Here is a 281,258-nt window from a genome sequence, read left to right on the forward strand (position 1 = left end):
TGGGGAACACACACTACTGGGGTCCTGCGGCTGGTGTAGTCTCATCAACAACTTCTGCACAAACACTACACGTCTCTTCTTGTCAGAGGACACTGTCCGGGCCAGGGATCAGTGGAAATTTCTCATTCCCTCTTGGATCAGAGACGGAAAGTTCTCTTGGCAGGGCTTGGCGGAGCCAGTAAAGCTAGGTGTGGTTGTATCAGCTGGTACTTGATTGGTTAAAAGTATTTCCTGCGTATATAGCACAGCTGCCGGAGCAGAACTGAACTATTCCTGCACAGAGAAGGCAGCTACTGGCTGTGGCAGGGCACTCTGCGATGGCGCCAACCGGGATTCAAGGTACACAGCATGTGTTTCTCAGCCTGCCCTTCATTCATCACAAGCTCACTGTCTCTCCTCCTCACCCAGGCATGTCTCCCCAGCTCTCCCCTTCATGCATCCTAGCTCGCTGTCTCTCCTTCTCACCCAGGTATGCATCTCTAATCAGCAAACCCCTTCATCCATCAAAGTATCTCCGCTCTCTTCCTCAGTCAGTCATGTGTTTCCACTCTCCACACGTCTATCATAGGCTCTCTGGGTCTCCTCTATGGTCAGGCATGTGTTTCCAGCCTTCCTTCATTCACCACAAGCTCGCTGTCTCTCCTCCTCAGCAGTGCGTTCGTCTCCTCACAGTACCCACCTCAGGCTCTCTGGGTCTCCTCCCCAGCCTATCCTGGCATCCCTTCTGTATACCCTGGTTTGGTTCCCGCCTGTCCCACCCGTCACAGGGTCTGTATCTGCCCTCACCCTGCCAGTTTCTTCTTCTCCCTTCATCCCACCCACCGCGGGTCTGTGTCACTGCTCATCTTCATCACTCCCATCCATCCCGGGCTGTCTATAATCGCCACTCTCTCCCATCGCAGGTACACTGTCTCTCCTGATCCCGCCCCCCATACCCCACTCCCACCTATCACAGGTCTCTGGCTCTCCTCGTCTCCACCATCCCCCGATCCTGCCCCCTCCCATCCACCACAGGTAATCTTTATTTCTTTATCCTAACTACCCCTGACTTAATCGATCACAGGTTCTCTGTGCCCCCCTCATTGTGACCACAATACTCACCCACCACAGGGTCTCTGTGCCCCCCTCATTGTGACCCCAACTTTATCCATCACAGGCTCTCTGTGCCCCCCTCATTTTGACCCCAACTTTATCCATCACAGGCTCTCTGTGCCCCCTCATTGTGACCCCAACTTTAACCATCACAGGCTCTCTGTGCCCCCCTCATTGTGACCCCAACTTTAACCATCACAGGCTCTCTGTGCCCCCCTCATTGTGACCCCCAACTTTCATCCATCACAGGCTCTGTGTGCCCCCCTCATTGTGACCCCCAACTTTCATCCATCACAGGCTCTCTGTGGCCTCTAATTCCGACCCCAAGGCCCATCCATCAAAGGTTCTCTGCCTCCCGCCCCCAGATTGTGCCCCCAAGACTCATCCATTACAGGTTCACTGTCCCCCCTAATTGTGAACCTGAGACGCACCCATGAGAGTTTCTCTGTTTTACTTTTTTTTATCCCACCACACTCCTCAACCAGAGATTCTCTTTCTCTCATCCAGCCCTGATACTCACTCCCAACACAGGCTCTCTGCCTCTCCTCACCATGTGCACTCAGTTATCCCTGGCTGTCAGTCTCTCCTCACCCTCTGCACTCAGCCATCACTGGCTCTCAGTCTCGCCTCAACCTCAGCACTCAGCCATCATTGGCTCTCAGTCTCTCATCACCCTCTGCACTCAGCCATCACTAGCTCTGAGTCTCTCATCACCCTCTCTACTCAGCCATCATTGGCTCTCAGTCTCTTCTCACCCGTAGCACTCAGCCATCACTGGCTGTCAGTCTCTCATCATCCTCTGCACTCAGCCATCACTGGCTGTCAGTCTCTCATCACCCTCTGCACTCAGCCATCACTGGCTCTCAGTCTCTCATCACCCTCTGCACTCAGCCATCACTGGCTGTCAGTCTCTCATCACCCTCTGCACTCAGCCATCATTGGCTCTCAGTCTCTTCTCACCCTCTGCACTCAGTCATCACTGACTCTCAGTCTCTCCTCATATTCTCTACTCAGCCATCACTGGCTCTCAGTCTCTCCTCATCCTCTCTACTCAGTCATCATTGGCTCTCAGTCTCTCCTCAACCTCAGCACTCAGCCATCATTGGCTCTCAGTCTCTCCTCAACCTCTTCACTCAGCCATCACTGGCTCTCAGTCTCTCATCACCCTCTTCACTCAGCCATCACTGGCTCTCAGTCTCTCATCATCCTCTCTACTCAGCCATCATTGGCTCTCAGTCTCTTCTCACCCGTAGCACTCAGCCATCACTGGCTGTCAGTCTCTCATCACCCTCTGCACTCAGCCATCACTGGCTCTCAGTCTCTCATCACCCTCTGCACTCAGCATCACTGGCTCTCAGTCTCTCCTCATCCTCTTTACTCAGCCATCACTGGCTCTCAGTCTCTCATCACCCTCTGCACTCAGCCATCTCTGGCTCTCAGTCTCTCATCACCCTCTCTACTCAGCCATCACTGGCTCTCAGTCTCTCCTCACCCTCTGCACTCAGTCATCATTGGCTCTCAGTCTCTCATCACCCTCTGCACTCAGCCATCACTGGCTCTCAGTCTCTCATCACCCTCTGCACTCAGCCATCACTGGCTCTCAGTCTCTCATCACCCTCTGCACTCAGCCATCACTGGCTCTCAGTCTCTCATCACCCTCTTCACTCATCCATCACTGGCTCTCAGTCTCTCATCACCCTCTGCACTCAGCCATCACTGGCTCTCGGTCTCTCCTCACCCTCTGCACTCAGCCATCACTGGCTCTCAGTCTCTCCTCAACCTCAGCACTCAGCCATCACTGGATCTCAGTCTCTCATCGCCCTCTGCACTCAGCCATCACTGGCTCTGAGTCTCTCATCACCCTCTCTACTCAGCCATCATTGGCTCTCAGTCTCTTCTCACCCGTAGCACTCAGCCATCACTGGCTGTCAGTCTCTCATCACCCTCTGCACTCAGCCATCACTGGCTGTCAGTCTCTCATCGCCCTCTGCACTCAGCCATCACTGGCTCTCAGTCTCTCATCGCCCTCTGCACTCAGCCATCACTGGCTGTCAGTCTCTCATCACCCTCTGCACTCAGCCATCATTGGCTCTCAGTCTCTTCTCACCCTCTGCACTCAGTCATCACTGACTCTCAGTCTCTCCTCATATTCTCTACTCAGCCATCACTGGCTCTCAGTCTCTCCTCATCCTCTCTACTCAGTCATCATTGGCTCTCAGTCTCTCCTCAACCTCAGCACTCAGCCATCATTGGCTCTCAGTCTCTCCTCAACCTCTTCACTCAGCCATCACTGGCTCTCAGTCTCTCATCACCCTCTTCACTCAGCCATCACTGGCTCTCAGTCTCTCATCATCCTCTCTACTCAGCCATCATTGGCTCTCAGTCTCTTCTCACCCGTAGCACTCAGCCATCACTGGCTGTCAGTCTCTCATCACCCTCTGCACTCAGCCATCACTGGCTCTCAGTCTCTCATCACCCTCTGCACTCAGCATCACTGGCTCTCAGTCTCTCCTCATCCTCTTTACTCAGCCATCACTGGCTCTCAGTCTCTCATCACCCTCTGCACTCAGCCATCTCTGGCTCTCAGTCTCTCATCACCCTCTCTACTCAGCCATCACTGGCTCCCAGTCTCTCCTCACCCTCTGCACCTAGTCATCATTGGCTCTCAGTCTCTCATCACCCTCTGCACTCAGCCATCACTGGCTCTCAGTCTCTCCTCACCCTCTGCACTCAGCCATCACTGACTCTCAGTCTCTCATCCCCCTCTCTACTCAGCCATCATTGGCTCTCAGTCTCTTCTCACCCGCAGCACTCATCCGTCACTGGATCTCAGTCTCTCCTCATCCTCTTCACTCAGCCATCACTGGCTCTCAGTCTCTCCTCATCCTCTCTACTCAGTCATCATTGGCTCTAAGTCTCTCCTCAACCTCAGCACTCAGCCATCTTTGGATCGCAGTCTCTCATCACCCTCTGCACTCAGCCATCACTGGCTCTCAGTCTCTCATCACCCTCTGCACTCAGCCATCACTGGCTCTCAGTCTCTCATCACCCTCTGCACTCAGCCATCACTGGCTCTCAGTCTCTCATCACCCTCTTCACTCATCCATCACTGGCTCTCAGTCTCTCATCACCCTCTGCACTCAGCCATCACTGGCTCTCGGTCTCTCCTCACCCTCTGCACTCAGCCATCACTGGCTCTCAGTCTCTCCTCAACCTCAGCACTCAGCCATCACTGGATCTCAGTCTCTCATCGCCCTCTGCACTCAGCCATCACTGGCTCTGAGTCTCTCATCACCCTCTCTACTTAGCCATCATTGGCTCTCAGTCTCTTCTCACCCGTAGCACTCAGCCATCACTGGCTGTCAGTCTCTCATCACCCTCTGCACTCAGCCATCACTGTCTGTCAGTCTCTCATCGCCCTCTGCACTCAGCCATCACTGGCTCTCAGTCTCTCATCGCCCTCTGCACTCAGCCATCACTGGCTGTCAGTCTCTCATCACCCTCTGCACTCAGCCATCATTGGCTCTCAGTCTCTTCTCACCCTCTGCACTCAGCCATCACTGACTCTCAGTCTCTCCTCATATTCTCTACTCAGCCATCACTGGCTCTCAGTCTCTCCTCATCCTCTCTACTCAGTCATCATTGGCTCTCAGTCTCTCCTCAACCTCAGCACTCAGCCATCATTGGCTCTCAGTCTCTCCTCAACCTCTTCACTCAGCCATCACTGGCTCTCAGTCTCTCATCACCCTCTTCACTCAGCCATCACTGGCTCTCAGTCTCTCATCATCCTCTCTACTCAGCCATCATTGGCTCTCAGTCTCTTCTCACCCGTAGCACTCAGCCATCACTGGCTGTCAGTCTCTCATCACCCTCTGCACTCAGCCATCACTGGCTCTCAGTCTCTCATCACCCTCTGCACTCAGCATCACTGGCTCTCAGTCTCTCCTCATCCTCTTTACTCAGCCATCACTGGCTCTCAGTCTCTCATCACCCTCTGCACTCAGCCATCTCTGGCTCTCAGTCTCTCATCACCCTCTCTACTCAGCCATCACTGGCTCTCAGTCTCTCCTCACCCTCTGCACTCAGTCATCATTGGCTCTCAGTCTCTCATCACCCTCTGCACTCAGCCATCACTGGCTCTCAGTCTCTCATCACCCTCTGCACTCAGCCATCACTGGCTCTCAGTCTCTCATCACCCTCTGCACTCAGCCATCACTGGCTCTCAGTCTCTCATCACCCTCTTCACTCATCCATCACTGGCTCTCAGTCTCTCATCACCCTCTGCACTCAGCCATCACTGGCTCTCGGTCTCTCCTCACCCTCTGCACTCAGCCATCACTGGCTCTCAGTCTCTCCTCAACCTCAGCACTCAGCCATCACTGGATCTCAGTCTCTCATCGCCCTCTGCACTCAGCCATCACTGGCTCTGAGTCTCTCATCACCCTCTCTACTCAGCCATCATTGGCTCTCAGTCTCTTCTCACCCGTAGCACTCAGCCATCACTGGCTGTCAGTCTCTCATCACCCTCTGCACTCAGCCATCACTGGCTGTCAGTCTCTCATCGCCCTCTGCACTCAGCCATCACTGGCTCTCAGTCTCTCATCGCCCTCTGCACTCAGCCATCACTGGCTGTCAGTCTCTCATCACCCTCTGCACTCAGCCATCATTGGCTCTCAGTCTCTTCTCACCCTCTGCACTCAGTCATCACTGACTCTCAGTCTCTCCTCATATTCTCTACTCAGCCATCACTGGCTCTCAGTCTCTCCTCATCCTCTCTACTCAGTCATCATTGGCTCTCAGTCTCTCCTCAACCTCAGCACTCAGCCATCATTGGCTCTCAGTCTCTCCTCAACCTCTTCACTCAGCCATCACTGGCTCTCAGTCTCTCATCACCCTCTTCACTCAGCCATCACTGGCTCTCAGTCTCTCATCATCCTCTCTACTCAGCCATCATTGGCTCTCAGTCTCTTCTCACCCGTAGCACTCAGCCATCACTGGCTGTCAGTCTCTCATCACCCTCTGCACTCAGCCATCACTGGCTCTCAGTCTCTCATCACCCTCTGCACTCAGCATCACTGGCTCTCAGTCTCTCCTCATCCTCTTTACTCAGCCATCACTGGCTCTCAGTCTCTCATCACCCTCTGCACTCAGCCATCTCTGGCTCTCAGTCTCTCATCACCCTCTCTACTCAGCCATCACTGGCTCCCAGTCTCTCCTCACCCTCTGCACCTAGTCATCATTGGCTCTCAGTCTCTCATCACCCTCTGCACTCAGCCATCACTGGCTCTCAGTCTCTCCTCACCCTCTGCACTCAGCCATCACTGACTCTCAGTCTCTCATCCCCCTCTCTACTCAGCCATCATTGGCTCTCAGTCTCTTCTCACCCGCAGCACTCATCCGTCACTGGATCTCAGTCTCTCCTCATCCTCTTCACTCAGCCATCACTGGCTCTCAGTCTCTCCTCATCCTCTCTACTCAGTCATCATTGGCTCTAAGTCTCTCCTCAACCTCAGCACTCAGCCATCTTTGGATCGCAGTCTCTCATCACCCTCTGCACTCAGCCATCACTGGCTCTCAGTCTCTCATCACCCTCTGCACTCAGCCATCACTGGCTCTCAGTCTCTCATCACCCTCTGCACTCAGCCATCACTGGCTCTCAGTCTCTCATCACCCTCTTCACTCATCCATCACTGGCTCTCAGTCTCTCATCACCCTCTGCACTCAGCCATCACTGGCTCTCGGTCTCTCCTCACCCTCTGCACTCAGCCATCACTGGCTCTCAGTCTCTCCTCAACCTCAGCACTCAGCCATCACTGGATCTCAGTCTCTCATCGCCCTCTGCACTCAGCCATCACTGGCTCTGAGTCTCTCATCACCCTCTCTACTTAGCCATCATTGGCTCTCAGTCTCTTCTCACCCGTAGCACTCAGCCATCACTGGCTGTCAGTCTCTCATCACCCTCTGCACTCAGCCATCACTGTCTGTCAGTCTCTCATCGCCCTCTGCACTCAGCCATCACTGGCTCTCAGTCTCTCATCGCCCTCTGCACTCAGCCATCACTGGCTGTCAGTCTCTCATCACCCTCTGCACTCAGCCATCATTGGCTCTCAGTCTCTTCTCACCCTCTGCACTCAGCCATCACTGACTCTCAGTCTCTCCTCATATTCTCTACTCAGCCATCACTGGCTCTCAGTCTCTCCTCATCCTCTCTACTCAGTCATCATTGGCTCTCAGTCTCTCCTCAACCTCAGCACTCAGCCATCATTGGCTCTTAGTCTCTCCTCAACCTCTTCACTCAGCCATCACTGGCTCTCAGTCTCTCATCACCCTCTTCACTCAGCCATCACTGGCTCTCAGTCTCTCATCATCCTCTCTACTCAGCCATCATTGGCTCTCAGTCTCTTCTCACCCGTAGCACTCAGCCATCACTGGCTGTCAGTCTCTCATCACCCTCTGCACTCAGCCATCACTGGCTGTCAGTCTCTCATCACCCTCTGCACTCAGCCATCACTGGCTCTCAGTCTCTCGTCACCCTCTGCACTCAGCCATCACTGGCTGTCAGTCTCTCATCACCCTCTGCACTCAGCCATCATTGGCTCTCAGTCTCTTCTCACCCTCTGCACTCAGCCATCACTGACTCTCAGTCTCTCCTCATATTATCTACTCAGCCATCACTGGCTCTCAGTCTCTCCTCATCCTCTCTACTCAGTCATCATTGGCTCTCAGTCTCTCCTCAACCTCAGCACTCAGCCATCATTGGCTCTCAGTCTCTCCTCAACCTCTTCACTCAGCCATCACTGGCTCTCAGTCTCTCATCACCCTCTTCACTCAGCCATCACTGGCTCTCAGTCTCTCATCATCCTCTCTACTCAGCCATCATTGGCTCTCAGTCTCTTCTCACCCGTAGCACTCAGCCATCACTGGCTGTCAGTCTCTCATCACCCTCTGCACTCAGCCATCACTGGCTCTCAGTCTCTCATCACCCTCTGCACTCAGCATCACTGGCTCTCAGTCTCTTCTCATCCTCTTTACTCAGCCATCACTGGCTCTCAGTCTCTCATCACCCTCTGCACTCAGCCATCTCTGGCTCTCAGTCTCTCATCACCCTCTCTACTCAGCCATCACTGGCTCTCAGTCTCTCCTCACCCTCTGCACTCAGTCATCATTGGCTCTCAGTCTCTCATCACCCTCTGCACTTAGCCATCACTGGCTCTCAGTCTCTCCTCACCCTCTGCACTCAGCCATCACTGACTCTCAGTCTCTCATCCCCCTCTCTACTCAGCCATCATTAGCTCTCTGTCTCTTCTCACCCGCAGCACTCATCCATCACTGGATCTCAGTCTCTCCTCATCCTCTTCACTCAGCCATCACTGGCTCTCAGTCTCTCCTCATCCTCTCTACTCAGTCATCATTGGCTCTAAGTCTCTCCTCAACCTCAGCACTCAGCCATCTTTGGATCGCAGTCTCTCATCACCCTCTGCACTCAGCCATCACTGGCTCTCAGTCTCTCATCACCCTCTGCACTCAGCCATCACTGGCTCTCAGTCTCTCATCACCCTCTGCACTCAGCCATCACTGGCTCTCAGTCTCTCATCACCCTCTTCACTCATCCATCACTGGCTCTCAGTCTCTCATCACCCTCTGCACTCAGCCATCACTGGCTCTCAGTCTCTCCTCACCCTCTGCACTCAGCCATCACTGGCTCTCAGTCTCTCCTCAACCTCAGCACTCAGCCATCACTGGATCTCAGTCTCTCATTGCCCTCTGCACTCAGCCATCACTGGCTCTGAGTCTCTCATCACCCTCTCTACTCAGCCATCATTGGCTCTCAGTCTCTTCTCACCCGTAGCACTCAGCCATCACTGGCTGTCAGTCTCTCATCACCCTCTGCACTCAGCCATCACTGGCTGTCAGTCTCTCATCGCCCTCTGCACTCAGCCATCACTGGCTCTCAGTCTCTCATCACCCTCTGCACTCAGCCATCACTGGCTGTCAGTCTCTCATCACCCTCTGCACTCAGCCATCATTGGCTCTCAGTCTCTTCTCACCCTCTGCACTCAGCCATCACTGACTCTCAGTCTCTCATCACCCTCTGCACTCAGCCATCACTGGCTGTCAGTCTCTCATCACCCTCTGCACTCAGCCATCATTGGCTCTCAGTCTCTTCTCACCCTCTTCACTCAGCCATCACTGGCTCTCAGTCTCTCATCACCCTCTGCACTCAGCCATCACTGGCTGTCAGTCTCTCATCGCCCTCTGCACTCAGCCATCATTGGCTCTCAGTCTCTCCTCAACCTCAGCACTCAGCCATCATTGGCTCTCGGTCTCTCCTCATCCTCTGCACTCAGCCATCACTGGCTCTCAGTCTCTCCTCACCCTCTCTACTCAGCCATCACTGGCTCTTAGTCTCTCCTCATCCTCTCTACTCAGCCATCTCAGTCTCTCCTCATCCTCTTCACTCAGCCATCATTGGCTCTCAGTCTCTCCTCGCCCTCTGCACTCAGCCATCATTGGCTCTCAGTCTCTCCTCACCCTCTGCATTCAGCCATCTTTGGATCGCAGTCTCTCCTCTCCATCCTTCAGTGTCGCAGTCTCTCCTGGCCGTGGACACAACCCCATCACTGGCGCAGACTCACGAGGCTAGGCAGGCCGTAGCGGCCACCGGGCGCTTTCCCTGTGGGATGGAAAGGTGGGGGGCGCTTTTGTTACAGGGGGCGGCTGGTTTTGCAGTGCTGCAATATCTGCCCCAGTAACAAAAGCGGCAGCAGAGCTTCCCAATGCTCATTCCCCTGCGAACCCCCCTCCTCCCTCACCCCCGGTCAACGCCGTTTTAACGACTGTAGTAAGTACACATCAGATGGGGATGTTTCTGACCCTCCCCTGTTCCAGACTGAGCATGCGCAGAGAGGCCGTGCTTGTGCGCTCTCCTGGTTGTTCTCCTGGGGGTAGTGACTGTGTCTTCATTTGATGAGGGTGATCTGGGAGTCTCAGACACGGGTTGTCCAACGCTTGGGGGTGAAAGGGTCACAGGACAGGCACGAGTTTCCAGCAGTTTGACGGAATATGTATTATATTAACTTCTCTGTTCCATTGCGTCTTTTCTCAGCGGGGCTAGTATTGTTTCATTTCTTGTACACTGCGGAGGTGTGTCATGGGCTATTGGTCACCGCCGCTTTAACAATTGTCGTATGTGGAGCTCAGATTGGGATCACCACTGGGCTGCTGTTCCAGACGCTTCCGGTACTTGGTGGAGCCTGGGGCAGAGGCCCGGGGACGCCTCATTCTGTTCCAGTAACTGATCCTAGGATATGATTCCCTTCAATTTCACCACGACTGGAACACCGTCTTCATTTTAATTTGAAACGTGGAGCGCTGTAGGACACCCAGGGTGGGCAGGTAGTGTAGAAAGATCTATTGGTATTCAAAGATATCCCGTTGTTTAGAAAGCTCTACGATTTGCATGGTGAGCTGGTAAAGTAAAAACATTTAGGATACGCAGGGTGAAAGCTCTAAGATGCTGTGAGTGAACTGAAAAAGTAGAAATCTTTAAGATACACTGGGTGAGCAGGTAGTATAGAAGGCACTAGGATACTCAGTTGAAGCAGGTAGTGTAGAAAGCTCTAGAATACTCAGGGTGAGCAGGTAGTGTAGAAAGCTCTAGAATACTCAGGGTGAATAGGTAGTGTAGACAACTCTAGAATACTCAGGGTGAGCAGGTAGTGTAGAAAGCTCTAGAATACTCACGGTGAACAGGTAGTGTAGACAGCTCTAGAATACTCAGGGTGAGCAGGTAGTGTAGAAGGCACTAGAATACTCAGTTGAAGCAGGTAGTGTAGACAGCTCTAGAATACTCAGGGTGAACAGGTAGTGTAGACAGCTCTAGAATACTCAGGGTGAGCAAGTAGTGTAGAAAGCTCTAGAATACTCAGGGTGAGAGGTAGTGTAGAAAGCTCTAGAATACTCAGGATGAGCAGGTAGTGTTGAAAGTTCTAGAATACTTAGGGTCAGCATGTAGTGTAGAAAGTTCTAGAATACTCAGGGTGAGTATGTAGTGTAGACAGCTCTAGAATACTCAGGGTGAGCAGGTACTGGACATAGCTCTAGAATACTCAGGGTGAGCAGGTAGTGTAGAAAGTTCTAGAATACTCAGGATGAGCATGCAGTGGAGACAGCTCTAGAATACTCAGGGTGAACAGGTAGTGGAGATAGCTCTAGAATACTCAGGGTGAACAGGTAGTGTAGACAGCTCTAGAATACTCAGGGTGAGCAGGTAGTGGAGATAGTTCTAGAATACTCAGGGTGAGCATGTAGTGTAGACAGCTCTAGAATACTCAGGGTGAGCAGGTACTGGACATAGCTCTAGAATACTCAGGGTGAGCAGGTAGTGTAGAACGTTCTAGAATACTCAGGATGAGCATGCAGTGGAGACAGCTCTAGAATACTCAGGGTGAGCAGGTAGTGGAGACAGCTCTAGAATACTCAGGGTGAGCAGGTAGTGTAGACAGCTCTAGAATACTCAGGGTGAGCAGGTAGTGTAGACAGCTCTAGAATACTAGGGTGAGCAGGTAGTGGAGATAGTTCTAAAATACTCAGGGTGAGCATGTAGTGTAGACAGCTCTGGAATACTCAGGGTGAGCAGGTACTGGACATAGCTCTAGAATACTCAGGGTGAGCAGGTAGTGTAGAAAGTTCTAGAATACTAAGGATGAGCATGCAGTGGAGATAGCTCTAGAATACTCAGGGTGAGCAGGTAGTGTAGACAGCTCTAGACTACTCAGGGTGAGCAGGTAGTGTAGAATGCTCTAGAATATTCAGGGTGAACAGGTGGTGTAGACAGCTCTAGAATACTCTGGGTGAGCAGGTAGTGTAGAAATTCTAGAATACTCAGGGTGAGCAGGTAGTTGAGATAGCTCTAGAATACTCAGGGTGAGCAGGTAGTGTAGACAGCTCTAGAATACTCAGGGTGAGCAGGTAGTGTAGAAAGCTCTAGGACAGACAAGGTGAACAGGTAATATAGAACGCTCTAGGATACTACGAGTGGGTAGTGTGGAAAGCTGTAGGATACTCAGGGTGAGCAGGTAGTGTGGAAAACTGTAGGATACTCAGGGTGAGCAGGTAGTGTAACAGTTCTAGAATACACAGGTGTGAAAAGCTGCAAATCTCCTAAGACCACCAATGCTGCCCGTCGCAAAACACCCCTGATTCACCTTACAATTATCTATCAAAATAACGAGGCAGGTGCTGGGAACTGGAAAGCAAGAAACAGGTTTATTACTCCAGAGGAGAGCACACCATCTCAGACACCGGGATGTCGTCGGGAGGTACTCTAACTGCATCTCCGTGGTTTGGTCTATTATACACATTTGCATCCGTTTATTGGCATGGTTAAATATCTTTGGAATCCCCTCATCAGGCAAGTCCCCACACAAACCCAGCAACAATCCATCCCCCAACCAAAATCTAACAGATGACCGTTATCTCGCAGCTGGACATTCCGACAGGATCTAAAAACACGTGGTATCAGTCGGATCTAAGGGTTCGTGTCATTGATTAAATCAGGCCCCTTTGTCAGTGAAACAAGCCCTGCTGTGTGTAAATGTAAATTGATACTTGTATAGCGCACTACTCACCCGCAAGCTCTAGAATACTTGTGTTGAGCAGGTAGTGTAGACAGCTCTAGAATACTCAGGGTGTGCAGGTAGTGTAGAAAGCTCTAGAATACTCAGGGTGAGCAGGTAGTGTAGACAGCTCTAGAATACTCAGGTTGAGCAGGTAGTGTAGAAAGCTCTAGAATACTCAGGGTGAGCAGTAGTGTAGAAATCTTTAGGGTACTCAGTCGGAGCAGGTAGTGTAGAAAGATCTAGGATATGTAGGGTGAACAGGTAGTGTAAAACACTCTAGTACACTCAGGGTGAGCACATAATGTTGAAAGCAGTAGGATTTTCTGGGTGCACAGGGAGTGAACAAAATCTCTAGGATATGCAGGGTGAGCAGTTAGTATAGGAACATCCAGGATACTCATTGTGGGAAGGCATCGTAGGAAGCTCTAAAATACTCAGATGGCAATTGTGACGTAGAAAGATTTGAGATACTCAAGTAGAGCAGGTAGTGTAGAATACTCTAGGTTACTAAGGGTAAAGAGGTAGTGTAGAAATCTCTAGGATACCCCTGGTGAGCACGCAGTGCACTATACTCAGTGTGCGAAGGTAGTGTAGAAATCCCTAGAAACGCAAGACAAACAGGTAGTGTAGAAAGCTCTAGGACAATCAGGGTGGCCAGTAGTGTAGATAGCTCTAGAATACGTGGGGTGAGCAGGTAGTGTTAAAACTTCTATGATACGCTGGGTGAACAGATAGTGTAGACAACTCTAGGATATGCAGGGTCAGCAGATCGTGAAGAACACTCTATGATGCCCAGGGTGGGCAGTTAGTGTATAAAGCTCCAGAATACTCAGGGTGGGTAGGTATTGTAGAATGCACTAGGATTCTCAGGTGGGGCAGGTAGTTTAGAAAACTCTTAGATACTAAGGGCGAGATGGTAGTGTAGAACACTGTAGGTTACTCAGGTGGAGCAGGTAGTTTAGAAAGTTTAGGATACTCAGAGTGAGCAGATAGAATAGAAAGTTTAGGATACTCAGAGTGAGCAGGCATATTGAAATGCTCTACGATACTCAGGGTTGGTAGGTAATGTAGAACGCTGAAGGATACTCAGGTGGGACAGGTGGTATTGATCACTTTAGTCTACTCAGGGTGAGCAGGTAGTATAGAAAGTTTAGGATACTCAGGGTGAGCAGGTAGTATAGAAAGTGTAGGATACTCAAGGTGAGCAGGCAAATTGAAATGCTCTACGATACTCAGGGTGGGCAGGTAGTGTAGTACGCCGTAAGATACTCAGGTGGAACAGGTAGTGTAGCAAGCTCTAGGATGCTCAGGGTGAGCATGTAGAATAGAAATTTTAGGATACTCAGGGAGAGCAGGCAGATTGAAATGCTCTACGATACTCAGGGTGGGTAGGTAATGTAGAACGCTGAAGGATACTCAGGTGGGACAGGTGGTATTGATCACTTTAGTCTACTCAGGGTGAGCAGGTAGTATAGAAAGTTTAGGATACCCAGGATGAGCAGGTAGAATAGAGAGTTTAGGATACTCAGGGTGAGCAGGCAGATTGAAATGCTCTACGATACTCAGGGTGGGCAGGTAGTGTAGAACCCTGTAGGATACTCAGGTGGAACAGGTAGTGTAGCAAGCTCTAGGATGCTCAGGGTGACCATGTAGAATAGAAATTTTAGGATACTCAGGGAGAGCAGGCAGATTGAAATGCTCTACGATACTCAGGGTGGTAGGTAATGTAGAACGCTGAAGGATACTCAGGTGGGACAGGTGGTATTGATCACTTTAGTCTACTCAGGGTGAGCAGGTAGTATAGAAAGTTTAGGATACTCAGGATGAGCAGGTAGAAGAGAGAGTTTAGGATACTCAGGGTGAGCAGGCAGATTGAAATGCTCTACGATACTCAGGGTGGGCAGGTAGTGTAGAACCCTGTAGGATACTCAGGTGGGACAGGTGGTATTGATAACTTTAATCTACTCAGGGTGAGCCGGCAGTATAGAAAGTTTAGGATACTCAGGGTGAGCAGGTAGTATAGAAAATTTAGGATACTCAGGGTGAGCAGGCAGTTTGGAATGCTCTACGATACTCAGGGTGGGCAGGTAGTGTAGAATGCTGTAGGATACTCAGGTGGGACAGGTGGTATTGATAACTTTAGTCTACTCAGGGTGAGCAGGCAGTATAGAAAGTTTAGGATACTCAGGGTGAGCAGGTAGTATAGAAAATGTAGGATACTTAGGGTGAGCAGGCAGTTTGAAATGCTCTACAATACTCAGAGTGGGCTGGTAGTGTAGTATGCTATAGGATACTCAGGTGGAACAGGTAGTGTAGCAAGCTCTAGGATGCTCATGGTGAGCATGTAGTGTAGATAGCTTTAGAGTACTCAGATGGAGCAGGTAGTGTAGAGTGCTCTAAGATTCTCAGGGTAAGCAGGCAGTGTAGAAAGCTCTAGGATACTCACGTTGGGGAGGTGTTGTAGAAAGGTCTAGAATACTCACGGTGACCTGTTAGTGTAGAAACCTCTAGGGTTCTAAGGGTGAGTAGGTAGTGTAGAAAGTCTACAATACTCAGGGTGAGCAAGTAGCTTAAAAAGTCTAGGATACTCAGGCTGAGCAGCTAGTTTAGAACACTCTAGGAAAGTCAGGGTGGGCAGGTAGTGTAGAACACTGTAGGATACTCAGTTGAAGAGGTAAAGTAGAAAGTTCTAGGATGCTCAGAGTGAACAGGTAGTGTAGAAAGGTCTAGGATAGTTAGGTGGAGCACTTTTGGATTCTCAGGTTGAGCTTGTAGTGTAGAACACTCTAGAATACTCAGGGTGGGCAGGTATTGGAGAAAGCTCTGGGATACTCAGGGTGACCATTTAGTATAGAAGCCTCTAGGATACTCAGGGTGGGCAGGTAGTGTAGAAAGCTCTAGGATACTCAGGGTAAGAAGGTAGTATAGATCGCCTGAGGATACTCAGAGTGAGCACTTAGGGCCTCATTACAATGTCAGTCGGAAAGGCTTCGAATGGCATTCGGATTTTCCTAACATGTGTTGGAACCCATGTTTCCGACTGACTCTGAAACATTTCCCACCGACCGCTTATGATAGAAGGTAACTATTTGGTCTTTCCGAAATGGTTCCGCCCTGCATTTGGAGAAACCGAGTCGGTCGGAGCTGAATCGTACAGCTCTATGGATCGCATTTCTGACCGATGTATTACGATGTCATATTCGGACAGCCTTTCCAAATCGGTTTTTCCAACATGGAACGTCTATCGGAAACTGACTTTGGGGGCCATAGCATGCCCCCTTCACCCGGAGACCTCCGGTTGTGGCCCGTGAGGGTACCTGTGGGACCTCTCTTTACAACCATGCACTGTGTGGCAGGCACCATGTGATTCTCGCCACAAGGAGCAAGGTTTTCCGCAACCACCCCTTTCTGCAATGGGAGCCTATATTGTTGCTCGGAACATTGGCTCCCAATGTTCCGAGCGACCCCAATGGTGACCCCAATGAAGTCAATGGGAGTCCGATCAAACGGTGCTTGGAACCATCGTAATCAGTCGGTCGGACTCCCCGAACCCATGCCGGTCAGAAACCATTATGACAAGGAGTCAGTCGGAATGCTTTCTGACCGACATCGTAATGAGGCCCTTAGTGTAAAAAGTCTAGGATACTCAGGGTCAGCACGAAATCTCCAGGCTTGATATCATGTCCCGGGCCCCTGGATAAGTCTGGTATGGCTTGCTGCACCTGTTGGTGGGTAAGTGTTAGTTTGTTCTTCAATTTATATAAATAATCGGACATTAGTATGTCCGGGACATCATTAATGAGGTTGGTTTTGGTGCCGCCCAAATGTTCATAGGCCTGCCGAAGACCACTTCATGTGGGGTCAGTCGGTGTTTGGTTGGGGTGGAACACATTGATAGCAATGCCAATGGGAGGGCGTCGGGTCATTTCAACCCGGTCGTGGTGACTATCTTTGCTAGTTTCAGTTTTAGAGTGGCAATGTGTCTTTCTACCAGGCCCGCTGACTGGGGGTAGAAGACAGCATGGAACTTTTGTTTTACCCACAACCCCTTCAGTATATTCTCTGTGTGTTCTGCTATGAAGTGGGGGCCATTGTCGCTCCATAAAATTCTACAAAGGCCATATCGGGGGAAGAACTCTTTCAGTAATATCTTTGCAGTAGCTAAGGCGGTGTTGTCGCGGGTGGGGTATGCCTCCACCCATTTGCTAAAGGCGGACATGATCACTAGAACATATTTTAGACCATGACACCTCTCTAGTTGGATGTAATCCACTTGGAGGACTTCAAAGGGGTGGTCAGGGACTCCAAACCCTCCCCGTGGTACTACTGTCCCTTTCCCTGGGTTGTGTTGCAGGCATACTATGCATTGTTGTTCTAGGCGTTTTGCCGATTCCGCTATCTTGCCGTTATACCATACTCTGGTGATTAGTTCGGTCATGGGGGCAGATCCTATCTGCGCAGGTAAATGTGCCATGGTCAATATGGGGATCAGATAAGCAATAGGTAGCAGCCATTTGTTTCCGTCTTTTGTCCTCCAGCAGCCTTCTTCGTCTTTTAGTCCCACCCGTGACCAATCGGTCAGCTCGTCTTGTGTGCCCGTTGTTTGTATGTTCCTTACAGTTATTCTAGCGTCAGTCCATTGTTCAGTTTGTTACTTGGTCATGTACATTCGTGTTGTGGTTCTGTCCTTGGCTGTGGCTCGGGCAGTAACGTCGGCTAGTGCATTTCCCTGTCCATTGAGATCAGTCACTTTCTTATGTGCCTGGCATTTAATCACTGCAAGCTGCTTGGGGAGGAAGACTGCTTCTGTCAAGGCAGAGGCTAGATCTCCATGCAGGATGGATGTGCCGTGTGAAGTCAGGAACCCTCTTTCTCTCCACAGGAGTACAAAATGATGAACCACCCCAAAGGCGTATTGGCTGTTGGTGTAGCTGTTTACTGTCATGCCAGCTGCTAAAATTCATGCTCGTGTGAGGGCAATGAGTTCTGCTGCTTGGGCTGATCTTTGGGCAATACGGGCTGTTTCTAGAATGGTTCGGTCTGTGGTGACAGCATATGCAGCTGAGGTGGTGCCATCGGGGAGTTTGATGCATGAGCCATCTACCCATAGTTCCCCATCTGGCTCTGAAAAGGCAGTGTCTCCGAGATCCACTCTACTCTGTTTCTGTTCATCAGTGAGTGTCACACAATCGTGCAGTGGAGTCACACTAGGGTCATTTTCAGGCAGGGGTAGAAATGTGGCTGGATTGAGAGTGATGCATCGCTTCAGAGTGATGTGTGGCGCCAGCAGGGTCAACTCGTATTCTGTCGGTCGTGCGCTAGTCAAGTGTTGGGTTTTGGTCTGGTTGAGTAGTGTGTCGACTGCATGAGGCACTAACACAGTGATTGGGTTGGAGAGCACTATTCCTTCGCTCTGGCGTATGGATACTGCTGCAGCTGCCACAGCGAGCAAGCATGCTGGCAGCGCTCTAGCTACTGGGTCGAGGGTGGCAGAGAAATATGCATAAGAGCGATGTTTGTGACCAATTGACTGTGTTAAGACGGACAATGCACACCCCTCCCTTTCATATGCATAGAGAATGGTTTGGAGTAGTCTGGGGTTCCTAGAACAGGTGCCGAACAAAGGCCATCTCGTAATTCTTTGAATGCTGACTGGCATTCGGGTGTCCAGGGGAGAGGTGAGGGGATGTCTTTGGCTAGGAGGGAGAGAAGGGGTTTGACAATGAGTCTAAAGTTCGGCAACCACTGTCAACAGAATGATGTGAGGCCTATCAAAGAGCGGACTTGTTTCTGATTCTTGAGAACGGGAGTGTCTAGTATTGTCTTGATCCTGTCAGGTGTGAGTTTCCTCCCTTCTTTCGATAAGAGGTGACCTAAATAGGTTACCTGTGGTTTGCAGAACTGCAATTTCTTTCGGGAAACTTTGTGACCATTTTCTGCAAGGAAATGTTGTAGTTGGGTGGTGGCTATTGGAGTGGTGTCAGCTGCTAGAAGGATATTGTCTACATATTGTATCAACGCCACCCCGTCTGGCAATTGTATGGCGTCCAACTGTCTTTTGAGCTCCTGGCTATAGATGCTCTGACTTTTTGTGTACCCCTGGGTGTTCTACAAAATCTACATGAGCAGGATCTTAGGGTAAATCCGAAAAGGTAGCGGCTGTCTTGGTGAATAGGTATGGAGAAGAAGGCATTTTTTTCAGATCAATGACGGTGAAGGTTGTAGCAGTGGAAGAAATTAGGGTCAGGATGGTGGTAATGTCAGAAACTACTGGGCACTGTGGTACTACATTTTGTTTATCTCCCGCAGGTCGATGATAAAGCGGTAGGCTTTCCCATCTCCCTCTCCCTGTCTCTTGCGGGCCAACATGCAAGCGTTAGACCTCTGCCAGAGAGGCTATCAGGCGACCCATAAGAAGGGACATCTTCTCGATCACATATACAGTAATATCAACCTTAATGTAGAGTCCCCTGTTCCTTTGCCTTGGACCGATCACTTTTTGATACCGTTCACCTGGCTTTCTAACTCTTGTCCCCCTCCTGAAGCCTCTATAAAGTACATGGGCAGGAAATGGTCCTCACTTCCCCTCACCGATTGGACAACGGCCTTTACTCAAGACCCCCCGAGAAAGGCCTTGAACCCTGCCTCAGCTTCTAGCAACTTCGATCACTGGATCTCCAGCACTTTAGACCAAGTTCTTCCCAAACGCCCTTGTAATCTCATCAGAAGACCTAAAGTTGCACCCTGGTACACTCCTGCTCTGAGGTTATTAAAGCTTGACTGCCGCAAACTAGAGAGAGCGTAGAGGAAGGACCATTCTCAGTCTAGGAAAGACGAATACAGGTCCGCAATGAGGCTCTATAAATCAGAGATTAAAATGGCGCAAACCTCCTTCTATGAAGGTAAAATTAGTGCTGCAGCAAATGCGCCTAGAGAAATCTTTAGGATAGCTAAGTCCCTCATTTCAGCTCCGGCTGAACGTCTTTCTGTTGAAGGGGCACAAGACCGCTGTAATGAGCTAGCTGCCTTTTTTTCCAAGAAAATCTCAACCATATATTCATCTTTTAGTAATCCTACAGTCAATATCCCCTCCGTCCCTCCTAGGCCAGCTGACTCCTCGGTTCCCTGCAAACTGGACACAATTCCGCTTCTTGATGCCGCCAGCCTGGATAGATTAATCTCCAAAGTTTCTTCTGGCTCCCCCAATGACCCGGCACCCCCCCGGATCCTTGTCAAGGCACTGGACGTTATTCGTCCTGTGATCCTGGAAGCTTTAAACACCTCCATTGTGTCCAGGTTGGTCCCACTCGCTTGGAAGTGTGCCATGGTGAGGGCGCTTCTCAAGAAACCCTCCCTGGACCAGAACAACCTGTCCAACTACCGCCCCATTTCGTTGCTTCCCTGGTTGAGTAAACTGCTGGAGAGGCATACCAACAATATCTTAACAGACTATCTGGAGTCCAACTGTCTGTTGCGTGCCTCCCAGACAGGTTTTCGCCCTCAACATGGCACAGAAACTGCCATGTTGGCGGTCACAGAGGAAGCAAGAACGACTTTGGATCGGGGAGGAAAGGTGGCCATTATCCTGTTAGACCTTAGTGCCGCGTTCGACACGGTGAACCATTCCACGCTAGTATACCGACTGGCGGGCATGGGCGTGTCGGGCGCAGCTCTGGACTGGCTTACCTCCTTTTTGAGTGAGCGCTTTTTCCGGGTCTTTGAGGGTGAGACAGTCTCTCCTAAACATCGTCTCAGGTGTGGGGTCCCTCAGGGCTCCTCCCTGAGCCCGACCCTCTTTAACGCCTACATGGAACCTCTGGACAGGATAGTCCATCCCTTTGGTGTGCATATAGTCACCTACGCGGATGATACGCAGCTGGTGGTCTCGTTAGACCACGCAGATGGATCATCCAACACCTTAGGCCCCTGTCTAGAGGCTGTTGCCAGCTGGATGCAAGCTTCCTGTCTCAAGCTTAACGGGGAGAAGACAGACATCATTCTCCTTGGAAATCCCTCCCCGTCTGCTCTTGCACCCGTCTGGCCACCATGTCTTGGCGCTCCTCCTGCGCCCAAGTCCCAGATAAAGAGCCTCGGGATCTGGCTTGACACTGCCCTTGATTTCTCTGTCCAGGCTACTAAGACTGCTGCCACATGCTTCAGACTAATGAGGATGCTCCGGCGGGTGCTCCCTTTGCTCCCTTTCCAGGCGAGGAGGATCATGGTCCAGGCCCTCATTCTCTCTCGCCTGGATTACGGGAACGCTCTCTACCTGGGAGCACCGGCTTCGGTCCTTCAGAGGCTCCAGGTCACACAAAACAGTGCAGCCCGCCTATTGTTCAATCTGTCCCGTCGGCAGTCGGCGAGGAAGGCTCTGAAGGACCTTTATTGGCTCCCAATGGCTGCCAGAGTGCAGTTTAAAGCTCTGTGTATCATGCACAAATCCTTCCACCAGGTAGGCCCAGCGATTCTGCACCCTCTGGTTACGCCTTATGTTCCAACACGCCCCCTTCGGTCTGGTACCCTGCAGCTGGCCACCTCCTCTAAAATTAACAAAGCCCGTTGGGGTGGCCGCTCTTTTTCCCATTCGGCGACCAGACTCTGGAATGCCCTCCCCTTTGCCATCCGGGGTAACAGCAACCTCCTCTCGTTCAGAAAGGCCCTAAAAACGCATTTGTTTGCGAAATCTCTCTGATCTGCCCCGAGCCTGCGCTAAAACCATTTTATCTTCAAGCGCTGCGAGGCCCCAGGGCGGTTATGCGCTATACAAATGCAATTTTTCATTTCACTTCTTTATGATCCGCAAAATAGGACTGTTGCAAACATTGCTCACTACCTCTTCTACCACCCCTGCCTCTATCAGTGAGTGTATGATTTCTGTCAGTGCTTTCTCACCCTCTGGCGATATCTTGTACTGCGGTACTTTCGGTAGAGTTGCGTCTTGTTGTATTTCCATGTGAACTGGGTCAATCATCATTCGTCCTACGTCTGAATCAGCCCTAGCCCACAGATATGATGGCAAAGTGTCTAGTAGGGATGTGTCTGGCTCAGAAATGGGATACATGTGTTGGGAAGGATTATCTCTCGAGTGTTGATGGTTGTCATATAAGATGACCTGTACCCCGTCCGGTGAACATCTGATAGTTGCACGGAAATGTTTCAACAGATCAAGACCCATAATGGCATCTGGGGTGTTGGAGGAGAGAAGGAATGTTGTGTCGATAATATTGTTTTCAAGATTAAAAGGGATCGGTCTGGACAAAGGGTTGGTGGAGGGCGTACCGTCAAATCCTATTGAAGTCACATGTGAGCCTGACAAGGGTGCCCTTGGAATCAGTCGTATGGATAGTGCACTACGTGTTGCTCCTGTGTCTACCAAAAATGGTGACTTTGTGCCCAGGGCCTTTGCGGTAACATAAGGGCCTTGCTGATCAACATAGAGCTCGACTGGATCCCTCCCTTGCCCTTGGCTGTCCTAAGAAAAGTCGTACGTGTTGTCGTAATCTGACTGTTGGTAATGATTCTCTCTGGGATGATTAAATGTGTTCGCTCTTCCTGGCCTTTCCTCGTTCGCTTCATTCGTGTACCCTCTCCCACGTCCTCTTCCCTTCTGTCCGCTTACTATTTTCCTCGCCCCTCTGCCCCTACCGATTCCTAGCAGAATCGGGCATTGGGATTGCCAGTGTCCTAAGTCTTTACGTCCTGTATATGGCGTCGATGAACTACTTCTGGGTGGCTGTGCTCTAGGGGTATTCTGATGGTATCCTCCCATATATTGCTCCCTTCCTGTATTCACCCCTTGGAGGTGCGCTATCATTACACTTTCCTTCAAGTCCTTCTTTTTCTTTTCTGTAGCCCTATCAATTTCATTTTTCTGGTGTTCATAGTACTGGGCCATCTGGAGGATGGCCACTGGTTTAAAGGCTGCCCAGCTGCTTTAGCTGGTCTTTAGCTTCTGCGATACTTCCGGTAGCAGTCCATTAACATAATTCTGTACAAACAAGTGGTGTCCGGTTGCGGTGGACATGTCTTGTCCGCTGTAATCGGAGAACACTGTTTCAAATCTGGAGAAATACTGCGAGACATCCTCTTGTGGTTTCTGGCGGCAAGCAGTCACAATGGACCAGTCGATCTTTTTCTCCGGGATCATAGTTTTTACTTTCTGTACTTTCTTGTCGGGGAGGTCTAATATAGCTTTTACCGGTTTCTGAACAGGATTTTTCTGCTTGTCTAGAACACTGAGTTGTTCCCAGGTATGGCCGAGCAGCTCTATGTGGTCTATTTTCCTAATTTGTTTCCACACATCTGCTGGCAGACATAGCCCAAAGAATAAGTCGATGTCAGTGAGTGTCATGATGGTTGATCCCAGAGCGGTACCTAATTCTGTGTAAAATGTGGTAGGATTCTTACGTAAATCCGGCAAAGATTTACTGAACGTTAGAATATCCTGTCTGTCCTATGGCTGATATACCCAATTGTATACCACCCTTCCTTTAGCGTCTTGATGGTTTATATCATCATTATTCCCTTGTCCTCTAGGGGTGACCCAATAAGGGGCAGCTTCCTTTATTGGCATCATGTTATCTGGTTTTTCTATTGGGGGCCCTGTCATTATAGATGTCTTATCCTTAACTACCCGTCCTTGTTCTATGAAATGGCGGAATACCTCTAGTGTATACAAGAAGAGTTCTGCCACATCACAGTCATTTTCATCTCCCATATCTACCTTCCTGTAAAGAGTCATTAGTCGTTCAGTCCCTACATCCTTGTACTTTTCTTCGTAAGCAGTGAGAGTGTGATAACAGAGATGTACAATGAAGTGTCGCTTGTGGTTTTCAACATAGGAGTTGCATATGTCGGTTATATACTCTTCGGTCTCTTTCCTATCTACGAGGATTTTAACTATTTTATCGATGCCTGCTCGCTCATTTTTACTTAACCGTGGGATCCTCGGCAACCCTTTCTCTTTTGATTCAACTCCAACGGACGCGTCTTTTGATGAGGCATTAGGCACAAGAGACTCGGTCGGTGCAGAGGCTATAGGGACCAAGGCAATGGTGCTGCCTTCGACTATGCTTTGGGATTCCTGACGTTGTACTACAGGATGAGTGGGGGCATAATGAGGTGGCATGTAGATGATCGGTGGACCTAATAACAAATCGTCATCTACTTTTTGTTTAGTTGGTAACTCGGGGTAAAGAGTTGAGGGCGTTCTAACAGGGTATTGACCTGAAATCGTTAACTCTTGTTCCTTTCTATCAGTTTCTCTTTCTTTTATGTCTTCTTCTAACTTTTTACAAGCTTGGTGAGCTGATTTTCGCATCTCTCTATCTAATCTAGCTTCGTTACTTTTCTTTCGTTGGGTTGCTTCTTTCTGTCACAAACTAAAACTGTCAAGCATGGCTGACGTAGTTTTCTTTTTGTGGAGAGCTATTTCTAGCGTTTCTATTTTATCGGGGTCGAAAGATCCCGTCAGTGGCCACTGATTTTCCCGGTTCTTCCTAGTGCGTTTATGCCATAGTTTACTATAAACTACAGTGGCTAATCCATACTTTACGTACATGTCCTTATTAGGGGTGCCTTCCGGCGGTGCCGGATGACTGACCTCTAATAAACGGTCCGCTCCAAAACAATTACCAAACAATCTAGAGAAGACAGGCATGACGTATTAACGGTCAACGTGAATATCTCAAACAATACATTTTAGGCAAAAAGCCAACACTACCTGTCCTTCGCTGTCTGCAAAGAGAGAGAATATTCCTATTCTCTGTTGTTTGCAAGCAGGGAATGTCTCAAATAACTTCCAAGAAGAATACTAGTATTCGATCAAACTATTCAATCAATCAATCAATCAAATAACTTAAAGTCGATTTTTCACAACCTTACCCGGACCGTATAGACAGTTCTTCGACTTCCCCTTCCAGCACCCATTTGTCCTCGTACTCCAACAATCAGTGCAGCGTTCCTGTAGGGTCCCAGACATGACTGCAGGTCACTCGAGAGAGGTCCGTTTGGAACCGGTGAAGTTCAGTTGATCGGCAGCCAGACGAGGGTCTCTTTCAGGCTGGTGCACTCCAATCGTTTAGTCGTTCACTCCATCGTTAGGACATCTCTACCGGACCCACGTGTCGCTGATGGGCCCCGACGTTGGTGCGCCAATTGTGAAAAGCTGCAAATCTCCTAAGACCACCAATGCTGCCCGGCGCAAAACACCTCTGATTCACCTTACAATTATCAATCAAAATAACGAGGCAGGCGCTGGGAATCGGAAGCCAAGAAACAGGTTTATTACTCCAGAGGGGAACACATCATCTCCGACACCGGGATGTCGTCGGGAGGTGCTCTAACTGCAGCTCCGTGGTTCGGTCTTTTATACACATTTGCATCAGTTTATTGGCATGGTTAAACATCTTTGGAATCCCCGCCTCAGGCAAGTTCCCACACAAACCCAGCAGCAATCATTCCCTACCCAGATTTAACAGATGACCGTTATCTCGCAGCTGGACATTGCGACAGGATCTAAAAACAAGTGGGATCGGTAGGATCGAAGGGTTCATGTCATTGATTAAATCAGGCCCCTTTGTCAGTGAAACAAGCCCTGCCGTGTGTGGGTAATAAACCATGTCTGCAAGGGTTGGTTAGTGCCTGGGACCAGATAGAGTAGCCAGGTGCAGTGAGGGAGGTTATCAAAAGGGCTTGCCCGTACATGGAGGATGAAAGGACACACCGGTTTGGTGCGGGAAGTGACTCCGGGGCTTTGTCATGATGACAAGGATTTACAACCCCAGTACATTTGTTCAGGCGAAGTCAGAGCGCTGGGGGATGATAGCGAGGTCAGGGTGACACATAGGTGACCAGCAGAGTACGAAATGGCCACGATGTCTAAAATGGTTGCAGCTTACGTGCACGCAGAGGCTTTCACAAGATGGCGCAGGCAATGTTCATGTTTGTCATTTTACTTTCCACACAGGATGAGCAGGTAGTGTAGACAGCTCTAGAATACCCAGGGTGAGCAGGTAGTGTGGAAAGCTGTAGGATACTCAGGGTGAGCAGGTAGTGTAGACAGCTCTAGAATATTCAGGGTGAGCAGGTACTCTGGAAAGCTGTAGGATACTCAGGGTGAGCAGGTAGTGTAGACAGCTTTAGAATACCCAGGGGGACCAGGTAGTGTGGAGAGCTCTAGAATACCCAGGGTGAGCAGGTAGTGTAGACAGCTCTAGAATACTCAGGGTGAGCAGGTAGTGTTGACAGCTCTAGAATACCCAGGGTGAGCAGGTAGTGTAGAATGCTCTAGAATACTCACGGTAAGCAGGTCGTGTGGACAGCTCTAGAATACCCAGGATGAGCAGGTAGTGTAGAATGCTCTAGAATACTCAGGGTGAGCAGGTAGTGTAAAAAGGTTTTGAATACTCAGGGTGAGCAGGTAGTGTAGACAGCTCTAGAATACTCAGGGTGAGCAGGTAGTGTAGAATGTTCTAGAATACTCACGGTAAGCAGGTCGTGTGGACAGCTCTAGAATACCCAGGATGAGCAGGTAGTGTAGAATGCTCTAGAATACTCAGGGTGAGCAGGTAGTGTAAAAAGGTTTTGAATACTCAGGGTGAGCAGGTAGTGTAGACAGCTCTAGAATACTCAGGGTGAGCAGGTAGTGTAGAAAGTTCTAAAATACTCAGGGTGAGCAGGCAGTATACACAGCTCTAGAGTACTCAGGGTGAGCAGGTAGTGTAGAAAGCTCTAGAATACTCAGGGTGAGCAGGTAGTGTAGACAGCTCTAGAGTACTCAGGGTGAGCAGGTAGTGTAGAAAGCTCTAGAATACTCAGGGTGAGCAGGTAGTGTAGTCAGCTCTAAAATACTCCGGGTGAGCAGGTAGTGTAGAAAGTTCTAAAATACTCAAAGTGAGCAGCAGTGCACACAGCTCTAGGATATCCAGGGTGAGCAGGTAGTGTAGAATGCTCTAGAATACTCAGGGTGAGCAGGTAGTGTAGACAGCTCTAGAATACCCAGGGTGAACAGGTAGTGTAAAAAGATTTAGAATACTCACGGTGAGCAGGTAGTGTAGACAGCTCTAGAATACTCAGGGTGAGCAGGTAGTGTAGAAAGTTTTAGAATACTCAGGGTGAGCAGGTAGTGTAGACAGCTTTAGAATACTCAGGGTGAGCAGGTAGTGTAGAAAGCTCTAGAATACTTTTCCTAAATTTAATTGCAAGTTTTAAAAAGCTACATACAAATAAAGTGCAGTCACAGCTTAAAAGTTGGAGGTAATAAAGTGCTGGTCGAATTTGTGCAAAATTCAATTGTTTGAGGATTGTTTTTTAATATAGCTTCCGTGGTACAAGATAAAACGGACAGATAAATAAAAAGTGTGCCAGGTCTTGCGGAGACTTTTCGTCTCAGCCGCAAGGTGGCAACACTTGGCCTTGATGGGCTCCACTCGGCACGGCCAATAAAAGATGGAATAGATCTAGGTGAAACCTCGTAAGCAAAAAGCGATCATAACCTGACAGGGGCCATGACAGGTACGGTTCCATTTGCAAAGTGGTTTTTAATAGCACATGTTTCCGGACACTGTCTTTCTTTAGTTCGGCCTCCTCCCGGGCTAAATACCTGGATGCAATGAAGGACTTCTTCACAAAAATGATGTCAGATTTAGTGATAAGCTCTGGGGTTACAAAAAGGTCGGGACGCCCTAGTTCAGATAGACATTTACTGATATATTTGATCCAGGGGACTTTGGACCCATTTTCCCATGTTAATGCTTCTTTCAGGATTTGTTGGGTAAGGGGTATGTCAGTATTTATCCAACAGTTTAGCCAACATAGTATGGGATTTACGGCTATTCTGTCGCACAAAAAGGGCATGGCCAATTCTTCATGAACAGAAAAGTTTGCTGTTCCCCTCGGTACCCTCAAAACCCGTTTTAAAAAGCTATTTTCTGCAACCTCCAGGCCACTAGAAGAGGTAAACCCCCATAGCTCACTTCCATAGCATGCAATAGCTATGCTTTTTGCTTGATAGAGTTGGAGCAATGCGGCCACCGGACTATTACCCATTTTTCTTGCGAAATCAAGTATAGCTGCGTTGGCCCTGGTTACCTCTCCCATTTTCCTCTGTACTGCGGGTCTCCAATTTAGCTGATGGTCACAGAGGACACCCAAATAAGAGAATGTTTTAGCTACAGGAATGTTTTCCCCATTGAGATTAAATGAGTTTAGCTTTTTTTTCCCCAGCCCTACCTTTATGACATAAGATTTTGAGTTGTTAATACTCAAGTCCCGGGACTTCATGAAGTCATGAAAAGCGTTTAGCAGGGTTTGTAGGCCTGTAGCAGTCCTGGATATCAGGACTGCGTCGTCCGCATAAAGCAGAACCGGCAGTCCTTTCCGGCCGACATAAGGGTAATCCACTCCTGTACCTAAAAGATGCTCTTCTAGATCGTTAATGTACAGATTGAAGAGGAATGGGGCTAGAATACACCCTTGGCGAACGCCCCGATGTATTCCAAAGTCCCTCGTTACTTTTAAGTCTTGTGTATATCTGACGTTTGCTCTTGTGTCAGAGTGCATGTCGGCTAATAAGTTAATCAGGTTCTGCTCTATACCCATTTTTGCCATGACTTCCCATAGCCTACCTCGATCTACACAGTCGAAAGCCGACGATAGATCCATGAATGCCATATGAACTGTACCTTCCCTGGCCATGGTATATTTCCCTATGATCATAAAAAGGTTCAAACACTGGGTAACCGTTGAGTGACCAGGCCTGAAACCGTATTGAATTGGGGAGATTACATTATTTTCGTCTGCCCAGGCTGTTAGCCTATTTAAAATTACACCCCAACTACTTTTACTACAGAATTGATTAAAGATATTGGTCTGTAGCAGAGTGGGCTGCTGTGATCTCCTTTTTTAAATACAGGTACTATAGTGGAAATCCCCCACGACTTTGGGCAACCAGAAACTGCCGCCGCATTAACTACAGCGGTAAGGACTGGAGCCCATAATGGTGGACAAGATTTAAAAAGATCTGGGGAAGGCCGTCAGGCCCAGGGGCCTTATTACAGGTTAGGCCTGAATTCCTTTTTCGACCTCATTAATTGAAAAATGCAAAAGATTCTCCATAGGTGTGATAGGGTAATACTCTGCCTGTGGCTTATTACTTTAAAAAATAGTACTGAAATGGGTGACCCAATCTTCCTCTGGAATATTTGTGCCAAGAACAGTATTACTTGGGTCATCGAACAGAGGTTTATTGATGATTTCCCAAAACCTGGCGCTGTTACCCAAAATTTTGGGATCTAAGAGGACTCCCAAGTGCTTGCCTTTACCTCTTTTTTAAGTGACGCAAGGATTTTTTTATGATTTGCGCGCATAGCCTTAATACATGCCGGGTCTCTGAGTCTAGCTTTTAGGGCCGTCTTAAGGTCTATGCTGGCTTTGGAACAAGAATGATCAAACCATTTTGGGTTATTGCCAGAATGCCCATTTGTTGGCACCATCAACAATGACCCTACTGTTGCTACGAACCCCTCAAATGCAGATAAAGTTTGTCCAGGAGATGATGTAGATGACACACAAATTGAAAGATCGGAGCTACAAAGGTTATTAATCGAGGTATACAAATTATCACAGTTCACCATTGTTCATTTAAGGCGGGGCTTTCCATTTGTACACTTCATAGTGCCCTGGCCTTCGCAGCGCTTTCGCAGGTCAAGAATGCTACCATCCAATTTGATGGAGATGGGATTATGATCGCTGTGGGCATTCAATTGAATACGAAAATCCGAAGCAAAGTTGGCAAGGTCCGTAGATAATAGGATATGGTCTATATATGATCCGTTTAAATTACCTTTATATGTGGGAACTTGGAAAAGTGTATGCTCCGCCGTCTCAGACATAGCTACAACTAAATTATTTTCGTTCATCAAGATGTTAAGCTGAGTTCCGCGCCGAGAATGGTCAAAGTGAGAACCTTTTATGCTATTACACCCTAGATGTTCCATGGGTGTCTCTCCTGGATTCCCACAGGGATGGGTATTGAAATCACCGGCAATCAGCAGTTTGCTTGACAAGTTCTTCGCATTATCTCTCAGAAAGTCACATAATTGCAGTAAGTTACATTCTCCGTACTGGTTTACTGCGTTGTAAAAATTAATCAGGGTCAAGGTATGTTTACCCCTTTTTAACTCTAGTACTTGAATGTTCCTCTTTCCTCAGTGACGGATGTTTTTATGGCAGATAAGAGCCAAACTTATGTAAATTGCAAGGCCCCCCTTTGCTCTTCCGCTACTTGAAGGTTCGGCTGGGGTGAATAGCTTTGATATCCCTCGATGTGGGCGTATTTTTTTTATCTGCAATCCATGTTTCTTGCAGACATATCACTGCGTGTTGTTTGACAAAGGTCAGCCAGGTAGGATCACAAACTTTATCGGCCAAGCTTGCCGTGTTCCAAGAGACCAGGCTTGTGCTACAAGACGATGTTGTATCTGCGTCTATCTCTATGTCTATGTTTACAGAGTTAGCAATTTTCGGGTGAATAAACTCTGTTCGTATGACTGCCTGTTCTTCCATGATGTTGTGGTTATATTCTACATTGGGTGGTTCGCGGCTAATAGTCTCTGGATGGTCTGTGAGCGAGTTTGACCGATTTTGTGGAAGCGGACTTTCTAATAAGTTTCTTATTTCTGGGCCCGTCTGGTCGATCGATAATATTCTCTCAGTAGTGTTAAGTTCATTTAGTCCTTTTATGCCATCGTTTTTATCGAGTGTTATCTCATAGGTTACATAATCTTTATATACAGAGGGGATTCGCGATTCAGGTAGTCAATCAACCCCCTCCAGGCCGCACTGCTCATAAAAGGCATTAAATCTGTTTGAAATAGGAACATTGTACTGATTATTCATGTAAGTTGAATAGGGGTATTCGTGTTGAAGTACTTGGTATGATCCTTCCCTCCTCTCTGGGTACATTGCGAAGTGATTTATAGTTCTGTGGTCCCTGGGTATGACCCAACCTGGATATAGTAAGTCATCAGGAGTATAGTGGCTATAAATACCTATAGTGTCCCAGTTTTGGTGTTGGTTAGTGAGGGTATAGGGCCCTCTCTGTTCCCCTACAGAATATGGATGCCTCTTATTTGACCCGGGACTGTTAGAGGGATAGAAGTAGCTGAGGTCCATTGTACGAATCAGACTATTAGTGGAGCTATCCCTCCATCTGCTAATGTGACTTGCCACGCGAGTGTCTTTAAAGGTTACAATAATGCACTCTCCCTCAGTAGACTTAAATCTATGTCCCACCCAGTCTACCCTCCTGACATGGGTTATTTGTCCGTCGAGATGTGAGGGAAGCGGCCTGTGTGTGGTTAGCCAATGACTCACTTTGTTTTTTAATTCCCCATATGTTTCTGTTTTCCCCTCACCCAGTTTTGGAACACCTATCATAACTATTGTGTAGGGGTGAGACTCGGGGGGAAGATTGGTATGGATTGGCTTTTTGGCTGGTATACGGTTTGGTTTCTCAAGGTGGTCATTTGTGGGCATATTTTGGGACACTATAGGCCTTAGAGGTCCGTGCTGGTCATTTTGTTTGTCAGTGCATAGACCCTCTGCCGCCCATTCACTCTCATCATTTTCAGCTAGAGGGGACTCAGAAGCTGTATGTGCTTCTGGAACTGCTGCAGGTGCTGTATTTCCACGAGCGTTGGAGTATTTATTGGAGACATTTGGGGCTGATCCTGTAGATTGAGGGGGTAATGACTGTTTAGTGTTGCCATTGAGAGGTGGATTCTTTGGTCGTACAGTCTTATTATTAGTCGGTTTTGATGGACATTTGACTGACGTGGAGTTCTCTTTTGATGGCAATGATTTATTTTTTATTTTTTTTTAAATATATTTTTATTGCAGGAATAAGCCAAAGTTACATGTCAGACCAGCAACACAGTTGCAGGAATAAAAGGGGAGATACATCCGATCCCCCGTGAGAAAACTTCGTGGGTACACAGCCATTCAGCCCACAACCCAAGGGTCGGGCGGCGTCTTCTTACAGAGAACACAGGTGGGGATCTGGTAGAACGTCAAAGCTGGTCCGGATAATCTCACGGGCTTCATCTGCTTTTCTAGATCAACCTAACAGAAACCCCCCCCCCAACAGTCTCATGATTCACCTCCCTCCCCCCACCCAACCCCGCCATCAGTGTGTGGTGATTTGTGTATAAAGAGCTTGTGGAAAAAACCCCAGTTGTCTGTGTTGAGATCCGTTTCGTGGACGTCTAATGGGACTCAGGTTGTGCTGCATCATCACCCTCGGAATCGCTGGAAGCGCAGTAATCTCTAAGGGCCTGCACTATTGTCTCCCATTCCAGTGCTGATTCTAGCGCCCTCTCATTATTCTGCCGCCTCGCCAGTTGGTATCGCAGAGTGCTCTCCCCCGCTGCCCACTTCAGAAGTTCGTTGTGCCATTTAGCTCCCGTCGGACCAACTCTTGCCTTCCAATTCCTGGTGATCTCCCGTTTAGCGAGGACGAGCCCTAAATCAATGAATTTGCTCAAAATTTTATTTTTAGGGGTATGTGGGAACCAATGTAAGAGCCCCACCGCCGCGTCGACCGACAAAGTTCTTCCCGTAATCCTATTTAGAGTACCCTCGACCAAAAGCCAGTATGAGGACAGCGCCGGACAGGACCACAACATATGAATGAGGTCTGCCTCAGGCGCTCGGCATCTGGGGCAATCCGCTGAATCCGTGGCGAAGTACTACTGCTGGATCTTCGCCGGGGTCAAGTAAGCCCTGTGGAGTATGTAAAAATGAACTAGTTGAAACCGGGCATGGCACGCTCCCTTCCAGGCTCGGCGCATAAGTTGTGACCAGGTTGTCTCCGGTATCTCCTTCCCTACAGCGGCCTCCCAACGATTCCGCAGTGTAGTGAGGGGGGGCAAGCCCTCGGTAATCAATCTGTTATACAGGCACGTGACTGCCTTGACCGTCCCCGCGGACATCGTAACGTACTGGCACACCGGAGACGTAGGCGGTTCCTCTAGCCCACTTTTCCAGTGCGTCTGAATTGCTCTAACCAGAGCCGTGTGCAGGAGGAAGTCGCCTCGGGGAACATCGAAACGGTCTAGAATCTCTCGGAAGGGCAGTAACACCCCGTCCTCATAAAGGTCCCCCACCAATTGCAATACCGCGTCCTCCCACTGTCCTAGGCGCGACCAGTCTCCCCCGTGAGGCAGGGCCGTCAGCATCCCCAGCGGTATTTCCGGTGCATATGGAAGCTTCGGCTGTCCCCGAGCATGGGCGCGATTCCAGCATAATCTAATAGTCTTTTCTTCGAGCGTCAGGTCCTGTAGGGCCAGACGCTGGCACAGCACGATGAAGGAGATAACGTGCCTAGGCATTCCCGTCCCCCTCCCTACCTCCGGGCCACGAAACTCCCTCGCGATTTCCTGGGTGAAGGTCTGCAATTGAGCTGCCAGATAATATTTCTCAAAATCTGGCACCGCAAGGCCCCCCTCTGACTTAGGTCTCATCAGCGTCTTGAGAGCCACTCTCCAGCAGCCCGATCCCCAGAGGAACCCCACCACTATGGAGCGCAATAGCCGAAAGGTGGCTGGCGGGATCCAAATCGGAAGCGTTTGGAAGTAGTAGAGCAACCGGGGAAGTGCCACCATTTTCAATAGTGCAATCCGCCCCGCCACCGAAAGCGGCAGGGTAGCCCAAAATTCTATATTACCACGCAGCGCGCGAGTACAACGGGCTATATTGCCGTCCAGGAGGTCGATGGGGTCATGGTATATGTATATCCCCAGGTACTTGAGGCAGCCAGGTTCCCACCTGATCTCTCTACTGGTGTCGAGTGTGGATGTCCCTTTGCGAACCGGGAACAGACAAGTCTTGGTCCAATTCACCCGAAGGCCCGAGACCTCCCCAAAGGACGTCAGTGCCTCAGCAGCCCCATTCAAAGCAGTATTCGAATCCTCGAGGAAGAGCAGCAGGTCATCAGCATATAGCAAAATGTAATGCTGACCAGATAAGGTCCGCAGACCGCCAAATGAAACTCTGGACCGGATTGACAGCGCCAGTGGCTCCACCGCTAACGCGAAAAGCAATGGGGACAGCGAGCATCCCTGCCTCGTGCCTCGTTCTACTGGATATTGTTGGGAGATCAGCGGGCCAGTTCTCACCCTGGCCGACGCCGAGGCATAAAGCACCGTGGTCCACCTGACAAAGCCCTCCCCTAGACCAAAGGGCAGCAACACTCTGCGTAGGTAATCCCATTCCAAACTATCGAAGGCCTTTTCCAGATCGACCGAAAGGACCATCGGGCACAAGGCCTCCGTGTGCGGTTCCCCCAACAAGCGAAACAACCTGCGTATATTCATGGCCGTGTTACGTTTGGGTATGAATCCTGCCTGATCCTCGTGCACTAAAGAGCGCATGTGTCCTAGCAACCGCGATGCCAATATGCTGCTTAGGATTTTATAATCGACCGTTAACATTAATAACGGTCGGTAAGACGCCGGGTCAGTTGACTCTCTACCAGGTTTGAGGAGGGGAACTACCAAGGCCTCACACATCGAGCCGGGGAGACGTCCCAAACGCTTCGCCTCTCTGTAGACTATCAACAGTCGGGGCGCCAATTGGTCTACGTAGGTGGAGTAGAATTCGACCGGAAGTCCGTCAAGGCCCGGGGTCTTATTCCTCGCCATCCCCTTAATGGCGCTACGGATTTCCCCCAGTTCAATGTCGGAGCCCAGGGCCTTCGCCACATCGGGATCCAGCGCTGGCATCTCCAAGGGTTGCAAATAATCATCAATCAGGGCGGGGTCTCTGGTCGGGTTACTGCGATATAGCCGTTTGTAGTAGTGCTGGAAACAGCCTAATATCTCCGGTTGGGTGTGCACCTCAAGCCCCTCCGCTGTGCGCATGGACGTCGTCAGAGAGGTCCGGCGCGTGGGATTGGCCAACCATGCTAGCAGAGCGCCCGATTTATCTCCCTCAGTGAGCGACCTAGTGGTGTAGGCCTTATAATCGAAGCAGCGCAGTCTCTCGACTTCCGCCGCCACCGCCTCCTTCGCCGCAGCCGTACGCTCCTGGAGTTCAGGATGGCCGGGGCGGCGAAGTTCCATCTCACGGAGCTTCCGGTCAGCCGTGGTCAGGTCATCAAGGATGATACGTCTCATACCCACTTTCTTAGAGATACAATAGCCCCTGATCACTACCTTAAACGCGTCCCATTCTGACGCTCTTGAACCAGCGGTGCCCCCATTGGTCGCAAAATAATCCAAAATTCTTTCCTCCAGGCCTGCCCTAAAGACTATGTCCTCTAAGAACTCCGGGCGCAATTTCCAGGTGGGCACACTAGGCGTCCCGGGAAACCAGCGGAAGTCCGCTAGGAGGGGGTTGTGGTCCGAGATGGTCCTAGTCAAATATTCAGAGCGCACCGCTGCAGACACCAACTCCGCCGATCCCAGAAACCCATCTAGCCGCACGTGCAATTCGTGTAGGCCAGAAAAATAGGAATAGTCTCTAGAGTCGGGGTGCTACGCTCACCAGATGTCCGTGAGCCCCCAGTGCGTCTGCCATTCCTTCCTCCCTTTAGCCACTCACCGGACCGGAGAGCCCGGGAGGGGGGGGGTGCGAGTGGTCGGCCTCCACGTCCACTACTGAGTTAAAATCACCACCCAGTAAGAGGGTTCCCGAGAGAAAATGGGCCAATGAGCCCGATAACCCGGAGAGGAAGGCGAGCTGGTCCACATTAGGTGCATAAACACAACAAATACTCAGGTCCCTACCTCCCAATGTGCCGGAAATAGCTACATAGCGATCCTCCGGATCCACCACCGATTTTGTAACCTGCATGGGAACCCCAGCCCTAATCCATATTAGCGCCCCCTCGCGTAAGCTGAGTATGAAGTGCAGTAGACCTGTCCTCTCCATCTACGTTGCAGCGCCGCCCCTTCCGCCTTGGTGAGATGTGTCTCCTGCAGCAGCGCTATCTGCACCCCTCTACGCACTAGATAAGCGTGAACTTTGTGTCGTCTGGACATAGTGTGAAGTCCCCGTACATTCCAAGTGATGCATTTTACATTAGCGATCTCAGCCATTGTCCCACAATGTCTGTCCCGGGCATGCCCACCAACGCTCAAACAAAAAACAAGCTACAGTCAAGTCAACACTGATGGCGGCCATCTTCCCCAACAAAAACCCAATACCCGTCTGAAACAAACCCCCCCACCCCCCCCAGAACAGGACCCAAATAGTTCCATCTAGTTCCCATCCAAACCGTGCCCCCAGCAACCCCCCAATCCCCGACTAATCCTGCGGTCGCCACCGCAGGGAAGCCTTAAGGGCTAGGTGCGGGCCGGGCGCCAGTAATGGGCCTTCGAGTCACGGACCACCGAGACTAATTCGAGCCCCGAGTCAAAAAGCGACAGCCCGATCGGGGCCCCCCCAACCCCATCAGCGGAACATGGCATAACTCGCATCCCCCACCACCCCCCGTTGCAATCCCCCGCCCAAATGGAATTAGCTCACCCGGTCATCCCTGCCCGTCCAGTATGCCCTCAGCCGAGTCTGGAGTAACCACTGCAAGTGAACACTATCGGTCTCTGACTTCTCTGTGTCCGTATGAGCGCCCTCGCCGCCGGGTTCCGATTCCTCAACAATGGGGCCGCCTTGTGAACCAGACAAATTAGAAACCATTTCCAGTACTCCCCTCCGCTCCGCCATAGTCTCCACAGCCGAAGGCTTGCCTGGTTTGCCGCGGCGGCTTCGGAGTCTCTTGGAACGACGCTGTTGTCCGGGTTCCGTAGTCAACTGGGATGATGAGCCAAAACCATCTTTGCCAGCCCTATATAGTTCGAGCCAATTACAGACGTCCTCCGGGGTATCAAAGAACTGGGTCTTATCGTCTAGGATTATACGGAGCCTTGCAGGGAAGAGGAGCGAGTACTGGATACCCTCGCTCCGGAGCTCTCGCTTGACCACCAGGAAAGAGGTCTGTTTCCATTGGGTGTCATACGTATAGTCTGGGAAAATGTTCACCTGGCTATTCTCCACCTGATAAGGGCCATTGCGCCTGGCAGCATTGAGGAGCAGGTCCCTGTCCCGAAAATGTAGTAAACGCGCCACCACCGGGCGTGGGGAGCGACCTTGTTGCGGCGGCCTCGCCGGCACCCTATGTGCTCTTTCCAGGGTATAGAAGGAGGACAAACCCTCTGGAACCACCGTGTCCCGGAGCCAAGCTTCCAGGTAGGCCACCATGTCGCCATCTTCGATCTTTTCTGGCAGGCCCACCACCCGAATATTGTTCCGTCTGTTACGCCCTTCAGCGTCTTCCGCCCGTTTCTCCAAGGCATCGATCCGGGATAGGGCGTCCTTCATCGTCGCGGCCAGAGTCTTCTGTGCTGGCTCCAGATCCTTCACTGAGCTCTCTACCTCCTTAACTCTGTCTGAGAGCTTGCCGTGGTCCGCCCTGAGGAGGCCCAAACTCGTCGCAACCTGGGCGATGTCTTGCTGCAGGGCCGACCGCGTGTTTGCGATCGCCTCCAGGACCCGGTCGAATTGCTGTTGTAGGTGGGGACCACCAGAGTTCTCCGGGTCACCTCGATCGTCCTTATCCGGTGCCTCCGTATCCGAGGTGGCCGGGGTGGTCCATTTGGGCCCCCTTGGTTTCCCCATGGCGGACGAGTCTTGTGGGGTAAAGTTCGGCAGAGTCACCACCAAGTGTGGGCGTCGACTGTGGCTCTCCTGGTACGTGGCCGGTGTGAAGAGGGCCCTCGATCGTCTTCGCCAAGGCCTGCTACGCCTTCAAATCTTCGGGACGTGCCACCACCGTGTCCCCAGAGGCCAACGAGGGGGAGGCGGGGCGATCGGCGCCAATCTGGGTAGGCCCGTCGGGTCGAGGAAGACCTCAAATGAGAGTCACCAGTGCTGCCGGAGAATCTATGGCTCCAAGTCGCCGTGCTGCCCATAAAGTGCTCAGCGCTCCGGCGAGTTCAGGTACGCGGTGGGAGGCAGCCGGGCGATTCCCGTGGCACCGTCGTTCCGCTCAAGGCCTCCGGCCATCCATGATCGCCTGCGCCGAGAAATTCGACTAATGCTCCATTCATGGATGGCCACGGTGTCCAGACACTTCCAAACCATCAACCGGACAGCCGCTTCTCGGATGGATAGGACGTGGAGAAGATGTATGTAGATCTGCTAGGCGTCCACGGGTCCGGGGTCTCGGCAAATCCATCGAGAAGGTCCGGGCGCCATCTTGGGCTCCGCTCTGTGTTCCTCGCAACTTCGCTTTTTCGTCGGAACGACTGGTTTTCGAGTGTCACCGGGTGTCTCAGCAGGTCCACTTTGACCCGATCTTCGGTTTGTGAAGGTCGGGGTGTCCCACGGTCCCCGATCTGCAGGATAAAAGCGGGCTCAGTCTCGGAGCCGAGCTCTCAGGCGACCATCGCCATCGGCGTCCAAGCCACGCCTCTCTTTTGATGGCAATGATCTAAGTATTTTTAACACTGTTGCTGTGTTTTTGTTTTGTGTGACTTCAGATTTCTCAATTATTTCCTCCAACTTGATGATTCTTTCTCGTATAGGCATCAGGAGGGACCTTATTAGATGTTCTAATTGAGTCAAAAGTGTATTATCACTTGAAATTAATAAATCAGTCTGGCGTGACCGATCAGTGCTGCCTAATATATTTTCAGGCTGTCGGGATACCATCAAACTAGATGGTAGTGAAGTCTGGTGAGTAGGTGTCTTACTTGTCTGCTTGATCGATATGAAAATAGACCGAACATCCTTCGCTAAGAGCTTATGTTTACAGAGGGGTCGGGAAATTATCCTCATGTTTGATTTAAATTTTTTCCTATTCCGCCTTTTGGGCTTAGTTGTCGGGCTGCCTTTTTCGTGGACAGAAGTATTTACAGGTGATGGTCCCCCTGAGTATGCCTCACACGATGAAACTATAGGCATAACTGAAGAAGGAGGAGAAGTACCTAAATTGACTTGTGGACTACAGGTCAGCGGCAGACTGCTTTCCCCGCTGTTACAGATTATTGGTGTACTTGTATCTGGTAATGAAGTTTCTCTGGCTTGGGTGTTTGGCAACCCTGTAAAGGATTGCATTAAGAGTGATTCCTGTGAATTTATTGTGGTGTCAAGGGTATTAATGGTAGCAGTATTATGTACTGATAAGTTGGGGAAGCACAGGTTAGGAGTTAGCGAAAGGCGTCTCTTTGTGTTTTGGATGGCATCTGCTATGACACCTATAGTTTTCTGTAACATTATGTCAATAGCAGTGAGGGTAGGAAGAGGTGTAGTAGGGGCCACTTTGTTCTTGGTGGAGGATCTTGTAGCGGTGGGTGTTTTTTTGACTTTCATCATGTTATAATAAAATGTCCTTGATAATTCGGTATATCTACTGCAATACAGGACAGTTGCCTCTGCTTTGATTCGTAAATGTAAATCAGTGGTGAGATAACACTGTGCAATCAACCAGGAAGTAAGGTATAGAATTTTAGATTACAGTCACCTTGTAGGTCACGAAGCTGGATCGAAAGGGGGGTGGCCCGTCCCGTCCTCCTTGGGCCTCCGAGGGCCACAGAGGGCCCGTCCTTTGCCCGGGCTTAGCCCGGCGCAGACCCGCGCACGATCCCGTGACACGGGAACTGCTGCTGTTTTAATCAGTCTTCCGGGCACTGGGATGCGGTCATCAGGCGTCGCCCCGGCAAGGGATGCTGGGAAATGGAGTCCCCCACTCGGCAGCCGCAGTAAGCAAACAGCGGCGGCGGGGGGACTCGAGTCAGCTTTTAGTGTTTTTCGCCGACCTCCAGCCACAGGAATCAGGTAGAGAGGGAAATTCTCTTCAGGCACCGCAAGTTAGGGAGAGTTAGAGGACACCACCCATTCTCTGCCGGAACTGCTGCTGTTTTAATCAGTCCTCCGGGCGCTGGGATGCGGTCATCAGGCGTCACCCCGGCAAGGGATGCTGGGAAATGGAGTCCCCCACTCGGCGGCCACAGTAAGCAAACAGCGGCGGCGGGGGGACTCGAGTCAGCTTTTGGTGTTTTTCGCCGACCTCCAGCCACAGGAATCAGGTAGAGAGGGAAATTCTCTTCAGGCACCGCAAGTTAGGGAGAGTTAGTGTAGAATGCTGTAGGATACTCAGGTGGGACAGGTGGTATTGATAACTTTAGTCTACTCAGGGTGAACAGGCAGTATAGAAAGTTTAGGATACTCAGGGTGAGCAGGTAGTATAGAAAATTTAGGATACTTAGGGTGAGCAGGCAGTTTGAAATGCTCTACAATACTCAGAGTGGGTTGGTAGTGTAGTATGCTGTAGGATACTCAGGTGGAACAGGTAGTGTAGCAAGCTCTAGGATGCTCAGGGTGAGCATGTAGTGTAGAAAGCTTTAGCGTACTCAGATGGAGCAGGTAGTGTAGAGCGCTCTAAGATTCTCAGGGTAAGCAGGCGGTGTAGAAAGCTCTAGGATACTCACGTTGGGCAGGTGTTGTAGAAAGGTCTAGAATACTCACGGTGACCAGTTAGTGTAGAAACCTCTAGGATTCTAAAGGTGAGTAGGTAGTGTAGAAAGTCTACAATACTAAGGGTGAGCAAGTAGCTTATAAAATCTAGGATACTCAGGCTGAGCAGCTAGTTTAGAACACTGTAGGAAAGTCAGGGTGGGCAGGTAGTGGATACTCAGGTGAAGAGGTAAAGTAGAAAGTTCTAGGATGCTCAGAGTGAACAGGTAGTGTAGAAAGGTCTAGGATAGTTAGGTGGAGCAGGTAGTGTAGAGCACTTTAGGATTCTCAGGTTGAGCTTGTAGTGTAGAGCACTCTAGGATACTCAGGGTGGGCAGGTATTGGAGAAAGCTCTGGGATACTCAGGGTGAGAAGGTAGTATAGATCGCTTGAGGATACTCAGAGTGAGCACTTAGGGCCTCATTACAATGTCAGTCGGAAAGGCTTCGAATGGCATTCGGATTTTCCTAACATGTGTCGGAACCCATGTTTCTGGCTGACTCTGAAACATTTCCAACCGACCGCTTATGATAGAAGGTAACTATTTGGTCTTTCCGAAATGGTTCCGCCCTGCATTTGGAGAAACCGAGTCGGTCGGAGCTGAATCCTACAGCTCTATGGATCGCATTTCTGACCGCTGTATTACGATGTCATATTCAGACAGCCTTTCCAAATCGGTTTTTCCAACATGGAACGTCTATCGGAAACTGACTTTGGGGGCCATAGCATGCCCCCTTCACCCGGAGGCCTCCGGTTGTGGCCCGTGAGGGTACCTGTGGGACCTCTCTTTACAACCATTGACTGTGTGGAAGGCACCATGTGATGCTCGCCACAAGGAGCAAGGTTGTCCGCAACCACTCCTTTCTGCAATGGGAGCCTATGGTGTTGCTCGGAACATTGGCTCCCAATGTTCCGAGTGACCCCAATGAAGGCTCCCAATGAAGTCAATGGGAGTCCGATCAAACGGTGCTCGGAACCATCGAAATCGGTCGGTCGGACTCCCCGAACCCATGCCGGTCAGAAACGATTATGACAAGGAGTCGGTCGGAATGCTTTCTGACCGACATCGTAATGAGGCCCTTAGTGTAAAAAGTCTAGGATACTCAGGGTGAGCAGGTAGTGTAGAAAGTCTAGGATACTCCGTATGAGCAGGTAGTGTAGAAAGTCAAGGACTCTCAGGGTGAACAGGTAGCATAGAACGCTCTAGTGTAATCAGGGTGGACAGGTAGTGTAGAAAGTTCCAGGATATGCAGCGTGAGCAGGTAGCGTAGGAAGATCCAGAACGCTCACAGTGAGCTAGAAGAGTAGAAGGTTGTAGGACTCTCGGAGTGAGATTCTAAAGTAGAACATTCAAGGCCTCGCACAGTGAGTATGTAGACTAGAAAGCAAACCGAGTAGGAAGCAACAGGATGCTCAGGGTGTACAAGTAGAGTAGAAAGCAGTAGTACGCTCAGGCTGAGCAGGTAGAGTAGAATGCTTTATAAGATCTAACATGTGCAGGTGGAGCAGAAAGCTATAAGAAAGCTATAAGATGTTCAAGGTGAGCAAGTGGAGTAGAACTCTACATGACTTTTGGAGTATGTGAAAGCACTCAGTCTCTGCGGAGCATTAGCATGTTTCCTCTCTCCACCAGGTTGGGTTTCTCTAACTTGCGCGGTTAAGCATATATCGCACCCAAATTTATGATCATTCTCTTCCAGAGAGGTAAGCTCTTTTTTTAATGTTCTCTAAACCCCTATGGTCTGGGGGGCGTGGCCAAGATGGCGTCGTAGTCGGACGCGTCTCTCGGAGCTCCCTCCGTCGGCCCTTGCTAGCGCGGGCTCCCGCTTTGGGGAGCCCCTTCTTCGCCTGTCCCACTGGTGCACTGGGTCCCCCCGACCTTGGAGGGACCCGCTGGGCGAAATCTGGAGCCTCGGAGCGACCAGGGCCGGGAGCTGCGGACCGGCGCGGCTGGCGGGAGCGACGTGGTGGCCCGGCAGAGGCGGAGGTGCGGTGAGCGAAGCCGGGGATCGGTCCAACAGCGGACTTTGTGGTAAGCCCTCGGTGGGACCGGCCCGCACCACCCCCGGTGCGAGGTGCCGGGATACCCACAGCCCTGACGCTTCTGCGGGCCCGCCGTGGGTGAGGAGCAGCGAGGCTGCGTTGGACCTCGCGCCCCACTTGAGGCGCAATGCGGGATAGGCCGCGCCGCGACCAGGGACCTGGCGGGGACTGCGGAGCGGAGGCCTCGTGGCCGCCAGTGAAGAGGGCAGGCACCAGTGGGATTGCAGGGACTGGGACACTGCCGGCCTCATCTGCTGCAGCGCAAGCATAAAGGGACCCTTTGGGACTAAAGTGCCCCACTTGATCACGCCCTGGGAACGGGCAACGCAAGGAGGAGGACGGGGGCGCCGCAGTGGCTTCGGTGGCTTCACTGTGCTGCGACCGGCCCAGGGGGCCCAGCGGGTGCACGGAGGAGCGAGGTGGGGGCTTTGCCCGGACTGACTTTGAGGCCCTGTGACCTGACAGCCATTGCCGGCCCACTGAAGTTGCCCCTTGACGCTGGGGCGTAGCAGGGCGCCATTTTGCGGCGCGGAGGGCCTTGCCACGTGGGCCTGCCACCAGTGGAGCATCACTGCCCTCTAAAGCTCGACCCGGCCTCAGCGGTTGAAGCGCCCTTGCCCAACGCATCATGGCACAAAGCTCGAAAGTCCGCAAAGACCGGACTGTGAAGGACCTATTTACAAAGACGCACTCACCCACAGCGGCCAAGGAAGTCCCGGCTGCCAGTGTGAAGCAAGAGGGGGTGGGGGCAGAACCCATCACTAAAGCCTTCCTTGAGTCCCTTTTCACAACGCTCCGAGAGGACATTCACACGCTTAAGAAGGAGTTTGCGGACGAGATACGTGCTGTCCGGCGGGATCTGGACGGCGTGGGGGAGCGTGTGGCGGATGTAGAGGCGAAACAGGACGCCAGGGACGTTGAGACGGAGGCGCTGCAGCAGGAGATTATACGCCTCCATGACCAGCAGGTGGACTTACAAACGCATCTGGAGGATCTTGAAAATCGCTCCAGGAGACACAACGTGCGCATTCGGGGAGTGGCGCATTCGGAGGCAGACAAAGACCTCTTTAAATTCACCAGGGGGCTCTTTAACCACATCCTGGACCGGCCGGAGGATGCCGCCCTAACGATTGACAGAGCACAAAGGGTTGGACCGCAGCGTTCTGGATCATCTTTTCCCGCGGATATTCTAGTCTGTGTACAGGACTTTCGCACTAAGCAGGACATCCTCCAAACAGCTAGACGGAAGCACCCCATCTCATTTCAGGGACACTCCCCGACATTGTACCAGGATCTGTCAGCACTCACGCTACAAAAGCGCCGCTGCTTCAAACCTGTGACGTCTTATCTTCAGCAGCAGGCTATACCTTACAGCTGGGGGCATCCCTTCCGGATAATCTTCAAGCTGGACAATAAGCTCCATCAATTTCGCTCCCTAAAAGAAGCTTGTCAACTGCTGGGGATCGATGTCCCACCGGAAGAAGAGGAGCAGCCGCCTTCCCAGTCCGGGGGAATCAACGTCGCAATGGCGCCAGCAGAGGAACAGGAGGCGCATTAGGAGGCCGTCGAAGGCGGAGATCGAAAGCGGCCGTCGGGCAGCAGTGGAGGCGGTATCCGCTGAGTCATCGCAACAGTCAGGAGGCTGAGACTAACAATGTGACCGGCAATGGGGGGCTTTTACAGCCTTTTGAGGGTCGACGGGGGGGGGGAGCGAGGGGTTAGGCCGGACACGTTTTCCCCGAGGAACGACCTGACCGGTCATCTGAGAGAGATGAAGGACATTGGTGGATTTTTGGTTTTCTGTCATTCTTGGTTACGGGTTCTGGGGTGTTTGGGCGAGGGGTGTGGGGCTGGGTTGTGGGGGGGTGGGGATGGGGGACAAAGCACGTATTGGGGAACGCTTCTGTATCATGGCTTGTTCGGGGAGGGGGGTAGGGTGGGGTTCCAGGTCCTAGGGGATTCACCATGTTTTAGGGGCATGAGACTTCCCTTACAGGCGCGGACACATGTCACATGTCACCATGGGGTAGGCTCACCGCAGGCGCCTAGTAGGGATCCCGTGGCTAGCCACACGGTACATGGGGCGGGAGGGGCGGACTCTGAGCTATGGCCCACACTGAGGTGCGTATACTCTCCCTGAATGTAAGGGGGCTGAATAATCCAATCAAACGGCGGGCAGTGTTGTCCAGCCTGGAACACGCGCAGGCTGACATTTGTCTCTTGCAGGAGACGCACCTTCTGCCCAAAGACTGTTCTAGGATGAAAGCGCGTAACTTTCCACAGCAATTTTTCTCCTCCTGCCAGACTAAAAGAGCGGGAGTGGCGATACTTGTAGCTCAGAGGTTCCGTGGCACAGTCTTGCGTAAAGGTGCAGAGATTAAGGGCAGATTGCTGTACTACCACTTTTCACTAGGAGGGCTGAACTTTACAGTCTGTTCGGTCTACGCCCCCAACGAGGGGCAGGAGGCATTTCTTCAGAGTGCGCTCAGCGTAGTGGCCGCTTCGGAAGACAGACATGTCCTGTTAGGGGGTGACCTTAATTTGGTGTTAGACTCCACGTTGGATAGATCAGCGCAGCGCTCCACCACGGCTGGGACTCTGCCAGAGGGAGGCCGCAGGCGATTGGAGGAATTGGGTATGGTCGACCTCTGGCGAAGCTTGCACCCTGCTTCTAGAGCGTACTCCTACTTCTCCAGCGCGCACCGCACCTACGCCAGGCTGGACTATTTTCTGGCATCCACTTCCCTACAGGCCCTGATTTCCAACACAGACATAGGAGTTGCTACCCTTTCTGACCACGCACCCATCACGGTGACCTTCCTTTTTCCTCCGGTGCAGCGCCCCTCTAGATGCTGGCAGCTTAGAGATACACTCTTGCAGCACAAGGGAACGCCCGAGAGAATCACACGCGCTATCGAAGAATATCTGTTACACAACTCCACTTCCGACACCTCCCCTGCGACTCACTGGGCAGCCCTGAAGGCAGTACTTAGGGGGGTGTTTATCGCATCGTCCTCGGCTGAAAATAAGGCGCGAGCAGAGAAAAGAGATGAGCTGACGCAGAAGGTCAGGGAGCTGGAGGGAATGCATCAGAGAACATGCGCGCCTAGAATCTGGCGGCAACTGACTCTGGCGCGGAAACAGCTGAGTGCATTAGATCAGGGCCGGGCGGAATTTGCGGCATTGCGAACACGTCATATGTACTACCCTGGGGGGGACAGATGCGGGCGGTTGCTGGGGCGCGCACTGCGAGAAAAACGGCAGCAACACTTAGTGAAAGGCATCCGGACGCCCGCGGGATATCTGGCTACTGATGACTGAGAGATAGCGGCCGCTTTTGGAGCTTTCTACTCATCCCTATACACGGGTGAGACGTTGGATCTCGATAAGGGTGCGGCGTTCCTCGATTCTGTCCCGCTACCGGTCCTCACGTCGGATCAGGCAGCAGCTCTGGAGAGTTCGATCCGCCCAGAGGAGGTCATCTCAGCCATCTCCAGGCTTAAGCTGGGAAAGGCTCCGGGGCCTGACGGCTTCACTGCTATTTTTTATAAGACCTTTTGCACCCAGGTGGCGCCGCTCTTGACCGCCCTCTTTAATTCTTTTTCGGAGCCGGGGGCGATCACGGAGGATCTCCTGGATGCCTCTATATCGTTTATCCCTAAGCCAGGTAAAGATCCATCCAACTGTGCGGCCTATCGGCTCAATATTGATTTGAAGCTCTATACGAGCATATTGGCTGCTCGACTGGCCCCCTTGATGCCGCGACTGATAGAGCCAGACCAGGCAGGGTTCATCGCGGAGCGGCAAACGGTGGACAATACGAAGAGGGCGCTCCATCTTATCGAGAAAGCCACGCGCACGGAGGGGGAATACATGCTACTTGCTATCGACGCAGAGAAAGCGTTCGATCGTGTCCATTGGCCGTATTTGGAGCAGGTTCTTGTGAAGGCGGGGCTAGGGGACCGCTTCCGCACGTGGGTCCTGAACTGTTATTCACGGCCCTCGGCGACGGTCCGCGTAAACGGATGCTCCTCGCTGCGTTTCCCCATAGAAAGAGGCACGAGACAGGGGTGCCCACTGTCACCTCTATTATTCGCCTTATACATGGAACCCTTGGCTCAGGCGATCCGCCTCGCACCTGCGATACATGGGATCAAAATGGGCGCCTTCGAACATACCATCAGCCTTTACGCAGATGATGTGCTACTTTCCTTAGCCTCTCCCAAAATCTCGCTCCCGGCCTCTATGACAGTTTTGGATGACTTCGCGGAGGTAGCGGGCTTTAAGATCAATCTCGGCAAGACCGTGGCGCTCGACCTCTCCCTGCAGGAATCCACAAAAGCTCATTTACAGGAGCTCTTTCCATTCCCCTGGGCATCGGAAGCCGTTCCATACCTGGGCATTCAATTAGCGAACACCCTGCAAGCCACGGTCCACCTCAACTACAGGAGGTTGCGTCAAACTATCAGGACCGAACTAGGCAGGTGGAAACACCTTCCGCTATCCTGGCTGGGCCGGGTAGCAGCGATAAAAATGACCGTCTTGCCACAGATCCTTTATATATTCAGAGCCATACCCATGCGACCTCCGGATGGTTGGATACGCCAGACCCAGTCCGATCTGGCGCAATTCATCTGGAATGGGCGCCGCCCGCGGATGAAACTGCGACTGGCGATGCTGCCTCCTGAGAATGGGGGTTTGGGCCTCCCTGACCTGTTGCTGTACTACCAGGCCACGCAGTTAAGAACGCTGGTGGAGTGGAGCAAATGGGAGTCGGAGAAACACTGGCTCTTTCAGGACCAGGCGGTGGCGGGCCGCACGTTGCAGGAGATCCCCTTTCTGCAGCAGAAGCATCGCCCTCCCAAATTCTATGCCTCATTTATCACGAGGACTCCTCTGGAGGTGTGGGACCGAGTTAATGTGTCACACGAACTGACGTCCTTCCCTTCCCCGCTGACGCCCCTGCTTAATAACGCTGATTTTAGCCCTGGATTGGACGCGTCTGCCTTCGCGCGCTGGGCCCCGGCGGGTTGCAGGGTGCTTGCACATATGTATGCTGCGAAAGGAGTCCTTCCCTTTGACGCCTTCCGTCGTGAATATGGTATGCCAGAGGAGGAGCGCCTACGTTATCTTCAGGTGCGACACTGGGCCCTTCATGCGGCCACGAGGGAAGGTGCAGATCGCAAACTTAGCGCATATGAATACTGGCTTCTCTCGAGGAAGTCGGATCGTAAGCTCATCTCTGCTCCTTGGACGATACACTCACATTCACAACCCGGGAAAGGCAAGGTGGGAGAGGGAGCTGGGCCAGGAATTGGGTAATAAAGAATGGGAGGGAATCTGCTACAGAGCCCGCCACTCCGCACACCACATGGGTCTCACCGACACCCTCACGAAAGTCACCTATTACTGGTACTACACCCCAGAAAGACTCCATGAGATTGACCAGGCACGAGAGGCACTGTGCTGGAGAGGCTGTGGAGGGAGGGGCATGCTGATCCATTTGCTTTGGGACTGTCCAAGCCTACAGGACTGTTGGAGCAAAGTATTGGATGAGGTGGACCTACACCTGGACACTACACTTCCACGGTTCCCCGCATACGTACTGCTGGGTTCTCCCAATCCTGTTACATATCCTCTGCGCTCCCACCGGGGCAGATTGATAGCGATAGCCCTGGGGTCTGCGTTGCAAAATATAATCACATTCTGGCGCTCTACACACACCCCTACCTTTCAGGGTTGGTTACATCGTCTCTGGAGTGTTCTGGGGATGGAAAAATTATCTTTGGTCGCTAGGGGAGAGGGGGATAAGTACCCGGACCTGTGGCGCCCCTTTTTAGCGCTACTCACTACATAATTCAGGGAAGTGACCTGTCCAAGGTTTCTGCGACTTCTCTGGCTGCCAGATGATTTTTCTGCGACGTCGACAGAGTAGGCAATGGCGCTTACAGAGCGTGTGGTTTGGACCTGGAACTGAGTTGGAGGGTGGGCCAGGGAGGGAGAGGGGGGAACGGGAGTTGGGGGGGTAGTTTGGTAGGGGGGTTTGGTTTTGTTTGTTTGAAGGGACAAGCAGCACTGGAGGGATGGGCCTGGCTCAGCTTTTGGGCAGCGATAACCCAGTGGGTCCCCTTTTCCTCTTCCTGGATTGAGCTCTATAGGCTGGGGCTGCCCGACTATTGACCCTGACTGGGACTCCCGGTCACACGGGCCGTGTTCAGGCTCTCCCTCATGTTTGCAACCACATTTACTGTTTTAAAAGCTGTATCATCACTAGTGGCCGAATGTTGACGCCGCTCAGTGTGTAACGCATTTTATTGTTCTTCATCTTTGTGTGCAGCGCAATAAACATACTTTAAACATAAACCCCATTGGTCTGGCTTACAACGTGACCATGGACCACCACCTTAAAGGCCTCCAACTCAGTACTCACTAGGTCCATGCTGTGCCAATGTATACAGTACAGTCTATTCAAATGCCTCTCAGCAGAAATTGCAACAGTAACAACCCCGTATGGCCTGGGGCTGTCTTCCATCTGCTGCAAATTTAGGGGCATATTAAGGAGCCCCTTGTGATGTAGTTGCACCACCCTTCTGTGAAGCAACAGCAGTGCAAACTACAAAATCATATTTATGAGGCCACGCAAAGCCACTTTGTGTGGCAATGAATGGCCTCATAGATACGGAGTAAGGCGAGGCAGCGCAAATCGCTGCGTTGCCTTACACTGCAATAGCAGGTGTTCCATGGGCTTTGCAGTGGGTGTTCCCATGCAACACCCATGGATTTTGGCACTGCCCCAGATTTACAAAACCAAGTAAACCTGGGGATGCGCCAAAACCTTATGCCTCTCCATGGGAGGTGCAATGAGGAGAAATAGCATCATTTCACCTCATTTGTTTTTCTTTCTATGTGTGCTGCATTTTTAGAAAGAGGAAAAAGCCTCCCAGGATTGTTTTTGTGCAGAAAGGTGCCCCATTGTGCAAAAGTGGCTGCATTGGTGTTAGGCTGCCAAAATGGAACAACAAAGGTGAAAAGGACAGGAATGCACTGTATACCATAGATACAGCGCACACCTGCCCTATCAATTTGAAGCAGGGCAGTGCAGCAGGGTGACTTTCTGTGCTGCCCTGCATCTAATCCCAATGAATTTGCCCCTTATAGTCTCCCGCTCAGGAACCTCAGCTTCTTCTTGGAACTCTTTATAAAATGTTTCCAATGCCTTCTGTACATGCAGATGTACAGTTGTAATCTCATCTAGAATAGATTACTTAGACTGCAACACCCTATATTTGGGAGCTCTTCAACATCTTATTCAACAGTTGCAGTTAATGCAAACTGCAGCAGCCTACCTGAGTCCTAATATTCCTCGGCACACTTGAGTGAAAGCTCGTCTCAATGACCTGCACTGGTTGCTTGCGCAGAAACACTTTGTGCTTTCCTCAATACGGGCGCTGTTTATCTTTGTAAAATGTTTGTTCCCCTACACCAGCAAGGTTGCTTAGTTCCACCAATTTTTCATTATTGGACATTCCCAAAATCAGATGGTGCAGAATTGATCGTAAGACATGCACAAGTGGAAAACATTTTTTTCAAGTAAAACAAAAAATACATGAAATTAGAACAAAAATCATAATATAAGTGGCTCAAAGGGTTGTGTGTGAAAAAAGGTCTGGCGTCCCTATGGCCTTGAAGAATTCCTTTACATATCATATCCGAGGGATATTGTTACCATATTCCAGGGCCAGATCTGCCAAGATCAGGCGGTTTAAACCCTTATCTTCACATGTCCATATCTTTATCCAGCAAAGTTGGGGTTTAATAGCCACTTAATCCGCCAACCCCTAGATCTTCGTGCAGAGACCAAGCTGGCGTGCCTTGGGGGGCTCGCAGGAGTCACGCAAACATTTATTTTCCACCACCTGTAACCTATGGGTAAGGAACATACCCCCAGATCTCACTCCATACAACAATTTAGCAATGGCCTTGGATTTGTACAGTTTTAGAATGACCTCTGGTGCCCATGAGCACAATCTGCTAGCAAAGCTGGTACTTGGCCCTGCAGCTTTATTCAACTCACTAAGCTTCCCCTCTAAAAGGGCTCTCCACTGTAATCAGTCGTCAAATAACACACCTAGGTAGGGAAAGACCGAAACCTTTGCGAAGATATGGAGACCATCTTTAAAACTTTTCTCTGAGGGCCCCCGACGACCAGCAAATAGTACACATACAACTTAGCAAAATTAACAGACAGGTCCAGCCGTGCCCAGTGGGCCATGAGCACCTTGTCATCGGCGTAAAGTAAAACTGGCAAGCCTCAACTCCCCACTCTAGGGGAATCCGACTGGAGGGCCAATAAGGTCGGCTCAAGACCATTAATATTATTATTATTATTATTATATCTGATTTTGTAGAGCGCACAGCTACCCGTGGGTTTCCCGGCGCTTGGAGAACAGAAGTAATAGAAGGCAGACGGAATTGTAAGGAACAGATTATCGGGAAAACAGCCAGGTTTTCACTCCTTTGCGGAACTTGAGATAACATGTTTCAGACCGCAAAGGGATGGGAAGCGAGTTCCAAAGCATGGGTGCCAGGTAAGAAAAAGAGTGCCCTCCAACTCTAGCACGCTTGAAACGGGGGACAGAGAATCTGCAATGGGTGGACGATCTAAGGGTGCGCGAGGGACAATATTGTTGAACTAAAGTGGATAAATAGTGAGGGGATTTTCCAGCTTTGATACAGTGCATAAAGCATAGTGCTTTGAATTTGGACCTGGATTCTATGCGCAGCCAATTCAGGCTACGCAGGGAAGAAGAAGCAGAGGAAGTTCTAGGCAAATTACAGAGAAGACGGGCAGCCATGTTCTGAACCACTTGGAGCTTCCGGGTGACCTCTTTGCAGGCACCCAGAAGAAGTACATTACCGTAGTCCAGGCGAGATGTCGCTAAGGCCTGGACCACTGACTTCTGGGTGTCTGGGGGAAGCATCCATGTGATTTTCCTCAACCACCTGATGAAGGTGGTACAGGTGGCTGAGACTTTGACCACATGATGTTTCATAGATAGCTGATTATCAAAGAGGACCCGGAGATTGCGTGCTGTCGTTGCTGGGGTCGGCAATGGTCCCATTTGCTGAGGCCAATGTTGCGGGCCCCAGAGAGCAGAGTCCGGCCCAAACAGAAGAAGCTCTGTTTTATCACCATTTAGCTTTAGTTTGTTCGTCAGCATCCAATTGGCAATGTCAGTGAGTCCAGAACGAAGAGAAGAGGAGGGGGAGTGCTGATTAGAAGAAAGGGAGAAAATAATTTGAGTGTCATCAGCATAAGAAAAAATAGAAAGTCCAGCCTGTTCAGCAAGAAAAGCAAGAGGTCTAACATAAAGGTTGAAGAATAAAGGACTGAGAATAGAACCTTGGGGAACCCCATATGGAGAATTGTGAACAGTGGACACATAAGAGGGGGAGAAAACCTGAAAAGTACGATTAGAAAGAAAATTAGAAATCCAGGCAAGGGCGGAGCCGCAGATACCAACGGACTTTAAGGCAGAGAGAAGGATGTTGTGGGAGACGGTGTCGAAAGCGGCACTCAAATCCAAAAGGATGAGTGCCACTGTCTCACCTCTATCTACCTGGCGCCTGACTGTCTCTGAGACTCCCAAAAGGGTGGACTCCGTAGAGAAGCCCGCCCGGAAACCTGACTGGGAAGGGTGGAGAACTTTTGCTGATTCAATATGGCTGGTAAGGTGACGGTTAACATGCTTCTCCAACACCTTCGAGAGGCAGGGAAGCAGAGAAATGGGCCAAAAGTTGGCAGGATTGCAAACATCCGCATTGGCTTTCTTCAGAAGTGGAACCACCATCGCATGTTTCCAGATGTGAGGAACAATTGCCTCCCTGAGAGAGGCATTCAAGAGAGCTAGAATACAGTCCAAAGGGGCGGTGGCTAAAGTACAAAGAATCTGGGGGGGCATGGGATCTAATGGAGAGCCAGATTTGATCTCTGCCAGCAGTTTCTGGAAAACTGGCATAGAGATACATTCCCACTTGTCTAATAAAGGAAAAGAGGAACGTTCAGGGTCGTCCTGTGTAGAAGGACAGTCATATTGCCGAATAGATGACTTGGGTGAAGCAGATGGTGAAGCTATAAAACCCGCATAGATGCTGTCAATTTTCGTTGTAAAGAAGTCTGCCAAGGAATTACATTGATTGCTATCCAAACAAGGAGCTTTGGGGGCACATGACATACCGGATAGTTCCTGAACTGCCTTGAAGAGGGCTTTAGGTCGGTTCTGAGCTTTCAGTATTGTGTTGTTAACATGATTGGCCCTGGCAGTATTACATAAGATGTGATATTTATGTAATGCTAGTTTATAGTTTTCTTTGTCTGCCGAAAAATAGTTGGATCTCCAAATACGCTCCAGTCTTTTGCAGCGGGATTTTTCCATTTTAAGTTCTTCATTAAACCAAGGGGCAGGTGGGTGCAGGAACTTTTGCTTGCATTTACGCTTCGGAAGACAAGAATCAATTGCAGAGGTAAGCCAGGTGCTAATTTTACTCAAATCATCCCTAGAAATATTAGCAAGAGGAGGTAAGGTTTTTTCTAAGGAATTATTAAGTTGCTCCAAATTAAGTCTTTGCCAATTTCTAGTGGTTCTAAGGGAGTGTGGGCTGCCAGAGGGGCAGGGTGCATCCATTATCTTAATGTGGAACTCTACAATGAAATGATCTGACCAAATAATAGGTCTGGAGGGAAGACATGTAACAGTATTTAGATTAGTGAAGATTGGGTCTAATAGGTTGCCGCCTTTATGAGTAGGACCAGAGTTTAAGAGACTTAAGTTGAGGGCGGCAAAGTCCTGTATAAAATGAGTGCTAATAGGGCATAGAGTGTTGTTGAAGTGTATATTCATATCACCCAACAACAGGAAGTTATTAGAGTCTAGCAGAAGGGGGGCAATGAGTTCCGGAAGGGCAGCTGCCCATGCGCCGGCCGCGCCAGGCGGGCGATACAAAAGAGCACCAGATAATGTGAAGTTAGGGGATAATGACAATTTAAAACTACCAGCTTCACAATTAGGGATATCGAGGTCTTCCCACTTACAGGAGTAGATCCTTTTAAAAATAATGGCAATGCCACCTCCATCCCTGAGAGGTCTATTACGCCCCACGAAAGTGTAATCATCAGGGAGGGCGGTGGCAATATCCGGACCAGAACAATCTTTAAGCCAAGTTTCAGTTAGAAACAAGGCCGACGGGCGAGATGAAGTGAGGAGATCAAATATGTCCCTCTTGTGTTTGGGCAGTGAGCGACAATTTAAGCTAATAAAACTAAAAACAGGAGACGGATTGGGCAGGTGAGCATTTACTGGGAGAGGATTCTCAATCCAGAGAGGGGATGAGGAAATACACAACTCCGAGGGGAGAGATGTAAGAGCCAAGGTACATACAGGGCAGGATAGAGGGGCATCCTGACCACGCATGCGAGAGCAGTACTTACTAGGCGAAGGTCGTAAACTATACAGTGTAGATCGAGAGTAAGTAAGTCTGGGGATAATAGAACCAGAAGCAGGGGGAGTGGCCCCAGGTCCCAATCGGTCGCGGTCGGGCGCAGACGGGCTTAACTCAGGCGCAACTCTGGCGCGCCTACGTCGTGCCCGCTGCGCTCGTCCGCTGCGCTTCCTGGGGGGGGGGGGGGGGGGGGGGGTTCCATTTTTAAGGGTTGAGGGCGGGAGGGGCCATTTCAGGCCATATAAACCGAAAATAAAAATGGAGGTAAAATACAGCCTTGAAACGCCCCCCAGGACAGTTGAAATAATTTGCAAGTGCACCCTCTTGTATATATCTCACTGCCCCTGTAATCTGAGCATGAAGTGATATGAGCAGATGGACAATACAAGGGTCCACTCTCAAAGAAACTAAAATGTCCCACAGCTTGGTCCAGTTGACGTAAACAAACGCGGACGTAAGGTTCCTGAAGGCTAGATACAAAACGCCCAGTTGTGTCAGTGTGCATTTAGCTGTCAAGAGATAAAGATGGAGACATTGATCAGTGGTTGACAAACCTTCACGGAAACCAAATTAGATGTCCGATAAAATCTGATTGTAAGTGCCTACACGACAGTCTGGCTACAAGGGCCCGGCCCAGGACCTTAACTACAGCATCGATAAGGGAGACTCGGCGGTATGATTGCGTGTCATCCTTGTCCCAGTTTTTGTAAATTGGGATTATTATAGCTGTCGACCAGGAGGGCAACGTCCCATTTGTTACTGCCGCATTTAGGACTTGAGTTAGAAGGGGGGTCCAGACCTCAATATTATCATGTAAGAGATCTGGAGGTATTCCATCGGGACCCGGGGCCTAACTCAAACTGACAGCAGGAGAAAATGTTATAATTAAAGGCCTTAGCATCTATACTTGACCAGCGTAGGAGCCTGCCCTGATCTGTCGGTATTAGGGGTGCCTGATGAATCTGAGGGCCAGTTGTGTGGCTGCCCACCCCCCTCAGTATAAGTGCCAGGGGATTATGATTGATGAATGGATTGTGTTCTATATTAAAGGAGCCCGGGCCCGCACAAAGAAGCCAGACACAAAGATAAAATCTATAATAGTAGCAGAACCCCAACCTTTGTAGGATGGGTGCCACAGTAGTACCTACCGGTGTACTCAAGGTGCATGTTCAAGCCACAATTATATCTGTCAAGTCCATGTTTCACACATTAAAAAAGTGTCTCAAGTACATAAAGACAATCTTCCTCCACTAATAGCTGCAACGACAATGGCGCTATGTCCCTCTGCACAGTATTTCCTTGGTCGTTTAACATCGCCTCCGATGGGTGGACACTCAATTGCTCCAAGGATTTCTTTTAATGCAAAAGTTGTTCTTTACCTGCATGTACACTGGTGTCTATTCTGATCCTTTCCACTACACCCCATGCATTTGTGCAGCAGCACTAGTCACCCCTTGCTTACATTAGGTCACTCAGATCACAAAATGACAAATAGCGCCACCTTGTGGCAGATGGTCATAATTCAATATACAAAGTGGGGGACTGGGAGAGCCTTTAGGCCCTGCTTATGTGCTCCAAACGAGTCTAAGACTATGAAAAAGGGGTATGCAGTTACTGAAGGGAGAAACGTTGGTAGTTAACTGAGAAATGAGATTGGGGGGTCTGATTGCTTAGAAGCAAGGGCCCTCACACACCCAGGTGGGTGTCATGCTTCATCATAGGTAGCCCCTCATTGGGCCGGCTCTGCAATGCCCAGCGGACCCCTTGAAGGGGCTCTTTGCCAGAGTTCTTTTGTTTTTTTGCCATATATGAATTGTGGGTCTAGGTGCTCTAGGAGTAGATTGGTGTAAGTTTGGGTGAGTTAAAATAAAGAAAGAGATACACTGGGGATTTTTAATGTATGGGTCATCCTGTCTAAGTTCAAATGCAATGGTGACTGAAAACAGGATCAATGATGTGTTTTAGCTCAAAAAGTTGTGTATAAAAAGTTCACCAGGTTTCTTGCCTTGTAGAGTCGTTATTGATCAAAGGCAATTCATCAGGACTGGAGACCTAATCTACAGAGAGAGAGGGTTTGTGCTCAAGTGTTTGTAAAAAAATACTCAATCACAACTTTATCAAAGATAATTATACCTTGGTCATAGGGAAACCGACCTAAATTGAGAATGGAGAAAGATAAAAAGTTGCTGGTATTTGGCGATACCTGGACACATATTGCCAATATGATAATACATATAAGTCACGTATGCATGCGACAAGAGGATCAGCCCTCAGGGGTGAAGGTGCAGAAATCGCAAGGCATTTAACAAGAAACACAAATAAAAACATAAACAGGTGACATACCCGTGGACACATCAGACATATCAGAAATCAGTAAAGGGCACTTGCAAAATCCATAGTCAGAGGGCAATGCATCCAATTAAGGAAGGTTGTAAGATACCCTCGGGTGATAGCAGAAGTCATCCTAATTTTGTGGGCAAAAACTGAAATCATAATAAATAAGTCAAGTGGAGCCTCACGTGTACCATTGAAATACCAGTAAGGATCAAGTCTGAGGAGATCACCCATGCCATTACATCCACTCGTTCTGGGAAGGCTCCGGGGCCTGATGGGTTTCCCATCATGTTCTACAAGACTTTTCTCCCTTCTGTGATTCTTCGCCTTAAAGTTGTCTTTGATACTTTTATCTCATTGGGTGCGGTTTCGGGTTCAGCAGCGGAAGCCACCATTGTGGTAATTCCGAAAGAAGGTAAGGATCATTCGGACCCTAAGAATTTCCGGCCAATATCTCTTCTTAACATGGAAGCGAAAAATGTTGCCAAGATTTTGTCCAAACATTTGGAATCTTATATTCCGCTCCTTATTCATCCATCACAGACTGGTTTTGTTAAAGGTTGTTTGGCTAGAGATAATATCCGAACCTTTTGTCATATCATAGGGAAAGCAAAACTATCAACTCTCCCGGCAGCTGCTCTTGCCCTCGGTGCCGAGAAGGCTTTTGATAAGGTCTCCTGGCCTTTTTTACATGCTGTTCTTTGTGCGCATAATATTGGTGATTCCTTTATTAAAATGGTAATGTCTTTATAGGCCCTAGACAAGGGTGCCCTCTGTCCCCTCTTTTGTTTTTATTATCTATTGACCAGCTTCCTTCGGCTAATTAATCTTAATCCAGATATTAAAGGTTTTCAATTTGGCTCACATTGTATCAAAACAGCTGCCTATGCAGATGATGTTCTTATTTTTTCTGATGACATAGCTACAGCTATTCCAGCTATTTCTGATACTATTAATCGTTTTTCTAGTGTCTCGGGGTATACTCTTAATAAAGACAAACCAGAGATGTTCCCTCTTAATACCTATTGTTTTCTAGCCCATATGGGGAATGCTGGCTTTAAATGGCAATCAAAGCAGATTAAATATTTAGGAATATGGTTTTGCAGTACTTTATATGACACAGTTGCTTTTAATGAAGCTCAAACCTTGCTCAAGATTCGTCAACTTTTGGATACGTGGTCTCCTAAATAAATTTCATAGTAGGGACGTCTTTAAACCTTAAAAATGATGATAACGCCTATTATCAATTTTGTGTCATCTCTGCTTCCTATTTGGCTATCTTCCTCTTTTTTCACGACATAGATACCCTCACTTCTAAGTTCCTCTGGAGTGATAAGAGGGCCAGAATAACTTATAAATCTCTGAGGAAACCCTATGATATGGGTGGATGTAATTTTCCTGTTTGGGGTAGATATCAGGTTGCTTTCCTAGCCTCACAAGGGGCTTTGTGGTTCTCTTCAGATCCTCGTCATACACCGTCCTGGGTCTTGATTGAGCAAGAACTATCTTTTCCTTTGCCCCCCTCCTCTTTCTTGACTATTTCTACTTTGTCTATTCCTTTTTCTCGAGCTATTATTTTGGACACCATTGCAGCGGTTAAAACTATTGATAGGAAAGTGTCTACATCTATACATGAATCTAGGTGGTCCTTTCTTTGGCGCAGCTCCAAAATTAAAATTGATATTGATTCAAATGTATTCACATATTGGGCTAATAAAGGAATTACATTAGTTCATCATCGTTATGACACTAATAATGATCCATTATCTTTTTCTTCCTTAGCTCTGCGGTTTTCTCTTACTAATTTAGACTTTTATACCTTTTTAAAAATCAAAGTTGCTCTCGCTAAGGTACGTCTTGATCCAGTTTCTCCTACTGTTTCTCTTTTGCTAATGTGGCTCAGATCTGGGCATGTGGCTTCTAAGATCTATAATTTTTTATCTTCCAATCCACCTGTGCTAACTACTGTTACTCAACAGAAGTGGTCACATCATTTTAACCATGATCTTACTAATCATATCTCTCAGACACTTGGCAGTTGATTGGGAGACTTTCTCTTCACCATAAGATTGCCCCTTCTTTAATTAAATCTAAAAAAAATTCTCTCAATTTACTACATTGGACTCCAGTGCGCTTATATTCGCTTAATCTTAAAGATGATGATCTTTGTTGGAGTTGTGGCTTAGCTGTGGGTACCTTTCCATATATGTTTTTTGAGTGTTCCCTACTCCAGCCTTCTTGGGTTTTGGTTAATAAACATCTTATGTTAATATTTAAGATTCAATTTCAGCTCTCTTTTATCATAATTTTGTTGGGTCCATGGGCATCACCTATTCCATTACTATTGGACTCTGTGGACATGCAGTTGTTAGATCTGTTATTAACATTTGCGGTGAAGATTTTCCTTACGGAATGGAAATCATTTAGTTCCATATCTTATCATACATGGAGGGCTTGGGTATCTTTTTTACGAGGAGCACATACCTCTGTAGAAGAGGCTCATCCCACCCCTTCTATTTCTAGTGGTGTTTGGAGAGCTTTGGATGAATACATGGACTTGGCATCAAAGGGGATAGTAGAACAATTTCCCTTTGTGTTGTCTCTTTGATTTCTTTCTTTCTTTCTTTCTTTCTTTCTCTTTCTTTCTTTCTTTCTTTCTTTCTTTCTTTCTTTCTTTCTTTCTTTCTTTCTTTCTTTCTTTCTTTCTTTAGTGGTGCAGGAAATCCCTCCCCCCTTCCCCTCCTTCCCCCCTCTCCTTTTTCTGCCTTCCTTATTCCTACTTTTCTTCTTCTTCGTCCTTCTTTTCTGTTTTCTTCTCATCTTTCTCTTTCTCTCTTTCTTCCGCATTGCTCTTTCTCTTTTTTTTTGTTTTTCTGACTGACTGACTTGTTTTTCTCATTTTCCCTAATCAATTCTGATCAAAGTGATACATCTGATTTTTTTTATGGTTCCTCGGATATTGTTCCTCTTATGTAACATATTTATGAAATTATTCATTGGAACTGTACATGACATAGTTACATCCATGTCTTTGCATTTCTTTTTTAGCCACTGTATCACTTTTTTTATTGTATTTAACTATTTCTGTGCCTTTTTGGAAACTAATAAAATATTGAAAACAAAAAAAAGTATGCGGGAGGGAAGTACTCCAGTTACTAGAGTGCCAATCACACAACGACCTACCCCGTCTGCCACCTCAGAGGTATTAATACGTATACAAATATTGATTTTTTGAATTTTATACGTATTTTCACTTTTTATGGTCTTCGATTGAGACATCTGACAATTTTAGCAGTAACGGAGCTTAAATCGGTGCTGCGTGCGATATTTGAATAGTTTTCTTTGTACTGTATTGGCAAGAATTTTAATCAAACTATGTGCAATTGGGGCGAAGACCAAGGAGAAAAATTTAAACTGTATATATGTCTTGTATTTTAGTCCCTTGTAATTGATATATGTTTTTACGGTTGCATTAGATGGATGAAATGTGCAATAGGGAAAAATATTTTGTGTGCTTTGATGATTCTTTGAATCGAATAAAGATTTTTGATTGATCAATACTTATACATGTTATATACAATCCATATTAAATCAGGGTCCAAGATGTAGAAATCACAACCGACCCACAATAATTCGAAAATCCAAATTACAATGTACTTGCTGGTGATTAATGGGGTTCAGAATTTCCACCTAACATATAAGTCTTTTTTACCATAGTCCCTTGAAGGTTGAAAGTCTAGCTGGAAATGATCAAAGTCATGAATAAGGATCAGAGTCGATGTCAGTCGGCCTTTAGAGCTCAGTTGGCTAAAGAGTCTGCAAGACCATCTGCAGGAATGAGTGATGAAAACAAAGCAAATAAGACAGACCCCTGAGGAACCTAGCAGGATACACGCATGCCAATACACATCTGTTCACAACAAATGAAACAATGGGTACCCCAAACAGAAAATCTAAATATGGATCTGTCGTAGAAAGTGTGCTAATGGAAAACATGGCACCACAAAAAATTGTGGAAAGCCAAGATCACCACTAGTGTAAGTAATTAACCCAAATCAGGAAAAGCACCAACAAAACAAGACTGCAAAAGTTCAAGTCAGATGCAGTAATAGAATCTGAAGACACTTATAAAGGAAACAAATCATGAATATATTAAAGCATTTCTCACCTTTGAATGATAAATCTACAGGAGGAAATACACACCAGTCAGTGGAAGGTCACCCTTAAGAGTCCACACCAGTGCCAATAAAAAGGTAGTAACAGCTTACCCAGCCCCATCAGGGTACTAGTGATGCCTTCACTCGACATATTAAGATATTTCATGTTTTCAGATCTATTAGATTGAAACTATTTTTTTTAAAACACAAGTAAATCTACGTCTGATACAACTGGTTTACATTGTCCATCCCCTTGCTTTCCACCATCCAATTTTATGTCAAAAGAAATAATAACATTTATAAATGTTGTATTATTTGAACTATATAAACAACACAAATATACTAGTTACAATCTTACAAAATCTCAAAACACTGCATTATGTGATTAAACCCTCAGAATTGGATGGCAATATTGTGGGACAGGATAAATCGGATTATGATAATGAAATATTACAGTAGGTGGTTGATCCACCATATTACAAAAAATTGTTTAAGGACCTCACCGCATTAACAAGGATGCGCGCCAAAATTTGCTAAATGAAAGATTTGGGCCAGTCTGCCTGAAGTTCCAGTCTGCCCGAAGTTGGCACTTCAATTGGCGCCAATAGCCGCACAAACCTGTCCCCCGCACATCCTGTGAAGAGAAATAGTGAAGAAAACTTCCATGGAGCAAATTTGTGCATGGATGCTAGCATATAATGATTGATAGGCTCTAGTGAAGGACGGGAGAATATAATGGAACTTGGTGCAAACAACGGGTAGGATTGGCCGAGACCACCCATGTTGGGAATTAAGCAGGACTGGCAGTGGAGGCTTACTGACGTACCGCAACTGGAGGATTGAATAATGAAAGTAAATGTGCCCTGAAGAAGTCAAGTTCTATGGATGAAATGTGTTGGCTGTCTTGTCTGCAAACGTGTGACATTTCTTAAGAAAAGAGAATAAAGTGAGGAATTGAACACATTCAGGAAATTAGATTTTTGTTCATATGATAATATTGATTGTGGTAAACATCTATTCTGTACTACTGTATGTCCTTGATTTGAAGGCTGCACCTTGGCAGCAGGTGCCAGGAGTTGAATTGTTGATACCTACCTTTGGAACATGGGACAGGTATGGCAACCTTCGGTCCGCTGCCTTTCCTATTTAATGTAGTAGCCCTAGTGTGCATTATTCTTTATTTGGAAGGCACGCAGAATGAGAAGCACATTTTACAGTACAAGGATATGCCTATTTTGGGGGCGTGGCCAGCAACATGGCCGACTAGACGTGCCTGCATAGAGCTCCGGCCGAGCCTGCACATTATCCGGCATTCAATATCCCCCAAGACCCAGAAAAGCCATCCAACAGTACGGAACTGGAACCTACCGACCTGATACGAGCCGCGGTGGTCCCGAAACGGAGTCTGCCTCGTCTAGCTCCGGTGTGTAGAGCGGACACCGCTGCCCCCCGGAGTCCGAGATGGCGGCCTAGGCACCTGGAGGAAGCGGCGTGCGCCGAGAGCCGGCGGTCCAGGGGACTCTTCTCGCGGGCTGCTGGAGGCTTGACAGGGTGGACACCAGCCGGGCGGAAGGTCGCGCGCCGTCTCCGCCGGACAACGGGAGCGAGACGGAGGTGACTGCAGACCACCTACCCAAGATGGCGGCCGCCATGGCGGTGCTGTGCTGACCCAGGAGAGATCCCCACATCGACCCCTCCACCGTGCAGCAGCTGAGACCGGGCACGGAGACGAAGCGGCGGCGAGCCTGATGCGGAGGTGAGAGATCCGCCTACGCCTGGCACCTGACCCGGGGATCGACTACAGAAGCGGCGCCCGCCTTTACCAATATGGCGGCCGCGCGCTGAATGGCGAAGGCGGGACAGCTCTCAAGCCGCGGAAGACCACTGAGGCCGGCCTGGAGGGGGAAGGCCTGCTTGTGCTGCCCCGGAGGCCCTGCGGCCCATCACGGTTCGGGAGTGCTTGGAGGGCGCCGCGACCCCCCTGCTGCCAACACTGCACCGCCTGAGCCTGCAACACAGGGGCGGTGAGACTCCCGGGGGGGGCCGCACACGAGGCCCGGGCTGAGGAGTACCCCCCTGGCTTCCCAGGACCAGCGAGTGGAGGTGCGGGGCCCCCTTCGGAGTTCACCCCGGCCCCAGTGCGGAGAGACAGCGGGCCACACATCCTGGGGGTGTGCCCAGATTGGCCTGGCATTGGGGGAAAAGGGGGTGCGACGGAGGTGCCACACCAGCGTGGAGGCAGCATAGTACGTCACGCCGAAGAGGCAGGCGATCGAGCCACACAGGGTCTCAGGGGCCCACTGGGAGTGAGTGGATCGGGCCCCGTAGTCCAGAAACCGGCACCTCCCTGAGGGGAAAGAGGAGCGGCTGACCGACGCCTCGGCCCACCCAACCACAGCGCTCTGTTGCCGGTGCCTATGCCCTGAGACCCGGGCTAGGGGGAGAGAAGGCTCCTCCAGAGACACGGTAGGGAGACCACTGCCCGGCTGCCGCACCCGAGACAGGATGTGTGTATGGTCACAGAGTCTATAGGGAGGCTGCCCAAGGGAACTGCCCGGTTGCACTGTAGCTCTGCCTCTGCCTCAGACGCACGTCCGACCACAGGGGTGGCACAGCAGAGCGGAGATCTGGCCCAGCGGCGTCCGGCCCCTAGAAGACACAGGTATGGGCAAGAAGGAGACATTGCCCAAAACGGCGAGCAAGGGCCCAATGGACAATTTCGCAGCACCGCGACCTACGGTGGACCCACAACCCACTCACTCTGGCGCACGCAATGACACCAACATGCTATTGGAGGCCATACAGGCGTCGAGAACGGATATCCAAGCCTCACGAGCGGCCCTGGAAACTAAGATAGGGGAGGTAGGGTCCGAGGTAACACTGCTGCGCCAGGACTTTCGGAACTTGACAGACAGGGTCACGGTGGCTGAGTCGAGGTTGACGGACAATGAGAAGTCGGTCTCTGAACTTAAGAAGGACATGGCGGAGCTCCAGGCCTCCCACCGCCAACTCCTATGGAAGGTGGACGACGCTGAAAATAGGTCGAGACGGAACAACCTACGCTTTGTGGGATTTAGAGAAGGGATTGAGGAAAGGAGCATGACCACCTTCCTCCTGGACTGGCTCAAAAAAACCTTCCCGACGGCACGATTCTCCTCGTGCTTTATCGTAGAGAGGGCACACAGGGCGCTACTGGCCAAGCCACCGGAGGGCGCGAGACCACGACCGGTCATAGCGCGATTCCTAAACTTCGCGGATCGGGATCTGATCTTACGAGAAGCCAGGGCTATGGGCGAGATCCGCTTCGAAAATACCGCCATCATGATATTCCCGGACTACAGTCAGGAGGTCTCGAAACAGCGCCGCTCCTTCGACGCCGTAAAAGCCAAACTGAGATCCCTCAACATTCAATATATGCTCCTCTTTCCGGCCAAGCTCAAGGTCATCTATCAGGGCAAAGCCATCTTCTTCCCACACCCGGACGACGCATGGCAATGGCTTGAAGAGCGCCCTATCCTGACCAGCAGAGAGGCGGCGAGCCGGGCGGCGCTCGACCGGGAACTACGGGAACGACCGGTGTGGGAGAGGCCGAAGCCACAGCGTCGAAGATTGAGGAGGACACAGAACAAGACGCAGGGGACCCCATACAGGACGAGGAACCTCCAGAACGAGAGACGAGGCAGATCGGCGTCACCAGGTACCGATTCAGTGGCGGGCTCGAGAATGGGTGGCCTGAGAAATGGAATCCGCTCAGAAGAAGAAGATGCGGAGGAATCGGAAGGCCGAGCATCCGGGGAGGAGGGGGAGGACACAAGGAGTGACTCGTTACACCCTCTGGCTAAGGAAATCCAGCAACTGGAACAAGACTCTACAGGCCGTGAGGGTCAAGTGGACACACAAGACTCACATTCGTGAACTGTGGTGTACTGGGAATGGGAAAAGATGGCGGCTCGGCGACACGGAGCAAGCAAGTTGGCACACCCCCACTACTGTTTTCTGTGTTCTTAACACTGGTTACTGTTGATTGAGGGTGGGATGTGTGGGAGGGCGACAGGCCTTCTCCCACGGATAGTTGAGACCCGGATGGGGATGCAACTGGAAGGGGAGGGAGGTGGGGTGGGGGGTGCGGGAAGGGGTTTGGTTACAGTTTACCTCATGTTGGGGTGTTGGGATGTTGGGAAGGGAGGGAGACAGATCACCAAGCAGCGGAGTCGGGGAGGGTCACACTTACTACCATCCGGGCCCCGGGGCCCGGCCTTGGATGATCACCGAGCAACACAATGGCAGGTACACTAACTGGACCGACCCGAGACGGCCCCGGGGTGAAGGCGCTCACGTGGAACGTGAACGGCCTGGGCTCCAAAATTAAGAGGGGCCTGGTCACAGCCTACATTAAACGCGCAGCGCCAGACATTATCTTCCTTCAGGAAACACATTTGAGGGGGAACAGATGCGCTTTCTTGGCACTAGGCCAATACGTAGTTCTAGCACATGCGGGGTACACCATGGACTCACGGGGCACGGCCATACTCATTAGAAAAACGACCCCTTTCACTGTAACGCGCACATGGTTGGATCCACAGGGAACATTTGCAGGGGTGCAGGGGACCTGGAGGAGACGTGGGTATACGCTGCTGTCGGTTTATGCCCCACCCAAGCTTCAGGCACGCACAATGCAGGAGGTCACCAACATACTACTGGACACGGCTGACACGGTGCAAATCATAGGGGGGGATTTCAATGATGTGATGTGCACGGCACGAGATAGGTCTAGCAGCTCCCACACAGTAACAGCAGACACGGCGCTTGCACGCCAGATGACCACACTCGGCCTCACTGATGTTTGGAGGTGGCTCCACCCCGCGCAGGCCGGTTATTCTTTTTTCTCCGGGGCACACAAAGTCTTTTCAAGATTGGATTATATCTTCACCTCTAGGCAGGAACTATCATTGGAGGACCAGGCCGAGTATAGGGCGAGGGGCATATCAGATCACTCCCCACTGTTCGCACACATAGGACGAGGTGGTGGGAGAGGACGGCCTCACTGGCATATGTCGGCATGGGACATACAGACTCCTGAGATTCTGGGTGGTATCAGAGCAGATATTCGAGTGTTTGTGGCAGAGAATGAGGGCTCGGTACAGTCTAGGGTTACACTGTGGGAGGCCATGAAAACAGTCCTGAGGGATCGATTCCAATCCAGGGTGGGTGAGGCTAGGAGGAAACGTAATGAGGCTATAGCAACTGAAGAGGCGACCATACTGACTCTGGAGGCCGAATACCACAGGTCAAAGAGGGAGGTAGACCTTAGGAAACTGTTAGATGCTCAAAAAATTTACAAGGAATTAACCACGAATGAGGCACGCACGCAGGCCCTGGCCACCCTCCACCGTCTCTATGATGTGGGCGACAAATCAGGGAAACTTATGGCCTGGCTAAGTAGGCGGGAGAGGGCGGCCAGGTGGGTGGACGGGATCGGACTCCCCGGGGGCGCGCGGGCGTCCATGGATGACTCCATAGTGGAGGCCTTTGCGGCCTACTTCGAAGACTTTTATAGGGCTAGAAACCTCGGGGACGCGGAGGTAGTGCAGGCGTTCCTGGGTGATATAGAGGTCCCTCAGTTGACCCCCGAAGACAGCGAGGCCCTGGAAGCCGACCTATCCCTAGACGAAATCACGGAGGCGTTAGCGCTATTGAAGCCCGGGAAGGCGCCGGGCCCAAACGGTTTTCCGGCGGAGTTTTTCAAACGGACGGGGGACCTCCTCTCCCGCCACCTGAGGGGATTGTTTGTCGAGGCGTTTGACGCCGGGCGTCTCCCGCCAGATTTGACCCTAGCCACCATAGTCCCGATTTACAAGGAAAATAAACCCAGGGAGGAGTGTTCCTCCTATCGTCCGATTTCTCTCCTTAATATTGAGACCAAACTATTGGCCACCATTTTGGCGCGACGCTTGCGACAGGTCATTACAGATCTAGTGCACCCAGACCAATCTGGGTTCCTCCCGGACAGGGCCACCAAACTCAACCTACGGCGTACTCACAATTGGCTCCAGGAAGTTTGTGACAGGGATGAACCCCACTGGTTCCTCTCCTTGGACGCAGAGAAAGCGTTCGACGCGGTGCATTGGCCCTTCCTGATGGGCACCCTTGAACGCTTTGGGATGGGGCCCAAGTTTTTAGGCTGGGTGAAGCTGCTATATTCGAACCCCAGGGCGAGGGTGCGAGTCAATGGAAGGCTCTCCAGGGAGTTTGCGATAGAGCGGGGGACACGGCAGGGGTGCCCGCTCTCCCCGCTCCTTTTCACCCTCACGATTGAGATCCTGGCGATCCGCATTCGGCACAACCGGGATGTGGTGGGGTTTCACTGGGGGGAGTCGGCCGCGGAACAGGAGAAGATCTCCCTTTACGCTGACGACGTTCTGCTGTATATCACGGACCCGGCTCGGACTATCCCTGCGCTATTTAAGGAATTGGGGGACTTCGGGGCAGTAGCTGGACATACAATTAACTGGCACAAATCGGTCATGTATGACCCGCAAGGGGCCCCTAGGGGGGAGTGCCTGCCCGACCACCTCCTACACACCACAGAAGGCTTCCGATATCTAGGGGTCTTTATCACCCGAGATGCACGTCGATCATATACAGATAACATAGACAGGGTTCTGGTGGCAGCGAAGACGGAGATGGACAGGTGGAGACAGCTTCCACTCACCATCCTGGGCAGGGCCGCCCTATATAAAATGATCCTCTTGCCGAAGTTCTTATATGCCCTCCAAAACGAATATTACCCTCTGCCAACTCCAACTATACCGAAAATCCACGCTGACCTCCGCTCCTTCTTGTGGCTGGGGAAACAACCCCGAGTGGCACTCACGACCCTGCAGCGCCACCAGTACAGCGGGGGAATCTCGCTCCCTAATTTGGAGGCGTACTACTGGGCTGAACACCTGGCCCCCATTAATGAGTGGATACATGCCGCTGCAGACCATCCCACTTATGCACTGGAAAAATCCAAATGGGGCGCTAAGACGGTGCTCCACTTCCTCTACGGAGGGAAGGGAGGACGTACGCTTCTCCCGGCGACTAGAATTACCCTGACAGCATGGCGTAGAGCCACGGTAAAAATGGGATGGCAGGAAAGACCCACCCGTCAAACCCCCCTGTGGTCGTGTAGCTGGCTGGCCGAGCTGCACAAACTACGGGGATTCAAAAAGTGGGATGACATTGGCATCTCCACGATTGGGGATGTCATAGCAAGGGGGGAGCTAAAGACCTTTCAGGCGCTACAGCAGGATTTTGGCCTCCATAACACCCAATACTTCAGATACTTACAATTACGGCATGCGTGGGGGGCACAAAACATCTCCCTTACTGACATTCCCCAATATGCGCCACTCGAGGGGCGCCTGCTCCAGGAACAGATACACAGGGGGGCGGTGTCCATGACATATAAAACACTGACAAACAATACGCTGGGTGACTTACAGGCTCTGAGGGAGAGATGGGAGGGTGATGTAGGCACACTAGAAAACCTGGATTGGGAGCTCATCCTCATGCACCCTAGAGAAGTGGCCATAAGGTCGAGGCTTCGCCTCATCCAATTCAAGGTTCTACACCGGGCCTACTTTGACAGGGCAAGACTCTTCCGGATGGGGAGGGCTACTAATGCCTCCTGCCTAAGATGCCAACATCCACTGGGTGATTTTTTCCACATTATTTGGGGTTGTTCCGTGGTCCAGGAATATTGGAATGAGGTCTTCACTGAATTGTCAGCGGTATTGGAGGTGGACATTCCCAGGGACCCCAGGCTGGCACTCCTGGGCATGTCGACTGAGGTGGATGTCACGCGGCACTCACTCATCTTTTTGTTGCTGGCGTTGGTAGTAGCCAAAAGAGATTTCGCGAGAATGTGGGGGGGCGCCAGGGAGGCCCAATTTGGATGACTGGAGGCGTGGCCTGGACATGTACATGGCGGCTGAAAGGGTTACGTATAAAGCGCGGGGATGCCCGAGAAAATTCCGCAAAATCTGGGCCAAGTGGCGGCACTATCACGGTCTCGAGTAGGGGGGTGAACCGGTGGGGGGGGGGGAATGCGGGAGGCGAAATTGATCACTGAGGTGGTCTCATGTGTGACTGGTCTGAACCTGTTGGACCTGGAAGGACTGGGGTGATGAGACGACACATGTTCACGACACATGCCTTGAGGAGTGAGGAGGGCATGGGGATTGGGTGGTAGAGTGGAGGTAAAGAGGGCGAGCTGCTTGGGGGGGTGGGGGGGGGCAGAGGGCGGGAAGGGGGGCCTCGAATGGTGGTCTCTCAGTTGCCCGGGGGTTTTACATGGAGGTTGGGGGGGGGTTCGGGGTGAAAAGACAAAACACAAATTGATTATGTCATGATAACTGCCATATATTGATGTGTTCCAAAAGTTGCGCATAATACGGGGGGTGCGGAATGTTGACGCTCCCCCGTGATGGCGTAATGCTTTTATTGATGATCCGCATGATGCAACAATAAAAAGACATTTCCAAAAAAAAAAAAAAAAGGATATGCCTATTTTATGCCTCAACAACAGACCTATTCGCTGTCATAGATGAGCTGACTGGCTTACATTGTTGCGCAGGGGGTGGGAGGGTAAAGAAGCAAAATGGAACGGGGGCCGGGTGGGATGGAATAGGAGCTACATGGAAGGGGATTACGGAGCTGGACTGAAAACACAAGCACTCATATGGAGTGCCTGAACCCCAAAAAAGTAGCTCCAAAGACAGGAATAATGGAAGGACACAAGTAATTGGTCCATGCTCCAGGGGAGGGCCAAACACAAGAAGAGAGATGACGCAGGCATGCCAAGCAAATGGGAATTACGTCTATGAGAGAGAAGCTAAGCTATGGGGGGCTGTGAGCCAAATGTATGTAAACAAAATGTCTTGCAGCTGTCTAGGTGAAACATAAAAAGATATATTTTCTGTGTTACCCCCACAATAGTCTGACAATAACTTAATTAAAAAAAAACACAAGACCAGTAAAAGAAAAATAAACAATGCGTGCTGCGAGACAATTCCCACCCATTCAGTTACGTGTTGCTGGGTCTGGTGTATTACCTCTCGCTTATCTCCATTATGCAATGCGGCCCCTCATTGCTCGATAGAGAAAAGTGAGAGTAGGACAGGAGTAATGTGATTACTGGTAAGTAATAGAAACATAACTGGGCTAATGCATCAAATGTAGAGTTCTGTGGTCAACAGTGGAAATCCTGATAGGTCCACACAGTCTTTCAAACTACCTAGGTCAATAAAAGTATTACCACCTGTGACTTTGGTTCCAATAAACAGTATTTATCTTGCAAAAGTATCATGCTACAACTGTACCACAAGAGGACTGCAGATTGCAACAAATGGCAGTGTTGCTAGTGTAAAGACGTATACAAATTATAAACTAGCATGTAAACACAGGTCTACCAATGATTGCATCACTACTGGAGAAAGCCAGCAGCATGATCAGTGGAAATTATGTTCTTTTTTCAGTTGAGCCCGTAATATCAACCAAAGTTAAATATCCAGGGCAGTGCCGGAGGAAGTGTTGTTACCTGCTAACACCACCGGTGGCCACTATATGGCCATGTTTAAAAATGAAATTACAGGGTGTCCACCCAAACACTTTCTGTAGAGTAAGAGCTTCCTCCTGTACTCGCCCAGTGAGTCAGGGGCTCAGGCTTGGGGTTTTGTTTTGTAGTTTTATATAACGTTAACTTGAACCAAATGTATTGGAGCGCTTTACATGAGCACAAGTTGCATTAAAGAAGGAAACATTCATTTTTGGTAGGCACGGGAAAATTAAGTGATTTGCCCAGACTCACAGGATGTTGAACTGATGCAGAGACTCAAACCCGGTTCCCAGCTCTAAAGTCAGCAGCTCTTGCCGTTATGCCATATCCTCTCTTTTAGACCTGGCATCTTTTAGCGTGTTTTGGTAACTTTATCTTTCTTGCTTCAAGTGCTTCCAATGGTCTTCTCTGCCCTCCTGTTCTCCGCCATGGCCTGGGGGAGGTTGTGTCCGTCTATTTGTAAATGCACACTGGAAGAAGAAGGGGTGTCCGCAGACTGCGGCGGCGCTGCCGGGGAGCCCAGCAACGTCACGGCCATCCCAGAAGGTAATGTTGGGGTGCCATTCACTCACTCTCACTTCTAGTGGAAACACAGCTATGGCATACTGTGGGCACTGCTGCATTCACATTCTTAATTTGTAATAATATTGATAATTGTGTCAGGGACCTAAAGTTTTTCAACGCTGACCATCACTGGTGCAGCTGAAAGTCTGTGTTGCTGAATGCCAAGGCTGCCTAGGCTTGATTCCACCTCATGCCTCATACCTATACTACCCTGAGCTTATGGTATCTTTATCACACTTTTGCACTTGTTTTATGGTCTGACTTTACAGTACAACTTTCACCACACAATTATGTGAGCACCACTAGAGATGAGTTTTGGCTCCACCACATGTTGGGAACCAGAAGTAAATGTTTTGATTGGGCAGAAGTTGTGTGCTTCCACAAAAAGTGCTTGCCCTACACACAGCTGTGATCACTTTGTTCATTAATCTAGCTGCCTGAGCTTGAATTTTCAGGGACACACACATGACATTGGAATACTATTAAAGTGTCTTAGATTACTAGATAATTCATGGTGTTTTTCTCTGGCAGCAGCATAAATGGGAACGGTCGGTCATTAACCTACATGGCTTTTTAGGTCAGGCTTGACAGAGCAACTGTCACATGTTCACCTTTGCTTTGTCTCTTTGTCACTGCTTTCCTATCTTTCGCGTCCTCCTTCTTTCTCTCTGTTCTTCTGTTGTCTCTTTGTAGGTCTCAGTCTGATGATGAAAAATAAGTCCTGGTCCAAAAATGAGTGCTGGCTAGGGACATGGCAAATATTGATTGAGGCCCATGTAAGATATAGTGATAGGTAGGGGGGGTGGGATCGACAAAGATTGATTCTGCAGTATTCTGTGGAATTACATCAAAATTCTGTGAGATTCTGCAAAATACAGTGACAGGGCAAAATGGGGATTTGGTGCTATTTCCATAGAGCAAAATGCACCTGCGCGTCCAAAACTGTATGCGAGCATGCATTTTCCCCAATAAAATAGCGCAGCCATATACTAAATGCACTACAGTGCACACCCCTCAGAGTCCTTATATACTCTGCTCTGATTATTGCAGAGTATGTCAGGGTACCAAGAGGTGTGCACTGCTCTGCATACCCCTGGGCACCCTCAGACACCTGCCCTGCTGCTTCAGCTCTGCTTCTCTAACTGGTCTCAAGACTACCAAGATGGTTAGACCCTTTTACATCCCTGTTCAGAGCTACAGGGACATAAAAGGGTCTAACTGTCTTGAACCCGCACCTGGACCCAGCCTGAGTAAGTCTAGCCACCCCAAGTGGTGATCCTCCTGTTCTGTACCTTTGGTGGTGGTGCTAGGGGTGCACAAATATCCAAACATGTTTGGCTAAAAACGACTCTGTGAACCAAGGAAAGACCGGGGCCAGCCTGCTCATCGATCTGCCTGAGGTGCCTCACCGGTTGGCCTGACTTCATGGTAGCTCCTGCAGGCTGCTACGTTCTCCGCAGCAGCAAATCCTGTTCAGCGATCCTTCACCAAAGGGGTATACAACCTCCTGGAATTCTCATCAGCAACATCCTCCTGCCTTGTCCCACTGGAGATTTTTAACTTTCAAAAAAGTGATTAAGTAAAAATTTAGAAATCTTCATGCCACTTTGTAAAATGGCTCCACGACGACGCTTCCGCCTGCAACCTGTTTCACAAGACTAGGGGGCAGATTTATGAAGGGCTTGCGCCACGTTTACGCCGCCGTTGCGTGACGCAACGGCGTGGAAACGTGGCGCATCCCTGCGCCCTATTTACAACGTGACGCATCTAGGAGATGCGTCACGTTGTACAGCACTGCGCCATGAGGAGGCGTTCCTGCGCAGGGGGGGCGTTCCTGCGCAGGAACGCCTCCTGAAAGTGACTGAGTGAAATCTATGAGATTTCACTCAGTCACTTTCAGGGCAATGCTACGTCAAAACCCTGCGCCTGCTTGAAGCAGGCGTAAGGCTTGAGGCAGCATTGAAAGAATAGGCCCCCCCCAGAGCATTGCTGGAGCTGCGTCGCGCTTGCGACGCAACTCCAGCAATGCGTCACTTTTACGGCACAGATGCGTGACGCATCTGTGCCGTTTTTGCCCCATGGTGCGCCGCATCATAAATGCGGCGCACCATGGGTGGCGTAGCTGTGGCGCACTGTGGCGCATGTTAACTGGCGCATCCCTCGGGATGCGCCAGTTAACATAAATCTGCCCCCAGATGTCCCGGGGTGCCGCTTTTATCTTTTAAGTTTTTAGTAAACCTTAAAAATTCATAACTTTGGTACTCCTGATTGGCTTTTTGAGAAGTGGTATCAAATAATTGTTTTATATTTACTCCTTTCCAAATTGGTGTGGGATATTTATTGTATTGTGTTTTTCTCTATTACTGGGTGTGTTGCTTTACACATTACTTCAGGTTAGGCCTGACTGCTTTCTGTGCTAAGCTTCCCAGGGTTAAGCATTGGTTAATTTAGTGACTTTTGTGGTTTACCCTGCCAGGGTTTGAGGCTGTAACTTGGCCATGGCTCATACCCCAGTCAACCAACAGCCCATTTAATAACAGGGCCTTTAATGTCCTTGCAGCCCTCCCCTCCACAGAGAATGGTGAATTGGTCTTACCTTCTCACTTACCACCCCAATTGTAAGTATGACAGATTCTACAGAACCTCTCAAGCTTTTTGTAGTCCCTGTCTAGCCTGTTAAAGTTAATACTTGGGCCAGTGACAACAAGAAATCCCTGTGCACTAAGGGACTCCCTGGCCTTTTGATAGCTCCCAACTTAGGATTTACGGCACACAGTACAAAAGTCCATCCTCCCAGCCAACTTAATTTAAAAGAAGCCCAGGTACAGGTCAGCAACTAAGTCCCACAATGGTAAGGCACGCAACTTGTGACTAGCAGAATTCTTCCCAGGTCCTCTAGCAGCTAACAAAACACGTTGGGCAGTGACCCAGCATCTAACACCTGATCTGGTGTCGGAGCTTCATCCTCTTTTTCCTTTGGAGCAGGGGTGATTGGTACCACAGCCTTCGCCTTCACAGAATCTGCCCTGATCTGCTCATTACTCTGATCAGGTCGGTGCAAATCTGTGATGGACCCAGTCTCTTTCTGAGAGATATGTGCAATCTGTAGGTGGTATAACACACGCTGCCGCAACCCGCAATCGCCAGGGGGAGACCTCAGCACAGTACTCTGGCCAGAGAGTTCATGGAAGAGGAGAGGCCAAGGGGGTCACTTCACGTACCTTGCAGGAGGGGGTGGGGGCCCTCAAGTTTTGTTACACCAGTGAGACTGTGCTCTAGTTGACACATCTGATGTGACATCCAGCACCTTGCAACTCTATTACCCTTACATTAATCAAGGATACCAACGCTATGCCATTGGCAGCAAGCAGGATCTCCTCAGATGTAAGGTTCTGCATCTCAGCCATACTCCAGTGAGCCCCTGTATCCATCAGGAAAAGAACTTTCCTCCCATTGATGGCTGCATTTACCACAAACCCCATGGTGTCCATAGCCACTAGATTGAGCCCATTGTCACTGGAACTACTATAATGGGGTCCGGCAGGCTCTTTTATAGCCCCTTCCTGTGACACCCACCACAAGTAAACAATTGGGGCTTTGTGGAATCTTACTTTTACCCTCTGCCCTCCTGTTGTTTACTTGGATCTCAGCTGTTGAGAGTTTCTCTCTCCCTTTTGGCTTTGACCTGAGCTTCTCTAGCCTTTGTTAACCTGGGTAGCTTCCCACTTGTCTGCCATCACTGGAAGTTTAATTGTGTCTTTCTCTGTCAATTTAGACAGGTATTACTTAAGTGGGGTGGAGAACTCCTCATGTGTTTCTTTATTGCCGTCAACTGATAAAGGCTATGAAAATCCTTTGTCTCCACCCCTCTTACCCACTCGTACCAATCTTGCAACACACCAAGAGTAAAAATTAAAAAAATAAGTTTCAAATAGAAACACCATCCATACTCTTGCTTCCTTTAACCCCTTCCCTGCTGCGCAAATTCCGCTGCGGTGCAGGGATTTAATTAGGGGACGTAACCCCTTGAGTGCTCAGGACGGCCCCCGGCCATTCTATGTCACCGTAGGCATGTGCGGAGGACGGCCGGGGGCCACCCAAACTCCGCCCACTAATTAATTCTTCCGCACAGGTGTGGAATTTGAGCCAGCTGGGAAATCAGTGGCGTTACATCTCTGAACGTACTGAGCTGGGTTCACCGAAAATCATCTTATCATAAACTTCTTTGTTATCTCATAATTCATAGGATCAACTGTATGTATTCTCCCAATCACTTTTGTACCTTCTATAGGCAAGTGACTCATTACAGCAGCTACCTTAGACACATCATTTAAAGGCTGCCTGCACAAACAATCTTAAAACTTACAAACAATATCCTTATCTTCAATATACATTGTCAAAAGCTGCTTTTTACAGGCAGATCTGCTAGGATGAAGGGGAATCTACTTTTCCAGGTATACGTCTCTTTTGGCATTCTGAGTTTCTCTTTATCTAAGTCTACCCTTTCTATCTATCCTTTTGCCATCCTTTCTCCCTTTCCTTCCCTTCTTCCTTTCCTTCCCTCTTAGTCTCTTTTCCTTTTGTCAATTGGCCCATTCCCCCTCTCTCTCCAGCCGGCTTTCCTCTTTCTCTTGGTGAGCTAATATCAACTTCTCCCTCTTAGACAGTCTGCCTCTTTCTCATCCGGAGCTTCATGGAACACCAACTGCAGGAAAGTGCAGCATGTTAGACTTTATATATGCAGGGTAATGCAAGCAGGAGTCTAGGACAGGTGTACTAATGAAATCTGAGGTGGTGGTGTGGACGTGGGGGTTGGAATTTCTGGGCAAACAACAAAAAATCATACTTGGAGCATTATTGAGGTGAGTCTGGAGAAAACCTGTGTTAAGGGGCTTCAAAAGTGTCACATAACAGCACTGCCTCCTTGGGTCCTACTATTGAACCTCCCCCAGAGTCCATAATAGTTTCTTCCCTACTGCCCAGTTTCTCTAACAGGTGCTGAACATATCCCATAATGATCTCCCTATCCTTGTTCCTGGGAGCCCTACACTCTGTCAAGGTCTCTTCCCACCAACCTTGGCCTTGCCATGTCAGGGTCTTATTAAGTGCTAACGTTTGATTGGCAACGTGTAGAAATGTCATGTTTGATCTAAAAATAATTGTAATTTAAAATCCTCTTTAATGGTAAAGTTAAATTTTAAGTCACAATTCTGAAAAGGCCATTTTTTAGGTCTCGCGACCTATCGATGTGCGCAAGCGCATCGAGCGGAGCGAGAATTCATGTGGCAAAAACATCTTCAAACCAAAGGGCTTTCAGCCCCGCGGTTTTCATGCTGTTCACGTGAACCACGTGATAACATGCACGCGCATTCAGGGCCAGCCAGCCCAGCACATCAAAGGGCTTCTCCTCCCCTAATTATTCATGGCCGGCCGCAGGCCGGCCGTACTTTCAGTTTCCCGGAACGGCTTCTCCTCACCTAATTAGGGGAGGAGAAGCCCTTTGATGTGCTTCACACCAATGCGCCTCACAGTCATTCCTCTTGTTTGTATTTGCTTCCAGACTCCACGATCTGCTCATGTGCACAAGACGCTTTACACATTACACTCATCTGCCTGAAGTGGGAGTTTTAAACAAGCAAAGCTGGTCCTTCTGTACTTGCAGTTTCACTTCTAATGTGTGTTGTTATTTATCATGATTTTTAGCTGAGGTGTATCACGCTCGTTCATGAGTTTGATCTTTTCATACTTTGAAATGTTTTCTAAGTTGTTTTTGATTGTCTTACCGCTGGAGGTCTCCCTGTGCTACATTTAGCCTCTGGCACATGCAACGCCACGCAACAACGCAACGCCACTCAACCATGCAACGCCACTCAACCATGCAACGCCACTCAACCATGCAACGCCACTCAACCATGCAACGCCACTCAACCACGCAACGCCACTCAACCACGCAACGCCACTCACACATACGCCACTCACACATGCAACGCCACTCACACATGCAACGCCACTCACTCATGCAACGCCACTCACACATGCAACGCCACTCACACATGCAACGCCACTCACACATGCAACGCCACTCACACATGCAACGCCACTCAACCACGCAACGCCACTCAACTACGCAACACCACTCAACTACGCAACGCCACGCAACTACGCAACACCACGCAACTACGCAATGCCACGCAACTACGTAACTACGCAACGCCACGCAACTACGCAACGCCACGCAACTACGCAACGCCACTCAACTACGCAACGCCACTCAACTACGCAACGCCACTCAACTACGCACCGCCACTCAACTATGCACCGCCACTCACCTACGCAACGCCACTCAACTACGCAACGCCACTCATCTACGCAACGCCACTCAACTACGCAATGCCACTCAACTACGCAACGCCACACAACTACGCAACGCCACTCAACTACGCAACGCCACTCAACTATGCAACGCCACTCAACTACGCAACGCTACTCACCTACGCAACGCCACTCAACTACGCAACGCCACTCAACTACGCAACACCACTCAACTACGCAACGCCACTCAACTACGCAACGCCACTCTACGCAACGCCACTCTACGCAACGCCACTCAACTACGCAACGCCACTCAACTACGCAACACCACTCAACTACGCAACGCCACTCAACTACGCAACGCCACTCACACACGCAACGCCACTCAACTATGCAACGCCACTCACACACGCAACGCCACTCACACACGCAACGCCACTCACATACGCAACGCCACTCAACTACGCAACGCCACTCAACTATGCAACGCCACTCAACTACGCAACGCCACTCAACTACGCAACGCCACTCACACACGCAACGCCACTCACACACGCAACGCCACTCAACTACGCAACGCCACTCACACACCCAACGCCACTCAACTACGCAACGCCACTCACCTACGCAACGCCACTCACCTACGCAACGCCACTCACACACGCAACGCCACTCAACTACGCAACGCCACTCACCTACGCAACGCCACTCACCTACGCAACGCCACTCAACTACGCAACGCCACTCAACTACGCAACGCCACTCAACTACGCAACGTCACTCAACTATGCAACGCCACACTCAACTACGCAACGCCACTCAGCCACGCAAGGCCACTCAGCCACGCAACGCCACTCAGCCACGCAACGCCACTCACACGCAACGCCACTCAGCCATGCAATGCCACTCAGCCACGCAGTGCCACTTTCACACACACTGTGCAGTGCACAATAGGTCTTGCAGTAGGAAAGTTGGAGATATTGGTTTTTTAAATGACAAAGCCCTTTATGTTTTTAACATGCAAAATAAAAGGCATTGTTATTTGCAATTGTAATAGCTCCAACTTTCCTACTGCGAGACCTATTGGCAACGCCAGTGCTTGTTTAGAAAGTTGTCATTTTCTTGTCCTAACCATTTGGTGCCGGCACCCTCTGTACAGGGTCACATGATCGTGAATGGTTAGATTTTGGCCTTTGTGTATTCCTCCCACACAGTAAGAGAAAGGGGGACAAGGTCCTGTCAGGATGGGTGGGGCAGAGCTGGTCCATGCCCCACTTATATTTTAAAGGGCTGCCTCCAGCACCTTCACAGAGGAACTAACACCAGCGTTTTGTCACCCTAGACCCCTTGGAGCCTGGGGAGGGAAAGGAAGGACATTTCAAGAACCGAATGTGAGGATAGCCTCGAAATTCGTTCCATTTCAAATGATAGCACCAGGTGTAAAAATTGAACCCTCAGACTAACTCCTAAGTACACTACTGGAGCTGGGGAGGACCCTCAGAAGGGCTGCCATGTACTTCAGTGGACTGCTCTCCTGCTTGAGGCCTGCCTTGCAGCTTGTTGGACTTGGCCCTCTCTGCAAGGTCACCCCGAAAAAGGTTTTGCTTTCACTCCTTCTGTTTTCCTGAATTTATTTTTGTTGGCCTTAGGATCCTGCGCACTTTACTACTGCTAACAAGTGATACTGTGTTGGTGCTCTCTTCTTTAACCATGGTGAAATTGGCTTACACCCAAGTGGCATATTCAACTTGCTTGTAAGTCCCTAGTATAGTTGTACTATGTGCACCCAGGGCCTGTGAAAGAAATGCTACTAGTGGGAATGCAGTACTGGTTGTAGCACCCTCTTAAATAGCCCATGAAACCTGTCTCAGGCCTGCCATTGCAATCTGTATATGCAGTTTTAAACAGTCAATTTTGCTTGGCAAAATAAACCCGTTGTCAGGCCTAAAACTCCCTTTTTAATACATATAAGGCACCTTTACAGCTCACAGGGCGGGGTGTATTGTAAATAAAAAAAGTCGACCATGTACTTTTAAGGTTCACATGTCACAAAATCGTTTTTTGCTACCGTGAGTTCTACCTCTCCGATAAGATAACATTGGGTTACCTTACTACACTTATTAAGTGGTAACTGTTGATTGGGAGCAGGTATGAAATTCATGTTTGGTGTCTGAGGAATTGCAATATAAAATCCTCTTTAACAGTAAAGTCAGATTTTTAGTCACAATTCTGAAAATGTCACCTTTAGAAACTTGGCATTTTCTTGTCCTAACCATGTGGTACCTGCAGCCTGCTCCTGGATCACATGACTATGTGTAGTTAGCAGTTGGCCTTTGTGCCCCCCCCCAGAAAAGTAAGACAAAGGGGGGTGTTGGTAGTGTCAGGATGGGTGGGGCAGAGATGTTTCAGGCCCCACCTATATTTCAAAGGGCTACCTCCAGCACCTTCACAAAGGAACTTGACACCAGCCATTTGACACCTTTTACCACTTGGAGCCTGGGCAGACAAAGGAACCGGATGTGGGCATAGCTTAGAAATTCCTTCCACTTCAAAGGAAGCTGAAGGAGGAGACTGCCCCTGTGCTGTTTTGGTATTTCTGGGGTTGGCTTGCAGTGGTTACTTTATTGCCAAGGAAAGGGGAAAAGGACTTTTATGAACTTTTCATAATCTTGAGGAAGAATCTCCAAGGGCTTGAAGTGTGCTTGCCTCCTGCCTGAAGTCTCAGGGATACAAGACTTCAGCACCACCTCCCCTAAATTGCCTTGCTGAGAATTCTACTGCAGAGAGGTGCCAACTGTTGTTTGGGCCCTCTGAGAAGACTGCGTGTCGCTGAGAGCTGGAAGCGCGATGCAACAAGAAGAAGCATGTCGCTGCCGCAACAGTTGCGGTCGCTTCATTGACGAAGTGTGTTGCATCACTGGAGAAGCGTGTCGCTGCCACAGAGGTCGCCGGCGCATCACCGGAGAAGCGTGTCGCAGGGCCTGTTGCGGATCAGTTGTTATCGAGTTCGCCGCACGTCCGTCGGGGGTCCCCTGAGTGTACGGAACGACGCATCAACTTCCCTGCGACCCTTTTGTTTGTTTTGCGTGGCACATCTAAGTTACTTTGTGAGTAAAGTGTTGCAATTACCATCTACATTGAACTAAGCTATTTTCTACCATTTTAAAGTCTTATTTTTGATTACATTATTGCGGATTTTTGTAATTTGGGCTTGTGTTAAGTCTAGTAAAGATTACTTATTTTTCTAAACTTGTGTGGTGTCCATTTTTAGTGTTTTCACTGTTTTACTGTATGTGCTCACAAATGCTTTACACACTGCCTCTGAGATAAGCCTGTCTGCTCGTGCCAAGCTACCAAGGGGGTGAGCAGGGGTTATTTTAGAAGTGTAGCCCCTTACCTTGACTAGAAGCAAGGGTCCGTATTTGGACAAAGGTACCTACCTCTGCCAACTAAAGTCCCCCAATTCTAACAATTAGTAAGTAATATCTGACCACTCTTTTACTGAAGGAATATCAAACCACATGTTTATTATTATTATTATTGAGAATTGCTTCTCTCGACCTTACTTAAACAGAAGAAGGTCGCCCTGCTGCCGGCTGCTTGAGGCCCTCCCTGCTTGCTGGGAAGGAAGGCTGGACCTGTTCCCTTAATATCAGGGTCACCAATTACACCAAGGGTCAGCTGAATGACCTCCTGTTCTGAGACACAGTGACACAGCAAGCCCCAGATGCACGTCTGCTACTGCCTAGCCAACCTGCTGCAATTGGACCTGCCTGGACCACCAACTGGACCTGCATGAGCCCTGCTGGCCTCTGCTGGAGTGAGTTCTTGACCCCCAAGGGGTGCCTTGCTGGGCCTGGGCTTTGGTGTGGAATCACTTTAGTGCCTCCATGAAGGAAATTAACAATCCTGAAGATTTTAGATCTTTGTGAGCTTGAACAGACACGTTTATGTCAAGATCTTTCTGCCTGTTCCAACCGCCAATGCAAAGCTCTGGTAAACTGGACTCTTCCCACTACAGCGACTGCCAGCTATGACCATCAGGGTGAGATCTACACTTCATGCTCCAGCATCAACAGCCGCAGTGACCACCAACGCAAATCTCCAGAAATGACAAACCACAACAACCAACAGGATCTTTGCTCTAAAGTGACGATTGTCCGCAACATCAGTCCTGCGCTTCTCGCTACAGTGAAGACAATCTATGACATTCGCCCTGCTCCTCGCAGCCTTTTCCAACGCGAAAGGAACTCTTCACACTAGAATTAGAAGTTAACTTTTTCATCGGGAACAACTAGGTCCCTGTATCTGGCACACGCTTTATTGCAGTCGGTGTCAACTTGTGGCTTTCATCTGGTCTTGCATGACCAGATAACCGCGTGTGGCACTTTGTGCTTGTAGACGCTATACATACATACAAACTGCATATCTCTGGTACTGCTGATTAGATATTTGTAATTTTTGTATCAAATAATGTATTCCATTTTTCTAAGTTGGTGTGGGATTTTCTTGTGTTGTATTTTCACTTTATTACTGTTTGTGTGCTTCATAAATACTTTAAAAAGTGCCTCTAACTTAAACCTGACTGCTTTTGTGCAGGCTACCAGAAGGTTGAGAACAAGTAAATTTAGTACCTTTTGTGGTTCACCGTGACAAGGATTGTGGTGTTATGTTATGTTATATACGCTTCTATAGCGCTCGACTCACCCGGGGGTATAACGGTGCTTAACTAGAAATATTCCTGAGATTGAAAGAGGACCGGAGGAATTAGAAAAGAAAGGCTTAAAGCTGTTTTCTAAATGTGCCATAGTTGTCAATTTTGAGAAGGGGATCTGTTAGCTCATTCCAGTATCTTGGCGCTAGATACGAGAAGGCTTTCCATACAGTGCGACACAGCCTTATACGTGATACTTGTAGGAGACCCCGCGTCCCAGACCTCAAGTTCCTGTTAGGTACGTGTTTGATGAGTCTCTTTTGGAGGTATGTAGGACCTCTTCCATTGAGTTATGTGTAAGTGAGACAGCAGATCTTAAAAAATGATCTCTTTCTCACCGCTAGCCAGTGGAGTTCTCGCAATAAGGGCGCCGATGCGGAGCCCACTGGGCAATTCAGTATCATCCTAGCTGCAGTGTTTTGGATCACCAGCAGTTTGTTCCGCTGGGTCTCTCCTACCCCTGCCAACAAAGCGTTGCCATAATCCAGTCAACTGATAACCGTAGCCTGGACCAATGTTTTGTGAGGAAAGGTAGGCATAAAGGGGAGGATTTTACGCAGCAGACGCAGGCTGACCTGCTGATTAGCATTCCAAGGAAGGGCGCGCTTCTAAGAAACTACCGCCTTTGAAATGCCAGTCTGCCTTCCCTCAGAGGAGAGGAAGTCGCCCACCCCACCCCCCCATCCAGGTACCCCTTGCCACCTGGAGAGGTGGAACAATAAGCTAGTCAGGTAGGCGTGCTACCCATAAGGTGGGCTAAACTGACATGGACATGACTTTCCAGAAGTAGCCATCTTTTTTATAGCATACTTAGGAATTCTGGAACAGGGTTGTGCCTACTTTCCACATGAAGTGGTCATATAAGGGGCCTAGTGATCCCAGGGGTCAGTACCCCATCGACTACTACCCTACACTCCCCTAACGATTCTAAATTCACTACTTAGGGGAGCACCTTGCACCAAAAAAGGAGATTCTGCCAATCTCAAAGATGAAGAAGGACATGAAGAGTCTCTTCCCGCATGAACTGAAGACCCAGCAACTGACCTGGCACCAACCCTGCTGTCCTGCCTGCTGGCTTCAACAATTGTGCTGAATCACCAAGGCCCGGGAGACCTACCAGCACTTCACCCAGGAGCCAAGACCTCATGAGAAGTAGCGAACCTGCCATCCAGCAGACAACCAAAGGCTCCTGCGAGGACTTTGTGACTGCAGAAACTCTCCAACGTCACCTGCAGCCTCTGCACGCAGGCTCCATCCATCATGACTCATCCAAGTAAGAAAATACAGACACCTAAGAAAAGCTTTGCACCCCACTGCCCTGGACCGTTAAGAAAAGAATAAAAGGTGTCCCACTCCCTACATCCCCCTGCATTGTGAGGCCTGAGCCCCCCTGTTGGTTCAGCCCAACTGACCTCCAATGGCGAGCCGGCAGCCTTTTTACGCAAAGATTCCCCATAGAGTAACATTAGGCACCTGGCGCTGTTTTGCAGCTCTGCACTGGGCCACCCTAGTGTCACTGGTGTGTAGAACCGGCCTTTTGGAGACCCCTCCCCCACTAGGAGAGTCAAAGCTAGCGGTGCAGGGGACACCTAGAATCTACGGGTTCTTCTTGCTTAAATCATACATTACCAAAGAGACCAGGACAACCAGCCGTGGAGGGAAGTAAGTTATTTATTAGCTCGAGCTAAGGACAGGGTCCCAGAATGGTATAAAGACAATTCTAAGGAGACTGCTGCTTCAATCCGCAGTGCATACATACTTATAGTACTAGCCACACCCATTTGCACAATACATAGTTCCACATTTTGATAAGTTCCTCATCTGACAAGTTCTTCATCAGTCTTGTGGTGCAATCGTTGCCAAGGGACATCTGTCTCTGATTGCACAATGTACACAGCCTTGTGCTTCCTTGCTCAACTGTGTGGCCACAGGGTGCAGCCCGTGCTTCCTTGATCAGATGGTGTTGTCACGGGGCACAGCCTTGTGCTTCCTTGACCAGATGGTGTGGTCACAAGGCACAGGAGTTGGTCGAAACAGGCTGAGTTACCAACAATGGACAGGATGTGGCTAAGTCTCTGACACAACTGGGGGGGTGAGGCACACAGGCAGCTTCTCGGAATCGGCTCAACCACAAGGAGGAAGGAGGGTTGAGCAAGCTTCAGCAGGGACGTGAAAGTAATTCTTCATCAGGTTGCTGAGAGCATGGCAACACAAAATGGAGTCCCGTGGGTCATTTTAATTACCGTTCAATAGGTGGTGTTCTGCTGGTGCTGCCTTAGACCTCACCCATCACTCACCGTAACTCCTGAAGTTTGGTTCCATAAGTTGCTGTACTGTACCTGAATGCCACATTGACTTTTCCTCCCATAGGATAATATTGCAGCTTCTCAAAATTGCACAAAGTGTCAACTTTTGGAACTTATAAGAAATCCAATTTCCAAATGTTCTTACCTGAATGATTTGCTTCTGATGCCTAAATATATATATAGATACTTGTTATTTTTATAAAATTGGTGTGGATCTCCTTCTTGAGTGGCTTGTCTAATTTATTGACCAGAGTGTGAATTTGGAGATGTCTTTCACTCCTCTGTGATAAGCCTAAGGGTGCTCAACCACACTACCCGTTAGAGGAACACCATGGGATTGCCATAGCTAGCCCCCTGCCCACTCATAAGGGAATCCCTGGAATCTTTACATAATATATCTTATTTTGAAATATCATATAAAAAAACAGCTTCCTACATTAGTGGTACAGCGGTGGGATAGAAGACTTGACATCTGCTGTACCACTTGGTTAATAAGTGATTCCACAAGGAATCCAAAATTGTTATTAACTATAATATTTTTGTTTGATTTTGAGTTTTTTCTACATTGTTTTAAACTAGCTGTTAGGACTGTGTCTAAAGTCCCACAGTAAAATTGTTTAGAGTTTAAAAAGTTTTAAAGTCAGTTAGGCCTTTAGAAAGTACCTTTTTTTTGTAAGGTCTTAAGAAGTTCCCAACTACTTTAAAGCCATGTCTGATGCAGAGCCTTCCTAGGAGCTCAAACTGGTACCCCATCAGCACCTTAGGTTTCCCCACCTTAAGGAGCTCTGCAAGGTATAGAAACTTGCCCTGGGGCCTAGAACCACAAAAGCCCATCTGCAGCAGTTGCTGGCAGAAAATGACAGGGCTCTAATAAAGAATCCCCCACTGGCCACTGGGGAAGAAGATGAGAACCCAGAGGTGTATGATGTTGATACTGACTACATTACTGCCCCTTCAGAAAGCAAATGTACTGGTAGCACTCCTAGTATTGTCCCAGAAGAGATGGACACTGAGATGCAGATCGTCAGAAACTAGCCAATAGGTTAGCCTCAGAGTCTAAACTCTGGAAAAGGAATGAGCTGAGAAGAGCTTAGTACCCATCTCTGAGGGCAGCAAAATCATATATAGGGAGAAGGATGAAGCTATTGACCTTAAATCATCCCCAAAGGGACTGTCCCAAAATACTCAAAGTGTAATGATATCACCAAATGATTCACAGGCTTTGAGATGGGTTGTAGAATGAGGCAGAAGTATTGGGGACTCTTCTTTGGGAACTGTTTTCAGGAAAGTGAAGGACAGGCTCCTGACACTGAATGAAGCAGATGCTGAGTCCCATGACCTCATGAAGGACACCCTGACTGAGGGCTTTGGACTCACCACTGAGGGATGCAGGATCAGGTTCAGAGAGGATTTAAAAACCCAGAGTCAGACCTGGAACCCAGAGTCAGACCTGGGCAGATTTTGTAGACTTTTCAGTGAAAACACTAGGTGGCTGGTTGAAAGGTAACAATGTGCACAACAATGATGGCCTTTATGACAGCATATGTTGAGTAATGGTGTTCCTGAGAAATTACATCAGTACCTGGTAGACTTAGGCCTGCTTCCTCCTTAAGAGTTGGGAAAGAAGGCAGACTACTGGGTCAAAACAAGGGTGACCAGAACTACCACTGGTGGGGGTGACCAAAAGAAAGGGGTTGCTAAGCCTCCCCTGACCCCCAAGTGAAAGATGGTGATCAAGTAAAGGACAAATACAAAGAGTCTTCTAAAGGCGCCCAAACACCTGTTCAGAAGGGTGGGCCCTGAAACAACACAGTGCCTAATGGTGGTTACCAGGGAAGGAACTGTGATCCCCAAAAGACTTGGTGCTTTGATTGTAAGACCAATGGGCACCGAACTGGAGACTCTAACTGCCCCAACCTAAAGAATGCCTCTGGTACACCTGCATTAAATGCAGTGGTAAGTCTCCAGGTGGGATCCCAGGTAAGCCCTGGCCATGCCAGAGAGCTCACTGATGCAACTCTTGTGTTAGAAGGTGGGGTAGACGTAGCTGGCAAGGCTATCTGGCCCATTAATACAGAGAAATACTGAAAACAGCCACATATTAATTGGGTGAAAGTAGTAGCAGTGAGGGATACAGGTGCAAGTGTCACCATGGTGACTGAACAGCCCCTATCCCCGGGGCAATACCTGACTGTTGAGACATTACCAGTCCTCGAAGCTGCTAATCAGGCTAAAGAACATCCTGTGGCAATGGTGTCCTTAAAGTGGGGGGAGGGGACTAGCAACAAGAGATTGGTGGTATCCTGCACTATTTCTGTGAAATGTCTGCTAGGCAATTATCTGGAGTCCTCAGCATGGGCTGAGGTAAAAAGAAAGAGCATGCTAGTTATACCTGAATGGGTGTGTGTAAAACAAGAGTATAGTGCAAATCTCAAGCTAAAAAAAAAGAAGAGTTGGAGCCTGGAATAATGGACCAACTTCCAAGAGAAAAGGCAATAAGACTGAAACCAGATTTTGATCAGATACAAGCCCAGGTCCCTCTCATGAGGGAGAAGACCAGTCAACCCAAGAGGGAACCAAAGCCCCGGAGCTTGAGCCTTACAAGGTTGAGCTCTTGGAAAGATCTGTGCTAGGGACAAAAGAACTGTCCCACTTTTGAAGGCCTGAGACAACAAGTTGCAGATCCAGAAAAGGGAGATGTCAGTGGCTCTGACAGAACCTATTCGAAGGAGGGACTCCTGTACACTGATGCAAGAGGCCCCCAACATGGTGCCACTAGGTGGGTGGTAGCACCTCAGATGTACAGAGAGTTCTTACACACTTTGGGCCATTACATCCCCTTAGCTGGCATCTTGGCCAGGCCAAAACTAAAAACAGGTTAGTCACCCACTTCTACTGGTAAGGTATGTCCCAGAAGGTGATGGAGTTTTGTAACTCTTGTGCCACTTGTCAGGGCAGTGGCAAGACAGGTGGCCACCCACAATCCCTCTTAATTCCACTTTCAATGGTTGGGGTACCTTTGAAAAGGTAGGGATTGGCATTGTTGGTTGCCTTGACCCTTCAAATGCATCAGAGAATAGATGTATACTGGTAGTAGTGGATCATGCTCTCAAGTTCCCAGAACCAATCCCCAAAGGACTAACTCTGCTCCTGTAGTGGCAAGGTCTCTCATTGGTATCTTCACCAGAGTGTGTTTTCCAAAAGAGGTGGTGTCAGACAGAGGTAAAAACTTCATGTCTGGTCACCTAAAATACATGTGGGCAGACTGTGGAGTGACATATAAGTTCGCTACCCTATATCACCCACAAACATATGGTCTTGTTGAGAGAATCAACAAGACCATGAAAGGTATGATTGATGGAATCCTGAAAAAAATCGGAAGGGGATGGGATGTCTTACTACCAGGCCTACTTTTCTCCTACAGGGAAGTTCACAAAAGGGATTAGGGTTTTCCCTCTTTGAGCTTCAGTTTGGTCATTCTGTCAGGGGACCATTGTGTCTTGAGAAGAAATGCTGGGAGAGGCGATCTATCAGAGAACTCAAATAGGGCATTGTGGTTTATGTACTTGGCCTTCATTCCAATCCATGCAAAAAGCATCCAAAAACCTTAAGGCCAGCCAAGAGCTCCAGAACTCCGGTATGACCAAAAGGCTGCACTGGTGGAGTTGCAACCAGGGCGGATGGTGTGGATGTTGGAGCCTGTGGCTCCTAGGACCCTCTGGGACAAATGGAGTGGACCCTACCCTATCATAGAAAGAAAAGGGGAGGTTACCTATGTGGTGGACCATGGCTCTAGCAGAACCCCCAAGAAGGTCATCCATGTCAATCGCCTTAAACCCTATCATGACAGGGCCAATGTGGCCATGCTCATTGTCTCTGACGATGATCAGAAAGAATAGAGCAAGCCTCTCCCTGCCTTCCTCTCTAACAGTCCCAAAGATGATCCTCAGTAGACAGAGTGTTCTATTTAGACACCCTCTCTGCATAACAGCAAGCTTACAGCAGGCATGTCCTGGAGCAGTATGCTGCGCTATTTTCCCTTACAGCTGGTCAGACTAACTGGTGTGTCCATATTGAGGACACTGATGATAGTCTGCCAGTCAAAAGTAAACTATATAGACAGTCTGACCAAGTGAGGGAAAGCATCAGAGCTGAAGTCAGCAAGATGCTGGAGATAGGGGTAATTGAGCCCTCTGAAAGTCCCAAGGGCCAGACCAGTGGTCTTAGTCCCCAGGGTGGAATAAGGAAATTGAGGTTGTGTGTCTTGTGCTCAGGCTGAAATGTGTAATTGTCACCTTTATGCTTGTGAATGGCAGTCCCTCGGCATACATCTTGGGGTGCAGGTCAGATTGGACTCCTCTGCAGAGTATTACAAATAAATATATGTTTGTATTTTCTCCACTGTCTGCGTGACTCTTCATTTGCACAGAAGGCGATTAGGTGGCCTTTTTCAGGTCACTTCCTTCACCTCCCATTCTCCTTTCACTGCACTAGGCAGGACATGTGCATGATAATAAATGGCCAGTAAAGCAATTTTGTGCACGGAAAAGAGATTGCACGAGACTGGGTCAGCTCCATTTTTGTATGTAACTACACTGAGCATAAACTCGCGTTTCCAGGAACAAATATAAAGGTGAATGGTTCAGACATGCAAAAAACTAAAAATAAAACAAATGGCTACCCTAATGCCCTGCAAATTAATTAAAAAGCTAAATTCTAAACCATTATCTTCTCTGTGTTGCTTGCCATGCTTTTACAAGCACATTCAATTTGTAATTATTGCTTTAAAAATGTGCCAGTTGTTGCAATTGAAATGGAATAGCACTCAGGTTCTCTGTCTGGCATGACACCACCCTACTTAGCACCATCTAGGGCTTTCTGCTCACTCCAGAGGAAACCTGGACACTCTGTAAGATGATTAATAATGGCTGCCTAGGAATCCAAAGTTAGCTCTCAAGGAGAGAAAATGACTATTTTAATAATGCAGCGAGAATATGAGTGTACGCCAGCTATCGTATCTCCGGTAACCCTATGCGCTCTTTGATGACACCTGCTGTTTTCTACCGAAGCCTGGTTACATGTTGAAAAATAAGATTCATCGAGTTAAAATGAAACTAGCTAAGGAATGAAAACCAAAAGCAAAGAGTAGTGGAAATCACATGCTGTACAGTGTGATGACCAAACAAAACATTCTCTGAGTGAAATAGCCAGAGAGGGAACTAATCATGCAAAGTAAGGGCATTTACAGAAATGCACCAATAACAAGCCAGCATTTCTGAATGCCACAGATAGTAACCAATGGCAATCGGTGGGTTGGCCAAATACCCACAGCAGAGATCCAACAGGTCGAAGCTCGACCTAAAAATGGTTTCATTATGTATGTAGCAACAGACAATTGTTATCTAAATAGAGCATATGCATAGAATAACATGACTCTGTAGGAAGCAAAAAACAAACAAGACCTATGTTGGCCCATGAAATTTTCATTGTAGCACCAAAATAATAAAATATACATATGGACGTCTGAAAGACACAGGTTTTGTAAGTAGTCAGGAGAAAGCATAGGTTACCCCATGACAGGGTAGGTGAGGGGCCTGGAACAGGAGCAGTATGGATTCCAAGAGGAGGGTACTGGAGGAAGAGAGGAAACTCTTAAGCTTGAGCAAAGCAGATGTAGTTGATCGACTGATGCCAGCCTTCGTGGCCCCAACAATATGGACAAAATATGAAAACAACAAATGATTCAGCTACAGCAAAGAGTCGCTTGCAGCCTTCATGAGTTGGAACTGGAAACCACAAAAAAACTAGAGGGCTTTCATTAGCAAAACATCTCTGTGGAGCTGCGAAGAGACACAAATGTTGTGACTGATTTGCTCAGGACTGCCTTTACCAACCTGTCACCCTCTCCAGTGGAGAGGGTAGGGTCCCAAAGGTCGATGCCATAGTTGTGGAGGAGAGATCAGTCAACAGCCTTGTGCAGCTGCATCCCCTAGGGAGCTCACCCACACCAACATACATACCTCTGCTCTGGCCAGAGGTAAGCTGGCCCACTTTAGCCGTGACATCAGAAGCTTGGCTAGGAGGACGTCTAGCTACGCGCTGCTGCTCATACAAACATCTCCTGTAATGTCCGTAGTCCTCTCCATGAAATGAATCGCTTGGACAAGGTTGGGCCTTTATGTGAGGACGTCCCAGGCAACCAAAGGAAGAAAACAGGAACTTATTTTTAATAATTACTGGGCCTAGTGCCCAGGGGAGAAAAATCGTATAGACTCGGCTCGTGAAATAAGGGCCGGTGTTGAGGACCCGAATCCATTGGCACAAATTAAGCATTAGCTCCCTGGCAATCAAATTGTACAGCCCCTTGTAATCATTCACCTTACTGCCCTTCACCCAATTATCCTTGCCCTGCAAAACTGATCCACAAAATCCACCCAGGACTAATGGGCAGTGCAACTTCTAGCTGTCTCAAAACGCCTGCCTATACTTCTCAGGAGTGAGGCTATATCTTCTGGCAAGTGTGTCCTTCATGAGTGGATACCTAGTCCTGTCTCTGTTCCATAAGGCCAGCAGTGTATCCCTCCCTTCACTGGGTATGTGCCTCTAGAGACTGGCTCCTAAGTCCTCTGCAGGTACCCTGTGCATCTCCAAGGCAACCTCATAGGCTTAAAACCAGTTGTTAATATCATCCTCCGTAATAAAGTTAGGCACCAGGTCCTTGGAAATGTGCACACTCCTGTCTCCATTGAGCAATGGAGCCTCACTGCCACCATTTCTGATGTACTCTGAAGCTTCTGTTGCTTTAAGGGTCAGTCCATTAAGACTCTCTTCATGAACCAATACCAGTTTCCTTTCAGCCAAGGCCCTTCTGTCCCAGCCTTCTCTTTCTCTAGGGACAGTTACCTCTCCTTCAAGGTCCTCTGGGCAGCATCCTCTTCTCCAGCCCTCCTTGCAGCTGTTTGCGCTGCAGCCCACTTTGCAGCAGCCTTCTCTTTGGTTGTCTCTCTCTCTTGGCTGCTGCTTCCTCCATCCTGAGTTTGCCAGCTGCAGCCTGAACTCTCTTTCAGCCTTCCTGTCCAAACATTCCTTGAGGGAAAGCTGTGGAAGGACACATTGCTCCCTGCCCAGGCAGGCGGGTCCAGTCCTGTGAACAAGCTGCCCTTCTCCTTCTCCTCAGGGTGCTGCAGCTCAGGGTCTGTGGCCATGCCCTCCTCAGGACCATCCTTTTCCTTCTCTTCTTGGGTGGCCGGCATCCTTTTGACTTCCTCAAAGACACCGAGGGCTACCTGGAGGCCCAGCTTTGTGGCATTCCTCTTCATATTCAGCACCCCCTCCTTGCAAAGCCTCTGCTTCTCTGCCTTGCTGAGGTTATCCGCTTTGTTGAGCTCCATCTCCATTGTAGCAAAAAGGATGTGAGGTAAACTTGAATATAGAAAAAGGAAGGAAATTACAAAATCAAAAACTAAGGAGAATTTTTACATAATTGAATTTGATGTCAGACTATTTTTAGGGATTTTAGTTTTACAGAAATCACTGAAAGGTACTGCATAAACACAAGTACTGGATACTACCACTGATTGCCAATATAAGAAATTGGGTTTTTGATTGAGTTGGTGTGAGAAGCTGGCTCTTAATATGATATATCAACATGAGTTGTATCTTTTCAAGAGTACAGGGGTTTGCTTATGAGTGGACGGAGGGAGTGCTATGGTAATCCCAAGGTGCTATTTTAAGGGGTAGTGTGGTCGAGCCGCCTTAGGCTTAACAAAGAGGAGTGCAACATTTCAGAAAATACACACACTTGTCAATAAACAAGACACGCAACTCAAGAAGAACATCCATACCAATTTATAAAAATAGGAAATATCTTCACATATGTTTAGCTATCTGAAGCAAATTGTTTAGGTAAGTATGCTTTGAAATAGGAATTATTTTCAGTCCAAAAAGTCGACACCTTGTAATTTTTAGAAGCTGCAATGTCATCCTACGGGAGGAAACGTTAATGCAGCATTTGGGTACAGTACAGCGACTTATAGGACCAATCTCCAGGAATTAAGGTGAGTGGTGGGCAAGGTTCAAGGCAGCACCAGAAGAACACCACCAGCAGCACCAGGACCGCCACGTGCATAGGTGCAAAAAAGCGTTGGATGCCCAATGTACTCTACATAAAGACGCTGCAGGCTCGGACAGGGATGCCAGTCAGGCTGAACCAAGAGGGAGGCTCAGGCTTCATGATACTCTGGGACATAGGGACACCTTTGGCCCTCTTCTCCATGGCCCAGTGGCGAAGGGTGCATAGTTGTCTTTAGCCGTTCGGTTTGTCCTACCAGGAGCAGCTGCAGTGGACCAGGAGCAGTTGCAGTGGAGGGTGCCATCTTGCAGAGGTTGCAGGTAATGTCAGAGAGTTCACTGGAGGTGAAACCACAGTGGACTGGGTCTCTGGAGGGCTGGGGTACCACAATGGCACCATTGGCCCACTTCAACTCAGTCTTGGAGTGAAAAGGTGCAAAGGTGTCTTCAGGCATCTGGTTTCTGCGGTCACAAAGTCCTCACTGGAGTCTTTGGTTGCCTGCAGGGTGCAGGCAACCAAGTCCGCTACTTCTCTGGACGTCTTGGTTCCTGGGTGAAATACTGGCAGGACTCCCAGGCTTTGGGGACTCAGCAGCTGCAGGACAAGTAGACTTTGGTGCAATTGTCGAAGTTAGCAAGCAGGCCACTAGGGTTGGTGCCAGGTAGTTGCTGGGTCTTCAGTTCTTGCAGGATGCGACTCTTCACGTACTTCGTCATCCTTCAGATTGGCAGGATCTCCTTTTCTGGTACCAGGGGCTTCTCTAAATAATAAATTTAGGGGGGTTAGGGGAGTGCAGGGTAGTAGCCAAGAGGCTACTGACCCCTGGGGTCAGTATCAGTGGCAGCTGATACAAACAAAAAGTGGTGGTGTGGGAGGAGGGGGTATGGGGAGGGTAGTAGGGGGGTTAATAATAAAGAAAAATAAGACTTGCCTGAAGCTGCTTCCTGGCTCCAGCAGACATTAGGACAGCATTAGAGACTCCCTTTGCAATCCCCACGTTGCTCTCAAGCATGAGAGCAGCACGGGGAATGGCCTGAACTGGCTGGTTTAACACTCGCTCAGGCACAGGGAGTTTGTACTGTTTCTCCAAGTTGGCTGTGCAATACGGTTGGGTTGGAGAAACCTAACTGCGCATGTCTATTTGGCCGTCCTAAAATGGCTGACCAAACAGACATGTGCTCTTAGAAGTGCACAAATCACTCCATTCCTCCTCCGTCCTATGACCCGGCTCAGCCTCTCTCTACAAACACTGGATCAGCAAGCAGCTGAAAAATAGACCAATAATACAATATTGTTTTTTTTCAGCTGCTGACTTTGACCCAGTGGGTCCCTGCTGGCCACTATGCCCCATATATGAGTAATTCCTGTGGGAAGTGGGCATAGCCCTGTCCCATCACAAAGATAACTACTTCTGAAAAGTCATGTCCACCTCAGCCTGGGTGTGAAATGTCTACCTGGCTAGCTTTTCCTACCTGTACAGATGCCAAGTGGGCTCTGGACAAAGGGGATTGTCTTCCTCTCCTGTGAGGGGAGCCAGAATCGCATTTCAAAGGTGGTAGCTTATTTGAAGCTACCCTGCCTTGGAATGCTAATTTGCAGGTCATTCTCTGGGAAGGGATGTAAACAACCTTTCCAGAGCAGGCTGTGATTCAGACCTCCTGAGAACCAAGGCTCTCACCCCTGAGGGTCAGACACTAGCCTCTGTTGGCAGCGGGGCAGAAACCAGTCCGACAATACACCTGGGGCTGGTAAGGTTTCAGGGGGCACCTATAAGGTGCTACCTGGGTGCGTGTATTAATAAATCCATCTCTGGCATTAGTGTGGGTTTATTAATATGAGATGTTTGATATCAAACATCCCTATCTTCAGTGAAGTAATCATGAAGATGGGGAACTCCCTTTCACCAGTTTCCAGCACATGTTTTTAAAATGGCTTCCCTGGTCGCTTGTTCTGACAGTTATGGATCTGACCAGCACAGGGGCATATCTGCTCATCCAGGTATACCCCCATATGTAATATTAAGCACACTGCCTTAGGGCTGTCAGACCTGCTGTAGTGGTGACTTACAAATATTGCATGCAATGTAAGGGGACATGGCACACAGGGGTGTGTGTCATGCCGTGTTTTCACTTTTGTCTGCACCAAAACATACAGCCAGCAACGGCAGTCTTGCATGTATTTGGCGAGGGGTCCCTTAAAGTGGCACAATTTGTGCTGCAACCCTTAGGGACCCTCCTTAGTGCCTCAAGCACTAGGTACAAGGGGTACCACCTACTAGGGTCTTACAGAGGGTGCTAAGGGTTTTTCTATTTGGGGAGAACACTTGTATAGTTTTGGGAACGAGATCTGGCATTGGGGACCTGGTAAGCAGGGACCCTGTGCAATTCCAGTCGAAATGACATCATTTATCAGGCAGAAAGTGGGGAGGCAGAAAAACACATAAGAGGAAGCTATCCTTCCCTTTTAATTATTTATTATTTATTTAATTAGTTTTATTTGAAAATGTGTGCAATCAGTGACTCTGAATCGCCCCCAGTCACAGTAAATACTAAGGTAATTCAAAAAGGGCACTTTCCTCGCGCTTCAAACTGTTGCACTGCCATCTGGGAAATAATCCCTCCGATGTAACAATTCACCCAGGTAATCCATAGTACACACACAATACCAAGTATTAAACATTTCCTTCTTCCAACCTTATACTCTACTCTTTTCATCACTGCGGAGACAACGTGATTGCACTCAAATTCTTTATTCAAGTACTCTCATGCGCTGTATGCCTGCCCAGGCTTCGTACAACGACTCGTTAAGGTCAATCATATCATGGAATAGACACACGTATTCATACCCAATGCATATCGAGCCTGTGTGGCTCTCCGTGAGGGGTCTCTACAATAAATAAAAGAAAGCACTCAACCAACTGATCATTGGACACCCACTGTATGTTAAACAATCCTGTAATTCCCCAAAACATCCCCCTAATCAGAACACCCCCATTGCCCCCGTCCCAGAAACAAATAATCTACTCTGAACCAAATAGAAAACACAAAGCCTCTACCGATTCAACCCTTATCCCCCCCAAGACAACGTGCTGTGTAACGAAACTGCTACACCAGAAAGTAAAAACCTGTGACATCTCCCAAAATTCCAAAGTTATGTTTTACTCCCACAGACCTCCCATATTCCCTAACATTTTACATAATTCACCCCTGCCCTAGGTCCCTCTCAGTGTCACTGCAATGCTGCTGTCTGGGGAGTAACCTCCTGCTAAAGAAAGCAACAGGTTAGTCATGGGCATCAAAATTAGATTGAAATAGGACCACTCCTATTCCATGTTCAGAGGCATCTCTCTGCACTATGAACGGCTTTGATTAATCTGGAGCTTTCAGAATGAGTGCTAAGCACATTGCTTCCTTCAGAGTGTCAAAAGCCTTTTGGCAGCTCACAGTCCAGTCCACTTTCTCTGGCATTTTCTTGAAGGTCAGTTCTGTGAGTGGTTCCACCATAGTACCATCCTGGAATAGCCAAGGAATGCCCTGACTTGAGTCTGGGTGGTTGGAGCTACCCGGTCCGCAATTGTCTGGATCTTGGGTCTTAACGGTTGAACTTAGCATCCACCTGCAAGTTGGCCTGAGTATACAGCAGGAGCCTGCTCTATCTGGCACTTTCTTGCCTTAATAGTGAGGCCTGCACTCTGTGAAGCCTCAAGGCCCTTTACAAGGTGGATCAGGTAATCCTGCGAGATGGAACTATAGAAAGCAATATCATCAAGATAAGCTGCACCAAGCCCAACAAGGACTTTGCTCACCAACCTTTGGAAAGTGGCAGAGGCATTCTTTATTCCAAAGGGCATACCAGTGAACTTAAAATGCCCAAGTGGGGTCGAGAGCGCATATTTTTCTTTTGTTCCTGGGGTCAGACCAGTTTGCGAGTACCCTGATGTCAAATTAAAAGCACTAAGGAATTTGGCTGCCCCAACCTGTTAATTGATTAATCTGCCCTTGGGATAGGGTGTGCGAGCATGGAGGCCCCTATAGTGCACACACAACCTGTTGCGTCAAAATCTTGCGCCTGCCTCACAGCAGGCGTAAGACTGACGCAAGCCCTTTCACATGGGGCTTTCCCCATGTGAAAGGACGCATTGCTGGAGTTGCGTCACTTTTGTGACACAATCCAGCAATGCGTCACTTTTGCGCTTACAGATGCATCAGGAATACTGACGTATCTGTAAGTCCTTGCGACATGATGCGTCATACATTAAATATGACGCATCATTGGTGTCGCAAGGAGTGCGCAGTGAAAAGTGACGCATCGCTGTTTTCACGCAGCGATGCGTCACTTTTCATAAATGAGGCCCCATGTTCTTAACTTTCCATTAAGATGCATGCGCACACATGGTCAGTGTTAGAACTGGGATTTCTGGTTGGCTAAGGCTTGCGCCAAAGCCAGACAGAAACCACCACTCTAGTCAGGGCAAGGGAGTTACATGCCAAAGATAACCCCTGCTCACCCCCTTGGTAGCTTGGCTCGAGCAGGCAGGCTTATCCCGGAGGCAATGTGTAAAGCATTTGCGCACGCACACAGCAACAACATCCCAGGCACACTACAAAAGGAACTCCACACAAGGTTAAATGAAAATAACTTTTTTATTCTTAAAACACATCAGATAGTAATCACACAATATACATTGTGCCAACTGGCATGGGCAATATTCACAAGGGATTATTTACGCAGGACAGGGCCACGTGGGCCACTGTCAGGATCAGCACTTAGTAGAAATAGCACTTAGAGTAACTGTAACACCAAATAACAATTATAGACCGCAACCAGTAACCACTGGTAACAGGTAGGTACACACTACGCAATACTAATAACCATAGTCATAGATCACGCATGGACACATACACTCACTAGTATAAACTATACTAGGCAAAACAACCTCCTATGCATGAAAACACATTTAGAGGTATCACAGGCATAAAGGCATTGCACATTACGCATAAGTAACATTAGGCCTAACCAGAATAAATACAGTAGGCAATCTCCTCACTAGTCTAAACACATTAGACCCTACCCCCTAAGCATAACTCACATTTAGGGGCGTAAATCATAGTGAAGCACAATCTCACTAACACAAACCACTACAGGTAAAACCATCTCTAGAGGTATCAACACAGGGTGCGTAAAACATACTATATACAATACATTTCCTAGCACCACATCACATGAGCACATCAATCACATTAGGGCCCTGCGCCCTAACCATTTACCAGCCTCCTGGCCAACTGGCCATCTCAAGAAGGGGCTCAAATGCCCTGTGTCCAGAATATCAGGGCGTGCTGCCAACGCAGCGCCAGTCAGGGGTGCGCCACTGGTGCAAACCTAAACGTTGCAGCTGCCCACTACTTGCTGGGCAGCTGAAGACAAGAACAAGGCCTAAACGCTGCAGCTGGCACTAAGTGCTGCGCAGCTGTGAAAGGCCTGGCACCACTGTGCCACCTCTGTCCCTCTCAGGGACTCTCACTCCAATGGCGCCTAAACGGTGCAGCTCCCCGCTACTTGCTGGGCAGCTGTAAAAGTCACAAGTATGGCATGGGCTCTCAGTAGTCCTTTAGAACAAAACTGTGCCAAACTGAGCCATCTGACTCTGAAAATGAATCATGAGGCAGATGTGTGGGCAAGGACATGGGCCTTCACAAGAAATATAGTCCCCTCTGGAGCTATCTAGGCTCAGGAACTAATGCGGTCAATGTTGGAGCCCTTCGAAAATAAACATGCCCATCGTTGGAGCCCGCAGGCTCTACAAATAACCTTGCCCCCAGGGAGCACACTGGCTCCTAAAACAACAGGCTGTAATGCTGGGCTTGGCTCGCGTTGCCGCTTTGACGTGGGTTTGGCTCGTGGGTCTGACTCGCGTCTATCTCACGAGCCAAAGCCTGGGGCTAGTATTGTTATCTTTTAAAATGTGTATCCACGAGACACGGCCCGTGCATACTGTGTTTTGGTTCAAAGTACTTTCCTCGTGCATGGACGGCTGAGTCTTTCCGTTTGCCATTGTAGCCACCGGCTTCACGGAGACCAGACGTCCATGACGGGTGGAGTTTTCTGCTTGAAGATTAAACTTCACTTACCCGAATATATTGCCTCTTCCTCTTTTATAACATATTTTGGCGATGATCGGGAGACTCCACCCCACCCACGCTGATCCTTTTCCTGATTCAGCACCTCGTCAACGCTTTAATTTACGAGTAATTTCATTGGACGGATGAAGCTCTAACTTTTCCAATCAGCGGAGTTGCTTTTCCCAGTTTCTTCAACCGGCAACTCTTATTGGTCGGTTACAATCGTCTACAACACGATCAACCTCATTGGGTATTTCTTCGTGCAACTTTATTGAGGTATCGTGTGAAAACTCTTATCAAGACACGACGACAAGGTACTGTGTTAATTATAAATATTTCTTCGTTAAGCACACCTCCAACGATGCGCACGTTGTAATTGAAAACATTGCGTGTCACTTCAGCGACACGCACGCTTTCGACATACAACGCTCTTGATGTTTTAAACAATTAACTTTAAAAGCGCATCCTCAACGATACGCACGTTGTTGTTGGAGCAACATTTAACCATTGCGTGTCATTTCAGCGGCACGCACGCTTTCATGATACAACAGATAATCACAGGGTCGTGCACAGCGTATCTCTGCAGCGATACGCACGCTTTTCATTTTGAATTAGCATATTTGTTGATCTTACCTCTACAGCGTTATAGACGTTTTTGAAACCTTAAACTTCTGATATATATATTTTACAATTATCACAGCATTTGAAACTTGTTAAACCCTCTAGCATATTATTATTCAATAATTACAGTATTTTCCGCATTTTAAAACGGACATCTTTGTAGTGTTAAGATTACTGTGATTTTAATATTTATAAACCCTTTACTTCTGCATTGATATTGAATATGGCTAATAACCAGTGGCATCAGATTACTCAACCTCCACCTTTCTTGAACAAACCAGGCACTCCAGACATAATTTGGTCTGAGTGGTTTGGGTTGTTTGAGAATCATTTAGTTGCTATTGATGCTGCTGATTATTCTGACAAAAGAAAGTTTGCTATTCTTTTTGGTTGTTTAGGTCAAGCTGGTCAACGAATCTTTAAAAGTATTGTTCCTATAGCCCCTCCCATTTCACAAGATGAGAGTGGGGATAATCCTTGGAACGTATACATTGAAGCCATCGCAAGATTAAAAAAACAATTTTGTGATGAACCTAACATTATGCTAGAGCGGCACAATTTCTATGCCAGGAAACAAAAAGAGGATGAGAAGGTGGAAGAATACATCGCTTCACTCAGAGTATTAGCAATCACTTGCAATTTCGAACCTTCTCCAGATAAATTTATTAGAGACCAATTCGTATTTAATTGCGTTTCAAGGAAGATTAAACAGAGGATTCTTGGGTGCAAGAACCCATCTTTAACTAAAGTCGTAGACCTCGCCCTTAGCATTGAACGCTCTACTCTAACCAGTAAAGTTGTAATGGATCAACCAAAACAGGCGGTCAATGCTATAGACTGTTATGACTCTGATGAAGGAGAAACTCTGTGTGCCATTTCTAATAGAAACAGAGTTCAATCCAGTAAATTTACTCAAAAGAAAAAGACATTTTTCTGCTATAGATGCGGTTCAAAAGATCATATAGGAAACGCTCCGAATTGCCCTGCACTCAAGAAACGTTGTTCTATCTGTAAAAAAATTGGACACTTTCAAGGGGTTTGCAGATTCGCGAAGAAGCCTCCCAATGTTAATATGGTAGACTTTGATGCATGTTCTGAGTCTTTTAAGAACATTATTGTAACTCTTGATTCTAATGGTGATATTGATTCCATTAAGGGTCCTCTATGTGCAGCTATTATTGATAATGTTCACCTTCAAGTTATGGCAGATTCAGGCTCCCCGTATACTATTCTTAGAGATTCAACCTTTTATGAAAAATGGGACAAAAGAGTTGAATTGATTGAATCTGATGTTAATCCACTAGCATTTGGTGAGAAGAATATTAACATGCTAGGGTATTTCGAAGGATTGGTCCAATGTCTGGGGAGGGAGACCGTCACTAAAATTTATGTAGCAGAAAAAGGTAAAGACATCGTGGGCTGGAAAGACTTAGCCAGGATGGGTCTTTATTTAGTTCCCGGTGATGAGAATCCCATCAAAGTTGGGAAGTTACCTACTTTTAAAACTGATCTACCCATTGCTGTAATAGATAATCATAATGCAGAGGTACAAGAAATTATATCAGAATTTAAACCTGTGTTCAAGGAAATGGTAGGGAGTGTCAAGGGATTCGAACACAAGATTAGATTGATACCTGGAGCTCAACCAATAGCACATAAAGTTAGAGCAGTTCCACTGAGCGTCAGGTCAGAATTAAAAATAATGTTGGATGATTTGTGTAAACAGGGTATCATTTCTTCTATCAATTCTTCACAATGGGTCGCACCAATTGTAGTCGCCCGTAAAAAGACAGGAGAAATTAGATTATGTGCGGATTTACGCTCATTAAATAAGAACATAATTGTTGACTGTCACCCGCTTCCAAGAATCCACGAGCTTCTGGCTAACATAGGCGACGCAAAGTGGTTTTCATTGATCGATCTGAGGTCAGCGTACCATCAGGTGTCTTTGGCGAAGGAATCCCAAGAACTTACCTCTTTTATCACTCCATTTGGAGCTTTCAAATTCCTTCGCCTCCCTTTTGGTTTAGCGTCTGCTGGAAGCGTTTTCCAGAAGCTGATGGATGTGTTGTTCCAAGGGATAGCGGGTGTACAGGCATACCTTGATGATATCTTGATATTTGCCAAAACGTTAAACGAATATAACATTATCCTCAGAAATGTTCTTTCAATTTTGATGTCTAGGAATATGTCTGTTCGCTCAGATAAATGCAAATTTGCAGTTAACAAGATTGATTATCTGGGACATACAGTCTCTGACCAAGGTATTACTCCCAAGTTTTCAGTCATTAGAGCCATTGAAGATGCAAAGCCTCCCCCTGATAAAGATGCCTTACGATCCTTCCTTGGGCTAGCAGAGTATTATGCCAGGTTTGTCCAGTCATACTCCCAACTAGTTGAACCTTTAAGGAAACTTTTGAGGAAAGGGTCTAGTTTTGTTTGGACACAGGAGTTGGACAAGGTTTTTTGTGAGATTAAGAAGTTGATTGTTTCTGCAAAAGCCATACATGCTTTCAGGGAGGATGCCATCTCCGTTATCACAGTGGATGCAAGTATTTCTGGTCTAGGGGCAGTGCTTACACAGAAGGTTAATGGTCAGGAGCAGACTGTGGCGTTTGCTTCTAGAGCACTTAAAGAATTCGAACAGAGGTATAGTACTATCGAGAGGGAAGCCCTGGCTTGTGCATGGGCGGTTCACAAGTTTAAAATGTACATTTGGGGTAGGAGATTCGAGTTGGTCACTGATCACAAGCCACTAATTTACATCTTTAATATATCCAGTTCAGCGTCCATGTCTGCACGACTGATGAGATTAGTCTCAAAGTTGCAAGAGTTCAACTTTTCTGTTAAGCATATTGTTGGTGGCAAGAATTTTCGGGCTGATTGCCTATCTAGAATGGCTATGGACAAGGATGACGAGGAGGATTTTCTTGTGGAGGATGTCGAATGTGTAACCTTTGTGGATGCAGTGGATGAAATTAGTGATGTGATTTCCGAGAGTGATTGGAAGGAAGCCACTGCCTTAGACAATGTGTTGTTAAAAGTTATTGAGTTTACCACCCGTTGTTGGCCTGAACCAAGAGGTTTGAACGGCGATCTACGTAGTTTTGCTCAAATTTCTGAGGAACTGTCTGTTGAGAACGGCGAAGTACGAAGAGGTGAGAAATTTGTTCCTCCTTTTAAATTGAGAGAGTCTATTATTAATAAGGCTCACCAAGGGCATTTGGGGACAACTAAAACTTCTATGCGCATTAAGCAACACTATTGGTGGCCTTCAATTGATGTCCAGGTTAAGAATTTGATTGACTCTTGCCCGGAGTGTTTATTATCCGACAAACATTGGCGCACATTGAAAGTCCCTCTTCACCCGACGGATTTTCCTAACTCTCCCTGGGAGAAAGTTGGGGTAGATTTTTCAGGGCCGTATTCCATTCTCCAACAGGAGAATAGGTACATTATTCTTTTGGTGGATTATTTTTCAAAGTGGATGTACTTTGATTTTGTTAAATCTCCTGATTCAGATTCCACCATAACCTTTCTCAAGAAAGTTTTTGATTTAGAGGGATCCCCCAAGTTTATCGTCACGGATAACGGGACTCATTTTGTCTCGGATAAAATGTGCAAATTTTTGAAACAATTGGACATTAAACAGCTCAAAGTCTCTCTTTATTCTCCAGCTTCGAATGGTCTTGTCGAGAGGGGGAATAAAGTAATCAAAGAGGGTGTCCAGACGGCGATTTCTTGCGGTTACAGTGTAGATGAGTTCGTGAAACAAAAAGTATGGCACTATAATACCTCCCCTCATTGCGTGACTGGGGTTTCCCCATTTTCCTTACTGAGAGGTAGAGAGAATTGTTCTGTTTTATTCCCTTCCTGGTTGCACCAGGGTGCTGCCGGTAGAACTATTGATTTGGACTCTGTCAAGAAAACTGTTCTCGAAAAACAGAGTCAGATGAAGTTACATTTTGATGGTACCTCAGATGGTAAATTGGTGGAACTGCTGGTTGGTGACTGGGTTTTAATCAAGAACCCAGGTAGAGTAGTTAAAGGACGTTCAAAATTTTTTGCACCTGTTCAGGTAGTTAAAGTGAGTAAAGGAGCAGCTTTTCTGGGCAAAAAGGGTTGGTGGAACAAACGCCAGTTAGTGAAAGTTTCTGATCACCAAGCGGAAATTATCAAAGGCAGGAAGTATAATGGTAACTCTGATAATTTGGATTGGAGTTTTTGGATGGATGCCCCTTCTGTTTCTGGTGTCCCTAATCATTCTTCCACACAACCCCCTCATTCTTCCACGCAGCTCCCTGTGGAGGGTTTACTGGATCCTCCAAACGTTATCATTAACCAGGATGTCCCAACTCGCATGAAAGTTTCTTCTTTCGGCAGACACATCAGGGCTCCTGAGAGATATAACGAATTCGTTAAATTCTAGGAATTTGCTTTTCTTGTTTTTAAGTTCATTTTAATTTCTTCTGCTTTTCTCTTTTCATTTTGTTCACTGTTGTAAGGGGGAAGGTGGTGTAATGCTGGGCTTGGCTTGCGTTGCCGCTTTGACGTGGGTTTGGCTCGTGGGTCTGACTCGCGTCTATCTCACGAGCCAAAGCCTGGGGCTAGTATTGTTATCTTTTAAAATGTGTATCCACGAGACACGGCCCGTGCATACTGTGTTTTGGTTCAAAGTACTTTCCTCGTGCATGGACGGCTGAGTCTTTCCGTTTGCCATTGTAACCACCGGCTTCACGGAGACCAGACGTCCATGACGGGTGGAGTTTTCTGCTTGAAGATTAAACTTCACTTACCCGAATATACTGCCTCTTCCTCTTTTATAACACAGGCCCACGGGACCGTGGGCTCGGTAATGAAATACTAAAGGGTGCGGGGGAGCCACCTAGGCTCCTTAAACAAATATGCCCCCGGTCGTTGGGGTGACCCTCTCGCAAGTGGGGCCGCCCGGGCGCCGACAAATCGCCCCGATATGGCTACGGACATTGGGACCCCCGCGGGGCCCTCTCGGCCACCATCTCCACGTTGGAGCGGCCCGCTGCACACACAGGCCACTCTGATTAGGCCCTGTGAGCCCAACTCACCTGGGCTCTTGTAGGCACTTCTCCACTCGACGACGGCTGCTCTGTGCTTCGCCCGGTCCCTTTCCTGGGACCGGGACTTGACGGCGGGGCCTGGAGGCTCCATCACTCCTCTCTCCTGCACTGGAGAGACTCGCGGCATGCACTGGAGAGCCCCCGCTCTCCGGGACTCCCTTGCTCTCTGTGCATGGCGGGGGCAGCCTTTTCTCCACCCGGGCCCCCTCTTGGGACCCGGGGCTCCTCTTGTGCCCTCACAAAGCGGGGCTCTCTCTCCATCACAAGAGCCCAGCAGACCGGCCTCACCTCCTCACCTGGGCCCCCTCCTGGGACCCGGGACACGGTCAGCGCTTCTCCCGGGCACGGCGCAGGCTTTTCCCTGCGGCAGTGGCGGCGTGTGTGGGACTTCCTCGAGAAACCGGAAGTCCAGGCCGCCAACAGGCACAATGCTGCCTGACTTCCGGTTTCGACTCGGGCTGCCGCGGTGATTACTTTTAAGGCGCAAAATGAGGGGCGGCACCCTTGAGATTAAAAATAAAGTTAGTGTGCGGGTTGGGCACCCGCTAGGACGCTAATAAGCGGGGTGGGCACCTGCAGTCACCATCATGGCAAAACAAAGACGCAGGGTAGGCACCTGTGCACTCAACACCAGCCAGCGGCCATCAAGCAGGGTGGGCACCTGCCACTAAATATCCCAATAAGTGGGGTAGGCACCCGCAAGGTCGGTGCCACTGGAGAATCCCCACGCTGGGGGTTCCCTCCCAAAGGGGGTCAATAAGGAGAAGGAGCACAGCGCTCCCAGTGCGCAAAAAGGGGCTCCGAAAGTCTCTGCAAGGTCCAGAAAATAGCAAGCAAGATCAAAGGGTCCTAGAAGAAGTCCTCCAGGTATCCAGGGGCTGGGCAGGGCCCAGGGAGGCAAGCCTTCCCCTGGGCCCCAGCAGCAGCATGTCCCTGGTAGTTTCAAGTTAGAAAAACAAGAACATTTTCATGGGGTCACAGCCCCCTTTTTATATGCCAAAATCCTTTGTCTAGCAGGGTGCAGGCAATGGGAGAACCAGCTACAACTGGTTATGGGGAACTCCTGAGAACTTTGTTTTGCTCTGCCCCTCTCCCCCTTTCATTGGCCAGGCTAGGGACATCAGGCGCACCACAGGGGGTGGAGCCAGCATTGTGGAGGGAAGTCCCAGCCCTATTCAGGTCCCAGGTGCACTCCTCCCCCCTATCAACATGCAGATCTCTCCATTCACCACCGTGGCAGACCCATCCTGACTCCTGGAGCCAGGCACACCAGCCAGCTCCAGCCAATCACAAGCCAGACAGCCAATTCACATTCACTGTACAGAAATGCCAACTTCTAGAAGTGGCACTTCCACACTAGACACAATAAATCCGCGCACATCATCGTGCAGCATTTAATCACACGAGTTCACACATACCAAACTCGACCCTGCACTCCCCACACATCAGGAACTACCTTGTGGAGAAGTGTGGCTCACTGGTTAGAGGAGGCATACCCTGGGTCAGACCCGGGACCAGGGTTCGATTCCCAACGCGGCAGGGTCCTGAACCCAATTGTCCACGGACTTGATAATTCTCGCTTCGGTGCCCACTCTAAGCACGAGTTCACTCTATGCAGCTCTGGGCAACAAGCTTGGGGATGCCCAGCACGGGTGATCTCACAGGGAAAAACCAGGACGGGTTCACAAGGCAAGCGCCGAGATGCCCAAGGGTAACATCGAGCGCTATATAAGAACACACATACATACCTTGGACACACATATCCCCAAGCATTCCTATGGAAGGGCTGGCCATTCTCACCACACATACAAAAAGAGCACACACACTTTACACTGGACCACAGTGAAAAAGTGTGCAGAGGCCTAAAATAAAACAATTTAAAATCCATAGTTGCCATTTTTAAACTTAACCTTTCTAAAATAGTGGAAAGCTATGTTAAAGTATTAATTAAACAGATAAAAAATAAGTATGAGCAGCGCGAGAAAGGTAGTGGACAACCCACAAACATGTATCAGCCCTTGTACAATAAATGAATAAATAAATAACAATAATCATAAATGGAGCATAGAAAGTAGCACGCATTTTCCATCTATTCACCCAGGATTTGGGACCACATGTCCATATCCATCAGGCCACCTCAATGCTGCTCCAATTTAGGAAACAGTAGAAGACTCACCTTGTTAAACAAAACAACATCAAAGCGCATTAACCATTCAAAAAAACAGCCTTCCTCTCATCTTACTTGTTGACTTAAAGTTTGTCTTTGACCATGTACAGAGAACTGCTGCCGTTTGGCTAAGTTCACACTGTAAAAGTACTATATACGTAGACATGTAATTACAGGGGAGCAAGGCAGTAAAAGAGTGTATGGGTGCAATAAATAGGAAAAACTGGGAGAGAGCAAAGAAACACATACACTTGCTGGGAGTGCTGAATAGAACATTGAAAAAGTGCCCTTAAGTCTTCAGTGGAAGGATACAACTAATCTAATCAAATCAATGTAAGGCAGACTCATAAATGGGCAGGACAACCCAAGAATGTGGAGGAAGAACACTGAATAAAATAAGCATTTGCGATGCAATAGGTATTGCATTTACAAGTGTTTGAGCTATTGGCATTGTAAATGGCAATTGTGTTTATTTATGTGTGACAGATAAATAAAAGGCATTTACAATGTCAATAGCTTAATATCTCGTGAATGCGATACCTATTACATTGCAAATTCTTGTTTTATAGTGTCACTATGTATTTGTATTTACTCCACATGTATCTTTGGGTTAGGAAATAAATTGGATTACAAGCAACTGCTGCAGAGTTCCTTGGGCCTCATTTATGAAAAGTGACGCATCGCTGCGTGAAAACAGCGATGCGTCACTTTTCACTGCGCACTCCTTGCGACACCAATGATGCGACATATTTAATGTATGTCGCATCATGTCGCAAGGACTTACAGATACGTCAGTATTTCTGACGCATCTGTAAGCGCAAAAGTGACGCATTGCTGGAGTGTGTCACAAAAGTGACGCAACTCCAGCAATGCGTCCTTTCACATGGGGAAAGCCCCATGTGAAAGGGCTTGCGTCAGTCTTACGCCTGCTGTGAGGCAGGCGCAATATTTTGACGCAACAGCATCCTAAAAGTGACGCAGTGAAATCTCATAGATTTCACTGCGTCACTATTACGAGGCTTTTAGCGGGGGAACGCCCCCCCTGCATACATTATACCTGACGCAGGTATAATGTGGCGCAGGGGTTTAAAAAGTGACGCATCTACCTAGATGCGTCACTTTTTAAATATGGCGCAACAAGGCGCATTTTGTACTCCGCTGGTGCGTCACAAAAAGTGACGCACCGGCGGCGCAAAACTGACGCAAGGCCTTATAAATAAGGTCCCTTCTGTGTTCCAGCAGGATTCAGGCAGCAATAAAAATGTCAAACTAACACTGCATGCTGATTAAATGTTATGTTCCTGCTGGAGAGAGATTGGAGTTTGCCCAGTGGTAGTTTTGACTGTAGCGCAGAGGGTTAATGTGCCTTCTGCAAAGAACATGTGCCCTGCAGATCACAGAACTGTATTTATGTAGATTAGTCAGTGGGTTTCTGTTTTTGTTACAGAGATACATTTGTTACTCGCTTTTCATCAATTACAATTCTAATATAGCACAGACGGCAGACTCAGTTGAATTTTGTGCTTTATTAGTTCACAAGTGCATGTGGAAGCCTTTCTGAATGGAGTTGAATGGCTGACTTCATTGTGAAATAGGTGGCAGTGGGATTTTGTGATTTATAGCCTGATCATGTAATAGAATTATTTGTTTGAACCTTTAGAGCTTAATTCTCAATCAACGCTTAATCCCAATGGTATAACTGGCACGTCAATATCTTTTATCAGGAATACCTATTGTGATGCCAGAAAACATCTTTTGATGGCAAAAAACCTAACACAATTAAAGAATAACTATTGTGTGTCATGGACAGCACAGCTATGCATTATTGAAACAGGCCAAGAAAGATACAGCCCTCTCACCCCTCAAATTTACATAACTAATTACTATATATTTAATAAAACAGAGGTGTACTCTTTTCTTGCCCTTAATATCTGCTTTTCTTCCTCCCCTTCACACCTCACTCCTTCCCATGTCTCTACACTTCTTTCACTTTCAGCCCTATGTCAGCGTTTCACCACCTCCCCTCCTTAACTGCTTTTCATTTTTCACCTTCTCATCTTTCCCTTCAACTATCCTTTCACCTGATCCCTGCTGTCTGTTCTTCTTCCCTTGCCTTTCTCCTCTTTCCACTTTTCATTCTCCTCATGTTCCACTCAAATCTTGCACTACCAATCTTTGCTTTCCCCACTTCTCTTCACATTCTTTATCTACTGTATCATTATATGTCTTCAGAACTCTCCTTCTTCCTCACTCTCCCTTTTATGTTTTTACTTCTTGCGCATATCTTTATATCCACTCCAGGAATCAGTGTTTGATCTTCGGCCATAAATTTAAATCTTGGTGTGGCCACTCATTCTTTCATCTTTCTGAGGTCGATAAAATTCATTACATAGTGTGTCTGTGTAAGGACACAGAAATGTATTTTAATCTTTTACTTTTCAATTTGATGGCAAATTCACACTTTCATTATTCCCTCCATCTCGCCTTGACCCAGTACTTTTCATACTCATGTCCGTTCCTCTGACCTCCTTTCTTTCCACAGTCCCATCTTTTTCCTTTCCTTTCTTTCTCTTCCACAGCACCCCCAGTCATGGCCCCTTTACTCTTTGCATTCTTGCTTCCTTACACCCTAATTTGTTCCCCATCTGTCCTCCCTTGGTGCATTTCATCCTCCATTCGCCCCTTGCTTTCTTTTTTACCTACTTCTTACTTCATCCCTTTGTAATTTCACCCTCAACCCTTCCTTGAGATTTTCTTCCTCCTTTTCTTTCTTCTTTCTATTCATCCATCACACATGATTCACTTCCTTTCTCCCTCTATTCCTTCATTTCTTCCTTTCACATTCTTTTCTTATTTCCTCCTTTTTTCATCCATTACTCATTTATTTCCTCACTTCAGCACCGACCTTCCTGTATGCATGTATTGCTGTCTTCTTTAATGTATTCCTTCCTTCATCCACCTATTCCTTTCTGTTAAACAGCACAGTACAGGCACATTCTTTTTAATTTGCAAAGCTGCCTCAAATGACCTTTCCTAAAGCTGCATTTTGAGCTTTACACACATTCTCTAATTTTAGTTCACTTTTAAGTTGTTGTCAAAGGCTTCGCATATGTTACATTATGTTATGTTATATTGATTTGTATAGTACCCAAATCACCCAAGAGGGTATCCAAGCAATTGGGCAGGTGTTTAGGTGTGGAGTCCCCAAAGTGCCTATGTGAAGAGCCAGGTCTTCAGCTTCTTGGGGAACTCAAGAAGTGAGGAGCTGGTTCTGATGTGTTGAGGCTTGTGGTTGTGGGTGAGCCAATAAAGGAAGTGGGTGGAGCCACTGGAGGAAGAGGACCAATCCGGGGAAGTGGTTGTGGCCTCCTAACAAATGTGAGCACCTGCACTTAATATTTTACAAATTAAGCATTGCAGGGAACATATGTTCAGTAATTATTTTGCAGAGCTGAACCAACAACTAATTAGTCAGTCAGTCAAATGACTTTATTCGATTCAAATGAATCATTAAAGTTTACAGAAAATCATACATTCATTTTAAAATAACATTTCTACACATAGTTTAAAAGCAATGCACAAAATAAAAAACCAGGTTAGGTAAATTCAATAAAAGCAATTTACAATTCGTGACGTTTCATAATTAGAATTATTTTTGGATAAAACTAAGCACAGAGCTGCAGATAGTAACAGTTGATAGCAACCTCGAATAGTTAAAACCCTCTTTGTAAGAACAGAGACGAATGTCCCTTAAAATAGGCTTAATAAAACGGGCTCTTGGTTCTTTGTAGAGTGTGCAAAAAAGCATAAGGTGCATTGTGCTCTGTTGGGCTACATTGTTACATGGGCAGGGGGGAAGTCTCTCACACCAACCAACTTGTTTCGGAAAAGCCACACGAAAGTGCAGTGTGCTTAAACAAAATCTAGTCATTACAAAACGTGAATGGACCTGGGGGTAAAAGACAAATAAAATTGTTGCTGATTTAAAAGTGCACGATCCACTGTGTCACTGACCTGGTTAGACAAGTTTAAAACATTATGATGTGCATTTGTAATATCCATTTTCATATTGGGTTGAATAGACTCCGGGTTATCATAAAAATCTTCAAGGCCTATTTTATAAAGTTTTTTTATATAAAGTAACCATGGGACCACCATTGCATTGTCAAGGTTAGTACAATCTCTTAGGATATCTCTTGAAAATAATAGTTACTCTGAGGTCCACATTTTTCCCCATAGAAGCAAGGGGGCAATATGAATTCTGTCAGTCACGTACTCAATACCCACCTCAGAATGACAGAATTGAGAGGGGGAACCACTGGGGATAATGTTAATGTTATGGGGATTTGTATAGCGCTCAAATGTGTTCTCTAATATTTGAGTCTGTGCACTTTTATGATATCCCCGTTCTCCTGCCCTATAGGTGGCCACTGACAGGCGTTTGGTTTTATACAATGTTTTCAATTAAGCTATCAGCTTATGACCAAGTTTGCAGGCAAATCTAAACAGCCCCTCTATGGTTCTACTAGCTTGTTGTAGCCTTGTCGTAATCAAGTGGTCCCAACTTAGTTTATTATTAAAAAGGTTCCCTAAGTAAGAAAAATGTGGCACTTTGTCAATAGCAATATCATTTACTATATATTTAAGTGTTTTTGTTTTCTTTGGACCGCGACCATAATAAAAGATTTACTAAAATTAACCTTAAGGTCCAGTCCTGTCATAAACTCAGTGAATGCATTCAAACATTTTTGTAGGCTATTGGCTGTTAAGGTCATCAGGACTGTATCGTCCGCGTAGGACAATAAGGGTACCTGTTTGCCTCCTATTCTTGGATAATCCAGGTGTTGTTCTAGTAAAAAATGTTTATATATATTCAAAATAAGAAGGGAGCCAATATACAACCTTGGCGCACTCCCTCGGTTGAGGCAATTGGGTTAGTCTTTTCTCCTCTGGATCGTACCGGATAGCTACAGTAGTAGATGCGTGTAATCTGCACAACAGGGTGACAAGCGGTTCCTCAAATCCCACTTTTTTCCCAACAAACCGTGTCGAAGGCACTGGACAAGTCCATGAAGGCCAGATGGATTGAAACACCCCTGGGCTTCATGTAGTTTCCCATAATCATAGACAAGTTGAGGCACTGCTCAGTCGTTCCCCTTCCCTTCCTGAAGCCAGCAACTTGCATGAAGCATCGTTTAGAGAAATCGGCATGTAGCATGTAGGGTCATTTCTATTTCCCTTTTTCTTCCTCCTTTTCTTTCTTCTTTCTATTCATCCATCACACATGATTCACTTCCTTTCTCCCTCTATTCCTTCATTTCTCCCGTTCACATTCTTTTATTTCCTCCTTATTTCATCCATTACTCATTTATTTCCTCACTTCAATAGTGAACTTCCTGTATGCATGTATTACTGTCTTCTTTAACGTATTCCTTCCTTCATCCATCCATTCCTTCCTTTCTTTTAAACAGCACAGTACAGGCACATTCTTTTTTGTTTGCAACGCTGCCTCAAATTACCTTTCCCAAAGCTGCATTTTGAGCTTTACACAACTTCTCTAATTTTAGTTCACTTTTAAGTTGTTGTCAAAGGCTTCCCATATGTTACATTATGTTATGTTATATTGATTTGTATAGTACCCTAATCACCCGAGAGGGTATCCAGGCAATTGGGCAGGTGTTTGAGTGTGCAGTCCCCAAAGTGCCTATGTGAAGAGCCAGGTCTTCAGCTTTTTGCGGAACTCAAGAAGTGAGGAGCTGGCTCTGATGTGTTAAGGCTTGTGGTTGTGGGTGAGCCAATAAAGGAAGTGGGTGGAGCCACTGGAGGAAGTGGACAAAGTGGGGGAAGTGGTTGTACCTCCTAAAAAATGTGAGCACCTGCACTTAATATTTTACAAATTAATCACTGCAGGGAACATACGTTCAGCAATTGTTTTGCAGAGCTGGACCAACAACTAATCAAAACTAAGCAAAGGGCCTTAGGGCGCTTGCTAAGGAGGCCTATCTAGAGGCCTAAGCTTTTGTCCGACTGTTACTTAAAAATCATGCAGATGAGGGGTGAGAATCCCAAACTGTTGAAGTGGTCCATCTCTCAACAGGGAATGGACGTCACAGCGGAACACTGCTCTGGGTTTGACTACTCCAATGCTGATGCTATATCCAAGTTCTTCCACATTGGTGATGAAATGATGAGAACTCCTATGAGTTAGACCTGGCAGCCTTTGGTGTGATCTTTCCCCATACTTTTTGCCTTTTCCCCTTTTGTTGTCTGGATTTTATTTTTGTGGGCCACTGGCGTAACAAAAAGTGAGGGGGGCTCCCTGCACGGTACTTAGGGGGGCCCCCTCCGGGCTCAATCAGGAGCTCTCCGGCCAGAGTGCAGTGCCAAGGGGGCCCCTTGGAGCTAGGGGCTCCCCGCACCGCGTGGGCTGCGGGGGCCTGTGTTACGCCCCTGATTAGGGCTCTGTAAACTTTATCACTGGTAACCAGTACTAAAGTACCTGCGCTCTCCTCCTTTAAACATGGTAAAATTGGCTAACACCCAACCAGCACATTTATTTTACTTCTAAGTCCGAGTAAAGTGGTATTATCTGTGCACAGGGCATGTTAATGAAACACTACTAGTTGGAATGCAGCACTTATAGTGCCACCCACTTAAGAAGCCCTTTATATTATGTCTCAGGTCTGACATTGCATCCTGTATGAAAAATTAAACTGCCCATATGACCTGGCAAAAGAAACCTTTTCCCAGGCTTAAACCTCCCTACTTATTACATATAGAAGTCAACTCTAAGGTAGGCCCAAAACAGACCGCCACATATGTAAACATTTGTACGTGTTTGTAAGTTTTACATGTCCTGGTAGTGAAAAACCTGCAAGTGTGTTCTTCATTACTATGATGCCTGCCTCCCCAAGAGAATAACATTGGGTTCCCCTATTACATTTAATAAATGATAACTTTTGATTCCGAACAGATATAAATGTCATGTTTGGTCTAAAACAAATTGTCATTAAAATCCCCTTTATCAGATTTTAAGTCACAATTCTGAAAAAGCCAGTTTAGAAAGTTATTATTCAGAAAAGGGGGTGGTGATGAACAGAGTGTCTGAATTAAGCAGACCACTCTTACCCAGTCCAAAGATCAGGGCTTGATCCATCACCGTTTTTTAGCTCACTGCACCATCCCAGCTCAGAACCTGGCTACATGCAAATTAGTCTGTTCCTGTCCCAGTGCATGATGGGAACAGGGCAAACCAAACTACCAAGCCAATTCTTATACTGGGAAGGAAACAAGCTTCCGGGGACCGGTTTCTGGCATTTCAGCCGTCGTCGGCCCGGCTTGCTTGAATCCTGATGGTGCAGTGAGCAAGGGACTCATGTCTGAGTATACCCTGCCACACCTGCAGTGCAGTGAGCTAAAAAACGGTGTTGGATCTAGCCCTGATCTCTTGACTGGGTGAGAGTATTCTGCTTAATTCAGAAACTCTGTCCATCACAACCCCTTGTGGTTAAATATTTTGTCCACCATAAGCGTGGAAGGGTATACTCAGATGTGAGTCCCTTGCTCATTGCACCATCAGGATTCAAGCAAGCCGGGCCGACGACGGCTGAAATGCCAGAAACCGGTCCCCGGAAGCTTGTTTCCTTCCTAGTGTAAGAATTGGCTTGGTAGTTTGGTTTGCCCTGTTCCCATCATGCACTGGGACAGGAACAGACTAATTTGCATATAGCCAGGTTCTGTGCTGGGATGGTGCAGTGAGCTAAAAAACGGTTTTGGATCTAGCCCTGATCTCTTGACTGGGTGAGAGTATTCTGCTTAATTCAGAAACTCTGTCCATCACCACCCCTTGTTGTTAAACACTTTAGAAAGTTGGCATTTTCTTGTTCTAACCATTTGGTGTCTGTAGCCTGGGTCACATGGCTGTGAGTAGTTGGCAGTTGGCATTTGTGTATTCCTCCTGTGACAGTGAGACAAAGGGGGACTTGATGTTGGCAGGATAAGCAATCCTGCCAGGAGGGGTGGGATGGACCTGTCCCCTGCCCCACTTACATTTGAAAGAGTTGCCTCCAACATACTCACAAAGGAACTTGACACTTGCCTTTTGTCACTCTAGACCACTTGGAGCCTGGGCAGGGGAAGGAAGAAAATTTCCAGAACCGAACTAGACATCAGGTATAGCCTATAAGTTTCCCTCCCTTCAAGGGATGGCACCAGGTATAACTATTGGCCCCTCAGTACACTTCGGGACCTGAAGAGGACACCCAGAAGAGACGCTTACATTGCATCCTGTGAGGACTGCTGTTCTGCTTGAGGCCTTCCTTGCTGCCTGCCCTGCTGCTTGATTCTAGGACTACCAGTGTGACTCCAAGAGCTAGCTGTCTAGCCTCCTGTATGAGCTACACGGTCATAACAACAGGGACATGACAAGCTCCAGAGACCAACAACCCTGCACCTGGCCTCTGCCAGGAGTGAGTCCTATCCCCCCAAGTGGTGCTCAACCAGTCCTGACCCATTAGAAGTGGGTCTAATGGTGCTCCTCCAGCCAATAACTGAAACTTGTGACATCAAAATATTTACACCTAAAAGAAGTCTGAGAACTGACAATAGACTGGTGTCTACCTGTTCGCCGATCCACCTTTTCGACTTCCAAAAAAGTGACAATGTCCAAATGTTGAAATTTTCACTGTGACTTCATCCAGCGGCTTCCTAGTGACAAGGCTTCCTCCTTGGACACCACTAGCTACCTTTCCCCGTCGAACTTTACCTTTTCAGGAACTTTTCTTGAAAATTTCTTCTTAGACTAAAGTAAAGCTGAGACTCGGCTCAATCCACCTCAATTACCCAAACCACACTCCATCAGGGTAAACCTTAACTTTTGGCTTTATCCCAGTTTCATGCAATCAGATACACAAGGTTTGTGCTTTAATCTTTAAGGGGCTATTTTTTACTTAAATGTTATACATTCATAACTCCTGGTCTACTGATTGGATGTAATTTGTTTTGGAGTAATTTTATTTATTAAACTGTACTCTATTTTGCTAGATTGTTATAAAGTTTTCTTTAGTTGTTCTGTCACTTTATTTGTTTGTATGCTGCATAAACATTTAACACAGTGCCTCTAAGTTCAGTCTGACTGCTTTGTGTCAACCTACCAGAGAGATAAGCACAAGTTAATTTATTGAAATTTGTGGTTGTTGCTTGAGTAGGGCTTGCACCCCACTCAATCAAAAACCCAATTTCTTACAATGGGTAATTAGAAAAAAGACATTTTAAGTGCACAAAGGTGTTTTTGCTGTAGCAGCTGCTGGGCTCTCCCAAAATAAAAAAAAAGTTAAGCGGGTAGCAAGCAACAAGGAGAAAAGGGACATAAAGAACGTGGACGTGGTGGTGGACGTGGTGGTGGTGGATGTGTTGGTGGTGGTGGTGGTGGACATGGTGGCGATAGACGTGGTGGTGGTGGACGTGGATGTGTTGGTGGTCGTGGTGGACATGGTGGTGGTGGACGTGGTGGTGGACATAGTGGTAGTGGTGGACATAGTGGTAGTGGTGGACATAGTGGTGGTGGTGGACATGGCGGTGGATGTGGTGGTGGACGTGGTGGTGGTGGACATGGTGGTGGTGGACATGGTGGTGGTGGACGTGGTGGTGGTGGAAGTGTTGGTGGTGGATGTGGTGGTAGTGGACGTGGTGGTGGTAGTAGTGGTAGTGGTGGACATGGTGGTGGTGGTGGACGTGGTGGTGGTGGATGTGGTGGTGGTGGATGTGGTGGTGGTGGATGTGGTGGTGGTTGACCTGGTCTTGGGGGTGGATGTGGTGATAGTGGTGGACGTGATGGTGGTGGTGGATGTGGTGGTGGTGGATGTGTTGGTGGTGGTGGACATGGTGGTGATAGACGTGGATGTAGTGGTGGTGGTGGTGTACGTGGTGGTGGACGTGGTGGTGGTGGACCTGGTAGTGGTGGTGGACATGATGGTGGACGTGGTGGTGGTGGACATGGTAGTAGACATGGTGGTGGTGGTGGACATGGTGTTGGTGGATGTGGTGGTCGTGGTGGTGGTCATGGTGGTGGTGGTGGTGGTGGGGGTGGATGTGGTAGACATGGTGGACATGGTGGTGGTGGACGTGGTGGGCGTGGTGGTGGATGTGGGGGTCGTGGTGGACATGGTGGTGGTGGACGTGGTGGACGTGGTGGTGGTGGTGGAAGTGGTGGTGGACGTGGTGGTGGTGGTGGACAACTATTGGGTAGGACGGTGCTGGCAGAATGCAGAAGGAATGGAGGATCTCGAAGGGCACACATTAGAGAGCAGAAAGAGGCCGAATATCAGAAACAAAAAAACGGCGAGATTTAACGGGGTGGTCCCTTCTTATAGCGCATGTGAAATTTCCTTAACACCCCATTTTCAGTAAACAGGGGACCATGGGGAGATTAATTGATTATTCAAGCATGATGATCGCGTGCAATTAATTTATTTATCATGCATGATGATCGCGTGTGGAAGCTGGTGTTATTCGAGTCACGGCGTTGGTTAACCAATGTGTGATTCTGGGCAAATTAGTTAATCTCCCATGCCTTCTAAAAGGCAATGTGTTCCTGTGTAAATGTGCTCTTGTATAATGTAATTGGGTGTCTTGTAAAAGTCTCTACTACTCTTGAGTTCAGTTTGAGCTGTATGAATTTGCTAAACAAACAGCCATTAGACCTTGTAGAGCAAGAGCCTATTATATCCGTTCATATAGCGCACACACAGCAATGAGGGCTCTATACAGCCCAGTACTGCATTTAAAATTTAAAGGGCATTAAAGCGCAATGCTCCGTTAATTTAAAAAACATGTTGTGCCTGCAGTGAGAGTGGCTCATGTAATGTAACTGGGTGTCTTGTAAAGGTCTCTACTACTCTTGAATTCAGTTTGAGCTGTATAAATTTGCTAAACAAACATCCAGCAGACCTTGTAGAGCAAGAGCCTATTATATCCGTTCATGTAGCACACGCACAGCAAAAAGGGCTCTGTACAGCCCATTACTGCACACTACACAACATACAAATATCCGTTCATGTAGGGCACACACAGCAAGGAGGGCTCTGTACAGCCCAGTACTGGATTTAAAATGTAAAGCACATTAAAACGCAATGCTCCGTTAATACAAGAAAACATGTTGTGCCTGCAGTGAGATTGGCTCACAAAGAAAAGAAAAAAGTGCTTAGCGGCTAATTAAGAGACACTGTCTCCCCCCACAAGTAAAAGATCCAATCCCGGTGGGTGGGGCCAAAAGTGGACAGGGTGATAACCAGGAGGGAATAAAACCCTCCTGGACAATCGTAACACCTGGTTTTGCATAATTGGTGACGTAAAATGACGCGCACCAATGCAAAACACGGGCGGAGCAGAAAGCGAGCTTCTGGAATCGTATTGATTCCAAGAAGAACTCGCATGGCGAGAGCAGCGCTTGCACGCTGCTAACGCCAGGTGAGACCTAAAAACAAGAAAGTCAGCAGCAACCTGGGTGGTGGGGGTGTCTATAGGGAGGTGCTTCGAAATGTGAAAAGACATGGGGAAGAGGGAAAGGGTCAGGGGTGTTTAAGGAAAGATACCCCCTCTTCTTAAGTTGAATAAATAAAAATATTAAAGCTGCAGTGGGACGAGAGGAGAATCCGCTTTAAAAAAAGAAATTATAACCTGAGGATTTTTTCACCAAGAAGGGTATTAACTAGATTGATTTTGTCAGCCTGGTGAAAGCCATTCTTGTTTACGAAAATAAATTCAAAAGAATCTGCAGTTATGTTGTTCGCATGCCATCAGGGTATTGGGCATTTACAGACATGCACCTGGGTACAGCCGGTTGCATTCTAATGCATCCACTCTCCAGTAGTGCTTGCCCCAGCTTGGCTTCAGCTCAGAGTGGAACTGACTGCAGAGACTCTCCTACATTCTGTGGGCCATCCATACCTGTTGCTCAGGTCAAGTAGGGATTGTCAACATTGGCTTGTATTATGCCTAACACTACAGTAAAAAGTTGCTAACTGAAAACTTTCCAGTCAGGGGTGGCACTTTCTCTTTTTTGGGGGAGTCCCAATCAGGTATTTAAACCGGCTGGTGAACTTTGCCCTGAGCTTGGCATCTAGGGAACTTGTTTTTAACGTAACTGGCCAGCTAGAAGGTATTTTACCTGTTTGTTTCTAGAGGCAGACATCTAAAATCCAACTTCTCCATAAAGCAGGATGTGATGGATGGGATAGTCCCCAGAAGGAGCCATAGCAATCAGTTTGCAATGGATGAACACAGGGAGGAGAGGTCAGAGTAGATAAATAGGGGTCTCATGGGCATCATCTCAGACAGATCACAAGCATGCTGAGGTTCCACATACATCTATATATCTTATCTCGCAAAAAGGGCTCAGCAGAGCAATGACCAATAGAAGTAGAAGAAAACAGTGGTACCCCATGTGTTCAGAGCCAGCCTTGCCACCAACAAAGGGTCGCCTCCCACTCCGCAAGGATGTAATTGTAAACTTAGCATACTTTACACACCATGAGCTTAAAGTTGGACTGTGTATACAATGGTTTTTTTTTAATGGGTTTATTCGGAGTTTGTTCCAGGGAAAAAAAACATCACAGGATGGCAGCACTGAGAAAGGAGCACTGGACCACATATCTGACAGGTGTCAGTACGCAAACGTATCCTAAAATTCAACTCATGGGGCATGCCCACTGCTAGGACTGGGCGCGGACTGGGCGCGGTGGACTATGGTGCTCCCTAACTGGAGCCTTCACTGCTTCCCTTCGTTCCGTTCAATAGTAGATGCTGAAACATTCATTTAAGAATGACAGTCAAGGGTTGTCATTGCAAAGCTTTATATGCAGAATTAATAGGTAGAGTACATGAAACGTGCCCTACGTGAATTTAGCAGGAAAGCATACAAATCAAACAGCTCAATACAGTCTGAAGTGAAATCTGGCAAAGATTTGCCTTCTAAAGGTGGCGAAAGGGGTCTTCTTCAATACAGAAACCCACATGTCCTTTGATGGGACATAAGACAAAGACATTTATACATTCTACACGAGTGCATGATTCTCATGACATGCACCAATGGGGAATGGCAAAACGAATTTCTTTACTACAGAACACATTTGAAGATTCTTTCATGATAATAACACATTGGATTTTAGTCATTCCAACAGTTTATTCGGCCAATTCAATTGACACATTGTTTGGCGGTAGCCTAGGAGCTTTAAATTGTCCTTGATTAGGTCACAGCCGGATCTATGTTTCCTCACGGAAACGTGGCTCAAGCCCCCATACAACCCCCGCTATCACATTAGGAATCCCCACAGGGTAGAAGTTCCTAAACATGGATCGACCCATTAAAACAGGAGGCGGTCTGGCCATTGTATATAAAGAACATCTGAAAGTCACCATATTAGAGACAAAATGCAGTCCCACATTAGAAATTATAACCTTCAGAATCAACCTATCCACTAAAATAGCCAAGAAAGGAGCACTCATATATCGCCCACCTGGTCCTTGTTCAGGGTTTTCCCTCTCCCTCATGGAACTGCTAGTTCCCTATCTCAGAGCCAAAGAAGACTTTGTGCTCCTAGGAGGCTTCAATATACATGCTGATAATCCAGAACTCCCTGAAACAAAATCTCTGCTCGCAGATATGTCCACGTTAGGTCTAGAATTACAGAACTCGGGTCCAACTCATGATGGGGGACATTTTCTAGACTTACTCTTCTCGAACTGCACCACTATCCCCTGTAAAACTGCTACTCAGATGGATTGGACAGACCATTATCTGTTAGATTTTGACCTCCCTATAACAAACAAACGGCCCTTCATAAAAATCCTTCCTCCAATATGGCGGCGCCAGTGGCACAAAGTCACTACAGAAGGGCTGCAGAGGATCTGGAAAAAGCCCAAATTTCTGGAAACAGACAAGGTGGAAGATACACTAAACAAATTTAATATTTCCCTTATAGAGGCAATAGACAAACTGGCCCCGCTGAAACTGCACAAGCAATTCCCCACACACAAACAGGAGAAATGGTATACAGAGGCATTGAGAACTGAGAAGCAAGGGTGTAGAAGACTAGAAAAAAATGGAGGAGGTCACATCTCGTAGAGGATAGGAAAGCTTACCTAGAAGCACAATCAAAATATTATAAAAACATCAGAATGGCCCGCAAGAACAGTCTGGCCCAACAACTGATAGAGGCAGGAAATTCCTCAAAGGAATTATACAAAATACTTGAAACTTTTGTTAAACCTACAGCATGTGTGAGCTCGGATGACTTCTCATTGCCATTATGCAACGAGATATCCTTGTTCTTCGAGAGCAAAATTAATACAATATATGAGAAAATCCTGAAAGCCACTAGTTCCAACTGTGGTAATTTCGTCCTCACTACACCCAAACAAAAGAAAGCATCCTTACTTTCTTTCCCACCAGTCTCTAACACAGATCTCCCCCTCCTAATTAGCCACATAAAATCAGGCTCCCCTAATGATCTCATACCAGCCAAAATGATGGCCCCGTTAAACTCCTTCTTAGGTCCATACATCCAAACAATTATAAACCACTCTCTCAGAGAAGGACATGTACCATCAGAATGGAAACAAGCAGTGGTCAATCCCATTTGAAAAAATACTACACTCCCTTGGTCGGACCTTTCCAACCTGAGACCCATCTCCCTTTTACCCTTTCTCAGTAAACTCACCGAGAAGCATGTGAACACTCACCTGTCGAAATACATCGAGGCTGCGGAGGGCCTGGACCTATCTCAATCTGGTTTCAGGCCCAATCACAGCACTGAATCAGCTCTCCTCTCCGTGACCGACAACATCAGGATGTCACTGGATAGGGGGGGCTCAGTGATTCTGGTGCTGTTAGATCTGTCCGCTGCCTTCAACACGGTGTCACATGAACTTCTTCCCGAAAGACTGAGTGATGTGGGGGTAGAAGGAGCGGCTCTATCGTGGCTGCAAAGCTTTCTCTCTGGCCGTACTCAAGGTGTCAGACTGGGCTCCCATTCTTCACTCTCAAGGGAGCTAACTAAGGGAGTGCCACAGGGCTCATGCCTAAGCCCCACGCTTTTTAACGTATATATGTGGCCCCCTAAGCAAATCTGATAAGATCTTATGGATTCACCCCGGTGTCATACGCTGATGACACCCAGCTCTTGTTTCCATTCCAAACTCTCACACCTGCAATTCAGTCAACTTTTGCAGATGGGATGAGAGCAGTAGCGCAATGGATGGCTCAGAATTTCCTCCAATGCAACGTGTCTAAAACCGAGGTCATGCTATTCGGAGGGGCGACTCTCTTATGGTCCCCAGAATGGTGGCCCCTGGAGTTAGGCCCTGTCCCTAACCCAAAACCAACAGTAAAAAACCTTGGCATCAAACTAGACCAAGCACTCTTACTCAAGGAACACACCACCCAAGTGGCAGGTGCCTGCCTCCACGTGGTGGGGCTGCTTCGACGCGTCTTCCCATTTCTGCCAGACAATCACAGAAAAACACTCATACAGACTCTAATAATAAGCAGAATGGACTACTGTAACGGACTATACATATCGGCAAATGAGGAACAACTGGATAAACTACAGGTTGTCCAAAACACGGCAGCAAGACTGGCTCTTAACGCTCCTCCCAGAACACCCTCCCGCCCCCTACTTCACCAACTTCACTGGCTGCCGGTAAAGCAGCGTATCAAATTTAAAATCTGCACTATGATACACAGATGCCTATTTGGAACGAGCCCCAAATACCTAAAAGGAAAATTTGTCCCATATACCCCTGGACGCACTCTGCGCTCAAGCAACCATCAGCTGCTACAGGTCCCAAAGATCAGAAGAGCCAGACAAGGTGGTCGAGCCCTGTCATACAAAGGACCCATCCTTTGGAATTCCCTACCCACTGCACTGAAACAGATCATCAATCTTGAATCTTTCAGAAAAAAACTTTAAAACATACCTCTTCACTCTGTCATAAATCTAGCTAACCTTCCCTTCTCACAGCTGCAATCCCATAGTAAACTGTCTAGAGTAAGCAAAAGCGCAGAGATATCCCTTCGGGAATTGAATCAGGCGCTTTATAAGCATATAAATAAAGGTATGGTGAGAGAAAGTCTCTGGGAACACTCTCTGTTTAGTAGTGTGCATCCTAGCAATGCTTCATTTGGAACACAAAGACCAGCAATAGTCATCACATGATATTTTGTGATGTTGGTACAAGATGGAGAACAGTGTAAACACAATCCAAGTTATTGTAAACTCAGGTTATAATGCGTTTAATAAAGAGGAGACCGACTCCCACACATGCAACTTATGTGATCTTCCCAAGCACATGTTGTTCATGAGAGGAAGTGTGGAGCAGAATTGAGATGGGCGGGTGTTGCTCTGGTTTGGCTGTGACTTTCGGTTCCAGCTGCAGACTGCTGAGGCAGTCACATGTGTCTTATTGTTATTATTGCACGTTTGACATGACCTCTGTTTCTCTTCCAGGATTCCCACCTGATATCTTTTCTGTTTGCCTTGCTCATCACAACATCAGCGAACTCAGCAAGACAAGTTTCCAAGGCCTGGACGGCCTATCAGTGCTCTACCTCTTCGCCAATCAGATTAAAAGCATTGACGTCGAGACATTCGTCAACATGACGAGTCTGATTGTGCTCGACCTGACCTACAATAAACTGCAAACCCTGAAGGTGGAACATCTGCTGCCCTTGGAAGGCTCCCTGCAGGAGCTATACGTGGACAACAACCCTTGGCACTGCAACTGTGACCTACTTCCCTTCCAGCGCTGGCTCCTTAAAGTGGAGAACAAGGTGTCGGACAGCATCTACATCACCTGCACAACCCCTAAATCCGTGAGGGGCCGACCCCTCCTGGGGCTGACCCCAAAAGAGTTGGGTTGTCTAAGACAATTTCGTGGAAAAAAACGCTCCTGAGCCCAGAGCCTCTCTCTCTCTTCCCTCAGATCATTCTCCTTTTCCAAATCTGCGAGTCCTGGCACTCTCTGCCCTCTATAAATCACTGCAGGCGGCTTCTACTGTGTCCTTGTCGGCAGACCCGCCGCGGCACTTATCGCATGATCCCATTACTAGGGGGCCTAGATGGTTCTATGTCACCAGGAACACCAAGTTTCCATTCCTGGTCTTTGCTTCTACATATTAGTGCATTCTGGGAGTTGTAGTCGTGGTACATTTTAATTGAGCCAAATGGACCAATGCACCTGATTACAGCGATATTTGAAAGCAAAGTCCTGAAACAGAAAAGTGGTGTCCCAGTGGCAAAGAGTCAATGTGGTCACCCCATACATGTCTTGCAACCAATAGCCAAATTGCTCCTTAGTCAACTACATGTGCCTAGCTCCTGGATTCCTTCCTAGCATCAATTGCACATACCTACGTTTTTAAACCTTGCCTTAATGAGACACGTTATGGAGTTGCTTTCTCTGAAACGACTCTAGGCAAGCAGAACCTCAGATCTAGGTATAGCCAGGACAAATCGCCTATCAGGGTCATGGGCAAGGGAATTAGGGAAACCACCTCCCGCCAGCACAGAGAGTGCAAAAGAATCACTTGGAAGCCACTTTGACATGGGAGGAAATGAAAAAAGAACCTCTCTGCTAGGGTCTTGGGAAGTGAGGCTAACACAAGATTTCGTCACTTAGGGCTCAATTGCAAGTTTAGAGGTGTAGGAGCCGTATCGTCATGCTGCCACCCTTCTCGCACACCACCAAAACCGTGTGTGCACCACCCGCCAGATTACGACTTATTCAGTCAATAGCGGGCGGTTTTTTAGTGGTCCCACGGCGGTGCCTATAAAATAAGCAGTGCAATGCGAACATCAAAGGCAGTACCTACATGGCATGGACTGTCCCTGCTGTGGAGGTACTTGAGTGCATGCACACGGGGGAACAACATGTGGCCCCCTGCATGCACCTCATGCCCACTAGGGCCCACTTTGTTTCCTCTCTGTCATGGTTTTAATTGAGTAGGAATCGTCATTAAAACCGTTGTGGAGAGGAAACTCGTAATTTGCTTGGCGGGACTGCGGCGGTCCTACCAAGCATATTGCAGCCTCAAGACAGCTGCACCACCCCCAGGGATCTCGGATCTCAGTCCAACTGCTGAAGTTGTAATAGGGCAGTCAGACCTGGAGTGTGGGTTTTCATTCTAACTCCCTGGGTCCCAACCCATGAGCTAGAGTAAGGCCCCGGAGCCCCAAAGCGGTACCCACCAGAACCACCTACTCATCTGCCTTCTCTGTTCCTTCATCCCAGTGACCCAAAGACTGCCACTGGCATGTACCAAAGGGCCCAGCCCACTTTTCTGAGGCCATCTATGTGCTGGTCAAAGGGTGAGGGCAAGAAGGAAGCAGGGTGCGTTATCTGCCTCAGAAATGACCCCCTTGTGTACTGCACTCTACGTGGACTTGAGGTACTTCCTCTGTCACTTGCCCATCACTTCCCACGACCACCCCCCAACCCTACAGGATCCTTGGGCATCAGTACTGCTGCATGCTGGGACATGCAGTTCTCAAGTATGAACTACAAGTCCCAGTTACCCAAAGGGTTGCTGATTAAAAAGCCAACGCTGCTAACTGTCCCACACTTGACAGAGAATTATTTGGCAGCGATACGCCCCTTTACCGCATCTTATCTACCAAACGGATGAGGCGGCCTCCTCAGCATCCTCCATTCCAGCATCACTGGCCTCAGCAGGAGCCTAGCGCTACGACTGCTCTGTAAAGTGCCAATACCATAGCATTGCATTCTGCATCAGCCTCTTACAAAGGCGCATTAAAAAATTACACCATACCCTGCGATAACAAACTGGTTGATTTTTAACTTCCTACTTTTCATCCCTAGTTCTTCAACTTCTCTGCTCCCCCCTCTGCCATCGCTCTCTACCTTCCCTTTCTTACCTCCTCGTTCCTTGTTTTTCGTTTCTCCCCTTTCTTCTTCCCTCAGTACCGCCCTCTATGCTTTACTCTTCTCTTTCCTGCTCATGTTATCTTCCCTACTGCTTCATATTTTTCTCTCCAGCCCTTTCTTCCTCTCTCCGCCACCTTTCTTTCTCTTCCGTTTTGTGACCCATCTTTTCCCGCCTCTCTTCTCTCGCCTCTTTCCGTTACCCTCATTAAAACTCTTGGGGCATATTACCAACAACTAGTGATAATTATCGCTATGTTGGCTTAGCGGCAATATTTTTATCGCCGAGCTGCGGCGATTTTTATCGCTTAGGAACCTTGCTATTATCAAGGTTTATCTCCTAAGCGATAAAAATCTGTCGAAATGCATGAATATCGCTGAAAAGTCAGCAATATTCATGCATTACCGAGCTAATGCTCTTAGCCATGTTATCCACCTACCATTGGATAACATGGCTAAGAACTGCTCAGGGGCAGGTGTTAGCTTTTGGAGATATTTGCGCTTAGCGCGAATATCTACAAAAGTTGGTAATAGGAGATAGCGATGTTAGCGACTGTTTCCAGTCGCTAACATCTTGGCACTCCCGCTTTGCATGTCATTAGTGATAAATTTCACTGACATGCAAAGCCGGGCCCAAGATGGTCGCTATCTCCTACTAGCTGTCGCTAACTGGTGTTAGCGACAGCTAGGTAATAGGGAGATAATTTTATCTCCGCTTTCTTGGCTTTTAAAGTCAAAAAAGCGGAGATAAACCCCCTTGATAATATGCCCCTAGTTCCTGAGGGGCATATTACCAAGCAATAGCGATAATTATCGCTATTGCTTGGTTAGAGACAAAAATTTATCGCTGACCTGCGGCGATTTTTATCTCAGATAAACCTTGGTATTACCAAGGTTTATCGCAAATGCGATAAAAATAGGCGGCAATGCATGAATATCGCTGAAAAGTCCGCGATATTCATGCATTACCGAGCTTATGCTCTTAGCCAAGTTATCCACCTCCCATTGGATAACATGGCTAAGAACTGCTCAGGGCAGGTGTTAGCTTTTGGAGATATTCGCGCTTAGCGCGAATATCTCCAAAAGTTGGTAATAGGAGATAGCGATGTTAGCGACTGTTTCCAGTCGCTAACATCTTGGCACGCCCACTTTGCATGTCATTAGTGATAAATTTCTCTGACATGCAAAGTGGGGCCCAAGATGGTCGCTATCTCCTACTAGCTGTCGGTAACTGGTGTTAGCGGCAGCTAGGTAATAGGGAGATAATTTTATCTCCGCTTTCTTGGCTTTTAAAGCCAAAAAAGCGGAGAAAACACCCTTGATAATATGCCCCTGAGTTTCCAATCTCGCCTATAGCCCCATCCCTAGTCTCCTGCTCATCATCTCTCTCCTTATTTCTCCCCTCCTGCCCATCTTTCCCTCCCTTTCATCTCCCTCACACTCTTCTCAATCCCTTCCCCACACCCACTCAGCAGCCGAACTTTCTCCGAAAATTGAAAGCCATTTTTGTTGTTTATTATGTTCACTATTGGTTGCAGAATGTTATTTTCTTTGCTTCAAATTTCTGGCCGATCTATTAGTTTTTCACTTGTTTTATTTAGGTAATTTGGTTTTTATATTGTATACCATTTTATTGCTTTGTCTCAGCTTTATAATGCCATGTCTGTTGATTGCAAAGTGCTCCGATGCCGTTGGGCTTATTTTACCCTTCATTAAACGCTAAAACGCAATGATAAATAAATGATCTGTTCATTCATTGGTCCATCTATTCATTATGTCATTTTTCTCCACATTTTATTATTGCTCCACTTCTTTCACACTTGGGGGCATATTATCAAGGACAGGCGATACATTATCGCCGCTTTTATCGGCAGGAAACTGCTGATAAAGCGGCGATAATGGCCTTGATAATATGTTCTATGAATTCCAATTGGAATTCATTATCGCCCTCCTGGCCCAGCCAGGGCCTTTCAAGAGGCTTTAGCTCATATTGCCTCTACCCTTGTTTTAGAGTCAGCCAATTTAAATATTATAGGGGATCTCAATCTCCATTTGAGGGGACATCCTTTACAACGGGGATGTTACACCGCAGTTCCCTTACGACGCAACTTTTACAACGCAAGTTGTAACAACGAATTGTAGTGGGGGCGCCCCAGGATAGTAAATAGTTTAATTTACTATCCAACTCCTTCCCTACTATCCACGGGGACTGGAGTTGGAATAGTAAATTAAACTATTCACTATCTAGCCCCCAACAACGCAGGTCGTGGTAACGACTTGCGTTGTAAAACATGCGTCGTAAAGTACTGCGATGTAAAACATTGCGTTGTAACGACATACATCCTCCATTTGGATTGTCCCGATTCCCATGAGATCTCCAATTTTTTGAATGACTTGGAAGCCTGTCAATTGGTTCAATTGGTTGTGGGCCCCACACATCAAGCTGGTCATTTACTTGACCCAGTCTTTTCGAATCTTCAAAAATTGATAGTGCTTCACCCCCTTCTGCTGATATGGACTGAACATTACCGTATCTCTATGTACATGGATTTAGAAGAAACCACACTGAAAGGCCCCACCAATCGTTGTGGAAACGTCCCTGGCACAAACTGGACAAAACCACCCTCCAACCTACGCTAATAGCTTCCCGTCCAGTTTGGCCCCCTGATACTGAGGCAGCCGACAGAGCGTTTATGGGTTGGATTAATAATGCACTCGATCAACATATCCCGAAGAAAGTGTCTGAGTCCCGGAGTGCTCTAACTCACGCCTGGTATAATGAGACTCTTCGAGTAGAAAGGAAAAAGTGTAAAATCTTAGAGCGGGCATGGAGGTGGTCATACAACGACATTGCCAAACACACGTGCAGAAAGGCAATAAAAGTCTATCACAATTTAGTTCAGATAACGAAAGCCTCCTTTTATGCTGCATCCATCGCTTCCAGCTCTAATCCCTCTAAAGCCATCTTCTCCTTCGTGAAAGATATGCTGCAACCTGCAATAGGCTCCACTGATACCATCTCCTCCAACACCAAATGCGACTCTCTTGCAAAATTCTTTTTTAATAAGGTGGACCTTATTTATAGCGCCTTAGACACTATGCAATGCCCGTCCAAACCCATGGCAAACCCCATTACCTGGGTAGCCTCTGACTCCTTAGAGACCTTGTCACCTGCGTCCTCTGAAGACTTAGCTATTTTGACAGCAAAAGTTAAATCCGGCTCCCCTGACGACCATGTAAAGCCTGAGACCTTTAAAATTTCTACAACTTCTTGCTGTCGGAGGATAGGACATTTATCAACAACTCCCTCCAATCAGCTGTGATTCCCAATTCCTGGAAGCATGCAAAAGTTGTACCGCTACTTAAAAAGCCCACTCTTGATTCATCCTTACCAGAGAACTTCAGACCTATATCTCTGCTTCCATACTTGGCAAAGATTATGGAATCCCATCTCAACATCAACCTGACTAACTAACTAGAGTCCAATTCTATTCTGGACAGCTCTCAGAACGGGTTCCACTCAAAACACAGCACAGAATCAGCACTTTTGGCTGTTACTGAGCAGCTCCGGGCAGCACAAGACAAGGGTAGTACATCGGCACTGGTTTTACTCGATCTTAGTGCCGCCTTTGACACGGTCTCCCATAAAATTCTTCTCCAACGTTTGGAAGAGATCCGAGTCAAAGGCAGGGCCCTGGCATAGTTCACGGCATTCCTGTCGGAACGCTCTTTCCAGGTTCACGCCCCCCCTTACTTTTCCAATATCTACCCTCTAAAGTGCGGTGTCCCGCAGGGCTCGGCTTTGAGCCCTACGCTGTTCAATGTGTACGTCCGCCCTTTGGCTTCGTTAGCCAATGAACGTAACATCAAAATGACATCTTATGCGGACGACACTCAGCTGGTGTTCACTTTTACTAACAACCTGGTTACTGACCAACTGAAATTCCGTGAGGATGTCATGGCCATCTCTGACTGGATGACTAATAACTACCTGCAGTTGAATTCTGCTAAATCGGAACTGCTTCTGGTAGGCCACAACACCCATAAATGGGATTCCCAATGGTGGCCCATGGCATTAGGCTCCCCCCCACAACCTAATAAAACTGTCAAAGATCTAGGGGTCTTGATGGATACTGCCCTTACTTTTGAGACTCATGCAAAGAAGGTGGCGGGCACTTGCTTCGGCCTCCTGCGTAGCCTCAAATCTATTTTAGGCTTCTTTGACGCCTCTACCCGCCAATTGATAGTGCAGTCGGTGGTGCTATCTCGTTTGGACTATTGCAATGGTCTACTGCTGGGCACTAATAAAACTGTCACGGCCAGACTCCAGCGTGTACAAGATGCAGCAGCACGCATTCTTTTTGCTGTACCCAGGTTATGTCGCACCTCCAATCTTCTTTGCCGTCTTCATTGGCTGCCCATAAGGCAAAGAATTCAATTTAAGACCCTATCTATAGCTCATAAGATCATGCATAGCCAGAGCCCCCTAATTTGGCAGGAGCTTTGCACAGCCTATGTTCTTAGGCGGGCATTGCGCTCTGCCGATTTACATCTGCTGTGCACTCCACGAGTCCGCCGCTGTAGAGCTGGTGGCCGTTCCTTTAAAGCTCAGGCACCTGCACTCTGGAATTCCATCCCCCTGACTGTGTGCAGCACCAGCGACTATTGGACATTTAGGAAGCTGATTAAAACCTGGCTTTTTACATCCATCTAGCTTCTTGCCTTCCTACCTTTCGCTCTGCTAGCGCTGGGACGCCCTATTGCTGGGGAAGCCATGCGCTCTGCAAGTCCCTATAACATAGCATAACATAACATTCACATGCGCACCTCTGCCATCCGTCCATCCATCCATCCATCCATTCAACCACTCACCCATCCATCCATCCTCTCACCCACCCATCCATCCACCCAACCATCCATCCATCATCCACCCACCCAAACATCCATCCATCCATACATCCACTCACCCATTCAGCCAACCACCCATCCATCCACCCACACATACAGCCATTCACCCATCCATCCACCCGCCCATCCATCCACCCACCCAGCCTTCCATTCACCCACCCACCCAGCCATCCATTCACCCACCCACCCACCCACCCATCCATCCATCCATCCATCCACCCACCCATCCATCCACCCACCCAACCACCCATCCATCCATCCACCCACCCAACACCCTGAGCCTTGTCGTGTCTCAGGCCTCATGGTCTCATAACCAGTAACATAACACCAAGATCAGACAGTAAGAAATTAGAGGATTTCTGTACTTATGGGACCGTAAACCCTGTGGCTCATAAAAATTTCCTCTTGCCTAATGTTCTTTCTGTTGGAAAATCCAACTCGTCTACATTATTAAGTGACAACTTCTAAGCCGTAGATCTGGAGATTTTCTCTGCAGTAGGGGGTCACCAGGGTCAGGTGTGGCACTGAGAGTGGCAACATACCACAGCTTTGGTGGTCAGTTCTGTCTGTATATTCCACACTCTCATCGAGGCTGAAACGTAGAGGATAGTCATATTAAACATAACTGTACTGCAACAATACAATAATGATTTTTTCTCAGGAGTGGAGGGTAGAGAACAACAAGGAGCCTGTGAAGATGCTGTGCCCCACCGACAAAGTCAAGCCCATTTGCCCCTGGCCAGTTGCAGGACTTTTAGTCCTTCCTCTACCCACCGCATCCGTCCCCGCCTTCAACCCCGCCATGCGCAATCACATGACACAGAAGGAACTCTCACCTGCACCTCCTGCAGATTCACATGCAATCTAACCCCACTACCCCATAAACCATAAACACCTGCACCAACAGCACCCAGCCCATACATGCTCAAACAAGCCAACACCAGCATCACATGCATGCTCCTCAATACCTGTCCAGTCAGCAAACACACCATGGGGATATGGGACCTGCCAAATGAACACACCTGTTGAACGAACACACCCCAGGCCTGCTCTTCCTCACAGAAACCTAGCTGAACCCAGCCTCTGTAGCCGACACCACCACTGTAGCCGACACAACCACTGTAGCCGACACAACCACTGTAGCCGCCACCACCACTTTGGCCGACACCCCCACTGTAGCCGACATTACCCCTGTAGCTGACATCACCCCTGTAGCCAACATCACCACTGTAGCAGACACCACCACTGTAGCAGACACCACCATAGCCATCTCCACTGGCTACAAGCCCATCAGACAAAACCACAAACGCAAGGAATCGCAATTGTATGTCAAAGACACATTGATAGCACCACCAATGCAACCCCTGCGACCAGCTGCATGGAGCACCTCACAGCCACGCTACACATCAGGATCGTGGACCTCTTCTACCTCACAGAAACGAGGCTGAACCCGTCCACAAATTATGAATATTTGTGAAAAACTGATTTCTACATGTTATCACTGGTGTGGAATATGGTTTTATCAGTAAAACTGTATGTCTGGGGATATTTAGTGAAATCAGAAAAACAGTCACCCATGCTCTGGTCACGAGCCGACTGGACTACGGAAACACCCTCTACGCAGGTACCACCGCTAAACTCCAGAAGAAACTCCAACAAATCCAAAACGCCTCAGCCAGGATCATATTAGACATCCCGCGTAACGAACACATCTCCGGTCACCTGAAAGACCTCCACTGGCTACCCGTCAATAAGAGGATCACTTTCCGACTGCTAACCCACGCACACAAATCACTCTACGACATCGGACCAGAATGCCTCAACTCACGACTGTCCTTCTACACCCCCCCCCGCCAACTACGTTCTTCCAACCAAGCCCTCGCCACTGTACCTTGCATCAACAAGACCACCATGGGAGGCAGATCCTTCTCATACCTGGCAGCTAAAACATGGAACTCACTCCCCACTCACCTTCGCCTTACCCAGAACCACCTAGCATTCAGAAAGCAACTTAAAACATGGATATTTGACAAGTAATCCTCCTCCCCTCCCTAAGCGCCTTGAGACCCTATGGGTATGTAGTGCGCTATATAAATTCTTTGACTTGACTTGACTTGACTTGACTTGTTTCAATGGACAATATGTTGTTTGTGAATTACACTGCTCCACCACACAATGCTTTAGTTACATTAAAAAAGTGCCTGCCTAATGTCCTTTAAAAGACACTTGCCAAACCTCATTAGGTACTGGCATAAACAATTCACTTACATGTAACAACAACAAATGATCACAATGGAAAGGAAAGAGAGATTTAAGGGATTTTGTTCATGCGGGATTCAGAATTAACCTAGAATCCCAGTTAATATAATTGGTTGCTCCAGTGTGCATACAAATACATATATGTGTTTGTTATTTTGTTCATGTTGTGTTCCTTAGCACTTGGAGCATATTGTATATATTTGTATGCACTCTGGGTCTCCGATTGACGTTCATTTGAGCTCTAGGGTCCCTAAGAATCACATGTGAAAAAGCAGTAGAAAAATCAATTAAATCTCTTTTTGTCCATTGTGATACTTTTTGGTTGTTACGTGTACGTGAACTGTTTGTGCCAGTGCCTAATTAAGTTTGATGAGTGTTTTTGACAAGGTTTTTTCATATTTATAATACTTAAGGCTCCCTGTTTTCCGTTTTTACTGATTTTTACAGATAAATACAGACAGAAAACCATGTATTTTCCTGTCTGTATTCATTTTAAAATGTGGATAAAAATGGAAAGTGGGTTATTTTTGAGTGATTCTAAATGATATCAGTCATGACAGCCAGGCCAATAGCTGTGCAGATTGACAGACACGGGGATTAAAAAAAAGAAAGGAAATTTAATAAAGAGCCTTAAACAGCATTAGATTTGCACAACCTTGATACTAAAATGTGCATGATTTCTAAAAAGTGCATATTTTATCACCTAAGTGTGTATATATCATTCAAACTTGTCAGGCATTTAGGCACCAGTGTATGTTAACTGGTTAAATAAAGGCAGAAATATACACATTTCAGCTTCTTTTTTTCACAAAACCTTAAATAAATATGGATAAATACTGGTAAAATTAGCAAAAAATAAATATGGATAAATACAGATGGAAATGACTAAAATATAAATACCATAAAACTGCGAGCCCTAATTATAAGTTTTAAATATAATAAACTATATTGTACTTGTTCTTATGAGAACCACTGTAGCACTTATGAATTATATACCCAGGTCGTCATGGGCTAGAGGTATGCCCTTGTACCTAAAATCCTAATTTAGAGCGATGGCTGCATCGCAGGAGCCCCTTGTATCAAGAACGCTTTTTCCTGACCTATCAAGAGTTTTCATCACACTCCCTCTATGTCAAATCAGGAGGTACCACTGTACACAGAGGAATACATAGCCTTGGTCATTAGCGGCCCATCGCTATTCACTCATACCACAACAGTTCAGAGACAGACTCTTGTAGAAAACCTAGAGAAAGCCAAGAAAAAATGAGTATGCACCGACCTTGATGTCCAGCTGTTAGCTGAGAATTTGAAAGCAGGATTATTCCATTAGGTCTACAAGTTAAATACGTCTCACGCTTATTTTGTGAGGACTTTGAATTCAGAAGATGTTTCAGTAAGATCTCTACAACTTCCTCTCGCCACTGGATGGTGTTGGGTGTAGAAACTGCGCTAGAATACGCTAAAAAAGAATTCAAAGTAATTCGAAAACTAACTTTTAGAGACTGATGCCTGATGCATTAGCAGAGGTCCCAGCCGCATAAAGTATATCAGCATTCAACCAACTGGAGTCGAATAAAAAGGCTGAAAAAGTGACAAAAGACATTAAAAATGTTTCTTAAGAAAAAGCGTACCCGTATTTAAGAGAAGATTTTAAACAGCAAACGCCACATTCCATTGACCAAACACTTGGGGCAGATTTAAGCAAAACAAGAACATGACATTTTCTGACTCATCCATGGGTTCAGATGAATCAGATCCCCAAGAAGGTCCCAGTGGTCTCAGACATCAGGCACAATCCGCTTCAACCTTTTTAGCGAGAGGCCATTGGGGCAGGGGAGGCAGGTGGAAACAATGGAAAATCCAAGGGGACAGCCATACCCAGAGGAAGTTTTACAGATGGGCCGGCCTCATTTATGAGGCTGTGCGTCACTTTTACGCCGCCGGTGCATCACTTTTTGTGACGCACCAGTGGAGTAAAAAATGCGCCTTGTTGCGCCATATTTACAAAGTTACGCATCTAGGTAGATGCGTCACTTTGTAAACCCCTGCGCCACATTATACCTGCGCCAGGTATAATGTATGCAAGGAGGGCGTATTGACGCAAGGAAGGGTCGTAGAAGTGACGCAGTGAAATCTATGAGATTTCACTGCGTCACTTTTAGGATGCCGTTGCGTCAAAATCTTGCGCCTGCTTCATGGCAGGCGTAAGACTGACGCAGGCCCTTTCACATGAGGCTTGCCCCATGTGAAAGGACGCATTGCTGGAGTTGCGTCACTTTTGAGACACACTCCAGCAATGCGTGACTTTTGCGCTTACAGATACGTCAGAAATACTGATGTATCTGTAACTCCTTGCGACATGAGAAGTGACGCATCGCTGCTTTCACGCAGCGATGCGTCATTTCTCATAAATGAGCCCCAGGTCTACAGGGGCCTTAAACTCCTCATCCACTACCAGCCGACAGGACACTGACCTGTCCATCCCTATTTTTAATATATGTAACCATCTCCTATCCTATGATAAGATCTCCTTATTGAGCACAGGATTTTCTTTCGTAATCACAGAAAGAACAAACGTTTTCTCTCTCTAGGCAGAAATACTCAGATTATTTCGGAAGGTCTGTCTCAAATTTCACTTTGCTACATGGGAGGGTACTTTTTTTTGTTTTTTTGTTTTTTTTGCAGAGTTTTATTTAGCGCGTACTTGACCCGAACCGAACTGGGTATCAGAGCGCTTTACATAGCACCAGTTACATTACACAAGGACACACATTAATTTTGTTAGGCACGGTAGGATTAACAGCCAGATTCATCCTTGAAAATTGCGCTTGCAAAGGGCCAGATTCTGATAATCTGGCCCTTTGCGAGCGCAATTTTTGCATTTGGGATTCATCATCCCAAATGCAAAAATTGCTAATAGCAAAATCGCAAAATTGCGAGGAATTGCATTTAATGAATCTCTATTTGAGATTCCTTAAATGCAATTCATTAACCATTTTAATTTGCGAATTCGCAATTTTTGGCCGCTATTTACCGCGAAGTCTAACTACGTGGTAAATAGCGAAAACTCAGAAAAATGCACTTTAGTGCATTTTTCTAAGTTGTATGTTACACACACACATGTCCTTTGGACATGTGTGTGCGCAACATCAGTCTAAATTTTCATTTCAGGGGTGCTACAGGGTGTCCTTTGGACACCCCTGGCACCCTTGAAATCGCATCCTAATTTGCGATTAGCAAATTGCTAATCGCAAATAAGGAATAACTCCCCATTCATTCCTATAGGCCAAAGGCCCATAGGAATGAATGGGGAGTTATTCCTTATTTGCGATTAACAATTTGCTAATCGCAAATAAGGAAGCTGTAGGAATCGCAATTTATTTTGCGATTCCTACATGAATCCCATTTTGCAAGTCCTAATAGCGATTCCTTAATAATCGCTATTAAGGACTCGCAAAATGGGACAATGGTGAATCTGGCTGTAAGTGATTTGTCCAGAATCACAGGAGGTTTAGCGACATTACCGAGACTCAAACTGTGTTTCCCAGGTCCGAAGTCGAGCGCCTTTTTTTCCCCAACAGCGCATACGCTATGTAAGATGCTTGTATTTGAAAATCGTGTCATGCAGGCTCTCCAACCCATTTAAAAAAAAAAAAGGAGTTTAATTCTTTTTATTTCTACATTGGCAGAAAGACAAGCACTTTACAACCTCAAAAAAGGACAATTACTTCGTAATTAAACCAGCAGAAAAGGGGATGATATTGTGATCCAAATGTGCATGAATATATGCTGAGATACATAGTCAATTGCCCAACCCCCATCATTACTGTAAATTGAATCACAATCACCAAGAAGACATCAGGAAACGTATTCTAGCTATCACAACCGAAGGTAGAGAGGCGGGTTTTCTTTCATTAAAAGAGTTTAAATACCTGAACATGAAATATCCCAGGAATTCCCTGTGGGTCCATTTTGGTACCCATTGGTGAATTCATAAATACCTTTATTAAAGATAATGTCCCGACTTTAGAGAAGTAAGTTGGGGACAGCACTTATATGATGAACCGTTGAACTCTACACAGAGTCTGTAGATCATAAGTAATGTACTAGACAAACATTCCAAACCACACAATGTACCCACTTCATTCATTATCGATCTACTGACCATTGCTCTCACCACTAACTATCTCAGATTCGATAACTTCTACTACCAACAGAGCAGAAGCAATTCCATGGGGGCAATTTTGCACTGAACTTGGCGAACATCTATGTGGACGGCTTTGAACACGAACATGTCTTGACACCCAACAACCCATACATGGCATCCATTGTGTGCTGGAAAAGCGTTATCATCTGGAAGGAGTAATCAGACACATTGCAAGAGTTTGTTACATATGTCAATCACGCTCAACCACATCTACAATTCACCTGTCACTCAGATAACATTAGCATGCCGCCTTTTAGATCTCCAAAGCTCTGCAGATGAAGTAAAGCTTACACCATCTCTCTTCACAGAAAACCCACAGACAGGAATACTTAACTTGTCCATTCCAACCACTGTCCACATGTGCTAAGTGATGGTCTTCCATATAATCAGTTTTTGCAGATCGGACGCAATTGCACACACAAGAGGGACTTCTTGAGTGAGGCCAACTCACTTAGCAACAAATTAATTCAGAGTGGTTATCTATGACGGATCGCGAAGTAAGCCCTAAAGTGAGCTTCGTACTGCCACCTAATATTTTGAACCCCACTGACAAACCTAAGAGCAATAAACTAACGTGTCGCCACTTTTTCATTCCATTCACAGAGCGAAAACTTGTTTCAGAAAACACTGGCCTATCATCCAGAGTATTGACCCTCCATGGACACCCTAATGTTTCCTTTCAAACGGTGCAAAAATATCAGGGACCATCTAATACATTCAGTTGGCCCCACAATCACAAGATAAAACACCATTGACAATGCTTGAGGGCAAACCCCCCATCAAGGGGCATTACAAATGTGATAATTGCGAGGCTTGTAAGTATACCACAAATACTAAAATGTTTGTGCGCGGATTGATCGACTTGCAACTCAACCAATGTCATTTATTGTATATAGTGCCCCTACTCGAAAATCTACATTAGGCAAACAACACAACCCATCAAGGTCTGCATTGTGCAACACAGGAGCAGGATTCGCTGCAGTATAGTCACAGCTCCTTTGGTACCACCCTAGATGGTGAAACAACATACAACTGATGACACTGAGTGGCAAATTCTAGAAACTGCAAAGATCCCTTCTTGTGGTGGTGACATTTCTCTGACCTTCCAGAGACTTGAATACACATGGATCGGTACCTGTCATTCCACCACAGAAGGACTGACCTCTAGGGAAGAGTGGAGAAGTTTTATTGCCTGCAAACAGTTAAGGGACGACGTCCATTAAGACTATTAATCCCTGCAGATGTACATAGTGCAGAGGCCTTCTATTCTCCATTTATTGTGCATTTCTTTCTTCTTCATTTTAGGAAGTCACAACAGTAGATACTGGTTTTTAGGGCTCGCTGTTACTGCATCCGAAGGATGCGTGCAGCTGGAGCCTTTAAGTTGCCAGACTCGGGGGAATGAAGGACAAGAATGTGCCACGCGCTTCTCGTCTGCTGGATTTGCCTGCGTGAACGCGCACGTCGGCTCCGTCCACATTCCCAGCAAGTCAGCCTAACGCACGTGCATGCACACAGACACACACACACACACACACACACGAGCGCGCACACGCACTTACACACACACAGACTCCCCCCCGCCCCCGCCGCTTCATTCCTACTTTCGAAAAAGCCAACCTTTGAAATTGTGACAGCACATCTTGTACCCCTGACCCACTGCGCCCCCTCAGTACCCGGGTCCTGGTCGTCGTCATTCAGCTCCAACACCTCGATGATCTCCTCGTCACCATGAAAGTCTCCGGCCTGCCCCCCTGCCACAGCCCCCTCGGCGTCTTCCATGGGTACAAGTGCCCAGCCTGACACACACGGGTCTCTTCCATTCCCGGATCTTACAGTGCAGCCTACCCAGAGGGGCGTCAGGCAGCTGCCGCCAATGGAAGCGAGGTGTAAACAGCAGTGGACCAATCACGACTCGGATACATTCTGCTGTCCCGCCCTCCCCGTGAGCTGGGGAAGCTTGCATGGACAGCTTTCACTTTCACTTAATCTGGAATAGAAACTTAACTTGATGCACGGTGGGACACAAAGACCGGGAGAAGACGAGGCAGGGTGAAGACTGGAGCATCGGAGGAGCAGCAGACAAAAACACCGCAGTACAACAGAGCCAGGCTGCCCTGGAGCAAAGTCGATAATAACCACAGCTCGTGTCGTCTGTCAGGTTTCACAATTACCAACACAAACGACGTACGATTTATTCCTTCATTTGTCTACCACTTCAGTGTCAGCTATTCGTTCACACCATCAGCAGAAATATTAGCCATTTACCCATGGCACGTTATCAATGGCTTTCCTCACAGGTCAAATGTTACTGGGAGGGCAGAGCACCCCACCAAATCTCCTGGAGCCACCGAGACTTGCAAAAGAAGAAAAGTGCTTTTTTGAGTCAGAGCCGGGTTCTAAAATGTTGTGAGTTCGACCCAGATTATCGAAAACCCCGAGCACTGCATAAAAGTTACCTCCCTTTGGTTTCGGAAAGATTCTTAGCATGTTCGATGTGCGCACGTTCATTGGCACTGGATGTATGAATAACTTCTGAAAGAGGTCGCTGTAAGCTTCAGCACTTTCATATAAATCTGGCCGTTGTCTCCTTTGAGTCATGAGGCATTTTCTTAGACCCAGGGGTGTTGAGAGACGCGAACAATACATGCTCGGCATGCGTGTGAACAGGGGCGGATTGGCAAGGCGGGCATTCGGGAATGGGCCGAAGGGCCGGTGCCTCAGTGCCCTCTGTGGGCCATTTTTTTTCTCCCCTGTCCCAGTCCACAGAGAGTGGACTTGGAAAGGGGAGAAAAAAAAACGGCCCACAGAGTGCACGGAGACAGAGACTGAGAAAATGAAAGCAGCCTCGCTATGCGGCCGGACAGCGATTGTCAGCTGTGGGCTCTCCTTCACTCCTACCCTGCCAAGCAATCAAGCTGAGGCTGGGCTGGGGAGGGGTGATTGTTTGCAATAATCGGCCTCCCTGGGGGCCAGGTGTTTCTCAGGCCTTTGAGCCATTTGCACCTCGGCCCCCTGGCGCCCATGCAGCCCAGAAACGGTGTTAGTCTTAACACCTCGCCCACAGCCCTTCACATTCAGGGCACAGTGGGCGAGGAAGAATGGGTCTTGCTGTGGGGGCCTGGTGATGTTTGGAATTTTTTTGTTTTATTTATTTATTTATGCGATTTTATATAGCGCGGACTTTACCCGAAGGTGTCAGAGCGCTTCACACTAGGAACAGCAATAATACATGAGGAGAAAATTATAAGTGGACAAATTACAAAAGCAAACGTTAAGTTACATGAATCAAAAGTGACAAAAGTGAGCAACCAAAATACAAGAGGAGCAAACGATACATTACAGGAGGAAAAAGAGATATGTGTGCAGGTTACAAAAGCGTACAAAATACAAGTAGAGGTATAATACTGAAATTAATGGCAGACACTCCAGCACAAGAACAAACGTTACGTAGGCAATGGTGGCCCTTGTGCAAGTATCTAAAGCCAACAAAAGTGAGAGGTAGCAAACAGTGTGTTACAAGAGAAAAGTGACTTGTGCAAGTTACAAAAGGGTACCATACACAGGTACAAGGGTAATACTACAGTAAATGGTAAATACTCAAACTGTCAGAACACACTGGGAAGGCACTTCCCATGCACCAGCTTCACCTCAGCCTCCCCCCTGGCTACCTGGCTACATTGGATGACCCAGAAAGCGGTGTTTTGTGCTCCCCTGCCAGGACATTTTCCCAAGGCCTGGAGGGTTGATTAATTTACTGATTGCAGGGGCCTTACCTCTGTTCATGTGCTTCTGAGCTGAAGGTCTGGGGAGGCTGAGTAGGTTAGTAATAGCAGGGGCTTTGCTGCTTTTCAGGTGCTCCTGTGCTGGAGGGCTGGAATGATTTTGTGACAAAAAGGGGCCTTGCTATTTTTTTTAGTTGCTCAGCATGTAGGCCATTGTCACCTTGGCCCTGTGTTGTGTGCAAGAACAGTATCCTCCCACTTTCATTCCTTGTCTGTGCAAATGGTGTTTCATGAAAGGGCATGCCCCTTGAATGTGGGCCACGCCCCTTAAATATGGGCCACGCCTCTTGAATGTGGGCCACTTTTTTCGTCAGTGCCCGGGCCGAATTGTGATCCCAATCCGACCCTGCGTGTGAAGTGGCAAGAACATCAGATTTGTCACTGAAAAAATGCAGGCGGCGTGGAGTGAGTAATTATGTGAAGGGTCTTTTCATGCCATTTCATGAATGTCAGTCCAAATATGGGAGTGCTCCTTCTGTCTAGAGTTGTGTAAAGGGATGTGAACTAAATTCTCAAACGCCATACATTTCGCTGTGGGTGGCCTGCATCCAGAATGAGTAGCTTTAGGTGAGTTGTGCCCCTCAACGGATATTTAGGCAATAGAAATACGTAAATTGCCATGAAGGCTCTGAACCGCACTGGGCATTTCTGTCCGGTAGCTGCAATCCCAACTGCGCCGCACCTACTTTGCACACCAGGTTGTTTGCATGCCCAGTGACATTTAGTGTGTCGTTCTTGCACAGGAAGTACACTATTAGTGGCTTGCTACAGTTCTCACCAGTACTCCGCTACCACTCAGTGAGGTCGGCATTGCCCACCTAGTAGAGAGGATTGTTTATTTGATTTATTTTTGGTTATTGCAGAGTGCCCTGTTATCCACAACGGGGCCTTCTGGTGCTAGAACTGCTCTGGTAACTAAAGGGTAGAGCCAGCTGTTGGGTGAAAAGTCATGTTTTCAAACTTGGCTGTACAACCTCCGTTAGCCTGTCCCTGTCTTGATTGTGTATGTGAAATAAAGGATTCAGTGGATTACAAATAAAACTGCTGTGCTGCACACCCTCCGTATGGACTCGTCTCTCACCAGTGTTCAGCGCTAAAGGCAGGGTAAATGCACTTTAATGATCAGGTTTGGTCCTCCGTACAATAGATCCGATCTGGTTTAAGGAGTTTTTAGAAACGCACCAAGGGTAGATGCAACATTTTGAAAGAGGGATTTTTGAGAAAAAAGTATTTGCAATGCAATAGGTCTTGCATTTATGTAAGTTTAAGCTATTGGTATTGTAAATCACAATGCCTTTTATTTATGTTTTAAAAACAAAAATAAAAGGCATTGCTATTTGCAATGTCAATAGCTCAAACTCGCGTAAATGCGAGACCTATTGCATTGCAAATGCTTGTTATCTTTGTTTTATGTATGCTGCTGTTTTCCCCCCACCCCCAGGCTCATGTTTATTATGCATTGATTTTTGTTTATTATGTTTTATTATGCATTGATTTTTGTATTATTGCTTGATCATGACTCAGTCAAAACATAAACCACATATATGCAGGCACACTGGCACTCCCTGTCTGTTTCAATCAGTGTCATCATATGGTCCATTGATCCGCTTTCTATTTCTTCACTTTAATGTACCTGTTGCAATTTGCTCGCCACTCACTGGTTGGAGGTCACACACCGAACTCCATTTCTTCTGCATTTCTTTCCCCGTGGCCTCGCGCCCCTCAGCGTATTTTGACTCACCAGTCGCAGCGTGCATCGTCATTTTGACGCACCAGTCGCAACGGGCATCGTCAATTTGCCCGGCTGAGACAGCAGCCTGCGCAGCTGACCCCAGCAGCGCTGATCGAGCACGCGCGGATCACAGCACCCAGTGGAATTGTTCTCCTTGTATCACCTTACAGTGGATATTCATAATAATTACTCGAGCATCTGTACATTTCTTTTCTCTTCTTGTAGTTATTCTTTTTGTCTCGGCACGCATCGCATGCTCATTTTGCTGTTGACGATCCTTTTATTAGGTACAGTGTAACTAGGTAAATATATTCCTTCTAGGTTAGCATGCTTACCTTGCATGCCTTTCCCATTTCATTAAGGCTCCCCCTCATTCCCAAAGCTATTAGCTCAAGTTAACCCCTGCCTCCCCTCATTATTAGGCCAAGCCACGATAGCGCTTGCGCTGTCTGCAAGACATGGTGTATCTCTTCTGAGGGCTTTTGTCACAGGCAACAATTGCCAGTGGTTCGTCCTTGTGCCATTCCGGTATGATGGCTTTCTATTGGTCCATTCCTCTCAATTGTCCCTCCTTCGGGTGCTTGTTTCAGCTGAGGGGATTTCACAAGGCGCGCAACACCCATTGAACTCACCGGGCTTCAGCCCCCCCCACTGCCCCCCCCCGCCCTCCCCCCCTCCTCCCGTCGTGTGTGGCAGCCCGGGATGAGACAGATCCCGGGCACACACAGAGCCGCACCCAAACGTTTCACAGGTCTTTAAAAGACCATTTGAATGTTAATTAGGCCTTGCAGTTGTTTCACCCCTTCAAAGAGCCCCTGCAGCTCCACTCTGCCTACTGATTAAAGGTTCAGCCTCCCCGAAATTTTTTCTTAGCCCTCCCCCCCCCCCCCCCCCCCCCCCGAAATGTGGCTCTAGTTGCGCCTCTGGATTTCACTAAGTGATTACTTTTGTTGGCCATCACAGCTTTCTCCTACACAGCACCTGGTAGCCCCTCCTCCCCTCTGGGCATTGCAGCCTGGTTCAGCCTGAAACTGTCTGTAAGGTTGGAATTTGCTTGGCACAGGGATCGTTTTGTTTGTCTGTGGCAACGCAAATAATTAACAATGTATTTTCCCATGGAAAAACCCTAAATGCTCCGTTTTGTTTTTTGCTGTTTTTTATAGGGCTAACTCGACCGGAATATATCAGAGTGAATTACATGTGCACCAGTTGCATTAATGATGAATACATTCATTTTTCGGCATGGGGAGATTAACTGATATGTCCAGAAGCACAGGATGTTTGAGCGTCCATGCTGAGCCTCGAACAGGGTACCTGCGGAAAATGTGTTCAGAAAATTCAATAAAATTCACTGTCTACACCTCCCACAAAAAAAAAACACTTCTGGTCAGTCACTATGGCAACTCTCTAGTTCATTCCTAAATAGTCAAATGGTCCATAAATGTCCATGGCTACCTTTTCCCATGCCCGACTGGGCAATTCCACTGGATTAATCATAGCTTCTTGTAATATGTGTGATTTGTCTCTACACATATATGAAACACAACTCCTAACAAAACTTTGCATTTTCCTGTCCGTCCCCGGCCACCAGAAGTCCATCCTAACCTTCCTCTTCATTGCAGACATTACACCATGCCCCTCATGCATCAAACATAACAACCTGCAACATAACCCTTATTCTTCTTCTCACAATCCCATCTACTTTAGACAGCTCTTCCCAGACATTCTTGAACATAATTATCTCATTATCCAATTTCCACCGAAACACTTTGGGTAACATGTTCTTCACCTTCACTAGCACAGGATCGGCAGCCATAGCATCCTTCAATTTTTTTTTCCTCAATGGCCTAACATATCTCAGATATTTCTGCCACTGTCCACCCATCTTCTTCTTCAACACCCAGATCGTCCAGAGGCAATTTAGACAAGTAATCTGTATTTATATTCTTTACACCTGGCACGTGTTTCACTGAGAAAACATACTCTTGGAAATGCTGCAACCACTTCACAATGCATGGTGTAGCTTTTGTTGCAGCAGCAGTGGAAAACAGATCAACTGAAGGCTTATAATCTGCCTGATGCTCAAATTGCATACCATACAACAAAAATACAGACGTGTTGCACTCCCTATCAACAGGTCAGGGCCTCCTTTTCCACCACATTGTACATCTATTCAGCACCCCTTAAGCCTGCAATGTAAACGCTATGACTCTTTCCTCCTCTTTATGTTTTTGCATCAAAACGGCTCCGAGTCCATAACCACTGGCATCTGTGACAACAATTGTTCTGCCCACATGATGAAATGGCGCAAGCGTAAAAGCCTTTACAATTGCCTTCTTCGCTGTATCAGAAGCTTGCTGACATTCATCCCTCCATAAATACTCAACACCCTTTCTCATCAATTTGCGTAAAATACCTACCCTCTCTGCAAAATGATGTACAAATTTATCAAAATGTTCTACCAGACCGAAAAAAGACCTGAGTTGGTCCTATCCCGTGGAGATGGGGCTCTTTCTACGGCCTCCACTAAAGTGTGTTTGGGTTTAACCCCATCATATGTTAAGGTATGGCAATGGTATTCTACTTCAGTCTTTCAAAATTTGCATTTTTCTAAACCAATAGTAACCCCATCTTTCTCCAATCTGCTCAACACTACACTAAGGACCTCATTATGCTGCATAATATCCTTCCCCCATACCAAAACATCACCTTGAAAATATCAATATCCCTAGCCATGTCCCCACAATACCCTGCATCACCCTCTGGAACACTGCAGAAGCAGATGCCAGACCAAACGGCATGAAGACAAACTGAAATGCCCCCATGGCGTGATGAAAGATGTTAAAGGTCTAGACTCTGCAGACCTGGTGGTAGGCCCCTGATAAATTTAGAGTAGTAAAGTACCCACCCCCTGACACACCCGCCAACATTTCATTAATGCTGGGTAGAGAATGACGGTCCACCCATATGCTTTAGTTCAGGTCTCTCAAGTCCACACACAAGTGGATACTGCCATTGGGTTTTTTAGCGACAACAATGGTACCAAACCACTCTAAGGCCTTGATGGGTTCAGTAACACCATTGTCTCCCAATCATCACAATTCTTCCAAAAGGGCACTGCTCAAAGCCAATGGCACATTTTCCTTTAAAACAATTTGTGTTCAATTTTTTTTAAAGTAGTTCATTTCTAAACAATTTGGGAAATTGGTCCACCTACTCTGTTTGCTCTGGTTTAGCGCAACCTGTAGCTAATGTTAGGGATCTAGAACCATGCCCAACACAAGTTGTTCTTTGCAGCCCAAAAGTGACTTCCCTTTTTCCACAACATACACCTAACCATTTGCATGCCTGTCTTGAAGTTCTAAACTGGCAACAAAAAAAATAACCAAGAACAGTTAACTTGTCATCAGAATATCCTTCTGGTTCAACATGTTATGAAAGCAATTCAGAAACTTTCACATTTTGCCAGGTAGTCTTGTCAATAATGGTGAAAAGTGAACACGAGTCTGCCCAAACCTGCACTTCCACTCCATTCACGTTAATGGTATAATTTGGTGGATGATAACTTTACCCATTTATCGCTGAGACTGTACATGATTGCCTACCTGTTATTTTCACCACTAGTACCTCTGTCTCTCCTGGATCACTATAATCAGAACCTTCATTTTGAGACCACGTTTCCATGTCCCATTTACAGATTTTTTAATACCGCCAGAATCCATCAATCTACATACTCTCCCAAAGTGCCCTAACTTGTTACACTTGAAACATTTGCTTTTGATAGCAGGGCAGTTACTAGCTTCTGAAGTATGTCTTTGACTGCCGCATCTGAAGCCCACTCTTTTCTTGACCCCACTTTGTTTTCTCCTAATATTATTCTTATCACTGGTATTGCAAGTCTGTTTTCTTGCTGCTACTACATCACATATTTTCTCTGCATCAGAACTCCATTTGGACCGAGCTCCCTCCAATTTATTTACATAACTGGAAGTTTTCTCCATGCGTTTGGCCACTCCAATTGGATTGTCTAATGTGGAATCTTTCAATTCTAATAACTTTTCTTGAATTTTCAAATTGCTTGTTCTATTGATCATCTGGTCTCATATAATTACATCCCTGAGGTCCCTGAACTTGCATGTGAACATCAGTGCCCTTAATGTGGCCACGCATTATCCAATATACTCACCAGACTCTTGACCACACGTAAAGAATTTGCATCTTTCGATTACATTACTATGTTTTTTCCATAGTTCTCATCCAACGCCATAAGAGTACCCTCATGCACATCCTCTTCCTCATTGTCTAACCCATCTACATCCATGCCAACAGGTTTTGCCAAAGTTTGTAACACCCTCCTACAATCCACACCTGAACTGTGTTTAAGAATGGCCATTTTTTCTTCACTACATACACATATCCCCCAATAGCCTCTAGAAATGTCACCTTCCAATCATGGAAGGTAGACCAGGATCCCGTAAAAAATACGGTGGAAGAAGACTAGTTAGTGATGCAATTTTAGCTCTTTTTTAACTTGCCCTATGCTGTACAGAAGTCTAAATTAATTAGTTAATACCACAGTAAATAATCAAATATTCGTACAGCAAATTGTATTTGCATAGTGTGCCCATCACCGATGAGAACCGGTGTGCCTGTCACAGAATCCTTTGCACACATGACAGTGATAGGCAAATAGAAGAAACCATTGTTTTCTAACAGTGTATGACATCATTATCCTTACAGCAGACATGCATGCAATAACAGGCTAAATGAGGTGTGCTTGTCAACGTGAAAATATCAAACATGAGACGCAGTGAATATCCGGCCATGGAAATCGCCACTTATGAGCTTCAATAGCCAATACAGGCGTTTACGGCAAAATGGCGGCACGCACTACATAAGGACTTGCTGCACACCACCATTGCCAGGATACGACAACACATCTCTATAAATGGCACAACTACGCTCTTCCAGACCTCAAACACGCTGTCATGGCAACACTCCAGTGCACCCACGAACCAGAATGCTACAACCGAACCAAAGGCAAGCATGAAGACCTCACAGAGTAAGCGCTCATGCCCTTGTCTGTTGTCACTCCACACTGCAGCCCTTTACCTATGGATTATGGATATGGTCACCTTTCACCATTACTGACAAGTCTACCTGGCAAAACGTGAACATTTCTGAATTGCGTCCTAAATATGTTGAACCAGAAAGATATTGTGGTGACAAATTACTGGTTCTTAGTTATTTGGTTGCCAATTTTGAATTTCAGGACAGACATGCAAATGGTTGGGTGTATGTTGTGGAAAAAGGGAGGTCACTTTTGGGCTGGAAAGAACAATGTGTGTTTGGCATGGTTCTAGATTCCAGTCATCTGCTACAGGTTTTGCTAACCCAGAGTGAAGAAGAGTGGGGTGACCAATTTCCCAACCTTGTCAGTGGGTGAACAACCTTTACAACGAAACTTTTACAACGCACTACCATTACAACGCGGTTATTACAACGCAAACCATTGCAACGCATTGCGCTGGGGGGCGCTCTAGGATAGGGAATACGTTTACTTTTCTATCCAACACCTTCCCTAGGGTCCACGGGGACTGGAGTTGGAATAGAAAATTAAACTTTTCACTATCCAGCACCTCTAAGCGCTATGCGTTGTAAAGGTATACGATGTAAAAACCGCGTTGTAAAGGCAGGCGTTGTAATAGCCTGCGTTGTAACGTCATACATCCTTGTCAGTGCTTTGTTAGTGCATTGCTCCCACCACCGCACTTCTCCACCTGGTAGCTGTTGCACGTTTGCGCTCCAGATCTCGTGTTCTAGACCCTCATCCACCTGCACCCTGTGCCTCATTGCTGGTGGTCCAGACGTGAGTCTCTGTGCTTTCCTATTTTCATATTTATCTCTTGTTTTTGCTTTTTTGCCTTTTTGTACTTTTTCTATTTGTCCTCTATATTTCTACTAATCTGTGCCTTTTCAGTGCCTCTTTCTTCCTACCCTTGCTACTGCTCGTCCCCTGTGGCCCCGTCAGCCCCGCTTCCTGCCTCCCAGCTAACCAGCTCTCCCCCTCCCCAAAATGACTTAATGGTGGCCGCTGCGTGGTGAAGGAGCAACCTGACTGACCTTGTTAGTGCGTTGCTCCTTCCGATCGCACAGCTCCACCTGACAGCTGTTGCCCCTTTGTGCTCCAAGTCTCGTGTTTGAGGCCCACCTCACCCACAGGAACCTGTCTGCGCCTCCTCCCTGGTGGTCCAGTGGTGAGTCCCTCTGTTTTCCTGTTTCCTCCTCCTCCTCACTTGTTTTTTCCTTTTTTGCATTTTTGTTCCTTTTTGTATTTTTCCTCTATATTTCTCCTATTCTATGCCTTTTCTGTGCTTCTTTCTTCCCGGCCTTGCAGCTGCTCGTCACCCATGGCCCCACCATCCCCGCTTCCAGCCTCCCAGCTGACCAGCTCTCATTCTCCGCAAAACTACTTAATGGTGGCAGCTGCGTGGTGAAGGAGCAACCTCACTGACCTTGTTAGTGCGTTGCTCCCTCCCATCGCACAGCTCCACCTGATAGCTGTTGCCAATTTGTGCTCCAAGTCTCGTGTTTGAGGCCCACCTCCACCCACAGGAACCCACCTGCGCCTCCTCCCTGGAGGTCCAGTAGTGAGTCTCTATGCTTTCCTGTTTCCTCCTCCTCCTCACTTTTTTTTTGCTTTTTTGCATTTTTGTTCTTTTTTGTATTTTTCCACTATATTTCTCCTATTCTATGCTTTTTCTGTGCTTCTTTCTTCCCGGCCTCGCCGCTGCTCATCACCCATGGCCCCACCCTCCTTCAATGCCACTTCCCGCCTCTCAGCTCACCAGCCCTCCCGCTCCCCAACACTACTTAATGGCCGTTAAAGGCAAGCCAGTCTGCGCCCACCCACGCGACTAGCGCTATGGACCATGGTCCATGCACCTTTCACTGCTACAATGCCAGCATCCTCGATGCCCTCAACACTGGATGTTCCACCGCCTGCCATCTTGCCTTGCTAAATGACACCCAGGGCCCATTTGCCTGCCACAACTGCACCTTTGCCTGCCTTTACACACCAGACCCACCTACCAGACGACCCACAAGAACCAGACCAGACCACCTCAGATCCATCATATTCAACACACGCTCGCTCTCAATAAACATGCCGTGGAGCTCTGGGACCTGCTCAGCTCCATCTCCCCGATGTTGCCTTCTTCACTGAAACCAGGATTAAACCCCTCCTATGTCCCAGACATCTCAACCGCTATCCTTGACGGTTACAAAATCATCTACAAGATCTGCACCAAATGACCAGGAGGAGGCATCATCATCGTACACAAAAAAACTATATTCGATGACCACTCACCCGACATGAAGCACCTCCACTTCCAAACCAACATGAACACTACCCTCTGCGGTACCCTCATCTACAGACCTCCCGGTCCACGTCCCTTCTTCAGCGAATCCATAGCTGACTTCATTGCACACCAGGCTCTCAATGCAACGGACTGCATTCTCCTCGGCGACTTCAATTTCCACCTGGACAACCTCAACATCTCATCCCCACTGGAGAATCTTGCCACCATTGGACTCAAACAACTGGTTACCTCCCCCAATCCATTCAGCAGGACAAACGCTCGACCCCAACTTCTCCACAAACAATAACATCTACATCAGCCACACCTCTGACCTACACTTGACAGACCACCACTGCAACCGCTTTTCCTTCACCAAACCCCCCAATCACCACCACACCCACCTCTACCCACACAGAAACTGAACTAAGGTCTCCGAATGCCAATGCTCAGCACGCAATCTCCACCGACTGTGCCAACACATGGCTCCCTTCAGGAAACCATCCAGGTAGCAGTCCTCTGAGAAAGCCAGATGGTTCTCCCCTGCCCTTTCCCTCCAAGAGTCTAGGAGCACCTGCAGACGGCTGGAAAGAAGATGGAGGAACAGCTTCGCAACCGAAGACCCACCCACCCCACTTGCAACCACTGCACCTAAATGTTCCAGATGCCAACCAACCTTGGTCAACTGGACCATGCTCGCCACGGACGACACCCTAAGGATCATGAAAACATCCACTTTGTAGCCTCCTCGGACCCCTGCTTCCCCACATCTTCAACCGAGCCGGGACCACCATCACCCTCCAAACTCTCCAACACCATCAACTGCTCCATCCAGGCCACCAACTACTCTAAAAACTGGAAACACGCAGAGATCAACCACCTGCTGAAGAAACCCTCTGCCGACCGAGAGATCTCAAGAATTACAGACCCATCTCTCTGCTGCCCTTCTCAGTCAAAGTCATCGAGAAAGCCAGTAACGCCCAACTCACAGAATTTATTGAAATAAACCACACCCTCGACTCCTCCGAATCAGGCTTCAGAAGCAGACACAGCACTGAGACTGCATTCCTTGGCGCAACTGATGACATCCACACTCTCCTTGACCGAGGCGAAACCGCAGCACTGATCCTCCTAGACCTCTCTGCCACCTTCGATACCATCTCCCACCACACCCTTTACATAAGACTTCACGATTCTGGCATATGCAGCAAAGCTTTAGAGTGGATGTGCTCCTTTCTCAGCAGCCGAACCCAGCGAGTCACCCTTCTCCTCAGAATCAATAGAGATCAGCTGCGACGTTCTCCAGGGCTCTTCACTGAGCCTCACCCTCTTCAACATCTACATGGGGCCGCTGTAAGATTTGAAATTCCCCTCTCCCACAATGCGCTTGTTATGTTTTTTTAGGTTAGCATTGTGTGGCTAAAATACATGCATTTGTTTTTGTGCTATGTAACCCACTGAGGTATCCCTGCAGCATGTAGGCCTTTGATTGGCCAGTGTGACTCCATTTTGTGTGTTGCATTCCCTATTAGACTGCCTGGGCTGTACCCGTATTAGGCCCCATGTATTCAGAAGGGCTTACCTCAGCAGAACACTGTACTTCGTTATTATTTTCTTCTCTTTTCAAGGCTGCAACTCGACTTGCTAACAGACAATTAATTTGCTTTTGCATTCCATTGTCTATATGTAGCTCTGCTACCATGTTAGGAGACGCTGAGACTCGGCACAGTGGCCTTGAGATACTGAAAGTGCACCCCTCAGGCAGGTGCTAGCTCATCTCTGTGTACCTTCATTGTTCATGCCCGGCTCAAGCCAGTAGTTTTCCACCAGAGGCGTGTCCGAAGTCTCTAGAGATGTTCATTATGTATTAGCGTACCCTAGGGAGTCAGTCCCCTCGACACACATCCTAGGGTGAAGGTCTGACTTGGCTCCTCTGCAGAATATATACCTTAATAAATATAAGTTTTCATTCTCCACTGTCTGACCGACTCTTCATTTGGGAAGGCATAGCAGGTGGTTGTATATAACCTGCGTGGCCCTAAAAGACCCCATCCTTCAGTTGGCGCCTGAACAGGTACACCATGAAGTGTGGTCCCCTCATCCGTAATTGGGTTGCAGGGGCTAAGGCGGTGTCTGGTCGGCCGGGCGGATCAAGGCCCCACATCCATAAGACCGAGCTTGGTTCTCGCAGCTGCGGGCGGATCCTCGGCTAGTGGTCACTGGCTGGCGTCCTGAGAAGTCAATACCTTGGAGCTGACCGTTTGGTATGAAGAGTCGGCAGCGGATAATAACTTGATTTGACCTGTGTTCACCAGGTGAGTGATTTGGTTCTTGGAGAAGGGCGCCTTGCTTGAACGACACAAGCAGGGCCAGACTAGGAACCACAACCGACCCTGGCAAAGTGCTTGGCGCCCCCCCTATGCTGCAAAAACGGCCCTGTAACAAAACCGGCCCCCATCCGTGTGGCGCCCTGGGGGATTGCCCGGTGCCCGCTATGGCCAGTCCGGCCCTAGACACGAGCCTGAAGGCTGTGTCTGGTACAGTCTATGGACTGTCTTGTCTTGGACTTGGTGGGTCTGCGGACCCTTGAGGGACACAGAGCACTTGTGAGGAGTCTACCGGGCCAACTAGTAATTGGCCTCTTTGTGAAAATGTCCATGACCGTTTACAGGTAATCTGCCAGACCAACTGGTAATTGGATTCGCTCTTGAAAAGGTCTGGGGTTGAGGCCTGTCTTCTTGTATAGGTATAGTCTCTGGGTTGTCTTGGGGGCCGTTTGCGAACTGCCTTGCTTTGATAACACGAGTCGATGGGCTGTGTCTTGGTTTAGTCTTCGGACTGTCTTGGTTTAAATTTGTGACCCATGGAAGACACAGAGGGGCAGATTAACAAGCACCTTGCGCCTCTTTTACGCCGCTGTTGCATCACTTTTGTGACGCAGCGGCGGCGCAAAAGATGCGCACTGGTGCGGGGTATTTATAACGTGACGCATCTGGGAGATGCGTCACGTTGTAAAGACCTGCGCCATAAGGAGGCGTTCCTGCGCAGGAACGCCTCCTAAAAGTGGCTGAGTGAAATCTACAAGATTTCACTCAGTCACTTTTAGGCCAATGCTGCGTCAAAACCCTGCGCCTGCTTGAAGCAGGAGTAAGGCTTGGCGCAGCATTAGAAGAATAGGCGTCCCAGAGCATTGCTGGAGCTGCGTTGTGCTTGCGACGCAACTCCAGCAATGTGCCGCCTTTACAGCACAGATGCGTGACGAATCTGTGCTGTTTTTGCCCCATGGTGCACCGCATAGTAAATGCGGCACATCATGGGTGACGGAGCTGCGGCGCACAATTACTGGCGCATCCCTGCTAATTTGCAGGGATGCGCCAGTAATTGTAAATATGCCCCTGAGTGTTGTGAACAGCCTGCCAGGCCAACTGGGAAAAGGAGCATAAATAGTAAATATAACAGCATTTTCAAATAGAGATACATCAGTAGGCATGTGCCAAGAGCAAATGAGCATTATGAAGAAGGAAAAAAATAAAAAAAATAAGTAAATGGAGAGAGAAAAACAGGGAAAAAGGAAGGAAAATAAGGAGATAAAGAGAAAAGAAAGAGATGAGAATACATACAGTCATTAATCCTATTAAAGGCAGGACCAAACTCTGCACAATTTTGACAGGGATCGGGGAAAGTGAGTGAGGAGCGACTGTGCTTTCCAAACTGTTGGTTTGGCTCTCGTGTGCTTTTGTTACCTCATCTCTTGTGTTACCGTTGTGGGTGTTGTTTGTCCGTTAGGGACAGTGCATGCGTCTTATGTTAAGATGCCTTGTTTCAGTAAGTAAGGATGTTTCGGATGTCACTGTTGTTCTACTGATGCTCGGTTGGAAGAGAGCCAGCCCACACCTCCGTAGGGTACCCCGAATTTCGACATATATGTCGAGCATGGTATTGGCCCTATTATATTTAGCACATTGTGGAATAAATATACGAAGGACAATGTTGAGCTGCAATGGCCACTTGCTGGCTCGTTTGATGAGCAGAAAATACATTTCCTGTAGGACATGTTGTTTGCTAAAAGGAGTAGGCAGTCCATGTTTGATTCTTCGAGAGTATGGCAGAAAGAAGCGAAGCAGAGACGCATGCGAGCAGAGAAAGAGGTTAGGCAAATCCAGAAACAAACTATTACACAGAAGGCAGTAGCCTACGAAAGGGAAAAGACAGAGAAAGGCATAGAGTGTGCTGATAGTAGGTTTCAGCTGCAGACTGACAAAAGTTATGTTACTGGGGAGGAAGGAGATGAAATTGCTGAGGAGATCTTGGATTCTCGCCCCCTGCCACCTTATGCCCCACATCGGATATATCCCAAGGGCCCCACATCTTCTTCCTCGACCCCCGGGGCTGCTCACTCTGATGCTTCTGGCACTGCTGCTTCGGCCCCAGCATCAGCTACAGCCCCACTTGTCTCCCTCGTAACCCCGCTGGCCACTGGGTCAGACACCACCTCTTCCCCTGTATTGACTCTCCCTTCTCCTGACCTGTCTTTGTCCACTACACTTCCTTTTCCACCTACAACCCTGTACTCCTACATGATGGTGCCTGTTTCAGCATCTGCTCTTTCCCCCTATAGGTGTGACACCACAAACAAGGTTAAATACTGAGACACCTGCTGGAGGAATACCTGGGGCCGAATGGGCAGAGGCGCGAGATCGTTTTGAGAAAGTGTTGGTGGGCTCTGTTGTGGGTACTGAGGAGAAACAGATGGTGGCGAATCAGGCAGCCCAATGGGTCGGCACCTGATCTATAGTGTGGAGGATGTGTGGAGTGTGATGAAGGATTATGAGCCATTTATACAGCAGCATGCCCTTAAACACATGTCGGCCACACTAATAGAATTGTGGGAGCAGTGTTTCCATGGTACTGCACCTCAGATCATCTATGACATACAGGACATAGTGTATGTAACACATGGCTCCAAACAAGGTTTTTCGATAATGTGTCTACTTTGGTGGGTTACCGTGGTAGGTAAACCCAGAAGGTTCCTATGTTAGGGACGCAGCACCCTGTGAGGGAAGTCCATTCTATTTATCATCCTGGAATACCAGAACTGCGCAACTCTACAGCTACAGTAATAAGACGAAGCTTGGTTTCATGAGGAATGGGTCTATACTCCTTGGAAAAGGAGTGAGGTCCTTTCCCTAAAGAGCCAGTTACCAGACCCACGAAAGAACCCAACAGCATAGTATATAGAAATGACAGAGGCGGCCTCCTCCACAGTGATGACGTTAGCTGACATAGTTATTTTTCGTTTGTTAGTACCTGTTGATATATGGAGGCAGGTCCACATGCAGGACCATGCTCTGGAGTTGGGCGACACATGGGACAATATTAGAGCATGGGATAAGGAGCGCAAGCCTGGGAAGAAGCCAAAGGCAGAGTTATTCGCTTTACCGGGGCGTATAATTGCCGGCGTTGTAACAGGTGCATACCATAATTGCCTATATGCACTCGCTTATCCCACTGTAGAAATTGGACTTGGGATAAGTTGACTGTGTGTCGTCCGAAGAAGGATAAGAGTGTGTCAGATTTCTTCACCAGATTTGAAGGTGTGTTTCTCGACTTTAGTGGTTAGGATTTGTCACAGGAGGGTGGTGTCTGTTTGTATGTGAACAGATTCATCACAAACTTTCTCCCCGAGGTTACCACGAGGTTGCAGGCTACAGAAAGTACTTGGACGACATCCTCCCCGTCAGTAATATTAAGTATGGCACAGTATTATGAGCATAGAGAGAATGAGGATAAAAAGGGTGGAAAAGAAGTCGAAAGATTTGAAGATGAGGGTGTTAATGCAGCAATTTGCAAGAAGGTGAGGTAGAGGACGAGGTTCAGATTTGGGTCCACAGCCACCCTGAACACAGAGGGGTGGTGCATTAGGTGTTCCTGTGGGACCCAACCAATGTGTGTACTGTAAAAAGGAGGGACATTGGAGGAATGAGTGTAGGGAATTGTTGTAGAAAGGTGGGTCTCCGAGAGATCAGGATTTTGGACACAGAGGGCGAGGAGGAGGAGGCCGAGGGGGGCCACAGGCAGGGGATGAGTCCTACAATTGGCAGAGTGGTAATTATTTTGACGACCCCCGGGGAAGACAGTGCTACCATGACGACTATGACATGGACGAAGTGACGGGGTTGTCTCACAGCTAGGACAGTCAAGGGCAGGGCGAGGGACCAGTTCCGGTGCCTGTAGATCAGCTTGGACCGTACTTCCTACAGATTTACAAGGTACCTCTGAGAATTTTTTTGTCGACACAGGGGCTATGAATAGCTCCGTTTTCTGTCCTCTTGCTTTGACTATTGGCCCTTTTACAGTTGACTCCCCATTCCTATTGACGTCAAATTGTGGGGAGAATTTACTAGGACTGGATCTGTTAAAAAGATTGCATGAGACAATTTACTGTTCCCCCGATGGCGTCTACATGACTGTTGGCCCACAAGAAGCCTATGCCAAGCAATGCTTCGCAAAGGATGATTCCCTCCCTCTCAAGTTCTGAGATGTGCCAGCAACATTATGGGCTACAGGGGATACAGATGTGGGTTTGCTTCAGATCCCACCAGTCTCTATACAGATAAAGGAAAATGCCAGGCTTCCCCAAATTCCCCAGTACAAGATATCCCAGGCAGGAGAGAAGGCCTTGTTGCAAATAATAGAAATTGATTAAATCTGCTGTGATTGAAGAGACAGCAGTGAGCGTTTGCAATATCCCTATCCTCCCTTTTCTTAAAAAGGCCCCCTTGGACTGTTCTGATACTCACTCTGATGTTTACCATTTTATTATTGATCTCAGAGAGGTCAATGAAATAGTGGTTCCGCAATATCCTGTGGTCCCTGACATTACCACGATCCTGACAATGATTCTCCCAACAGGTAAATTCTTCTCAGTAATTGATTTAAAAAACACTTTCTTTAGCATACCAATAGATCCCGACAGCCGTCATCTGTTTGGATTTGCAATAGCCGGTCGGAGCTTTAGATTTTGTTGTGCTCCACACGGCTATACGGAAAGCCCCAGTATTTATAGTCAGGCTTTGAAAGCACAATTAGATGCTTTGGAACTCTCCTCTGGTAATTTGTTGCTGCAATTTGTTGACGATCTCTTGGTGGCCTCAGACATTGAAGAAGGCTGTAAAGAGGCCACAGATACATTATTTTTACATGTGACACGTCATGGATACAAGGTGTCTCTTTCGGAATTTCAAAATTGTCGACAGGAGGTCACCTACTTAGGTCACCTAATTTCGAAGGAGGGTCGCAAGCTAACACCTGAATGCATAGCTGCTATTACTAACATGACTGTTCCTAAAACCCAACGCGAGGTACGCGCGTTCTTGGGGATAACTTATTTTCGGCACCGGATCCCGAATTTTTCCTTACTAACAAAACCCCTTCTTTACCTCACCATCAGAGATGTGAATGAGCCTTAGCCTTGGACGCCTGCATGCCAGCAAGCTTTTGAACAATTAAAGACTGTGCTTTGTTCTACCAGAAGCCTTTTGTGCTTTATGTACATGAGGCGGTCAGTTGTGCGCTCTCTGTACTAACACAGGGTTTGGTGGTAAGCAGAGACCCTGTGCTTACTTCTCTGCCATTTTGGATAAGGCTGCCAGAGCGCTCCCGAGCTGTCTGAGAGGTGCAACGGCAGCGGCAGTATCTATCAGGCAATCGGCAGGGCTTGTTCTTGATACTGACCTCACAGTTATGGTACCTCATGCTGTGGACACGCTTTTGAATAAGAGAAAGATGCAGCACCTCACTAATGCGCATCTCACTGGATATGAGCTAACATTATTTGCTCTTCACATTACCATTAAAAGATGCGATATCTTGAACCCAGCCAAGTAACAACCCCCTCCCTTTGGAAGAAAACGACAATGATGTCCATGATTGCTTATTCCGGACCGAAGAGGAAATGAAGGGACGGGTAGATCCGACTGATGTTCCCTTGTCTGACCCCCAAGGGGAACTATATGTCTATGGCTCTTGTTTCAAATTGCCAGATGGCACAACCACTACAGCCTATGTGATCACCACGCTACGCACTGTAGTTGAGACATCTCACACTCCATACCAGTCAGCCCAAGCAGCAGAGTTAGTTGCCCTTCTGAGAGCTTGTGAGTTGAGTGAGGGACTGGCTTTTAATGTTTAATCTGACAGTCAGTATGCCTTCACGGTGGCACATAATTTTGGGCACCTCTCGGCAGAGAGAGGGATTCTGACATCCCATGGGCAAAGGATACAGCACAGTCCCCTGATACTTAGGTTGTTGTCAGCATTGAGGCTACCGGACAGTGCACACAAGGCTGTTGTAGATGATGTTGGAAAGGGTAATGTCTTTGCTGACCAAACAGCTAAGGAGACAGCTAAATAAAAAAATAATAAAATGTTTGTGGCACTTCCTGCTAGATGGGTTCCAGACAATAGGATGTTTGAGGATACAGTGGAAAGTGTAAAGGAAATACAAAGAGAGGAGACTGTAGACAAACTGGAAATGTGGGAGGAAAGGACAGGACCTTTGGATGAGGATGGGTGCTGGACTGATTTGTCAGGGAAGCAGAGATGGTTGTTGCCAAATGTGTTTGTCCTCCCCATAGTCACCATGGCCTATGGTCCAGTGCACATTGGAGCCAAAGGGATATGTAAACTGTTAGAACCAGTATGGCAGAATGAGAATATTCCTAAGGTTGCGGCTCATTTGGTAAAGCACTGTATTGTTTGAATAAAGCACAATCATGGGAAGGGTACCCCTACACCTGCTGGTAACTTTGCATCGCCTTCCTTCCCTTTCGAGGTTCTGCTAATGGATTTCTGCAAGATGGAACGAGTGAATAACCTGAAATATGTGCTAGTGGTAGTGTGCGCATTCAGTAAGTGGATTGAGGCCTACTCACCCAAAGAGAATACGACCGTTGCAATTTATTTATTTTATTTATTTATTTGATTTGTATAGCGCGTTATAGCCACCGGGGCCTCTAAGCGCTGATTGTCCAAATTAACTAGTAGGGCTGAGCATATTACATGATCTTGAAGTGCGCCTAGTGACTGCTCCATGCTTGTTTGAATAAAACAGTTTTTAGCTTTTTCCTAAAAGTTAACAAATTGCGTTCCTTCCTTAGATCTGGGGTCAGTTTATTCCACAGAGCCGGGAGTGTTTTAGAGAAGGCACGTCCCCCTACCGTGGCCAGTTTAAACCGCGGTTGGGATAGGAGAGTAGCATCCGAAGAGCGTAAAGTCCTACTCGGCGTATAGAGAGAAATTCTGGACTTAAGGTATTTTGGTGCATTCCCGTACAGCGTCTTATGCGCTATACACAGTCCCTTGAAAACTACTCTCTGCCGAATTGGGAGCCAATGAGGCTCCTGCATCAGCGGGGATGAGTGGGTCATCCTAGGTTTCTTGTAGATCAACCTGGCCGCATCGTTTATAACCCCCTGTAGCTTATCCAGCAGCCGCTGGGGTAAGCCTATGTACAGGCAATGGCAAAGGTACTTTTAAAAGAGTACTTCCCACGCTACGGATTGCCATGTGTGATCTGGAGTGACAATGGGAGCCGCTTCAATGCAAAAGTCATTGATCCAGTGTGTAAGGGCTTACAGATTACATAGAAATTTCATGCAGCAAATCACCCCCAGTCAGCAGGTCTTGTTGAGAAGTACAATGGTACTCTCAAACTGAAGTTTGCGAAAATACATGAAAGCATAGGATCGCAATGGCCAGATGTGTTGCCCTTAGCGTTATTATCCAAAAGGGTGACAGGACACTCCAGAACAGGGCTGTCACCCTATGAGGTTGCCTGTGGATGGCATGCCAATGTCTGGGGCGTCCCAAGAACCAAGGATTTTTCTGAGATAGAGTACCCTCTTTTGATTGACTAATTATTTGCTTTGTCTAAAGATCTCAGTTCTCTTCACCAACAGATACAACCTGCTCTACAACCAGGGCCAGAGGTCCCCGGGCACCAGATCCAGCCTGGGGATTTTGTAATGGTTCGCCAGTTTCAGAGCAAATATTGTTTGGAGCAGAGGTGGAAGGGACCCTCCCAGGTGCTTTTGGCCACCCGCACTACAGTGAAGATCGACGGCCGAAAGCACTGGGTCCACACCTCCCACGTGAGGAGGGTGCCCCTTCCGCTTCCATACAACGGCTGGGTGTGCGAGGGATTGCCAACCAGGAAGGAGAACTGGTTCCCCGTTTCGTCCATTTCTCCGACACCTGGCTGAGACGGGTGCGATCAGACAAGGAAAGTGACGAGGCCTTATTCGAGGCTATACACCCTGAGATAAGGGCCACCCCGGATACTCCAGCTCCTGTAGTGCAAATATCTGAGTCTCGATCCCCAACTGAAACATAGTTTTTGCCCCTATTTGTCAAAGAGGAAGAGCCTGGACGCACCAGGTACAATCTGCGGCCTGACGGAAGGACAGTGCACCGGCAGGGCAATCTAGGAGTTAAAGGGAGGACTTGAGCTTAGGTTGCAGGTGCTGCGCCTCTGGTGCCTGTTCTAGATTAGAGTGAAAAACATTGGTGCACTGACTCTGGACACTGGACAGGATCGTTGAGGGTATTTGCCCTCGAGGGAGGTTGCCCTATCCTGAAAGAAGAAGGTTTTGTTTCTCATTAAGGGCTGCAATTGTTTTCCAGCAAGGGCTGCAATTGTACAGCTCCACTGTGGGAGTGTTTGATGGAAACTAGGAGCCTGCCTGTGTGGCTCACGACGGTCACAGGAAAGAATACCCCTCTGGCCAGTTGTATTGCGGTTCCAATTCCCAAGAGTGTTTTCTAAAAATGTATCCCTTTGGTCGTCCCATTCCTGATGCGGAACAGCCATTTGCAGTTCCGCGTATCGCTCCGCATGGTCCCGTCTGGTCCTCTTGGTACCCCAAGACTAAAGTGGTAATCGTGATAAAAAAATATCCTTTCTCTGATGTTTGTATTTGGTATACTGTATTTCCTAGAGGAGAAATATCCTGTGCATGCTTGGATAAGTACCACACCCACAACTTCTGAACAAATTGTTGGCACTTTAGCACCTCACAAAGAAGAGCACCCCAAGTCCTAGTAAGATAATGTTTTTATTCAGATGTTGCATTAAACACATGCTGTTTATAACACAACAAAATATTGGGTGTGTGGATTGTTACCTTCGGTTACACATCAAAGTGAGAATTTGTTGCCTATGCCTCGGTCCTATATTGATAGCTGCGAGCGTTAGTTCACCTTGCTTAGTTTGATCTGCTCACTCTCCCAGCCAGACTGTTTAGAACACAGGAGCACCAGTTCTCGTTCTCTGACAATGAATGTGTATCCTCAGCATAGATCCCTACATGGTGTTTCCCCTGGAGATAGATGATTTGATTGAGTATTCTTGAGTTCTTGCCTCAGAGCGGTAAATGGAGGTAAGACGGAAAACAGAACAGGGTTGGATACAGATACATTTCCACAGTTCAATATATCTAAATATTACCAATCTTTCAAAGCCTGCAATGTCACTGAAGATAAGCCCATATCTCTGGCAAGCGATGGATGTACCGGTACCCTTTTGTGTTCAGGGGACAGTAGACAGAGGTAGGGAACAGTAGATGCCACTTCCTTACTGCGAATGCCCAAGAGCCCACCATTGATACCGCCACCCAATGTTTATTTCAATTGCGATGCTCGTGGTTATGTGTGGCTGCCTGAGGGATGGTCCGGGCAATGTTACCTCTCTTACCTTCTTCCCCCAGTTTATATAGCTCCTTCCAACTACCATAGAACACACCGCCTGCAGTGAAGGGATGCCCTAGTTTTCCGTGCTAAAAGGGTTATAAATCTAGATGACATTGACCAAACAGATACCTCCTTTCAGCAGTTTACTGACACAATGAAGGGTCTCATACCGTTCTGGGGTCCCATGTTCAATGCCCACAATATTCGACGTCTGGCCAGGAGTAGTTGAGGGAGTCATTAACACCACTATGGGTATACTGACCAACATTACAGTCGAGCTCCGGTTTTAGATGTTATCTTAGCTGACAGGGGTGGAGTCTACCTCATCATTGGCAGCAGCTGCTGCATGTACATACCTGACAGTACCCCCGACAGATTATTCGGCAATACAGAAATTGCATAGACTGGCTTCTGAAATTCAGGAAGACAATGGTACATGGTACCTCTCGGGATGGCTCTGGGGTTTATTGATGTCATGGGGTTGGAAAATACTCCTTGTCCTGATAGCCATTGCAGGGGTCATTTTCACATGCTATGCATAAATTGTCTCCCAGCCTGTTGCACATATTGCATAAGCAAACTCACTCCCAGCGTTCCATTGACAATAAGTGCTCCCCCAAGAAAATCAGTCAATAATGTTAATAGACGAAGGAGTCTTCGAATATTAAGTACAATTTTTGATGTTTGCATTTGCTTTGTTTTCACCGTGACAAATGGATGGATAGACGAGTATCCCTGTCCTCCCCTAGAATTGTAAAGACCCTGTCGGATAGCAATACAGCTTTTAGCCACTCGTGCTAAAAGGAGGGTCTGTAAGATTTGAAATTCCCCTCTCCCACAATGCAGTTGTTATGTTATTTTAGGTTAGCATTGTGTGGGTAAAATACATGCATTTATATTTGCGCTATGTAACCCACTGAGTTATCGCTGCAGCATGTAGGCCTTCAATTAGTCAGTGTCACTCCATTTTGTATTTCGTAATCCCTATTAGACTGCCTGGGCTGTACTCGTATTAGGCCCCATGTATTCAGAATCGCTTGCCTCAGTACAACACTGTACTTAGTTATTTTCTTTCCTTTTCAAGGCTGCAACTCGACTTGCTTACAGATAATTATTTTGCTTTTGCATTCCATTGTATACATGTAGCTCTGCTCTCACGTTAGGAAACGCTGAGACTCGGGACAGTGGCCTTGAGAAACTGATAGTGCACCCCTCTGGTAAGTGCTAGCTCATCTTTATGTACCTCCTTTGTTCATGCCCAACTCAAGCAGGTAGTTTTTCACCAGAGGCATGGCCAAAGTCTCCAGAGAGGTTCATTATGTATTAGCATACCCTGGGGAGTCAGTCCACTACTGACCGACTCTTCATTTGGGAAGGCATAGCAAGTGGTCCTAGAGGACCCTGTCCTTCACCGCTTTAATCCATCGTGAAAAACCACAAGCTCAACTTTGTCTCCTAAACTGACAACACCCAGCTGATTCTATCCCTCATCGACAAACCTACTGCCTCTAAAAGCAACTTTCTCAAAGGGATGAAGGCAGTAGCCGCTTGGAAGAAAGAGAGCTGCCTCAAACTCAACACTGACAATACCGAAGTCCTCATTCTGGAGACCCCATCCTCCGCTTGGGATGACTCCTTCGTGGCCTGCAGCGCTTAGTACCCCCCACACCCACCGACCACACACTTAACCTTGGCATCATCCTTGACTCCTCACTTTCAATGAACCGCTAAATCAACCCAGTCTCATCCTCCTGCTTCCAAAAGCTCTGAATGGGTTGGAAGATTTTCAAGTGGATCAACAAAAGAATCACCTTCAAGCCCCTCACAAATGCCTACAAAGACCTCGACCACACCAGACCTGAATACCTCAACCATGTGCTCTCCTTCTACACTCCCACCAGACATCTCCGCTCTGTCCAACTGGCACTGGCCACTGTCCCACAGACCTGCAAGACCTCGCCTGGAGGAAAATCCTTCTCCTACCTTGCCGCGAAGTCCTGGAACTCGCTGCCTCTGCATCTCAGGCAATCACCGTCACTGCCTCAATTCAGGAGGGCCTTAAGACCTAGCTTTTCGACTGAACGGCAGAATCCCCTCTCCCCGGGCCTTGAGACCTTAATGGGTGATTAGTCACGCTTTAGAAAAACCCTGATTGATTGACCTATCGCTCCTCATGGTCCCCACTAGCACTGCCACTTGAATACAAACAGGCCACAATAAACTCCTCAGACTAACTGCCAAATCTGCAAGTCATCTGCAAGCCTCCAGCAAAAGAACCCAACTACCTCAGATGCATCCTCCTCAACACCCGCTCCGCCCGCAGACACGCCGTCGAACTCTGGGACCTCATCGACTCAACCTCCCCAGACGTCGCCTTTCTGACGAAAACCTGGCTGAACCCCTCCTCGGCACCCGACATCGCCATAGCCATCCCGGAAGGCTACAAGATCACCCACAGGGACCGCCCCAACGACGTAGGAAGAGGTATTGCCATCGTTCACAAAAACACCATCAGAGTCTCAACCAACACCGACGACACCCTCAGCACCGCCGAACACATGTACTTCCAGATACACACCGACCCCAACACCACCCTCAAGGAACCCTCGTCTACAGACCCCCCCGGACCCTGACCGCAGTTCAGCGACTCCATCGCCAACTTCATCAGCACAGACGCCCTCGCCTCCATGGACTACATCCTCATCGGGGACCCAAACTTCTACCTCGAGAATAACAATGACACCAACTCCACCACCCTGATCAAAAACCTCGGACTCAGACAACTTGTGACAACACTAACCCATGCTGCCAGCCACATGCTCGATCCCATCTTCAGTGCAAGCCCCCACTTCTCCTTCAACCACACCACCGAACCCCACTGGACCAAGCACCACTGCATCCACTTCACCTTCAGGAAGCACATCATGCACCTCCGCACCCAACAGATGACCCGAGGCTGCTGGAAAAAGATCACTGAAGACCAGCTAAGCAAAACCCTCGCCCAGAGACCACCCTCACAACCCCAACACTGCCGCCTGCAATCTCAGACAGTGGATCAACAACTGCACCAACACCCTTGCCCCGCTCAAGACGCCCTTCAACAGCCACACCAGCAAGAAAGCCAGCTGGTTCACAGAACACCTCCAGGTCTCCAAACGAACATGCCGAAAACTGGAGAAGAACTGGCTCCATGAACGAACACTGGACAGCTATGAAGACCACAAGAACGCCACCTGCAGACACCATCAACTCATCAGAGCTGCCAAAAGGGCCTCATTCAAAGACCGCCTGAATAACAAGGCACACAACAGCAAAGAGCTCTTCAACATCGTGAAGGAACTCTCCAACCCCAGCTCCAATACCAACAACATCCCGCCTTCGCAAGACCTGTGGGACACGCGGGCCACCTTCTTCCACTGCAAGATCTCCGAGATCCACAGCAGCTTCAACGCCATGACCACCCCGACAACCACCACCCCCACGACCACCACCTGTACCAACCGCCTGCTTTCCTGGTCCAGCATCAGTGACAAGGACACCAGCGAGAGCATGAACACCATTCACTCCGGATCACCGCTGGACCCATGCCTACACCACATCTTCAACAAAGCCAGCAGAGCCATCGCACCTCATCTCCGGAAGGTAATCAACATCTCCTTCAAGACAGCAACCTTCCCTGAAAGCTGGAAGCACGCAGATATCAATGCCTTACTCAAGAAACCCAAGGCAGAGCCCAAGGACCTCAAGAACTGCCAACCCATCTCCCTGCTCCCGTTCCCGGTGAAGGTTATTGAGAAAATCGTCAACAAACAACTGACCTGCTTCCTCGAGGAGAACAACATCCTGGACCCGTCCCAGTCTGGGTTCCGCAGCAACTACAGCACCGAAACTGTCCTCATTGCCGCCACCGATGACATCAGGATCCTGCTTCACAACGGAGAAACACCAGCCCTCATTCTTCTGGTCCTGTCAGCCGCCTTCGACGCGGTCTACCACCGCACACTACGAACATGCCTACACAATGTCGGGATCCAAGAGAAGACCCTGGACTGAATCACATCCTTCCTCTCCGGCAGAACACGGAGTGTCCACCTCCCTCCCTTCCGCTCCACTGCCAGCGAGATTGTCTGCGGCGTACCACAGGGCTCTTTCCTTAGCCCGACGCTGTTTAACATCTACATGGCACCCCTCACCCACATCGCCTGTCAGCACGACCTCAACGTCATCTCCTATGCAGACGACACCCAGCTGATCCTCCCCCTCACCAAAGATCCTCACAATACCAAGACCAACCTCCACAAAGGAATAAATGCAGTCGCCGAATGGATGAGGAGCAGCCGACTGCAGCTGAACTCGGACAAGACAGAGGTTGTCAGCCTCGGCTCCACCCCTTCAGCCTGGGATGACTCCTGGTGGCCGACGACACTAGGAGCAGCCCCGACACCCACCGACCACACCCACAACCTAGGGGTCATCTTTGACTCCACCCTCTCCATGACTAAGCAGGTCAACCCAGTCTCCTCATCCTGCTTCAACACCCTCCGAATGCTCTGCAGGATCTTCAAGTGGATCCCTACCGAGACACGAAGAATAGTCACCCAGGCCCTTATCATCAGCAGGTTGTACTACGGAAAGGCCCTCTACGCAGGAACGTCAGCCAAGCTCCTGAGGCAATTGCAACGCATCCAGAACACGTCGGCATGACTGATCCTCGACATCCCCCGTCGCAGCCACATCACAGCACACCTTAAAGACCTGCACTGGATCCCCGTCAACAAGAGGATAACTTTCAAACTCCTCATCCACGCACACAAAGCGCTCCACAAGACAGGCTCATCATACCTAAACAGACGACTCAACTTCTACACCACCACCCGCCAGCTCCACTCCGCCAGCCTCGCCCTCGCCACAGTCCCTGGCATCCGATGAACGGACACCAGCGGCATATCCTTCTCCCATCTCACCGCCAAAATCTGGAACACCCTCCCCACCAACGTACGACAGACCCAAGACCTACTGGCCTTCAGAAGACTCCTCAAGACCTTGCTCTTCGATCACTAACAGCACCCCCCCAGCGCTTTGGGACCCTCACGGGTATGTAGTGCGCTTTATAAATGTAATGATTGATTGATTGATGTACAAGTGCCCTCAGCACACTTTCCTGAATGAATTTCCAGCATACGTTGCATGCTACACCATGGCAATTTCCCTTACTTACTGAGCTTCTGAACCAAGGGCCGCAATTTCCCAAAAATCTCCTCCACAGAAACTTTCCCAAACACAGCGCATTTGTCAAAATATGTCCTCCACAGTGTCCTCCTTAACACCATCCCATCCTCGTCACCATTTTGGAGATGACAAGACACATAAGCGTGTAGGAAATCTTCTTTTTTTTATTTCTGTAATTTTTTATTGTAGAAAAATATATATTTACATGGAGCATAACCTTTTTCCTGGAAGTGGATCTCCATAGCTCGGATCTCTCGTCCTCACTTAGCACCCTACCCGCTAGTGTGCCCCAAAAACCGTGACTTTGTCGTTGAGTTTGGTGGTTTTGGGGCTGAGGGCCTTGTAGAGGTGTGCTACTTGGTGTCCTAGTATGTTAAGGTTGGTGGCGTATTGTATGAGTGATGGTGTTAGACCGTTGAAGGTTTGCCTTCCTTATTGCTACCTTGATCTTCAGAAAATTGTACAGCTCTATGCTCTCTAGGTTGTGTTCTTCCTTAAGGGTGTCAAATGTTAAGTTTGTGCCTTGTTTCTGTAGGTTGCTGGCAGTGGAGATGCCATGTCTGTACCATGAATGCATGTTCAGAGTCTTATCCCTGTATTTTATTGTGGGGTTGTGCCAAATGGACTCTAATTGTTTTTTTTTATGCTTGTTCCCATTAGTTTATCAACACTTAGGAGCGCTGTTTTTGTGTTCCGTAGGACGGGGTTGTCTTTGATTGCTGGGTGTCGGGTGGCGGTGAGAAGGGCGATGGGGTTCATCCCTTTTAGTAGTCCTCGCTCAAGTGTCAGCCACGCCGGGGTATATTCCGGTCTCGGGGTGAGCCAGTGGACCCCCTGTCTGGCTATGCACGCTTTTTGGAATGTTTTGAAGTTGGTTATATTAAGGCCGCCTAGGTCTTTCGACAGTCTGAGCTTATGTAGGCTTATTCTGGGCTTTTTCCCCCTCCACAGAAAGTTATTCAGCATTTTGTCTAGTCTCTTATGGAAGTCCTCTGTGTTTTCAGTGGCAGTATGTTCAGCATGTAATTTACCATTGGTGTGAGCATCATTTTGATCGCGTCCACTCTCCCCCACCACGTGGTGAATTTGGGAGACCATCCTTCTACTCTTTCCTTTATTTTCTGTAGAATGGCTTGCTCATTGTGTTCTAGTGTGGATCTTAGGTCTCTCTCGAAGAGGAGGCCCAAGTATTTGATAGGTTTCTGTTGCCATGTAAGGCCGGACGAGCCTAACACCATTTTTGTGGTATGGACGTTCAGCGGTTTGCCCTCGGATTTGTCCCTGTTTAATTTGTATCCCGAGACCTCGGCATATTGTTCTATCGTATCCATCAGCGCTTTGATTGATCTCTCTGGGTCTTTGGTGATTATTAGCACATCATCTGCATATGCCGCTAACTTAAAAGTTTCTCCCTCTACTGGTATCCCTGCTATGTCTGTGTTAGTTCTGATCATGTTTAGGAGTGGTTCTATCGCCAGCAGGAACAGGGCTGGCGAAAGCGGGCACCCTTGTCTGGTCACCCGTCCTAGGTGTAGTAGTTCTGATGTCCCTCCATTTACTACCTCCCGTGCTTTGGGGTCGTTGTAGAGGGCCAGTACCATCTTCCTATAGTTGGGTTCGAGCCCGAATTTCACCATGCACTGGTCTAGAAATGGCCAGGACACCCTGTCAAACGCTTTCTCAGCGTCCAAGGCTATCATGACCGCTGCGTTGCTGCTCTTGGAGGAGTGGTTTATTATGTGGCATAGCAGCCTCGTGTTGTCGTGGGACATGCGGTCTTTAAGGTAGCCTACTTGGGAGCAGTGTATAAGCTTAGGTAGGTGTGCGTTGAGTCTGGATGCTAGTATTTTGGCGTAGATTTTACAGTCTACGTTTATGAGTGAGATTGGTCTAAAGTTCTTTGCCTGGTTTGTGTCCTTGCCTTCCTTTGGTATTACTATTATGTTTGCTTCCGCCATTGTCGGTGTCATGTGTCCATTCTGGACACACTTCGTGAAAACTTCTTTCATTGTGGGTCTGAGAATGTGCAGATACTGCTTGTAAAAGCCGGCTGTGAAGCCGTCTGGCCCTGGTGCCTTGTTGTCTTTGAGGCTCGCTGTAGCTCTCCCTATTTTGTCCTCCGTTATGTTTAGGTCGAGGATGTCTCGTTCCTTATCTGATTGCGTCAGTGTGGATATGCTTTCTAGTAGTTCTTTACCCCCGTCCTCTTTTAGTGTTTCGTCCCTCGTGTAGAGTTTCTCGTAGAAGTCTCTGAAGACCTCCAGAATCTCTTTGTTCGCAGTCTGGGATTTGTTATGTCTGTCTTTGATGGCTTCTATCGAGTGCTGTTTCTGTTTCCCCTTAAGGTAGGATGCCAGGTTTTTCCCTGCTTTGTTTGCGGTGCATAGGTTAATAGCTTTGTATTTATTTATCCAGGTCCCTGCTCTTTCACTCAGTATTCTGTTAAGTTCATACTTCCGTTTAGTTAGGCTGGTGAGGGTGTTCCCATCTTCTAATTTGGCTATGTGGCCATTCTCTAGGTTTTTGATTTCTTTTTCTAGGTCGGCAATGTTTTTGTTTCTTTCTTTGTTCAGCCTGCCCTTGATTGTCATAACAGTCCCTCTGATGGTGGCTTTTAAGGCGTCCCATAGCAGCTCTCTGTCTATCTCGGGGGTGTTGTTAATTGTCATGTACTCTTTTATTGCTGCTTCGATCTCTGCCTTCGCTGAGATGTTGGTGAGTAGATTGTCGTCAAAACTCCATCTGCGAGCTGGCTTCTCATTGTGCTTCCCTGATAGGGTTAGGCTTATGTGTGAATGATCTGAGATGGTCCGAGGCCCAATTTCCGTGTGGTCTATGAGGTGGGTGTGTGTTTCTGATATGAGGATGTAATCTATTCTGCTGTAGGAGTTGTGTGGGTTGGAGTAAAAAGTATACTCTCTGGCGTCTGGGTTTTGGAGGCGCCATGGGTCCTTGAGGCTATGTTTGTAGCACAGGTTTTTCAGGATGTTCCCTTTGTGTGTTGCTTGGCTCGGTCTGTGCGGGTGCTTGTCAATGGCCGGGTCTAGAACCTGATTCATATCTCCAGCGACGACAAGAATGTCGCCTAGTGGAAGAGTGTGTAGTTGTGCTCCTACCTTGTTCCAGAAGGGCCTGTCGTCAGTGTTTGGGCCGTAGATGTTGGCCACATATATGGTTTCCCCGGCTCTCCTTAGGCTAGTCACCAGAGTTCTACCCTCGGTGTCTGCCTGCGAGTTCACCACTGTTAGCTTGGAGTTCTTGCTAGTTAGTGTCACCACCCCATTTTTCTTGTTCTGTGCTGCTGACCCTCTAACTTCGCCTATCCAGCTGGCCTTGAGGCGCTCTATGTCCTCAGCTTCTAATCTTGTCTCTTGCAGTACATAGATATCGCTTTTAAGTTTCCTCAGGTGTTCTAGTACTTTCCTTCTTTTCACCGGGCTGTTAAGACCTTTGACGTTTAGGGATACTATCTTAATATCAGTTGAGAGGTTGGTTTGGTTGTTGTTGTCATTTGTGGTGGAGTGCATCTGGCGATATGTGTGGCCTCGCTCTGTGTGGATTGCTTTGGCTGCCTCTCCCTAGCTCTTGTCTTGCTTGTGGGTGCTTGTGCTTACGCCTGCTCTTGTTGCTCCTATATGGAAGTGTGGAAAGTTTAAAGAAAGAGTAGTAGAGATAGTGAAGAATAGTAACTCCTTGTATGTGCTCCCGCCCCCCCTCCTTCCCCTGCTGCCCCTGCCACCCCCCCTCCCCTCCCTCCCCTCCCTCGCCTCCCTCCCCCCTCCCCCCCTTACTTGCTGAGTGGGTGTGCGACGACAAAGTTCCTTTGCTCCGCATCATCCCTGAGGTAGAGTTTGTGTTCTTTCGATGGTAGAGCGTTGAAAATAGAAAAGGCACAGTCAGTCCCATTTGATTGTTTGTTTCCGTTCCAGTCTAGTCCTTCTCAGTGCTGAGGTAGGTTTGAACGAACATGTAAACGTGGCTTTTGATGGTCCGCAGCTCTGTTGGCGACACGAGGGAGAAGGAAAACTCTGCCTTCCTGCTTGCTTGGTCTCCCTCGCCCATGTAGGGTCTTGTCTGCGCTGAGGTAGATTGCTCCGAGCATGTAAAAGTAGTCCATTCCTCTTTGTGACCATCGATCATATTTCCCGTTTGTCACTTGGGAGGGGTTGCTTGCTTGAGGTAGACGTGTTGTCCTGCTGCTTGTGTTGTTTCTTACTCTGAGTGTGCGGCCTCGTCAGGTGATGCGCTTCTTTTCGCTGCTCCGGGGCTTTTTGTTTCCATCTCCTCTGCCGGCGGCCCCTGCATGTACCGTCTCAGGTCTTCCGGGTTCTCAAACACAATTGTTCTCCATTTGTCCGTGATCTTGAAACGGGCCGGGCCAACGAAACTGAAACTGACGCCTCTTTTGCACAGGGTCTCCCTGAGGGCCAAGAAGCCTTTCCTGGTCTCGACCGTTGGTTTTGAGTAGTCTTGGGTCAGCACGATCTTGCTGCTTGCCCATGTGAGGTTCTGATTCTTCCTGGCGAATGCGAAAATGGCATCAGTATGGCTCGTTCTTAGCGGGTTGCATATTATTGGTCTGGGTCCTCTACCCGTCATTGGTTTCCCAGCCGGCACTCTGTAAGCTTTTTGTACTTCGAACCGCCTGTCGAAGTTGATGCCTGCGAGCTTTGGAATCATTTCTTCAAGCATGGCTGCACATGAGCCTGCTTTATCCTCTGTTCCCTCCGGCACTCCAAGGATCCTCACATTGCCTCTTCTGGCCCTGTCGTCCTGCTCTGCTAGCTGTCTTTGTATGGCCTTCGTGGCCTCCTGACATTCTGCAATTGCTTTGATGTTCTCTGCGGTTGCGTCCTCCACGGAGCTTATGCGGCCTTCTGCTGCTTCCATTCGGGTGTTGGTGCTGTGCAGGTCGGCTCTTATTGCCGCTAATTCTAGTTGCATGTTGTCAATCTTTAGGTTGGTTTCCTTCGCCACCGCGTTCCCTTCATTGATCTTCCTAAGGATAGTCTCTAGGGTGGCCGTTTCGCTTTTAGGCTTCAGCGGGAGCCTTGAATGTCTATTTTAGGCTTTTTTTGGTCTCCCGCCGTTTTCCCCTCATTGTTTGCCATTGTTCCAATACTTCTTCGGACAGAATGCTGCCTAGGCGCCCCCCCCTTTTGGGCAGCTGTTGGGGTGACGGCTAGAGTGGCTTTTGAGGACTGGGCAGTTGCGTGAGTTCTGTACCTGCTTGACTCTCTGATGTGCCTTGTTCTTGTCTTGACTTTTGGACCTGCCAGCGTGTGCTTTGTCTCGTTCGCGGCCTTAGCCGGCTACTTTTAATGAGTGGCTGTGCGGGCTTGTGTTCATGCCTGGGTATAACCACCCCCCTTCCGAAGGGAGTCCGTGTTATCACCCGCCTCAGAGCACCTGGGTGTTCCTCTGCACGTTCGCCTGCAAGTGGTCGTCGCTTAATGTGCCTTTCTGGTCCTTGTTCGTGCTTTTTGATCTGCACTGTAGCACTTGATTGTCACTTCGAGCCCCGTTAGCGCGTTGCCTCATGCACACTGGCGGTGCGTGTCACCACCGCCTCCGTCGTACCCCCCCCTTCCGAAGGGAGTCCGTGTTATCACCCACCTCGTTAGCGCGTTGCCTCACCTCTTGCACCTTGGGGTCGTCTGCACCACTGAAAGGTCCCTCAACTGGTGAGCGCTTGGCTGCTGAGAGAGAAAGCCCGCGCCGGAAGTTTACCTTAGTCTTTCCGCTCGGGCGTCTTCTGTTTCCTGTTGGTTCCTGTAGCAGCTTGCTGTAATGGCTGCACCCATGCGTACGGTCAGTTTCACTTTTGCCGCTGCTCGTTGGCCTTCCGTATCGGCGATCGGAAACCTGTTTTAAGGCCCCTACGCTTCAGAGGTCTCCTTCTTTCGAGCCTGCCGGTGGGTGAACTTTGCTTCCCCCCCCTCGTTGCATCTTGTTCTCCGCCTCCGTTACCCCTCTGCTCGTCTCTGCTATATGTGCTCAGCTGATCGAGAGGGGCCGCGGGGGGGGGGTGGTGGGGATAGTTTGGTGCGGGCGCGCGACTCACCCCTTCTGCTCTTCACTGGATCAGTTGGTTTGGTGCCGCGGTGGGTTTCGCTCTTTCTACTGTCTGGTCGCCATTTTGTCTCCCGCCTTGTTGCTGGGTCTGCGGAGCGTCGGGATGTAATATCTCGGTTTTGGCGCTGCTCCGATTGTGCGCTTCTCAGCTCCTCATGTAGCCTTGCTCTTCCCATGCATGAATCTTGTTCTCTTGGTCAGAACAAACTCGTTTGGCGGGTAGTTTTCGCCGTAGTTTGCCTCAGGGGTGCGGAGCAAGTGGACTCAGACGACCATCCACATTGCCGTCCAAGCCACACCCCCCGGAAATCTTCTTTATTAATTACCATGAAACGGCCCCTGGTGAGCTCTCCAGATCCTCTGCAACCATCTCTCTCAGCTTCACAGAATTCGCAAGCGTATTCCAGGAGGGGAAGCTAGAAGTTGCTTTGGAAGAGAGCAACATTTGCCAGGCGACGTGTACATAGCATAACAATAACAGAATACAACAGTTACCAGCACAGATATATATTAACTAAATGTTTGCTATTTCATTTCTCGAGAGATGTATTTAGACTACCCCATTCCAGTGCTACATTGGCAATCTCTCTGTGATTAAGTCGTTAGGTTCCATATGTGTGGCACTGTGCATTTATTTATTTCACAGTTTCTCCTCATTACATTTTTAAAGCCATACATTACAGTCTTCCATCCATTTCAATTTGTAGTTAGGCAGCGACTTTTCACTTCTTTTAATCATTGCCTTACTACCTCAAGAAAGAGTGACAGAAACAGTTTTGCCTTCCTGCTGATAATGTGGTCCCTGGTTGATCAGGCACTATTTTACCAAACAGTATTGTGCAGGTGAACTGGAGCTGTCAGTAATCACTCTTAGTTCAGCAGTTTATAATCCTTTGGACGTAAATATAAAAATGCATAGTTGTAGACATTTAACGCTCTGTTCCCAGTGGGTAGCAAATCCTAATTCGTTTAGGCGGGGTATTTACTGGCAGCAGTCTGCCACCTCTGAATTATGTCTACAACCGCGTGGCTTTGATCGCTGTCTCAGTCTTTGCTCTCCTGTCTCTCATTCTGGGAGTTTCTGATCTTTGTCTCTACTTCCTATCTCAACAGCCTGTATCTGTGTATGGATATGCTGTTACCTCTGCAGTCACATATTACAGTCTGTCTCTGCAGTCTCAGATGCTTATCAGCATAGTTTTGTCATCTCTGATCAGGTGGTGCAGTCTCTGATCTTGCTTCTTCAGTTGCCTGTCTCTCATCTGTGTGTTCATCTATGCATCTATCTATCTATCTAATAATAATAATAATATTAATAATAGGGAGATTTGTAGAGCGCATGGTGACGCCGACGGCGTGTCCCCGCGCTGAGATCCTAGTGCAGGCTAGAGATCTATCTATCTATCTATCTATCTATCTATGTAACTTTCAGCCAGGCTGCACAGCACCCACACTAATGTACAACAAGCCTAAAAGACACTGACAAAGCCAATAGCTCTTGTATAGGTAAGACCTATTGGCTTTGCCAATGATCCTTTTTTATACGTACAAACATTGTAATGGCAACCAAAATCTATATAAAAAAGGAATATGGTACTTTCCATGTAGGCATCTGTTCAAAGTGTGTAGTGATGTATATTCACATGCTCTACATACTCCTGCCATTTAGTGTCAGGCCTGGACGAGGTATAGTAACTCCTCCCTCAGTTGAAAATACGTATGGTCATGACTGGAGCAGTAGATAGAACAGTTTGGTGTCCATGCAAGAAGTTATATACAAAGAGTTTTATAACTACATGAATAATTCAACATCTGCAATATCCAGGGTTTTAATTGGGATGAAAAAACTGTGGGTAAAGGGGGTCTAAGAGGGGAACGGCAAACCCTATTATGGGTGTGGCCTAAATCATTAGAACTAGAATTGTGTGTTAAGAAAATCATAGTTGCATTCATCAAAGAATAATACAATAGCAAAAAGGTATATTTATCAACCATAAGCAATAAAAACAACAAACTTTAGAAAATATACAAATGATCTACATTACTTAGAAATCTATTACAGGATTTCCCAAAACTCGAAGATATTAATTGAGTCTATTTTGTGGTGTGGTGTGGCTCACTGGTTAGAGGCGGCAGACCCGAAAGCAGAGGACGGCCCGGGACCAGGGTTCAATTCCTGACGCGGCAGGGTCGTGAACCAGGGTCAGCGGACTCGATAATTCTTGCATCGGTGCCTACTCTAACCAGGGATTACACTCGGCAACTCTGGGCATTAGCTTGCCTCATCTCCACAACGGCCCCCCACAAACGCCGGGGATGCCTGGTTTCACCTTGGAGATACCCAGGAGGGAACATCTCACAGGGAAAGCCAGGACGGGTTCTCCAGCGGTCTATAGCACCAGGACGCCTCCGGGTGGCAGTGCGCTTTACAAGACACACACATTTACATTTACATTTGATTTGCTGAGGTTCCTTACAACATTTTACATCAGCAGACATTTTACTGTTTGCCAGCTGACATTTTACTTTGCTCTCTTATCGGGGAGGGATGTGGAGCTAGATCTTGATTGTCCCTGTGGCCATTGAAGAACGTAAATGGGTTAGCATTATTCAGGATTTATATGCAGATAATGCAATGGCAATTAAGTACATCGCACCAAAGCAAGACCCCTCATCGTATGGATCGCCTTCTGAAAAAAGAAATAGAAATGGCGATCAGAGGGATGCGTTCCTCAGCCGCAATGGGCCCGATGAATTACCATTCAAAGTTTTAAAACAAAATAGTATACTGTGGAGTAAAATTCTTTACCCGGTGTTCAAATTTTGCAATGAAAACAAAATGGTTCCCCCCTCTTGGAAGGGGAGTATAATAGCCCCTCTGTTCAAGAAAGGAGATCAAGATGTTCCTCACAACTATCGTCAAATTGCGCTTCTTGATGCAGTGGGTAAAGTTTTTGCTAAATGCCTCTTGACCCAAATTAATGACTGGGTGGATGCGGTTAAAATTTTGCTGATGGAGCAAACCGGGTTTGGGACAAAGCATGAAACAATTGATAACCTCCACCTTGAGACACTCACAGGTGAGTAGCGTGCTCTACAAATGAGTGATTGATTGATAACATAACTGCGCTATATGTAATAAATGAAAAATATGCTAAAGTCAAAGGAGGAAGGATGAATATAGCCTTTATAGATTTCTCCACAACATTCGATAAAGTAGATTGTCTCCTGCTGTGGAGAAAACTTTCAAATCTAGGTATGACGGCTACCCTTTGGAGTTAGTTTGTGCTCTCCATATGGATACTTGGTGCAAAGTCCTAATGGGAGGGGAAAAAGGTCTCTCACAAACTATCCCTATTGCAAATGGCCTAAAACAAGGATGTTTATTGGCTCATCAACTTTTCTCCCTATATATCTCTGATCTTCCTCATAATTTGGCCCAAAGTGAGGGCATTGTCCTGTTACTGGGAGAAAAACCAATTGTGTGTCTACTTTATGCTGACGACATAATAATATTGGATTGAACACCTAGGGGATTAAATAGCCATCTGCAGACACTTCATAAATTTTCAGAGGCCCACTATTTAAAGTTGAATATATCTAAAACTAAAATCATGTGCATGCACGGACGAAAACAGTGGCAGTACGGGAATTTTGTATGGTCTGTGGGTGGCCAAAAATTGGAACTTGTCAAATCTTACCCTTTCTTGGGAAAAATAGTGTGTGAAAGCTAAGTGACAAAGCCCAAATAGAAAATAACACCTGTGAAGCTACTACACACGGGAAAAGTTTGGGCTCCCTTTACAAATCTACAGGAAAAAGACATTTTGTACTTTTATTAGAGGTATTTCATGCAAAAATCTCTGCTTCCCTGTTGTATGTTATTGAATTGCTCGATGTCAAGAAATGGGGTTTCTTAAATACAACAGAAGGCCAAATTTTAAGGAGCCTAGCCTCAGTTAACTCTGCTTGCCCTGTGGCTGCCCTGAGTCTAGGATTTAGTTTAAGTAGTAGCTGGTGACAGGGTCTTGCAGGGATAGTGCGTTGGGTTGTAAGCCTGTTAAAGGGTGATTCTGGTACATTAAGATTTCTAATTCAGAATGAAATATTAGAAAATTTAAAAGAAAAGTAATTCATTCTTAAAACCTTTTGATTTGCTGCAACGGTTGATTTGCTGCAATTGGAAGAGTCTCTGCTCTTCACCCTATCGTCAGATCAATTAAACAGGCCACTTGGAAATTAAGTTTCACAAGTGATAGGGAAGCTCGCATTTTAAAGAGGGGCATTCACCCGGTCACCGACTCCTGTGTGATAAATAAAGAACAGGCCTATATTTCCTGGAATCTGCCCCATAAAGTACACCACTTTTGGCTATTATTGATATATATATATATGCTCCCCTTATATACCGGACTGTTTAAATGGTATGGTTCTTCCCAGATCTGTAATCTGTGTAATAGTACCATTCAGGCACCTCATTTTTTAAATATGTGTGGTGTTTTCTTTCCACCAAAATCTTTGATCAGTTTGAATATTCTCTTGCTGGCAGCTGATACTCTGAGCACAACTTCTGGATTTCTGTTTCACGATAAAGAATATATTCATCGCCTGCAGGCAGATTTCTTGCATCTAGCACGAAGAAGCTGGCTGTAAGTACTCTCTCATAATCTGGGGCAGATCATTTATTGATGTTTTCAGTTAGACTTTGGTAAACTGCCTTTAATGAAGGGCAACAGAGTTAACTATCCCCTGGAAAAGAGTAATATTCTTGAATTTTCCCTCGACCACTGCTGTCTAAGCCACAGAAACAAACTCACCTGGTGAGTCCTTCATTGTTTAAACCAGTGGTTCCCAAACTTTTTCAACCCATGGCTACCTTGGCTTATTGATCGTTGGCCGCGGCTCCCTATTATTATGTGAAATTGTTTAGTGACCGGGCAGAAGCCCTTCAAGAGCGCTGCAGAGTTTCTAAGGCGTCTCTAGACCATCACAGTGATCTAGACACTGCCTTCGTAAAACTGGCTTTATATAATTAAATAGTTAAATATAGCATAGCTGCTAAGTTTTCTGTAAACGTAGGAGACATTTTGATGTTTTTAGGGTACTCCTTATGTGTGACACTACAAATGTGCAACACTTAATAGTGAGTAGAATGAAGCAGTTATGTTATTTTAATTATATAACGCCAGTTTTACTAATGCAGTGTCTAGATCACTGTGATGGTCTAGAGACGCCTTAGAAACCCTGCAGTTCTCCTGAAGGGCCTATGCCCAGTCACTAGCCAATGCCATTTTAGCATGCATGCTCGATGCCCATAGCAGCTATTGTGGCAGCGTGTTCTTCCTACCTATGGTGTACCCCTCTGCTAGTGAAAGATTTTAGACTGGGACTGAACGTGTTGACACAATACACATGTTGATCGGCAGGAAAGATTGACTGCTGTGATGGGCCCTGGCATGTGCGGGTGGGCACCATTCTCCTGCACTTGCAGTGGCTCGGGGTCTCTGTTTAGGAGTACCTTAAGCTCCAGGGGGCAGACTTACAAGCCCCTAGCATCACTTTTCCCATGTTAAAAGTGACACAAAAGTGGAGCAAGGGGCTTGTAAATCTGCCCCAAATGCTTTCAAAGGCGAGCCTCGAAAATAAATGGGCTTTTTTTGCCCCTGGATGTAGGCAGGCCTAAGGCCTGATTCAGAGCTGAACTTCAATGGAAGAGAGGATTCCACCCAAAACCAGGGGACAATAGGCCTTTGACACCAATCCCCACCATACAGTGAAAGAATCTAAATGGGTAACCCCGCATTCCCCCAGATTGAGCACTTCTTCGGGAAACCAGGAGGACTTGCCTCTAGCACACAGCTTCAAACCAGGCACCAGACTGCTTGAGTGCTAGAGCATTATCCGCGCTCTGCAGTGACCAAGGCTGTAACTCAGGACTAGATAAATCTCTGTCAAATATATTGACAGAATTGCGTGAGTGAGACCTTAACCTTCCCTTCTTTGTTGTTACAGACAGGAAACTTTTGATATCCTTCCCTTTTTTCTCTTTGTGCTTTAGACACTCTCACAAAATTCGCTTCCCACCTTCCTCGCTTTTCTCTCTTCCTATCCTGTCCCATTCTCCCCTGTCACGCCAAGTTTCCGCACACCATAATCTTTCCACTCTGCTCTTCCTCGCATTTGGCTGCTGGCTTCTTAAGCAGGAAATGCGAGAAATCCATTAGGCTCTGACCTCTCAATAACGAACGCTCTGCTGCCATCTGGTGGACAGAGGTTTTATGCTTTTGCTAAATGCCTGCACATTGCAAAGATGTTACCTTCAATCTATGACGAATTGGAAAATGTGAAACCTTTGAAGCGCACCAGGGCGCCGCGGCGCACAGATTGGGAACCACTGGTTTAAACAATACATATTTGGCTGATCAAAGGTCTGCGGGCATAAAAAATTGCAGTGACCATCCTCTGTAAGGAAAGTGAGAAGTCTGAGTTCCTGGAGTGCATCACACATTACACCCAAATCTTTAATAAGAGAACAGGATGTAAGCTTCATCAAGAGACCATACTTAGACCAGTCTCTTATGGGTCTGATTATCTCTTTGAATGCATCCTCAAAATGTTTACACAAGGCAGGGAAGTAGTTCCAAACAGCTTTTATGGATCTGTAACTAAATACTACCCATTTAATATCAAGCATTTTCACAATCTTCTGAAGCTATGCACACAGCTGGCTGGTGGCCAAGTTTAACTCCCTCTGGATTTTTGGTGACATGCTGTATGTGGCACACAATAAGTTCATGAAAATGGTCAAGTGATTGACCCCTACAACCTCATCAACTGTATCTGCCACAGAAATTTCTATTCTGAGTGAGGGAGTGCCATGTCAGTACAAGATTTGGAAATTCTGATTACAACAATGCTGCTACTCCTTTCTTTTCTAAAAACATTACTGCTGCTCCATTGGAAAATACCACAATTAAGCTAACATGTAACAGACTTTTTGGTATTCCAACTTTTTCCTAATCGCTTAGGAGAGCTGTCTTTATGGCAACCACCTAGGCCTGCAGGCATCTGCCTCATCCCTGGTGGCCTCGAGTTAAGATTGTCTTTTCTCTCCTGTTTCATCCTTTCTCTTGTTTATATTAAACTGCTCTGTTGTTTTTTATAGCCGTTTTCTTTTCTATCTTTATCTTCTTCTCTGTCACATAGCCTTTTTCCGTGTTTTTATTTTTTGCTCTGATTTAGCTTTTTTCCCCCCTTTGTCTTACTCTGTGTCCCTATTCCCGCTGCTCGATCCTCGCAGCCCAGCCCCAGCCTGGGTCCTGCCACCCAGCTGAACAGCCCTCCTGTCTCACCAACACTACTTGATGGCAGCCGCAAAGCGGGCATGTGGCTGCCATGCCAAAGACAAGCCAGCACACGCCTGGACTGTGCACAGCGCTACAGACCCCAGTCCCAGCGGCTTTCACCACTACGACTCCAGCACTCAACACCAGAAGTTCTACCACCTGCCACCTGGCATCATCGGACACCCAAGGCCCATTCCCGATGCGGCAGGGTCGTGAACCAGGGTCAGCGGACTCAATAATTCTCGCCCCAGTGCCTACTCTAACCAGGGATTACACTCGGCAACTCTGGGCATTAGCTTGCCTCATCTCCACAACAGCCCCCCACAAACGCCAGGGATGCCTGGTTTCACCTTGGAGATACCCAGGAGGGAACATCTCACAGGGAAAGCCAGGACGGGTTCCCCAGCGGTCTATAGCGCCAGGACGCCTCCGGGTAGCAGTGTGCTTTACAAGACACACACATTTACATTTATTTTGCTGAGGTTTCTTACAACATTTTACATCAGCAGACATTTTACTGTTTGCCAGCTGACATTTTACTTTGCTCTCTTATCGGGGAGGGATGTGGAGCTAGATCTTGATTGTCCCTGTGGCCATTGAAGAACGTAAATGGGTTAGCACTATTCAGGATTTATATGCAGATAATGCAATGGCAATTAAGTACATCGCACCAAAGCAAGACCCCTCATCGTATGGATCGCATTCTGAAAAAGAAATAGAAATGGAAATCAGAGGGATGCGTTCCTCAGCCGCAATGGGCCCGATGAATTACCATTCAAAGTTTTAAAACAAAATAGTATACTGTGGAGTAAAATTCTTTACCCGGTGTTCAAATTTTGCAATGAAAACAAAATGGTTCCCCCCCTCTTGGAAGGGGAGTATAATAGCCCCTCTGTTCAAGATGTTCCTCACAACTATTGTCAAATTGCGCTTCTTGATGCAGTGGGTAAAGTTTTTGCTAAATGCCTCTTGACCCAAATTAATGACTGGGTGGATGCGGTTAAAGTTTTGCTGATGGAGCAAACCGGGTTTAGGACAAAGCATGAAACAATTGATAACCTCCACCTTGAGACCCTCACAGGTGATTAGCGTGCTCTACAAATGAGTGATTGATTGATTGATTGATAACATAACTGCGCTATATGTAATGAATTAAAAATATGCTAAAGTCAGAGGAGGAAGGATGTATACAGCCTTTATAGATTTCTCCACAACATTCGATAAAGTAGATTGTCTCCTGCTGTGGAGAAAACTTTCAAATCTAGGTATGACGGCTACCCTTTGGAGTTAGTTTGTGCTCTCCATACGGATACTTGGTGCAAAGTCCTAATGGGAGGGGAAAAAGGTCTCTCACAAACTACCCCTATTGCAAATGGCCTAAAACAAGGATGTTTATTGGCTCATCAACTTTTCTCCCTATATATCTCTGATCTTCCTCATAATTTGGCCCAAAGTTAGGGCATTGTCCTGTTACTGGGAGAAAAACCAATTGTGTGTCTACTTTATGCGGACGACATAATAATATTGGATTGAACGCCTAGGGGATTAAATAGCCATCTGCAGGCACTTCATAAATTTGCAGAGGCCCACTATTTAAAGTTTAATATATCTAAAACTAAAATCATGTGCATGCACGGACGAAAACAGTGGCAGTACGGGAATTTTGTATGGTCTGTGGGTGGCCAAAAATTGGAACTTGTCAAATCTTACCCTTTCTTGGGAAAAATAGTGTGTGAAACCTAAGTGACAAAGCCCAAATAGAAAATAACACCCATGAAGCTACTACGCATGGGATAAGTTTTGGCTCCCTTTACAAATCTACAGGAAAAAGACATTTTGTACTTTTATTAGAGGTATTTCATGCAAAAATCTCTGCTTCCCTGTTGTATGTTATTGAATTGCTCGATGTCAATAAATGGGGTTTCTTAAATACAACAGAAGGCCACATTTTAAGGAGCCTAGCCTCAGTTAACTCTGCTTGCCCTGTGGCTGCCCTGAGGTTAGGATTTGGTTTAAGTAGTAGCTGGGGACAGGGTCTTGCAGGGATAGTGCGTTGGGTTGTAAGCCTGTTAAAGGGTGATTCTGGTACATTAAGATTTCTAATTCAGAATGAAATATTAGAAAATTTAAAAGAAAAGTAATTCATTCTTAAAACCTTTTGATTTGCTGCAATTGTTCATTTGCTGCAATTGGAAGAGTCTCTGCTCTTCACCCTATCGTCATATCAATTAAACAGGCCACTTGGAAATTAAGTTTCACAAGTGATAGGGAAGCTCGCATTTTAAAGAGGGGCATTCACCCGGTCACCGACTCCTGTGTGATAAATAAAGAACAGGCCTATATTTCCTGGAATCTGCCCCATAAAGTGCACCACTTTTGGCTATTATTGATATGTATATATATGTATATATATATATATATATATATATATATATATATATATATATGCTCCCCTTATATACCTAACTGTTTAAATGGTATGGTTCTTCCCAGATCTGTAATCTGTGTAATAGTACCATTCAGGCACCTCATTTTTAAATATATGTGGTGTTTTCTTTCCACCAAAATCTTTGATCAGTTAGAATATTCTCTTGCTGGCAGCTGATACTCTGAGCACAACTTCTGGATTTCTGTTTCACGATAAAGAATATATTCATCTTGATGGCTGAGTTTAACCACTCTGCATGTGTCGGGGGAAGAGGACCTATCCACTTAATGCAGATCTCCCTTCTGGCTATCACCATTAGTACAAAGAGTAATTTTGCTTCCATTACTGTTAGTTTATCTACCCCCGTTGTGTTATCAATCCCGAAAAGAATAAGAGTTGTACTTACATTCAGATGTTTTTGAAATATTGAGTTCAACGTCTTACCCACTCCTTCCCAGAATGTTTTCAAAGATGGGCAGTTCCAGAACATATGGACGTCATCCGCCTTCTCTTCCCCACATTTAGGGCATTTTTTGATTCCCGCATTTTAAAATTTTGAAAGCTTTTTCGGTGTCCAATAGGCTCTATGCAGGGTGTACAGATGATTTCTTTTTAGTGCCGCTGTTTTTAATGTTGACCAACACTTCTCTATGGAATTTTCCCATATATTTACTAGGTCTTCTGAGGCTAGATCTTTTCCCCAGATTTGCTCTGCCATCTGGGAGCTTTCCTCTTCATTGTCTATAAAAGTCCAATACCATTTCGCTACCTCCTTCTTCATGGGTAAGATTTTTATCATTTCTTTTTCTAATTAGACAGAAGGGGAAAAATTAGTAAGAGGTTCAAGTATTGGGAAATCATGGAGAAACATCTGACCTCCGAGGATCGGGCGTAACACACTGTCCTATGATTAATGCGAAAGCGTATTCTGTGTTAGGAGTATGATACTCATAGAAGTAGCCAAGGTGGCTAGCTCCCCCCCTCTCGACTACAGATATGTTAATATGTATATGGAAAAGGTTCTCCTCTGATTAAGCAAAACAAAGGAAAACTCACAAGAAAAGAGAGACCATTGGGCAGTGACGGTACAAAAGGGAAAGCTTCAGAGGTAGAATTCATACTTTCCAAAATACATAATATTTTCGCAATATGAGGATAAAAAAAAAAAAAAAAAAAAAAAAAAGAATATATTCATCGCCTGCAGGCAGATTTCTTGCATCTAGCACGAAGAAGCTGGCTGTAAGTACTCTCTCATAATCTGGGGCAGATCATTTATTGATGTTTTCAGTTAGACTTTGGTAAACTGCCTTTAATGAAGTGCAACAGAGTTAACTATCCCCTGGAAAAGAGTAATATTCTTGAATTTGCCCTCGACCACTGCTGTCTAAGCCACAGAAACAAACTCACCTGGTGAGTCCTTCATTGTTTAAACCAGTGGTTCCCAAACTTTTTCAACCCATGGCTAGCTTGGCTTATTGATCGTTGGCCGCGGCTCCCTATTATTATGTGACATTTTTTAGTGACCGGGCAGAAGCCCTTCAAGAGCGCTGCAGAGTTTCTAAGGCGTCTCTAGACCATCACAGTGATCTAGACACTGCCTTCATAAAACTGGCTTTATATAATTAAATAGTTAAATATAGCATAGCTGCTAAGTTTTCTGTAAACGTAGGAGACATTTCGATGTTTTTAGGGTACTCCTTATGTGTGACACTACAAATGTGCAACACTTAATAGTGAGTAGAATGAAGCAGATATGTTATTTTAATTATATAAAGCCAGTTTTACTAATGCAGTGTCTAGATCACTGTGATGGTCTAGAGACGCCTTAGAAACCCTGCAGCTCTCCTGAAGGGCCTATGGCCAGTCACTAGCCAATGCCGTTTTAGCATGCTAGATGCCCATAGCAGCTATTGTGGCAGCGTGTTCTTCCTACCTATGGTGTACCCCTCTCCTCGTTAAAGATTTTAGACTGGGACTGAACGTGTTGACACAATACACATGTTGATCGGCAGGAATGATTGGCTGCTGTGATGGGCACTGGCATGTGCGGGTGGGCACCATTCTCCTGCACTTGCAGTGGCTCAGGGTCTCTGTTTAGGAGTACCTTAAGCTCCAGGAGGCAGACTTACAAGCCCCTTGCGTCACTTTTCCCCATGTTAAAAGTGACGCAAAAGTGGAGCAAAGGGCTTGTAAATCTGCCCCAAACGCTTTCAAAGGGGAGCCTCGAAAATAAATGGGCTTGTTTTGCCCCTGGATGTAGGCAGGCCTAAGGCCTGATTCACAGCTGAACTTCAATGGAAGAAAGGATACCACCCAAAACCAGGGGACAATAGGCCTTTGAGACAATCCCCACTAAGCATGGGCGAATTTTGCGAATCTGGCGTTTGCAAATTTTGCGAATTTGCAAACTCGCAATCCGAAATCCGCGAATTCTCGCGAATTTGCAGATTTTGTTTTTTGTGTTCGCAAGGGTTTCTGCCAGTTCGCGAGGGTTTTGTACCAGTTCGCAATTGCGAACTTACATGTCGGCTCGCAACGGTCACGATTATGTTGTTTCTACGTCTGGTTCATCATCACAGGTTCCCAGAACCCTCTGTTTCACCCCTGCCACCCTCTGTTTTAGCCATGCCATCCTCTGGTGCATCAATGCCACCCTCTGGTTCATCATCACTGTAGATTATTGGGGGGAAAGCAAGCACACCTGCCTGCTTCAACTGACATGAATTAATTTGGGGTTGATTTATTAATGTGTCACTGTTTTAAAATTCCAGTCTGGCACCTGCTTCCTTATATGTAATTTGCTTTCTGTTGCAGTGCAATTTTTTTGTCCAGGACCTTTTGTGGCCTACTTGTAGCTATTCTATGAGCCTGCTGTGAGGGTCAGAGCAGGGTCATATAATTGTTGCAACTAGCAACTGAACTCTGGAGGGGCCCTTGTCAGGAAGCACTACAGGGAATGGTTACTAATGATGAGTTTGAACTTTTGAACCTGCTGAATGCTTTTTTTGTGTTCGCAAGGATTTCTGCCAGTTCGCAAGGATTTCTGCCAGTTCGCGAGGGTTTTGTACCAGTTCGCAATTGCGAACTTACACCACATGCAGCAAAAAATCCGCTGCGTGCGAATTTGCAGATTTTGCGGGAAATTCGCGGATCTCACGGATTGCGAATTTACCGAAAATCCGTGAGCGTAACGGATTTTCCGCCCATGCTTAGTAGTAGTACGTCATTCGTCACTGTTCACTCAATAATAAGCAAAGCCCCTAAAGTTATCCCATATGTCATCAAATACATCCTATGTGAAGTGATAGATAATCAGATTATTTCGCTTCTTCATTTTCCTTTTCTAATACTCATTTGCACTATAGGGTGAAAGCTGAAAGCTAAATTAATTAAGCAGTAGCCCTTTTAACAGAGTATTCTCAGTGCCACCCGTAATAGAAAAGTAAGAGCTTCACCACCTGCATGTACTGGACCGGTACAGTAACGCAAGTCTGTCTCACTCATCATGGTGTGCGTCTGTTTTTCTCGGGTGCAAGTTCACTGCGCTGGCATTATGCCGGCTTGCATAAGATAACGTACCAATTTTCCTAAACAAGAGAGAAGAAGAAGAATAAAACTGGTGTACTGTCATAGTCAACTGTAATGGAAGTCCATAGTGCTCGTAGAATATGTTCCTTAAACTTCCACTAATGTTAGAGCAAGGATGAAGAAGCCGGAGGTTACATAGATACTGTCCTCAATAGTTATGTATTGTGCTTTCAATTTGCTACTTGTACTGTGACACAACTTTCTGCTCAATCATTTTGTGTTAATCTTAAGGAGCATTGGTTACAGACTATGTCTTTCTTTCTTCATATAGTTGCTCCTTCCAAATCAAAGAGACCATCAAGGAGGAGGGAGCTGGCTCGAATGGCCCGGCAACGGAGGCTGGATGCCACTGTCGCCGAATATCAGCGGCTGGTGGCCCTGGAGGAGGAGGAGACGCAGTCCACCGGTACAACAACAACATCCACTGGGACAGCTGCATCCTCCTCCGTGCCCCCACAGGCTGCCAGCCAGCGCAGTGCTCCAGCGGTACGGAGCCGGGCTACCAAAGCCAACCGCCACCGCCGAGCAGCAAAGACAGCAGCTGCCCCCCCACAGGAGTTGCAAGGCACGCCAGCGCCGCATATGCCTCAGAGTGTCCTACCTGGAGCAGGAGGTCCTAAGCTATAAGAACTTGGTGGAGGGCCTCCGCTTCGACCATGCCACCCTCCGCAAGGAGCATGATGCCCTGGCGGCTAAAGTCAACAGCACCCTGCCGTAGTGTCCCTTGCCCCTTTTTTAGAGACTTGTGAGGGGTGGGAATTGGGATTTGGGTTTTTTGGGGACTTTTGAAGGACAATCGTTGGGGTTAGGGAGGGTCTTGCGGGAGATTATTTTGTTAGGGCTATAAAAATATACTTTTTGAAACTTTATCTGACCATACCTGTTTTTTAATGCTTTTGAGTCTGGTGGGTGGGGGTTTAACAGTAAGTTTGTTTTCCTGAATAGTCCAAGGACTTTAGTAGTACTACCGTCAATCTCTCGTCTCTCCTAATACTCCATTATACTACCTCCAACCAAACGCTTATCTTACCTGTAATTTGTGTTTGAAAGTAGGGCTAGGCCCAGGGCTGGCTCCATGGGAAATGGCGATTAAGGTTGGCAATCCAGGGTGGATGAAATGTCCTCCTCATTGCGGTGGTACTAGTGGTGTGACACAGTGGCAGTTGCATGCCTATGGAAAAAAAGAAAATGAAACCTGGTTTGTCCTTACTGTAGCATTACAACGGTACGATAGAGAATATAGCAGGTGACAGTACACTAGAACAGTGCCACAAAGTAGCCTAAAAAATGGTAAAGTATTGATAGTATAATTTGCATTTGTGTTGGATTTCTTTGACATTGGCTACTACTACAAGAAATAGTACTGAAGCTGAGTAAGTCTAGAATATATCCTCGGATTCCTTCACCAGCCTGTTGCTATGACCTTATCCTCCCCAGCAAGTGTGTGGAATTATTGATGTCATTTAGTCACACATCAAGCAAAACCACACAGCCCGGGGGAAGAGGGTTAGGGTTTGTAAAATGGATGGGAATGGGGGTTTCTTTTTGGGTAGGTTTTGTTGAGAGAAATAAAAAAAAGCACAGCATGGACAAACAATAATTGAACATAAAGAAATTTTTGGGTACAAAGCTAACCATAAATCTTTTACGTGACATAAAGGAAGTGCATGCACTACTGAATGCATTGTTACTGAAAAGTAAGTAGTACTTTCGACAACCGTGAATGACAGAATGCGACAGTACAGGGCTACATTAAATTAGGTTTAAAAAATAGCCGAAGTAAAACCTATAGAATGGCTGTAGGGATCAATTTAGAAGCAGAGAGAGATCCAAGAAATGCAGTCACACTCATAGAAGAAAACAATGGATACTGTATCTGTATGTTGTTGTAGTTGTCCTGTTGAATTTGGTAAGTAAGTTGCATGCAGCAAACAATTCCTCTTATTAGCGGCACTCCTCCATTCCAGCTGACGCTTCGACCATCAATGTTGGTGACCAGAAGACACCCTGTCCCCTGCCTGCCTGGCGGATTCTGAATTGCGGCTCGCTAATGTGAAGCCTGACTCCATCCTTTTTTCCCCATTGCACAGACTGAAACCCGGCCTGTAATTATTGAACGAAAAACAGGAAGTGATATAATATTACAACACCACTGATAAATAAATATAAGGTATGTACGCTGTGTAGTGCAAAAAGTCACACTTAAATTTTCCTAATAGACAGTACAAAATTTTTGAAAGTGCGTACTCTGTCTGAGTCACCTTTTGAAGGATAAATAAGTATGGGCAAATTAATTTAGTGGATCTTTCCCCTCAAGCTAGGTGTACTGTAAACTGTGTTTTAGAACAAAATTAGACCTTCCCAGCAGTGCTCCCACCCAGACCCTTACTAAAGCCAGTCGCAAAAATGTAGAAGACCCCCAATCAGATCTCAAAAAACGAGGCCTAGCAGAAAACTGGTGACAAAACGTACTTTGAAAGTAAAAGTAGGCCCAAATACCCCCTTACCCACCGTGGATTGTATTCAAACCACTTGCAAGCAAGCAAAAGTATCCATAGCCAGCATCGCTCCAAGACTCGAAAACCCCCCACCCAAACACATGCAATAGAAATACTGCTAACCCTAACGAGCCCTAAGTTAAGAATAGTGGCAAAGGCTTTCTTTAACTATGCCAAATGCCCCCTTTCCCACCATGGATTTTCTTCAAATGACTTGCAACCAAAATTACACATTCTCACGAGTGCTCTAAGACCCCAGAACTCAGTTGCAAAAATCTAGAGCACCCCGAAATACATGCAATCCTGCTGCTAGGGCTAACCCTAACGAACCCTAAGTTACAAAAAGTGCCAAAAGGCTTTTCCTTATGGATTTTGTCCCAACCACTTCTATCCGGTATTAGACCTTCCCAGGAATGCCCCAAGACCCGCCAACCCACCCGTCAAAAAGCACAACACCCCCAAACACCCAAAAAGGAAAATCTCATACTTACAATATTTCTCGGCCTTCGGTCCAAACGCGCTGTGCAGCTAGGTCATAACTCCCGTTTTCCACCACGGATTTCCTGAAAAGCAAATGCAATCAAGATTAGAGTGTCCCAGACCCCAAAACTCACCCACAAACACCCGGAACCCCCCCAAAGAGCACCTCAAAGGCAAGCAAGTCAGCAAAAACACAAAAATATTTCCGCCTCCGATTTGGTCCAAACCACTTTTATCCGGTATTAGAGCTTCCCAGCAATGGTCCGAGAGCCTTCAACCCAGGAGAAAACTAGTAGAAGACCCCCAAACAGCCAAAAAGCAAAAGTACAAAAATGGGGACTTAATCATTTTCTTGCCAATTTCCCAAATCACTCCGCGCGCGCTCTGTAGCTAGGCCCTAACTCCCCTCTGCCACCATGGATTTGCTTCAAACCTCTTGCAAACTAAAGTATCCATAGCCAGCAGTGCTCCCAGACCCCGACACCCACCCACAAACACCAGGAAGCCCCCCAAACAGGCCCCCAAAAACGCTACATTGAGCAAAATGTCAGAAATAGCAAAAAGAAATTCAGCATGGATTTTGTCCCAACCACTTCTATCCGGTATTAGACCTTCCCAGGAATGCCCCAAGACCCGCCAACTCACCCGCCAAAAAGCACAACACCCCCAAACAGCCAAAAAGGAAAATCTCATACTTACAATATTTCTCGGTCTTCGGTCCAAACGCGCTGTGCAGCTAGGCCATAACTCCCGTTTTCCACCACGGATTTCCTGAAAAGCAAATGCAATCAAGATTAGAGTGTCCCAGCAGTGCTCCCAGACCCCAAAACTCACCCACAAACACCCGGAACCCCCCAAAGAGCACCTCAAAGGCAAGCAAGTCATCAAAAAGACACAAAAAATTCCGCCTCCGATTTGGTCCAAACCACTTTTATCCAGTATCAGAGCTTCCCAGCAATGGCCCCAGAGCTGTCAACTCACCCGCAAAGAAGTAGAACACCCCCACAAGTGCTGAGTCTTTCTTCATTGGGCGTAATCCAGCCCTCTGCTTTGAGGGAAATAGGAGTCTGGAGGAGGAGGATAGAGGAGCATGTTCTTCTGAACTTGTGAACCTGAGGAATGCAGACTGCGGCACCTTCAAATCAATAAGCAAACAAGTGAAGACAGTTCTGCTGATGGGCTTTTTTTGTGATTAGGTGATTAAAGTTTGAATTATATTAACTGCACAACAAAGAAAGACAGACACACAGGAATAAAAGTGAATAAGGACGAAAAAGAAAGTTATTGATTCATTGTCTCATTTTCCGGGCTCGGTGTCAGGGTCCAGGAATAAGAATAAGGCTGTCACGATTCAAGTCCGTTAGAGGGACTACAAATCCCAGAATGCTTGCTGCAGTCCTTTCTCTCTGTCCACTTGTTCTGTCCGTTTTCTATTTATTCTTCCTCAGCACTTGCCGCGGTGCTTGTCACCTGTGTTTGCTCGTAATTTCTTTTGGACTGAGCCTTCTTTGAATTAGTGCAAGTTTCTGTGGCTCGAAGTATCAGGAGTTGGCCACTGGAGAATTTTTACATCCGAGCGTGCAGCGCTGGGGAGCCGCGCTGACACAGGGAGCCGCGCTAGAGCCGATGAGAGAGCAGCGCCGGGGAGCCGCGCTGACACGGAGAGCCGCGCTGGAGCCGATGAGAGAAGCAGCGCCGGGGAGCCGCGCTGACACGGGGAGCCGCTGATGAGCCGTGTGGTGAGCTGGGGGAAACACGTTGTGCCCTGGATTAGGATTACAGTATCAGGAGGTTGCAGCTTTAAACTCTTTAAATGTTCTCCCGTTACCGACATTTTACAGTGTGTATTCTAGCGGGTTGCTAGTAAAGAAGAGTGTTTTGGAAACTCTTCTTGTTATTTTTGCAAGACTTGATTATTTACATAAGTTGTTTTTTGGCATTGGTACCTTGCTGAACATTTTTGGATTTCTGAAGAGCTGTTGAGTGGCTCGGATACAGAACTCTGTTACATATTGTTTTTCGAGTCTGGCATTTGGAACATTCTAAAGGAACCTTGATCTTATTATTTGGGAAACCAGCCTGTGGCATTGCAGAAGATTACTTGAGAAGCCTTTAGCTTCTATGTGGATATAAGGGTCTTGGGCAGATCCTTTCTTCTTTTCTTTTACTTTATTTTTCCTATTTTGCCTTCTTTTCCCTATGCGAGAGTGGAAGCCTTATTGAGTAAGTGTCAGTCCTCCTATAAAATACCAAGAAAGGTAGAGTGTTGTAGGGCAAAGGGTAACTGTCTTGCTCTTGTATCCCTGTGCAGGTATCTATCTACAACCTCTACGTTTGGCGTTTCTCCTGCTGTCAAGTCCTGTAGATGGTTTCTGGCTGCCACTTCTTTATATTTTATTTATCCACTTTTCCCCTTCCCTGGGTAGGGTCCTATATGCGAGTGTTGGTCTTACGCTCGCCTGTGGTACCGTGTTTAGGGAGGAAGGAAATTAGCTTCGGCATCGCTCCTGCTGTACCGGATATCAAGGTTAGTCAGTCTGGCTGAATATGACAAAGGCTTCGTCATCATACTCTGGGAATTCAGGCAGGGTGAGCTCAGTGTCACCTAACAGAGAAGAAATTCCCTCATCTACGTTGCTGTCCACCTCGTCTTCATCTGGCGTTTTTTCTCGTACTTTGTAATCTGGTGGTATGAGGTGCTGATTCATCTTGATCATTGTTAACTTCTCCACATTTTTGGGCGAGAGGCGGCTCTGTTTGGGAGTTACAATGCCACCAGCAGCACTGAAAACACGTTCAGAAGACACGCTTGCGAGTGGGCAAGACATGTAGTTTAAAGCCAGGTTGGAGAGCTGTGGCCACAATTCTTTTTTCCCATGCCAATACGCCAATGGTTCAGCATTAACATAGACCTCTGTTGAGTCATTCAGATAGTCCTGCACCATCGACTCAAGGTCCTCCAAGGTTCCTCCACTTTGCTTAGCTTTTGCTGTGACCTTTTGAGAACCAAACCCAAGCCGAGTTAGCCAATCCTCTTCAGCATCCAATGTTACTGTTGTGTCTGGTGCAGATGATCCGGTTGCCGGTGTCTTTAACGTCTAAGAGGTCACTTGTGCCACAGCCACAGGTGCAGAAGTGGATTGTTTTGACTGGGGATGGCCTGCTGATGCTGATGTACTGCCTTTTCCTTCAATTTTCTGCCGTTCTCTTTCAAACCTCTTGGCTGACAAGGCTAGCCAACGTTTGTACTTTTTAACATCTTCATCAGCAAAAGGAAAGAATGCTCGGCCTGCCAGCGCCTTTTTGTAGCGTGGATCCAGAATAGTAGCACAAATGTAATGCTGTTCTGAGTGGATCATTTTAAGACGTTCATCAGCCTATAGGCGCTCTAATAATTTCTCCGTCAAAACAAAAGGGTCTTGGTTTTTTTCATCTTTTTGAAACACAGAAGACACCTCCTTCAGTTGGTGCTCCAGCATGTACAACAATGGGATAGCTTTTCCCAAATTACAGTCCTCCTTGCTGACTGCACGCGTGAAGACCTCAAAAGGACGAAGCATGTCTGTCAGGCTTTTAACTATGTCCCATTGCGCCGCACCCATCCTCAGGTCCTTCTGAGCTGTACCCTGTTTTGAGAAATAGTGATCGAGTACCGTATACTAATCATACAGACGCTCAAGCATGTAGAAGGTTGAGTTCCAACGTGTTGCCACCTCCTGGATGATTGCTTTCACTGGCATTCGACGTTCATGTAGCAGGCTCCTCAGATGCTTCCAGGCCTTAAAAGAATGGCTGAAATGGTTGCACATTTTTGGCAGGTGTCCACTACCTCGTACGCTGGACTGTCTTTATCACTCAAGATTTTTTTAACAACCAGGTTTATACAGTGCGCCAAACACGGCACTCTGAAATAGTGACCCAGCTCCATGGCCTTAACTACATTGGCGCCATTATCCGTGGAAACATAACCAATCTGGCATTTTTTTGGGGACAGCCAGTGAAGGACCTTTGTGTTAAACTCATCCAAAATGTTTTGTGCTGTTTGACGTTTCTCCAAACCAAACATGGCTAGTGTTGCATGTTTCCGAGCAGCTTTAAAAACTTTGTCTGGGTCAACACCTGCGTTTAGCTTTGCTTTAACCCCTGAAAAAGAGACCCAGTGTGCAGTGATGCACATGTAATCAGCGCCTGCGCCACTGGTCCACATGTCTGTTGTCAGATGTATAGTGTGAACAGCACTCTTCTGCAAAGCTGCCCCAATCACCTCCAGCACATCTTCATGTAGTGCTGGAACCGCAACTCTGGCAAAATAGAACCTGCTAGGAACCTTCCATTTAGGGCAGAGCGCTGCCACTAATTCTAGAAAACCAACCCCTTCTACAAAAGAAAAAGGGAGAAGGTCCAGAGCTAGCATTTTAGCCAGCTTAGTGTTATACAGACGCGTCAGTGGGTGATTGCGTTCATATTGCGCTTCTGTAAACAACATCTTTTTAATGTTGCCCTGGACCAAGCATTTACAGGATGATGATGATGATTTCTTCGACCCAGTTACGCTCGCTGATTAACTTTTTCGCATTGGTGTCTCACTCTCTCCCACACTCTTAGTGTGGCTCACATGGGGTGTGCTGCTGACAGGGGTACTGGGTGTAAGTGAAGTGTTTGACATGTCTTCTTCCTCCTCGTCGTCATCAGATGAAACATCAACGTTTTCATTACGTGCAATTCGGGCTTCCTTGATCGCCTGTAGGCGCGCAAACCATTTGACAGCGTGCTTTCTTTCAAGATGACCTCTCTGGCCTCCGGTACCATAGTTGGAACCAAACTTACCACGACTAACTGCCAACTTACAAATGCTACAAATGGCGAGGTTTTCCTTTTTTGGGCAAACACTAAAGAAGTCCTAAACTGCAGACTTGAAATGTCTTTGGGGGCCGGAGGAGGCGGCGATACTGGTGGTGGTGGTCCTGCTGCTAATGCCAGATGAAGTGGAGGATGTGGATTGCCGAACTTCAGTACGTTTTGCACTTTCACCACCACTAATTGAAGTCGAGGTGGATGGAGGTCCCTTCTGGCGAGTAAGAAATATGGAAGCAGTAGGTGTTGGTGTACTAGTTAACTCCAATGATTGTAGTGTTTCTTCCATTGCCTCCTCGTCGACAACATCATCACGCTCAGCAGCTTCTTGGGCTAGGGTCAAAATGTGTGTTTGCTGCATGCCCGCTGGGGCTTCAGTGACCTTTATGATGACTGGGTCGTCGTCGTGAGAGCCTTCATCACAGCAGCAGTATCCGCCACTTCTTGTTGAGCCTCATCACACTCCATAACTATGAGTTTTTCGACGACCTTCCTTTTACGCTTAAGTACCTTTGTCAGATCATGGTGTGCCTCACTCTCAGACGGCCGTGGTGGTTCCCAATTTTCATCCATATCATCAGAAGAGGTGGGCTTGAAGAAGATGTAGACACCACCCTTGATCTTTTCCTTGCTAGGCATGTGGAAGACAATGAATGATCATCAGGAGGAGTGGCTTCCACAAATGATACCTCGGCTTGATTGTCGATTTCCTGATGTGCCCCTACTTCGGGAGGAACAACTATTGTGGGCACTTGTGACCCTCCATGCACCTCTGCTTGCGCATCTCCTTGCGCTGCCTCTCCTTCCACATGTACTTGGGCTTGTACTTGCACATGTGGTTGTTGTTGCGGCTGTGGTTGTTCAACACTCGTCAGATGAGTTACAACAACCTGTGTTTATTCAGGGACATTGCTGCTACTTTCTTGCGATGAGCCAACATCACTGGTCGATGGTGATTGAACAACTAGACTAAGTGCCTCTGCAGCACTCAAGGGCTTGGACTTAAGTTGGCGTGGTGGTGGTGGTGGCACTGAGCCCAATGGAGCGGGGGTGCTGCTCCCAGCTTGGTCCCCAGCAGATCCCGCTGCTGCTGCAGGCGTACTTTTTTTTTACTCCCAAAAAACGTGGCGGGCGGCACACCAGTCTCCTTGGTAACTTGCTTCTTCTGCTCCTTACTGGCAACTTTCTTGCTAGATGAGCTACGGGGAACTATTTTGGGGGCCATCTTCTTCAGAGCAGGTCAGAACAGCAGGCCGCAGTTGCACAAGTTGCAGAGTTGTCTGTGGCCAGACGTGACGTTGTGTGATGTTATGCTGCACACACACACCGCAGCAGGACTTCTTCGTGGCACTGGTGGTTCTCTTGAGTCTTGTGCACCTAAAAGCAATGGAAGACAGAGGAACATCAGTTCAGTTATACACCCCATAAAAATCGAAAAAACACAGAAAAATCAGCACAATCCCATGCCCTTCATGATGTTTAAATTCAAGACACCCCACAGAAAGACTAGGCACATGCACCACTCACTACCCCTGGTGAAAAGGCCACAACAACAGCCCAAAAAAACGAAAATCACAGAAAAATAAGCACAATCCCAAGCCCTCCATAATGTTTAAATTCAAGACACCCCACAGAAAGACTAGGCCTATGCACCACTCAGTACCCCTGGGCATAAAGGTTGAAAGCTAGGCAAAATGGTTGCAGACCTAAGAACACTGCCTGCATTCAAAATGGCCCCCTCCCTCCCAGCACATGGCCAGGGCCTGTAGCAGCACTCAAAATGGCCCCCAGCCACATGGCCTGTCCCCATGAACACCCCAAAAAATCGAAAAACACAGAAAAATCAACACAATCCCATGCCATCCAGGCCCTCCATGATGTTTAAATTCAAGACACCCCACAGAAAGACTAGGCACATGCACCACTCACTATCCCTGGTGAAAAGGCCACAACAACAGCCCAAAAAAACGAAAATCACAGAAAAATCAGCACAATCCCAAGCCCTCCATGATGTTTAAATTCAAGACACCCCACAGAAAGACTAGGCCTATGCACCACTCAGTACCCCTGGGCATAAAGGTTGAAAGCTAAGCAAAATGGTTGCAGACCTAAGAACACTGCCTGCATTCAAAATGGCCCCCTCCCTCCCAGCACATGGCCAGGGCCTGTAGCAGCACTCAAAATGGCCCCCAGCCACATGGCCTGTCCCCATCCCCACCATACAGTGAAAGAATCTCAATGGGTAACCCCGCATTCCCCCAGATAGAGTACTTCTTCGGGAAACCAGGAGGACTTGCCTCTAGCACACAGCTTCAAACCAGGCACCAGACTGCTTGAGTGCTAGAGCATTATCCGCGCACTGCAGTGACCAAGGCTGTATCTCAGGACTAGATAAATCTGTCAAATATATTGACAGAATTGCGTGAGTGAGACCTTAACCTTCCCTTCTTTGTTGTTACAGACAGGAAACTTTTGATATCCTTCCCTTTTTTCTCTTTGTGCTTTAGACACTCTCACAAAATTCGCTTCCCACCTTCCTCGCTTTTCTCTCTTCCTATCCTGTCCCATTCTCCCCTGTCACGCTAAGTTTCCGCACACCATAATCTTTCCACTCTGCTCTTCCTCGCATTTGTCTGCTGGCTTCTTAAGCAGGAAATGTGAGAAATCCATTAAGCTGTGACCTCTCAATAACGAACGCTCTGCTGCCATCTGGTGGACAGAGGTTTTATGCTTTTGCTAAATACCTGCACATTGCAAAGATGTTACCTTCAATCTATGACGAATTGGAAAATGTGAAACCTTTGAAGCGCACCAGGGCGCCGCGGCGCACAGATTGGGAGCCACTGGTTTAAACAATACATATTTGACTGATCAAAGGTCTGCGGGCATAAACAATTGCAGTGGCCCTCCTCTGTAAGGAAAGTGAGAAGTCTGAGTTCCTGGAGTGCATCACACATTACACCCAAATCTTTAATAAAAGAACAGGATGTAAGCTTCAATAAGAGACCTTCATACTTAGACCAGTCTCTTATGGGTCTGATTATCTCTTTGAAAGCACCATCAAAATGTTTACACAAGGCAGGGAAGAAGTTCCAAACAGCTTTTATGGATCTGTAACTAAATACTACCCATTTAATATCAAGCATGTTCCCAATCTTTTGAAGCTATGCACACAGCTCACTGGTGGCCAGGTTTAACTCCCTCTGGATTTTTGGTGACATGCTGTATGTGGCACACAATAAGTCCATGAAAATGGTAAAGTGATGGACCCCTACAACCTCATCAACTGTATCTGCCACAGCAAATTCTATTCTGAGTGAGCGAGTGCCATGTCAGTACAAGATTTGGAAATTCTGATTACAACAATGCTGCTACTCCTTTCTTTTCTAAAACATTACTGATGCTCCATTGGAAAATACCACAATTAAGCTAACATGTAACAGACTTTTTGGGATTCCAACTTTTTTGTAATCGCTTAGGAGAGCTGTCTTTATGGCAACCACCTAGGCCTGCAGGCATCTGCCTCATCCCTGGTGGCCTAGAGTTAAGCTTGTCTTTGCTCTCCTGTTTACGCCTTTCTCTTGTTTGCATTCAACTGTTCTGTTGTTTTTTTATAGCTGTTTTCTTTTCTATCTTTATCTTTTTCTCTGTCACATAGCCTTTTTCTGCGTTTTTATTTTTTGCTCTGGTTTTGCTTTTTTTGCCCTTTTCTCTTGCTCTGTGTCCATATTCCCACTGCTCGATCCTCGCAGCCCAGCCCCAGCGCTGGTTCCTGCCTCCCAGCTGACCAGCCCTCCTGTCTCACCAACACTACTTGATGGCAGCCGCAAAACGGGCATGCGGCTGCCATGCCAAAGTCAAGCCAGCACGCGTCTGGACTGTGCACAGCGCTACAGACCCTAGTCCCAGCGGCCTTCACCGCTACGATTCCAGCACCCTCCACGCATTCAACACCAGAAGTTCTACCACCTGCCACCTGGCATCAACGGACACCCAAGGCCCATTCACTTCCACAACTGCACCTTCTCCTGTCTAAGCACACCAAGCCCACCGACCGCACAGCCCACAAGAACCGAACCTGACCACCTCAGCTGCATCCTACTCAACATCCGCTCCCTCAATGGATACGCCGATGAGATCTGGGACCTGCTCTACTACATCTCCCACAACATAGCCTTCTTCACAGAACCCTGGACGAACCCCACCTCAGCCCTGGAAATCTCAACTGCCACCCCCAATAGTTATAAAATCATCCACAAGGACAACATCAAGTGGCTGGGAGGCAGCATCGCCATCGTACACAAAAACACCTTCCGCCTCACAACTAGCTCTGACGACCACTCGCCAGACATGGAACCCTTCCACTTTCAGATCCAGGCCAACCCGAACACCAAAATCCGTGGCACTTCGTCTACAGACCTCCTAGACCCTGTACCCCCTTCAGCGAATCAATAGCTGTTATGTTAAAACAACTTATAAAGCGTGCAAATACCCATAGGTGTCTCGGCTCTAAGTGCTCCAGAAGGCATGGCCTAGATGAAAAAACCCAATTAATTGAAGAGCCATGTTTTTGTTTCCTAAATGACAATAAAGTAGGACTGGCACTGATCTGAGAGGGAAGAGAATTCCACAGCTTAGCAGTGGCAACTACAAAACTTCTGTCACCCCAATTGGTTCTATAGGTTCTTGGGACGACAAGAAGATTAACACCTGCCAAAGGCAGTGATCTGATGGGAGTGTATATCTGCAGTGGATTCTTCAGAATTTCCAGCCATATATTCTGAATAGCCTTATAGGCAATGCAGAGTGATTTGAATTGTGTTCTGCTTCTTATAGACAACCAGTGAAGTTGTCTAACCACATTGGAGACCGATTTAAATTTTGGAATGCCCGACAGCATCCTAGCAGCTGCATTCTGTAACAGCTGTAGCTTACTAAGAACCATTGCCTGTGCATTAATCAATACACTGCTTTAGTAGTCACCTTTGGATATAACCAAAGTGGATATTACCTTTCTCCTGGCATCAATCAGAATGAAAGGGAACAGTTTCTTCACCATTCTTAGGACATAGAAGTATGAGGAGACCACGGCATTAACATGACATTTAAAAGATAGCTTGTCATCTAGAATGACACCCAGGTTCTTGACTTTAGTGACCGGGATTGAGGGCAATCCCAATTTATTATCCACCAACCCAAAGACCACACAAGAGATAGATTTCCAAAGACCATAATCTCTGTCTTAGACAAATTCAATTTGAGGAAGTGTCTTGACATCCAGGATCTGATGGCCAACATGCCATCATGGAAGTTAGCTGACACAGTGTCCCCATTCTTATGAACAGAGAGCACTATTTGTTGTCATCTGCATATGACGTGAGAGCTAACCCAAAAATGTAATCACTTGTGCTAAGTAGGTGACGTAAGTGTTAAACAACGCCAGACTAATAGAAGACCCCTGCGAAACTCCACACAGGAGTGAAAAAACTTGGGAGTCGAAATCGCCCAAGAGCAGAGTATGTTTCGATAAAAAAAGAAGTCAAAAGGGATTTTGCCTTGTTCCCAATGCCTAGTGCAGAGACACGGTTGATCAGTATCCCTTGATCAACAGTGTCAAATGCTGCTGATAAATCCAGTAGCACAAGTACAGCTGCTACTCCTCTGTCTAAAATAAACCTAATCTTATCAGTAGCTTTGATGAGTGTAATCTTTGTATTATGGCCTTTTCTACAGCCGAATTGTGTTTCAACCAACAGCTGACTTTATCACTCACCTCGCTCTTTTATCAATGGACTACATCCTCCTCTGCAACCTCAATTCGCACCTGGATAACCTCAGCGATAACAACACCTCATCTCTACTAGAAAACTTCTCCACCAGCAGATGGAAACTACCAGTCTCCTCCAGAGCCACTCCGCAGGATACACACTCAACCTCATCTTCTCTGTGAGCAACAACATCTGCGTCAGCCACACCTCCAAATTATATTTGACAGACCTCCACTGCATCCACTTCTCCTTTATCAAACCTACCGAACTTCACTGCGACGAACACAGAAGATGGAACAAGGTCCCCGAAGCCCAACTCGCCACCTCCCTCAGCAAAGCCCCACTGCCGACCACCACGAATGCAAATGCTTCAGCACGCTACCTCCACCGATGGATGTCCGACTGCGCCAACACACTGGCTCCCCTTAGGAAACCCTCCACCCAGCAGCCCTCCAGGCAAACCAGCTAGTTCTTCCCCACCCTTTAAGAGTCCAGGCACACCTGCAGACAGCTTGGAAGAAGATGGAGGAGCAGCAAGACCTCGGCAGACCACGCAGACTTCAAGACCGCCGTCACTGCACACATCACCTTATCAGAACCACCAAGAAAACAGCCATACAGTAACTCATCAACGCCAACACATACAACAGCAAAGAACTCTTCACCGTGATTAAAGAACTCACCAAAACCTACACGGACACCACAGACATCCACGACTCCCAAGATTTCTGTGACAACCTTGCCACCTTTTTTCCACAGCAAGATCTTAGATATCTACAGCAGCTTCGCAATCCTGGAGCCACCCACTCACACAGTAACCATCGCACTAGAATGTTCTAGATCCCAGCCAACATTGTTCAACTGGACCACCCTCACTGCTGACAGCCTAAGGATCATGCTAACCATCAGATCTCTGCCCCCACCACATTTTCAATCAAGCAGGTGCTGCCATTAACCCCATACTCTGCTGCACCATCAACTGCTCCATCATATCTGCCACCTTTCCTGAAGACTGGAAACATGCAGAGATCAACCCCCTGCTGAAGAAACCCTCTGCCGACTCAATGGGCCTCAAAACTACAGGCTCGTCCCCCTTCCCTGCCAAGGTCTTCGAGAAGGTCATCAACAGACAACTAAACAAACCACACCCTGGATTCCTTTGAATATGGCTTCAGGAGCAACCACAGCCCAGACACAGCACTCCTCGCCACAGCCGATGACATCTTCACTTCCCTTGACCGAGGCGAAACTTCAGCTCCCATCCTCTTGCACCTCTCTGCTACCTTCTACACTGTCTCCCACCACACCCTCTGCACAACACTCCACGACACTGGCATCTGCGGCAAAGCTATAGAGTGGATCCGCTCCCACCTTTCTCCTCAAAACCCAAAGAGATCAGCTGCGGAGGCCCCCAGAGCTCCTCACTGAGCCCCCACCTTCTTCAACATCTACATGGCCCCGCTTGCAGGCATCGTCAGAAACCACAGACTTAACATAGTCGCTGACGACACACCGCTGATTCTCTCCCTGACTGATGAACCTACAGCGTCTAAGAGCAACTTCCACAACAGGATGAAGGCATTAGTCCCTTGGATGAAGGAGAGCTGCCTCAAACAAACTCAACTCTGATAAAACCAAAGACCTCATCCTGGGTTCCACTCCCTCAGCTTGGAATGATGCCTGGTGGTCGGCAGCACGCTGTACCCCCGCCACATCCACCTAGCACACTACCCAGGCATCATTCTCGACTCCTCACTCTATGAACCACCAAATTATTGCTGTTTCATCCTCCTGCATCCACACGCTCAGCCTGCTCAGAAAGATCTTCAAATGGATCCCTACCGAGTACAGGAGAACAGTCACCCAGGCGCTTGTCAGCAGCAAGCTCGACTACGGCAGCACACTCTACACCAGCATGACACAAAAACTCCAAAAGGAATTGCAACACATTCAAAACGCCTCCACCAGACATATCCTTGACATCTGCTGGTCACATGAGAGACCTTCAGTGGCTTCCGGTCAACAAAAGAATCACCTTCAAGCTGTTCACGCACGCCTACAAAGCCCTCAACAACACTGGACCTGAATACCTATACCACCGCCTCTCCTTCAACACACTGACCAGACATCTGGGCTCTGCCCATCTGGTCCTGGCCACAATCCCACTGATCCACATGGCCTTGGCTGAAGGAAGAGCTTTCTCCTACCTCACTGCAAAGACCAAAAACTCCCTTCCTCTGCTTCTCATGCAGTTACAGACACTGCCTCAATTTAGGAAGGTCCTCAAGACCTGTCTCATTGATTGAGAACTGTGGAACCTGCCCCCTTTTCCCCCACCCCTCTCCGTGCCTAGAGACCCTTACAGTGATTAGTCACACTTTACAAGAATCATGATTGACTGATTAAAAGAGAGTGAATCACTGCAGGTATCACAAGAGAGTGTCTAAAAAACCATTACCCCAATGCCCATTACAACAGACCACAAAAATGTCAGTCTACATATCACTCTCCTGTAACTTGAGCTCTCATGATGGTTGTACGCCTGAATAGGTACACCAAAAATAACGTTTGAGATAGCTATCAGAGCTTAAATATAATTTATAAAATACTGCTCCATTAAGTGTATTTGTCAGGCAATATTAAGGCCATTCTATTTGGATACCATACCCTCACCATGTTTCACACCTTATGACTCTACAGTGCTGTGGAGTGACTGTACAGTTGCAAGTTGGCACTTAGCAAAGTAATTAAATGAGAACTGTAACAAAGTAACAAAATATATATACATCTCGAAGTACAATAATTGTAATATTTTATCTTCTATGTGACATTTTTTATTAGCTCTTGGTGTATCTATCTATGGGATGGATACCTTCAAGGGCTTTGATATTCTCAGATAGAAAGAGAAACAATGAGCCACATTTACTAATTTTTAATGCAACTTAGAGCAGCAACCATAGTTAATGTATTGATGTATCTGATTATCAAACCTTGTGTTCCTGTCTAAGTAATACTTAAAGGACGTATTTTTCAAAGTCTGTAAAAAGAATATATAGAAAATAATGCAATCAACCTTAATGCTTCCTGCCCACCATTGTCGTCAATTTGTGCTCTGGAAATCTGCTACTCGGGGACTGAATGATCTGAAGTTAGGTTTGTCAATAAGCAGCCATTGGAAGATTTCTTTGAAGCAAAGCATTCCTTCTTGTAGTAAAGATAAAATTAAATGTCCTGTTTGCTTTCAAAGCCACACAAGTACAGTACAAGAGATTATGGAACAAAACAAAGCAACCCAGAAGAATGGTAAACACACATTAAGCCCCTAATCAGGGCACAAGTCGGGGGTACACGCAGGTACAGGGCGTCCACCCACTAGAAACAAACGCACACGGATTGCTATCACTTTACATACACTTAAGAGGCATGCTTTTTACCTTGTCCAATCCCTGATATGCATCCACTGCAAGAATGTCAGATGTGTTGGTCTGTCCCAGTATTTACACAAACAATAATTTACCACTATTTTGTTTCATTTCTTTTATAGCGCTACGCAGCCCAATGCAGGGTGTCAGAGGGCTTCGCATCACACCTACACATTATTATACATTGACAATAAATCATTTAAATGGGTAAATCAATGTACAAAATGTGTAACAAAAGACAGTGAGGGTTACAAGGTGAAGCATGTCCTTCCGAGCAGTCTGTGCTATACAGGTTTACATTTTATGAACAGCAAGTAACAAAAGCATCTCTTTGTTGAAAGCAGTAACTCACCTAGCTACATAAAACAAAAGTCTGTCATCTGAATTTTAGATGATGTGCTTTGCAGGAGACACATTAACCCATCTACGCTACATTGTCAAAACTTGACTACAGAAAACGCAGGTCTCTCCAGCAAATACCCTACCCTCCAAAGTTATGTTACGTTATGTAATTCTTCCCTGGGATTTACTGGGTCCACAAAGATCTCTACAGCAGGTGCCTTAACACATAAAATAGTTTAAAATGCAGACTTTGCAAACAATTAAGCAGATTAGATGTACTGCTACTTAAAGAAATATGGACCTCATTTACAAGAGGCCTGTGCCGCTGGAGTGTCTCTTATTTTGATGCATGACTCTCAAAAATATCTATGAGGAGACCAAATCCACCCTGCGTGGCTTTGCATGGCGTGGCATGGAGTAAGACAAAGAGCGCAGGTCGCTGTGTTGCCTAACTCCACATCAAGTAGGCATTCCATGGGCGTTGCGTTGGATTTTCCCATGCAACACCCATAGGTTTTTACACATTTCCAGATTTTCAACGATCTGTAATCTTGGGAATGTGTCAAAACTGTGCACCTCCCCAGGGGAGGCGTGACGAGCAGAAATACCTTTATTTTGCCTTGTTTTTCCTCTTTGTGTGTGTACTGCATTCTGCAGCACACAAAGAAAGAGAAAAATGCCTCCACTGATTTTTTGTGTGCAGGAAGCTGTCCCTTCATGCACAGAAACAATCCTGCCATCATAATGCAAGAGTGGCTGAGTTGGTGCTAAGCACCAATTTGTGTGCCGGCGCAATCAGAAAAGACAGGAATGGGCCGTATTTCATTAACACTGCACATTCCTGCAGTTTCCTTTTGAAGCAGGGCAGCACTGCGAGAAGCCTTGTGGCGTTGTACTGTGCCAAAAAGTTGTAAATGAGGCCCTCAATGTGTAAATTGAGGCCCACATATTGCGTCAGGATTGCGTCATTTTTTTTTGGCTCCATCCAAATGCAAAATCTCATTTGTTAAATCGCATATTGCTCTCAAATGTACTCGTTGTAGACATGTGAAGATGTGGGAAATGTTAAGATCTGATGTCACTTCCTGTGCGGTCATGGTTGAGATGTCACTTCCTGTGATGTCACCCTGTGATGTCATGCAGCATGATGTTACTTGCATACTGCCTAACTTGGTTAGTTCCCCCACTTCTGTTTTTAGGGCTGGTGCCCTGCCCGTACATGACAGTGACGTCTCTGGAAAGAAGAAGCTAAAAATCGATGGGAACCAGCTTTTCCGCCTCAAGGCGCTACAGGTGCTTGAGATGAGCCGGAAGAGTGGTCTGTCTTCTGAGTTGGGCTTTTACGAAATCACACCGTCCTGTACATGAACTCCAACAGCCTGAAGGCGATCCCTTCTGAGATAGGCTGCCTGGAGAGTGTGCAGAGGATCACAATGAGGCAAGAAATGCCAGGCCTCTCTGCCGTAGAACTTGCCAGGCTACAGAAATTGAGAAGTCTTCACCTTCCCAATAACTGCCTCACAGACCTGTCTGCTCAAGCCTGGCTACTGTAAAAGTTAACTTTCCTGAACGCAACTCTCCCCGAGAGCTTCAAGAATCTGAAACGTCCCATCTGCCCAGATTGTGGCTCAAACACGACCACCTGAGGAGGCTCTCCATGGCGTTTGGCAATCTAGAGAACTTGGACTGGGGGCTCAGTCACTGTTCATGTAACTTGGAAGAGAACCAGGGGTTGGATTGGGATTAAAAATCGGCCTGGCAACGCTAAAAACAAGCATTTGCAATGCAATAGGTCTCACATTAATTAAGTTTGAGCTATTGGCATTGCTAAATATTGCAACACCAATCGCAACGAAAGTCTATAAATTGTAGGCCAAAAAAATGTGTATTTATTTTTTGTAGCAATGGTGGCATGCTGCGCTTTAGATGAACATGTTTAAAAGTAAAGTGCGCCATACTGCGATTGTTACAATAGTTAATTGTGGATGCATTAAAAATTGATGTGTGCACTGATGGCTGGTGGTGTGTGTGCCTGTAGAAATTGTGCACTGGTGGTGTGGTGGAAGCGTGCACTGCCGGCTGGTGGTGTGTGTGCCTGGTGGAAGTGTGCACTGACGGCTGGTGGTGTGTGTGCCTGGTGAAAGCGTGCACTGATGGCTGGTGGTGGTGTGTGTGTGTGTGTGCCTGGTGAAAGCGGGCACTGACGTCTGGTGGTGTGTGCCTGGTGGAAGCATGCACTGACGGCTGGTGGTGTTTGTTCCTGGTGAAAGCGTGCACTGGCGGCTGGTGGTGTTTGTTCCTGGTGAAAGCGTGCACTGGCGGCTGGGGGTGTTTGTGCCCGGTGAAAGCGTGCACTGACGACTGATGGTGTCTGTGTCTGGTGAAAGTGTGCACTGACAGTGTGGTTGTGTGTGTGGGTGGGTGTTTGTGGTTGTGTGTGTGTGTGTGTGTGTGTGTGTGTGTGGTTGTGTGTGTGTGTGTATGTGGTTGTGTGTGTGGTTGTGTGTGGTTGTGGTTTTGTGGTTGTGTGTGTGTGGTTGTGTGTATGTGTGGGCATGTGTGGTTGTGTGTGTGGTTGTATGTGTGGTTGTGTGTGTTGGGTTGTGTGTGTGTGTAGTTGTGTGTGTGTGTGTGGTTGTGTGTGTGGTTGTGTGTGAGGTTGTATTGTATTGTATTGTAATTGCATTTATATAGCGCTTACTACCCCTGATGAGGCGTCAAAGTGCTTTTTCGGCGGGTAGCACGCTACTCCGGGACCCATAAAGGATTAGTGTTGAATAAGTATAGTGAAACATGCAAGTACATTTTAAGTGGTGTATAGGTTAGTCGGTTATTTGGATATGGAATGATAGCAGAAGGATAGAGGAGGACAAAGGTTTGTATTTATTTATCGCTCGATTGTTGACGCACGCTATTCAGGTAGCCTATAAAGGATTAGTGGTGAATCAATATGGTGAAATATGAGGTAATATCAGTGGTGGATATTAGTCTCTTACTTGGAGAGAGAAGGATAGCGGAGGGATAAAAGGGGAAGAAAGATTTTCATTCATATAGCACTTGTTACCCCTGATGGGTGTTGAAGCGCTTTTCTGGCGAGTAGCACGCCACTCCGGAACCCGTAAAGGATTAGTGTTGAAAATTAGTATAGTATTTGAAGTAATTTGAGTAGTAGATATGTTATTCAGTTATTTGGGCAGTATATTAGTATGGTTGAATATGGAATTTGAGAAGTGAACATGTTAGTCTGTTAATTTTGATTGAAAAGGATAGTGGAGGGATAAAAGAGTGAAGGATTATTTTTTTTTTTTAGGTCTTAGCAGTAGGAGGAGGCTTTTGGATGAGTAAAAAGGAGTTTTGGAGGGAAGGAGTCAGAGGGGAGAGTTTAGAAAGGTTTGATTTTAGAGGATCGGTGTAGTAAAAAGAGGTGTCAGATGATGCAAGGAGGGGTAGAGCAGGAGAGAGTCAAGAAAGGGTTATTTTGGCAATCATAGTAGTGGTATGTGGTTTGGGATAAATGGGAGAGTGGATGTAGATGATATATTGATAGATGTATAGGATGAGAGATAGGGTAGAGCATTGGAAGGAGTAGTAGAAAGAAGCTTGAGATGAGATAGAAGGTGATAAAAGCTCATAAACCAGGAAAGTTGCAGAAGGAGCTTTATTGTTACAACCATCAACAGCAGATCACAGCAACTGACTCTCAAGAAGAAAACATAACATTCTGATAATGATGTCAGGAAGGTAGAGTTGGTAGAGTTCCATTAAAGGGATAGTAACCACAACACATCCCCTTACCAACATGAAAAGAAAGGAAAGGAAAGACAAAGCAAAACACAACAAAAAGCAAAAGAACAGGTTAGGACATAACCAAATCCTTAAACTTCCTAGGAACCTGTCTTGCCCTAGGAAGAAATCTTGAATTACCAAGGGCATTGCCTTGGCCAAAACCAGAAGAAGAAGATGTATGACTGTGACTGTCATCAGACAAAGAAGTACTATTAGAAAGATTTTCTAACTCTGTGTACTTTGCCAATCTAGACATGTTCCAAGTACAACCATTGTTTAGAGTCACAACATTCTTCCTAATAGCAGTAATGATGAAAGGACCACTGAAATTCGAAGTACCCTTGTGTCCATATTTTGGCTTTTTCACAAGAACACTATCACCTACATTCCATTTCTAGAATTTTACAGCCATCCTATCATCATAACGTTGTTTATACTTCCGTTGATATTCAGCCAACACATCCCTCCTTCTCAACTCACGCTCAACACTGTCATCACACACTCTCTCTGGAAGCCAAGAAGGATTGAGCTTGGAATTAGCCAATCTCCCCCTCAAAGCTTCAAAAGGAGATTTTTGCATGATGGCATTTGGAACTGTGCGATGTGCCCACCAGGTCTCCCTCAACACACTACTGAAAGAAACCTTCGACTGCAAAGCCCTTTGCGCACAGCTCTTAACAACCCTATTCATGCGCTCAGTAAGACCGTTCGCCTGAGGCGAATAAAGAGCTGTCTTCTGGTGAACAATCCCAAGATCCTTGAGAAAACAATCCATCTCACTGGAGGTAAATTGAACACCATTATCTGTAAGTAAATACTTAGGGATACCCTCTGAAACAAATACATCCTTCAGAAACTCAATAATAGCTCTAGAATTCACCATACTCATGCATTTAGAAATCACCCACTTAGAAGTGTAGTCCACAAGTAATACAACAAACCTCTCTTGTGAAGGCATGAGCTCAAAAGGACCAGCTATGTCTAGCCCCACCTTTGTCCAAACCGTAGTAGGGACATCCACCGGAGAGAGAGGAGAATGACTCGTGGTATGTGACTTATAATTAGCAGCACATAAATGACAATCCTTCACAACAGCTTCCACCATCCGATCCATACTAGGCCACCAGTACCTCTCTCTGATACGAGCCTTGGTGAGATTCCTCCCAAGGTGTCCCTCATGAGCCAAGTTGACAACTTTCTCACGCAATTCATTTGGAGGTACTAATCTGTCCCCTCTTAGCAAGTTACCTTGACAAAATGTCAAATCATCTCTGACTGTCCAATAAGGTTTTAGATCAGCATACAGTTGGTCAAACGTAGGCCACCCTTTCCTGATGATTTCTCTCAAAGACTGAAAAACTATATCATTAGCAACACCACCTGACCATTCATCCTTAGACAAGGAAGACTCCAGTACCCAGTTTATGCACTCTAGATTACCAGAAAAACAATCACCTTCAATTGGCAACCTGGATAAGCAATCCGCAGGCTAGTTGTTTTGCCCAGAAATATACTGTACAGTAAAATTAAATTCCTGTAGACCTTCACTCCATCTCTTCAATCTAGGCGTCATATGATCACTCTGATGACAAGAAAATATCTGAACGAGAGGGTGATGATCCGATCTTACAATAAATGGAATGCCCCATAAAAAGAACTTGAAATGGTATATTGACCAAAATACAGCCAAAGCTTCTCTTTCAATGCAAGAGTAATTCAATTCTGTATCCTTCAAGGCTCTCGAAGCAAAAGCTACCACAACCTCCTCTCCATTCACAATTTGGGAAAGTACGGCACCAAGACCTTTCAGACTGGCATCGGTAGTGACAATAGTTTTAAGTTTAGCATCAAAATGACCTAAAGTGGGCATTTTTCGAATTTCAGTCTTTATCAAACGGAACGCTTCCTCACAATCCCCAGACCAAATGAATCGAACACCCTTCTTTAAGAGAGATCTAATGGGTTCAACAATGGTAGCGAAACCTTTAACAAATTTGGAATAAAATTCCGCCATACCCAAGAAAGACTTGGCCTGGTCCTTATCTTCAGGAGCTGGTGCTTTGACAATACTCTCAGCCAATTCTAACTTTGGTTGTATCCCCTTCCCAGAGATTACATGCCCAAGATAAGTAACCGAGTCCAAACCAACTTTGCATTTCTCTTTCTTAACTGTGAGTCCCTTGTCAGATAGTCTGTTTAACACCGATCTTAAAACAACATCATGCTCCTTGGCGTCCACCCCATACATCAAAATATCATCCTGGAAGAACATCACATTATGAAGATCCCCAAGAACCATTTTCATAACTCTTTGAAAACAGGCAGTAGCCGAGGCCAAGCCAAAAGGCATTGTCAAGAACCAATAAGCACCAAGGGGTGTGACAAAGGATGTTAAATGCCTAGACTCCTGATGTAAAACAATCTGATGGTACGCAGAGGAGAGATCAAGAACACTAAATATGTTCGCTCCCTTCAAAATACTAATAGACTCAGAGATATTTGGTAAAGGTTGTCGGTCAACCCAAATACACTCATTTAAACCACGCAAATCCACACACATCCTCACCGCTTTTCCACCATCCTTGGGTGCCAAAACTATAGGACTTAACCATTCTGAGGACTCAATTTCTTCAATCACTCCTAATTTCAACAGTTTCTCAATTTCCAATCTCAAAGGTTCAGCCATCATATTAGGGACTTTCGGAACCTTATGCACACACGGTTTAGCAGTTTTCTTAAGAACAATCTTGTGTTCAAATCCTTTTAAACATCCTAATTTGTCTGAAAAAACCTTAGGAAATTCAGGAAAAATGTTGTTAGAATCAGAAATAGTGCTAATATTCTGGGAAGAAGAAATTAAATCTTCCAAAAAAATGACTTGATCATGAGGATTTTTAGCATGAGGATTAAGGATTATACCAAAATCATGTTGGTGTTTCCACCCAAGAAGATTGTCTCCCCTTACAGCCACATAAACTTTCCCAGTGATTTCTTTGCCTCTAAAAGAAATCTTTGCTACAGTATATCCTAAGATGTCAATTTTTGAACGACCATAACTTAAAGGAGCAATATCTGGAGGCAACAATGGAACATTCTCCAGACCAACAACTTCATCCCAAATTTTGTTACCTATTAAAGTAAAAGGAGATCCTGAATCTGCCATAAGCTTGAACATATACCTGTCAATACCTATATCACAAAAAGGCATGATCACTCTTTCAGAATCAACATTTACAGAATCAACACTTGCTCCAGTTACATTAGAAACAACAACAGTGCGTACAATGTCAGATACATTTTCACTAGACTCTTTTTGTTGGATTTACAAACGCGAGCATAATGACCTTTACCCCCACAATTGTTGCAAATACTATCTATTGCAAAACAGTTGAAATTAATCGGAAGTGTGAGAAAAACTACCACATCTGAAACAACGCAATCTTTGATTAGGAAATGAGCGTTGTTGTCGAGAGTCACGTTCTTCGGAAAAGGAAGTTTCTCTATTAAACAAAGGACGAGTCTCCAGAGAACTTTTCTGCGATGATAAGTTCTTTTGAGGCAATTTGTTCTTTACATTAGTCGAAACTTTGGCAATAGAATCAGGAAATTCCTCTAAAAATTCATCTTCTTCAAGTCTATGTACAACATCCTGACTTTTCTTTTTAACTTCCACAGAAGTATGATTAGTCTCTTCTTTATTTTTTCTAATTTCTTTAACCCAAGTGGAAGTATTTTCCATTCCTTCTACAATAGCCATAGCCTCTTTTAAAGAAGGGTTCTTAGATAATAACTTTTCTTGGATTCTTGCGCTGTTCGTACACCTCACAAGCTGATCTCTCACTAATGATTCAGCTAAATCTCCAAAATCACACGTGCGTGCAAGAGTCTTTTAAACAGCTACAAATGTACCAACACGTTCAACAGGGCCTTGTGCACGAGTGAAAAATCTCTGGCGTTCTAAGGTAACATTAATTCTAGGACCAAAGTAATTTTCTAGCATGGACATAGACATCTCAAAAATGTCAGAAGGTTCACCATCAGCACCACCCACAGGTATAGTGTCCATGCTATCATAGGTGTGTCTACCCTCAACACCTAAATTATGCAATAAAATTGCTTGTTTTCTGGCAGCCGAGAACTTTTCTCCACCAATAGCCACTAAATATGAATCAAAAAGATTCCACCACCTTTTCCAAGGGAGAATAGGTTCTCCTTCCTCAGAGAGAAAAGGTGGAGGTTGTGACATACTGGAAGTAGAAGTCATATTGCACAAGTAAACTAAATAACCAGAGTAAATAAGAAAATAGAAGGTCAAAAATAATAAATAAATATAAATAAATCACATTCCAATTCACATTCCCAAAAAAATTCAATGTGCTGTCGTGCACATCGATGTTGTAGAAGTGGTAGTCCCAAAAAAAAATACACAGCTGTGTGTATCAGCGTTGATAATTTAGATAAAATACATTGCTGCACCTTAATGTTGTTATGGTTTCCAAGGATACACTGCCGTGTGTATCAGCGTTGCAAAGTTAGATAAAATGCGCTGCTGTGCGCATCGGCGTTACTGTGGTAACCAAATGTCATCAAAGATGGCCGATGTTACAACGTGGTTTGCGTGATGACGCTGCATGCGAGGTCAAAGTTCTACAATGAAAGCAGGAGAGCGAGCAGGAGAGCGAGTACAGAGGCGCTGTCACACACGCGCGATGGCGCACGCAGCTTAAGTTACACGCGATGCTTCACCATGGAGTTTCAAAAGAAAACAAGGTGTAACGGTAAGCGCCGAATAGGCGAAGACGATACCCGTTTTCCACAATTTTGATCGTTTTTAGAACTTGAGCACGATGTCCAAAAGAGGCTCGATATTCTCCAATGTAGAACAAAGACAGTATAATTTCCGATGCCGTCCAAAATAAAGGAAAGAAGAGAACAGTCAGCCAAATTTGCTCAGTCAAAAAAGGTGCAGATGAAAAACAAAAACAAAGATAAATCCAAGAAAAAATGTGTGTAAAGTATCCATCCAAGTAGATTAAAACCAAGTCCAAATCGAATGTCCAGTATCCAAAGTCCAAAGTACAATCCAATACCCCAAAAAAAAATGAAATTTGAGCAAATCCAAGTCCAAAACGAAATTCCAATGGTAGGGGAGTTGATGGTTGTAGATGCTTGTCCCCAATCAAGCCTTGACCCTCGTCGCCAGTGATAAAAGCTCATAAACCAGATAAGTTGCAGAAGGAGCTTTATTGTTACAACCATCAACAGCAGATCACAGCAAATGATTCTCAAGAAGAAAACATAACATTCTGATAATGATGTCAGGAAGGTAGAGTTGGTAGAGTTCCATTAAAGGGATAGTAACCACAACAGAAGGTTGGGCTAGAAGATATATTGAGCTGGGAAATAGGCTAGTGCATTGGAAATGCTAAATCAGAAGAAAGTGATAAATATATAGATCCATAAGTACATTGAAAGTATATAGATACATAAAGGAAGTAAGTATATTTAGATTAAATATATTGATAGAGGCACAGGATGAGAAATAGGGTAGTGCATTGGATATGCTTTTTCAGGAGAAAAGTAACAGACACACAGATCCAAGTACATGGAAGGTACATAGATGCACAATGGAAATATGTACATGTAGACCAAAGATGATTTTTATTTATTGATGAATATTATTATTATTATTAATTTTTTATTTTTTTTATTTTCTCTTAACATAATTATTTTACATGTTTTATAAAGTAATACACAAAGTTAGGTACATATCTATAGTGAAAACAAATGCTTATATACAGAGGGATATGCTGTAAATTTCTGTTGCGTATGGTGCTTATGTGGGGAAGAGCCAAATCTTGAGTAGTTTTCTGAAGATAAGGTGGTTGTCGGGGGTCTTCTGTTGGGGGGTAAAGAGTTCCATAGTTTGGCTGCTTGAACAGAGAAGGATGTGCCACCCATGTTTTTTTTCTTGTATGGTGGGATTTTGAGGCGAGATGCTCCTTTAGAGCGGAGGTACCTTTGTTGAATGTGTTTGGTGATTTTATTCCTGATGAAGAGTGGTCCTATTCCATGTATTGCTTTGTGGGTAATACAAAGCAGCTTGAACGTGGATCTTCTGGCAACCGGTAACCAATGCAGGGCTTTCAAGGCAGGGGAGATGTGGTCTCGTGGTTTGATATGCAAGAGTAGTCTGGCAGCCGAGTTCTGAGTCCGTTGTAGTCTTTTCATGGTTGTCAAAGGTGATCTGTGTTAGAGGCTATTGGCGTAATTGAGTTTGGATAGAACAAGGGAGATGGTAGCTTGGACCTTGTGTGGAAATCCCAAATGAGGGAAAATTCGTCGCAGCGTTTTTATAGTAGCAAAGCTTGATCTTGCTAGTTTATCCACTTGGACATTCATCGACAGCTTGGAGCCCATGGTCTTCCGAGGTTTCTTACTTCCTTCGATACTTTAGGCAGTGATCCCAGTTCATCAGGCCATGCGGCAAGCGGGTTGTAATTTTTCCAATCGCCACACGTGAGTATTTCTGTTTTTGAAGCATTCATTTTTAGATGGCTCCAAGTCATCCACTGATCCACAGCTCTGAGACAGCTGAAAATTGGTGATTTTCCAATGTCTTTGGGGCATTCCAGTTGAAGGAGTATTTGCGTGTCATCCGCATAGTTGTAGCACGGGAGGTGAAATTTATTGATCAGTATTGGTAAAGACTTCATGTAGATGCTTCTGTGGAGTACGGTTTGGACGAGAAAGGTGGGGTCTGGATGACATTATTTCTGTTTCGAAGGTAGGACGCGATCCAGTCTAGAGCAGGTCCCTCTATGCCGGCTTCATAAAGTCTTTGTTTCAGAGTGTCATGGTCAACCGTGTCAAAGGCAGCTGAGAGGTCCAAGAGGAGTAGCGCAGCAACCCCGTTGCAGTCAACTATATTCTTTAGGTCATCCCAGAAGGCAAGGATGGCAGAGTCAGAGCCTCTTCCCGTACGGTTGTGTGGTTATGTGTGGTTGTGTGTGTGTGTGTGGTTGTGTGTGTTTATGTGTGTGGTTGTGTGTGTGGTTGTGGTTATGTGGTTGTGGTTATGTGGTTGTGTGTTTGTTTGTGTGGTTGGGTGTGGTTGTGCGTATGTGAGGTTTTGGGTGTGGCTGTATGTGTGGGTGTGTGTGTGGTTGTATGTGTGTGTGGTTGTGTGTGTGTGTGTGGATGTGGTTGTGTGTTTGCGTGGTTGGGTGAGGTTGTGTGTATGTGAGGTTTTGGGTGTGGTTTTATGTGTGGGTGTGGTGTACATGTGTGTGTGTGGTTGCGTGTGTGGTTGTGTATGTATGTGGTTGTGTGTGTGGTTGTGTGTGTGGTCATGTGTGTGATTGTGTGGTTGTTTGTGGTTGTTTGTGGGTGTGGTTGCAGGTGTGGTTGTGTGTGTGTGGTTGTGTGTGTGTGGTTGTGTGTGTGTGTGTGGTTGGGTATGGTTGTATGTGTTTATATGTGTGTGGTTGTGTGTGTGGCTGTGGTTGTGTTTGTGGTTGGCTATGGTTTTGGTCGTGTGTGTGGTTGTGCATGTGGGTGTGGTTGTGTATGTGTGTTCGGGTGTGGTTGGGTGTGGTTGTGTGTGTGTGGTTGGGTGGTTGTGTGTGTGGTTGTCCCTGGTTGTGTGTGTGGTTGTGTGTATGTGGTTGTGTGTGTGTGGCTGTGGGTGTGGTTGTGTGTGTGTGTGGTTGTGTGACTGTATGTGTGGTTGTGTACGGTTGCGCGTGTGGTTGTGTGTAGTTGTGGTTGTGTGCTTGCTGTGTGTGGGTGTGGTTGTGTGTGTGGTTGTGTGTGTATATGTGTGTGGTTGTGTGTGCATGTGTGGTTTTATTTCTGGTTGTGTGTGTGTCGCGTGTGTGTTTGTGTGTGTGGTTGTGTGTGTGGTTGTGTGTGTGATTGGGTGGTCGTGTGTGGTTGTGTGTGTGGTTGTGTGTGTGATTGGGTAGTTGTGTGTGGTTGTGTGTGTGATTGTGTTTTTATAGTAGCAAAGCTTGATCTTGCTAGTTTATCCACTTGGACATTCATCGACAGCTTGGAGCCCATGGTCTGCCGAGGTTTCTTACTTCCTTCGATACTTTAGGCAGTGATCCCAGTTCATCAGGCCATGCGGCAAGCGGGTTGTAATTTTTCCAATTACCACACGTGAGTATTTCAGTTTTTGAAGCATTCATTTTGAGATGGCTCCAAGTCATCCACTGATCCACAGCTCTGAGACAGCTGAAAATTGGTGATTTTCCAATGTCTTTGGGGCATTCCAGTTGAAGGAGTATTTGCGTGTCATCCGCATAGTTGTAGCACGTGAGGTGAAATTTATTGACCAGTATTGGTAAATACTTCATGTAGATGCTTTTGTGGAGTACGGTTTGGACGAGAAAGGTGGGGTGTGGATGACATTATTTCTGTTTCGAAGGTAGGACGCGATCCAGTCTAGAGCAGGTCCCTCTATGCCGGCTTCATAAAGTCTTTGTTTCAGAGTGTCATGGTCAACCGTGTCAAAGGCAGCTGAGAGGTCCAAGAGGAGTAGCACAGCAACCCCGTTGCAGTCAACTGAATTCTTTAGGTCATCCCAGAAGGCAAGGATGGCAGATTCAGAGCCTCTTTCCGTACGGTTGTGTGGTTATGTGTGGTTGTGTGTGTGTGTGTGGTTATGTGTGGTTGTGTGTGTTTATGTGTGTGTGGTTGTGTGTATGGTTGTGGTTGTGTGTTTGTTTGTGTGGTTGGGTGTGGTTGTGCGTATGTGAGGTTTTGGGGGTGGCTGTATGTGTGGGTGTGTGTGTGTGTGGTTGTATGTGTGTGTGGTTGTGTGTGTGTGTGGGTGTGGTTGTGTGTGTGTGGTTGTGTGACTGTATGTGTGGTTGTGTACGGTTGCGTGTGTGGTTGTGTGTGTAGTTGTGGTTGTGTGCTTGCTGTGTGTGGGTGTGGTTGTGTGTGTGGTTGTGTGTGTATATGTGTGTGGTTGTGTGTGCATGTGTGGTTTTATTTCTGGTTGTGTGTGTTTGTGTGTGTCGTTGTGTGTGTGGTTGTGTTTTTATAGTAGCAAAGCTTGATCTTGCTAGTTTATCCACTTGGACATTCATCGACAGCTTGGAGCCCATGGTCTGCCGAGGTTTCTTACTTCCTTCGATACTTTAGGCAGTGATCCCAGTTCATCAGGCCATGCGGCAAGCGGGTTGTATTTTTTCCAATTACCACACGTGAGTATTTCAGTTTTTGAAGCATTCATTTTGAGATGGCTCCAAGTCATCCACTGATCCACAGCTCTGAGACAGCTGAAAATTGGTGATTTTCCAATGTCTTTGGGGCATTCCAGTTGAAGGAGTATTTGCGTGTCATCCGCATAGTTGTAGCACGTGAGGTGAAATTTATTGACCAGTATTGGTAAATACTTCATTTAGATGCTTTTGTGGAGTACGGTTTGGACGAGAAAGGTGGGGTGTGGATGACATTATTTCTGTTTCGAAGGTAGGACGCGATCCAGTCTAGAGCAGGTCCCTCTATGCCGGCTTCATAAAGTCTTTGTTTCAGAGTGTCATGGTCAACCGTGTCAAAGGCAGCTGAGAGGTCCAAGAGGAGTAGCACAGCAACCCCGTTGCAGTCAACTGTATTCTTTAGGTCATCCCAGAAGGCAAGGATGGCAGATTCAGAGCCTCTTTCCATACGGTTGTGTGGTTATGTGTGGTTGTGTGTGTTTATGTGTGTGTGGTTGTGTGTATGGTTGTGGTTGTGTGTTTGTTTGTGTGGTTGGGTGTGGTTGTGCGTATGTGAGGTTTTGGGGGTGGCTGTATGTGTGGGTGTGTGTGTGTGGTTGTATGTGTGTGTGGTTGTGTGTGTGTGTGTGTGTGGATGTGGTTGTGTGGTTGGGTGAGGTTGTGTGTATGTGAGGTTTTGGGTGTGGTTTTATGTGTGGGTGTGGTGTATATGTGTGTGTGGTTGCGTGTGTGGTTGTGTGTGTGGTTGTGTGTGTGTGTGGTTGTGTGTGTGTGGTCATGTGTGTGGTTGTGTGTGTGGTTGTGTGTGTGGTTGTGTGTGTGTGTGGTTGTGTGTGGTTGCAGGTGTGGTTGTGTGTGTGTGGTTGTGTGTGGTTGTGGTTGTGTGTCTGGTTGGGTGGTGTTGTGTGTGGTTGTGGTGTGTGTGTGTGGTCGTGTGGTCATGTGTGTGGTTGTTTGTGTGGTTGTGTGTGTGTGGTTGTGTCGTTGTGTGTGTGTCGTGTGTGTGTGGTTGTGTGTGTTGTTGTGTGGTTGTGGGTGTGGTTATGTGTGTCATTGTGTGTGTGGTTGTGTGAGTGGTTGTGTGTGTGTGTGGTTGGGTGTGGTTGTATGTGTGTGGTTGTGTGTGTGGCTGTGTTTGGGTTTGTGGTTGGGTATGGTTTTGGTTGTGTGTGTGGTTGTGCATGTGGGTGTGGTTGTGTGTGTGTGTTCGGGTGTGGTTGGGTGTGGTTGTGTGTGTGTGTGGTTGTGTGTGTGGTTGTCCCTGGTTTTGTGTGTGTGTGGTTGTGTGTATCTGGTTGTGTGTGTGGTTGTGTGTATGTGGTTGTGTGTGTTTGGTTGTGTGTGGTTGTGTGACTGTATGTGTGGTTGTGTGTGTGTGGTTGTGAGTGTTTGTGTGTGTGATCGGGTGTGGTTGTGTGTGTGGTTGTGTGTGTGGTTGTGTGTGTGGTTGTGCATGGTTGCGTGTGTGGTTGTGTGTGTAGTTGTGGTTGTGTGCTTGCTGTGTGTGGCTGTGTGTGTGGCTGTGTGTGTGTGTGTTTGTGTGTGTGTATGTGTGTGGTTGTGTGTCTGTGTGTGGTTGTGTGTGCATGTGTGGTTTTATTTCTGGTTGTGTGTGTGGTTGTGTGTCGTGTGTGTGTGGTTGTGTGTGGTTGTGTGTGTGATTGGGTGGTCGTGTGTGGTTGTGTGTGTGATTGGGTGGTTGTGTGTGGTTGTGTGTGTGATTGTGTGTGTGGTTATGTGTGTGGGTGTGTGTGTGGTTGTGTGTGTGGTTGTGTGAGTGGTTGTGCTCGTGTGTGAGGTTCTAAGTGTGTGTGGTTGTTGTGTGTGTGGCTGTGGTTGTGTGCGTGTGGTTGTGGATGTGGTTTTGTGTGTGGTTGTGTGTGTGTGGTTGTGGTTGTGTGTGTGACTAATACTAAAAGCATCTCAAAATAAAGGAACACAAACATTGAGTTTGCGGAAAGAGAAAGCACGTTGTAAGTCAAACGGGCAGCAGCAAAGCATTAACCCAACATGTTCTTTGATGTTTGATGTTCTTTGAACAAGAACATCAAATGGGCGCCGAGAAAGTGATCGCAGGTGAACATCAAAGGGGCGCTAAGTGATTGCGGGCGAAAGTGATCTCGGGCACTTAATGAGTATGACGAGGTTTGCCATTTGGCGCCGAAGTTCCTAAGCGCACGCGCGTGCGCACGCACTGTAGCTCTAGGCTGGCCAGGCTGGCCATGGTAACATTTTTTAAGCCCTCACTAAATGTCTCGCCAGATCAGCACATGTGCTGGGTCAGGCGAGACCTAAAAAAGTGGCCCACATTTGCACATTTACTTTTCACAATACACTGCTTTGGCAAAATGTTATTAAAAAGGTGCGGGAGCGTTAATGGAAGCCAGCGTTTAACATAAACGCTGATGCTACCCAATGAAAATGAGGGCAGGGTTTCGAGTCGCCTTCTTGAAACTTGATTGATGACTATAGCTCTCGCAGGCGAGGAGCGCATGCGGAATCCAACGCCAGGCGAGACCTAAAAAGCAGCCCACAGCTGGAACTGGACACAGCCCCTCGGACATTGCCCAAGTGCCCGCGTTACCAATCCAACGCTGAAGAGAACCCTCTTGAGTAACACCCCTCACCTCCCCTCTCACCGGGGAGGTTTGCAGGCAGGGAGTCTGCCAAGAGAATAAAACAATACTTCTGGTCATGGAAGCATGTGTGAATTGGTTTGTGCTTTTGGCACGTATGCTTACAATGATATTATACTCTGTGCAGACTTTTTACTCAATTAAGGTAAATTTGGATTTGTAACTGGATATTGTTTCGTCTAATTATTAATATTATACGGCTTGTAAGTAAACATGAAAACCGAAATAAATAAAAAATGGCCAGTTGATAAACTGCTCGCATCTTTTTTTAGCTACTTCTGAAGATTCTAAATTGAGCAAGATGGCCTATCACTGATACTACTGTACTGCGTCTCTAAACCAATCCAGCCGCTGCTCCTGCTGTTAGCGGTACAAAAGGGGGTGGTGATATACGGAGAATCTGAACCAATCAAACACTCCCACCCAGTCAACAGATCTGGGTTTAATCCATCACCGTTCTTTAGCCCACTCTGCCACCCCAGTTCAGACATGGCCATATGCAAATCAGTCTGACCCTGTGCCTCATGGGAACAGTCCAGCCTGAACTGCCAAGCCATGCCTTCCCTGGACCGGAAACAAGCTTCCTAGTACCGGTTTCTGGCATTGCAGCCGTCTTCAGCCAGGCTTGCTTAAATCCAGTGGCAAAGTGAGCAAGGGACTCACTTCTGAACTGGCATTTAGGAGTCACTGATAATTTACATCAAAATACGCACAAGATTTTAGTAGCGGCCTCAGGGGATATGGAAAAAAGGGCACATTTTTCCATATCCTATGGTTCTGCCCGGTGATATGGCCCTACTGGTTGGCATTGCAGAAACAAACTGTGAAGGTCCTGGGGGTGGGTATACCAGATTCGGCTACGGCCTGCCTCCTGCACATCTGGGGGTATGACCCATCACCTTGATATATCTGGTTATCATTAGGTTTGTCAGTGGCCAAAAGAAAGATAGAACATATGTGAGCAGCACGAGATACACTAACTGGGGTGGGAAAACGACTTGGATTGGTGCATGTTGGCAGAAAAACTATATACCTGGGTAGAGGGTGCCCACGAAGATCAGGGAAAATCTGGTCTCCATGGCGATCATACCGAAGGATAGAGGAGTCCACAACATAGACACTCCTTAACTTTGTTGGCGGATTGTTTTCAGGTTTGCCAATGTGTTACTCTTTTCGATTCTAAATAGGATTCAACACTGCTCCATTGATGTATTGCCCCTCTGGGGACATATGATTATGCTGCACAGCACTTCTATATGTTGTACTTTACAATACTCAATTAAACGATTTTATTAAAATAATTATTTTAGTAGTTCAGTTCAGAGATTGTAGATGTGTAAATATGTGTACAACTTTAACACAGAACACATTTTTCTTTTCAAAATATCCATAATGAAGCTCCATGGGCCAAACAGAGCATTAGGGCATTTCAGAAGAAAAGAGCACGATTCAGGTTTGCTAAAAAATACTTCCAGCAATTGTATTTAACTCGGAGGATAAAAAATAAAATGGAAAACGTTCCAGAACTCTTTTTTTACCAGTCTGCCAAGGGTGTGATCTTCGTTGCCAACTGGAGTTTCTGGTGTTGTAGGGAAGACAGGGCCTTGCTTGCACACATTGTTATGTTAGCATAAGCTTATTAGAAGTTTTAACGCCATTTTGCCACTTGGCAGCCTTTGCTTACAACACTACATATAATTGTTGTTGTAAGTTAAACTACTTAATTTTTCTCACATGAGAACTGTTTGTTTTTCACATCCCTAGGCATACACTGCGACCTTAGTCTGTACACTGCGTGCAGAAGTCTTCCTGCACACCATAACAATGTATACCGTTATTCAGGTTGATCGGTCCATGCTCTAGACACAACACGCACATAGCTGCAACCAACTGAAATTCTAGTGACTTTAATATTGCACTGCATGTATGATTTGGGCACTTGGAGAAAAACCTTTTCCAGTGACAGAGAGCTTTGCTGATCCTGAGATGTGATTCACCTCTGCTGATCTAGGAGGTATGGGGTTCCCCATTTAAGCCTAAGAGACCTTCTATTATTATAAAACCTAGTTCCTAGCAGGGGAGGGTGGTACACAAGGCGCTATAGGACCTGTTTCCACTATCATTGTAACATGACTTCTCCCTTTGTCTTTCATGGATTTGAAACAATGCTGATTGTATTATTTCTAATTAGATGCCTGCTTATGTTAGCCAAAATACTGCATTTTAGAGCTTGTAGCTAAAAATAAACATTTTAAACTATACTCTGTCTCTGATTACTTACGTTGTGGACTGGTATGAGAATAAAACAAAAGTGTGTCTTGATTCCCACCATTCCTGAGAGTACCCTAAGTCGCATGTTCTGGGTTGTCTAATCATTGGTAGCTTCGCTGTAGGACGGAGAGCTAATGAGACAATGATGCTAGTCGGATAGGGGTTCTGGGCACTGAGGTGAGTTTTTGGTCCAACACAATTCACTGAGGTCCTGGTTTCCTGCAAATAGTTCTGTGCATGAGCAGAATCCCCGCAACATGGTGCACCTAACGATTGGTCTTATATTCGAGACACTCGTGTAGAGCTTAGATTAGTCCACAACACTCACTCCTGTTTCAGGTTGACGGCAGTGATGGATTAACCTACCTATATGGATAGATTATAGGTTCATTCAAGCTTGAGATTTTAGAAAAGGTTAGTACTTTGAATTACTACCTGTTTGTGCTTCATCTTAAATAGATAGTTTTTTCTGTTCTGTGTCCTCATGGGTGATGTTGCTATAGCAGCGCATAGTCGTGTGCCCCTTCGCAATCATTTGACAGCATTTGGGGTGGCTGCTGATGGCATGGCAATCCTCTTTGTAGTGAGTGCAGATTCAGCGCACCCATTTGAGCTTTTCTACTCTTGGGTCACATTTCCTGCTGCAAATGCGGATGATGGTAAGTTCCATACTTACACTCACTCTGCCGTGCCTGCAGTGTATGCACCATATAGGACACAGGAGATTCCTATTTCATCCTGGCAGCATCAAGTTTGGTTTAATGGCACCCTTCCCCACGCCGTGAGTGCGGTTCGGTTGGGTCCCTTGTCTATTCCTGGGGTCACTTGGCCTGTCTTGGCCGGGTTCACACCGCATCCACATTATCAAGTAGTCCCTGTAGCTGAGTTACGATTACTCTATGCCTCCATTGTTAGGGTGCACAGGGCTTTAGTGCAATACATCTCCCGCAACATCCAGGTGAGGGCACCTGGAGCTGCAGCGTAACCAGTTGGAGCGGCCGGGATAAAGATTAGTCCTGTCATGGTTAATTCAGTTATGTGCAAGCGCCCCTAGGATAAGGATGAAATGCCTTTTTGGCTTGCCGAGAAATTTGACCAACTGGAAGCAGTATTCCCTAATACGACTCCCGTTGAGAAACACAGGATTCTTACCATTAGTTTGCAGAAAGACTTAGTATCAGAGGTGACGGATTGTGATACCTGGGGTAAAGTATTTGCGGCAGTCTATGCAAAGTGCTTCGGCACACCATCTATGACTGTCCTGCCCTCTGTGATCAATCGTGCTCAGGATCAACACGGTCCGGAGGCAGCTGTAGAGTTGGGAATGAGACTTGTCGGAGTGTTTGAAGTAGGTTCCGATCTCATCCTTGCTATCGTCAAGGGAGATGCAGTAAACTTTCAAGAATCTAATGCTTTGCGCAATGTCCCCAATGCTGATAAACCCCAGCAGTTGCCAAAAATTATTGCGGAGGCTTATAAGACGATTGGCCGAAATAGTTTGGGTGTTAAGCCTTTTGCTAAGACAGCGCCACAACCTCAAACTCAGATGGCTAAGTCTAATAAAGAAGACCGTCCAGTTTTTCCTAAACAGAATTTGAAAAATAAAAAACAGGGGAAGCAGCAAAAGAAACAAGGATCGTGTCCTGCGTCACCAATACCAGTGTCTACTGAGCGCACATATGATTTCAGGTTCCTGATCAACGTTCTGCTCGTTCTTCACAGGGAACATCGGTCTCACAAGCCGGTGGAGGAGAATGCGGCAGAGGTCGGGGTGCCCCACAAAGATGTGAGCAGCCCCACCAGGCTGATGGTAAAGGCAAACAGGTCGACTTTCAATGTCAGCGACCTCAGTTTCAGAAAAAGAAAGTTGCTGCTTTAACAGCGAGTTATGCCACTGACAGTGAAAACACAGCTTCGGTACCAGACATGGGCACTAACGCTGCTCGACAGCGCAGCGGAGATTACAGTAGTGCGGCAAGCACTGTGTCCATAACTGAAGGCGACAGCGACTGAAATGTTCATCACTGTAGACACTAGGGTGGCTCCCCTGACAGACTATATGAGATAGTCTTTTTAATTGAGGGCGACATACAATGTAAAATAAAAGGGATTTTTTTGGGAAAATCTGACTTCCACATATGACATTTTGTTAGCGGAGGTAGACTGACCCCCACCTTTCATTTTGGCCGCTCTGAGAGGGGAGGAGGTAATCCTCCCTAGTTTCGCACACACGGTGCACAAGGAGCAGGCGCATACTTTTACAGAAGAGTGGGCTCTGGCGCTTGCTCTGGCATTGTACCGTACTCAAGTGGGGTGGGATAAACTTTTGCCCAGACACAAGATTCCATTGCGGTCTATGACACAGCCACAACCCCAATATCCCATGCGGCAAGAAGGGGAAGCTCCCGTTGCGGAAATCCTTGAACAATTGGAATATCAAGGTGTGATTGAAACATGTGTGTCTCCCATGAATAATCCTCTTTTCACTGTGACCAAGCCTGATGGGTCGTACCGCCTAGTTTTGGATTATCGATATTTGAACTCGCATTGTCGGATACCCACAGTTCTGCCCTGGTCAATAGTCTTGTGAGAGAATGGTTTAAAACCACACTTGACATTTCCTATGGCTTTTTTAGTCATAATTTGTCCTCAATTAGTAGTCAATGGACAGCTTTTACCTCGGGCGGCAAACAAAGGCAATTCAAAAGATTAGCATGGGCTACGAAAATAGCCCAGGCGTTTTTGCCGCTCGTGTAGTCTCTCTGTTGGAAAGACTTGACCCTGATGCATACTCGTACGTTGATATATATCTCACTGATGACGAATTATGGCCGCAACTGTGCCGTGTAGACCGCATAATTTGCCTTTTTTGCGGACTTTGGCTATAAATTTAACTTTGCAAAATCACACATTGCAGAGTACACAGTGTTGTTTTTGGGCTATGAGCTCAACAAAGAAGGTCGAGGTTTAGCACCTCACTTCCTGGAGAAATGTGCATGTCTGAAAAAATTACAATCTTTGCTGGGCTTTCTGAATTTCAGGCGTACTTACATTCCTGATTATGCCCAGCGTATCAAGCTGCTTTATGCCTTTACACAACCTACTTTTACTAAATCTTGCTGGCTACCTGAGCATACAGCTATACTGCAATCTTTGCAGGCTGACCTTCTTGAATCTAAGTTCTTACTGACACGTGACAACCACACAACCTGGTAATAAGAATTGTGCCAGGCGCAGTGGGTTTCACGTATTTGACGTTTAATGAAGGAGACACAGTCCCTATTGCTTACAAGTCACACTTGTACACTTCAGCTGAAATTCGATTTTCTACTGTCGAGAAAGTTGACAGGTGTGCAGATGGCGATTCTTAAAGAGAGGGCACTGTTGCGAGGGAAACGCATGTTGGTTGTTACCCTGTATCCTGCCCTTGTGGCAGTGACGAAAGCCAGTGTGCCAAATTCTAAAGCTTTGCATCCACGTTGGATACAATGGGCCACTTCACTGACGTCTGCGGATGTCACGTTTATTTTTGACTCCTCATTGCAGACTCAGGAGTTTTTACAGTATGAGTTTGCTCATCCTGCTCCTTTGTCCTTGCACCAGCTTGAGTATTACCATTGTATCATTTTGTGGGGACTCAGGTGGGTCACCGAATAAATCTACGGACAAAGGGGTTTTAGGAAGTGCGGGTTTTATTATTTTGTATAGTCTCCGCTTTAGAACAGGTATCCGGTAGTAGGGAAGCGGATTGGCAGCCTCCTCTGCAGCCTCCCGAGTTCCACCCCGTCGTCTCGTCTCCCGGTGTCTTCTGGGAGGCGTAGTCCGAGCTTCCGCCGTGGTCGCGTGGGGTCCGGGCGGTGATACCAAAAATGAAACACAACAACAAAACCAGTATTACTCGGCTGGTCTGCCGAACAACGGTAAGGGAGGGGTGGTGAGGACACACACGTGCAATCTATCTACCCCGCTATTCGTGAGGGAGTGTGCAGGGAAGGGAGATGGTTGTCAGCGGTGCCCCGTATGGGTCAAGGGGGTTTGCCCCGTTTACGTCCCGCCCAGCCCAGGAAACGAGACCGTACCTGTCCTAGCCACACTTCCCGGGAAGCGTGGCTGGGCGATGCGCCTTCTCGGTGGCCTCCTGGCGTGTCGCTGCAGTCGCGCTGTTCCGCAGGGCTGACTCCTCTGTTCTCCGCTCCTGGTTCGGTCTGTTCTCGCCTGTTCCCGCTACGCTCGTCGCTCTCTCTCTCCTCAGCTCCGTCCTCTATCTTCCACCACTCCTCTCCGTCCTCGTTCTTCCACCACTCCTTTCCGTCCTCGCTCTTCCACCACTCCTCTCCGTCCTCGCTCCTTCTCCGCTCCTCTCCGTCCTCGCTCCTTCTCCGCTCCGTCCTCGCTCTCCAGTCTCCACTCTCCTCCTCCGGGTGTAACACACACCTGTGAGGATTCAGGGCAGGGTTTTACCGAGCTGTCGAAGGTGGGTCCCAGCTCCGGGGCCGCCCACTTAAAGGAACAGGGTCCCTCACTGTCCAGCACAGGAAGGCAGCTGACCACGTCTGTGGTTTTCCATGAGTCTGTGTGCTGTGTAAAAAGAGGAAACACGTGAATAGGCAGGCCAGGGGGCCCGAGTCCGGGTCCCCCACATCACACACCTCCCCCCTAGGATTCTCCCGATCGGGGAGAGGAAACCTGGACAGGAAATCCGCATTGACATTGTCACTCCCCTTTTTGTGGCGGACCTGGGAACCGGAAGGATTGCAGGGCAAGGAACCATCTCATAACCCTCGGGTTGTTAGAGATGTTCCTGCTCATCCATAACAGGGGTACGTGGTCAGTATATAATATGAACGGATGCCCCTCCAGGTAATAGCGCAGTTTGTCAATCGCCCATCGTATGGCGAGACACTCTTTCTCAATAGTGGGATATTTCACCTCTCTAGGGAACAATTTCCGGCTGATATACAGTATGGGTTTCTCGCCCCCCTCCCCCGAGTCTTGGGATAACACGGCCCGATACCAAAGTCTGAGGCATCCGTGTGTAGGATAAACGGCTTTGGAAATCCGGAGACGTCAACACAGGGCTCGTTGTGATGGCTCTTTTGAGCATCTGGAAGGCCTTCCACATAGCAGGCGATGGATTGTGGAAGTCGTACCCCTTACGGTGCTTCTGCAAAGTGTCCGTTAATGGGGCTGCTACATCAGAAAACGAGGGGATGAATCTCCTGTAGTAGCCCACTAGTCCCAAGAAGGCCCTCATGTCTTTTGTGTTCTTGGGGAATGGTGTCTCTGCGATCGCTCTCACTTTTTCGATCTGGGGTTCTATGGCACCGTGTCCCAACAAGTAGCCCAGGTATTTGACCTTTTGAAACCCAACCCTGGATTTCTTGGCGTTGACGTGAAGTCCGGCGTCTCTTAGCTGTTGGAGGATGACCTGTAGGTGTTGTAGGTGGTCCTCCCATGATGGACTAAAGATTATGATGTCGTCGAGATACGCCGAGCTGTATCTCTGGTGCCCCCGTAACACCTCGTTCATTAGTCTTTGGAATGTGGCCGGGGCACCATGTAAACCGAACGGGAGGACATTGAACTCATAAAGCCCGTCTGGTGTCGCGAAAGCGGTCTTCTTTCGGTCCTCTTCCCGAAGTGGCACCTGCCAGTATCCCTTGGTCATGTCTAGGGTGCTGATATATTTGGAGCCTCCCAGTTTTTCAATGAGCTCATCTATCCGTGGTATGGGGTACGCGTCGAAGGAGGACACAGCATTCAAAGCCCTGAAGTCCATACAGAACCGGCTACTGCCGTCGGGTTTCGGCACCATCACGATGGGCGGGGACCACTCACTTCGGGACGGTCGGATCACTCCTAAACGGATCATTTCGTCGACTTCTCTCCTTATAGCTTCTCTCTTCGCTGCTGGTATCCGGTACGGGCGCTGCTTGACTGTGACGCCCGCAGGTGTCTCTATCCGGTGTTCTGCCAGTCGGGTTATGCCCGGAAGGTTAGAAAAGATCGGTTCAAAAGGGCGTAGCACCTCTTGTAGTCCCTCTTGCTCGTTGTGATATAACTCATCATTGACCACCAATTCCCCCAGCGTGGTCTCCTGGTTGCTACCAACAGTGTTTGCCAGGTTTGATGACACCGGGGGTGTACCCAGCCATTTTTTTAGGAGGTTAATGTGAAATATCTGGGACTTCTTCCCACTCAGGCGCAGGCGATAGGTGGTCTTCCAGATCGTCTCTATGACTTCGTACGTCCCTTGCTACTCGTTCTGCAATTTCTTGGAGGTTGATGGTAGGAGTACAAGGGCCCAATCGCCAATGTCGAGTTGTCTCCACTTCTTCCCCTTATCGTAGTGGACTTGTTGCTTTCTTTGACTCTCTTCGAGGTGGGCGAAGGCCAGCTCATGTATCTTCCCCAGTTTATTCTTTAAGTTTTGGCTGTACTCTGACAGGGTTCTGGTCTCACCCGTTGGCTCGGCCTCCCACACCTCTCTAGTCATGTCCAGGAGGCTCCTGGGTTGTCGTCCACACAGCATCTCAAATGAAGAGCAGCCTAAACTGCTCTGCTTCTGGCCACGGATGACATATAGGGCCAGCGGAAGAAGCAGGTCCAAATCGCTTTCGTTCACAGTTAACATCTTCTTTAGTACGGACTTTAGGGTACCGTTGTATCGCTCCACCAGGCCATCCGTCTGAGGATGATACACCGACGTTTTTATCTGGTGGAGCCCAAGGAGGAGGCATACTTCTTTCATGATCCTCGACATGAACGGGGTCCCCTGGTCCGTGAGGATTTCCTTTGGGAATCCTACCCGTGAAAACAGTTCCATAAATTTATCTGCAATGTTCCTGGAAGTGGGGGATTTCAGAGGGAACGCCTCAGGGAAACGCGTGGCGTAATCCACGATTACGAGTGCATATTTGTATCCTTTCCGTGTCTGGGGAAACGGGCCGATTAGATCCATGCCGACCCTCACAAAAGGGGTTCCGATTATGGGAAGGGGTTGGAGTGGTACAGCTGGAGGCCTCCGGGTGTTCTTCCTTTGACACAGGTCGCAGGTCTGACAGTGTGTTTTAATGTCATGGTAGATACTAGGCCAATAGAAGCTCCTCAGTACGTTCTGGGTGGTTTTTTCACTCCCGATGTGGCCTACAAGCAAATGCGTGTGAGCGTAAAACATTATTTGTTCTCTAAAACAGGTTGGTACGATCAGCTGCATGGGATCGTCCTGTTTGGCTTGTCTGTACAGGAGATCCTCCTTAATCAGGAAGCGTGGATAGCGGGGTTGGGGATTGTTCAGGTCTTGGTGGGCTTGTTCCCAGGCGTTGAGTAAGCTGGCATCGTTGGCCTGAGCAAACCGAAAGCTCCTATCACCCTCCCAGGGATCTGGGGAGGGCAGGGATGGCTGCAGTACCGGTCTCCCTATTCTGTTGTAGGCGGCCCTTAAAGAGATCAAGGAAGTGGGGATTGTCGGTCCCGAATATAAGACTTTCGGGAAGGGCGTCCATTACTCCGACCTTCACGACCAAAGTGTTCTTTCCCTCTACCACAATGGGGACGTAAGCTACTGGGTACCCCTTAAAGTCCCCATGCACACATTTGATGAACACTAAGGCATCTGGCAGTACCTGGCGGGGCTTCACGAAACATCCCTGTATTACTGACTGCTTGCAGCCCGAGTCCAGGAGAGCCTTGACTACCGTACCGTTGACTGGAACACTCCCGTGATAGGCTCCGCCCAGCTCCGCGGAATACATGACTGCCTTGGGTAAGAAGCTGACGTCCATAGGTTCTTCCTGGGGCCGTTTCTGGGGGCAGAGACGGGCGATATGGCCCCACATTCCACAATCGAAACACTGCGGACCCCGGAAGGGGGGGGTCTCTGCTGGCATTGGTCTTGGTATGGGTAACCCTAGGGGAGCTCGCAACCTACGATCCGGCCGGGGTGCTGGCCTAGGCGCTTTCTCAGGTACAGATGTATGCAGGCGGGGTTGGGCGCGGACATAGGTGGCCGCCATTTCCATAGCCTGGGTGGTCGATAGATTGGAGTGTTGTCGGAGCCACCTCTGTGTCCCAAAGGGTAGGGCTTCGAGGTACTGCTCCAAATAGATCTTATCCATTATCTCTTCCTTTGTACTAGAAGTAGGGGCAAGCCACTTGTCTGCTGCTGTCTTTAGGCGAAAAAACAAAGTTTTCGGGTTATCCCCGGGTTGCCCTCTCTCCTTGCGGAAGCGCACCCTGTACGCCTCCGCGTCCAATCCCAAGTGATCTAGGATGATCACCTTGATTTGCCCATCGGGAGTCTGTCCATTACCATTGGCGACTTGATAGGCCGCCTGCGCCTCGCCAGTCAATAGGGGTGCAAGAAAAAATGGCCATTTATCCAGGGGCCATCCACACGCCAGTGCCACCCTCTCAAAATTTGTGAGGAACGCGCCTGGATCCTCCCCGGGGACATACTTCTGTAGGGAAATACCTGCTGGGGTGGCCGGTGGTCGACTCTCTCTCACCGGATTGCTGGCTGGGTCAACTGTGGGGCGCATCCCCTCGAGCTGGGTCACTAGTGTTGATCTGAAAGTATCTCTGTCCAGTTGTGCGGCAGCCAGCTGCTGTTCTATCGCCCATCCCAGCTGCTCCTGGCCTTTCACGAGTGCCTGTAATATTTCTTCCATCGTTGTGTCCCAGATGGGTTCCTCCTTTATGCCCGCATTCTCCACCACTTGTGGGGACTCAGGTGGGTCACCGAACAAATCTACGGACATAGGGGTTTTAGGAAGTGCGGGTTTTATTATTTTGTATAGTCTCCGCTTTAGAACAGGTATCCGGTAGTAGGGAAGCGGATTGGCAGCCTCCTCTGCAGCCTCCCGAGTTCCACCCCGTCGTCTCGTCTCCCGGTGTCTTCTGGGAGGCGTAGTCCGAGCTTCCACCGTGGTCGCGTGGGGTCCAGGCGGTGATACCAAAAATGAAACACAACAACAAAACCAGTATTACTCGGCTGGTCTGCCGAACAACGGTAAGGGAGGGGTGGTGAGGACACACACGTGCAATCTATCTACCCCGCTATTCGTGAGGGAGTGTGCAGGGAAGGGAGATGGTTGTCAGCGGTGCCCCATATGGGTCAAGGGGGTTTGCCCAGTTTACGTCCCGCCCAGCCCAGGAAACGAGACCGTACCTGTCCTAGCCACACTTCCCGGGAAGCGTGGCTGGGCGATGCGCCTTCTCGGTGGCCTCCTGGCGTGTCGCTGCAGTCGCGTTGTTCCGCAGGGCTGACTCCTCTGTTCTCCGCTCCTGGTTCGGTCTGTTCTCGCCTGTTCCCGCTACGCTCGTCGCTCTCTCTCTCCTCAGCTCCGTCCTCGATCTTCCACCACTCCTCTCCGTCCTTGCTCTTCCTCCGCTCCGCTCCGTCCTTGTTCCTCCACCACTCCTTTCCGTCCTCGCTCTTCCACCACTCCTCTCTGTCCTCGCTCCTTCTCCGCTCCGTCCTCGCTCTCCAGTCTCCACTCTCCTCCTCCGGGTGTAACACACACCTGTGAGGTTTCAGGGCAGGGTTTTACCGAGCTGTCGAAGGTGGGTCCCAGCTCCGGGGCCGCCCACTTAAAGGAACAGGGTCCCTCACTGTCCAGCACAGGAAGGCAGCTGACCACGTCTGTGGTTTTCCATGAGTCTGTGTGCTGTGTAAAAAGAGGAAACACGTGACTAGGCAGGCCAGGGGGGCCCGAGTCCGGGTCCCCCACGTCACGCATTTAAACTGCCGGTTGGGCGTAACCTGTGACAGAATCTAAGCATGTTTATTCAGCTGCCTGCGCAATAGTGGTTGGTACCATGGTGGATGGAGAGTTCAGGTCCGATGTCGTGCACACGCAAACACTTGGGGACTGTACCACCCAATTGGCAGAGCTACGTGCTCTGGTGCTTGCACTAGAGTATGCTGATCTTCTTGTGACTACTCTTACTACTGTGTTCAGTCTTTCACTGACAATTAATTTTTTTGGACTCAAAATGACAACAGTGATTCCAAAGGTAGCAAAATCAAACACAAAATGCTTTGGGTCAGAGATGCAGAACTTAAAGAGTGTTTGCCTCTCTTAAATGTAATTCATACTCATGGTCACCAGCGCGTAGGAGTACACGCTGTTGGTAACAGTTTTGTTGACTAAACAGCAAAGACAGCAGTAGCAACTTATGTAGTAGCAGCAGTTACACGTTCCAAAAGTAAGATTGATGATGACATCTTGGCAGCTATTGCCGCAACAGAGAAGGGAAGTGATTACCCTAGAGGTTTCCCTTCTAAATACTCTTATCATTTAACTCCTGATAAAGTTCCCTATGTGAGAATAAACAACGTTGGTGACAGATTGATGCCCAACGCAGGCTTTCCTTGATAACAGCCGCTCACGAGGGCATGCCCTTGGCTCATGCCAGCGTTTCAGAGACTGTCACTATCTTACTGCAAAGTTATTGGTGGCGCGGATTATACAAACAGACTCACGAATATGTCCTTACTTGTGATATTTGCCAGCAGAATAAACCTTCAACTCCTACACGTCCACCACAAACACAGTTGTATATATCTAATAAACCACTTGGGTGTGTTTATTGAGATCACTGCGGTCTTTTCTCTTCAGATACTGCATATAAATTCATCTTAGTTGCAGTGAATTCATGCACATGCTTTTTATGGGTCTGGCCACAACGCAGCGCTGATACTCGCACTTCATGTCTTTATGGGAATTTTTGCATGTGGCAACCTTCATTCTAACCAGGGGCCCGCATTCGCCTCGAAGGCGTACAAAGAAGCCATGCGGTCTTTGGGGGAACAGGTCAAATTTTCATCTCCATACCTGCCTGAGGGCAATTCTGTTGTGGACTTAAAGCAATCCTTGGCAGCTAGGGTTTTAGTTACTGGCAGGAACTGGTTCGCCCATTTGTATAGCGTACAACGTGCACTTAATAATTTCCCTCTCAGAAGGTCTCTGTGTAGGTGGACCCCACACAAAATCTTCTTTGGCATAAAGATGTTTATCCCAGACCTTGTGGGTCTAGACATGACGGTGTCTGCCGCACCCTTTGACGTAGATGATAATTCTGCTATATTACAGAACCTACAAGAGACTCGAGACAGTCTTGCAAAGGAACACTTGCCCTGCACAACTGATGCTGCACTACAGATTCTGGTAGTTGGCTGGCTACCACGAGTCAGTGTCCTGGTCTGAGAGAAGGTGGAGAAAAAGAAGGAGTTCAGCCCCTCCTATTGTGCACCGGTTCCAGTGCTTGGCGTGCAGGGTACAAGAACAGTCATTTTACCTCCACTTCCTGGTCGGAAGGACAACAGGTACATCTCCATTGACAATGTCAAATTACAACGAGTGGCCGATACTTCTTAGTATGACTCCAGCGGTCTCTTGTCTAGCAATGCTGAGATATTCTGTTTTGGCCCCAGCTAACACCAACAGTCCTGACATTCCATCGAGATGAATACAGTGACTAATCCATTATTGAATACACCGGCTGGTGATCCCTAACAAGATACTGAGTATACCTATCCCACAGATGTGTCGTTGCCTGGTGTGCAGACAACTGCTCTTGACCAGTTACGCTTTTCATTTGACTCTGACTCTACAACATCAAGAGCTCCATCAAAGATTTATATTTTTGCTGATTGGTTTAAGAGACACTTTTTAATTCCCCCTTGGACTTCCATATGGCTGATGCTCTTCTCCATTTTTTTGTTCCTGTCCATTGGATTTGTAGTAATGTTTTTTTGTCTTGTAAATGGACATTATCTTAAAGAAAGATCTTCAATTAGATTGATTGATGGAAATTTGGCACCCCACTCTTCGTCCCACATCATGAAGAGGGACCACACTCTTGTCAACATCACGGCTTGGCGTGTGTTAGATGGGATTGTATGAGATGCTTTTAAATTTCAGATTCATGGTCCAACAGAGGTGATAAATATCCCCAGTGTGCTTCGAATGTCAATGGGGGATGTTGTTAAACAAAATATACGCTCTGATGATTGGGATGTACTAGCCATTGAGGCCCTGTCCTCTGATTTGAAATATTGTGCTGTATTTGATGCTGAAGATTTGTACTTCGCTCCTATGCTGCTATCAGCACTATGGCAATCATTTCCTGAATAAGGCAAATACATTTAGAAATGTTGTTAATTATACACAATGGGAACATTGCCCAGCTCCGATTGAAGACTGTTCTAAAACACTTTTGAAAAAAATTACATATTTTACTGATTTTAATTATTCTAATCCGGACTCCTTTTACTTTAAAATGACTGCAAAGTCCTCTTCAAAAGTTAGACTCACTCACACTAAGTTAATTTATTCAAAGTCCTTTATGGATCAATTAGCTATATGGGGCCATGAGCTGTGGAAAGATACAATTGATCTTAAATGTGTTTGGGGTTCCCAGAACTGGCAAGTACAAGACGCTGAAGCTTTGCATCGTGCATGTCTCATCCCGAACCACATGTTGTTTTTGGATTGGCTACATCTAAAAAACTGAATGCTCCTTCCATTCCTGATTTGGGGGCATACCCAAAATGGTACAATCATAATGATAGGTCCCTTGTCAAATTGCGGTCCCTAGTCACAAATTCCTCCTTTCATTTTTCCAGTTTGGATCCTCGAGGTTGGTTATTATGTCAAAAAAGTTCAGATTCATGCCAACATCGTTTTCTGGGTCTGCCCCGGGCTACACACAGGTTAGAGTAAACCGCCGTTTTGAAAACGTGCATTCTGTTACAACCTATTCAGTAGGCAAATTATGTCAGAACAGGCTTAAACATTCCACTTAAGCATCAGTTAAACATCAATTATCACAATTGACTGACGGTGTTGATTTGAATGACTTTGTTAAAGGCCCTGTAGGAGGCAGGTCCGAAAGATGGATATATGCTAATTACAACGAAGTTTGGAAACTGTCTCTAGTTGAGGCTGCTTCTAGATTAAGGGCTATTGATCAAGCTAATTTAGAAACAGTGCTTGCTGTCGTTGATAATAGCATTAATACTCTTTCTTCCAGAATTTACTCATTAGATAATATTGTTTCATCTTTTGTTGATATTGTTCAGGATGAAGTGTCTATCTTGTACCATGGTCAAAATCAATCACGATCTGTAATGCAATTTACTTGGACTTTACAAACTCTAAAGTCTGGGAAAGTTCATTGGGACTACATGAATACTTCCTCTCTATTATTACAGTTTAATTTAACTGAAAAACAACAGTTCATGGCCATGAAAGATGCAACATATTCATTATTGCATATTGAAAAATTGTAACCTTTACTATTTTCCATCGCTGAATCAAATTCTGCTGTTTGGCTCATTCATGGGTTAATTACATTGCCTTTTCCTTTGTTTAAATGTAGTTCATGTATGTAACACTATGCCTTAGGTCGATATGAACCATTAGGCAGTGCCTATCTACAAGAGGTTTGGTCTCTTCCATTCACATATAGGTGCCTGAGGGAAATGAAGTTTATTTGAAAGGTGAAGACTGCACTTCAATACCTGATCACTCACTAGTTTGCAAGAATATACAATTGCACGGCTCTTGTAAAACGCAGGCACTGAATTTAACCTGCATTTTGAAAGGTAATCCAGTGCCAGCAATAACACCAACTTTCACACTGCTAGCTAACTGTAGTTATTTACTTTTAAATAATGAAGCCTGCTGCGGTATGCTGACAGGGATTCCATGCGTGGTGATCGTCTACCAACGTGTGGTTTGCTTAAAAATTTGCTTTTGCCCAACCCCGCATGAGACACTATATATATATCTATCTTGCCTTTCATTCCGACCTTGAAAGCAGAGTTCAACAAGATGAGTAGAATAAGGGCTCTATAGTCCCAAAGAGAAGTCGCCCTTACTTCTTCCAGTGAAACATTTGTCCTTCATGTGGCAAACACCCGCACTAAGGTGCATGCGCTTTTAAATACTGATCTTCCACTTCACTTTGGAGCTCTGATTCACACTATATTCAATGCCTCGTCAACAACTGGACTGGCACATTTTTTTAAAGTTGGGAAGCCCAAGCCTTGTGACCTCATTCCAGACAATATTTGGTGTGATACCGGCATTTTTTCATTCTATTTTTTCCAACATTTTGGACGTATTACCATTACTTCTCGCCTTGGCTGACGTTGTGCTGCTATTGATTTGCTTGCTCTGAAATGGCTGCACAATCTGTGTCACAAGACAATCTGCCCCGGCTGCTCCAGCTACGCAACCGGATGCTTGAATATAATGGAACGGTACCTCTGGCAACCTTAAGTGTAACATTTGGATTATCTTTCCGGTTCTCATACTTAACTTGCTTGCAACCTGTTTTCCATTGCCTGGATTGCTGTTTTGAATGGGCTTTGGATTTGTGTCTCACTAATACGGCTTCTCCTGCCCCAGATGATGATTGACTATGAAGTCCTTTAGTGGTCAATGAGTTGGACTGTTCTGGTATCGGGATTATGGCCTTTGCAGCTGCGCACGGATTTCTTGGTAATTGGGACATATGTGCAGCAGCCCATGACTTCTCGGCAAACAGTTACATTGAAGAACACGCAAGTTGTCCTCTGATTGAGCTTGAGCGGCGGTACTCAAAGTACGGCCCGCGGACCAATTGCGGCCCGCTAGGCCATTCCATGCGGCCCCCGTGGAAATCAGCAGACACGAAATCGGACCCATTTCTGTCTGCTGTAATTCCTCGGGAACGCACTGCCGGTAAAAGTATGAAAAGGGCATGCGTGGACAACCAGTGTCTCGCATGCTCACCCGTAGCCCACACCCTCATCTGCCCCTCTGGCGTCACCTGCTCACTCTGCCATTGAGGCTGTGCTGCCTGTATGTGCTGCTCACAGACAGTGTGGCCCTCTTTAATCTTTCAATTGGTGCTGGTAAAACATCGCTGTCTCTGTAGTTAAATTTATGTTTTTAAGGCCCCTGGTTAGGGTTTTAGCAGAGCCCAGTCTTTCTTTCCTCATGGTGTCAGAGCAGGCACGTAGTGTAAACAGAATACATAAAATAAGGATCCAGCAACGTCCTCACCTGAATCCATGGGCTGCGCATAACCTTTTGTTTTCAGGCATGACTTCACTTTAGGCATATGGGATGCTACAGGCTCTCGTTTCACAACAGTGGAGCTTTGGTTTACAGGTGGAATTGGGGGAGATACAGTTTAAACACAAAGTTATATGCCTCGGAAGCAGCCCATTAGAATAATTTTAGATAAATCCCAGATTCCCTACTTTATGAAATTGTGTGAATGCGAGTTAAAAATGTATGTGTCAGTGTTGCGGACAATATTTCTAACAATCTTTACAGGCAATTCAGCATGCTTTTTGCATTGCTTTAGAAAGTGTATTACTTTTCAGTCATCCAACACTACCTGTCTGAGTCGTGGAACAGATGTAGTATCAGGTCTTTTATGCTGCAGAATTGAACAGCACATAGTTATTGGTTTTGGAACACATTAGGTAGAGTCAGAGCAAAGGGGACAAGGGCTCATTGTGAACATAGAGGGCAGAGGCAGAATGAACTGGTAGAGGTAAGGGGAAGGGGCAGAGAAAGAAAACCAGAGGGACTCGCAGAAAGCAAAAAAGCAGAACGATAAGCGCAATGAGAAGGTATGGAAAGGTTAAGGGTTACGAGAAGAGAGCGAGGGAGTAGGAGCAACGTGACAGGAGCAGAGAGTAAGGGTATTGCAGGTTATAAAGAGAGTGAGGGGGCAGGAACAGAGTAAGGACAGGAAGAGTGGGCTGCTCTACACGTAAGACTATATTGAGGGATATATATGAAAGGTAAGTGCCAAGTCAGGGACATGGGCAAGGAAATAGTGAGGGGTACGACAATAATGGAACCAAAAACTATGAGCTAGCAGCAGAGTGAAGGGAAGCTGTGAAGTGAAGGTGTAAAGCAGAACTGCAGGAAGGACAAAGGGACTGGCTTATCAGTAGAGTAAACCTTCAGTAGAGCGAAGGTGTACAGGCACAATGAGTGTGTAGGTGCTGAGTGACGCAGTAGGGCACAACAAGAGGGTAGACTTAGAGTGGTGCTTTAGCGTGCAAAGAGAGGTTAGGCCTAGGATGAGGTGCTAGGGCACAATGAGAGGCTAGGCAGTTTGATAGGGTATGAGGAGAGTGAGAGAAATAATGATGAATAAAATAGACAAGTGTGGCACCAAAAAGGTGTGACCAGATAGGGGTAGAGTGTGATGGAAGGAGAGCAGGAGCAGCGTTAAAAAGTGAAGGTGTGGAGAGAGTGAATGCAGGTTAAGACGTTGGGGCCAGAGTAGGTGCAAAACGACAGGCTATGAGCATAGTCAAATAGAAGGGCCAGGAAATGAGTATAAGCAGAGTGAAGAGGGGTGGAATAATGAGGTTGTTAGGTCAGACAGAGAAAGCAGAGGTACTGGGAACAGATTGAGATTCTAGTAATAGAAAGCGGGAGTAGGGGCAGTGTGAGAGGCATTTATGAGATGAGGAAAGAACCAAGGGTAAAGGGAGAGGTATAATGAGTGGTGTACAGTGAGGGTAAAACAATAGGAGAAGAGTAAAGTTGTGACAGAGCGCCAAGCTGTGGGACGGGTCAGGAAAAAAGTGAATTATTAAGGCCAAAGTGGTGGGTAGAGGTAGGATGAGGGGGTAAAGTAGAGGAATATGGCAAGAATTAAACAGTCCTATGGTAGGGTCTGAGTTAAAGCGCAGGGTCAGAATTAATGTATAGGATCACAGCGGATCCTAGGCGCAGAGTCATTGAGTGTAGGGCCCAGGAGTGGACCCTAGGAGCAGAGTCATTGAGTGTAGGCCCAATACTCCCCAGACTTGACTCCACTCACGAGAGCACGTGGTGGTGGTGTGCGTCACTGATGCATTTTAAGCGCGAGGCTGGCAAAAAATGATACCCAGGGCCGTCATTGGGAGCGCTTACGCGCTCTACAAGATTCACGGCCCTGGGAACCACAAACACAATACGTCAACACTTTTCAAAACTAGACAAAGATGGAAAACTATGGTCAGAAACCCACAGATCCCAGTAAAAAAATATAAATATTGACAGTATTTATTCGGGGTACATACATACATATATCACATTTTGAATGTCTAGTAATGTGTCGAAAAAGGGGTGATTTGTTTTTTTACCCTGCCTCCACTGACCCCTCCCCTCCCACCGACCCCGCCCCCATCGCTCAGGTCCATCTGTGCGGCCCTCGGCCACAAGCTAGACTGCAATTTTGGCCCCCGAGAAAAAGTTTGTGAGTACCCATGTGCTAGAGGCTCGGCTATCGAAGAACATGTATGTTCATTCTCTTTATAAAATTGGATGGCTGAATCGCTTGCTGATCATAACAATGACTTCCTTTTCGAGGCTGTTGCAACGTACTGTACTTATACGCTGAAGGATTCATTTGGCTGTTGTCCATCTTTTAAAGTGTGCTATACTCGAAAAAAAGGAAAATGGTTGCAATTTTTTCTCCGTGATTGGCAAGATGGTTTTTTGCTTTACATTTTCGAACTTATCGCTTCCAATTATCCAGTTTGGCTGATTTTTGGACTTGGTTCTGTCTCATTCGAACTTGAACTCTGCATTCCTAAATCACTTCTTCTAATACGTGGTCCGATCAGAGGAGGGTGTAGTGAAGATAGGGCCTTGCTTGCACACATTGTTATGTTAGCATAAGCTTATTAGAAGTTTTAACGCCGTTTTGCCACTTGGCAGCCTTTGCACACGACACTACATATAATTGTTGTTGTAAGTTAAGCTGCTTCATTTTCCTCGCATGAGAACGGTTTGTTTTTCACATCGCTAGACTTATATTGCGACCTTAGTCTGTACACTGCCTGCTGACGTCTTCAAGGTCACCATAACAATTTATGCGGTTATTCAGGTTGAATGGCCCATGCTCTAGACGAACAAGTTACTTACCTTCGGTAACGATATATCTGTTAGAAACAGTAGTTAGTATTAGATTCCTTACCTTAGAATAACCCCAGCCGTCAGTCTGGATCCGGAAACTTTTGCGTAGCAGTACCCCTGCGCGTCGGTAGGCGTAGTCTGCAGGCGTCCGCTGCGGCTCCGCGTCCGTCGTCGGCGTCGTGATGACGTCGCTGGAGTATATAGACGCCGCCTCCGCGTGCTGACGTCAGTTCTTTGTACACAGCTTTTCCGCGCCAGAACACGCAGAGCCATGTGAGAACCAACACTGGTGCCATTTGAAACTAGGGCCCCGAAAGGGATGTCCTTAACCCTAGGTATCAGTTCGCAGAACGGGGAGGATGGGTGGGGCGGTAAGGAATCTAATACTAACTACTGTTTCTTACAGATATATCGTTACCGAAGGTAAGTAACTTGTTCATCTGAAAGAAACAGGTTAGTATTAGATTCCTTACCTTAGAATAGATACCCCAGCAATACCAACCCCGGTGGTGGGTCTGCAAACCAATACAATTCTACACCAGAAAGTCCTGGAGGACCGAACGGCCAAAGATGCCATCCCTCCGGACTTGACTGTCCAGGCAGTAGTGCCTCGCAAAAGTGTGCAGCGAGGCCCACGTAGCCGCCTGGCAAATGTCCTGCAAAGGGACACCCCGGCCCAGGGCAGTAGTAGCCGCCGTGGCCCGAGTGGAATGGGCCCTCAGCCCAACAGGAGGCTCCTTCCGAGCCAAAGAGTAGCACGCTTTGATGCACATAAAGACCCACCGAGAGATGGTCCGTTTATGTACCGCCCGTCCCTTCTTCGCACCCACGTAGCCAACAAACAGTTGGTCATCCACCCGGAACTGGCGTGTGCGATCCATATAAAATGAAAGCGCACGTTTTGGGTCCAGACGATGGAGCCGCTCTTCATCCTTTGAAGGATGCGGAGGCGGGAAGAAGGAAGGGAGGGTGATGGACTGCCCGATGTGAAAAGCAGAGACAACTTTGGGCAGGAAAGAAGGTCTAGTTCTAAAAACCACCTTGTCAGGATGAATGGACAGGAAGGGAGGTTTGACAGAAAGAGCCTGGAGCTCACTCACTCTCCTGGCAGAGGTGATGGCCACCAGGAAAGCCGTCTTTAAAGTCAGGAGACGGAGAGGACAAGAATGAAGGGGCTCAAAGGGAGCACACATCAAGAAGGTTAGAACCAGGTTCAAGTCCCACTGAGGCATCACAAACGGAACAGGTGGATACATGTGTGTGATGCCCTTCAAGAATCTTGTTACAATGGGGGACTTGAACAAAGAAGGTTGATCAGGCAGCCTCAGAAAGGCTGAAAGGGCAGAAATGTAGCCCTTGATAGTGCCCAGAGCAGAGCCCTGCTGGGCAAGAGAAAGAAGGAATAGAAGAACCTCAGAAAGAGGGGCAGAGAGAGGATCCACAGCCTTTGCTGTGCACCATGCCACAAATTTGTTCCACCGACAGGCGTATACCGATTTCGTGGAGGAACGCCTGGCTGCCAGAATCACATCACAGACTTCAGGAGGCAAGTCAAATGGCCTCAACTGTCGCCGCTCAATCTCCCCGCATGGAGGTGGAGGCTGGACAGGTTCGGGTGGAGGACCGTCCCCTGCTGCTGCGACAGAAGGTCCTCCAGAAGGGGCAGGCGGATCGGGGGACCGACTGACATGCTGAGTAGCTCGGAATACCAGTACCTTCGAGCCCAGTCTGGAGCCACAAGGATGACTTGGGCCCGGTCGCACCTGATCTTCTTCAGCACTCTGGGCAGAAGTGGTATAGGCGGAAAGGTGTATAACAGACCGCAACTCCACTCGCGCCGAAAGGCGTCGCCGTGCGAGTGCCGTCTTGGAAACTCCAACGCGCAGAACTGATGACATTGCGCGTTCTCTTCTGTAGCGAATAGATCTAACCAAGGCTCTCCCCATCGCAGAAAGAGACCTTGCACCACTTCCGAGTTCAGACGCCATTCGTGATCCATCGAGCACCGACGGCTGAGTTCGTCCGCCCTGGTGTTCAGAGAACCTGCCAGGTGTTGAACCGTCAGAGTCACGCCCTGACGTTCCAGCCATTGCCAGAGGCGCAGAGCCTCTTGGCAAAGGGTCCACGACCCCACCCCGCCCTGTTTGTTGCAGTACCACATGGCGGTGGTGTTGTCTGTGAGCACCTGCACCACACTCCCGCTGACAAAGGGGAGGAATGCCTTCAGTGCTAGACGAATCGCCCGCAGCTCCAACAGGTTTATATGGAGCCGGGACTCTGCCGAAGACCAGATGCCTCTGATCTCTGCCTCTCCCAAGTGGCCTCCCCAGCCCTGGAGGGACGCGTCCGTCACAACAACGTGCTCCGGTTGGGGACGGGAGAGGGATCTGCCTCTGACCCAATCGCGGTCCGTAAGCCACCACTGCAGTTGTCTCGCAGTGCCCTCCGAGATCAAGACATGGTCGGACAAGTTGCCCTGATGCTGGGCCCACTGAAACTTCAGGTCCCACTGCAGAGCCCGCATCTGCCACCGGGCGTGATGCACCAGAAGGATGCAGGAAGCCATCAGCCCCAGTAGCCGCAGCGTCAACCCGACCGAAACCCGGGATAACGGCTGAAAGATGGGAATCAAAGCCTGTATATCCTGGACCCGCCGTTCCGGAGGATAGACCCGAAACTGCGCCGAGTCGAGAACCGCTCCGATGAAAAGGAGCTTTTGAGAGGGACACAGGTGTGATTTCGGCACATTGATGGAAAACCCCAGCTCGTGCAGGAGGTCTGCCGTCATCTGAAGGTGGTGGATGACTGTCTGGGGCGAGCCCGCCTTCAACAACCAGTCGTCTAGATAGGGGAAGACTGAAACCCCTAATCTGCGCAGATGGGCTGCGACCACCGCCATCACCTTTGTGAACACCCGTGGGGCGCTGGTAAGGCCGAAGGGGAGCACGATAAACTGAAAGTGCTCTTGGCCTACCGTGAACCGCAGGTAACGCCGGTGGGCCGGCAGGACGGGGATGTGAAAATACGCATCCTGAAAGTCCAACACTACCATCCAGTCTTGCGGGTCTAGAGCAGCCAAGACCTGAGCTAATGTCAACTTCTTGAACTTCTCCTTCCGGAGGAAGCCGTTGACGATCCTTAGGTCCAAGATAGGACGTAGGCCCCCTTTGTCCTTCTTGGGTACCATAAAGTAGTGGGAATAGCAACCACGTCCTACTTCTGGCCCAGGAACGCGCTCGATGGCCCCCTTGGACAAGAGGGCCGTAACTTCCTCGCTCAGAAGTGCCAAGTGGTCCCCCGACACACAGTGGTTCTGCGGTGGCATGGCTGGAGGAGTAGTCTCGAAGGGGAGGGAGTAGCCCCTTCGGACGAGCTGCAGCACCCACCTGTCCGATGTTATTGTGTGCCAGTGGGAGAGGTGATGGCGAACCCTGCCACCCACCGGCGTCACATGGGCCTGAAAGCACGGACTAGGAGGATTTAGAGGCGGATGCTGCGGAGGGAGGTGTGGTCTGACCTCGCCGCTGTCCCCGACCACCACCACGGCGGTTTCCACGGCCGCAGCCGCGTTGATAAGTCTGTTGCGGTGCATGGCTGGCAGCACGTGTGGGACCGCCCCTTCCTTGGCCACGAAAGGAGCGAAACGAACCCGTTTGCTGGCGCTGGGTCGAGAGACCCAAGGACTTGCCCGTGACCCTGGAGTCCTTGAAGCGCTCCAGCGCGTGGTCTGCTTTGTCGCCAAACAGGCGACTGCCATCAAGCGGCATGTCCATCAATGCATTCTGGACATCTGCCGAGAAATTGGCGGATCTCAACTAGGCGTGTCGACGAATCGCCACCGTCGTGGACATCGCCCTGCCCAGTGAGTCGGTCGTATCAAGACCACACCTAATGGAGTACCTTGCTGCGTCTCGGCCTTCAATCATAGCCTTGCTGAGCTTAGCCCGTACCTCCGGCGGGCATTCAGGCAGCAGGTCCGCGACCGTATCCCACAGAGAGTGGGTGTAGCGGCCTAAGAGGCATGCGGTGTTGCAAGACCGCAGTCCCAGACTCAGGGACGAGAAGACCTTCTTACCATACTGGTCGTACCTCTTAGATTCCCGGTCGGGCGGGGCCGACGGGAATGCGGTCTGGGAAGACGAGGCCTGGATCACCAGGCTCTCAGGGGTGGGATGGGTGGACAGGAACTTGGGGTCATCCGTACACGGACGGTGGCGTCTGACCACGTTCCTATCAACAGGCGAACCTGAAGCGGGCCTGGACCACGTGCCCAAAAGAACGTCAGTTAAGGCCTTGTTGAACGGCAGCAGTGGCTCCTGTGGGCATGACTGCGGTTTGAGTACCTCAGTGAGGATGTTAGTCCTCACGGCCACGACGGGGAGCTCAAGGTTTAAGGCCTTGGCAGCCCTCATCAACACCACTGAATAAGCTGCCCCCTCCTCCGTAGCCACGGTAGGAGGCGAGACAAAGCCAGGGTTGGGAGAGTCATCCAGACCGCTGGCGTCACCCAAGTCACCTGTCCAGTCCACATTGTACTGACACTCGCGGGTCAGAGGGTCCTCAGACCCCTCCCACTCCTCTCCGTAATCTACATCCTCACCATATTCGGAATCAACAATGTAGACCGGCTCCCTGGGGTCAACAGGCCCCATCGGCGTCGGACTCGGCGTCAGGCGACGCCGGTTCGACTCCGCGTCCGGAGTCAGAGAGGGAATGGTGGCGGCGCCGCCCGGAGCCGGAGACCCGGCGTCGCGCGGGGGCGGCGCCGTGGGTTGCCCCGATGGAATCGGCGCCGGAGAGGCCGGTTGACCACCCGGCGTCGACCCCGAAGGCCCCTGCGGCGCCGGGGCCGGAGCCGTCGGTGGCGTCGGGGCCGGAGCACCCGACGGCGTCGAGGCAGGAGCACCCGAACCGCTAGGGCCCTCGGACGGGACCACAGGGCCCGCAGGCACCGGAGGCCCCGTCGGAGGAGACAGTGCCCTCATGGCCATGATGAACGCCTCTATCTCCTTGGGCGACGCGCCTTGCCCAGGGACCGCAGGGTATGGAGCAGGCCGCGTCGGCGACTCACGCGGAGCCGCGGGGTGGGGCCACCCGAACCCCCGGCCGCATCACGCGAGCGTCGGGGGTACGATGACGACGCCCCGACTTCTTGTGCTTCCTACCTGAGGAACCAGAGGAATGGTGACGACTCCCGGAGCGCTCGTGACGGCTCCGCGACCGCTCCCTCGATCGCTCCCTTGACCTCCGGCCGGACCGGGACCGCTCTCGACGCGGGGCCGACACCCGGAGCTCGAGCAGCTTGCGGGACCGCTCCCGTCTAGCTTTATTCGTCAAGGCCCGGCAATCGACGCAGGCGTCCACGTCGTGGTCGGGGCACAGGCACCGGAGGCAGAGTCGGTGATGGTCCGTGACCGACATCGTGCGGTCACAGTCGTCACAGTTCTTAAAACCGGGCATCCTACCGGCACCTTAAGAAGATATCAGAAAGATTCAAAAAACTTTGGTCAAAGACCGGAGTACTGCTCTTCGGATCTGCGCTAACTGGTGCGGAAAAAAGAACTGACGTCAGCTCACGGAGGCGGCATCTATATACTCCAGCGATGTCATCACGGCGCACGATGCCGACGACGGACGCGGAGCCGCAGGGGACGCCTGCAGACGACGCCTACCGACGCGCAGGGGTACTGCTACGCAAAAGTTTCCGGATCCAGACTGACGCCTGGGGTTATTCTAAGGAAAGGAATCTAATACTAACCTGTTTCTTTGAGATACAACATGCACACAGCTGCAACCAACTGAAATTCTAGTGACTTTAATATTGCACCGCATGTATGATTTGGGCACTTGGAGAAAAACCTTTTCCAGTGACAGAGAGCTTTGCTGATCCTGAGATGTGATGCACCTCTGCTGATCTTGGAGGTATGGGGTTCCCCATTTAAGCCTAAGAGACCTTCTATTATTATAACACCTAGGGCCAGATGTAGGAAGCCTAATTCCGGTCGGTAACGGCCGAAATTACCGAATTTCGGCCGTTACTGACCGGAATTAGGCTTTTCATATGTAGGTGGCATCATTTCAGATTAGGTAATTTACCGAATCGGTATTTAAGAATTCGGTAAATTACCGAATCTTAAATATACTGAATCTGTAAATTACCGAATCTGAAAGGTAAGGGCATGTATGTCTGCAACATGTCACTGTTGGAAAAGCAAAACCAATACTTTTGCAAAGGTTTCCATTATTTACCACCAACTTCTAGTTGGTGGTAAATAACTAATCCTAAAATGGGAAAAGCACTCGTTTGAGTGCTCCCTACCTTTCAGATTCGGTAAGTTACCGAATCGGTATTTAAGAATTCGGTAAATGACCTATTCTTAAAAATACCGAATCGGTAAATTACTGAATCTGAAAGGTAGGGAGCACTCAAATGAGTGCTTTTCCCATCTTAGGATTCGTTATTTACCACCAACTCTAAATTGGTGGTAAATAATGAAAACCTTTGAAAAAGCATTTGTTTTGCTTTTCCAACAGTGACATGTTGCAGACATACATACAGACATACATGCCCTTAGGGCATGTATGTCTGCAACATGTGCACCCATACACAATTGAGGGGTGCAACAGGGTGTCAAAGTGACACCCTGCCACCCTTCAATGTTTCCCAATTTTACCGAATCAGTATTTACCGATTCAGTAATTGACATTCATTCTTATGGGCCTTCATACCCATAGGAATAAATGTCAATTACCGGATCGGTAAATACCGATTCGGTAATTACCGAAACGTACTGATTCGGTAATTTTTTACCTACATCCCAATTGCCTGTTCTTAAATACCGAATCGGTATGATTCGGTATTTAAGAATCGGTAATCTGGGATTACCTACATCTGGCCCCTAATTCCTAGCAGGGGAGGGTGATACACAAGACGCTATAGGACCTGTTTCCACTATCATTGTAACATGATTTCTCCTTTTGTCTTTTATGGGATTGTAACAATGCTGATTGTATTATTTCTAATCATATGCCTGCTTATGTTAGCCAAAATACAGCATCTTAGAGCAGGTAGTTAAAAATATACATTTTAAACTTTACTGTGTCTCTGATTACTCACGTTGTGGACTGGTATGAGAATAAAACGAAAGAGTGGTCTTGATTCCCACCATTCCTGAGAGTACCCTAAGTCGCATGTTCTGGGTTGTCTAATCATTGGTAGCTTCGCTGAAGGACAGAGAGCTAATGAGACACTGATGCTAGTCGGATTGGGGTTCTGGGTACTGAGGTGAGTTTTTGGTCCACCACAAATCACTGAGGTCCTGGTTTCCTGCGCATAGTTCTGTGCATGAGCAGAATCCTGGCAACAGTGTCAAATACCAAGTGAAGTAAAGTGTTGCTGCTATATGAACTTAATGATTTGCACAAGCATCTTGGAGTCTTGCTATTGCTCAGTTTGTTAATTTATTTGTTGAGGTATGAGCAATCAATTTTATGGTTCAATGAGACGCAGTCGGATAAGAGAATTTAAAGACATTGTTATTTATTGGTTGGACATTCAAGACCCATTTCCTGCACTTCAAAGACAGATGTCAAATGTCAGGCTATGCCTTTTGACAAATCACTGCTTTTTTTTGCTTAACATAGGGATTTGTGTTGACATCCTCTCACTTTGGAGTCAGAGAAAGAAAAGTAAAGTGAATTATGAGACAATCGTGCCGGAGTTCAGAGAGCGTGAAATGAAAGGATGTAGAAGGTCCTTTTTTTATAAGACAACTAAATGTAAATACCTGTAAATAAACTGCACACATTCAGCTGTTAGGGGACAAAAGTCAAGCAATTTTTTTTTATAATTATAAAGTGTGATGGAAACAAAGATTTGAATAGGATCCAAACAAATAAAGACACTTTACTTGGTGATGCATAAATGAATCAGTGAAACCCGATTTCCACACATTACCATTTGTGTGCTATATAGTTTTATCAGTAAAACTATATATCTGTGCAGATTTAGTGGCAATGTCAAAAGAAATTGTGCTGTGTGAAAATCTCCCTTTAAACGCTAGGGGCTTCCACTTTCCTTACCTTTAGCTACTATGGCGGACAGACTGTCAAAATTCTTTGAATGCCAGCTGGCCTACTAATTTTAAATACTAGCTTTCGGACATTCTCATTGGGTTCTCTCACTGCAAACACTCATCATTTTCATGCCTCCTGTTTTCTCTACTGGCTCAGGCAGGAGACTGCAGCATCATGTGTGATAATACACTTCAGGTACATGGGTGACTTGTTTTTTGTTCTGGCATCGTCCTGGTAAATTTTCCTAAATGTTGACATGTGTGGAGTGCGCCCAGAGGATAAGTTGCCACCATTGTAAAATGGGGCCAGGAATGCAGAGAAGCGAATAATTTTGCGGGTGGAGAGGATTGGAGAAAGGATGGGGAGAGATTACGCTTCCTGGTGCCTATTGTACCAGAATGCAGTGCAGCTTGCTGGTTGGCAGCATGTAAACCAAAATCAGCCTGGGCTAAAATGGTCGCAGTAGGTAGCCATGAGTAGAATGACACATGTCAAGTTCACGACAGGCCATCCTGCAGCCCATTACCTGTATTTGTGAAGTGCACGTTCACCCGTAGTCACCTTGGACTGAATAACAGAGGTTTATTGTTACCCAACTCAATGGTACTCATTTTATCGACCTCAGAATAATGAAAGACTGAGTGAACCCACTGGGATTTGACCCTGTGAGCATGAGGTCAAGTACAGGCCTATGCAGTGAACACATTAGTCCACTAAACCACCAGACCCGACTGGCGGTCCACCAAGGAAATGCTGGAGTGGAATAACACATCCAACCCTGGGTGCCAACTTAAGTCTTAGTTTGAAACTCTGAGCCATTTTCTTGTAGTATGACAATTACATAGAGGTTTTCCCCACTGCACTCTAAGCCACAACACGTAGACAAGGGCTCACTCAATGAAGTCACAATAATCTGGCTGATTAAAAAGATTGTGCTGTTTGTACTCCCCACTCACCCCTCCTTCCAGCTACCTAATACATTGCTGAATTTGTCCCACTGTAATTTCAAACACTTTCAGCAGCGCCTGCACGTTGTTATCTGCTTTCTATCGGCAACAACGTGCAGGCGGGGACTGGCCCTCCTATTTCTGACTCCGGCTGGGCCCAAACAAAGGCCGAATCTGAAGTGTGATCAGGCCTCCTTTTGTTCGAGTTTCCTGGCTGGCAGCAGTCAGCAGCCTCCCACTTAGAAGCAAATGCAGCAGAGGCGAAACAAAGGCTCACACCCTGTTAGCACACCACACATTTTTGAGAGGCAGCTTAGCACTTTGTCCAGGCTCTGTTTAGGAGATATGCATGCACGGTAAGAACGCCAGATGGGACAGCACCAGGAACTGTATCAAGAAGAAGCCAGAGTCAGCATACACCGATGCCGAAAGGTGCCAGCATACAGTCTAGAACCACAGGCCCACAGGTCAAGTGACCTATGTTATGGATACTACCTCTCCTCGCCGCCTCTCCATAACTTACCACTACCTCCAACTCCATTGTGCATATCTTATTTCATAGGAAAAGAGCCGGATTCATAATCATGTTTTTTTTTTTGCACACCAGGTGACGTGTGCGGTTATTCTGTGCAATGTTTGATTTTGTGTAATTATGACGATCACAATCTTTTCATACGTTTATAAAATGTGCAAGCTGTACAAGGTCACTGAAAGTATTTTTAAATGTATCCATACAATTGATATTTACTGAAATCTCGAGTGCCTTTTCCACATTTCTTTTACTTTCCTAAACCGCTGCTGTCTTCTTCCCTTCCTCGGCTTTTGTCATCACTCCTCTCTTCACAACCTCGCTGCCTTCATCTAATGTGTCGACTTACCCACACACTTTTAACCCTTGCTGACATTCACTTTCTCCCTTATATCCTTGCATCTAGTTTTTGCTTTAGATGCTTCCTCTTTTTGTCCTGGTTCACTCCCTCTCTGCGGTTTCTTCTGTCGCCATACTCTTCCACACTAGTCACTCGCTTTCTCTGACATTCCTCACTTTTCTCCTGTTTCCGGTCTCTGATTTTCTCTTCTTGCTCCCCAGTTTCTTTGTCTCTCAGTAGTTTGGCACAATAGTTAGCTGCTTCGAAGCGCTGCAGTCAACGTGAAAGTGATTATTGTTGACGTTATTTAGTAAATGAGTTGATGGGAGACAAGTGAAACATACATTAGTCCCAATTCTATCGTGAACACAGTACTTTCAAACATTTTATTGCCATATAACGCAACTGCACTGTTTTTAAGCTACCTTGAGGGCGGTGTTTGCGAATTAGGATAAGGTGCTTAGAATGTTTATGTTCTCACTATTTAATCAAAATAGTATATGACGTTTTGGGTTGGTCTGGAAATGGAGATGTTCCATGGTGTTGTTGGATCGTTTGAGTGCGTGGTCCTCCTGGTTGGTCGGTAGGTGCAGTCCTTGCGTGTGGTTTTGTAGCCGTTGGGGATGTTGATTGCAATGTCCAGTCCAGCACTTGGGTTGGTCCAGGTTTCCGTGAAGAAGGCGATGTCAGGAGAGGCGGCGTTGAGGAGGTCCCAGATTTCTGTGGCGTGTTTATGGAGGGATCGCACATTGAGGAGGATGTAGTTGAGCCAGCTGGTGCGTTGTTGGTTGACTGGGTGGAAAGAGGAGCTTGCGCCTTGGCGTAGGTGAAGGCGTGGTTGCAGTTCTGGCAGGCAAAGAGTCCATGGGTCACCTTCGGTGACGCTAGGTGGCAGGCAGTGTGTCGTCCAGAGTTGAAGGTGCTAGCATCGTATTGGTGGAAGGTCCGAGAACCTGCGTCCCTGGCACTCGGCACAGTCCAGGTCCAGACTGGCTTGCCTTTAGCGAGCCAGAGGCCGCCATTTAGTAGCGCTGCAGGGAAGGGGGGCTGAAAAGCTGGGAGGCGGGAAAACAAGAGTGCAGGAAGGGTCACTGGAAGGGGGCGGAAGAATCGCAGGTGAAATGAAGGAGAAAACAGGAAAAGAAAGAAAAACAAAAAGGCAGAGGTAGGAATAAAATAGGAGAAAAGCAGAAAGAGAGACAAAAGGGCAGTCAAGCAGCACAGCAGTGATGCTCTACCACTGGGCCACCAGGGATGAGGCACCGGCAGGAGGCTACGGGTGGAGGAGGAAATCAGAACTCCTGACCTCTGGGTCAGCAACGGGGGCAGCAACAGTAGCTACCAGACAGACCTGAGCCGTGAAAGGAGCAAGTCCACAAAAGGTTAGTGCAGGGCACAAGTCCTAAAAAAAGAAGTGGGGGGACTAACCTAGTTAATCAGTATGCATGTGGCATTTCGTCGCGTGACATGGCGGCGCATGACATAACAGGAAGTGGCATCACAAGAAGTAACATCAGATCTTAAGCCCTCGCATATATGTTTAGCAGGTGTATCTGAGTACATGTTCAGTACATTTGGAGTATACTTGCAAACTCTCCTGATTTAGGCAGAAAATTCACACTTTTGTACGCTACACATAAAACAATGATGGTTTTTGTAAAGCTTCCTCAAACCATAGTGCTTTAAAAGAAAAAATAGTGATATTTAAATTATTACAACGCCTCCTAAGGGGTAGTAAGCGCTATATAAAAGCTATTTATTTTGTGCAAATACTGGGAAAGATCAACACATCTGACGGAATATGACCCGTTATTTAGCATGCCATTACTTCGCATACTATTACTACGCGGTTATTACTTAGCAATAACCGTTACTACGCAAGGTTTTAGATCGCATACCATTACATTGGAAGTGTTAATGAATGCAAAGTAAAAACTTGCCTAGTAATAAAAATGGAATGCAGAATAACGTATCACATCAAAAAAGACATTTAACCCCATTTTTCAAATGTTTAAAACACAACACTACAAATAAATACTAAATAGAAATACACTACCCTACACATCTAAAACTCTAAAACACTACCAAAACACTAAAACACTACACTACTGAAACACCACTACACTACCCTAAACCCTAAATCACTACCCCCTGCACGAACATACACATTCCCCATCTCCGGTCCCTACACTTATTCACTACCCATTACAACCCCCAAAACTACACTAAAACAGTAAACCACACTAACACCACAACACTACCCTAAACCCTGAAACACTACCCCCAGAACGACCCTGCCCCAAGCCCCAGTCCTGTCCCTACTCCCAAAAACTACCCTTGCCGACCCACGACACTACCCTAAGCCAGTACCCTACACTACACCAACTCCACAACACTACCCTAAACCCTAAAACACTACCCCCAGAATGACCCTGCCCCTAGCCAATCTCTTCACAACCCCCCAACACTACACTGCATGACCTTCTGACACTACCCTAAACTCTGCAACACTAACCTACAGTACATGAACACTACCCTAAACCCTAAAAGACTACCCCAGCACGACACTGCCCCTACCCCCCAGTCCAGTTCCTAAACTGAAACACCACCCTGCACGACATCCCAACACTACCCTATACTACACAAACTCCACAACACTACCCTAAAACACTACCATGCCCCTACCCCCAGTCCTGTCCCTACTCCTAAACACTACCCTTCACGACCCCCGACACTACCCTAAACCCAAATACACTACTCTACATTACACAACACAAGTACACTACTCTGCATGATCCTACACAGCCCCACTTACCTCTCTCTCCTTGTGGTTCCTCCAAGCGTGGTTCCTCTCTTCTCCCCCTTCCTGTGTTGTGCTCCGGCTTCCTCCGTCGAGCACGTCGTTGTGACGAAACGGAAAAGCGCCCGTTTCCTCACAAAGAAGTGAAGTCATTACAATGCATGCGTTGTAACAACGCATGCGATGTAACAACTTGCGTAGTGAAGGCTATGCGTTGTAACATCGCATGCGTTTTAGCGCATGCAAAGTAATGGTATGCAAAGTAATGGTACGCAGACTAATGTCCGCGTACTAATGGCTGCTGACGCATCCGACGTTCTTACATTGCATGCATATCTCCTAAACAGAGCCTGAACAACGTGCTAAGCTGCCTCTCAAGAATGTGTGGTGTGCTAACAGGGTGTGAGCCTTTGTTTCGCCTCTGCTGCATTTGCTTCTAAGTGGGAGGCTGCTGACTGCTGCCAGCCAGGAAACTCGAACAAAAGGAGGCCTGATCACACTTCAGATTCGGCCTTTGTTTGGGCCCAGCCGGAGTCAGAAATAGGAGGGCCCGTCCCCGTCTGCACGTTGTTGCGGATAGAAAGCAGATAACAACGTGCAGGTGCTGCTGAAAGTGTCCCGGTTCAGCATCTTTTTCAGTGGGGTCCAACTTCTTGGCAGAGTGGACAGCGTCCACCCTGTGAAAAAAGTGGGTGGACGCCGTCCACACGCGTGTACCCCCGACTCGCGCCCTGGGTTAGTGGACTGCACTTTCACTGCGCAGAGGCTGGCACTAAGTAGTGCTGCTGAGGGGCAGGGTGCAGGAAAGCTGGGTAGCAGGATAAGGCGGGACTTGGAAGGGTGGTGGTGGTGGTGGTGGTGGTGGTATGGATGTCACCACATCTGGAAGGAGGAAGGGTCAGGGAATGTAGTTTTACCGCCTCCCCTGTACTGTGATCTCCGAAAGGACCCACTTAGAGTAGAACACTAAAGGGCATTCATAGCCTTGGCTGTGTCTGTGTAAAGAATTTCTAGCATCTGGTCCACTTGCAATCCGAACAGATGTTAACCGTCGAACTGCAGGTTTAGCAGATGCTGCTGTACCTCTAATTTAAAGCCAGAGACAGAGCTCTATTTCAGGAATAAGTCCACCTACCTTTCAGACGTGAAGATCCCAGTTTATCAGCTTGCTTCTGCAAGATGTTAATTTTTGCTTTAAGGCGGTCTTATACAATATTCAGCACACAGATGGAGTCATTTAATTAGTCTCAGCCCATCTCACTCCTCGCAGGATTGTGCCATGCCCACAATGTCATCTTAGTGTTGTTCTTTTTATTGTTATTGTAGCTCTGGCTTGTCTGTGTGTGTTTTTCAACAGCACACAAGAGGTTTACAAGTACAGAGAAACAAACGGCAAGTATAGTTAGTGGCACATGCTTTGCTTTTTAAAACTGCCCTCACCCACAAATTGTGGCATGCTTCTTCATAGGGCTTGCTAACGAAACCCCTGAGCAGACCAATGCAAGGGGTGGAGCGAGGGGGAAGACAATACAAACAAAGTAATAAGGATCTGAAAAGAATCATGGTGCGGAAATAGGAACTCAAAACTAGCTCAGGAATATTTGCTTACACTTTTATTCCAGGACTTCCTGGTCAAGATTAAAATAGATGAAGGATGGTGTTGTCTGAGAGTATTAGCGGCACCACACCCCTCCTTTCTGTATGTTTGTCAACATGTTTCAGCCGATTTTCTCAAGCTCTACATGGACCTTACGGCTTTCATCAGAGCCTACGATCCCCTTTATTCCCCTGATTTTCTACCTTCCTTTAAAAGATTGAATATAGATCCAATCTGGTCTTGGGGCTGCAATACACACTGCGGTAACACCTGTAAATGAAATATAGCAATCAACCATTTATACATGTGAGACAGATGACTGTGTGTGTTAGAGTAAACCTATATACACGTGTTCAATCAATCCATGATCATGCCACTCCTATGTTTCCATATATGTTGTCCAATTCTGGCCCTGACTGACTTGCCACCCAGAAGACGTACCCCTAGGTGGTCCTGCTAAACAGCGTTCCACTGTGCTATAATCCGTAATTATTTCAAATAAGAGAGACCACAACCAAACAAGCACGTGTGTATGTTTTTCACCAAAGGTTATTAGAAAGAGTTTATGCAATTATGGTCAGATAGTTTGTAACCCTGCATCAGTGTCAGGAGCCTAGCCCTGCACTTTCCTGAAAATCACTCGCAGAGCAGAGCCCCAATACTACTGGCTGAGTTTCCTCACTTTACAAGCCCTCTCAAAGGCTGTAACCTGTGGTGACATCATCACCATCTACGTATTTGGGGACAATCCCCTTGGGGATCTTTTGGTCAAAAGCTTCATCTTTCTCCCTATTCAAACGATTGCTGCCACCAGAGATGTGTCCAAGGCCCATCAGAGGTCTTTATTTTTCTATTTTTAAGAGTTTGGCCTCTAAGGCCATCCTCATGGCTAGTTTTGAATATCTGCATCTTCACTGTTTCATCTGGGGTACTATCAGTACTCCCAGTAGTATAGCTATCAGGAGGATTGCTGAGGGAATCATCCTCACCAGCATCCTCTTCCCCTGGGTAATTACGGGCTTTTTTTCCTGCCACGGTCTATCATTCGCAATAAAACAACTTTTGTAGATATGTTCTAGTGGATCTATACTTCATTGTCAGGTTCCATGCTTGGTAGGGGCCTTAAATTGGGTCAACCTAAGGTTCTTGTAGGGGCCCAGGTTGAGCTCCTGTGAGGGTCCTCCTAACTCAGTCATGGTTTTAAAGTAGTTGGGACCTTATTAGGAATTAAAAAACAATCCCAAGTAGACTTCTAAAGGGCTTAACTGACTAAAATAGGTTTACCTTCTAAAACAGTTTGGACTGGGGACTTAACTTTACGCCCCATCAGTTGTTTTAAACAATTTTGAAGAAATCAACAAAACTCTTTGTAGCTAAGATTTGATTTAATATTTATAAAGTGCGGACTAATGCGCTGGGACGCTCCCGGGCAGCCATGCGCTTTATAAATCCTTTTTTCATTCCATTTCAATGCTGGGAGACATCTAGCCGCTAAAATCTTGTAAGGTGAAAATTGAAAAGAAGACAGACAGATACGTCTTTGACCTTTTTCGGAACAACACTACGAAGTAAAAAGCTAGGTCTTAAGGGCCTTCCTGAAAAGAAGTAGTTCTGAGCAATTTTATTTAAATGGGTGGGACGGATGTTCCACATTTCAGACATGGTGATAACAAAACTTTTACCACCCCAGAGTGCTAACCTGAATCTGGGGACCTCAACTAGATTGTGAGAGGAGGATCGGAGACTTCTTGGTGGAACAAACCAGTGCAACTAATGAATTAGGTATTCCGGTCTGGGATTGTGTACAGACCTAAAGGCATTGCATAAGGCTTTAAAGTCAAGCCTTTTCTTCATGGAGAGCCAATGAAGGGAAACAAGAGCTTGTTTGGCACACTGATGCCTGTCAATCCCCACCAGGAGTCGGGCTGCCTCATTCTGAAGAACCTGCAGCGGGCCAAGAAGGCCTTTCTGTAAACTGATCAAGAGGGCACTGCACCAATCTAGTTTGGAAAGATAAGAGCAGAAACAATTGTTTTTTGAAGATCGTGTGGTATCGATGGAAAGATTTTCTAATAAATAGTAAGTAGACGAGGTAATAGTATTTACTTGGTGTTTAAAGGATAAGGCTGTGTTGATGATTACTTCCAAGTTTTTTGCTTTTGTTACTGGAGTGGAGAGGGAACTAAGTATATCTGAGGCCACCAATTCGGTGACATAAAGAAGATGTTGGATCTGAAAAAAGCTATACATCACTCTTGCCTGAGCTTCACTTCAGGCAGTTCTCCATCATCCACTTAATAACCTGATGCATGCAGTTTTTAAACCTGGCTGCTGTGTCCTGAATGTTTGTCTGAGTGTCATTAGCGTAGGACACCATGGCAAAGCCAAAGGATTTGATAAGATCTGCCGGGGGAGGGGGGGCGGGGGGGGGGAGAGGTGGTGGGGGCGGAAACAGGAGGGAGGGACAAAGATTTAAAAAAAGAGGGGCTGAGCGAAGAGCCTTGCGGAACACCACACAGTAGTTGGAAGGGAAAAAAAAGCCCAGTTCCACCAACTGCTCTTGCTCAGCTAGGTAAGATTTCAGAATGAAAAGAGCTGAGCTAACTACACCTATGCTTTGGAGAAGATTTATCAATACACCATGGTCCACAGTGTCAATCGCTGCAGAGTGGTCTAAAAGAATTAATGCAGCATTTCCTACTCTATCCTCAGTAGTGGTGATCAGGGCCAGCTCGGTACTGTGCTCGCTCCCGAAGCTATACTGCATAGAATTCAACAGATGGTTATTATTCATAAATTTGGTCAGTTCTTGACTTATATATTGCAACCCATGGCAAAAGCCCAAAAAGACTCCATGAAAGACCTACAGGCCAGAGTAATGCTGCTTGAGGAGAAAGCAGATGACTTAAAGGGGCGCTCCAGACACAGAAACCTCTGAATACTGATTCTGCCAGAAGAGGTGGAGGGGAAAGATCCCATCAGATACACAGAAACCTGGCTCAGATCATTCACACCACAAGAGGAGCTGACCGCCTTCTTTTCGGTAGAGAGAGAGCAAAGCGTACCAGAAATGCGTCCACCTCCGGGTTCTCTCCTGCGGCCTCTATTAGTCAAACTCCACTTCCACGACAGACACCATACTGCGAGCTGCCAGGCAAAATGGCCTGTCACAGTGGAAGACAAACATGCTATACTCTTACCAGATTACTCTAGAGCGGTACAGCGACAAAGATCGCCGTTCCTGGAAGTAAAAGTAAAAAGACTCCTTCGCGAGAAAAACGTCAAATACTCTGCTGTTCCCAGCAAGACTCAAAATAATTAACAACGAGACTACAGTTTTCTTCACAGATCCGAAGGATGCCCTGGACTGGCTAGAACTGAATCTGCAAATCAGCCTAAACCTGCGAAATACCCGAAAGCACCAAATAAGCACGTCCAGTTTCCTGCGCCGGAGGGCAAAGGGCACCCAAAGCCAATCAGGACCACAATTGCAAAATGTAACACTGAAGTCTCCGAACTTAGAGCAAACAATAGCGGAAAGACGCAAGGTCCTACATGCAGCAGCAGAGCTGGGAGCAAACTTGTCAGCTTCAGAAAACGACGATGGCCCCCACACCTTCACACCCGAAGACGCCAACGACTCAAGTAGCTCCGATGGGAACTCTGAAACTCCACCAACAGTCACTCCACAAACAGCGGATACACTCATATAGCCAGAACAAGCAACGATCCACACATGGACTATCACTTCAACGCTCCTTCGGCACCATCACTAATGTGCCCTTAAATAAGCAACTAACGGTCATGGCACTTGCTTATTCACACCAAAGGACCCTACTGACGACACACGTAGACCCACAGGGCCCACTCTCCCTGTACAGGAGCCCTGTAGTCACAGTCGGGCCAACGCCCCCCATGCCCCCATCCCCCCAGAATACATAGAAAAAATTGTCTTAAATACATGTGCAATGCCGCTGGTATCAGACATGTTAAAGATATGACATAACATTTCTGCGAAATGTATTGGGCAGTATGTTGATAATAATGCATGTATCTCTGCAGAGGAACGATTCTCTGGACGAGGTCAGTGGCACAGTTTTTTTTAAAAGAATGGCTTTGATTCTGCTTAAAGTATCAATTTGTATAGAAGAGATGTTCAGTGAAGGCCATAGTGGCGACTCCCCGTCTGTCTTGGTTTTCGGAAACAATACTTGCATACAACAAGTGACCCTGGCTGACACAGTAACAAGATAGCCTATTCCTGGCATCATTCCACAACAGATGTGATTTTTTTAACAGAATGTAGCTACCATTGGAAAGCTGCCTAGAAATTGGATCTATCACCGATGTGGGCGAACCCTGCAGGTGGCAAGAAAGGTTATTGGAAGAACCCTCGCAGGCTCCGTGTAAATTAATACCTTGACATAACAATGTACCGCTTAGTGAGTTTTTACAATTTTTACCAGTAAGAAATACCTCCTTTCCCCCACTCAAACATTTGTGTGTGTATGGTAAATCTCAGGTCGACCTAATGTATACTTTACCCAACCTTTCATACATGCCTGCTGGTATGTGTTTTAAGCAATACTGAAACTGGAAAGTCGTACCTGGTATCGTGATGGTGCCATGTATTATCCATTCAACTGATGGTTTCTCAGAAACGATCAATGGTAATCTCTCCAGTTTTTCTATGCTCAGCATCGTATAGTCTGCTCCCCTCTGTGCCAACGAGATTTGTTTATCTGTAAGGTTAAACACAGTAAACTAGGACGTAGTGTTGATTAAATGTCAAGGCACATAGCCAGAACAAAGGTTTTGTAACGTCCAGCCTAACAGCATTATAGAACGTAATTGAGACTGGCCATGTTGTAACATTAGCAAGTCCTGTTCCATTATGTCGAAGGCAGAGGATACAATGCTGTCCAAAGAATATATTCTGGACGACAGAGTTGTTAACCCATTGTCAACTACGGAGAGTGATTTCTCTAAGTTAATACGATCAATTTCTCGTATTCTTTCCGCTGTTTCAATTTGTGTGACTTTCCATGCTTCAATGTATGCAGCGTATATACTGGAGTATATGAAACATTTATGATGTGGATTACGAGATCCCAGTAAAAATTCTCGTAAATCAACGCCATCTTTAAGCAAAGATAAGTGTTGTTTTGTTTCTGGAAGTGTAGATTTCTGCAGCTACTCAAGGCATAGTTTACCTACACTATAAGTTGTTATTATCCCTGGATGTTGTCTTTGGATCTGGCCTAGTTACTGTAAACCCTTGTGTCTTGTTCAGGAATCTATCTTGACAGTTATTCGTGTCTGCGGGCCAGATTAACCATTTTTTTCATTCAGGATTTGTTCTGTTGTAAAATATAGTTTACGTCTACCTCCTCACCTGAAGTTAAATTACTATCAGGTGTGGGCTAAGGTATAGACGGTTTGTTTCAATCTTTTATCTTAGCAATGCCAAGAAAAGATGTCTGTTGAACAGTGTCATTTAAAAACATAATTTGTTCTGGGATGATGCAGGCTCTGAACAATGCGTCTCAACCTTGTACCGGCAAGTCTTTTGTGCCCCAAACAGTTTTTGTCTCAATGTTGTCTTTCCAAAAGTCAAAGCCTAAGGTTGACAATTGAGCATTATAGGCCGCATAATACATTTGTTTAGTATTTGTCAACATACTTTTCATGCCGGTCTTATTCACATTTTTAAAGTAAAAAACTTTCTGGGTTTGTAACATTAAAACCTGTAAAATATGGAAATTTTCTAATAAATGTTTTAGAACGACCTTTTGGAGGTGTTGGACAATGTTCTCATTAATTAAGAGTTAAAACATTTCTAGGGTTTGCAGATTTATGCAAGTAATGATGGCCAAAATGATTAAAACAATACATTTCTTCATAATTTGATGAACCTTCTAAGTATGCATATTTTGTAAATTTAGCTGACATTTCTAAGTCTGCCATCATGTTATTAACAGTTTCAAAGTCCCAATCATCAGAAGATGTGCTGGGGAAACAAAGCCACTCAAGGAAACCTTAAATTGGTGTGGTATTTTCAGCAGCTCGACAGGGCCATAAATGTCATAATCAGTTGTATCCCGAGCTACTCCACCAGGTAGAGTAACCGCTGTGATGTTCACTGATGACAGGTCTTGTTGTTCACGATGAGATGATTTGTGTGGCTTCAGGAGCAAGTTGATGTTCTTACTTGCTGTGTCCATTTTCATGTGTTTTCCATCTATCAGCTTCCCCAAACTTAAAACAAGAATGAGCCATAGCAGGAGATAAAATACACCTAATCCAATCCAAAATTCAACCCACGGTGAAACCAGGTATGTTTTGACAAGCTCTTGACCAAGTTCCGTTAATTTTTCCTTGAAAGTTTTATTTGCTGGCGTATTTTCAGGTTTCCTGGGATCCTCAGAAAAGTTATCAAAGTTGATAAAATAGCCAGAGGCAGTTCTGTCAATAGTTGGTATCGCATCCGGATTCTTTGACCAGAATGCCTCAACTCACGACTGTCCTTCTACACCCCCTCCCGCCAACTACGTTCTTCCAGCCAAGCCTTCGCCACTGTACCTCGCATCAACAAGACCACCATGGGAGGCAGATCCTTCTCACACATGGCTGCTAAAACGTGGAACTCACTCCCCACTTACCTTCGCCTTACCCAGAACCACCTAGCATTCAGAAAGCAACTTAAAACGTGGATATTTGACAAGTAATCCTCCTCCCCTCCCTAAGCGCCTTGAGACCCTCTGGGTATGTAGTGCGCTATATAAATTCTTTGACTTGACTTGACTTGACTTTGAAATCGCTGGAGTTGCTTGTTTCCTTGACATGTTTGTATAGTCAGATGCTACTTCATTGTAGACGGGAGGTTCTTGACGAACTGTTATTTGGGTTTCAAGAGGCACAGGTTCCATGGCTTTGAAGATTCTAAAGTGAGAAAAGAAGGACTATGCAACAAAGGTGATGAGTCTTTCAGTTTGAACCTCTTGGATAGTAGCAAGATTTGGTCGTCTGCTAAATCTTAGGAGTCCACTGGGCCTACTACTTATTATTGGCCAAATGGTGTGGTTTTACCAGGTCAAATGATACAGACCGGTTCTCCTTTTTTCCAGCAAGAGGCAGCAGTAGCACTGTTCTTGATCCGTGGACTGCTAGAACTGGTACTGGTTTTCTGTAAGAAGGCCCGAATTCCTTCTTGTCCGCTATTTTTTCCCTGACCAGATCCCCAATCTTTGGAATCCAGACAGGTCTTGCTGGGACAAGTGTTTTTTCTTCAGTGGTCGTTGGCTTTTCGCTGGTGTTGCTTAGACTTCTTCTTGTTTCATTTAAGTCCTGTAAAACAGCCAAACGATCTTTGATATCAAATGGTTTTTGTTCCACCACTGAAGTGTGACGATCGAGATCTTCAACCAACATTCTAGTACCAAAAAGGATTTCATAAGGAGTGATTCCACCCAGAGAATATCTTGGCAGGTCATTAAGACTACGTTGGACATTTATTAGATGTTTGACGTATAAATCACCCGAACCTAATAGCCTAGCTGTTATAGATTGCTTTATGTCACGTTTTTTTCTTTCCACAACCGAATTTACCTCGGGATGGAATGGACTCGAAAATCGCAATGCAACGGCCAAGCTGGCCATGGCCACCTTGTAAGCCCTAGAGATAAAAGCAGGACCCTGGTCAGAATGTAGCGTGCCAATTGCGTATGTGCCGATAAAGACTCTCAAATCTTTTATAGCAGTTCGGGCACCAGCCGAGCGCTGAGGTCACATCCAAATGAATCTTGAGCATGAATCCACTGCGACCAGGATATATTTATAGTTACCATACCTTTGTAATGGACCACAGTGGTCCAGGTAAACACACGCTAATGGTTTATCTGAAATCAGAAGGGGTGTCTGCGCCGGGCGTTTCACTGTGGAAATTTTCATTTTCTGGCAGATTTCACATTCCAAAACATAGTTTCTGGTTTGTTTCCTCATGCGCGGCCACCCGTATCGCTGTTTTAATAATGAAACTGTGGCGGAAACACCTGCGTGTGCAGAGGCAAGCCCTTCATGTGCTGCTAAGATTAGTCCTAACCTGTGTTCCATGTTTGGGATTGCTCTATCCCCCACTCCAGGGATTCGAGCAAAAGGAACATCATTTGAATCAGTTATATATGAGTACTTGAGTGGATAGCCTTTTGGTAGTGTTTTACCACGGTCTTTTATTGAAGCAGTGACTGCTTGCATTATTTCGCTGTCTATTTTCGTTTTTGAACGAGTAATTGCAGCTACGGAAGCCGTTTGCACAGCTGCCTTCGCGGCTTTATCAGCCAATTAATTCCCTCCAACATGAACGCCATCACGCTGATGACTCAGTGTATGGATCACGTGATTTTTTGTAGTTATTTCCGTAAAAGAACTACTTGTTCCCAAAGCATTTTATGCTTGATTGTGCCACCTTTTGCATCTTTAAATCCATTTTGAACCCAGTTCTACAAGTATTCATTGTAAGACTGGACGCAGTAATACGAATCGCACACTATGATTGTGGGGAATTCGCGATCGGTATTTTCAAGCGCCATCTTGAAAGCCTGTAGTTCAAGCTGGCTGAGCTGTACAGTCTCCTAGAGATTGAGTTTTTATGACCATAGGTCGTAATTTACCATTGCGCCAGCGACCTTTAACAATCGTGCACCCTGCACTATAAGCTTGTTAACCCCCAATTGCGGGCTGTGCTGATCCGTCTGTATATATTATACAGCCGTAATGTTCTAGAGGTAGAATTTCAGTAGGCAGAGGACATTCTTGTTCGTATTGGAGAAATTCTTGTGTCTTCAAGTAAGGGTCAAAAACGTATTCAACGTCTGTTGCATCAAGATAATTAACCCATTGTATCCATCTTGGATGTAAAGCTTTTGCATTTGGAATGCTAGTCTTTGTCACTGCCTCTAAGGTAGGTACAGGTGTAACAAATATAATGCGTTTACCCTGTGCAAGGATCTCTCCTTTGCTACCGCAGTTTGAACCGCTGTCATAATTTTTTCTGTTGAAGTGAATTTCATTTCAGCTTGTGTGTACAAGTGTGATTTGGAAGCTGTTGGTACCTTTTCACCTTCATTAAAGGTTAGGTATGTGAATCCACATCTCCCTGGGATGATTCAGATTACAAGGTTGCGTACATTGTCGCGTGTTTGTAAGTGTGTTGTTGCCAACATGTCTGTTTGCACTGAACGCAAAATTTCTGTGTGTTTTTGAGTCCAATTATTTGGTTGAAATCAGGATTAGTTCATAGAGAGGTTTAACCCTTTCTGCGTAAATTAGAATGCAAGTTCTTCCGAAGTTTAGGAATCCTAAAATTGACTAAGTTTTTCAGCGTTTTTGGAGGTTGGAGCAGCGCACATTTTTCTAAAATGTTTGCTGCCAGGCTTTTGCCTTCACTTGAAAGTTCGTACCCTAAGAATAAGACGTTGAGGTGGGCAATTCTTGATTTGTTTAAAGTTGAATTTATACCCTACAGAGGCGAATCCAAGTATTATGGTGTTCACCCTGCTCAAGTGCCTGTCCAAATCTTCATCTGTAAGATAGATGTCATCGACATAAGATAATGCCTCATCATAGTACGTTTGTAGTAACTCTGTTACTCTGGCTGAAAATAATCCAGGACTGTTCTTGAATCCCTGGGGGAGACGACAAAAGTGTTGTTGTGTCCCCATTATTGAGAAAGCAGTCAAGTACCTGCTTTCCAGTGCAATGTTTTGACAGAAGAAACCGTTTGAAATATCTAATGTAGTTTTGTATTTCTTGCGAACAATGTTATTCATCAGTGCTGCACTGTATGAATTTTGTACTGCAAATGTTTTGCAACAAGAGTTTAAATGTCTGTAATCCAAAACTATGCGATATGTTTCGTCTGGTTTGGAGACAGGAAACAAAGGATTGTTCATTGACGAGGTGCATTTTTCACTCACCCCTTGGTATTCAAGTTGATCTAAGATCTCCCCGACTTGCTTTTTAGCTTCCTGCTTTACTGGATACTGACTGAGCAGTAGGTTGATTTTTTAACTGAATTTTATGGTGAGGAGAGTCCTCATCTCATCCCACATGATTTTTATATAATGCTGGAGGCCTGGGCCACAGCCCATTTTCTGGCATAGGTGTATTTTTATGAATAATAATATGATTTGAGAAGGCTGGGATAATTATCTCTTCGCCATGTCGGCACTCCCTGACAAATTCAGGTGGCGAGTCTTTTTCAGCCAGAAGGATGTCATAACCCTTAGATAATTTTTCCCAAAAGAGTGCTTTTATTTTTCTAGGTATGTCCCTCTCTATCCAGAGTGTTACTTCATATAACTTATGGGGTACACTAACTCTGGTGTCGGCAGTTTCAACCTGAATGCATTCATTCAGATCCACTGTCTCCAGATGATCTTTCAGGATGCTGCGCTGTCCAGCATGTCTTGGCCCCTATCCCCGATCTGGATTGGTGTCCTCAAGATCCTCGGCATGTCTGATTTTAATACTTGCTGCCTTCTTTTTGGAGAATTGAGTTTTCTTATTTTTTGGAACGTGTTGATCGTCTTTGGACTTCACGCGCTCTTCTTTGTGTTCCAATCGTCCTTTTTCGGATTTCTGCGAGGAATTCTGAAAGGTACGAGAGGATCGTCTATCAGTAGCTTGATATCCATCAGGTTTTCTTAAATTATCCCTATTTCTAATGTTATACCTCTTTTGAGAGTGCTCCTTTTGAGGAGATCTACCTCTGGACTGAGAACGCTTCTCTTTAAGAAGTGACGGTCTACTATCTTCACATTTGTTTTTAGGAGTAGTTAGATTATTTTTGATAAAAACTTTTTCAGGATTTTCTGTTAGTTCAGGCTTTACAGGTTTCCCTCCCAAACGATCTCTTCCTAGTTCTTCATAGGACTTTTCAATAATTCTGGCAAGTTCATACGGTTGCTCAGTAATATCGAGTTCTTTTAATTTTTGGCGGATTGCAACTGATGTGCTTCACCTTTAATGTTATCTAATAAGATAGCTGAGACCTGTTTGAAAACTTTCAGTAATTTCATACCAAGATTCAAGGCCGGTTCTGGTCCGTATTCATTTTGAATCTGTCGCAGAACGTCTGGTATCACCGCCATAGACGGGACACCATGTGTTTTTGTGTAAATTGAAGCAAAGACTGTACCCCAAGTGTCACAGTCCTCCACGTGTGGTGCAATCCCCATTGGTACACAGATTGTTAGAATCCTGTGTTTCTCATGAGGTGTACAATCGGGAAATACTGCCTCTATTTGAGTCATTTTCTGGGCTAACCAGAATAGAATTTGTTCCCTTTTTGCAGGCAACTTACCGATGACTGATTGTATAGTCTGTGGTGTGATTTTGTTTGTGTTCCCCTGATGAGGAGTGTGCTGTGGAATTCTTATAGCAGGTTGGACTGTTAACGTCCGCATGACATATTGTACCAATTGTCTATGCATTTTAATTAATTGTTTTAGCTGAGCTAACAGTTCTACATCTGACATTCTTTCAATGTTAGGATGTGGTGTATAGCTGGCTAGGACCGGTCATGTAGCTCCTGGTCTACCTAGTGGACCGAGCCTGGTAATGTGATTTTGATGTTGTAGTGCACCTTTAAACCAGAGCTGATGCGCTAGGTAAGTTAGTGGAATTTCAACGTCCTCAAAAGGAACGTATTCCGCTGGATGTTCCTCCATCTTGTAGAAGTGGAACACATGTGTTATTGGATTTGCTTGTGGGAAGACAACCCATGAATAGAATACCTCTGTCTGGCGATACTCATGTGCCTCTATGACCAATATAACTGTACCACCTCTTGGTGATAGGCCATTTTCTATAAGCTTTATAGCTATGGCTTTTCTCACGTTTTCCGAGATGATTGTAGCATCCGCGTCGCCTTCATTAAACCCTGTAACATCTAAACCTGGTTGGGCTGCTGCAGCTCCACGGGTTGCGTTGTTGTCGGTATTCGACATTGTTTAATGAAAGTTTTTGCAGAGCAAGTTTCAAGGAAATAAAGATAAGGTGCACAATATTTTGGAACACTATATCCTTCAACGTTGAACAAAACCAAAACTAATACATAAAATTTTTCGTCCTACTCAGTTCATGGCGGATATTTTATCCTTTAACCCACTCCAGACGTCTATTAGAGTATTTACGGGATAAAGGGATCTCTGTAAAAAGCACGACTGAGTTACTCTAGTATCTAGCGTTACATTAGTGCCTTACCAAAAGTTGGGCGCCATGTAGTGTTGTTCCTATATTCCCAATAGGCTCTGCGCATTGGAATAATATATCCTACAGTTTTGACGTAGGACTAAGGTCTCTATAGAATACATTAGACTTTATTGTGAGTGCCAGCTAGCTCAGAGGTCACTAGAAACGTTCACAAATTCACAAGAAGGGATTAGTTTCTGACAACCGCATAAACATGACAACTTTGTTTCAGCAAGATAAAACTGATCATCTGAGTCGTGAAATAACAATAGATAGATATTTCACTCAGTCAATCGTGCATGCTTAGTTTCACCAGAGGTGCAGAGAAATAGAGAGACAGGCGTTTTCAATAAAAAGGTTTTATTGAACAGTCTTCTTTCTCAAGCATAAAAAATGAACTGCTACAATCGTAAAACTGGTTGTAAAATATAATGCATACAGTATAAAGAGTAGAATAAAATAATACTGTAAGAGCATTGTATGGTTCCTAAACCATAGATAAAAACATACATAAATAACAGAGGCTTAAAGTACTCAACTGGTGCTTCTAAAATACGCCTACCCCGATGTACCTAACCTAAGCTTAGTACGAGGGAAGAAGTGAGGTGTAGCATAAATTTTGTATTCTTTTGCCAAGAATCTATCCAAGATTTCTCTTAGGGTCTAATCAGCTCCGTACCTTAGTTTGGAATGAAGAAGGTCAGGCTCAGGACTCGATTTCCTAGCAACCCGGAAGGGTAGCTTGGAAACACTGGAGCAGGATTTCTCGGCAGGAGAAAAGACAGCGTCTCTCTTAGTGCGTCTGCTGGAGGGTCGGCTTCCTTCGGCACTTGCAGTAGCAGGGCGCGTCGGGCAGGTAGATAGTTGAACTGCTCCAAACCACCGTGTGTTTGCTAAGGCAAGTGTGGGCATATTTATACCTTGAAGTTGCAGAGTTTGACGTAAAGGTGAACATAATAACGTCATTAAAGACTCTTGGTTCTTTGAAAACTCCATGAGTTCTTGGACAAGTCAGTTCTCGAGCAAGGGAAAGTCCCTAGCTGCTGAAGCAGAGTTTTCCAAGAAATCGTTGTAGATTTTCGGAACTAGTGGAAGTAGCCCTGCCGTATTTGGACTGCATGAGCTATGTCTAAATATGGTTATGATTCTTATGTCAATATAAGGACATAGTGATTTATACCTCTATAAGGGCATGAATCGGGAAATTTACAATAGTGTTCTCAAATGGTTTACAACACCTGCACCAACTTTGGTGGAATACTCCAGTAAATATTTAAGTAAGCATGTACCACGAACCCCATTTACCATAATGCTAAGGGGCAAACGGTGCTGGGAGGTGAAGCAGTGTGCTCCCAACCCTTTCTGTTTGAAACGGCTCCCTTGAGCTGACAAGCTTGTGGAAATGCACCTGTGCGCCTGTTAGAGGAACTGAGACCCGAAAGGATTTTGGCAGCCTGCTCAGCAACCCCAGATTAAATTTGTTTTTATCTCTACTGATATCCAGAAACACCTGTCCACCAACTTTGGTGGAATACTCAAGTAAATATTCAAGTAAGCATGTAGCATGAACTACATTCACCAAAATGCTAAGGGGCGAACTGTGCTGGAAGGTGAAGCAGTGTGCTCCCATCCCTTCCTGTTTGAAAAGGCTCCCTTGAGCCATTGAGCTGACGAGCTTGTGGAGATGCACCTGTGCTCCTGTGAGAGGTACTGAGACCTGAAATGATTGTGGCAGCCTGCTCAGCAACCCCAAATTTGTTTTTATCTCTACTGATGAAGGAGGATATCCAGAAACACGTGTTCACCAACTTTGGTAGAATACTCCAGTAAATATTCAAGTAAGCATGTACCAAGAACAGCATTTACCATAATGCTAAGGGCGAACTGTACTGGGAGGTGAAGCAGTGTGCTCTAACCCCTTTCTACTACAGGAAATATATCTCACTAAGGGGGGGAACTCGAAAAATGTATAAAACGCTGGCAGGGCGCTACCACATATTCAACTTTCGAACGAAGGGCACGGATATGGCTCAGGTAGGGGAGTCCCTTCCTAGAGACTTGCAGAAGAGTAAACACGCAGGAAGGTACACACTGCTGGAAGGCATACTAGGCAGTCAACCAGTGCTAATCCGCAGGATTTATGCACCCAACTCAGAACAAGCAAAGTTCTGAGACTCCATCTAGCGTCTTGGCCCAATTTACAGCCTCACCATGGATCCTGGGAGGAGATTACAACAGCACGCTAGAATTTGCTGTAGACAGATCCCACCCCCCTATCCCGACCTCACACGCAAACAGCCTGCTTTCGCGCAAGGTCGAATCACTGGTCACTAACGGATACCTGGCGACATAAGCACTCGACAACTAAACTCTATTCTTTCCACTCCATTCCCCACAATCTATGGGTATGACTGGATCGGTTCCTATGTGCACCCACAATTCACCCCATAATCCAAAACTCAGACTACCGGGGCAGAATACTCTCAGATCACAAGGAACATGTTGGAACTCTTCGATGGCTCCCACTCCTACCACGGATCCCCACGTGGCAGCTATCACGTAACTGCATGGAAGACCTGGTGTTCAGACATGAACAGAGGGAAAGCATCCAAAACGATTTCACCGAAAAAGCACGCACTACATCATCCAGAACACTAGAATGGGATGCCTTCAAGGTGGTCATGAGAGGAACCTGCATCTGCCAAATTACCGGGGTGCGAAAGACACTAGAGCAAACTATACAGTCGACTGAGACACATTTGGCGAAATTATCAAAAATTGCGGACACCAGCACGATACCCATCACACAGCTAACAGAGTCTAAGACCAAATACGCAGAAGGATGCACAGATTTATGTAGATATAACTTTAGAGCATACGCTGCAAGAACACTCAGAGAGGGGGACCAAGCCAGGACCCTACTAGCCTGGCTAATCCGTCAAAACCCGGATTCACAACCAATCACCAGTATACCAAACTCAGCGGGCATCATCACCCACACACAAACAGAGATCCTGCAGGCCTTTCATGAATACTACGCGAACTATATAAAGAGCAGACACTAGATAGATCAGAACACCTAGACTTGATCCTGAATCCCATCACCATGACACGACTAGCCACCTCAGATAAGACCTCCTTAGACGAGCAGATCACATCGACATATATAAAAAACACAACCCGCAACCTAGCCAGAAATAAAGCCCAAGGCCAAGAAGGCCTGCCATTAGAATACTACAGCACATTCTCATCCCAGTTAGCCCGAGACTCGAATCAGTCTTTAACATGGCATAAGTAACCGAGAAACACCCTAAGTCCACGCATGAATCCACGCTAGTGAACTTCCCTTACCCGGACCAAGACCCCCTATTACGATCTTCATACCGACCAATCACACTGCTATCATCAGACCGCAAAATCTTAGGCAAGATCTTAGCAGACAGGTACACAAGGACATTCCCCAATCTAATACACGCTGACCAATGCGTATTTGGAGAAACACCTTCCAAAACATCTGCAGACTTTTCCATGTCCAGGACGGGGTGAGGGACCGATTCCCTAACACCGGGTGCCTCATTTTGGATCCGGAAAAAGCCTTCGACACCCTGGCAAGGCAGTATCTGTTTGCAGTGCTGCGGCAGGTAAGGGTTGGTCCCAAACTTACGGCATACACCAGACTGCTGTTGTCAGAAGGCTCAATCTCTTCGCATAGGCAGCATGGACGCTAGTCCCAATCACCCTCCCTCCAGTGTTTTCGCCACCAAGAGCAAATCCACCAGCGAGGGGGAAAAGGGGAAGTGGAAGAGAGAAGAGACACCTTGAGAACTGCTGTCACCCTCAACGACAGCGGAGCTCTGCTTTATGCTTCTGCTGTCTGTTCCAGTAGGGTGCCTAATACACAGAGGGGAAGATAATAAACAGCAACCCACCTTCTCTAACAATTCTCTCTATTTAGTAAACAAAGCTTATCCTACCAGTTGTCCTCAAGATATTGCTACTCTTCTATTTGAGTGATGGTAATTCTTTGGAAGTTGGTAAGCTTCTTGCCTGAAAAGGTACAAACTATCGTTACTGTGGGTTTCTTACTGGTTTACAAACCCCCCTCCCTGAGCTCCAACTGTAAATACCTGGAAACTTCCAATTGACGCCTTAATGGGATCCTGTTGTAAAGGTTCTGACTGTTATTCTTGACTCTGTGGAGTATCCATACAGTGAAATCCTTCAGCGCGCAAAAATGTACAAGGAAGGCAAGAGGGGACGGAAAAGCAAGGGAAAGCGCAAAAGGGAAAGTACAGTTTCAAGTTCGCAGGCAAAGGGAAAAAGAGCCGCTTATCTTACTGTCTCTCTCCTTGACTGCAGAAGAGTCTTCTGTTACGACAGTTCAAGAAAAAGCGGGCAGGAAGAAACTCTCTCCTTCGGCGGTTGACACGTTGAAGCTTGCACTGGAGATACTCCTTTGCGGTCTCTAGAACTCAGATAACTGGAGACGAACCGAACTCTTGTGCGGAGAATAATTCTAATTCTGCAGGGTTCCTCAGGAAAATATACACTAGACTTTACAATGGCTCTTCCTACATATACGCAGGAAAGAACCAGACTCTGGATTTAACTATTGTCACTGACTCTGTCAACTCCTGTCAGGAACATAGACACGGAGCTTCGGACTCAAGCTGCTACCTCAGGAACCAAATCAGTTGAAGTGCGCAGTTGCTAAACAGCGTGTGGCACACGTTAACTAGACCGTCTGCTAACTCGAGGTTTTCCTCAATGGCCACAGTGGCCGCCATCTTGGGAAGGACACTACGTTTTCTACAGAGGAGAAACTATATACACAGTAACTGAGGAGATCTGATTTAAGGACATGCATACCACACATTTACCCGACCGGGTTTTGCAATTGTCTTAACCCGATTTCCTAACTTTGGAGCATAAATAGAGGCTACTCGCAAAACCCTGACAGTACCCCCTCTCAAGTACCGATTCATCGGTCCTGGCTTGAGAGGTTTCCGTGTATGGAATCTCTTAATCAGTTGTGGAGCATGAATGTGAGATATAGGCTCCCAAGACCTTTCCTCAGGACCATACCCCTTCCAATCCACCAAATAAAACAGTTTTCCTTTCTAGATTTTAGCGTCCAAAATGTCTTGTACCTCGTACTCAGTATGGCCAGAAACATCAAGAGGGTCTGGTGGCTTACCCAGTCTCATGTGTGGTTTAGTCTTTTTCAACAAGGACACATGAAAGACAGGGTGAATACCTATTTTAGTTGGTAACTTCAGTATCACTGTTACTGGTCCTAGCACCTTCTCAACAGAATAAGGACCCACAAATCTTGGTTGGAATTTCCTATTCCCTTTCAAGTGAAGATTTTTAGTAGATAACCAAACCTTATCTCCTACCTGATAGTGTGGAGCAGGTTGCCTATGTCTGTCTAAACACCTTTTATAAGATTGCTTTGCTTTAATCAAATTTTCCTCTGCAGATTTATGCAGGGAAGCAATGTCTGATAACAAGGTTTTTACTGCCGGAACTTCTAAATCTTCCTGAGTAACAAAGGGATTAGGATGGCGCCCAGAATTCAAATAAAATGGAGAGTCACCAGTAGAAGCACTCTTGGCGTTGTTGCAAGCAAACTCTGCCATCCGTAATAAATCAGACCAGTCCCCCTCCCCCCCCCCGCCCCCGATCGATGAGGAACAAACGGAGATACTGTTCCAATTCTTGATTAATTCTCTCCGTCTGTCCATCCGATTCAGGGTGATAACTGGTGGACAACCTACTCTCAATTCCCAACCCCTTTAGATAAGCCTGCCAAAAATGGGAAATAAATTGAGAGCCTCTATCAGATACCACTATCTTGGGGACTCCATGCAATTTTACAATATTCTCACTAAATGCTTGTGCAAGCTCAGGAGCAGTGGGGGTGCCAGACATGGCAATGAAATGACTCATCTTCGTGAAGGTGTCCACAATCACTAGGATAGTATCGAAACCCTTACTGACAGGCAGATCTACTATCAGGTCCATAGAAACAGTATGCCATGGATGAGTTGGAGTAGGAAGTGGCTGTAACAGCCCTTGAGGAGCTTGCCTACTAGGCTTACTCCGAGCGCACAATTCGCAGGACTGAACATACTGTTTGACATGAGAGGACAACCCAGGCCACCAGAAATAACGCTGCACCAAATCCAGGGTCTTAGAAATTCCTTTATGACCTGCCAAAGGATGATCAGGGCAACATTGTAACGCCTTTTGCTGAAGTGCAGTTGTAGGAAGATATAACGCCTCCTTATAGTAAGGTAATTGCTGATTCAACTGTCTTTCTTCTCCCGATTGAACCCATTCCTGAAGCTCTTCCTGAGATAAACTTTTCTGGACTTCTTCTTGAAAATTGTCCAAAGAAAGAGTACAGATTATCTTAGTTTCTGGAATGATTGGCTGAGGTTCCACAGGATGTTCCCATTCTTCAGTATTCAAGCGGGACAGAGCATCAGCTTTCCCATTCTTAGTGCCTGGGCGATACGTAATCACAAAGTCAAAGTCTGCGAAATACAAAGACCAACGCAGCTGCCGTGGAGTTAAGGTCCTTGCAGACTTTAGAAACTGCAGATTCTTGTGGTCAGTGAATACAGTAACTGTATGTTTGGCCCCCAGCAGATAATGCCTCCAATCCTCAAAAGCATCCTTAACGGCCAACAGTTCCTTCTCGGCAATAGTGTAGTTCAGCTCTGCCGGATTTAATTTTCTAGAACGATACGCCACCGGATGAAGCTGTCCAGTCTTCAGATGTCGTTGTGAGAGGACCCCTCCAATTGCTTGATCAGACGCGTCTGCTTCCACAAAGAAAGGTTCTGCTGGGTCAGCATGCAGTAAGATGGGTGCAGACACAAACGTGTCTTTAAGGTCTACAAATGCTTGCTCAGCCTTCTTTGTCCACTCAAATTTTACCCCTTTCTTTAAAAGACGGGTAATAGGAGCAATCATTTTCGAAAAGTCCTGAATGAAGCGCCTGTAGAAATTGGCAAACCCCAAGAATCGCTGAATTTCCTTGATATTATGAGGTTCTGGCCAATTCTTCACTGCTTGTACCTTTCCTGGATCCATTGTGATGCCTTGTGGAGATAAGACGAACCCTAAAAACTCCACAGTGGTCGCATGGAAAACACATTTTTCCAACTTCACAAATAGATGATGCTTTCGTAACCTTTCCAGAACCATTCGTACATGCTTAGGATGATCTTGTGTATTCTTGGAGTAAATCAGTATGTCATCCAAATAGATAATGGCCACCTTATCGATCAAGTCACCCATGATGTCATTAATGAAGTGCTGAAACACTGCTGCCGCATTACACAACCCGAAGGGCATCACACAATATTCGAAAAGGCCGAACTTGGTACGAAAAGCAGTTTTCCATTCGTGCCCTTCTTTCATCCAAACAAGGTGATAAGCCCCCCGCAAATCGAGCTTGGAGAAAATCTGAGCTTCTTTAATTTGATCCAATAAGACTGAAATTAAAGGCAGCGGGTATCGATTCTTAATAGTGACTAGATTCAAGGCACGGTAGTCGATACAAGTCCTCAGACTTCCTTCTTAGGGATGAAAAAGAGCGGTGAGGAGACCGGTGACTGCGAGGGTCTAATAAACCCATTAGCCAGATAGCGATCCAGATACTCTTTAAGGTGGTCATTCTCCGCTTCAGTCAGAGCATAAATTCTACTGCAGGGAAGAGCCGCCCCAGGCACCAGATCTATAGTGCAGTCATAAGTTTGATGTGGTGGTAACACCTCCGCCTCTTGTTCACTGAAAACATCCTTAAAATCTTGATACTCGGGAGGGATTTCTCCGGAGTTAATTACACAAATTGACTGCCCTCCGCAGGAAAGTAGTGATGCTTGAGTTTGTTCTACTACATCTTCCTTCTGACCATAGCAGTGCCCCGAACAGAAGCGGGACTGCATTCTGACTGTCTGATTATCCCAGTCTATAGTCGGGTTATGAGTAGTCAGCCAAGGTAACCCCAGGATCAATTGGAATTGGGGGGCATCTATTAAGTTGAATTGCAAAATCTCTCTATGCCCATCTGATTGGATCAATTCCAATTCTTCGGTATGACTGGTAATGGGTCTGGAAGACAAATTGGTTCTATCGACTGCTCCCACCGGTTCTGGTCTTTTCTTCCGAATGGCTTGAATGCCCATGTGGTGGGCATATTTTATGTCACAAAAATTCCCGGTGGCCCCAAAGTCTAGCATTATGGCCACTCCAAAGATCTGATGTTCACGAAATCTTAGGGTCATATGCAGGATTACATGTGGAATACTTGACTGTAACGTGTTAAGGACTGAATGAGATTCTGGAGCCGTCTTTTCATCCTTCACCACCAGAGCGGCTCCGCCTACTGATGGCTCATCTCGTTTCCCTTAAACGGTGTCTTTGGACGCTTTGGGCATTCTTTTACGAAATGGCCAGAGCAACCGCAGTATAAACACTGCTCTTTTTCTTCCTTACTCAAAGGCCCTCTGACTGCGCCAATCTGCATGGACTCTGAATCATTACTCCCTCCAGATCCTTTTTCAAAACGAGGAAAATTAACCCTCCAATCTTTCCTCTTCTCTCCCTTACGTTCGGAATTACGGAAATCCAGTTCCAACACCAAATCCACCAATGCAGGCAATTCTGTGGGACGATTAGGGACTTGTGCCAGGGTATCCTTGATCTCATCTCTTAAGCCTCAGTAGAATAAGGCTGCACGCTTCTCCTCTGGCCAGTTGGTTTCTACAATTAATTTGTTGAATTGCGTGAGATAAGTAATTAAATCTTTGGATCCTTGCCGCAATTCCAGTAGTTCGTTATCTGTGGCCTGGTAAATCCGTCTCCTGTCAAAGATTCTGAGAAATTCAGTTTTGAATTTTACAAAATCACAGAGAAGAGGGTCATCTTCACTAACCAAAGGCATAGCCCAGTTGGCAGCATCTCCACTTAAATAGGATAAAATAAAGGCAACTCTGGATTGAGCATCGGGAAAAAGTGTAGGACGGCACATAAAATGTAGTGAATATTGAGTCAAAAATAATTGTGCTTTTTGAGGGTCCCCCGAAAACCTCTCCGGGGCTGCTAGAGGGATTAGCGGAGAAACAGAATGTGTCACCTGTGCTACGGACTTAGGATCAGGACTTGGGGTGCTGGTGCTAGGTGTAGGAGGACTTCATACTTGGTTTCCCATAGCTAGCCCATCTAGCTTCTGAGCTAACACTCTAGTCTCTTGACGAGAGGCCACTATCTCCAACTTGAAATTTTTGTTTTCCTCCCGAACAGCTCCTATCCCCCTCTAGATTCCTACTAAAACCTCTCCCAGCTCTTTTAGATTCATTCCCTCAGCCATACTGCCCGGGCGAAGCGAAAGAATGTGGGCACTTCAATCTGTCAGAAGGCTCAATCTCTTCGCAGAGGCAGCATGGACGCTAGTCCCAATCGCCCTCCCTCCAGTGTCTTCGCCACCAAGAGCAAATCCACCAGCGAGGGGAAAAAGGGGAAGTGGAAGAGAGAAGAGACACCTTGAGAACTACTGTCACCCTCGACGACTGCAGAGCTCTGCTTTATGCTTCTGCTGTCTGTTCTAGTAGGGTGCCTAATACACAGAGGGGAAGATAATAAACAACAACCCACCTTCTCTAACAATTCTCTCTATTTAGTAAACAAAGCTTATCCTACCAGTTGTCCTCAAGATATTGCTACTCTTCTATTTGAGTGATGGTAATTCTTTGGAAGTTGGTAAGCTTCTTGCCTGAAAAGGTACAAACTATTGTTACTGTGGGTTTCTTACTGGTTTACGAACCCCCCTCCCGGAGCTCCAACTGTAAATAACTGGAAACTTGAGTCATCTTTGGTGCAATTGTCAAGGGCAGCGGGCTGGCCAGCAGGGTTGGTGCCAGGTCAGTTGCTGGTCTTCTTAAAGTCGCTGAAGAGTCTCAAGAGCAGGTCAGCAGGATCGGATTTCCTGGTGCCAGGGGATACCCTAAACACTAGATTTAGGGGCATTAGGGGAATGTTGGGTAGTAGAAGCGGGCATAACCCTGTCCCAAAGTTCCTAATGAACAATTTACTTACCTTCAGTAATGATATATCTACAAGAAACATTAGTTAGTTATAGATTCCTTACCTTAGAATTACCCCCCAGGCGTCATACTGGATCCATAAAGTTTTTTCATCATCAGTAACTGTGTGTGTTCGAAGGTGGCGTCGGTTGGCTCTGCGTTCGTTGTTGGCGTCGTGCCACCAGAATGACGTCGCAACAGCTACTTAGACAACGCCCTTATGCGCTGACGTCAGTTCTATACATGACTTTCTGTGCCAGAAACGCAGAGCCATGCAAGACACTGACCACTGGTGCACAAAACTAGGGCCCTGAAAGGATTACCTTAACCCTAGAAATCAGTTTGCAGAACGGGGAGGATGGGTGGGGCGGTAAGGAATCTATAACTAATGTTTCTTACAGATATATCGTTACCAAAGGTAAGTAACTTGTTCATTTGAAATAAACACGTTAGTTAAAGAGTCCTTACCTTAGGATAGATACCCCAGCAATACCAACCCCGGAAGTGGCTCTGCGAACCAAGTTCACATCAGAAAGTCCTGGAGAACAGAACGGCCAAAGAAGCGGTTTCTCCAGACTTGACTGTCTAGGCAGTGATGCTTGGTGAACGTTTGCAGCGATGCCCACATAGCCGCCTGACAGATGTAATTCAGACGAATGCCTCGTCCCAGAGCAGTAGTGGCTGCTGTTGCCCTGGTGAAATGGGCGCGCACCCCACTGGAGGCTCCTTCTTTGCAAGAGAAAAGCATGTTTTGATACACAAGACGACCCATCGGGAGACAGTCCGCTTGTGTACAGCAAGACCTTTCTTGGCACCCACATATCCAACAAAGATGGTCATCCACCCGAAACTGTTTGGTGCGATCCAGATAAAAGGAAACACCCGTTTTAGGTCCAGACGGTGGAGCCTCCATTCCTCTTTCGAAGGATGCAGAGGCGGAAAGAAGGTGGGCAAAGTGATGGTCTGCCCGATGTGAAAGGCAGTGACAACCTTGGGCAAAAAGCATGGGCGAGTCCTGAGGACAACTTTGAGTGGCACACAGACAGAAAAGAAGGCTTAGAAGAAAGCGCCTGGAGCTCACTCATTCGTCTGGAAGAGTTGATGGCAACCAGGAATGTAAGTTTGAGAGTTACAAGCCTCAGAGGATAGTTGAAGAGCGGCTCAAAGGGAGCGCACCACGAATAATTTAAAACCAGGTTGAAGTCCCTCGGAGGCATAACGAAGGGAATAGGAGGAAAGAGAGGAGTCAATGCCTTTCAAGAAACAATTTACAACCTGAGACTTGAAAAGTGAAGGCTGATCTGGAAGCCGAAGGAAGGCAGAGATGGCCGAGAGATAGCCCTTGATAGTGCCCAGAGCAGAGCCCTGAGGGCCAAAGAAAGAAGGAACAAGAGAACCTCAGAAAGAGGGGCAGAGAGGGAATCCAGTCTTTGCTGTGCACCGTGCAACACAACTGTGTTCCACCAGCAGGCATATACGGTCATACTGAAGGGATGCCTGGCTGTCAGTATTACATCGCAGACTTCGGGAAGCAAGTCAAATGATGTCAACTGCCGCCGCTCAATCTCCACACAAGGAGGCAGAGACTGGACAGGTTCGGGTGGAGGACCATCCCATGTTACTGCAACAGAAGATCCTCCCGAAGAGGCAGACGGGTCTGAGGATCGATCGCCATGTTAAGCAGATCGGGATACCAGACTCTTCGTGCCCGATCCGGAGCCACAAGAATTACTTGGGCCCGGTCGCGCCTGATCTTTTTCCGCACTCTGGGCAGAAGTGGTATAGGTGGAAAGGTGTACAACAGACCGCAACTCCACTTGTAACGAAAAGAGTCAACTAGCGAGAGCCGCCTTGGAAATTCCAAAGCGCAGAATTGCTGACATTGCTCGTTCTCTTCGGTGGTGAATAGATCTAACCAAGGCTATCCCCACTGTTAAAAGAGACATTGCACCACCTTCGTGAGAAGACGCCATTAGTGATCCATCATGCACCTACGGCTGAGTTTGTCTGCCCTGGCGTTCAGTGAACCTGCCAGGTGCTGAACCAACAGAGAGATACCCTGATGTTCCAGCCATGTCCAGAGGCAGATGACTCTTGACATAGGGTCCACGACCCCATCCCAGCCTGTTTGTTGCAGTACCACATGGGGGTGGTGTTGTCCGTGAACACCTGCACTACTCTTCCCCGGACAGTAGGAAGGAATGCCTTGAGAGCAAGACGGATCACCCGGAGCTCCAGAAGGCTGATGTGGAGCTCGGACTCCACCGGAGACCAGAGGCCTCTGATCTCTGCCTCTCCCATGTGGCCACCCCATCCAAAAAGAGATGCGTTCGTCACCACTGTGTTCTGGTTGGGGAAGGGAGAGGGTTCTTCCGTTGACCCAATCCTGGTTTGTGAGCCACCACTGCAGTTGTCGAGCAGTGCCCTCAGAGATCTGAACGCAGTCGGACAGATTCCCCTGATGCTGCACCCACTGGAACTTCAGGTACCACTGCAGAGCCCGCATATGCCACCTGGCATAATCTACTAGCCGGAGGCTAAGAGGCCCAGCATCCTCGGGGTCATTCTCACCAAAACCCGGGATAGAGGCTGAAAGATCGGAATCATAGCCCGAATATCCCAGACTCGCTGTTCGGGAGGATAGACCTGAAACCGAATCGTGTTTCCAGAACCGCTCCGATGAAGAGGAGCTTCTGAAAGGGAATCAGGTGTGACTTTCGGCACACTGATGGAGAACCCCAGCGAATGCAGGAGGTCGGCCGTAGTCTAGAGGTGGGAGACGACTCCTGGGGTGAGCCAGCCTTCAACAGCCAGTCGTCGAGATAGGGGGAGCCTGAAACCCCTGATCTGAGCAGATGAGCTGCGACCACCGCCATCACTTTCGTGAACACCCCAGGGGCGGTGGTAGGGCCAAAGGGGAGCACAGTAAACTGAAAATGCTTGTGGCCTTCCGTGAACCGCAGGTAACACCGGTGGGCCGGCAGGACGGGGATGTGAAAATAACCGTCCTGCAAGTCCAACGCTACCATCCAGTCTTCCGGGTCGAGGGCAGACAAGACCTGAGCAAGCGTCAACATCTTGAACTTTTCCTCCAGGAGGAAGCGGTTGACGTTCCTGAGATCCAAGATAGGACGCAGGCCCTTGTCCTTCCTGGAGACCAGAAAGTAGTGGGAATAGAAACCACAACCTACTTCTGGGACAGGAACAAGCTGGATGGCTATCTTGGCCAAAAGTGCCGTAACTTCTTGCTGGAGAAGGGCCAAGTGATCCTCCAACTTGCAGTGTTATTATGATGGCATTGGCTGGAGGGGTAGCCTCGAAGGGGAGGGAGTAGCCCCTTCGGACTATCTGCAAAACCCACATGTTCGACGTGATGGTGCGCCAGTGGGGGAGGTGATGGCGAAGCCAGCCGCCCACTTGTGTTTGATTGGCCTGAAATGTCTGACTGGAAGGTTTGGAGGCTGCTGCAGAGGGGGGTTCGTGGACTGGCCCACCCCCGAAACCACGGCGGTTGTTCCCAGGTCCGCGCGAATGTTGGGTAACTTGCTATGGCCTTAGGCTCTGGGCGGGTAGGTAGCGGGTAACCCCTTCCGTAGCCACAAAAGGGGCGAAAGCAGACTGCGCCGGGTGGTGGAGAGGGCCAAGATCTTGGCCGTAGCCAGTGAGTCCTTGTAACGCTCTAGAGCATTGAGCTGCTTTGTCGCCAAAAAGGCGACGGCCATCAAAGGGTACGTCCATCAAAGTGTTCGGGACATCCCCCGAAAAACCAGTCGATCTCATCCAGGCGTAGCAACGAAGCGCTACTGATGTTGAAATGGCCCTGCCCAGAGTCGGCGGTGTCCAGCCCACAAGGTATGGTAAACTTTGCAGCATCCCTCCTCGGCGCAAGACACATGCAGTGTTTACTGACTGCAGTCCTAAGCTGGTGGAAGAAAAAATCTTCTTCCCAAGATGGTCCAGCTTTTTGTATTCCCTTTACGGGGGAGCGGTAGGGAATGCGCTCTTGGAAGTGGAGGTTTGGACCACCAAGCTCTCCAGGGTGGGGGGTTGTGAGAGGAAAGTGGGGTCCCCCAGAGTCGGGCGGTGGCATCGGGCGATCATCCATTTCCACAGGAGCCCCCGTGTTGGGCCTGGACCGAGTGCCCATAAGGACATAGGTGAGGGCCTCAAACAGCAGAAGGGGCTCCGAAGAGCTCTCCGCCGGTTGAAGCACCTCTGTCAGGAGGTTAGTCCTGACCGCCACAATAGGAAACTAGAGGTTGGAGCCTCAGCCTCCCTACGCAAGACCACTGTGTACGAAGCCCCCTCCTCCATAGCCACGGTAGGAGGAAACAACATGCTATGGTCAGGAGAGGTGTCAAGACCACTGACATCCCCCAGTTCCTCTCTCCAGTCCTGCTCAGATTCCATCTTATCAGCTAAAGGGTCTCCTGACTCCTCCCAGGCCTCCTCCTCATCCTCTGGGCGACCAATAAGGCTGAAAAGGGACTCCAGGAGTGAAGAGGGGCACAAAAACCCCTCTCGGCGCCGGATCCGGCATCAGACTACGCCAGTCCGGCTCCACGTCGAGATAGAGGCCGGGGTCGACAGTGGAGGCGTAATCAGGTCAACCGATCCGGATATAGGCCTGGATCCAAGGGGGGCCTGCACGGGGCCGGAGAAGGCCTAGGCCCCCAACTGGTTCCACTGGGCCCAAAGGCGCGCTGTGGGTCCGGGCCGCCCAAAAATGGCATGCATTGCCTCGTAGAACGTACAAAGCTGGGAAGGAGTCGCTCTGGTCCCGGGAAGGGAGGGAAACTCTGAGTCGACTCTTAGGGCTCCGCACGCGGAGCCGTGGGAGGGGCACCACCCGCATTCCTCTTTGGGTCAGCCGAATGACGAGGAGATGTCAAATAGCGACGATGCTGCTTCAACTTGTTCTTATGCTTAGACTTACCCGACCCAGAGTGCGAAGACTTCGATGATTTGGACGAATGGTGGTGGCTCCGCGACTAGCTCCGCGGCGGGTCCCTCGACCTCCCTCGCACAGAGCAGACTGTAGGTGCTCAAGCAGCTTTCGGGACCGCTCACGCAAAGCCTTTGGCGCCATCGACCGGCAGTCGGAGCACAACCTGGGGTCGTGGGCACGCTCCAGGCAAAAGAGGCACATACGGTGCGGATCAGTCACCAACATCAGTCGGTTACGGGAACTGCATGCCTTGAAGCGGGGCATCCCTAGTGCATCAAGATTCAAAGAACTAAAAAAAAAAAGTCAACAAAAGTCGAGAAAAAGTCAGTCAAAAAGCTGACATCAGCGTGCAAAGGCGGCGTCTAAGTAGCTGCCACAACATCATCCCGGCAACACGACGCCAACAACGAACACAGAGTCGACCAACGCCACTTTCTGACGCGCAGAGGTACTGCTGACGAAAAAACTTTCCGGATCCAATCTGCCGCCTGGGGGGTAATTCTAAAGTAAGGCATCTATAACTAACATGTTCCTTTCGGATTCTGTCATCACGAAGATGGCAGACTTTTAATTTTCGTATCCACACCAGGTTAGCCCACTTTAGGGATGGAACTAGCCTGAGGGTTAACACGCCTCCCAGACTACTAATTTTCCCACCAGTCCAGGTGCCAAATGGGACCTGGCTGGTGACGAGAGCGATTAGACATCCCCTCACCTCTGAGAGGCTGTAAACACCCTCTGCAGGACAGGCTTTGTTCCGGACCTCCAAAAGCGTTAGCCCTCACTCCTAGGGGTCAGAAACTCATCTGGGGTGGAAGGCCGGTAATAACCATTCAGCCAGCCCACTATTAGTTAGGAGGTTTTCAGGGGCACCTCTAAGGTGCCTTCTGGGTGCATTTATTAATAAATCTATCACTGAAATAAGTGTGGTTTTAGTGGATCCATCCTGTAGCTGTGGAACTCTCTTTTGACCAGTGCCCTGTACATGTACTTTAAATGGCTTCCCTGATCACTTGTACTGGCAGT

General features: G+C 47.2%; 1 protein-coding gene and 1 pseudogene across 1 annotated transcript; both read left to right on the forward strand.

The window, feature by feature from the left end:
- The first annotated feature begins 249 nt into the window (after positions 1 to 249).
- Positions 250 to 124,326, forward strand: LOC147668198 (leucine-rich repeat-containing protein 3-like). Its single transcript, XM_086948709.1, has 3 exons — positions 250 to 339; positions 70,251 to 70,406; positions 122,336 to 124,326. The coding sequence occupies exons 1-3, from the start codon at positions 318 to 320 to the stop codon at positions 122,779 to 122,781; spliced, it is 624 nt and encodes a 207-aa protein (XP_086804835.1). The 5' UTR covers positions 250 to 317; the 3' UTR covers positions 122,782 to 124,326.
- A 74,726-nt stretch (positions 124,327 to 199,052) lies between these two features.
- Positions 199,053 to 204,543, forward strand: LOC147668199 (uncharacterized; annotated as a pseudogene).
- Positions 204,544 to 281,258: the final 76,715 nt, after the last annotated feature.

Source organism: Lissotriton vulgaris, unplaced genomic scaffold, assembly GCF_964263255.1.
Source record: "Lissotriton vulgaris unplaced genomic scaffold, aLisVul1.2 SCAFFOLD_1177, whole genome shotgun sequence".
NCBI lineage: Eukaryota > Metazoa > Chordata > Amphibia > Caudata > Salamandridae > Lissotriton > Lissotriton vulgaris.

Bases quoted from the DNA above. Each gene is read 5' to 3' on its own strand.
- LOC147668198 (XM_086948709.1), top strand. From the start codon at position 318: ATGGCGCCAACCGGGATTCAAG. The intron at 340-70,250 runs GTACACAGCATG...TCTTGCTTCAAG, and splicing joins GGCGCCAACCGGGATTCAAG to TGCTTCCAATGGTCTTCTCT. The intron at 70,407-122,335 runs GTAATGTTGGGG...TTTCTCTTCCAG, and splicing joins CGTCACGGCCATCCCAGAAG to GATTCCCACCTGATATCTTT.